General features: G+C 47.6%; 1 protein-coding gene and 1 pseudogene across 20 annotated transcripts; one reads left to right on the top strand and one right to left on the bottom strand.

Moving 5' to 3' along the window:
- Window positions 1–366: 366 nt before the first annotated feature.
- Window positions 367–181,735, bottom strand: RREB1 (ras responsive element binding protein 1). Of its 20 annotated transcripts, none has more exons than XM_022586605.3 (14): window positions 179,806–180,335; window positions 153,051–153,117; window positions 73,392–73,509; window positions 69,706–69,830; window positions 68,887–69,099; window positions 64,944–65,033; window positions 64,073–64,236; window positions 35,851–35,995; window positions 35,157–35,293; window positions 21,642–21,831; window positions 17,700–20,592; window positions 11,092–11,256; window positions 5,014–5,829; window positions 367–3,747 (listed from the first exon to the last, which is right to left on the bottom strand). In XM_022586605.3, the coding sequence occupies exons 5-14, from the start codon at window positions 69,055–69,057 to the stop codon at window positions 3,236–3,238; spliced, it is 5,283 nt and encodes a 1,760-aa protein (XP_022442313.2). In that variant the 5' UTR covers window positions 69,058–69,099; window positions 69,706–69,830; window positions 73,392–73,509; window positions 153,051–153,117; window positions 179,806–180,335; the 3' UTR covers window positions 367–3,235. The 20 variants fall into 20 exon arrangements, with proteins under 20 accessions (XP_022442313.2, XP_089774380.1, XP_089774381.1 ...); XM_089918254.1 differs by lacking the exons at window positions 153,051–153,117; window positions 179,806–180,335 and adding exons at window positions 135,765–135,837; window positions 138,271–138,494; XM_089918255.1 differs by lacking the exons at window positions 153,051–153,117; window positions 179,806–180,335 and adding exons at window positions 104,931–104,961; window positions 138,271–138,494.
- On the top strand, window positions 136,128–146,930 carry LOC149748121 (uncharacterized; annotated as a pseudogene).
- Window positions 181,736–204,777: the final 23,042 nt, after the last annotated feature.

The raw sequence follows: 204,777 nt of genomic DNA, 5'->3' as shown, positions 1-204,777 counted from the left end.
CTCCACCCGGGGACAACTCAATCCCGTGTAACCAGGTTGGAGGAGGAGGAAAGACAAAGTGGATCCCGGGAGCAGCTAGCCAGAAACACAGCCCCTGGCATCAGTGGTCGTGAGCAAGGACCGAGCTGCTGCTGCCGCGGCCCCGGAAGAGACCACCCTGGGGGAGCCAAGATGAGGGCATGAGGCAGCTTTTGGAGATGCCACCTGGGCGAAGGCTCTCATAGGTGCCACGGGTGACAAGCTGGCGGCGAGCAGGCCTGAGGTTTCCCCCGATGGCCACGGACACCAATGACCCGTCCCTAGCAGGCTGCGGCCTGGGGGTGGGACAAGCTGACAGGATCACAGCAAATCAGAGGACGGGCCATGTGACCGGCAACCTGCCGTTTTTAAAATATAACATTTATTGCTTAGATGGTTTGATACAGAACAGCTTTTCTTCTCATTTTGAATTTGGAAGTACTGTACAACTGAATACAAAGAGGAGCGAAAAGTACCAAAACCAAATTTGTGATTCTGTTCATGTGGCATAAACCAGTTCTGTACATAACATGTAGCAGCAGTTTTTAAGTTCCCTTTAGAAAAATATGAATTCTACACATTTATTACTGTTTCCTGTTTAATGCATGGGCTGAAATCATTAGGATCAACTTCCTTCTGGAGGAAAGAGAGGAACAGAGGGTGGAAAGAACGGCGAAACTTCCTGAAACCGGCATCCGACTGTCACATAGCTTCCCCAGGGCTGGTGGAAAAAACAGCCCTTTGGGTTTTTTTTGTTTTGTTTTCACAGCCGGGAGTTTCATGTAGTGATTGAATCTCAGCATCGTGTCCATAAATCAAAGAGAAAAACAAAAGAGAGAAACTTGCACCTCAAAAAACTTTTCAGAAGATCCATATATATATATTTTTTTGTAAAAGCCCTGAGAGAAGGAGAAAGAGAATCAAACAAATGTATAGAAACAAATTAGCTGGACATGCAAACTAAGCTATGATTCACCCAGAGTTTAAACAAATCACAAATTTCACAGTTTAATATTGGGGGAGGGGACAGAACATCCAACAAATGATACATCTCTCAGCCTCACTAGTAAAATGTGGCAAGACCTTATCGACTACGAGGGTGCAGACAAGGCTAAATAAAGCTTTCAGTCGATGGCGACCACTGCGAGCGGTGGCCCCGGCTGGGCTGTGGCCTGGTGCCCGCTCCGTCTCGCCCCAGCGCAGAGTTAAGTCGTGGCCGCTCCCCACAACGTTCCGAATTTTAGTGTGGAGAGCTGCGAAGAAAAACAAAACACAAGCAACCCCAAGTAATAGCAACAACAAAAATAACAACAATCGTCATAAGAAATTAAGGGATGCATGAACTGGTTTTAACTAAGCACACCACGCTTGGTAGGAAGTGATACTGGGTGGGGGAATCATTGGTTCTGATTCGTGCTCACGTAGAGTGAAGAAAACCTTTTGAAACTGGTTCACACATCCCGAATACAGTTAAAAGTCATATATACCTCAACCTTTTTCCTTTCACATGCAAAGAGATCACTTTTTCATCATGTCAAGAACACACATAGCTTCCTTTGAAGCCCGGGTGGTTGGCTTTTGGCCACCAGGAGTTGGTGAGGAAGTGGGAGGAAGGGGGTCCTTGTGGTGGACGCAGGTGTAAGGACGGAGGAGCCCTGGGGGCCAGAAAGGGCGGGGGTCCCGGGAGGGTGGCACGGGAGGCCTGAGGCACTGAGGCTGGGGCGTCCCGGGCGTCTGGCGGGAGGACAGGATGCTGAACGCAGCCCAACTACAGTAGGATCTGTTTCTTTTCACTGCTGGCAGCTACAGTAAGGGGGTCTATTGCCTGCAAACGATGCTCACGCAAGAAAATCCCGCCTCTGCGCACCCAGGGGTTCGGGCGATTCAGAAACTAGACACAACATGTTTATCTTCGAGCACCAACCCCAAATCACAGGAAGGTAAACATACACCTATTTTTCCTCTTCAATCTCGCATGTGCAGTTTTATTACCAGTAGTAGTATTTCATCGCTCCGCGAAGAACAGGAGCACAGGCAGGTGAGGCCTGGGCTGGGCTTGGCAGGAAGACCGCGAGGGACAGGTCCTGCTGCCTGGCTTTCCCGGAAGCCCAGGCACGCACCTTGCCTCCTCTCCCCTCCCCGGCTGCCCCTCGGCCCCGCGGGCGGGAGGACCACACGGCCCCTGCTGGGTTCTGCAGTCACGGAAGAAAGGCTTGTCTAAGTACAGTAGAAGAGCCACCGCCCGGAGAGCCAAGGACAGCTGCGGGCAGACGCTCACGCGGGGACCTGGGGGCAACCCAGGTCTCCCAGGACAAATATTGCCCATTTGTTTCTGCTGACTGCAGAAACCAGCAAACTGATGAACTACAAATAATAATAATAATAATAATAATATTATTAATACATACACCGAAAAGGGGGGGGGGGAAATCAGATACATGACACCTATGCATGTTTTCCATCAGTTCAGTTGCCAGGGGAACTCTTCTCTGTCTTGAAACTTGAACAGTAATGGCATATCTAATGCTGAGAGAGTGGAAACATGTACGAGGTCGAAGCTAGAATCTTTCCTGGTTTTGGCTTGAACCAAACTGGAAACCTTCATCAACCACATCCTGCAATATATCGAGGACCAAATTACAGCTCCACTATGTAGCAAACAGAAAAAAAAAAAAAAAAAAAAGTCTAGTTGAGAAATGAGCATCTTATCCACATTTCCTCTGGGAATTTACATGAAATTCACATCACTTTCTTCCAGTTATTGGCCATGGGTATCCAAGGGCATGTTTTTTTTTTTTTTTTCCCCTTCTGTTTCCAGCTCACAGAACAAATGTTACTATCACAGAATTGCAAAAACAAGTTAACACACACCAAAACAGAAGGTAAAGTTAATGCTTAAATGAAAAGGTCCTCTCCAAATAATTCATTAAAATATTTGTTTTGTTTTTTAAGAAGTCATTTCGGGAAAACACAACACCCAAGACGACACCAAAGGGCTGGTAAGTAGTTAAGGCACTCGAGTCGCACGTGCTGCATCTCCGCATGGGTCTGTAAGGCTATGGCACTGAGCGAGGCGCCTGCCTCTCTCCCTACCCCCCCTCCCCCTCCCTCCCCCACCCCGAGAGCTGAAGGGCACTGAGGAAACCTCGGGAAATATAGACTCAGGACATTTTGCTCTGCTGGCTTTCGTCTGTGTGCTGGGGGGCAGGCTGGGCTGTCATTCCAGGCCCAGGAGCGAGGCGCTGTCGGCAGCGGCCAGGAGGGGGTGGGCGGGCCTCCTGCCAGGCAGCTCCAGCAGGTCCTGCACGAGGGCCGCCGGGCTCTCCCGCTCAGGGTCACCCGGGGATGCCTGCTCCTTGGGGCTGCCCGTGGCAGCGGCCCTGGGAGCACTCCTGCTGGCCTCAGCCTGGCCGGCACCCGCCGTCCGGCCCGTCGCCCTCTCCTCCCTGCGGCCGGTGTCCTTGGGGGCCAGGCTCTCCTTCCGGCTGCGGGTGACGGCCACGTGGTTGCTGGCGAGCAGGGCCGAGTCGGCCTCACTCTCTGACACGGGGTTGGTGCCGCTGTGGGTGGATTCGCTCTCGCTGTCCTCCTCGCCTCGTTCCTCCTTGTCGCTGTCCTTTCCGTGCTGCTTGGGGTGCCGGGCTTTCTGGTGGACCCGCTGGTGGCGAACCAGGCTGTGCTTCAAGGTGAAGGTTCGCTCGCAGGTCTGGCATTTGTACGGCCTCTCTCCTGGGGGATGGAGAGAGATTCACGGCTGTCAGCAAGGCCACCGGCACCCACCTCCCTGCTCCGCATGATAGCAAGCCAAGGCCCTAGGGGGACGGCGGCTGGGCCGGGCCGGGCCTCCCTCCCGCTCACAGGAAACCTTATCTGTCTGAACTGGCAAAATGGGGAGGGAGGAGAGTGGAGGCCCACACAGCCCTGTCTCCTCGTCCTTCAGCCCAGGGTTTGCACACCTGATCCAGGAACCAGAGTCCCAGAAGCGGAACCTCAGGGACAATAAGACCGGCCTGAAAGAACCCAGCAGTGGCGTCCTTCCCAGGGTCGGGTACCATCGCCAGGGACCCTGTAGGGCGGCACCTCCCAAGTCGAAGCTGCAGGTATGCTGTGTTCTGACTCAGAGCAGCTGGGGCTTCCCCTCTCGCCTGCAAACACGGAGCTGAGAGCAGCTGAGGGCACCACCTGCCAGTGCCCCGAGAATCTCTCTCTGCTGGGAGCCAAGCTCTGGTGCCCTCAAGTCCCAGCACAGGGCCGTGGGTGTGTGTGTGGGGCAGGTGTGCACCTTGGCCGCTGGGAGGAGAGGGAAGCTGAAACCAAGACACAGAGGAGCTTTTCTGTTTGGTGGGGGAAGAATCGCTTGTATCTTCTGGCTTCATGAGGACATCCATGGGGCCTTTCTACCAAAAGAACAGCTGCTGCTTTGGAGTTTGCAGCCTCAAGCCCAGAGGCGGTGGATTCCAGGAGGAGCAAGGACATGCCCAGGCAGCAGCCAGATGACCGCTCCACTCAGCCCCATCAGCCCCGCTGCTGCAGAGCCAAGAACAGACAAGGTTCTCGCTGCACAGCCGACCTAACACCTGTTGGCTGACGACGAATCCCGGGTGCCTCCCCACACAGGCCTCGGGCCGCGAGCCCCACGGAGCCCCACCGCACCGCCTGCTCTGCCGGCCACACCCACATTCTTCTAGATGCTTCTACCAGGCAGGGCAGCCATCATCCCCATTCTAGAGACAGGACTACAGAGGCTCAGAAGCCTAAGAGGCCGATCAAAACGTGCTGGCAAACACCACTCCGCCGTCCACTGCACCTGTGCCCTCCTAGTGCTAAGAGTGGGACACACCCTCAGAATTCCTAGCCCACCCGGGCTCTCTCCCTGCTCGGCAAGAAAGCCCTGCTGCCCACGGCGGCTGGAGGACGGGATCCTGGCTGGCTCGCCGGCCCCCCCCGCCCCGCAACCTCTGCCAGCAGCCCTCCCTCCGCCCCCGCCCCCCTCACCTGTGTGTGACCTCATGTGCCGGGTCAGGTCCTGCAGGGACCAGAACCTCTTGCTGCACACACTGCACACCTTCTTCCTCTTGTCCGCCTTGCTGGCCACACTCCTGGGGGAGTCTGTCTTTGGCTTCTTGTCGTCCTCACTCTTCTCCGAGGGCTTCTTCTCGGCCAGGCCCTCCCCATCCCCATCCGAGGGGCCCTCGGCCTCCTCGCTCTGCTTCTCTGCAGGGGCTTCAGTCACGGCCTCCGCCTGGGCGGGGGACTCAGTGGCCGGGGGCTCGGCGGGCCTCTGTGGCAGCTCGAGGGCAGTGGGCAGTGGCGCTTCAGGCTCCTGGGGGGCTGCGCTCCTGTCCCCGGGCTCCTCGCGGCCGTGGGCCTTGCGGTGGCGGTTGAGGGTCCCGAGGAACTTGAAGCTCTTGCCGCAGACGTGGCAGGCATGGCGGGCGTGCCTGTGGTCCTGCGCAGCCGGGTCCCTGCCGCCGCCCGCGCCGGCCTCACCCTCGGCCAGCTTGAAGCCCATCAGCTTGCTGGCGAGGTTGAGGTCTAGGCTCTTGTTGCTGATCGTGTCCTCCGCGGGGCTGTCTGCGTCCTCATCCCATTCCCCCTCCGCGCGCTCCTCCTCGGGCTCCGCATCCTCCTCGGCGCCCCTCTCCTCCCCAGCCAAGGGCGTGGCTGCCGCTGGCTCCGCCTCCTCTGCCGCCGACTCGTCCGGGACCGGGCTGGGCTCGGCTGCTCCTTCTGGTGTCGGCAGCTCCCTCTCCCGGGAGGTGAGGTCCAGCACTTCGCCGCCCGCAGATGCCTCAGGGTCCGACTGGCTGTCTGCAGAGCAAGCACGGGGCAGGCTGAGACCCGGGCCACCAGACACGCCCCTTCCGAGGGCTCGCTCGTTACCCACCCCCTGGGGGCCTGTCTCCCAACCCCCGCCAAGACTTCTCTCACACAAATTCCCCTCACCCCTTATGTCCCTCAAGGGCTAAGACAAATCTGGGGTTAATTTTTAAAAGGCAGAAGGAGCAGCCGCACACGGGTGCACACAGGCTGGGGTCACAGGGTAGCTGCGCCTGCAGCTCCCGGCCTCCCTTCCCCGCCGCCCCCATGCCGAGCCAGCCCCCTCCACGGGCACACACAGGGATGCTCGGGGCCCCCAGGGGCAGCCAGACAGAGCGACGGCGAGAGAGGACAGCTGGCACATTCCAGAGACTCGCAGCACAAGGGAGGTTGAGGAAGCTGAGCCGTAGAAGTTATTTTCCAGTGCAAAGAGGTTGTGTACACATGCAGCCTACACAGGCCCGCCCCCCAAACACGGTATCTGGGAGCACCTCACAGGAAGTGGCCCAAAGCGAGTATTCTGTGTATGTGGTACACATGCTCCCGCCTGACGGCGGGTTTCCAGTAGAGGTCCCAGGCAACAGGAGACGCATGCACACCTGTATGCACACCTGCAGGCCGCCCTGGCAGCTGTCAGGACCCCATGTAGGGAGCGGAAACATTTCCTGTCTCTCAAGTGGTTCCTACCTGTCCAGTCTCCACAGCAAAACCAGATGTGGACAGGCCACCAGTTTCTATCAGCCTTCTTAAGGGCTGGCCTGGTGGTAACAGTATCGACACCAAAGAGATGACGGTATTTATCAAAAGCACCATCTCCTCTCTATTCTGGTTGGACAAAGTCTTAGCCAATATTTTATTATGTGCTCTGATAGTGAATCTAAAGCTTGCTGAGCCCGACTATTAACTACAGATGCAACGACCAATGGACTACTGTGGCATCAGGCTGATAAAATTCGTTATTTCATGGCACATATGTGACATGCACCTCCCTCATCATACCAGGTCTCCGATCACAAGTTCACACATCTAACCTGAAGTCTCACCTGATGAGAGCAGACCACCGCCACACCGACCCAGGCCCATGGCTCTGAGTCACAGGCTCCACGACTCGCCACCAACGCAGCCCTGGGCTGGGGGCGAAGGAGCTGCACCAACCCTGCCACGGTCATACTGCCTGGGGCTCTCGGCTCACCTACAGCAGTCTATGCGGCTCTCCCACTTTACTTCTCTTCACTGGTTTTATTCTGACTACTTTTTGGCAACCACTGTTTGAATATCTTAAAAGGTTTCAGGAGGAAACAAGTAATTGTGGGATGAATATAAAATTTCTGAAAGAAATTTTGACAATTTAAATGATTTCTGACAATCATCCAAAAGATGAAAGAAGATGACCCCTGAGACATGCACACCAACATCAAGGCCATATTCCAGGGGAAAAACCAGCTGCTCATTTTCTTGAATCACGCAAATGGAGAGCACCTATTAAATGGCTTTTGGTATAAACTCCACAATAAAAAAAAATACAGAATGCTTGGTCTCCTATTTGTTGGTTCCGTGGGTAGTTACATTAAAGACAAAAAAAAGACAAAACAAAAACAAAAACAAAAAAAACGGCGAGGGGAGGGTTGATCTCTGGTTACTCCCTATTTGTCCCAGTATACTCTAGGCTGTTTCACTTAATTATTAATTTTTTTCCACCAAAGAGCATGGATTATTTAAAATTTCAACTGTAGTAGGATATATTTAAGATGATAAACTTTCGGGGGAAAATTCACAGTGAATTCTGAAATCAAACCCAAGTAAAAATACTACGATAATACACTAAGATCAGATCGTTCTGACTCCTGGGCCCTCCCTAAGTGTGGATAATGGAGAGCTCACCCTAAAGGCAACGGGAGGCCAACTCCTTCCTCCGAGGAGTGGAGAGGGCTTGTTGCGTTCTACGCAACGTCCACTAGGGGGCGTGTTTTAGCAGGGCAGCCGGTGCCCTTCAAGTTCCCAGCAGCACCAAGGGCTCTTCTCAGCAATTCTTGGGAACAACGCACTTAGCCCCCCTCTGTCTCGTGAACACCCGCCTTACAGCGCCAGGTCCTATCTTGACCTTGTCCTCCGCAGCAGCTCACCCTTCCGAGTGCAGGTGGCGGAGCTGATGACTTTTGTAAGCAATGCGGCTTTAAAAATGTGTTGATTTGGGGACTTCCCTGGCGGTCCAGTGGTTAGGACTCTGCGCTTCCACTGCAGGGGGCCTGGGTTCAATCCCTGGTCGGGGAACTAAGATCCCGCAAGCTGTGAGGAGCAGCCAAAAAAAGAAAAGAAAAGAAAAAGGGGAGGGGAGAGCGGGGGAAGAAAACTGTGTTGATTTTCTGTCTCTGTCAGCCAGTCCCTCATTCGTGATGCTAATCTAAGAAAACTGCTAGAGGAAGCAGACAGAATCTGAAGGCACTAGTAGATAAGAAGCCCAAAGCTCCTCCGATGCGATGCGCAGTGAACAATTAAGTATCTACTGCTTCCTAGAAATTTCGCGTCACCCAACTGAGGTGACAATGTACTGACCTCAACGCCTACCTGGCTGGGCAGGGGCACAGCCTCCACTTTATCTAGACCAGCACTCCCCGTGGTGCAGTCCATGCCCGTACGTGGCCTTCTGGGCCAGCAAGGGCGCCACCACTGAGGGACAGTCTTCAAGTGTCCACGCTGGGGAATTAATTCCCTGGCGGTCCAGTGGTTGGGACTCGGCGCTTTGACTGCTGTGGGCCCGGGTTCAATCCCTGGTTGGGGAAGTAAGATCCCAAAAGCCGTGCGGCGAGGCCAAAAAAAAAAACAAAAAACAAGTCCACGTTTACACTGATTCGAAAAGTCACATGCAGGTGCCCACAAATAGGAAGGCTCCTACAGACATCTGAGGAAGAACCAGGAGCATCCCCTGAGGGCAAAGTGGGCCAGGGTACCTCTGCCCACAAGAAAGTGAATCAAAGTTTCAGCCTAGCTTTGAACTATCAATATGTCCCTTTCAGCTAAAACTGCCCCCATCGGAGCATCTTCAGCATGCCTTTGGGGGAAAATCTAGGGCGCATTTTTGTGAGACCTTATGTGATCGAAAAAGTCAGACCTACGTTGCAAAACATGTCCTGGGATTTTAAGAAAATGCAACCTAGGCACATAAACCTAGAAATCCCTCAAGAACTGCCTTGGTCATTTCCTGCCTTTGTGTTTTTACAGTCTTTCTCCAAAGCCTCACTTTTAACTTCATGGGAGGGAGCCGGAAAGGAAACCTTCACTCCCTCCATCATGCTCACCTGGTTTAAAAAAACCTACCCTTGAAATCACTGAAATCCACCTCCCTGACCCTCCGTCTCCCCATCTTACCTCTCAGCCCTCTTTCTCACCACGGATTGTGACCACAATTAAACCAAACCTATATTTTTCTCTTTGCTGGTTTCACGTTACAACTCTCACTGAACTTTCTTTTTCCAGAGGCTTTGTCCCTTAAAGGAAACCTACACAACCTCCGGGCAGGGTCAGGGCAAGGAGGGCACTGATGGGACTTGGAAAAACAAAACTCACAACTGCAATTTAAAAGATAAATTCACCCACCACGAAGATGTGGGCTGCACCGAAGCTAAGATATAAGTTCCGATTGGCTTTGCGCCTGCAGGAGCCCTGGTTTTGGAGTTCCTTGATCATACATATCAAGATGCTGAACCCAAAGAATGTCACACTTTAAGACTTGCCTGCCAGCGTGGGAACCAAGGGCTCCCCGCGGCCACCCCAACTATCAGCTGCTCCCCCTCTGGGGCCGTGACGGGCGTGACGGGCGTGAGAAGATGGGCTGGGGCAGCCCGCACTCAAACCCTGAGAGGGGTCATCCCAGCGAAGGTGTGCTCTGCCAGCCTCGCTGCCCGTTTCCTGGGGTTGAACAGCAGATCACCCAGCAGCCTCGGGCTCGAGGGCACCCAAGTCACGGCAAGATTCCGTGGGGCCTGTACGTCTCTCTACTCGAAGATCCCGGCGAGTCACGTGGACCTGGACGCCGGAGGGGGCGTGGCAAACTGGCCTACACTTCTATACCCTGAGAGGGTCTGGGTACACCACAACCGAGGGCCTGGCCGTTCAAGGGCTTGTTTCACTGGGCTCTGTGGGAGGCGTGGGGAAAGAGCAGAGGGCTCTGCACCAGCTCCTCTTCCTGGAGAGGCTGCCCGCTCACTGCACCCCTCTCTGCCCCGTAACTGGGACAAGGACAAGGGGGCCGGGGCTGAAGCCCGACCCTCCAGTCCACACTCACTCAGACAACACAGCCCCCAACCCACCCAAGTCCGAGGGGGAGAAGCCCGGACACAGTCACAACTCTAGAAAAGCACATTTGGGGGGAACCTCCTCGGATTCAGAAAAGGGGGAAATGTCAAGCTTTCCAGATTTGCCAGACTGAACCCACACCTGCAATAGTTATTCAGCACTGGCCAACCAGCCCTGTGTCTGAGTAAAACCCGCAGCAGCCCATTTTGTTTTATTTGTTTTGGGGGGTGAGGGACACAAAACCCCAGCAGCTGGAGATAATGGAGTATACTGAAGAGAGGACACGAGTAAATACAGAAGCGGTAAGGAAAGAAAAGGTGGCAGGAGATGCACGGGGCAGCTGTTAATTGCTCTATAGGGGCCGGAGGAAGGAAGCACATATCAGCACATGAGAAGAATACCCGGATTCGGGTCAAGCAGAGATGTGATTAAAGAAAGGACATGCAGAGTGCTTTTTCAAACAAGACAAAGTTTTTTTTTTTACTGGGAAAAGAGTTATTTAAAAGAAAAACACCCCACCCAGCCCGGCCCCTCCCTGCTGAGGGTGGAGCGTCACTAGTTCCTGCAACACCCTGGCAGCGACTGGACCCATCCCTGGCTCTGCAGGATGCGGCAGACGCTGGGGTTTGAGAAAACAACACCCGAGTAGTTTCACATCCCTTTCAGACGTGTTCCTATGCAGAGCTGGACTGTGCACCCTCCTGCACAGCCCAGCTCCACAGGGCAAAGGGCAGGAACAGGCATCTGGGGTGGGAGGGGTGGGGAACAGATCTTCTCTAGCAGCTCAGAGAAGCAGCCTGGGGGCGCTACCGTGGCCCCCATACCCGTCCTGCTGCTGGGATGCCAGCAGGAGGCCTCAGGGTCCTGCAGAGAAGGGGAGGCCGCCAGCTGCAGCGCAGAGGCCGGGCGCGGCTAACGGGCTCCTGCGGCGCCCTCCTCTCCATCACTTGGAGGCACTACCTGTGCTATCATGGGCTCCAACATCACTCTGTTTTGACTGGGGGATAAGCCCGTTTCTTCTCAGGGAACAGGCGGTAACTCCGTGTTTGCGCAACTGGTGGCGTTCACAGTTAGATTTGGTGGAAAAGAAGGCGCCGCATTTTTGACAAGGGAAGGGTTTCTGACCTGAAGCGGGAAAAAAAATACATGTTTATCTGGCTTTCTACTGCAACGAAAAGAGAAAAATCGCTTTCCATTCATTCTCCTGGGATCATTGACATTTGTCCACCCCCCCCCACCGAACCCCTTTCTTTTAAGAAAATAAACAAAATACATTAAAAAAAAAAAAAAACAAAACACTGAGAACAGCAGCAACTCAAATGATCACCTTCCCGTATCCTGAGTGGGATGAAAGATTTGTCTTCAAAATACTAAAGGTTAACGATGAAACCAAGATACATATCTGCAGTAAAACGGTATCACAACTACAAATCTTACATAATAACCACGACAACAAAGGTGGGTGAAGGGGTCTGAGCACAGCACATCACCTGTGTCCACCACAGAGAGAAGACGCCTGTGACAGTCTCCAGCCTGGCAAGCACCACAGACGTGGGGAATCGAAGGGGATGAAGGGCAACGCCCGGGGCCTCCTGGAGGAATCCTGAACCCTCTGGACGTCTCTGGGGTCCGGCCCTCCCACCTGGACTGCAAGTGCTGAGTTCTGACTTCCCGGGATGCCTCCTGTCTGACCTCTGCCCAAGGTCACCGTGGTCCTAGCTGGCAAGACAGGGGAGGTCGGCTTGGTGCACGAGGGTTCTCTGTCCCCCTTGCTCTAAGCTCTTGCTGGTGGTGCATCAGTGACCAAGGTCCCGAGTCTGATCAGAGCCGCGTGCTCCACTCAGCAGCCCGCGTGTGAAGCTGAGTCACTGAGCGGCCCCTAACCCCACCAGCCCCACAAGTAGGCCAGCTGCCTGTCCCTCCCCGGCCATTATCTGCTTCGACCGGCCTACTCTCCCCTTCTTCCATTTCGATTCCTTTTGCAGGCTCCTCAGCACCTGGTCCCGTGTCTGCATGGACGGATGAGGGGGCGAAGCCAGGGCAGACCACGAGGACAAAGAGAAGGAAAGAGGAGGGACCAGGGAAGGGAGTGGGCGGGCACCAGGACAGAGGAGGTGTGGTTATCAGCTACCGCATCACTGGATTCTTCTGTTTTCCCCCCAAGTGCCACATTCTAAGGCTCCGGTTTCTGATTTTACAGGGAAAAGGTTTCGTGCACCGACAAACAGGACTCATAGAGCTGCCGCCAGCACGGCTGTCTCATAACCCCAGGGCTGCCACGATCACACACACATCAAGACATGTCAGGCAAGTCAATCAGCGCGGTTCCCTGGAAACACTAAGAGGGGGTGGGGCTGGGCTTCAGCCTTCCATTCAGGTTTAGATGAGCATTAACGGACCCCAGAACCAGCGCAGGCGCACAAGTCCAGGCACCCAGGGAATGAACAGCGTGGGCCTGGAGCCCCGAGTTCTCAGGACAGGAAGGACTGGCACTGCCAGCCGCACAACTCTGGGGGCCATTCGCACGGAGCACACTGCGTGTGACCCCGAATCCCCACACTCCAAGTATGAGCATCAGCAGTAACCAAAGAAAGGGGACGTCCACCTCCACCTGAGCCATGGTTCCAAATCACTGGCAGGGTTTTCACGAACACAGATGCCTAGAACCATCAAACACCACAGAATTAGAAGCCTGGGAAGGTGGAATCAGACACTCAGAAACCGGACCCGTGCACCTCTAAGGAGCTCCACTTGGGCCCGAGAGGATGAAATGGAGAACCCGACTGCTCCACAAAGCTTGTAGGTGTTTTGCGCTAAATTTATAAAAATGCTCACATTTAAAAAAAAAAAAATCACGTTTTGCGTGAAGACTAGTTGTAAAGCGTTTTAATGCTTTTTTTGTGCACCCTTCTCGCTTTTCACTAAAAGCTGAACGTGATGTTTAATAATTATTCAGGCTGTGTTAAGTAAGAAGAAAATACTTTTCCTTTAACATTTTATCGTCAAAAGGCAACATCACAGCTTCCCTGAGTCAGGCCAGTTTGGAAAACAAGAGAACCAGGCTCGAGAAGAAAACAAGTCAGAAGCTGTGACTATGAACTGTGGTCTGGCTCTTGCTTTCAAATGAAGCAGTTAGTTTCTTGCCTCTTCCTCTCATGTGATTTGCTCTGTAATTTTCGCGCTGGTGCACGCGTCACCTGTGCAGCTGGCTTGAATAGGCTGATGTCTCATGATGATGAGCCACGTTAAGGTTAAATGTAGAGAACGATTCAATGCCCTGAAAGTACTGTGTCCAGTTAGGAAGATTCCCGAAGGGACAACTAACAGCAGTCTTCAAAAGTTCCCATTTCACTGCATAAGTCGCACATTTTACATAGCAGTGTGCTCTCCAGACTGCACGGACAGAGGAAAACAAGAGCGCTTTGACTATTTTATGATCATACAGGTTTCAGAAAAACCTTGCTGACTCGTAATCTACGTGGAAAGTATCCAATGATTTTATTCATTTGGTAGCAGCCACAGAAGACTGTTCCAGCAGCGGTGTTTCTAAACGCACCTGTGAGCACAAGGAGCCACCTCTGCACCCAAAGGCCCATGACGTCCTTCCACCCCACCCCGCGATGTCAGCCAGTAGTTTTCACTCTCACAAAACAGTCAAGAAACGAAGAAAGAAATTCTTCAGGAGACGACGCCATCTGGCAGGCACTGGGCAGGAAGGAATAAAGGACGAAAAACCAGAGCAAGTCCAATGGCCCGGCCTCACACCCTCAGACGCCTCTCCGTACCCCACCGCCCGCCCCCACCCGGGGCACAGGCCTCTCTCTGTCTTTCTTTCATTCAGGATGTGGCAGATGCAGGGCCGGCCACGTAAACGCTTTCAGAGCTGCCCCTTAAGAAAGTTGGAAGCAGCCAAACACGGCTGGTGTCAGTGCTTCCACACTGAGGTGCGTACATCTCACTGGTCTCAGCTCCGCCGCTGGTTGCCTGTGAACAGCGGGTGGGAGACGTGGGTGGGGAGGGCCCCAGGCTGGCAGAAAAGGGCAGCGAAGCCCTCAACCATGAGAGAGTGAGCAAGGCAGGGGGCCAGGGATGTCAGAGCGGGAGGGCACCTCAGCACCACAGGTGCCGACCCCTCTGTTCCACGCGGAGGAAGGTGAGGAAGGGGCTGAAATGGACCGTTTCCTGGCACTCTCTCCTCTACTTGTGGCCTCAAAACACACGGGACGCTCACGAGGGGGAACGGCAGGAAGAGTGAGCCGTCTTCTCCTAAAGAGGCAGCACTGTTCAGGCTGAGAAGGGAAGGAGCCAGGACGGTCCTCCTCAACAGGATGCCATGGGCTAGCGGAGGAGGGGAAGGAGGAAACTCAGCTGTGTGTGGAGATCACGCCAGGATCTCACGAAGTTCGCCAGCAGACGCCAGCTTCCTCCTAAGACACGGTTCCTAGAACCTGAGCCACGCAGAGAAAGGGCTGAAACCACGTGCCCCTTGCCTAAGCAACAGTGAACCCCCGGCTGGACACTTAACACCTGGGCTACTTAATGCTGCCCATTTAGGGGGCGGGGTGCACTGGAAACATGTCTGTGAGACGATGTAAAGATGCTAGAATTCTTTGCATTCGCTAAGAGGTTGGGAAAAGGCCGACTCTCAAGATGCACAGTTTGCTTCAATCCAGTTTAAAACTGGACACCACCCAAAAGCTTCTGGCTGGAATGCAGCTAGAGTTTAACACTACCACCCCGGCCCCCCAAGCCTCTTCCCTGTGTAACGAGGTTTTGCAGGGTCATTTCAGAGTCCATGTTTAGTTTCTGTAACATGTGAGCCTCAGTCTAATTTCAGCATTACGGAGGGAGCACCTCATAGGAAGCCACGAGCCGGGCACTTGGAGATCCCACAGCAGAACCGTCTACCGGGAAAACCTCAGCGTGCAGGAAGAGTGGGCAGGTCACATGATTTCTCAGGCTCCGTCCAGCTCCAGCACTGTACCAGACATAGCCGAGGGCTGTATAAAATTACTAAATGGAGCTAATGCTGAGATTGTTGCTGGAAGCTGAGACTGTGAAAGAGCAAAGGAAGTTAACTGAGCCCCATGGGTGCCAGCGTTCGTCCAGGTCTAAGCGTGTGGTTAGCACCATCCCACGGTCACAAAGTCTCTGGTCAACAGCTCGTGGTCCACAGCCGTGTTCCACCTTGTCTCAAACCACTTCCCAATCTTCTGCGTTCGCACGTGTCAGGATACAGGGGGGCAGAAGAGGCACGCCCCCTGCATCCTCAGATGGAACCTGACCCTGGCTCCCACCCCCAGCACTACTGCGCGTCCCCCGAATGCCTGCAGGCAAATTACTCAAGCCTCCCTAAACTTCAATTGCGTCATGGCAAGATGGGGACGACATGGCCCTCGTGGCCTGGTCACCAATACTAGCTCTGGAACGGTTCCCTACCCGCCCGAATGCGCCCCTCAAGAAAAAAAGCCCGCGACCCCACGGCAAGAACACACGACGTGAGGGATGGGGTGGAAGCAGACACGGCCGTCAGGGGACAGTGACTGTGGGGGGAGAAGCGGCAGAACACGTTCACACCTACACCTGCCCCCGCCCTCCCCCCGCCCCCGTCTCAGACTAACTCCCATCTCCTCTGCTCCGTTCCGACGCCACCAAATGTTAAACCAACGAGGTCGCTTCGGCGTTCAAAAGGAGCTTCTATCGGGCACCTGCAAAGACACGGCGCGGCCCTTGAGCGCAAGTACGGGCTGCTCAGTCCTCTCAGGGAGGCCGCTGGCGTGCAGGGAAGAGGACAGTGGCACCCGCCCAGCACAGGGCTCCCGGCTGGAGCAGAAGTGGGGAGGCGGTGCTGGCAGGGGGGCGCTCCTCATCACGCCCAGACCGCCTGCTTGCTCAAAAGCGGCAACGGGAATACTCACTTCTCCAGAGACTCTGCAGGAGACAGACAGCTGCCACCCAAAAAGGGCGGCAAGAGAGACTGCTGTGCAGGGCACCTTCTCTCTAAGAAGCATCTTCTTTCTGAACTACTTTCTTCCTTAGAACTGTTCCCTTACTTTGTCAGGCTTAAATGATTTCAAAGGGAGAGAAAACGACAGCCTGAAAACGCAGCACAGACTCTACAAATCTAGGAATTCTGGTTCCTGTTACTTGAGTCCTCCGTGGACAGACACTCCTAACTGATGCCTGGGTTTGAGGCCCCACCACGCCGGAAAGAGACGCCGTGCCCACGTGGCAGCCAGCCTCAGACAGACCCTGCAGCGCACCCTCCCCTGCCCTGCCCTGCCCGTCTCCTCTGCACTCTCATTGCCCAGGACAGCTCTGCCATCCCCTCCCGATATCCCAACTTGTTAGGAGAAACAGCCTTCCACGGAGGATCCACCCTGCGTGAAGCCTTTCTACCTGGATACAGAGCGTGGCTCCCACCCAGCCCCTGCCATCTTCCCCTCTCCACACCGTCATGAGCCTCTGCACTACCTGGGGTTGCCAGATTTAGCGACTCAAAATACAGAACGCCCAGCTAAAATCTGAGTATCAGATACACAACAAGCAAGTTTTTAGTATATCCCAAATAGTGCACGGAACATATTTATACTAAAAATTATTTGTTGCTTATTTGAAATTCAAAATTTAACTGGCATCCTGCATTTTATCGGGCAATCCTGTACCATACAATTCTTTATTCTGTTTTAGGTCCTATCAATTAATATTTGGGTGGTGATCTCCAAAAGGCTAAGGATCTCACCCAATCTGTCCTTAGTTCGAAGATGTAAATTTTGAATACTCAGCTTGAATATTCAGTAACTCATAATTAAGATGACCTTAAGATGACCCTAAGTTGTAGGGTCATCTGACTACTAGCTCCCTGGTATAAAATTATTTAAAGTGTATTTCTTATCTCAAATTTCTCTTTAAAAATCAATGCACGACAACATTTGAAAAATACTTTTGGGATATCTTTTTGGCAACTTAAGTCTGTTACTTAGAATAATATTTATATTTGCGTGTTTCCCTCTGCAACAGCCAACAACTTCAGTATAGATAAAAATTTTTTTAAATTCTAAAGCTACTCTGTCACTGACACTCACGATGAACAGGGGAAGAGGTAATCGCCTGAAAGGTAGCTGCAAAATTTGCAATATTTCCCTTTATGAATACACAGCAGTCAAAAAGAACTTCAAAGAAGGTCTGCCATTTTAAAAGCTGCCTCGAATGCAAATTCTTCTGCCCAAGTCCCTGTTCCCCTAGCTGCCTCCTGTGCATAACCAAGCAGCTAATGCCTCGACCACGTGAGGGATGCGATGGCCCAAGACCATCTCACCTAAAAACACCCTGCCTGACCCTTCCCTTCACCAGCAGCCCTCGGAGGCCCAGCCAACGGAAACAGGCCATTCTGGTTACACGAGCACACAGGGAAAAACTCTCGGCCCCATCAGGCAAGCCCCTGCTTCTGAGACTGAGGAAGAAGAGAAGCTAGGAATGGGGAGGCGGGAAGAGGGCCCCTCCTTCGACCCCAGCCGTCGCCGCCCCTCAGCCCAGCGGCTGGGCCACAGCCTGCCCGGCCCTCTTACCAGTGTGCGTGAGCATGTGCCTCTGCAGGGAGCTGGCCCAGGGGAAGACCCGGGGGCAGTGGGGGCAGCTGATCCTCTGCAGGCAGCTGGCATAGGAGCTGCGCTTCACCCTCAGCAGCCTGTCCTCCGGGGGGCTGCCCTGCTCGTCGTCGCTGGGCCCGCTGTGGTCTGCGGCCACCTCGTCCTGAGCGTCGTCCTCTGCGCTCTGCAGGAACGGACTGAACTTGTTGGTGTCCGTCGTAGCCAGCATCTTCTCGATGCTGGCGAACTCCCCGCTGGAGTCCAGGTCCACCCCGCCGCTGGTGCGCAGCCGGCTCCTCGTCCCCTTTTTCCGGCCCCTCTTCTTTGACAAGCCAGCTGGTCCCTGCTCAGTGGGCGAGGCTGCCTCTGGGCTGGTGGCAGCAGCGGGGGAGTCACTGGATCCTTTCCTGCTGGCGACATCGGTGGTGGCTTTGGAGACGGCGCCCCCTACAACATCTGCAGCTGCAGTGTTACTGCCAGCGCTCGCAGGCCCCGGGTCAGCCACCTTGGTTTTCAGCAAGGTGGGGGCCGAGGACACGGATGAGATGATCTGGGCAATGGAGGCCAGCGGGGGCAGCTCCTCTGTCACGGGGGGCTTTGGCAAAAGCAGGGGGGGCTTGGGGCGCAGCGGCCGCAGCAAGGCTGGGCTGCTTATGAGGGTGGAGTTGCCCAAGAGCGGGGAGCTGTTGACCAGGGCTGAGGAGTAGATGGGCACAGCGAGTTGAACGGAGCCCTGCAGGGGCGGAGCCGGGGCTTCCGGAGTGCTGGCGGCAGAGGCCACCGCTACCGGGGCCACGGGCTTTTCCAGGACCCCGCTGGGGCCCGAGGTCACTGGCACGGTGGGGCAGGCTGGTGGACAGGGAGAGGCCTGCTCATTGCTCGCGGGCTCCTGCTCAGGCTTCTTGGCTTCCCCGGGAGCGGCCGCGTCCTCGTCTCCTCTCCTGAAGTTCTTGGGGATGGACAGATCGATGGGCTCCATGGAGCAGTCGTATGGGGCCGAGGCGGAAGGGCTCAGGAAGGAGGCCGAGTTCTCCTGCTTCACTTGGACCAGGGCCAGGCCCTTCTGGGAGAAGTCCAAGGGCTCGTTGAAGTCCCCTGCGAAGTTGCTGGCAGGCTCCACTTTGACTGCGACGTGCGGGGGCAGCGGCTGGGCGGGGGCCCCGTGACGAAAGCCGTTCTGGGGCTCCAGGAAGGCGGCCAGGGGCTTGCGCTCACCCAGGGCGGCGCCGCCCTCCTCCACCCTGCCCGGGGCCTCGGTGGGTGCGTCGGCGGGGCCCAGGCCGTCGGCCGCCAGGACGTAGCTCTCGATGTCACACTCGGGCACGTGCAGGTGCTGTTTGAGGACGTGGTGGATGCAGTTGCGCTTGGCCGAGAAGGCGGCGCTGCACTCCTTGCACTCGAAGGGCTTGCGGGCCTTGGGGCAGCCGCCCAGGCCGCGGCCGCAGTGCGCGCGCATGTGGATGCGGAGGGCGCGGTAGTGCTTGAGGTCCTCGCCGCACAGCCGGCACACCGTGTCTGGGGAGCAGAAGGCGTCCACCATCTCAGCCGCGCTGCTGGTCACGTACTCGATGTTCTTCTCGATGTCCTTGCGTGTGGCCTTGAGGTGCTTCTTGCGTAGGTGCCGCTCGCAGTTGGCCTTGACCGTGAAGGGGTAATGGCAGATCTTGCAGATGTAGGGCCGCTCGCCGCTATGTGTGCGCAGGTGGCGGATGAGCGCGGCCTTGTCGGCGGCGATGTAGTCGCAGATGTTGCACTGATAGGGCGAGATGCCCAGGTGGGAGCGCACGTGCGCACGCAGCACCCCCGAGAAGGCGAACACCTGGTTGCAGAAGCGGCAGGGGTAGAGCACCTTGCGCATGGCTGGCGTCTTCTTGCCACTGGGGGCCGTCATGATGGCCTTGAGGTCCCCCTCCGTGATCTCCTGCTTAATCTTGGCCTCCATGCTCAGGGGTAGGAGGGCCTCGATGATGCTGTCCTGCTCCAGCTGTGTCTTCATCTCGGCCTGGCCCGGCAGCTCGAGGCGTGGCTGCTGCAGGAAGAGCTGTGCGGCTGTGTTTGGCTGCGCCCCCGACTGGGACTGCAGCAGGTGGGCGTCGGAGGCCGCCTCCACGGAGCCCCTGAGGAGCTTCAGCGGCGGCGGGGGCAGGCTGGGGCTGATGCAGCCCGGGGAGGCCTGCTGCGCGTTGACGAGGGGTGGAGGCGTGGAGGTGGCCACCACCGTCCGCGGTGTGACCAGGGGCTTTGGCTTCAAAGGGGGCATGTGTTTAAAAATGGCCTGTAGAGGGGCAGCGGGGGCCTTGGACAGAGGTGGAAGACTGATCTGAGGGGGGGCCGAGGCTGCCATCTTCAGGATCTGCTGGATGTCTGCCAGCTCGATGGCTGACTCCCCAGAGATGGGCTTGACCACAATACTGCTGTCAGGCTGGATGATGAAGCCCTTCTGGAAGGGCTGCAGGGACAGATGCTTCATGCTCTCCTTGGTGGCCGGGAGGACGGTAAGAGACCCGCCCAGGGAAGCAGCTTCGAAAGGAGACAGACTCAGCAAGTTGGTGCAGCCAGGGTCCTGAGGTAGCTGACACTTGAGTGCCTGGAGCTGTATTGCTTGGTTGTCATCCGGCAGCGGCTCCTCGGCCAGTGCAGGCCTGGCGTTTTCGATATGCTGCAGGCCCAGCATGGCCAGGAAGACCTTCTGGTCGGGGGCGTCGCCAGGCAGGGCCCTGGACTGCAGCTGTTCCCGTCCCTGGTCGGCAGTTACATGGGTCTGCTTGTGCAGGGTGAGCGAGGAGAGCATGGGGAAGGCCTTGTCACACGTGTCGCAGACGAAGCGGTGCTGCTCACTGATGCACCTGCGCAGGTTCGTTTCACACCAGGCCTGCACGGAAGCCGGGCGGGCGAAAGCAGGGGAACAGAAAGGAGCATTTAGAAATGATCGCCAAGCTGCACAGCTGCCCCGGCATCCGGCCCTTCTCCACGGCACGTAGGGTGCCCACCTTCCCCTGCTCCCTAACTCCCGGACCGAGTAAGAAAACCAACTAAGCATCTTACGAATCCTATCTGCTTGATGAATGACGCCGATCCCCAGGATGTCTCGGCAGATCAGCACTGAAGTACGGTTAAGTAATAACACCACAGAGGTAGGATTAATTCTCTCTTTAAAAATGGGGGCCTTGCAAGCCTAACTGATGGCAACTACCACCATCAGTGAAGAACTGGCTTCCTCTGTGACTGTGGGGGAGGAGGCTGCCTGGGAAGGGCACCATGGGGGAGGGGGCTACATGAGCGTACACACGTGGGTACGTACACACATGGACATATGCATGTGCACACATGGACATATGCACATGGTCATGTACATGTGGAATAAGTCACTGAGTCTGGGGCTGCTGTGATGGAAGAATTTCACTGTTGATATCGTCTACCTCAATTTTTTTAAATTGGAAAAAAAATGGGTTCCAAAGTAGTTTTAGCAGGTGTTTTATAAGCAGAGCACAAATACAGCTCAGGCTAACACTGACCCAAAATATTTGAATAGAAGCTACAACACTAGAAATATTTAGCTGTGATATCGATATTAAAGAAATATTTAAAAAATACAAATTCAATTCACCTAGGGCTGTGTGGGGTAGTGAACGATTCACAACTTTAAACCCAAATGCCCCCAAACGGGCAAAGTACCGATGAGCTACACTCACACGCCAGTTAACATGAAATTCAGCACACAAAATAAAAGGCCGCCAACCCTCGTCAACTCAACAACTCAATGAAATGGGAAGGGCCAAGCTGAATTTCAAGAGAAAGGTACTATTAAACAGAAAAAAACCAAATGACAGCATTTTAAGGAAAGGAAGCCTCAGGTGAGGAAATTCAGTCCAGCTGTGTGGGCCATGGAGGTGGCTGCCAGTCATGGGCCAATCGGAATACCTGAGAAATGCGAGGAAACCTCCTACAGGAGAAGTCGGTGAAGCCTAAGTCGTGGAAGCCGGCAGGGATGGAGGGGTTGTTCTGGATGAAGGGCCTTCCCACTGCGTCCCTGGGAAGCTGCTTGTGGACCAGTGCATTGTGGCGCAGCAGTCCTCGGTGTGTGCGGAAGGTGACGCAGCAAATGTCACATCTGCGGGAAGAAGACACAGGACGTAAGGAGGCGGCCGTGCCGGGGCGTCCACCTGTCCGTTAGCCGTATTGTGTTTTCTGTTGCTTCATTTCAATGGAGCGAAATAAAAAGGATGTGACATCAAGAAGCCAGCCGCCTCATGGTGAGCAACGAAAGACTCTCCCTTTAAAAAAAAATTTATGTCCTACCAGCCTCTGGATACCCAGTCTTTGCAGACGGCACAAGTGTGAACAGAGCAGAGAGGTGGGAACCTGAGGCCACTTGCTCTTACCTGCGTTACACGATGTGGAGGGAACACTTCCCTCCCCCAGCTCCATGGATTCTGATTATCAAAACCATTTAGAAGCCAAGAAGCACAAATTTCCACAGCAGCTGGAGCAGTCACGTCAGCATCCCTGATATGTGACTGGGATAAAATGATAATCAAATCCTCCAACTGAATTGGTAGCACATGACAGCAATTATGTATTCAATTCTGCTATTATTACCGTCTATCTAAGAAATAACCATAGCTCCCGAATGCTGAGCCCACGCTAAGTGCGAGGGCACCCCACAGGGGTAGCGCACGACCCGGCAGGTGGGTGGGCATTCTCATCTTCATCTTCCAGAGGAAAACAACACCGAGGCTCGAAAATGTTCAGCAAGGTGGTGGAGGTCACACAGCCAGGAAGAAGCAAAGACAAAATGTGAGCCCTGTTCATACTCCCACCCTCACCTACCATGAAGCCATCTCCCTATCCTAGAAAGACTCTTTCAAATACGGTCCACAGAAAGATGAAAGACTATCACGCTTCACTTCAGAGATGACTGCATACACCTGACCCGTCCTGGGCCACATGGACGTGTAACAAACACCACTTTCTAACGGTGGCTCCATTTTCTCCATGTTTCACACCAGTGCCGCCTTCTAGGTCTTCACTGAGAACCATCTTAAAACCCAACAATCATTAGGACATCACCCACATCCTTTAGACCTGCACTGAATACAGCGGCCGTGAAAGCCCTATTTAAACGAATTAAAATGTCCTTAGTCACAGGAGCCCCGTCTCACGGGCTCAGCCGCGACAAGCAGTGCAGGCCTGGCGCATTTCCAGGATCGCAGGAAATCCCACTGGACAGCGCCTCTTTCCAACTACTTTACACATACAAACACATCTGCCCCTCACAAAAGCTCTACGGAAGGTCTTATCCCTGTCTCACAGAGAAGGAATCTGGGGCACAGAGGGGTACAGCGACCTGATTGAGCTTACACTGCACACACCTTAATGGAAACTTTTTTTGCCTTGAAATTCTTCTCTAGAAATCAAAGAGATAACGGCATCACCCATGAAGCAGCTGGGCTTCACGTGTAGCGCCGAAAGACCAGTGCCAAGCATGTGCAGCCCCGCTCCCTGTGCTGGGCCGTGGCTGGTACAGCAGCGTGCTCCTGTGTCCCCACCTCCGCGACACCCCCCCTCCCCCTGCTGACGCGCCCGCATCTCGCCACCGAGATTCCTGTCATCATTCAATTAAATTTAGCATGCTGGGTTCCCACGAGCCACTCAAAACACAAACCCCCTTTGAGGGACTTCTGGTTAAGCTCACCAACTGTGATAAAGGCTCTGGGCAGGGATGGCCGCAGAGAACCCAGACGCCTATAGGTATGGAAAGTTCTCACACGGTGGGCCTGCACAGCGCAGCTTCCGTCTCTCCCCGGCTCTGCTTCCCGCAATATCTTGCACTGTTCAGATTTTCTCTCCCTGCACCTATTCCTCTTCCCCTCTGTCCTGTCTGGGCCACAAGCAGGTGAAGTTCAGGGAACTGTCTGGAAGCTGGTCTGTGCCTTCCCTGAAAGGTGAGACTGAGAGGAAGTTAAGAAAGAAAGGACAAGTGCAAAGGCAGCGGGGAGCTGCCACCCAGTGGGCCCTCAGGCATTTTCCACCTGACGTCCACAATGACTCACTCTTGAGTTAACAATTAGCACTGACGACACATATTTTGTGTAGAATATTTGCAAAGTGTTTATAATTAATTTTTACCAGCGTTGGGACATTGCAACAAATACTTAAGCTCAATTCATCCTAGCAACCCAGCCAGTGTGTGACCATCCCATCACAATGGAAGCAGAGGCCTGGTTCTCGCTCACCCTCAGAAGACAGCAGGGCTCACTCTGTCTGTCAGAGAAAGGGTCGTTCATCAAAGCTGGGTAAAGGGGTGGGGTGGGGTGGCCCCTCATTAAAAACAAAAAATCACGCACATTTAATATTTTACTCAACGTAAAACATATTCAGTTGATCCTCATTATTTGCAGAGTCTGTGTTTGTGAATTTGCCTACTTGCCAAAATTTATTTGTAAACCCAAGTCAATACTCGCAGTGTGTTCTTGGACAGGCAACGCAACAGAGAACAGAGTGGGAAGAATCTGAGTTGCCTGATGCACACGTTCCCTGCTGGGGCTGGACAAGGAGACGCTCTGCCCTCTCATTTAAGCTCCTACTGTAAACAAGTGTCCTTTCCGCTCTCTCTTTAGTGCTGCCACATTTCTAGCATTTTAGTGTTTCTTCTTGATGAGCCTGCTATTTAAAATGGTCCCCAAGGGCCTCCCTGCTGGTGCAGTGGTTAAGAATCCGCCTGCCAACGCAGGGGACACGGGTTTGATCCCTGGATTGGAAAGATCCCACATGCGGCGGAGCAGCTAAGCCCGTGCGCCACAACTACTGAAGCCTGCGCGCCTAGAGCCCGTGCTCCACAACAAGAGAAGCCATCACAGTGAGAAGCCTGCACGCACCGCAATGAAGAGTAGCTCCCGCTCCCTGCCACTAGAGAAAAGCCCGCACAGCAACGAAGACCCAACGCAGCCAAAAATAAATAAATAAAATAAATAAATTTTAAAAATAAAATGGTCCCCAAGTGTAATGCTGAAGTGCCACCCTGTGTCGCCAAGAGCAAGAAGGCTGTGACGTGCTTTGCAGAGAAAACACGCGTGTTAGATGAGCTCCGTTCAGGCGTGAGCTGGAGTGCTGTCGGCTGTGAGTTCAATGTTGATGAGTCAAGAGTATATACTATATAGAGTGTCTTTAAACAGAAACACACTTAATAAAACAAGGTTATGTATCAATTAGTTCATGAAAATGTGACCAGAGGCTTGCAGGAAACTAACCCTGTGTTTCCTCCAGGAACAATGGTTCAGTGCCCACTAACTCTCTGTCTGTGGGGACTTCACGGAATGTACCTACTGTGTAACGAGACTCCACTGCACATTCAACTCGCCCATTTTTATGGGGGCCAAGGACTTAGGCTTGAGTCTAGTTCCACTGAGTGAAGATCCATGTCGCCATCACTGTGTGAGTCACACTCGTAACACAGCATCTTTGATTTCTGGTTTTAGATGCTTTCAGGTAGAGCAAGAACTTAGATTTTTGCAAACCAAACTAAAGCAGCATCCTAGGTTCTTATGATTGTTTCTTCAACTGTTCACAGCTGTCTTGCCCACCCTAAATCTGACAGCAAAACAAAGAAACAAACAACAGCAACAACAAAAACCTGTCCAATCTGGTTTATGTGCAAGTGTGCCCAACTTAGTTTTCACAGACTATTCTTTAAAAGAAAACAAACAATATTTCGCTGGCTTACAGAAAATTTAATTAAATTACAGCAAATAATTATAAGTATTACTGACATAAACAGGTTGGGGAGAAATCATACTGACCCTCGGCAGCCTGCATGTCAACTGCAGAAGGTGAGCAGGTGGGCCTGAGCAGTGGGCTGCACGCTTCTTGAGCTTTTAACCTTTAGCTTCTAACTTTAGAGTTAAAACGTTTTTGAGCATTTATCCCGTATCGGCTTGCTGTTGGTGAAATGTGTGTGTTATGTATCTTTATGTATTTATATGCACACATATATAATGTACCAGGTACATTATAAAACACAAAAATAGAAAATTTTAAAGGATGAGTGAAGAAAAGTCCCATTATCGTGCCCCAGAGATCTTTCTGAACACCCTCCTCTTTTGAGACTATGGCATCAGTGCAGAGTCTATTGGCCATGAGTATTCCACATGAGGGCATCACACGTGGGTTGTACAAGGGAATGGAGAGTGTCTCGGAAGGTGGCGATAAGGATTACTGCCCTTCTATCGTAGCCATGAATTTTCAGTAACGCTGAGTTTGCACCATTTATCTAGACATATCTATCTCCTCCTTCATTCTCTTATTCACCTTCAAACCCTTCCCGTTTCTGGTATCTGGTACCAAGTGTGCGCTCCATACACACGTGGCAGAATTACCTGGCACCAACCACAGGCTGTGTCCTCCGAGGAAGGCAGGTGTGGAGCAGTGGGGGGATGGGCGCAGGGACCAGGGAGTCCCAGCTGGGAATGGGGAGTCAGAGTGTGTGACCTTGGACAACTTGTTTCATCTGTATTTCAGCTGCCTGCTGTGTAAAATTTCCCAAACGTGCCTCAGATAAGAATCCCCCCATGACCTTGTTAAAAACCAGATTCCTGGGGCCACTGCAGATGGACTGGAATCAGAATAACTGGAGGAGGAACCCAGGAATCTGTATTTGTGCAAGCACACCAGGTGCCTCTTACATCAGACAAGTGTGGAAAATAAATTAGTGAGAATCAAGCAAGAGGATCTCGAATTTATGAACAACTAAAGCTACAAGCCCGGGCGAGCTCATTCCCTTCCTGCTATGAGTCTCCGTTTTCTTTCTCATCTGTATGTGGGGATCTTTAGAGTTACTGTGAATAACAGGTAACCAAATGCTCGGAGAACTACAAGGTGCTAGACCAAATTTAACCATTATTTTATAGCGCTAGGTAAAAAAAAAAAAAAATCAGGAATAACCCATTTCCTGGCAATTACAGCAGACACAAAAATGCAGAAAAAATGGAATTTTAATTTCCAAAGGATGTATTCTCTCCTTTCGCTCTCGAGAACTCCACAGAACAGCAGAACTTCTCCACTGCTGCCGTTTAATCTGGAGACTCACTGGGAGAGACGTGTGTTCCTCCTAGTCCTGCCTCTGCCCTGCACCCCCTGCTTCCTCATCACCCCCGTTCTCTTCTGGAGCCACAGCCTGCACACACATGCACTCAAGGGCCTCCTAATGCCGTGAAAACGAGCCCTCCATCCACCACGTCACACCTCTGTTTCCACAGGGTTTCAATCAAGGTGCTCCTATTTCACTTCTGAAAGGATATAGACTTTCATCTTACAAACAAACTTCTTGAAAAGTGGCAGAGAAAATTAAAATCTGCCTTGAAATCAGAAGCACATCAAGAAGCTGGTTAAAAAGAAGGAAAGAACCCTCGTGGGAAAAAACACTGCCCCCCATCTCACACTTGGACCTCTATCTGCGGACAGACTTTAAATGAAACCATCGTGGAAAACAGTCACCCAGAGACATTTAGATTGTCTTTGTCAGGCAGAGACACTCGGTTCCTCCTGAGGCCCAGTGGAGGTCACTGCAAATCTGCAGGTGATGCTGCTGGCTGCTGAGCTGGGGCTATCTGCTAACCTCGCTTCGGTCTGTCACCTTCATTAAGGCCACAGCCATTGATCGGGTGGTCCCCACCACTCTTCCCCTCGACCCCGGTTTGGGGGATCTTTCAACCCTGCCAGGAACTCGTGAACAGCACACTGTAAAACATTTAGATGGAGTGGAGCCGTACTTAAGAGTCACGGCAGAGTGACTGGAGGATGATTTCATTTTGCAAGTGCTCTGACGACGTGCCAGGGGGAAATTTTACAGATCCGAGAGGCTGCTTTCGGATTTTCTGGCAACGGAGATGGCCTTAAGTTGCAAACTGAGGGTAACTTTTCCAAATGGAAACTAACTTCCGCTGTCAGTAAGATAAATGCATTTAATGGGGGAAAGTGTATCTAGCTGTAGGGTTTAAAGAAGCTAATAACATTCCACCCACTCTTCTAAGAACAAAACTTTCTTTTTATCTTTTTAAATCACATACTCAAATAGATTACCGTGAAGAAAACAAAAATTCATTATTTGAAAAAAACTCTAAAGGACAATTTAAGTAAAGGTGAGCTTACTTACGAAACGCAGGGACGAATGCCAATATGGACATCCTGCCTGCCCTTGGCTTACGGAAGGATGATCCCCTATATGTGAGCCCCAAATTGTTCTGCTCACAGAAACAGTGTTTCTGTACCCAAGGCAGTTCACCAGAGCCCACTTCACCCAGAAAACACTTGAATCTCAGCACGTGTTAGCAAATGCTTCTATGAGAAAGGAAGCACGTTTAGTTCAGAATGCGGGGAGAGTGACCTGCTCCCCTAACTGCAGGGTTCCACCTCCCTCAGGGCGGCTCTATTCCCCGGGCAGGGGCTCCAGCACTTCAGTTTACTCGGGGTGCGTGGTAAGGGAAGAGCTGAGGTTTGGGGCCGTGCAGGGTTGGAACTTCTGGAACCGGAGGGGAAAAGCAGCTGTCTGCAGCTTATCTGCTCTGCCTGCTGTGGCAGCACCTGCAGTGTCACTGAGGGGGCTTGGGGAGGTGTGAAGCAGAGACAGGAGGGGCTGGGCGGGGGGGTCACAGGGGAGAGAGATGCCCCCCCCCCCGAGCAGCAGGCAGGGGAGTGAGCCAAGTTTCCACTGTGGCCCCCGGTATACAAAGGAACAGATGGCAGGACTGGGGGCTGCCAGTGCTGGGGCTGGAGGAAGGCACTGTGATCCCAGAGCACCTTCACCATGTGCTTGATCTGTAGCCTGTCCTGTCCTCTCCTTCAGAAATCAAACAAACTCACACAGTCTCTCAGCACACGGGCTCTGGCCTTGACATTGGCCTCGCCGGGAAGAGCACACTGTGAACGTGGTCAGAGAAGGCTGACTTCCATGAGAGTGGTAAACTGCACTGATCTTGAAGCTACCCTGCCAGCCACAGCTCAGGCCAGGGATGGGCCAGGCAGCTCCGGGAGGTCCAGGAAGTGCTCTCCTTTGTTAGCTGGGGCTTTGTCCTTTCAGTTCTCAGAGGGCTTCAATGCAAATGAATGAGGTTCTTGTTCATGCCCAGATCCACGACTAGTCTCAAAAAAACAAACGTCAGGATCTTAGAGTCACTGAGTCGAGGACTGACACGTAGCACGGCACACCCAGTGGGGCAGGGCACCACGGAAGCCGTTCTTTACAACACATGCCCTTCCTTCTTATTTACTTTTTAGAAGAAAACTGCAGAATTCTGGGCTGGGGTAGAAATGTGCTAATGATACACATGCTATAATGGCGTGGGCACTGTGCAGGAAGTAGGGGTACAGGAAGAAGCTGTCAACAGAGCAGCTCACAGTAGGGCTGACAGTGACTTAGCAGGACTAACTCTCACAATTAAAGGCATCAGCCATGAAACAAGGAACGTGTAACCACTAACCAGAGTGGGTTTCCCAACTAACCTTCCTGAAGGATCTACAATGGAGGGGAGCTTGCGCACACACACACACAGAAGACTGAGTCAAACCAAGGTAAATGTGGAGGCAAAATCACCAGCAAAAGCATCTACAGAAATGGAAAAGAAGGTCACCAAAAAGCTTTAAAAAATATATTTTTAAGGCTTGTGGCTAAGCAATTCTGGGACTAACTCCTCCCAGGGTTTGCTACAGTAATACTGTGTCATCTGGTGACCTTACTTCCACATTGTTCTATCATGTCTCCCAGTTAAGGGACAGACAGACAGGTGACCCCCACTGCCACAAGAAAGGGTTAAAAAATTTTTTTTCACTATGCTAAACATATTTTTGAAAGACTGCTTTGGCAAATTTCAAACATCAGGAAACACATTTCTTTAGAATCTCAGGTTTCCCCAACAATCTAAGGGAAACGATGTGCGGTTCTATAATTTAAAGGTATCAGGACCTTTCAAGCTTCTAATCATCTGGGTTTCTGTACAGTTGGATCACAACATTTGGGAGGCAGGACTCAAACCAAATGTAAACCGCCATTCAGCTACCCAATCTTTACAAAAGCAAAATCAGATAAAAGTGGCTACTTACAACGATAAAGACTAAAGGCCAAACTGCTTTCATGTTCTCTGTCAAGGAAATGGTACCTGGAGAAGCCCCGGAACGTGCTTCCTTCTCTATTTTACTGGAATGGGATTCCCAGAGAGCGACACCAACCCATAATTGTAAGTGTCGCAAGGGTTAAAATATTAAAAACAACAATGTTCTAAATAATAGTATCAGAAGTAAATTTTCATTGATTGTTTGTTACAGTCTGGGGACTGTGGATGCTCCCTTCATCCTCACACAGCCCCTAAATCCATTTTCCAGACAGGGAAACTGAGCCCAAGGTCACGGAGATGCCAGGCCCCGGTCAGGCTGCAGCCGGCACCCTCACCACCCCTCTGCTGCAGCTGCTGCGCTGTGCGTTCAGAGGATGGCTACTGCAGGTGTCCCAGCTCCTTCTACAACCCATGTCACGTCCTTAATGCCTGGGCCCTGGACAGTGGCTCGACTGGGAGTCTTCCCAACACTCCCCGAGCAGCAGCAGGCCCGGCCCTATCATCAGAACCTGGGAAATACCTTGCTGAGAAAGCGGCAGTCACCCTGGCTGCTTCCTTGAGATACTGAATTTCTTGCTCATTACAGTGTTTTATCGAGGGACTGACATTCCTTTTTAAAGGGATTCCATGCTTCATTTTCTCTGTTCTGTCTACGGAGGCAAGAGGGGCGAGTGCAAACAGCTTCTCGTCAGAGCCCCGCCCGGTTCAGACCCTCCTCTCCCCTGGTGCCCACCCTCCCTGCCCTCCCCAGCTTCCCAGCCGCAGAGCTGACAGCCAACAGCTGCACTAATCTCTCCCAGTTGCTGGGAGCAACAGTGACGGCCTATGAGAGGGCCCTGGCCAGGGGCAGCCTGCCCTCCCCATGCCCAGGAATCCGCTGGGCTGCACACACTGCATCCTGACGCCCTGCTAGGTCTGTTCGACCGAAACAACGCAGTGGGAAGCCGGGCAGGTCCAGGGACTGCTCAACGCGTGGCTGGGGTGAACCCAGAAGCCGGCGGCAGTGCCCACTCCACGTGGCTGAGAGGCCCCTGGGCAGGGTGCGGAGGGGCCGCCCGGACAGAGGCCTCCAGCTTAGGGGGCGGATCTTCTCCTCCCTCAGCCCCCAGCATCGTTTTAAATCTGCCCTCCACCTGGCTGAGCCTCAGACCCCTGGGGCTCTTATACGAGATGCTGAAGAGTATTTTGTTATACCCTCTCCCTATTTTTAGGATGACATTTAACAAGTGTGGGACCAGCGCCATGTCAGTCAGTCTTAGGGTCTCCCTGCAGGTGACGGGAGTGTGTAGAGGGGGGATGGGGCGCAGGGCAGGCAGTCGAACGTTCCTTGGAACACTTGAGAATCCAGAAGAAGAAGGTCCTGGCGACTCTCCCCACCTCTGGCAGCCCGCCCTCCATGCCTGTGGGCACCTGCCCTCCCCTCTGTGCCGCCGCATGCCCGCAGAGCCCACTCAGGTCCCCACCTTCCAACACCCCGTGTAGATTTAAGGGCATCACCATAACATTTTCCTCACAGACAACTAGGAACGGTAACTGGACTGGACTGAGGAGGGCCTGCCCCGGGCAAGCGCCCCAGCATCCAATGTAAAAGGCCGTGGGAAGCTTTCCGCCAGCCTATCCGGCTCCCTGGCTGCCTCTGCTTGGACAACAGGCTGCTGGCCTGTCTGGCCCTGAACTGACCCACTTCGCTCTGTTATAATCGCTCTTACTCTTTTGCTGACAGCCCTCGAGGGGCCCTGTCTCCACTGTCACCACTTTTTTCTTAAGTCTGGTCAAGGGCCTGGCACACAACAAGCACTCATTCATTTGCCGGATACATTTTAGCTGAACTAATTTAAAAATTATTTATTACCCAATCTCCTTTAATCAAGAAGCCACATAAGATTATACAATAACTTTTGCCAAATTTCGCCCCCAGCTGCAGTCACAGTGCCACTGTGACTACCCAGAGGTCCCCCCAGCCCAGCCCAGCCCCCATTTGCCAGAGACTAGTCATTCAGACACAAAATGGGGACGGGGGCGGGGTCTCAGACAAAGCCCTCCCAGCTACAGGTGGGCTTGTCCTAGGTTCGCACCTACACATGGGCTGCTGGGGGCTTGGAATGTGCCTCTTCCAATTGAAATGGTGGGCTGCGATCATGCCCCACACACCAGATGGCAAAGACTGTATGAGAATGAGAATGTAAATCACATCACTGACGATTTCTGTACTGACATTATATTTTGGATATATTAGTATACCAGCAAAGCATGATCAATTTCGCTATTTTCTTCTTCCTTTTTTAGAATGCGGCTACTTGAAAACTTAAGGTGGCCCTCGTGGCTCTCCTCCTGTTTGCATTGGTGGCTGCTGACCTGGACTTCCCTCCCAGCTAACTTTACTCAGGGCAACGGACAGCCTGTTACTCTGTTCTATTCTTATAACCAGGCACGATATTCAACACCCAGACACCCTCACACAGGGATGTCCTCTCTGCATCCACCTGCTCACTGAACACTCTGTCACCTCCAGTCCCAAGTGCCAGCTCCCAGAAAGCCTCTGCTTCTCCCGTCTGGGGGGCTGGACAGAAGGGCCAAGTCACCGCGAGTCTGGTCACGCCAGGGCGAAAACAAACCCGACACTCGGAGCCAGAATCACTACAATGGTCTGTGTCTTCCTTTTGCTCTACGCTTACACTTCGTTAACTTGAAACACAAGGCACTGCAGGAGAAAGGCCTCGGCGTTTACGTGAATTTGGATTTCCAATGCTTTTTATTAAGGAACAACGGGCACCTTGCCAGCTTTGGGGGTGGGAGGTAAGGGCAGGAGAGGGAGAAAAAGAAGCCAACAGCTGTTTCGAGTTATAAACTTTCTGTCTAAACTGGTAGCATCCCACTGTGGTTCTGCTGCCTTTGGGGTTTGCAAATGGAGTTGGTGCCTATTTTAGCTCTGGGTTAACAAGCAGTCTCTCCCACCAGCTACTGTCACAGTTCACTGCCTGGCTGGGCCCTGCCGGCTCATGCCTGTCCCCATGGCATCCTCTGATAGCAGGCCATTATGTGGAGGGCAGAGCAGAGGGGAGAGAAGGGAAACTAACTATGTTCTGTAATTAACTCCTTTGGTTCCCAGACACAAGACCCACCCACACAGCAACAGCCGCCAGACAGGGGATGGCATGCTTGCCCCCCACCATGGATGCAAGGCAACCTCTTCTCACGCCACTGCCGGGAGGGGCCGAGCCCCCCACCAGGCTCAGGACTCCTCCAGTCCACCCTCCCCAAACAAAGGATGCTATTACCAAGTGGGCAAGGGAGGACCTGAGGTTTAACTTCACAGCCTTGGAGTCATGGCAAGTGAATTATGCACCAAATCATGTAAAACAGTGAACCAGTATCCAAGGCGATTCCTGTCTCCATGTTCTCCAAGTAGCCAGCCTGGCCTGCCCCCAGATTAGGTGCTTGTCCAGAAGGCCCCACTCCAGGAGCACCCACGCCCTGGTGCCAGCCAGCACTAAAGAAGGGGACACCTGATCTTCCTCTATCATTGCTATACACTGTGCTGTGCAGGCTCCAGCTGCCCAGAAATCTCTCTTGAGAGTTAAGTTATTTTCCCTGTCGGAAAGAATCATCTATAAGAGGGTAAATGGGTAGTTCCTAAGATGGTATCTGATCACAGAATAAAACACAAAGTGAAAGAAAACCTAGGGAGGAACCCAGAGAGGAGCAGTGTGTGCACTCAGGCACTCTGCAGTGCCGGGTCAGAAGCGCTGAAGGGGGTCGGAGGGTCGGGGGTCGCAGCTGCTATTCCTGCCTCTGCCCGCGACTCACCACGTGAGGTTTGTCTGGTAACTTCACCTCCGCTTGCTCAGGTCCTGCATCTAGAGAACTATCTCAATAGTTACCACCCACCACCAGCCCGCATCCTGGGATGCTGTGGACGTTAATGAAACCATGAAGTCAAGTTCCTGAATCTCTCAGAATGACAGGGCCTACAAAAGGAAGAGCCAAGTGCTTTTTCTTGGTAGACAGAAGAACAACTGTTAAGAGGCAGGTTTCCGAGTCACAGAATTTCAGGCCTGAAAGGGAACACAAGGACGATCTGGTCTGACTCTCCTTCAAGGTTCAGATGCAGCTGGTCCAGGCCCCACGTGAGCAGAGGTGGGACAGGGACCCAGGGTTCTGACCACCAGTCCACGCCTGCCCGTCACATCCAGGAGTTTCCCAAGATGGGGCAGTCACCTAAAGACATGTTCTAGCACTTCAATTGCTCAGAGTTTAATCTCTCCATAAATTCTTTTCTCTCTCTAATGGAAAAATGTCAAGCTAACGTGATTAAGGATAATGATTACTTGACACGACTTTATGTTACTGGACAATTAGGCTTTTACCCCAACACAAACATGTTTAGCTGCCTCAGACCTTTTCACTCCTAAGTCACAACCAAACATGTGCCCCCAAGAAGGAAATGTGGTCCATGTATTGGTGAGTCAGACAAACAGATGTCCAGATTTCTACACTCCCAAGCTGTCTTCTGAAACCCAAAGCTGCAACCACGTATGCACTGGCCTCTGCTCTGGGAACCTTCAGCTGTGCCTCTCGGGACATGCTACTTTCAAGTCTCACAATACCAGAGGCTCCCCTACAGCACCTTAAAAATGATACAGTAGCAGTTTCAGAGAGGAAGCGGGTACCTGCTCAGCAGGAACAAAGGGCTTTCTGCCTGATAAAAACGCAGGGAAGAAGGTCGGGGAGGAAAGCCGAGCTCCCCCCACCCCATCCCCAAATTCTGCCAGAGGTCCGCCTGGGACCACTGAGAATCAGAAAAACTATGTGGAGCCTGGACCAGCGGAACCATCACCTTTGCTGCTACTGAGACAGGCTGCATTCAGGTCCCGTGTCCTGCACGACAGAACTCTGTCTTGCCCCCAAATGCTTTCCTAGGCTTCTGTGCTACCAGCCCATTCCAGACACCCACGAGCACCTGATCTGCCCTCCCCGTCCTTAGCACACACACGGGCACAGCTAACGACCATTTGGGCTGCAACACCATCCGTGAAGAAAATGTGTCTGCTGCCCAAAGCCCGGTGCTAGGAGGCTACCCGTGGGCGGGGGCTCATGGGGATCGCCCGGGGGCCCCGCCAGGAGTGCAGGAAGCACCGTGAGGCTGGTGAATCCTCCTGGGGCTGCAGCCACCTGCTCTGACCCCTCTCAGCCCCACTTCCACCCCCGCAAGCACTCTGATCGGCCTCACTAACGGCCTCACAGCCCAGGCTGGAGTAACAGGAGGTAGGTTGCATCACACATCACAAGGAGGCACCCCCAGAGCACAAGCCTGCCCCAGCCCCTCTCCTACCTTAGCGGGTTATCTGAGTGGGTCTCCATGTGGGTCTCCAGCCCATACTTGCACACGAACTCCTTGAAACACAGTGGGCAGTGAAACACTTCATCAGCTTTTTTCTCCATGTCACCCGACTGCCTGTCCTCTACCATCTTAGGGGAAAGAAGAAACATTAAGTCACAAGGGAGGGCTCCCACGTAGTTTGTTTCAGAGAAGCCGACACTAAATCCAGAATCTGAAAGGAAAAGGACGCCTCCCTCCTAGGCATTAAGGATGCTACTGACCAACGTTTCATGTAACAAAACCTCACCGAACACCAGCACCCACCCACCCACCCTCAACTCACTCATCCATTCAACAAATATTCACGGAGCACCTAGTACCTGCCAGGCACTGGGAATAAAAGTGTGAGGACAAAAGAGTCCCTAATACTTAGCAGAGCCTCTTCCATTCTAGCTGGAGAAACAAAAAACCCCAGGAGCAATGAAACAAGCCCATCAGTGGGCTTAGCCAGGGGGCTCTTCCTTCCACAAAGGAGGAGCAAACAGGTACTTTTTTCTCCAGAGACCTTATGAAACAGTGCAGGGAAACAGAGGTTAGAAGCTTGGGATGGGTGTCCACCAAGCCCCCAGACTGCAAAATAAAGGCTGGAGGGATTTCTGCCAAGAGTCCCTGGGGCAGGCACATCTGTGCTGGGGGCAGAGAGGACCTTTTTAGCAGGCGCTGGGTCTTCCTTCTCTGACTCTGTATCATGACTCAGTTTCCTTTTGGAGGACAGCCGCCTGCGCTTCAGTGGGGACGGAGGGGCTGCAGCTGTAGCGCTGCTGGGGTCCTTCTCATGAATCTTCATATGTCTGGAAAGAACACACACACAGACAATGTGATTTAGCAAAAACTGAGGTGGTTTATTTAAAATGATATTTTAAATTTTATTTTATAAATAAAATTTATATTTATATTTTTCTATTTGGGCACTGGTAGTTAAATTTTCCTTAGTTAAGAGATACGGGGTATAATTTATACAGTGACTTCTTTTTAAAAACCTTATAATCTCCTTGAACCCCTCGTGAAGCTCTCACAACGAAGTGCTATCCAAAAACGTGGCTCAGTGCCTTGCTGTCTGTTGGAAGATATTCATGAACTTCACTGGCACTAATAAGATAAAAACAAACTATTTGATGATCTGTTCTACTTATTCAGACAAGCTGTACTATTTTAGGGCACATAATTCTATAGACAAAAGAAGTCCCAGGTACCACTAGTTCATAAACCAATAAACCACTCTGGGGTCCCAGAACCCACCCCCTGTCTACCAGTAGAATGTGTTCTCTCTCTTCTGCCTTTGGAAGCATGCTGGGGGTCAAATTTGAGAAGTGCTGACCGAGCACATGTCCGAAGTGCCTGAGACCTGAAAGCCTGCCCATGCTCTCCAGGGTCTTACATGGATTTGCAGATCATGAGAGTAGCTGGGACAGTGGGATAAGTTACATGTTGCAACCCTGACATCTACAGGACTAGGAATACACATACAAGAAAGTATTATATTAGTATGCATATGTCTGTTCCAAAAAGAGAGTTTTATGGGTGACCTGACTTAAGTGACCTTACATTATCAAGTTCTAAAGCAAACATTCTAGGAACCAGGTCCCAAGAGCTATAGGGAAAGAAAGAATGGCATTACAAAAAGATAGTCTCAATTTCCTTGCTTCGTGACATAAAAGGTCTACTCTTCCTAATGACAGCCATCATCGGAATCACCCTCTCTGACCGGGGTTAAACTGTGCCAGGTGTGGGAATGTAGCCACAGCTTTTTATAAATAACCCTCTGATGGGATTATCTTACTGGAGACGTTCTCAGGAATGGGAAAAGACAGCAAGTTTTCATAAACGATCCTGTCAGACTTCTAAAAAGAAGCTCTGCTCAGCTCAAGCTCACGTCCTGCTGCACCTTCTGTACAGGAGACGGGCTGGGGATAAAAGGGCTGAGAAGCTCACGAAACACAAGCAGCGACAATTCAGGCTCTCAGGCCAATGACTCAACGAGACGGCTGGGCAACACCCTTCCCACTCACAGCCTCTGCCCCCGACACCCGTGAGCCCTCCTTCCATGAGTGTGTGGAGCTAAGAGCTACAGTTCCCCTGGTTCTGGCCCTACAGACATACTCTAGAAGGTGGAGGGGTCCCCACGTCAGCCCAAGACCACACTAGCCTCTGCCCGAAGAGCACCAGCCCCGTCATCCACCAGTAGGCGAGATGTGGCTTAACCTCTGAGAAATGGGATTCAGGGAAGGAGGCTCAGGCCAGCCCTCTGTTCTCTTAGGGGGAATCAATGTGGTGAGTCAGAAAGATCTAGTGGGAGAAAATGGAAAAGAATCACAGACAACCATCATGCCCATATCCACATAATTCCTTGCTTAGATTATTAGCGTAGGATGCTTTATTATTAGTTCTTGGTCACCTAAAGCCTTGAGAAAGTTAATGGAGACAAATAGCCTTGTTCTATGTACCCCCTCTATTTCAAGGTGATTGGGAGTTAAGGAGACCATCATTTAACGTCAGTGTTTGGAGAAAAAAAGAAAGGCTGGCAAGTTCCTTTCGACATTTATTGTATGGCACATTCCAATTTTAGAAATGTAAAAAAAATTTTTAGGCATCTAAGAATTGAGGAAGTATGATAATACTATGGGATGTAAATTAGTACCAAACCCATCCTTTCAAGAAATCACTCAAAATGAATTTTAAAAACAACATCCTGGAGGAATTGAGGAAGATGGCGGAAGAGTAAGACGTGGAGACCACCTTCCTCCCCACAAATACATCAGAAACACATCTACACGTGGAACAACTCCTACAGAACACCTATTGAACGCTGGCAGAAGACCTCAGACCCCCCCAAAAGGCAAGAAAGTCCCCACGTACCTGGGTAGGGCAAAACAAAAAAGAATAAACAGAGACAAAAGCACAGGGACGGGACCTGCACCAGTGGGAGGGAGCCGTGAAGGAGGAGAGGTTTCCACACACTAGAAGTCGCTTCGCAGGCGGAGACTGCGGGAAGCGGAGGGGGAAGCTTCGGAGCCGCGGAGGAGAGCGCAGCAACAGGGGTGCGGAGGGCAAAGCGAAGAGATTCCCGCACAGAATATCGGGGCCGACCGGCACTCACCAGCCCGAGAGGCTTGTCTGCTCACCCGCCGGGGCGGGCGGGGCTGGGAGCTTGAGGCTCGGGCTTCGGTCGGAGCGCCGGGAGAGGACTGGGGTCGGCGGCATGAACACAGCCTGCAGGGGGTTAGTGCGCCACGGCTGGCCGGAGGGAGTCCAGGGGAAAGTCTGGACCTGCCGAAGAGGCAAGAGACTTTTTCTTCCCTCTTTGTTTCGTGGTGCGCGAGGAGAGGGGATTGAGAGCGCTGCTTAAAGGAGCTCCAGAGACGGGCGCGAGCCGCGGCTAACAGCGCGGAGCCCAGAGATGGGCATGAGACGCTAAGGCTGCTGCTGCCGCCACCAAGAAGCCTGTGTGCGAACACAGGTCACTATCCACACCCCCCTTCCGGGGAGCCTGTGCAGCCCGCCACTGCCAGGGTCCCGGGATCCAGGGACAACTCCCCCGGGAGAACGCACGGCACGCCTCAGGCTGGTGCAACGTCACGCCGGCCTCTGACGCTGCAGGCTCGACCCGCACTCCGCGCCCCTCCCTCCCCCCGGCCTGAGTGAGCCAGAGCCCCCGAATCAGCTGCTCCTTTAACCCCGTCCTGTCTGAGCGAAGAACAGACGCCCTCCGGTGACCTACACGCAGAGGCGGGGCCAGACCCAAAGCTGAACACCGGGAGATTTGCGAACAAAGAAGAGAATGGAAATCTATCCCAGCAGCCTCAGGAGCAGCTCCACAATCAACTTGATGTACCCTGCATCTGTGGAATACCTGAATAGACAATGAATTATCCCAAATTGAGTAGGTGGACTTTGGGAGCAAGATATATTATTTTTTCCCCTTTTCCTCTTTTTGTGAGTGTGTATGTGTATGCTTCTGTGTGAGATTTTGTCTGTATAGCTTTGCTTTCACCATTTGTCCTAGGGTTCTGTCCGTCCTTTTTTTTTTTTAATACTTAAAAATATTTTTTTCTTAATAATTATTTTTTATTTTAATAACTATTTTATTTTATCTTACTTTATTTTATCATTTCTTTCTTTCTTTCTTTCTTTTCTTTCTACTTTTTCTCCCTTTTATTCTGAGCCATGTGGATGAAAGGCTCTTGGTGGTCAAGCCAGGAGTCAGTGCTGTGCCTCTGAGCTGGGAGAGCCAACTTCAGGACACTGGTCCACAAGAGACCTCCCAGCTCCACGTAATATCAAACGGTGAAAATCTCCCAGAGATCTCCATCTCAACACCAGCACCCAGCTTCACTCAACGACCAGCAAGCTACAGTGCTGGACACCCTATGCCAAACAACTAGCAAGACAGGAACACAACCCCACCCATTAGCAGAGAGGCTGCCTAAAATCATAATAAGGCCACAGACACCCCAAAACACACCACCAGATGTGGACCTGCCCACCAGAAAGACAAGATCCACCCTCATCCACCAGAACAGAGGCACTAGTCCCCTCCACCAGGAAGCCTACACAACACACTGAACCAACTTTAGCCACTGGGGACAGACACCAAAAACAACGGGAACTACGAACCTGCAGCCTGCAAAAAGGAGAACCCGAACACAGTAAATAAGCAAAATGAGAAGACAGAAAAACACACAGCAGATGAAGGAGCAAGGTAAAAACCCACCCGACCTAACAAATGAAGAGGAGATAGGCAGTCTACCTGAAAAAGAATTCAGAATAATGATAGTAAAGATGATCCAAAATCTTGGAAATAGAGAAAATGCAAGAAACATTTAACAAGGGCCTAGAAGGACTAAAGAGGAAACAAGCAACGATGAACAACACAGTAAATGAAATTAAAAATACTCTAGAAGGGATCAATAGCAGAATAACTGAGGTAGAAGAACAGGTAAGTGACCTGGAAGATAAAATAGTGGAAATAACTACTGCAGAGAAGAAGAAAGAGAAAAGAATGAAAAGAACTGAGGACAGTCTCAGAGACCTCTGGGACAACATTAAATGCACCAACAGTCGAATTATAGGGGTCCCAGAAGAAGAAGAGAAAATGAACGGGACTGAGAAAATATTTGAAGAGATTATAGGTGAAAACTTCCCTAATATGGGAAAGGAAGTAGTTAATCAAGTCCAGGAAGCACAGAGACTCCCATATAGGATCAATCCAAGGAGAAACACGCCAAGACACATATTAATCAAACTATCAAAAACTAAATACAAGGAAGACATATTAAAAGCAGCAAGGGAAAAGCAACAAATAACACAAAAGGGAATCCCCCGTAAAGTTAACAGCTGATCTTTCAGCAAAAACTCTGCAAGCCAGAAGGGAGTGGCAGGACATATTTAAAGTGATGAAGGTGAAAAACCTACAACCAAGATTACTCTACCCAGCAAGGATCTCATTCAGATTTGATGGAGAAATTAAAACCTTTACAGACAAGCAAAAGCTAAGAGAGTTCAGCACCACCAAACCAGCTTTACAACAAATGTTAAAGGGACTTCTCTAGGCAAGAAACACAAGGGAAGGAAAAGACCTACAATAACAAACCCAAAACAATTAAGAAAATGGGAATAGGAACATACATATCAATAATTACCTTAAATGTAAATGGATTAAGTGTTCCCACCAAAAGACACAGACTGGCTGAATGGATACAAAAACAAGACCAATATATATGCTGTCTACAAGAGACCCGCTTCAGACCTAGGGACACAGATCGACTGAAAGTGAGGGGATGGAAAAAGATATTCCATGCAAATGGAAATCAAAAGAAAGCTGGAGCAGCAATTCTCATATCAGACAAAATAGACTTTAAAATAAAGACTATTACAAGAGACAAAGAAGGACACTACATAATGATCAAGGAATCGATCCAAGAAGAAGGTATAACAATGGTAAATATTTATGCACCCAACATAGGAGCACCTCAATACATAAGGCAAATACTAACAGCCATAAAAGGGGAAATCAACAGTAACAGAATCATAGTAGGGGACTTTAACACCCCACTTTCACCAAGGGACAGATCATCTGAAATGAAAATAAATAAGGAAACACAAGCTTTAAATGATACATTAAACAAGATGGACTTAATTGATATTTATAGGACATTCCATCCAAAAACAACAGAATAAACATTTTTCTCAAGTGCTCATGGAACATTCTCCAGGATACATCATATCTTGGGTCACAAATCAAGCCTTGGTAAATTTAAGAAAACTGAAATCGTATCAAGTATCTTTTCCGACCACAACACTATGAGATTAGATATCAATTACAGGAAAAGATCTGTAAAAAATACGAACACATGGAGGCTAAACAATACACTACTTAATAACGAAGTGATCACTGAAGAAATCAAAGAGGAAATCAAAAAATACCTAGACAAATGACAATGGAGACAAAACGACCCAAAGCCTATGGGATGCAGCAAAAGCAGTTCTAAGAGGGAAGTTTATAGCAATACAATCCTACCTTAAAAAACAGGAAACATCTCGAATAAACAACCTAACCTTGCACCTTAAGCAATTAGAGAAAGAAGAACAAAAATACCCCAAAGTTAGCAGAAGGAAAGAAATCATAAAGATCAGATCAGAAATAAATGAAAAAGAAATGAAGGAAACAACAGCAAAGATCAATAAAACTAAAAGCTGGTTCTTTGAGAAGATAAACAAAATTGATAAACCATTAGCCAGACTCATCAAGAAAAAAAGGGAGAAGACTCAAATCAATAGAATTAGAAATGAAAAAGGAGAAGTAACAACTGACACTGCAGAAATACAATCATGAGAGATTACTATAAGCAACTATATGCCAATAAAATGGACAACCTGAAAGAAATGGACAAATCTTAGAAATGCACAACCTGCCGAGACTGAACCAGGAAGAAATACAAAATATGAACACACCAATCACAAGCACTGAAACTGAAACTGTGATTAAAAATCTTCCAACAAACAAAAGCCCAGGGCCAGATGGCTTCATAGGCGAATTCTATCAAACATTTAGAGAAGAGCTAACACCTATCCTTCTCAAACTCTTCCAAAATATAGCAGAGGGAGGAACACTCCCAAACTCGTTCTACGAAGCCACCGTCACCCTGATACCAAAACCAGACAAAGATGTCACAAAGAAAGAAAACTACAGGCCAATATCACTGATGAACATAGATGCAAAAATCCTCAACAAAATACTAGCAAACAGAATACAACAGCACATTAAAAGGATCATACACCATGATCAAGTGGGGTTTATTCCAGGAATGCAAGGATTCTTCAATATATGCAAATCAATCAACGTGATATACCATATCAACATATTGAAGGAGAAAAACCATATGATCATCTCAATAGATGCAGAGAAAGCTTTCGACAAAATTCAACACCCATTTATGATAAAAACCCTGAAGCAAGTAGACATAGAGGGAACTTTCCTCAACATAAAAAAGGCCATATATGACAAACCCGCAGCCAACATCGTCCTCAGTGGTGAAAAACTGAAAGCATTTCCACTAAGATCAGGAACAAGACAAGGATGTCCACTCTCACCACTCTTATTCAACATAGCTTTGGAAGTTTTAGCCACAGCAATCAGAGAAGAAAAATAAATAAAAGGAATCCAAATCGGAAAAGAAGAAGTAAAGCTGTCACTGTTTGCAGATGACATGATACTATACATAGAGAATCCTAAAGATGCTACCAGAAAACTACTAGAGCTAATCAATGAATCTGGTAAAGTAGCAGGATACAAAATTAATGCACAGAAATCTCTGGCATTCCTATACACTAATGATGAAAAATCTCAAAGTGAAATCAAGAAAACACTCCCATTTACCACTGCAACAAAAAGAATAAAATATCTAGGAATAAACCTACCTAAGGAGAGAAAAGACCTCTATGCAGAAAATTATGACACTGATGAAAGAAATTAAAGATGATACAAATAGATGCAGAGATATACCATGTTCTTGGATTGGAAGAATCAACATTGTGAAAATGACTCTACTACCCAAAGCAATCTACAGATTCAGTGCAATCCCTATCAAACTACCACTGGCATTTTTCACAGAAGTAGAACAAAAAATTTCACAATTTGTATGGAAACACAAAAGACCCCGAATAGCCAAAGCAATCTTGAGAACAAAAAGTGGAGCTGGAGGAATCAGGCTCCCCGACTTCAGACTATACTACAAAGCTGTAGTAATCAAGACAGTATGGTACTGGCACAAAAACAGAAATATAGATCAATGGAACAGGACAGAAAGCCCAGAGATAAACCCACGCACATGTGGTCACCTTATCTTTGATAAAGGAGGCACGAATATACAGTGGAGAAAAGACAGCCTCTTCAATAAGTGGTGCTGGGAAAACTGGACAGCTACATGTAAAAGTATGAAATTAGAACACTCCCTAACACCATACACAAAAATAAACTCAAAATGGATTAAAGACCTAAATGTACGGCCAGAAACTATCAAACTCTTAGAGGAAAACATAGGCAGAACGCTCTATGACATAAATCACAGCAAGATCCTTTTTCACCCACCTCCTAGAGAAATGGAAATAAAAACAAAAATAAACAAATGGGACCTAATGAAACGTAACACCTTTTGCACAGCAAAGGAAACCATAAACAAGACCAAAAGACAACCCTCAGAGTGGGAGAAAATATTTGCAAATGAAGCAACTGACAAAGGATTAATCTCCAAAATTTATAAGCAGCTCATGCAGCTCAATAACAGAAAAACAAACAGCCCAGTCCCAAAATGGGCAGAAGACCTAAACAGACATTTCTCCAAAGAAGATATATAGATTGCCAACAAACAGATGAAAGAATGCTCAACATCATTAATCATTAGAGAAATGCAAGTCAAAACTACAATGAGATATCATCTCACACCGGTCAGAATGGCCATCATCAAAAAAATCTAGAAACAGTAAATGCTGGAGAGGGTGTGGAGAAAAGGGAACACTCGCACTTTTGGTGGGAATGTAAATTGATACAGCCACTATGGAGAACAGTATGGAGGCTCCTTAAAAAAACTACAAATAGAACTACCATATGACCCAGCAATCCCACTACTGGGCATATACCCTGAGAAAACCATAATTCAAAAAGAGTCATGTACCACAATGTTCATTGCAGCTCTATTTACAATAGTCAGGACATGGAAGCAACCTAAGTGTCCATCGACAGATGAATGGATAAAGAAGATGTGGCACATATATACAATGGAATATTACTCAGCCATAAAAAGAAACGAAATCGAGTTATTTGTAGTGAGGTGGATGGACCTAGAGTCTGTCATACAGAGTGAAGTAAGTCAGAAAGAGAAAAACAAATACCTTATCCTAACACATATATATGGAATCTAAGAAAAAGAAAAGGTCATGAACTACCTAGGGGTAAGACGGGAATAAAGACAGAGACCTACTAGAGCATGGACTTGAGGACATGGGGAGGGGGCAGCGTAAGCTGTGACAAAGTGAGAGCATGGCATGGACATATATACACTACCAAACGTAAAATAGATAGCTAGTGGGAAGCAGCCGCATAGCACAGGGAGATCAGCTAGGTGCTTTGTGACCACCTAGAGGGGTGGGATAGGGAGGCGGGGAGGGAGGGAGACGCAAGAGGGAAGAGATATGGGAACATATGTATATGTATAACTGATTCACTTTGTTATAAAGCAGAAACTAACACACCATTGTAAAACAATTATACTCCAATAAAGATGTTAAAAACAAAAAACCGAACATCCTTTTCTACAGCCAGTAGGCTACTTGCGCAGATAAACATAAGGCGACGATAACGCATGAGGATACTGGAAATCAGAGGCTGACAACTGTAAGCAGTTCACTAGCTCATTTCAAGCTATCAGTAAGTACATCTTTCCTATCAATATGACACTAACAGTCACAAGATTGATGCTTTATTATCTAGCTCCTGGGATTTATGACCGAAGCTGTTTACACAGAGCAGAGGGAGAGGGGGACTGGAGCGAGCACTCAGTGAGGATCTGCTGGGAACTTCACCCAGATTATGATTTCCATTTAGCAGATGACGCCATTGAGGTGTGGAGAGGTTGACACGCCAGGGCCTCACAACTAGGATGGACCCAGGTGTGCCAACTCCAAGGTCTGTGCTTTTCCCCCAAATTGCCTTTAAAGGCCGAGCCTTTGCATCTCTGTTCTAGATCACGGATCACAGGCTGGACACTCAAGGCTATTCCCTGAACCCTGGACACTTCCTTCTCTGAGTGACTGTGGCCCACAGTCTTGCAGTTGGTACCAAACTCTAATCTACGTTCAACAGGAGAATGAAGGGCCCACAGGTCAGGCCTGGACGCTCCCCCCTCCAGTCCTGTGTCACTGCTAACAGCAGGGGGACGAGACCAGGTCAAGGCCGTCTCTGGGGCTTGGTGGCAACATGAGGCTTATGAACATACCAGCCACTCCGGCTACCCCACTGAGCCCAGCTGGAGCCTCAGTTCAAAGCTCAAGCAATGCTCCATTCTAGGGTTAAATGGTGCTTGTTGGCCAAGACACAGGGGGTTCCCAGTCTGTCCTTCCACCTATGGGATGGCCAACTTCTGGAGGTTCGTTTAAGAACTTGATTCAGTCAATAACTGAGCTGCCAGGCGCTGGGATCTCCGGGCATTTCTGAATTTGGATGTGATCTGCAGTTAAAGACACTCCCTAACCTGACCCCTTCTCGTCTTCCCTCCAATAGCAGGAGCGGCCACAGAAGTGTCGGTTTCCTCCCCGATGCTCACAGGAAGTGGGGCAAGTCACCGTGATGAGCCACTAATGGCCTCTTCCCTGCAGAGTGTGGCCAAAAACAGAGAGGAGGGTGGGCAGGGAGGAGAAAATCCAATTTCTCTTCTTTAGAAGACCTGGGTGTTTTTCTTTCAGGTTTTATTTCAAGGGCTAATTCACCTCATTTCCATGTACCCTAAGAATCAACAAATTACAAAGAGCCTCAGGACTGGAAGGGAGGTGAGATGCTACCCCACCACCCACGCAGCACAGAACGTCCCCTCAGCAGCGTGCACTGGAGACAACGTCATTCAGTTCGGATTGAATGCTTCCGGCAACAAGGACATCTCCATTTTCAGCAAGGCCAGCTGTTAAAACCATCTTCCCCATGTCGAGTCAAAACTTCCATCCTTCCTTTAAACGTCTGTCTGTCCTCAGGGGCGACACAGAGTCAGTGCACCTTTTCTTCTGCAGGGCAGCCCTTCAGATAGTTCAAGGTGAGGTCTGCGTCTCTCCGAAGTTTCTCTTCCCAAAACTGAACAACTGTGGCTCCTTCAGCCAGCGTCCCCCAGCTCTGCGCTCCAGTCTGCTGGTCGCTACTCATCTTGGAATACTCTCCAGTTTGTGAATATCCTTCATGAAATGTTGGATCAGAGGTGAAAACCAATTTGGATGTGGTCTGAGTGCAGGGCACACAGAGTGCTGGGACGACCACGTCCTGAGGTTGTGTAAACAGAGCTGGGGTTCTCAGGTGTGTGGGTTTGGTTTTGTTTTGTTTTACTCTTTGGCCGCACTGCACAGCATATGGGATCTCAGTTCCCTGACCAGGGATTGAATCCCCTGCAGTGGAAGCTCAGAGTCTTAACCACTGCACCAGCTCGTGCTCAGACCCCCGTGATTCCTTTATTCAGACTGCTGTCAAGCCCTGCGTCCTCCATCCTGCACCTAAACAGTGAACAGCTCTTCACTTTCCAGGTGGGCAAGGATGAGAAATATGCAGCATTGCTGTAGTACAAAAAGCTGGCTCTCAACACTGTGGATGGTACTGAACACTGGTAACAACCTTTCTGCAAAGTAGCTGAGTGACAGGGATCTGAATTTTAAATACATATGCCCTTTATTCCATTGATTTCACTTCTAGAAATTTGTCTCGAAAACTAATGATTGGACAAAAGTGTAAAGATTTATGCACAGGGGTTGATGTACCATTATACCCACAGATGGATATACCGCAAAAACGACCCACAGGATTCTTGAGTGGCTGGTCGTAACGTTTTACACTGGCCACCCTGCTTTCCCTCTTGCCCTCCTGTTGTTCATTCTCTACAAGGCAGCCAGAGTGAACTTCTAAAACATGGATCAAATCAGACACTCCTCCACGAAAGTGCCTCCGATGGTCCCCTCTTAGATCTGCCTACTTCTTGGGCCTCCTTTGTCGGCACCCTACCCCGATCCAAGGTGCTTTCAGACGCAGTGCTCCCTCCAGGTCCCTCAAAGGCATCCAACCAGTCTGGCCCTAGGGCTGGTGCACTTGCTGCACGCCCTCTACCCAGGCTGCTCCGCCCCCGGCCTTCCAGGGCTGGTGCCTGCCGTCACAGCAAGCGCCCCAGCCCACTCAACACAGATGCTCTCCAGCCTTCGACCCAGTTTTACTTTCTTCACAGCACATACCAGTAACTGGAAATACCGGGTATTTACTCGTGTGACTGTCTCCTCGGCTCAGACTGAAAGGAAGTTTCATTATAATCTTGCCTCTCCTGCTCTCTGCACTTGCCCCTGGTGGTGCACAGTGAGTGGTTAATAAACAGCGGCCAAATGGCCGGATGGATGAGGAGGCGAACGAATCAATAACTGCTGAATGGATGGATGGAGGGAATGGATGCATGGATGAAGTGTATGCAGAAAACCGGCTACACTTGCAGCACCACTACCACATATGTCTTCAGGTTCCAAGACAACGTCTCACTCACCTTACTAGGATTTAATGTTCACAAACCTGATATGAGATGGTACAGAAAACAGTGTCACAGTGAAGGGACCTCGATGAAGAACACCCCAAAGATCAACACTGAGGACATGGGGTAGTTTTTTCTCTTATTGGAATTCATCTGTATTTATGCATTCAAAACTACACATATTGGGCTTCCCTGGTGGCGCAGTGGTTGAGAGTCCGCCTGCCGATGCAGGGGACACGGGTTCGTGCCCAGGTCTGGGAAGATCCCGCATGCCGCGGAGTGGCTGAGCCCGTGAGCCATGGCCGCTGAGCCTGCACGTCCGGAGCCTGTGCTCCGCAATGGGAGAGGCCACAACAGTGAGAGGCCCGCATAACGCAAAAAAACAAAAACAAAAACAAAACCAAAACACAAAACTACACCTACATCCACAGTAGAGAGAGGTTGATGTAAAATCAAAGTAAACATCTGTTTTCTGCATATAATCCTAGAAATTTCCTTTGGAGGCACGCCACATCGACTGCAGAAATCCTGCCACATCACGGTCTAAGGAAGGCATTTTATCAGAACTCTTTCAGGAGTCAAGGGAAATTTTCTCCCATTCCTAACACTGCACTCCCGGCCCCCTCCTGGGAGGTGGGGGGACTCTTCCAGTAATGAATAATGACAAATATTGCAGATGTTTTTAAAACAAGGGGAAAAAAATCTCAATCTGAGTACTTTTTAGGAGCCCACTTTGAATTCCGGGGTGGATGTATATTTTCAGCTCAAAGTTTCCCTCCTGTAAATGTTATATTTAACTTCTAAAATGTGAAAAGATCCATTTTAGCTAGGGTGGGATGTCTGTAAGAATACTGAATATATCACAGCTAAAACAACTACACCTGTACAAGAGCTGAATGCCAGTCTAGTAACTCAGAGCAGACAGACCAATTCCTAAAGCACATCCCTCCCTCCTCCCCCAACTTCCTCACTTCCAGTTCCAAATACAAGAATTTTCTACTGACCTTTCTTAGGTGTGATTTGGAAATGGAGGTAAACCCTTAACCATTCAAGCACTGGCTTGCTCTGAGAACGAAGCAGGAATTTAGTAGGTGAAAAAGCAAATTCAGGTGGGAAGATGGTGTAGTAGGTGGAGAGACCATGTGACGGCAATGAAGCCTTGGGGTGGTCTCAGAGCATCGAGACGTTTTAGACGGCGCCAACTAATAATCATCTAGTAATCACGGAGACCCCACTAGTTACTTAGGTATGTTAGCTTCAGATTCCACACCTACAAAATGGGGAGAATACTGCCAGTCTTACAGAGCACTGGCTTGCAAACTGTGGTCCTCCAACCAGAACCACTGGCATTTACCCAGGAGCTTGTTACAGATGTAAATTCAGGCCTGGCTGAAGACCTGCAGACTCAGAGACTCTGGGCCAGGGCTCGGTACCCTGGGTTTCACTCCACTGATACCCATGCCTGCTCAAGCGTGACAACCACTGGATCCCAGTTACATTCTTTAACCGTTCGCACTGTTCACAGGTCAGTTAACTATTGGACTACGATGTTGACATTTTTTGGATATAAGCATTAAACCTCTCCCAGGTTCACTCTGCAGTTTACCTGCACAAGTTTACCAGGTATAAATATGTAACAAAAACAGGGAAATTTAACCTTCTTATCTTGGGGGTAAAATCCCTTGAAAAACTTTCAACAAGTTTAAAGGACTACCTAGTAGAAGGTGTCCCCATGGCAGGTCTCAAACCTTCTTCAAGCTTTCCCATGTCTAATTTATGAGTGAAGGTCAAAGTTCAGGCAACATCCAGACACTTCTAGTGTCTGCTCACTTCTCAGACTGCATTTCCACGTAGGTTTTACTGATCTAGGGGCTGAATCCTCTGAGTGAATGGCATCATAAGGAAGGTCACTCTCAGTAAACAGGACACAAACTGTACACAAAACCAGCACCCGGCATGCCTCAGGGCCCCGCCGGACTGAAGTCAACAGGTTCGCACAGGTTTTTACAGGCTGATAATAGACACCTCCCCGTCCATTCCCCGTGCTAGCTTTGCTTTTACAACAAAGCCTTGTGATAACCAAAGAGGGAGTGAATGAGATTAAGAGGCATCGGGCCTCTACAACCTATTTTTTGGGCCAAAGCAAAGTAAGTCTCCAGAAAGATTTGTGTGCGTTTCCCTAACCGATGTTTAGGGGAGGAGTTTCAGGGTGCGGAGCCCAGAGTGACGCCTATAAGGCAATCACGCCCTGTGCTGGCAAACGACAGGCTGGGGAGTGGAGACAGAGGTGGACAAGGGGCCGGCGGGGGAGCTCTTCCCCGTGTGGCTCCACCTGTGAGCCCAAAGGCACCTTCTGACGATGCGGGTGTTGCTCAGGCTCAGTCACGCTTATCCACAGGCAGGTCACGCCGGCTGCGCCAGGGTGTGGAGGAAGGTTTGATGGTGCTGTAAGCAGCCTTGGAGACCGAAGAGGCAGCTGCCCCGGGAAAGCGCAGGAGTCAGGCCTGAGAGAGGCGCAGGCCTCAGCGAGGCGTCCCCCGCTGTCCGCAGGCCGGCTGCGGGAATCCTCTGCCAGGATCTCCCGGTGGCTGCCCCGGACACAATGCCTGGAGGCTGCAGCCCGCCCCGGGCCTCTGCCACGTGGCTGGTGGAGGCTGCGACACAGGAGGTTCCCTCCTCCTGCCCCTGCCTCCACTGAGGGGCACAGCATGGCGCGTCAGCCTGTCCCCACAGTTCCTCTTCCCCTGACTCTAGGGAGGCGCATCCCAAAGCAGAGAATCTCCCTCCTCGTGCTGGCCGCAGCCTTGCGCTGTTGCTGCCAGTGCGAGGATTGTTTGAAACTGTGGGAGAAGTTAGGGAATCTTAATTCGAGGCAGGATGCATCCGGGGTTCAGGTCCCAGCTTCTCATTAACAAATAAATGCCTCTGCACTCTCCCCCTCCAGAGCTCCCCGGCCCAGAGAGGCTCTCCAGCCCGACTCCGGGCTCCAGCTCTGGCTGGACCTGATTTCTGCTCCCCTGCCTCTGGGTTCCTTCTCCATCTTAGTCTCGTGGGAGACCTTGGTGCAAACACTTCCTCACTGACGGGCAGGGCTGGGGTCACGATGCCTGAAGAATATTTCCCCTCCCGTCCTCGCTCTCCCGGCCGTCCTTCAGGCAGGAGTAAGGCCACCTGTGGCTGCTGCGTTCCTTCCCTACTTTCATGTTGACACTGGGAGCCACTGACTTCAGAACAGAATCGAGGGACACGCTCTCTTGTTATGGACCGCCTACTTAGACAACAGAGGGCCCGTGCCACTCACTCTCAAGCCCCGTCCTTCTCTCCTGACTTTCAAATCCAGTGCAGGGAGCTTGGCAGTAGGCCCACGTCAATAAATATCAACTTGTAAAAAAATTTTATTCTAGACCTTGTTCCTAACAGCCATGCCTTGAATCCGAATACCCTGAACCCTCTTGTACTTTTCCCCGTTTGTCTGCCCTTGTTTTCCTAAAATTATCTTTCATTTGTTATAACACTCTCCATGCATTATTTAGCTCCTTTGTTTACAATACCCACAAAGACACTGAGTACCTCTTTCCATGTAAAATTAAAGATTCTGAAAAAAAAAAAAAAAACCAAACTAAAGACCCCAGAGGCTGGATGAGCTGACTGCTCTCTCATGCAAAAAGAACTCTCTCATTCACATAGAGTTGAAGGAGCCTGCCGGGCCCATCCTGTGTTAATGCAGAGAACGAGAATGACCGCTTTCCCCCTTGACAGCCCCTAGGTATTTCCGGGCAGCCGTCATGCTGTGCGGACTCTTCCCTTCCCTGGGCTAAACACCTCCATTTCTTCAACCTTCCCATACAGCCCGCGGGCCGCGCCACACTCTGAGCTGGCCCTGTCCCAAGAGTGACTCGTATCTATCGTCTTGGGTGATGGAGGCCCTCCGCCGGGAGCCATCACCTCTGAGGGGGGCACCTGCCACCGCCCCCCCAAGAAGGCCCTTCGGTGGCAAACAGCTACAAAGCCAGTCAAGCCAGTTCCCAGCTCAACGCTTCGCAGTAGAATGGAAACGCGCAAGGCACCAGACCTTTCCGCAGAGCCCAGTTACTCACATCCTTTCTGGGCAAGGAGGAAGAGAGGACTCCCTGGTAATAAGGGGGTGCCACGGCACCGTTTGCTGCCCCCCATCCTTTTCCAAAAAAGGAACGAGCAGTGCCTGCGCCGGGGCCATTTGAGACGGCCTGCCACGCACCACAGGGGGAAGGCAGGGGTGGGCGTGGGTGCAGGAGGTCACCACCACTGCGGGGACAACCATCCTCTACGCCTCAGGGGCCAGCAGAGACAGAGAGAAAATGAACAGGGCTCCAAAGACAAACTTCACCTGCGAAACAAACTAGATCTCAGGGCCCCTGTCTGTGACTGCAGTCCCCGCTATCAAAGTGGGATAAAGGCTGGCCAGGGGTGACACACAGGACCACATGATGTGCTGTGGGGGAAGGAGCCTGGGAAGGAGGGTCCAAGATGTGCCTGGACCTTGGCTATACTCCGTGCCATTGCAGACCTCAGTCTTCTCACCTGCAAAACCGGCACAGCCTCCCGAGGGCGCTGGGTTATATAAGCTCAGAGAGTGAGACTGGAGTACAGTCGCGGCATCCCAGTGAGCCATTATGCAACCGCATCTCCAGTTTAAGGAAACACAAACTCTCTCCCCACTGAAGGCCAACAAGCTTTCCGTCAACCCAGAGCCCTGAAGGAAGCAGAGGAGAAAGGCCACCAGCACACACACACGGCCCAAAGGAGAGAGTGGGTATCCAGTGCGGTAAATACAGGTGCTAAGATTTTTGTGCTACTTGTTCACTTTTTTTGGGCGGGGGGGCGCGGGGTGCAGAATTTGCTGCTAATCACCTTCCTTAACAAATCAGAAAAACGTTGACAGTTTCGATGTTTGCTAGCACCAGCTTGTTCAGCCCAAACAGGTTGGACAGGTTGAATATTTAAACAAAGGCGGAAAAATGCAAGGTATAAAGCAGGACGTGCTGCGTGGCCTGCAGCCAGCACCCTGCAGGTTTAAGTTTGTGATCTAACGCTGGCAGTCAGGCTCGCCCTCTCCTGCCTTCCTCCTCCCCTTGCTACTTTCACATTATAAAACTAAATGGGACCCACACTCGTGATCTGCTCAAAGTTCTTGGGCCATCAGATGAGGGGAGTGTGCAGAGAAGAGGGCAGAGGCCAGCTCCCCGGGCCACATACCACCCCAGCAAACACACACCTTGCCTCCCATGACCTGATTTCCAGCGTGCACAACTGCCAGGTTGCTCAAGTGTGGGCAAGCAAGGATGCTCCAGATTTTGATGCCATTTACCAGTTTTACCTGGTGCAACTGAGCTTTTGAAATAGTTTGACAAGATAGGTCAAAAATACCAAATCACCTGCACCCAACATTTCTTTTGCGTTTGCTTAATCTCCAAAAACAAACTAATAGACAAACACCACCTCTGCCAAAACAGAAGAAAAGCTAAGCTGTAAACCTTAGCATCCAGGTGGCCAAACGGTAAGAAACAATTTAATTAGGAAGCAGATCGTAAATGTGAGAAACAGGGATACAAGGAAAAACGCTTGGCTGGTGTTTACCACCTCCCTGCGCTCCGACGGTCCTATGAATAAACTCTCTCCAGCGTAAGTGAACTTGAACTGGTCCTTCAGAGGAAAACGCAGAATCAAAAGTGAGACACAGCACAAGGACATGTTTCAATTAGCCTTTCAAAAAAGATAAAATAAAATAAGCTGTGCTGGGGTGTCCCTGGTGGCGTAGTGGTTAAGAATCTGCCTGCCAATGCAGGGGACACGGGTTCGAGCCCTGGTCCGGGAAGATCCCACATGCTGTGGAGCAACTAAGCCCGTGAGCCACAACTACTGAGCCTGCACTCTAGAGCCTGCGAGCCACAACTACTGAAGCCCGCACGCCTAGAGCCCATGCTCCGCAACAAGAGAAGCCACCACGATGAGAAGCCCAAGCACCGCAACGAAGAGTAGCCCCCGCTGGCCACAACTAGAGAAAGCCTGCAAGCAAGCAGCAACAAAGACCCAATGCAGCTGAAAATAAATAATTAAAAAAAAAAAAAAAAAAGCTCTGCTGAAAGGGTTAAAGGGGTATTAGAATAGAGAAAACACGAAGTAGAAGGAAAAATATTTTGGAGGATGTCAGTCTAGCAAACACAAAACAGGCCACACAAGAGAGTGTCAACTGAAATGGGTCAACTTCCAGCTTTGCTATTTTCTTACACTTTGTATCTCATGTGAAGAATAAAATTCTGTGACAAATCACTCTGACCTGTTCTTTTTCTCAGAGAAGAGTGGTAGCTTTCTACTACGTAAAGATTTCTAAAATGTAAAGTAAGAATTCTGAAAAGGACCACAGACTCTCATCTAATAGTGTAAGTGCAAATCCACACAAAAAATGTAAAAACACAACAGAACAAGCAATCCAAAAAAACAGAAGTGTTCAAATAATAATGAGGATGTGCACAATTCAGAAAAGGTGTACGGCACACAAAACCCTGCTCTCACACCATCACGAACTTAGGACGCAGCCTGAAATCCTCATGGTCGAAGGGCACAGAGTCTATTTTCTTGGTTTTGTAAATACTCATACTTACCGGCACGGAGGAGTGACTAGTGGGTTAAACTTTCCTCAGGGAGAAAAGAAAGGAACTACAATTTGTGAAATATCTTATGTAAGCCAGAGGCTTGCGTATATATTATATAGCATTTAATCCTCATAACAACAACTTTTGTGAGCAAAACGTCACCCCCATTATAGATGAAGAAACGGAGGCCCTCTTCCCCATTCCGTGGAGCATCCTTTATCAGCCATAGCCAGAGAGGAAGGAAGAGCTCTCAGAGGACCCACAGAGAGGCCACCTTTATTTAAACAACTATTAAGTTAAAATAAATGCATACAAATTTCAATTCCAGCCAATGAGATGTGAAGAAAGGCTAAAAACGTTTAAATATAGTCAAACAAATAAACTCATTTGGTGAAAAATTAATAATGCTACTGGGGGAAAGCGGTAACTTAGACATTTTGCTGTGATAAATAGATTTACAAATGTTTACTCTCGAGGGGAAAATTCTCAGCCTTTAAATAATGTAGACTCTCAAGAGAGTGAAAAGCATATTAAGTGGAATGATCAGGGAATGGGGTATTATACTTTAACGACTTTCTTTTTTCTGGTTAAAAAGAAAAAAGTTTCATCCCTTGTAATAGAAAAGGTTTTCTAAACTGTACCCGAAGTATGTCTGACTATTTCAGTACAGAGTACTAAATATACCGAAACTGCCTTGATACCCAACTGCTATCATGAAACTACCATATAGTCACCGAACACCCACCAGATGTGAGGATCACATGTCCAGCACAGTTCATATAGTTGTGCTGACCATGTATACGACATTAAAATCTCATTCACACAAACCCAACAATCTTTAGAGGGCTGCGATGTTTATCATCTTCTAAGTGGACCTGAATGTGTAAAGACCTCTGAGCGTCCCAGAAAGGTATTTTCTTCTGATTTGTCTTCCCCCCTAAAGAACAGATACTTATAGATAAGAAAAGTGTTATTACATAATCATTTTCCCCTTCTTTTTTATAGAAATATTTCCAAGGAAACAAAATTTTCAGTCCTGGGTAGGGTGACCCACAGATTTTTATCCTAAAATAGTTTCTTCGCATGTGAGCTGACCCAATCCCTTCCTTCCCTCCAGGGAATATGTCAGGAAGCAGGCAACTGTGATTAAGACTCATTTCAAGATGGGACTAGCTGAGCCTCTGCATGCGCACCTCCACTCTTGAGAAGTAGCAGGTACAAAACTAGTGACAGGGCGCCCTCAGAAACTCGGTTACCACCACGACTGATTTTCACAAGGCCCTTCCTCCCGCTGCGCTTGGAGGGTAAAGAAGTGACCCTCCCTAAACACTGTCCTACGTCTGCTCCTTCTGTCCTTCAATGCCGGCCACCTGTTCCGATACCCAAGTTCAGCTGTACATGCCAAGGGCTGGCCGTGCCTAAGCATCTGAGAGTAGTGTGCTAAATTCAGAGCCTCCGCGGTCTCATTCGTCACGGAATAGGTCACATTTCTGTGCAGCGAATGTTTTTTTCCAGCATAATAGGAACACATAAGCCTCTGTTCCTGAAGACTGTCCATTATCCAGCGGCATCCTCAGGGCCTGTGTCTCCTGTACTTAGCAATGGACAAAGGCATGCCCATTGCAGGAGGAAAGCAAAACAAGCAGACGACACGCCAGGGATGTCCCTGCCTCACCTTCTAAACACACAGCTGAAATGATAATACATCCCTGCTCTCTGGAGGACGTGTTATCCTCCAAAGGATATATCTTCCAAAGAACGGAGAAGTTAGGAAAGCTTGCTCTGGTCAGGGTCTCTCTCCTGTGTGTCCTCAACGTGACTCCATGACTCTCTTTACAGCTTAAAAGTCTAGAGTTTGTAAGATGAGGAGCAAAGTGGAAATTAATTTCCTATTTTCCAAGGCAAAAGAAAAATACCCATTTCAGAGGTCTGATTCTTTCCAAATGAGATCCATTGCAACCCTCTCAAGTATCATGACTTCTTCATAGCTCTGCCGTCCAGCACTTTTTGGAAAGTTTTGCAAATTGCAAAGCTCAGTGCCCTTTTTCCTACACTGAGCTCTCCCAGAGGGCGTGCTCTGGCTCAGTTTCCCAAGTTTGTTTTGGAAGACAAGCACCTCTCAATCCAAATTTTCAACATAGGAGCAACTGATAAAGAGTTCTGGGAAGTTAAAAGCTGGAGCCACAGTGATGTTTCCATGATACATGTTTTGCACTGTGATGGCAGCCTGTTATTCTGCTCAGGAACTAAGCTGTGGTTAGAAAGGTTTGGGATAAAGGATTTTCAAGCCTCAAAAACATGAGAATCCACAGTCAGGGAAGTGTTAACTTGAAAAACTGTACCAGATACGGTAATAAATCGAGATGGTCTCTCCCCCAACCTTTTTCAAAATGAGCTGGAATTTGCATCACTCTAGTGTCCCTAGTTACCAAATATACAATCAGTTTTAAATATCATTTAAATGTATTTACTGGAATTAAATTATAATAAGTTATGGGCTGCATCAGAGCTACAGTGCAACTATCAACATGACAGCACATAATTTAATCTGCTCTCTGATTCTGTGAAGTTTGTTTTTCTTTTACTAATATGATAATTCTACTGGATTGATTATGTGTTGATGGTCCTCTCATGAAACTAAGGTAAAGGAAACTCTACAAAAAGGCCAATTAGCCTAATAAACAAAGATAACAAACACACTTATAAAATGACTAGTGGGCAAAGGAGATACAGTGAGTTGCTTTACAAAGTGGGTGACTGCAAAGAGTACCTCGTTATCAGCTAGGAATAACCTGAAGTTGAAAAGGACATGGTCCTGGGGTCCATGTTGTGAAACGTATAATGAGGCCCTCTGGGTGGCGAAGCAACAGAAGTCTGGGGTGGAACCAGATCCGCCTCCTACATGCGGTGCTCAGCAATAAACCTGGGGAAGGTGGGGCTTATCCAAGAGAACGTGCACATGGAGGTGTGCAGCATGCATGCGTGTGCAGATGACCTTTGGAACAGGGTGAGCGGGAGGCCAAGGGAAGGGGCACTAGGAGTCCTCAGACCAGCCTTGTGGAATCGGGCCTTGGAGAATCGGATCTAGAAATCTGCATCACAGGGACTCATGTCACGGCAGGGGTCTCACTGAATCTGCACCCCCGAAGGGGGTGTACTGAAAACCAGAGCCCAGAGCCGTGTCACACGAAACTGACACAGGAAAGGAGGCCCAGGGCAGGTTAGAAACAAGGCAGAACAGGGACGCGGGGGTGGGTGCACCAGCCTGGGCTTAGCATGGGCTCCAGAGCCCCAACCTGTGGGCTCCTGGCTCTACCGATGGCAGCTGTGGCCGCAGACCCTGAGAAGCAGCAGCAGCCAAAGAAAAATGAGAAACAGAACTTTGGTCGTGAGCACCACACACAGTCCACCGACTTCCTTCCAGGCTCTGGCAGTCAAGCACGGATGCAGCTAATCACAACTTGGGTTTTCACTCTTGTTTTTAATCCCCGCACACACATCCCAGGGCAGCTCTGGCCCCTGATTAATGTAACACAAGTATGTGCTCAGGAGAGATCACAGCTCACCGTTCGACTATCAGATTCTGGAACAGATCCACCAGGACAAATAAATCTAACTTTACTCTTTCTGGCACATTTTTGTCAGTGTTTTCACATTTTTATAATTTTTGTTTTCAAAAGTACAGATTCACCAACAAGTGAAGGTGGTAATGACTATGACTGATTACCAAACACCAAATGTTCTTTTAACCCATTGTTTGCAATTTTCTACAGGGAAGACAAAAATAAATGCAGTGTGATAAACTCAAACATTCTAAATAATTTTTTTGGTATTTAAATTACAGGGTTAGTATAGCAAAAGGTGAAAGAAAAGACAACCTTTCATTTATGTTCTGGCATCATATGCATAGTCAATCGCCATACCTCCCTTCAGTGGCACCACCACCATCACAACACTAGTGACCACTTATTTAAATTTATTTATAAATAGTGATTAACTAACAGTATCCTAAGTGCTTTGCATGTGTTAATTCATGAATCCTCACAATGCTCCCATTGGTACAGATATCACTGCCTTCTACAGATGAAGTAACCAAGACACAGAGAGGTTAACTAACCTGCTAGGGTCACACAGCTAGGAGTGCATACCTCTCAAAGATCAGCACAAGGGTGCCTTCAGCTCTGAAGATACAAACTCAGGAACACCCCTCACCCAGGACATTTCCCTAGTACATGGTAAGCCTTCACAATGCTTTCACAAACACTGCATTTGAATACAAGTTCTAAGTGAGGTTTTACCATGCCATCGTGGTAGAGTATAGAAAAATCGAGAGATTTCTGAAACGTTCTGCAGAATTAGGACTGGAACTCAGCCCCCAACAATTAGTCCTCTCCTCCAAATCAAGATGACTCACAATAAAATCAGCACAAAATCCAAAATTAGCACAAACATCCCTAAGGCCTGCTTTAAAAAAATACTTATAAACAGTAATTTACAAACAACTCCAATATGCATTGTGCATAAATGAGAAATGCATCTTAGGGTAATATCAAGGGTTGGGCTATAAAAAATTCAACATAATTCACAAACAACACACTTAAAAAAAAAATCAATAAAAAGCGATTCCATGCTCATGAAATAAGAGTATACTATGCTAGTAGGATGGCTCAAATAGTTTGACATTGAAAATAATACTCTACAACAACATGAAATTATTCCTAAAGAGGGTAAAGCTTGAAAGAGTGCTTTTTTCCTAATACGCAAAGTGACACGAAAGCTGTATCAATTATTCCTCATGGCCTCTAAGCCTGACAGCCTATGCTCCAACCTCGGCACTGACTTTGATCTTAAGCAAGTTTCCTTATCTGCAAAATGGGATGATAACTGTACAAACCTTACATGTAGAGCACATAAAGATAAATGAAAATCAATGAGGAAACAGAAGACTTATACAGTGTATAAACCAGCTGGAACTGACACTACATTGAAAAAACACTCCACCCAACAACAGCAGAATACATGCTCTTCTCAAACAGACGTGGGATGTTCTCCAGGACAGACCATATGCTAGGCCATAAAACCAGCCTCAATAAATTAAAAAAAAATTGAAATCACAGAAAGTATGTTCTCCAACTACAATGGAATGAAATTAGACAATAATAATAGAAATAAATTTGAGAAGTAAATATGTGGAAATTGAACATACTCCTAAATAACCAAAGAAGAGATCACAGGGAAATTAGAAAATACTTTGAGATGAATGAAAAAGAAGACACAACATACAAATATTTATAGGATGTGATGAAAGCAATGCTTAAAGGGAAATTTATAGCTGTAAGTGCCTCTACTAAAAAAAATTCTCGAATAAACAGTCTAATCTTCTACCTTAAAACACCAGAAAGAGAAGAGAAGAGCAAGCTAAACCTAAAGCAAGCAGGAGGGAAAAAATCATGTTTAGAGTGGAAAATTAATGAACTAGAGAACAGAAAAGCAACAGAGGAAAAATCAACAAAATCAAAAGTTCTTTGAAAAGACCAATAAAATTGTCAAACGTTCAGCTGGATTGACTAAGGAAAAGAATTGAGAAGGCTCAAATTATTAAAATCAGGAATGAAAGAGGAGACATTACTATTGACCTTACAGAATAAAGAGGATTGTAAGGGGACACTATGAACAACTATATGGCAACCAATTAGATAACTCAGACAAAATGGCTAAATTTTTGGAAAAGACATTAACTACTGAAACTGACTCAAGAAGAAACAGAAAATGTGAACAGACCTATCACAAGTAAAGAGACTGAATTAGTAACTTAAAAACTTCTCAGAAAGAAAAGCCCAGATGGCTTCACTGATGAATTCTACCACATATTTAATTAAAAAGAATTAATACCAACTCTTCACAAACTTTTCCAAAAAACAGAGGAGGAGAGAATATTTCCAAATTCACTCTCTGAGGCTAATATTACCCTGATATAAAAACCAGCAAAGGACATCACAAGAAAACTACAGACCAATATCTCTTTGCCTATAAATATAGGCAAAAATCTTTAACAAAACACTAGCAAACCCAATCTATCAACATATGACAAAATGACTATACATTGTGCCCAAGTGGGATTTATCTCAGGAATAAGGTTAATTTAACATCCAAAACAGAATAAAGGACAAAAACAACTTGACCATCTTGATAGACGTAGAAGAAGCCTTTGACAAAATCTAACACCTTTTCGTGATAACAACACCAAGCAAACTAGGAGAAAGGAACTTCTTCAAACTGATAAAGGGCATTTATGAAACACCTACAACTAACAGCATACTTAATGGGAAAAGACTAAATCTTTCCTCCATAAGATCAGAAATAAGACAAGGATGTCCATTCTTTTCACTTCTATTGAACGTCACACTGGAGGGTCTAGCCCGGGCTAGCGGGCAAGAAAAATAAATAAAAGCTTTCAAAGGAAAAAGGAAAACTCTCTCTACTTGCAGATGACATGATCTTAGATATAGAAAATCCTAAGGAATCCACCAAATAACTATTAGAATGAATAAACAAGATCAGAAGGGTTGCAGGAAACAAAACCAATATAAAATTTGAATTGTTATTTTTATACACTAGCAACTAACAGTCAAAAAACAAAATTAGAAAACAATTCCATTTACAATACCACTAAAAAGAATAAAACACCTTGGAAAAAATTTAAAATAAATATAAATAAATATATTTATAAATAAATATAAAACTTGCACTCTTAAAAACGATAAAACATAGTGGAAAGAAATCTATCAAGACTTAAATAAATGGAAAATATTCCGTGCTCAAAGATTTAATATTGTTAGATGGCGATGCCCCCAAACTGACCTACACATTTTGCAATCCCTATAATCTTCCCAGCTGCTTTTTTCTGCAGAAACTGATAAGCAGACCCTAAAATTCATACAGAAATGTAAGCAACCCAGAATAGCCAAAACAATCTAGGAAAAGATCTAAGTTTGAAGAGTCACACCTCCCAATTTCAAAACTTACCAAAAGCTATAGTAATCAATACAGTGTTAGGCCTCAGGATAGACATACCTATCAATGGAACAGAATTGAGAGTACAGAAATAAATCCTTACATTTATGGTTAACTGAAATTTGATAAAGCTGGTAAGATAATTCAATGAGGAAAGAAAAGTTTTTAAAAATAGTTCAAAAGACTGAACTTGGATTCCTTCCTTATACTATACACAAATATCAACTTAAAATGAATTGTAGACTTAAATGTGAAAACTAAAATTATGAACGCATGGGGATTTCACTTCACACCTACTAGGGTGGCTGTGATGAAAAAGACAAGTGTTGGCAAGGATGTGTAAAGCTGCAACCGTCACACACTGCTGGTGCGAGTGTAAAATGATGGAGCTGCTCTGGAAAACAGCTTTGCTGTTCCTCAAAATGTTAAAACATGGAGTTACTACACGACTCAGCAATTCCCCTCCTAAGTATCGACCCAAGAGAAGTGGAAACACATGTCCACACAAAACTTGTACAACAATGTTCACAACAGCATTATACAGAGTAGCCAAAAAGTGAAAATGACTCAAATGTCCACCAATTGATGACGAGGTGAATAAAATGTGGTATGTCCATACAATGGACTGTTATATGACAATAAAAAATAATAAAATACTGATAGATGCTACAACATAGATGAATCTTGAAAACATTAATGCTAAGTGAAAGAAGCTGGTCACAAAAGACCGCATGCTGCTACATGAAAAGTCCAGAATAGGTGAATCAACAGAGGGACAGTAGATGAGTGTTCCCCTAGGCCTGGAGGGTGGGTGGTGATGAGAAGTGACTGATAATGGGTATGGGGTTTCTTTTTGGGGTAATGAAAATGTTCTCAAATTGGGTAGGAGAAAGCGGGGAAACCCCCCAAGAAGGGAACAGGCAATACCTCTAGGACCAGATTTTGAGGGGTCAAATACACAAGCGACAGGGGACTTTTTTTTTTTTTTTTTTTTTTGCAGGTGGGATAAAAGGAGAAGGCAAAACAAAACAAATGGCAAACAGAAGGCAAAATGATACTAACAGGCTGATGTGGAGGTAAAAAAGTAAAAAGCTAAAATGTAAAATATATTAAAAAATGATGACAGTATTCACTTCCTCCTTTGTACCCAGAAACACTCCTAGGAGGAGATGAGGGGCAAAGGGGATTGGAACTTATATAGGAAAAAAAAAAAACCACTTCATCAAAATTCTTTAAAATAGTGATACCTTTCATGTCATACTCTACCCTACTTCTAGGAGTTCAGACTGAGAACTCCATAGGATTCAAATTATTGCAGCATTACTCAGAAATGCAAATAAAAATAATAAATAGCACTGGCTGAGTGCCTGCCATGGGCTAAACTCATAATCTCCAAATCCTCATTAAAAATCTCATTTTAAAGAGAAGGAAAGTGAGGTACCAAGGTTATGCAACTTGCTCAAGGATGGAAAATTTACAAGTAGCAGAGCTGAGATTTGAAATCAGGAGCCTAATTCCAAAAATCCAGAAATTTACCACTATACCAGTATGTCCCAAGTACACCATCAGTGGATCATAAAATGATTTCAGTTGGAATAAACTGGACCATCTCGTTTGAGTATTTATATATGATAAAATATCAATTTCACAACTATATAAAGTCTTCTTTTGAATAAATATGTAAAAAACAATGTTAGTCAACTCTTTAAAAGAAATCAACATAACGCCTAAAAAGGAACACGGAAAAATAAAAACAGCCTGACTTTTTGAGAAGGTGAAATTCTGAGTCCCTTTAAAACGTTTTCCTGGATTTCCAATGTTCCTAAATGTGTGCGTAAAAAAAGAAAGCATTAAAAAAAGTCTGTTCTAACCCTTAAAATTAAGTAATCGTTCTGTAAAGTGCATTTTCCATTGGTTCCTCCCACATTTTAATATACCCACCACTGAGCTCCCTCCCACTTCTGAGTGAGCCTCTTTCTCCCTCAGGAAGTAGATTCCTGACATTTATCAGATTTTCTTTCTCATTTTATCCTATCTTATCCTGAAGCTCTAGGACCAGCCCACTTAACTATTTATTCAATTGCTCCAGAAATTTTTCGCCCTGCAGGGTATCTGGCAGGCATATGCAAATAGTTTTAAAAAGGCAAGGGTTACTCTGCTAACCCTCTAGGGTTCCTCTGTGTCTGATAAGCTGCCCACCTCTGGCACCTAAGCAAAGAAACTCCAATTGGTAAAGGGTCACCCTGAAGATTCCCCCATCGGCCAAAGACCTAGCCCAGGTTCTTCTGTTTCCTTGAGCAGACACCTCTGACACACTGGAGACTGTACACGGCAGGCAAACAAAACCATCGCTGGCTTTTCCATACAGTGAACAGAACTCTTTGTGCCTTTAGCTAAGATGGATGGAAGGCCACTTTGCTTTCTGTCAACCTCCAGGCTCTAGCCAGCAGAGGCTGCCCTCACTCACCTGTGCATGTTCCCATTGGTGGTAAAAGACTGGCCACACACAGAGCACTTGTAAGGCCTCTCCCCAGAGTGCACCAGCATGTGGCGGTCCAGGGAGCTGGCCGAGCTCAGCGACTTCCCGCAAATGCTGCATGAATGGTCGGCCCCTCCAGTGTCTGTGTTGTGCTACAGAAAGCAATGATCGCAGTGGTCACTTAGGAAGACGGGTCAAAATGAGGTGATTATGAAATGCACATTCAGAGCTTTATTAAAAAAAAAACTAACACTTCTCAGCAATTTTTTTCTTTTTCATTTAAAATATCATCCCGAACATCAAAATCTATTGAGACCATAGGCAAAAAAATACTGTGTTCTATCAAACCCAAGTTACTAAATGATGTTACTATTCAGTACCATGTTACGATTTGAATATTGTCAGTCCTTCACTGTTCTAGATTCAATACTTGTCATGAACCAGCCACAGCAGGCAAGGGAGAAGGATAAATCTTACAGTGAAGAAAAAAAGCCAAAAGAGATCCCAAATCAAGGAAATTCCCTGCTACATGATGTAAGTTTATAGCAATATATAGAATTAGGGTCTACAACTATAATCTCACTGTACTGTGAGGAGATTCGGTTCACAATGGCAAGTCACAGCTGATGAAAAGTCTTCTGTTACATGTGGTTAGTTACTTAGATGTTTGCTAAATTCCAAAAAGATATTCTGTGTTGACCTGGGACTTTGTCACAATAACACGGACACACAAAAATTATTTCGTAACTGCCCCTCAAAATTAAGAATATTACATCTAAATTAAACAGCCACAATCCATCCGTTAAGATAAAATCCCATCCCCTCTCTTAACAAAGGAAATACAAAAGCAGCAGCAAACCTGGCGAATGTGCATAGTTAACTGATGCTGCGTAGTGCAAATCTTCTCACACAGGGGACAGTTATAGGAAGACTTCTCCTCTTTTGTTTCCTGAAAAGAGAATAAAAGGGAGAATCCATTTCAGCTCACAGTGAACTAGTGCCTCTCATCTGTGTTATAAACATCTGTGTCTGATGAGCTGTAGCAACAGAGCAGCTGAGAGCATAGGCCCTGGAGCCTGGCTGGGTATGGGCTTGGGAGAGTGGCCGTCCCGTCTGCCCTCCGTTTCCTCATTTGTAAAATGGGGAAAATAATAGCATCTACTGCATCACGCGGTGATGAGGATTAAATCAACCAGCACATAGAAGGCACCAGAACGGTGCCCCGTACAGGCTAAGTGCTCAATGAATACTAGTGTTCTTGTTAGACACCATTTAATCAATCATCAGCGATGGTGAAAACTTCAGCATCAAGTCACAGCTGAGCTGGAAAAGGGATGTATTTCTCCTCAATTCTGACCCAGGCTCCAGTCACTAGTTTCTACCTGGTCCTGAGTCCACCAAGGCACACGAGAGGGAACAGAGTTCTCACGTCAAAAACCCACCCTCCCGAGGGTGGAAGGCCCCAGTACCCACCAGTGTGCCCATCGGACATCAACGGGATCCTTTTACTCGCTGCGAGCACTTAACTGCTTATAAATAATAAAAAAGAGCGAGGGAGGGTGCAGTCTCTGGGAGGTGACGGGAGGGAGGGCTGGACCCTCGGGCATCTTTCAATAGACCTCTTTTCACTTGTGCTCATTTGAATGCATTTCTGTTCCCTGAAATAATACCAATTATTGAACACTTACTATGTGCTAAACTCTGCACATACAGAGTAGTGTCTTCTCACACCACTGTGAGAAACAGCCACTATTATGGATCCCATTTTCGGGATGAGGAAACGGGTACAGAGAGGCAAGTAACCTGCCCCCAAATCAAAGAACTATTAAGTAGCAGAGCCACGATTAAAACTCAGGCCAGCTGCTCCACAGCCCATACCCTAAACCGCTAGGCTGTGTAAGTCTGACCCAAAAAGGATTAAGCCCAAGGCACAGAAAGGAAACACCCTTGTGGTTGGCTCATGAGAGATGACGAAAACAAAAGTCACCCTGAAGACCATAAAAACAAATGGCACCAGACGGGGTGGAGTGAACGCATGATGGGGTCTAGTACGTGGCTCCTACCGTGGGTCCCTCTCCCTCTTCAGAGACTAACAAGCCTCAGTTTAAGCAATATACACCTGCTCCCAGTCTGTGACCTTGGGTCTGAGAAATAGGTATGCTACACATTTTTTCACTCTCAAATTTAAAAAAAAAATCACAGATATGAATTCTAAGGAAGGTGATTAACCCAGAGACAATTTAAAAAACAAAACACAAAAAACCCTGCACCCTCGCCCAGTCATCATCCACTTCCACTCCTCCCCGAGGCAACGTGTGTGTCTGTGGGGAGGAGGGTGTCAGACCTTCTCACCCCCACTCTACGACAGTCAGAAAGGAGCTGGCCAAGAACCACCAGGCAGAAAAACCAAAACCAAAAGTAGTGACAACAAAGTGAGAACACGCGTATAAAAATGAGGGATGCCTCACAGCTGGGCCCAAACTCGGTCTTTGGGGTATTTTTGTTAAATTATTAGGTTAGCGATAATATATATTAAAAAGTGTTTTGTTTTCTTTTTTTAAAAAAAAGAGATTCATCGGTAGGATGGAAATACATGTTAAAAAGTCAGGCCTCCAAGTAGCCAGCCTCTTGAGGATTTTAAAATTCTTTTTAAAAAAAAAATCATCTTGCGTTCCCCTGAGACAGATTCCAGACACGCTGAGTGGCCCCTGGGGCTAATGGGATTGATTCTGGGTTTACGGTTAACCGGAGCCTCACCATTCTCAGAGGCGGGCAGCGGCACGCTGCAGACCATAGCACAGGTCCAGGACATCCACGATAGGCTGGGAGAAGGAAGTCCCCAGACTCAGATTTAATTTTTAAAGACAAACCAAACAGAGAGGGAGCACTGTGATGCTGGAAGAGGACCCACTGGAGAGCGCTGAATCCAGTGGCTGTGGCCGCGCTGGTGGAAGGAGCACACTTCCTGAGCTGACAGACAAAACTAGCAGCTAATGCGACAACTAACCATTCCATAATGAAACTATCTGGCACCCTTGTTGGCTTCCGGCTGTGGTTAATCTGCCCTGGAACTCTGCTAGCTGCTTGGGCTTCTCCCCAGGGCTCCCTTCTCAGCCCTCCTGTCCGTCCCAGGTAAGGATGACGCACTCTGCACTCCCTCTCCCGCACTGCGCTTGTTTTTTTCAATGCACTGTCTTTCCCATCCTACCTCTAGCCCAGACCTCCTTTCAAAAACTCAGCCAGTGCCCTAAGGAACCCCAGAGGACACAGGAAGTGGGTGGAAAATGGCCCAGGCACCCCTGTGGAGTCAGAGTCAGCTCCACTTACCATGCAGGGATGGAGGTGCCGTGGGCCTCTACCTACTGTCTGAATCACTGGGAAGGGACCAGAGCCTGGACTTGGGCCAGGTCTGCCTGTGTTGGGGCGATGCTGGGCTCTAAGGAAGAGCTCGGCACCTGGCGCAGTACCTGGTTGGAAGGAGGAGGGGGGTGTATATTGTGAAATAGGGACATGGATGGAGGGATGGACAGATAGATGGACGGATGGACAGTCACATGAGAGTGGAAATAAACCTTTTCTTCCCAGAGCTAGCACTCCTTCTCGGCTCAGGCCACAGTCAAACAGGCTGAGAATTTTCTCAGGTACCCATAGGAAGAGAGGCACACGGAGACAAGGGAAAAAAGAGAGAAAAAGTATCAATGCCCCAACCCTAAAGCATCATTTAACTCTGCCAAGTCTTCAGCCTTGAGAAAGAGGTGGAGAAACAGACATTCCTGTGCTGCTGGAGGGATTTTAGGCAGGGACAGCCTTTCCTGGAGGGCTCATTGTATCAAAAGCTGTAATTCATGTTGTACGTCTACAAATTTATAGAAGACCATCACACTATGCTCAGACAATTCTGTATAAGGACAGTCAATGCGGGATTGTTAATAAAAAAAGAAAATTAACTCACAAAAGCCCAACAGGCTTACCTTCCTGTCCACCCCCAGTCCCTGGACAAACTCAGAAGACTGCCTTCTCCCGAGGGTTTGGCGGGACCCCATTAAATCAGTGAAGCCAAACATGGAACGTTCACATCACGTGGACGCAGAGTGGAAAGGGGAATGGCTCACCTCACTCCTTGAGCTTCACGCACCGTCAAGCATGCTGCTGCAGGACAGCAACACCTTCTCAAGTGCCCCGTTTGTACATTAATTAAAAGACTCATCTTATTTCCCAAGGGAGGAGACATGGCCTTTCATAACATCCCTGCCTCCCATGTCCTCTTCTCCACCCCTCCTGATCTCTGAAAATTCAAGAGGAATAAATGGCATCTTGAGTGGAATTCTCGGGAGCCCCACTGTGTGCTTTGTCAAGGATGGAAGCTGAAGAGCAGCTCCAGCACAGCCAGGACTCATCACTACCTAATTTGGAGACACTTAAAAAAAAATCAAGGAGGTGGCATCAGAAACCCAATTAACCAGCTGCTTGAACGAGGAAACAAATCATGCCACAGGAGAGGAATAAGCCGAGTTCTCTGCCTCGCCTGTCCCGTGGAGAAAGCTTGCATTCAAATCAAATCACACGGCAGAGAATAAGGGCGCTTTCACCAATACTGACACCACAGCATGGAAAATTTTCTCTACAAAGGGAAACTGACATAAGCTATGAGAAGTTCGCTCTTGAAAAAGGATTATGGCCTCTGGGTATATCCATTCAGTTCTGACCACATCTGAGTTTCTGGCTTAGGAAGCTGGGGCTCAAGGGGACATCCTTCTCCCAACACTCTCATGGATGCCACAGCCGGGCACACTAACGCTTACCTGGTTCCTTCGGCCAATACGATTTGGTCCCGGAGGCTTCGTGGGGGACCTGATGCTCTGGGGGCTCCCACCATTCTCGGCAACCTTCCCTACGCTCATTACCGCTGACATCATGGTGTTGATGGAAGACAAATCTGAACCTTCCAAGCCAACGGGCGAACTTGACATCATTGGGACAAAGGTTTAAGCTTCTAGGAAGCCTCGGCCACAGAACTGAAAATCAGAAATTGCTGATGTGATCAATGGGAAGTTTAGGCTTCTGTCACAACCAGGTGGCAGTGGCCATGGCTGCCACCACTGCAGTCGGGTTAAAACCCCTTCTTCAATTCAAGCTGACACTCATATGACTCCTATGACTTAAGCTTTCATCTAAACCAAGTGCTGTCATACCAAACCGATAACCTTGCTTCCTTTCTGAGCATGTGCCACCGACGAAGCTGCCCGAGGCAGGTCTTTCTGCCTTTCCTAAGCTTTCATTAGGGAGAGTGGGAAAGGCTACGACAATTAGGAAGCCTAGGAGCTGCCATCTGGCCAGCACCCACCTAACAGCCTAACTCACTTACTGCTGTGTGCATGTTCTAGACCTAACAACTAAGGATGAGAAACCTCAGCTTTCACTTAAACTCCAGGCTACAATACCGTGATTTTAATGGGGAGCCCGAACTGTTAAGACAACTGAGAAGCCAACGCTATCACCCAACACTATAACCAAATTTCAAATCAGCATAAAAAAGACTGTTTCTTAAAACATGCAAGTACATAATATAGCTGTACCCCAGAAAATGGACAGAAGAAAACCCAGCCCCCACTGCCAATCACCTCCATTTTCTGCCCCAACTGATATACTGTGAGACCTTCCCCTGCTGTAGCAATCGCCCACGTGGAGGAGGAAATGAGGTTGGGTTCACTTCTTTTTTTTTCTTCTCTGGTATCACTCGCTGACACTGGAAGGGAAGCAAAGGCAAAAAGGTTCAGTGAAGAAAAAACAGAAACCATTTGTTTACTCTAATCTCAGACCACTATATTCCCAAGACTACAGGGAACAGTGTGAGAGGAGGCGGCTAACTCTTCTTTTTCTTCCAAAACCACGTTCTGTGGTTGTTTTTCACCCTTAACTGATGTGCCCTACAGTGCTGTCACCCTCACTCCCAACAGCCAAAACGATTCTGTGGTATTTTATTTTCTGAAGCTCATATTTATATCCATACAGCAAACTTTCTCTCATACTCGACTCCTGTCTCCCACAAGGACTCTCAAGACTCCCACTTGACCATCTCCCGCCTCCCCCTAAAACTGACCAAAGATAAGGCAGTAAAGGAGTCAGAGTCTGAAGGCTAAAACCTCTAAAGGCTCAGAGTCTAGGAGGGACTAGGTCAGACTTTAAAGAAACCTGGTAATACAAATAGGTTGACTAAAGGGAAAACTACAGCCCATGTACACATCAAACTTTACTTCTCCAGGCCTTTTCTAGTTATGCTTCTTCCATAGAAGTACTATGGCTACAGGTATGGCCAGAAGTAAGTCTCCAGGTCAACTGTTTCCCTTATTTTATCTGGGAAGATATTCTCTAGCCACACATCCTGTCATGCTCCAGTGTGCATTAAATTCTTCAAGTCCACAGCTGCCTCAGAGATCAAGCTAATTATCTCAGGAGCAAAGTGAATACTTAGGAACAACACCAGAAAGAATGTGATGTCTTGTGGTTCCTCCTCCAACTCTAGGAGAAGCGACCTAGGATGTGACAAACAGTAACACCCAGAGCAGCTGCAAACGTGTCCAGCAGCAGAGCAGGAAAGCCTGGGGACATAACTTTACTAAGTGATGCTGCCATCAGCTGAGAAGTCCCGAGCTAAAACCTTACTCAAGAGCCAAAGAGAAGCTCAGGAACAGTACTTTCCTTGTCAAAAGACAAAATGTGCCTTCCTTTTAGTAGACATTTTGAAGATATGACTCTAATACTTTTCCAAATGGTAAGTCAGAGGACTAACTACCAAACATACAACTTAAGACCACTGATCCAGCCTCACCCCTCACATCTTTCCCATTAAAAGAGGAAATCTTGGGGCTTCCCTGGTGGCGCAGTGGTTGAGAGTCCGCCTGCCGATGCAAAGGACACGGGTTTGTGCCCCGGTCCGGGAGGATCCCACATGCCGCAGAGCGGCTGGGCCCGTGAGCCATGGCCACTGAGCCTGCGTGTCCGGAGCCTGTGCTCCGCAACGGGAGAGGCCACAGCAGTTAGAGGCCCCCGCGTACCGCAAAAAAAAAAAAAAAGAGGAAACCTTGAGCCGGCAAGCCGCCTGCCGCAACTAAGACCTGGTACAACCAAATAAATAATAAATTAAAAATAAATAAATAAAAATACACATTAAATTAAAAAAAAAATAAAGAGGAAACCTTGGTCCAAAATTAAAACAAACAAGAAAACAACAAACAACACCCCCAAAACCCCAAAGCTGTTGTCTTTCCATGAAGTTTCCTTCACATATGGAAGACCATTTAAACTTATTAAAAATTGTACTTTAAAACTTCCAATTTTGACTGTCTTTGAAAGTTTATTTGGGAGAGTCCTCTCTAGGAAGAAACATTCAACACGAGTACACACATACAGAAGTATACACATACCTCATTTTCTTTCTTAAAGGATCTCTAACAAAAGTATCATCAGTTCCTCAGAATTGCTGCCATCAATCAGCATACAATTAGTTCCTCGATTCAAGTAAGGGGACGCCTTCTATGCCCAAACCGTCTCATTCTTTTAAATATGTATCCCCCATGGTTTTAATGTACATCAAATTATAAAATAAATGACTAGAAATCTTTATTGCAATTACATTATGTCAGTAAAAATAAAGTTAACCTTTCCACCAATTTATAGTGGGAGTTTAGATGATCTTGCTTTTGTCCTATTACTATACTTAGAGAAGAAAAGTGTGGTAGAGTTTTTCAGACCAGGAATAGATTAGAGAAAACACCTTTTAGATAAATATAAAATTATAAGTTATAGAAAACATATTCTAATTCTTTCACTGAGTAGGGAAAGAAAATGGAAAAAAGGGAAATAGTCAATATGAAAATTAACAGAAAATATATTCATCAAAAAGAGCCAAAGTGCCAGTAAGAATTTTTGTCACAATCATTATAACATCAAAGATACATTCTTGCAAGCTACCTACATGTCCTAAATATAGAAAACCCAGCAATAGTCACAACAGTTAACCAACCTAAGCGCTGAAAGTTGCAGGGGCTTATATCCCAACTGGAAAAGGAGAAAAGTCATGCAAACTTGCTATTTCCCATTTTGTCTGGACAGGAAGACATTTGCTAAATTTATTTCCCCTTTGGGATAAAGTGTGAAGTGTGACACTACCCACTGAGGACACCAAGATCACCTACATTCACTTCCTTTTCCTTGTTTAAATGTAAGTAAATAGTAATATTTTTTTTAAAATACAGACTCTTCTCATCTTTGATCAGAAAGAGCAATTAACAAAATGAAACTCCCAGTTACACTGTCTGACAAGAAGAACGGTCACTGGACTCGTCCCTGAAAAGCTGTTTCAGAAGCAAAACCCAAACCAGCCTCTCAGACCTGTTCGAAGATTTTCCTCCAGTTTGCGCTTGTGTGTTATGCGTGAGGTCTCCTTTAGGGAGGATGGAGCAGGAAGAAGGGCAGGGACCTGGTTGTGAAACAATGCAGCCCATTGTTCCCGGTCAGAAAACACAAATCCACCTTAACATTAAGGTGCATTTATGCACTAATTTAACCAGAAGCCAGCAGCCAGAATTAGTCAATTCTACCTACCCCACGCCCGACCGTGGACCACACTAGAGCAGCAATCCAAACTGACCAACCTAAACCTTCTGATACTCAATCTCAGGGGGTGAAAGATAGCTTTAACAGTTTAAGGTCCATTTACAAAGCACACTTTCTTTATAAATACTTATAGTCCGTATATTTTCATTCTCTCCTCTGCTCCCTGACACCATCCTACACATCAGCTCCATCACTGCAAATTAAAAAATAATAATAATAACCATAATAAACAAAATAAAAATAAAAATCACTGGCCCCATTCTAGTACAATCTCCTCCAGCTGCAACCAGAGAGGAGTGGGAACCCAGATGAGGCCCCCAAATCACAGACATGAAAGGAAATCGTCATCTCTATTGACATGGCCAAGTGGACTGGCCTGGTGTTCCAGTTCTGAACACAAAGAGTTCAAATCTGCGGGTGGGAAGGAAGAAGCGGGGAACGGGGGTGCCTGCAGCACTGCTTCCTGTGAGCCAGGTCCTCGGCACGCTTCCTGGGACTCCTCACCCCACACCCCCGGCTCTTAGGTGCAGAATAACTAGCAGTGCACAGGGAGAGCTTCGCCTGGTTTGTACCAAAACCTCAGGAGGACCCCAAGCAGAGGGTGGACCGCTCAATGGGGACATGGGGAGGGGAGGGAAGACAACATTCAAAGTTACTGTGACTCAAGGAGTGTCAATAAAGTTTAACTGACCTGTTTATCTTCGTCTTATCAAGCTGGCTCTCCTTACTGAGGAGCTGGCGCTGGCTGGGCCCAAGCGTGGACAGGGTCACACCTCAAAGCCACCACCTCTGGAACAGATTGGAGCAACCTACAAAAACAAGAAAAGGTGACATTAAGAGGGAGTCCAGACCAGACAGGATCCTGTCTCTGTATCATTTTCTCCACTTATACCACTGGGAGTCACAAATTAAGGACAACAGCATTTCCCATCCCCTGCCTGCACTTATAAGCAAGCTTCCAGCAACTAGGTCAATTACACCCGAGCAAGAGCAACTGGAATCGAGTGTGGCGTGGACGGAAGGAACCACCAAAGCACATGCCCCAACAACATCGAGGGCGTCATCACGTGCAAATGGCCGAGACCAATGGCTCCAAGCGAAGCTTTGAGCATCTGAATGGCATGCTGACAGCAGGTGCTGATGGACCGCCATTTTAAAAGGAAGAGAAGAAAAGACCACACTAAGTGCTATCAGAAACAGAAGGAGAAAAGAAGAGAGTTGAAAGTAAAACATATGGAACTAAACAGCCCCTTAAGTAAAGCAGTGACTATTATGCCTTTTCCTGAGTGGTGGGGAAAATGTCCACAACAGTTCAAATAGGACCAAAGGTGTATCTTTTCCTTTCTGTAGGGAAGATACAGAAAACCCCTCAAATTACACATGCCCTTTGAGAGTTTGAGAAAGTCTGCTCTGGGGTGCCAGGGGCCTCAAACCCCCGACCTGGGAGAATGCTGTGTCTGGCCCTCTGCAAACTCAGAGAGACCTAGAACACAGCATTTCCCAGAACTACACGTCCAGAGAAGATGCAAGAAATGTTTAACAAAAACCTAGAAGATAAACAAAATTGATAAACCTTTAGCCAAACTCAACAAGAAAAAGAGGGACAGGATGCAAATCAATAAAATTAGAAATGAAAAAGGAGAAGTTACAACGGACAACGCAGAAATACAAAGCATCCTAAGAGACTACTACAAGCAACTCTATTCCAATAAAACGGACAACCTAGAAGAAATGGACAAGTTCTTAGAAAGGTATAACCTTCCAAGGCTGAACCAGGAAGAAGTAGAAAATATGAACAGACCAATCACAAATAATGAAATTGAAACTGTGATTAAAAATCTTCCAACAGGGCTTTCCTGGTGGCCCAGTGGTTAAGAATCTGCCTGCCAAGGCAGGGGACGCGGGTTTGAGCCCTGATCTGGGAAGATCCCACATGCCGCAGAGCAACTAAGCCTGTGCGCCACAACTACTGAGCCTGCGCTCTAGAGCCCGCGAGCCACAACTACTGAAGCCCGCGAGCCATAACTACTGAAGCCCGCGCGCCTAGAACCCATGCTCTGCAACAAGAGAAGCCACCTCAATGAGAAGGCCACGCACCCCAATGAAGAGTAGCCCCTGCTCACCGCAACTAGAGAAAGCCCGCGTGCAGCAACAAAGACCCAATGCAGCCAAAAATAAATCAATAAAATTTATATTTAAAAAATCTTCCAACAAACAAAACTCCAGGACCAGATGGCTTCACGGGTGAATTCTATCAAACATTTAAAGAAGAGCTAACACCCATGCTTCTCAAACTCTTCCAAAAAATTGTGGAGGAAGGAATACTCCCAAACTCATTCTATAAGGCCAGCATTACCCTGATACAAAAACCAGACAAAGATACTACAAAAAAAGAAAATTACAGACCAATATCACTGATGAACATAGATGTAAAACTCCTCAACAAAACACTAGCAAACAGAATCCAACAACACATTAAAAGGATCATACACCATGATCAAGTGGGGTTTATCCCAGGGATGCAAGGATTCTTCAATATATGCAAATCAATCAATGTGATACACTAGATTAACAAATTGAAGAAGAAAAACCGTATGATCATCTCAATAGATGCAGAAAAGCTTCTGACAAAATTCAACACCCATGTATAACTGGTTCACTTAGTTATAAAGCAGAAACTAACACACCACTGTAAAGCAATTATACTCCAATAAAGATGTAAAAAAAAAAAATTCAACACCCATTTATGATAAAAACTCTCCAAAAAGTGGGCATAGAGGGAGCCTACCTCAACATAATAAAGGCCATATACGACAAACCCACAGCAAACATCATTCTCAATGGTGAAAAACTGAAAACATTTCCTCTAACATCAGGAATAAGACAAGGATGTCCACTCTCACCACTACTATTCCACATAGTTTTGGAATTCCTAGCCACAGCAATCAGAGAAGAAAAAGAAATAAAAGGAATCCAAATTGGAAAAGAAGTAAAACTGTCACTGTTTGCAGATGACATGATACTATACATAGAGAATCCTAAAGATTCCACCAGAAAACTACCGGAGCTAATCAGTGAATTTGGTGAAATTGCAGGATACAAAATTAATGCTCAGAAATCTCCTGCATTCCTATACACTAACAACGGAAGATTAGAAAGAGAAATTAAGGAAAGGATCCCATTCACCATTGCAACAAAAAGAATAAAATACCTAGGAATAAACCTACCTAAGGAGGTAAAAGACCTGTACTCAGAAAACTATAAGACACCGATGAAAAAAATCAAAGATGACACAAACAGATGGAGAGATATACCATGTTCTTGGACTGGAAGAATCAATATTGTGAAGGTGACTATACTGCCCAAAGCAATCTACAGATTCAATGCAATCCCTATCAAACTACCACTGGCATTTTTTACAGAACCAGAACAAAAACTCTTAAACTCTGTATGGAGACACAAAAAACCCCGAAGAGGGCTTCGCTGGTGGCGCAGTGGTTGAGAGTCCGCCTGCCGATGCAGGGGACACGGGTTCGTGTCCCGGTCCGGGAAGATCCCACATGCCGCGGAGCAGCTAGGCCCGTGAGCCATGGCCGCTGAGCCTGCGCGTCCGGAGCCTGTGCTCCGCAACGAGAGAGGCCACAACAGTGAGAGGCCCGCATACCGCAAAAAAAAAAAGACCCCGAAGAGCCAAAGCAGTCGTGAGGGAAAAAAACGGAGCTGGAGGAATCAGACTCCCTGACTTCAGGCTATACTACAAAGCTACAGTAATCAAGACATTATGATACTGGCACAAAAACAGAAATATAGATCAATGGAACAGGCTAGAAAGCCCAGAGATAAACCCACGGACCTATGGTCAACTAATCTATGACAATGGAGGCAAGGATATACAATGGAAAAAAGACAGTCTCTTCAATGAGTGGTGCTGGGAAAAACTGGACAGCTACATGTAAAAGAATGAAATTAGAACACTCCCTAACACCACACACAAAAACAAACTCAAAATGGATTAGAGACCTAAATGTAAGACCGGACACTATAAAACTCTTAGAGGAAAACATAGGAAGAACACACTTTGACGTAAATAACAGCAAGATCTTTTTTGATCCTCCTCCCAGAGTAATGAAAATAAAAACAAAAATAAACAAATGGGACCTAATGAAACTTAAAAGCTTTTGCAAAGCAAAGGAAACTCCAAACACGACGAAAAGACAACCCTCAGAATGGGAGAGAATATCTGCAAACAAATCAACGGACAAAGGATTAATCTCCAAAATATATAAACAGCTCATGCAGCTAATATTAAACAAACAACCCAATCAAAAAATGGGCAGAAGACCTAAACAGACATTTCTCCAAAGAAGACATACAGATGGCCAAGAAGCACATGAAAAACACTGCTCAACATCACTAATTATTAGAGAAATGCAAATCAAAACTACCATGAGGTATCACCTCATACCAATGAGAATGGGCATCATAAGAAAATCTACAAACAACAAATGCTGGAGAGGGTGTGGAGAAAAGGGAACCCTCTTGCACTGTTGGTGGGAATGTAAATTGATACAGCCACTATGGAGAACAGTATGGAGGTTCCTTAAAAAACTAAAACAGAACTACCACACGGCCTAGCAATCCCACTACCAGGCATATACCCTGAGAAAACCTTAATTCAAAAAGAGTCATGTAGGGCTTCCCTGGTGGCGCAGTGGTTGAGAGTCTGCCTGCCGATGCAGGGGACGCAGGTTTGTGCCCCGGTCCGGGAAGATCCCACATGCCACAGAGTGGCTGGGCCTGTGAGCCATGGCCGCTGAGCCTGTGCGACCGGAGCCTGTGCTCCGCAACGGGAGAGGCCACAACAGTGAGAGGCCCGTGTACCGCAAAAAAAAAAAAAAAAAAAAAAAAAAGAGTCATGTACCACAATGTTCATTGCAGATCTATTTACAATAGCCAGGATGTGGAAGCAACCTAAGTGTCCATCGACAGATGAATGGATAAAGAAGATGTGGCACATATATACAATGGAATATTACTCAGCCATAAAAAGAAACGAAATTGAGTTATTTGTAGTGAGGTGGATGGACCTGGAGTCTGTCATACAGAGTGAAGTAAGTCAGAAAAAGAAAAACAAACACCATATGCTAACACATAATATTATGGAATCTAAAAAAAAAAAAAAAAAAAAAAGGTTCTCAGGAACCCAGGGGCAGGACAGGAATAAAGACACAGACATAGAGAATGGACTTGAGGACACAGGGAGGGAGAAGGGGAAGCTGGGACGAAGTGAGAGAGTGGCATGGACATATATATACACTACCAAATGTAAAACAGATAGCTAGTGGGAAGCAGCCACATAGCACAGAGAGATCAGCTTGGTGCTTTGTGTCCACCTAGAGGGGTGGGATAGGTAGGGAGATGTAAGAGGGAAGAGATATGGGGATACATGTATATGTATAGCTGATTCACTTTGTTATAAAGCAGAAACACACGACTGTAAAGCAATTATACTCCAATAAAGATGTCAAAAAAAAAAAAAAAAGACACATGCACCCCAATGTTCATTGCAGCACTATTTACAATAGCCAGGTCATGGAAGCAACCTAAATGCCCATTGACAGATGAATGGATAAAGAAGATGTGATACATATATACAATGGAATATTACTCAGCCATAAAAAGGAACGAAATTGGGTCATTTGTAGAGACGTGGATGGATCTAGAGACTGTCATACAGAGTGAAGTAAGTCAGAAAGAGAAAAACAAATATCGTATATTAACGCATATACGTGGAACCTAGAAAAATGGTACAGATGAACCGGTTTGCAGGGCAGAAATAGAGACACAGATGTAGAGAACAAACATATGGACACCAAGGTGGGGAAAGTGGCGGGGGGGAGGGGTGGCGGTGGTGGGATGAGCTGGGAGATTGTGATTGACATATATACACTAATATGCATAAAATAGGGGCTTCCCTGGTGGCGCAGTGGTTGAGAGTCCGCCTGCCGATGCAGGGGACACAGGTTCGTGCCCCGGTCTGGGAAGATCCCACACACCGCGGAGCAGCTAGACCCGTGAGCCATGGCCGTTGAGCCTGCGCATCCAGAGCCTGTGCTCCGCAACAGGAGAGGACACAACAGTGAGAGGCCCACGTACCGCAAAAAAAAAAAAAAAAAAAATGCATAAAATAGATAACTAATAAGAACCTGCTATATAAAAAAATAAATAAAATAAAATTCAAAAATTCAGAACTACACCTCCAGCCCATTCTGTCTCTGAAACAGCCTCCGAAGAGTGCAAAACTGGAGAGAGTAAAGAAGTAAAGTGACTGCCACACAGACAAAAATTTGTCCCTTTTGGAGTGTCTGCAGAAAAGCTGCCCAATACGTCACACGCCCACTTATCATCCTGAATCTTACTTTGTCCACACAGTTGCTGAGCACCTAAGGCGGGCAAGCTCCTCCCGAACCGGGTCTGCTGGGGGTGAGAAAGCTCCACCAGCCCTTCCTATCAGAAACAGCTCCTCAGTGATTTCTGACACCACAACAGCTTCTCCCTCTTCACACCTCACTGCTTCAGTTCTCCTTCCTTTTCTTTGTGTCTTTCTCTTCTGACAAGTTCTTTGGATTTTGAATAAAGTATCAAGAAACAAGGAATAACTCACAGGGACAGCCCCAGAAAGGCCAGAGACACCACCACCACCCCCTGCCTTTAACTTGGAGGAACCCTTATTACTACCCCAGCAATTCCCGGTGTTTCTTGTGGGCAAGACCCTCCTCGAGGATCTGATGAAAATTATGGACCCTCCCACAGATAAAAGGACATACTACACCCAACATTTTCCTTCAGTATCAAGGGGGTCAGGGGCCCCAGAAACTCATCCGGGATAAGAATCCTGGTTTTACTTGATATATAACCCACCTTCCTTGAAACTGCGAATCAAGACCATTTTACTAAAATTCCCATGAGGTTTCAGAAACGCACAAAGAAAACATCCTTTCAGATCATCCCCACCCATCTAAATTTAAAGATGCGTAAGGTGAAATTATATACTGTTTGAAAAAAAAAAAGCAAGCAAAGTTTCCCTATGTTGGGCTTCCCTGGTGGCGCCGGTGGTTGAGAGTCCGCCTGCCGATGCAGGGGACACGGGTTCGTGCCCTGGTCCGGGAGGATCCCACATGCCGCGGAGCGGCTGGGCCCGTGAGCCATGGCCGCTGAGCCTGTGCATCCGGAGCCTGTGCTCTGCAACGGGAGAGGCCACAACAGTGAGAGGCCCACATAACGCAAAACAAACAAACAAAACACAATCAGAGAGACAAGTCTCTGGAATTAAAAATTTCCAGAATATAACTAAGACTCTCATTGAAATATGGACCCACTCCCTCCCCTCACTTAAAAAAGATACTTTAAAAAGTCCACCAAGTAACTTCCTCAATCCACAAGGGGAAGCAAGGAGAGGAGAGGGCCAACCTGACAGACTTGACCCTGAAACTTCCATCCTCTGATCTTGGATGTAAATGATCTGAATATCAAGAATGTCTTTCGATTAAGCTGAGTAACAAGAGTCACTACTCTGTTTGTTTTGGGTTCCACCAGGCCTGAGGGATTCACACAACTCCAAGAGTGGAAAAGTACAGGACGGTTCTTGGAAGAAAGTTCAAGATACCCCTTAGCTCTATCACCACCACCTCAAAAAAAGGAAAAAGAGAAGAGAAGAGAAGAGAAGAGAAAAGGACCAATGAGGAGAGGCTGTATCCTGGAGACAGAACCTCCAGGAAGCTGAAGGGGTGGGTCCCGGGCTCCTGAGGGAGGCTGCTGCATTTCTGGATTTGCATTCCCCACAGGCTTTGCCCAGATCTGATGGAAGCAGGATGGCCTGAAGAGGGCAGAGGTCCCTCTGTGAGGATGATGGGGAGGGCAGGCCAGCCCCAGCCCCAGAGGAGATAAGGGACAATGCTATGCGAAGCCAGAAAGCAAAGATTAAGGATCCTGTCTCCAGGTCAATGAGATAGCAAAGAAGAGATGAAAGATAAAAGGGAAGATGGTCTAGAAACAAAGCTTCCCAGCTTATGAAAACCCGCAGGGTTCTTGAAGTGAAATCTAAACTCTGTCCTAAGGCCCCCAGGAAAAAGCTTGGATGCCTAGGATGACAGCAGAAGCCCACAAACCAGACGGTGGGGAGCTTTACAACACCGAACCAGGACAGAGGCGGTGCGGAGCCTACACAGATGTCCACAAATACTTGGGATGGTTGATCCCCTGATTGAAACAGCCGGTTTGGGCCAACCCAGGATCGGCTAACAGAGTGTGAGTTTAGAGGAGTTCAGATACTAAAATGTTCTGGGCTACTCGGGGGCTTAACAAGCAGCAAGGACATCTCTCTTAGGATGGGCTGACTGATGCAGGAAGTCTTGGCTAGGCTGGGGATGAAACCCAAGCCGACTAGTGTGCATCACGGCCATGCCTGCAAAGCTCGGGGCAAAACCGTCTCCTCTAACCAGGACGGCCTCGCGTGTGCTCTGAAGGCTGACAGCTGTGACTACGGCTCTGAGTTCCAGGAAGTTGATGTGTTTCTTGGCTGAGAGTTCAGTCTATGCCTTGGGTAGGGCGGCAACCCATGCACGGCCCCCTCCCCCTCGCTGGCACAGGCTTTGCTCAAAGGGAGCCTTGGAGTGTCACGTAGAGCATTCGAGCGGTACAGCGGGGCACGGTGAGCTGCTCTAGCCAGCCCTGGATCCTACCCGCAGGGGGAGCGCGGATGCACCCCTCGGCACCGGCCACGTGCAGGCAGAGCCGGGAGGTGCGGGGAGGGCAGCAACCCGGGGTCCCACGGCCGTGTGTGTGGCCCCCGGGTGGTCTTCTGGGCTCTGCCTCCACAACATGCCCCCTCTGGATGGAGGACTTGCTGACCCACGTTCGCAGTGCTCTGGCCTCAGTTTTCCTCTGGCCTTCTCTCCCACCGGCCCTCACACTCTCTGTTCAGTTTCTTCCCCCAGAACATACACCTGCACCCCTCCCCTGATCCCATCCCTCAGGGGCCACTGTTCACATGAAGCCTCCCGGATTGCCACCAGTCGAAGCCTCTCTGTTCCAAACTCTACCTCTGCGACGCTCGCACTGAAAGACTAGAATGAAGACTAATGATGAGAGCGGCTAACACTTTCTGAACACTGTCTGCCACAAGCTAAAGTGCATCATCTTACTCGATCCCTGTAACAACAACCCTGTGAGGGTCAGCCCCACTGCACAGCCCCCAAGACCACGGTGGGAGAGCAAAGCGAATCCAGATTCTAAACTCTGTTCAGTTTCTGTTGGACAACATTTCCAACTCCTAGCGCGGGGCTTGAGAGAACAGACGCACTCCCTGTCACATTTTCGGACTTCTAACAATGGTCTTCTGAGTCACCTCTGCCCCTCCAGTGCGTGGCTTCCCATTTCTGCCTGTTTCTAGGCAGGAAGAAGGTGCTCTCTGCTCCCACCTTCACCTCTGGCAGGAGAAGGACTGGACTCCCACCCCAGACTAACAAGTTCACTGCACGGAGTCTGCGTCCACGCACGGTCCCTGCTGAGAAAAGGGATGGGGGTCCACGTTCTACACCCTGTGGTTCTCCAAGCAGGCAACTGGAAGGAAGCCACCAGGCTCCTGAAATCCCAAACATCCCAGTCCTGTGGGAGAGGCTGGATCTCACTGATCCACTGACAGGAGCTCGAGCTCAGAAGTGACCTGAGTCCTCCGGGGCCTTCCGCTTCCACACGAATCGATTGCAGACTTGGAGTCCACGCTTTGGGGTCCTCTCCTGGGGTGTGGAGGAGACACGTGTGTAGGAAGTACAGGGGGCAGGAGATGGGGAGCACAGATGGTGGAGAGTGAGCCGCAGAACTGCACAGATCAAAATTAAGCAAACAGGGGCTTCCCTGGTGGCGCAGTGGTTGGGAGTCCACCTGCCGATGCAGGGGACGCGGGTTTGTGCCCCGGTCCGGGAGGATCCCACGTGCTGCGGAGCGGCTGGGCCCGTGAGCCATGGCCGCTGAGCCTGCGTGTCCGGAGCCTGTGCTCCGCAGCGGGAGAGGCCACAGCGGTGAGAGGCCCGCATACGACAAAAAAAAAAAAAAAAAAATTAAGCAAACACCATGCGAAGGTTGGAGTCTTGCCTACAAGAAATGGGGGACAAAAAGTCCTCCGTGCTGGGGAGCCCCACAGGGCCCTGCTCAGCATCAGAAGGAAACCTTACAGTCTCATCTACTCAGTGAGAGGTTAACTACTACTGACCCTCGCTCCAGCACGGCCACCCCAGAGTCGTCCCGTCCAGCGGCATCACAGACCTTGCTTTAGAAATGCAGTCTCAATAAATGTGAGTCAGTCATGACGCTGTACACCTTAAACCAACACAGTGCTGTACATCAATTATATCTCGATTAAACTGAGAGAAAGAAGAAATGCAGGTTCTCGGGCGCCACCCAGAACTGCTGCATCAGAAACTCCCCTGGGGGCGGGCCCTGGAGTCTGTTTGTTGGCTCCCAGGGGATTAGATCCAGCTTTGAGGACCAGTGCTTTACATAGAATTCTGGAAGGAGGGTGACACAAAACCAAGGATCTCCCTGAAAAACATTCCTTCTATGAGGATTTGGAAGAAGCCGCTGGCTTATCATACTCCCAGGATCAAAAATCAAGGCACTGGAGCAGAGACTCAGACCCCAGTTCTAACTTTAGCTTTATTTACCACAAAGAAATTAAAAAAAAAAATTAAAAACAATAAGGGCGGAGGGAGAGGGATAAATCTATGTGGGGCTATTTTAGCTTCCTCAGGAGTGGGCACGTGTGGGACGTGAGCTTCAGACAGGGCAGGGCCAGCCTGCAGTGCACAGAAAGCAGAACCACTCAGCCTGGGCTCCCCCCCAGGCAGCTCTGGATCCTCAAAGCCCCCTCTCCAGCATTCACCAAACTTGTGTCACTCACAGATAAGTTCCTTCCGGGGTGCTGAGGGATGGTCTCCAAAGTTGAGGCCTTTGGCCGGGATCTCCGGTGGCCCTGGACACCCTCACAGTCCCCCCAGGTCACTGCCCTTCTCTGCTGCTCCTGGCAGTAAATGTGCTGCAGGGGCGGGAAGGCAACCCCAGAGTACCCCCAGCCTCAGAACTAGCTCACTGTCTACTGCGGTTTCTCTCTTAATGTGACCCACGGTGGAGGGAGAAAAATGGAACGGAGACTGTTCCTACGGCCTAGAGCGGCTGCCCCTTCCCGCTCAGGCTTCAGGGGCCCCAGCGGGTACCAGGAATAACACAGGCTGCTGATGCTACCTTTCAAAAGGAACACTCTAATATTCAGTAAAGTGTGTGGGGAAGGGGTGCCACAAGGGAGAGGGACAGTCTCTCTTTTAAAAATAAAAACCACTTGGACGTTTTAATTGCTACATTTACCTACAACTTCAGCAGGGAGGCGAGTGCCGACCGGGAAGACAGGGTTCTTGCTCACCAAGCCTATCTACGTGAGTCAGAGTAAATTCACTATTTAAAATAGGAACCGCTGGAAAGGTGGGGAGATTTCCTGGTACATATGCTGGACGAAACCGTCCTGCGGTCCCCACTCTGCCTCCTGCATCCCTCTGTGAGGGCTCTTGGCTTCTCTGGAGGGAGGAAACGGGGCCAGGTCCCAATTACATGCCTTCCTGCGAAGAGCTGACTCCACCCCTGCAGCTCTGCCCCCCACCCCTATCTCATCGCCCCACCACGATCTCATCTCACTGCTGCCAGACTCGGAGCCACGGCTTCTGCAGCTGCCACACGGCAACCATTTGTTCTCAGTGGCCTCTCTTCAGGGAGGGGCCTGGTGGCCCATGGGCGCAGCCCTGTCCCTCTCCCCAGGTGAGCCAATCTTTTCCCGGCCACCAGGATCTGGTATTTAATCACCTTCTTGCCCAACTTGGCAGACACCTGTATGGTTCTCTACTCTGCAAGGAAGCTGGTGAGAAAGGGGGTGCAGGAGCCCTCAGGCTGAGCAGAGGGGCAGAGGACCCAGGGCACCCTCACCTACCCCCGGGGCAGGGCCGGGCCTTCCCTAAGGCAGGAGATGTCTCACAAGAGCACCCTGCGGTGGGGGGGGGGGGGGGCGGATAAGGGTTAGGGTCCCTGCCCCACCCTTAGATCTGCTCTGCTGGCTTATATGGAAGTGTGGGGAGAGGCCTCCACATCTTATCTTGGCTGAAGAATTTTTAAATAGAAAGGAAAGCTATTGCTAAAAGAGAAAACAGGATTTTAGTCAGGGTATGTCACAAGTCTAGTGTTTATCCATTTATGTGTCTTTCAGAGTATCCCTTCTCTAATAACTACGGGGTATTATCTATTGGGGCATAAACTCTGGGCCAGAAAATGTGTTAGGCACTTTACATATATTTACTCCTCCCCCAAATCGTATCAGGTAATGATTAGGTTATCTGCTGACTATTACACAGCTCTGCAGGGGCAGAGCCAGGGTTCTAGCCCAGGTTGCCCGACTCTGAAATTCTTGCACTTTCTGATGTCACAAAAAGGATCATGGAAAAGTCATCCAGAGAGGGGCGATTAGCAAGCTAGAGGACTGGGAAACAAGCCGGGGGAAAACAAGAAATGGCTGAAGGAACTGTAGGCACCTGCAGGCCTGGTGCGTGGAAGAGAGCGCACATTCCCCCGTGTCCACCATGACGGGAACGGGGTTTGGGCAGGAGGCACAAAGAAACTGGTCCGGGGCCCCATAATTCTTTATACCAGAGCTGTGAACAACTAGAGCTGCCCGCAGAAGGAACGCAGCCCCGTGAAGTAATGAACTCGCTGTCTCTGGAAGTGTTCAAGCAGAGGGTGGATAACCACAACCTGGGCCTGCAATGGGTGGGAGACCAAGTCAGACAGACCAGCCTTCTGAATTCCAGATTCAGCACTTCTAAGAGGACAGCCCCTTTTTCATCCTACTGTAAGATTCAGAAGGATGCACCAGGAGAATACACCCCAGCAGCACAGCCTAAGGAGCACACGACGTGGAGTCTTCTGTCTTGGACTGGAAACTCAGCTTGCCACCAGTGGAGCGACTTGAGTCTCTGAGTCTCAGTTCCCTCATCCGGAAAATGAAGCTAGTAATACCAGACCTCCATACTTTACAGTACAGAAATCAATCAAAGGAACATTAACTGAAACACTTTACAAACGGCACGGCACGCCCAGTGTGAGCTACTGATGCCACGCTATTCGCCTCCCGACGCTCCAGGTTAGCTGGGCCCTCAGCTGGCCCTCCCCCAGCCCCTCCATCCGCCTTCGGCACCCCTCTTGGACTGCCCTGGCTCATGGAGGGCAGGGCCCAGGTTGCTGATCTTAAAAAAAAATTCTGCTCCAGCCCCCAAGTTTAACAATGAAGTATAAATATAATTTAGCTTATCACAAATGCAATCCCATCGACAATTAGGAGTAAAACAGCTGCTGCCAGCTCCCAGGGCTGCATGGCCAGCAGGAAATAAAACGCCTCCGGCTTCAGGTCACCGCTGAAACAAATCCTGGTCAGCCTCACATGTGCTTAATCAAGGAAGTCTGCACCGCGGGCTCCCACAGGACCCGAGGGCTCTTCCCCACCCTTTCCTGCATCTCTCCCCTCCCAGCTCTAGAACCCGAGCACAGTGCAGCTGACACCCCGCAAGCTGCCCCAGCCTCTCAGCAGCTGGACCATAGTGATTGCGTTTGCTCTGGACACTCCTCTGATGTGGGCCTCAGCGCCTGCAGTCACACTTACAGCTTGGGGAGGAAGCTGGGGTAAAGTTCAGTAGCAGTTTGCAGAGTTTTAGGCAATATCCTGCAACTCTTTCACAGGCCCTGAGGTCGTGGGGCTGTCTCTTCTCTCCAATAGGCTCGGTAAAGGGTCAGGCTGCAGAAACAGGATTCTCTACTTTTCCCTTGAGGAGGGGCTGGATGCCAGCTGAGCACCCCCAGGACAGGTGGTTACCCTAGCATCTGGGCTGCACATTCCCAGAATTCAGGGCGGGTTCAGCACGACACCCCTTATAAAACCAAAATGACTCTGCGGAAGATAAAAGTGTTGCTGGAAAAGCTTCTAGCTCAGTGGAAGGAGGAGATCACATCTTTCCTCACCCAGCGTATCAGAAAGGCAGTCAGCTGGGGTCAAAATTTCACAGTGGGTGAGCAGACATTACAAACTGTCAGCTGAGAATGACTCTGAGTGTGCTGGGCCCAACGACCACGGGCTCCAAGGGCTGCCCGCTATGCCTCCTAACGAGTGACCATTTTCCCCTCTATTTTGCCTCTAAGAAAATTATTCACCACTCTATCTATGAAGAAAAACAAATAATCTGAGATACAAGACGTTGATAAGTGTTTATCACAAGCCAACCAACCAAAAACACTAGCAAGCAAATGGTGTTTCTTAAAGCAAACTGAGCACAGGCCCAAAGCTGCTACGGGCAGGATGGGGCACTGGGAGGGAGGAGTGGCGCGTGCGGCCGAGGTCCCCCTCCCCGAGCTGTAAAGAGCTGCCGGGCAGGCACCTGGGGAGGAGGGCAGTAGTGGACCAGCCGGTCCTGGAGGAAGCCTGGGCTCTGTTTCTCCCCAACAGCCAGGAGGGTGTGGGGTGTCTCGCTGAACCAAGGGCCGAAGCCCGGCGGGTCTGAAACAAGTATACTGTGCCCAAAGCACGTCTGCTGTCTGCATCTGCCTGAGCTCACGCGGCGGCCCTGACCAGGCCCAGGCTCTTCAAGGTGGGGTCCCGTTTTACAAGCCCCACCCTGAGAAAACGACTACCCCTTCACAAGCCATTAAACTCACCCTAAAGTGACAAAGAACAGGAAGGAAATTCCAAAAGGGGAGATCCGCACCAGTCGGACAGATCCCCTCCCTTAGGCTCTCAGGCCCAAGCGAGAACCCAGCCAGCGGAGGAGGGAACCTGAGAGGAGAGCACACGCCACTGAGAAATCAAGGAAACTGAGCCGGCCTCCTGCGCTCCCCACTGGCTAGGCCAGCCTGACACTTCCTCCCGGTCCCCAGGGTCACACACCTCCACAGGGAAACCTCTGGGGCACGAAGATCTGGAAACCCAAGCTAATGCCCATTTAACTTAAGCTGACATTACACTACCAACATTACAGACATTCCTAGTCACATGGACCGCTGTGGTTGAAAAAGACTGGCCTCTACCAATATTTCCGTGGTACAGAACTGATCTTGTGCGTTTGGGAAACCACTCCGCGCTTCTCCAGGAGAGTTCTCTAACACGCCTGCAACCATAAAGCTGAGGTTTCCCTGCTCACCCCCTTCACTCGACTTGAATGCCTGCGATAAAGGCCCCCTCGTGTTGTTCAAAAAGAACATCCCTGCTCTTCCCTTTTATCTTCCCTTAACAGTTTGCCATCCAGTGATAGAAGGGGCCTCGCCTCCAACAGTCCCGGCCTTTTATCTCCCGCTGACCTGACCACGCAACAACATGAAGCCAGGGGCTGGGTTTCCTGCAGCTCGCCTAGAAGGGCTGTTTGACTCGTTTAAAATATGACTGGCCTCCAAAACCTTGGAACGATGCCGAGCAACACCCACCCAGCATCCATTTCAGCTCGGGCTTCAAAAGCCTCCAGGTGCAGTCGACCAGCACCCTCCCAACCCCACCCCCGCGCCTCCGTGTGGTACAGGCTCACCGCTTCCAAGGAGAGCTCGCTTTCCGGGCTCACGCACATATCTGCTTTCCGTCCGCAGCAAACCTAAGAGCTCTCTTCATCAAAGTCCAGAAAACCCTAGAAGTTAGTTACGGTAGCTCCAGTTGAAGTCTGAGTTTATACTGCTATTATTAAAGTAATTCGGTAGCGTTTAATAACATCCTTAACTACTGGAACGCAGGGAGCACACCACGTGCTTCCCTGCATAAAAAGCAAGTGGTCTGGGATACACCGGACCCCTCGTCTGCAGAGCGAGGACAGGCCATGACCTCTGACGTCCTTCCCAGGCCTAACTCTCATATGAGACTCAGCTCTGCCGGGATGCCTGGGTGTTCTTAGGCCTGGTCTCTAAAGACCTCCACCTGCCTCATGCTACAAGCAGTCTCATGAATATCCAGGACCAAACTCCACCTCTTAAGGCAGATGTGGGGCTGTGTGCCACTTACGGGGTGGGACGACCAGAGGGCGTCCAACACACCAGAGCACAGAGGGCCCTGACTCCCCGCGTTCAAGGCCAGGACTTCCATTTTCTTGGCATCACATCAGCACATGTGAAGTTAATAGGTTCCGAGGATGATAAGATCAGATGTTTGAAACAGTCCCCCAGAGTTCCTTTCTGGGGTATAAGGAATCTTTCCAAAGCCAATTAATGAAAAGAAAAAACTTTCTGGCCTAAACACACGTCCCCTAACCGCTCACAATCTCAGAGACAAGAGGGAGGGGCGGGAGAGAGGTGATGGAGTGGTGACATACGCAAGGCAGTGGAGAAAATGGGGGCGAATGAGTGACAGAAGCCAGGTTACGCATTAAACCCACAACAATTCCTGTGCCAACACTCCAAAATGGAGCCGGTACTTTTAGGATCTTTTTTTATGAGGCGAGATACCAGAGTAAAAAAGAGTGTGCACAGCCCAGAGCGGCCACACTGCCCCCATGCAACACCACCAAACACGCTGCCTCCTGTACGGCCCCTCTCCTGTCGCCACAGGACTGGGCTGTGTCACTGGCCCATCTGAGAACAGGAGCCAGCTGATCAGTTCAGCCCCACCGGCCGAACGGCAAGCGCTCCACGTCCTGAACTTCCTCCCAGCCACGAAGTCAGGAACAACCTGTACAGACAAAGAAAACAGAAAACTTGCGAAACAACGGCATCTACCGTGCTCCCTGAATATGCCCGAGGAAACTTTTTCAAAGCGCTTTAAGATGCTTCATTACAATTCTGGAAAAAAAACGCAGTCCACTGCACCCAGGCACGCACATGTTCACACAAACCCAATTTCATGCTCTGCCAGCCCCACGACGAAAATGCAGAAGTCAAAATATAACTCGAGAGAGTGGCCCTGGTTACTTAACAGATCGGAATTATAACTGACAATTTTCCAAAATTATATGAGAGGCCAGGGACATCCTGGCAGGTTTCCAATCTGGAAACAGAATTTGCCTAAGGGGGAAAAAATAAAGGTCTAACAGATTATACAATCTGCTACCTAGCCACAGTGAAAATGCTGTGCTGTTTAGATGGGGATGTGAGGAAAAAAAAAACAAACCTCACCGTCTCTTTATTCTTTGTAGTTAACCCCTAATGCTATGCCGTAGCCAAGGCAGGAATAACCCTCTCGGGGCTTCACCACCAAGAAACTACTAATTGTGGGGATGACTTTTTTTACCCTATCAGCCAAGATTCATTTAATGGGATCACAGTTTGGAAGACGGATATGCAAAGTAATTCCTAGTTCCGCTGGCCTTACGTGGAGATTCTGAAAGTACCACGCAATCAGTGCCAGTCACACATTCTGTACAACCCGAATACAGTCAGATGTTATTATTCGCATCCACAACATTAGGCAAATGCTGTTTTAATTTTTTTAGCTTGAAGAAAGGGAAAACAAAGGGACATATTAATTCATCAAAGTTGCCAGGCCCTGAAACTTTCACAGCTTCTTCTCACTTATCATTTCGACGGCTTCAGCCACCAAACAGCTTTCATTTAAAAAAATGAGTGTCTTCAGTTTCCTGCAGTTTGAGTTCCAGGCCCATCCTTGCTGCTTTCAGTGTGCTAGAGCCAAAGCCGGGGCGAGTGCACAGAAAATGTGCGTTCTCTGCAGGGGTTAAAATGAGTTAAGAGGCTCTATGCTATTTTTGTACCCTGGATGTAGGGCAAGATTTGGTATCATTGTGAAACCCTGAAACGGGATGATGCTCATTCTCAGACATCAGTCTACTTCAAGCTCCAGATGTTAGAACCACCAAGAGCTGGAAGATAGAGCCCCCGGCCTCAAAGGCTGATACTTAGGCTGGGGAGATAGAGTAGACAGGACACAAAGAGATAAATTCCAATCCAAGGGAAAATGGATTATGAGCCACAAGCTTGAAAGGCTGCAGGGCTCCCCAGAGGTAAGTCATCAAGCGTGAGGGAAGTGGGGCAAAAGCAAACCTGAGCTTGGAGGAAAGATCCGGCTTTCAGAAGACAGGGCATTCCAGTCAGAAGGAAATGCATGAGGGAAAAGCATGGAGACCCTAGAGGTACATCCAGATGGGACACCGTGCCATGAGAGCACTAGCTCCTAAATGCCTACATTTTCACCCTTCTCCAGCAAAATGAGGACTTACTGAGATTCTCACAGTGCTGAATGCATTCGTTTTTTCAGGTTAAAGTGTCCCCTTTTAAGAGGAAATGATAGGTTTCCCTGGTGGTGCAGCGGTTAAGAATCGCCTGCCAATGCAGGGGACACGGGTTTGAGCCCTGGTCTGGGAAGATCCCACATGTCACGGAGCAACTAAGCCTGCGAGCCGCAACTACTGAGCCTGCGCGCCTAGAGCCAGTGCTCCACAACAAGAGAAGCCCGCGCACTGCAACCGAGTAGCCCCCACTCGCCACAACTAGAGAAAACCCACGCGCAGCAGCAAAGACCCAATGCAGCCAAAAATTAAATAAATGAATAAATTTTTTTTTAAAAAAAAAAAAAAGAGGAAATGATAAAGACAGTAGGTGGTTGGGACTGTTTTTTAACGCCCTTACTTGGCAAAAGAAAAAAATGGCAATCCCCTGTGTAACTGCCAGAGCTTTGCCTTCGGTCTCTGGCCCATGCAAACAAAACCCTTGGGAGCCATCAGACTACACCAGCCCACTATGCAAAAGGAGGAAGAGTGGAGTGGGGGAAACGGCAAAGATGGGGCTGGCAAAACGATGCTGAGGTCAAGGCTCCACCTCAGAGGGGTGAACTTTATCCTGTGGCTGTGGGAACCCACTGAAGCCCCCATCACTCTTCTGGAAGAAAACCTCTGGGATGAAATAATCGTAACCATATTTTCAAAAACTCTTGGCAGCAGTTTAAAAACTTGACGATTAGAGGCACATAACCCAGATAGGAGGTTACTGCAATACAGTCTAAGGGACAGACATGAGGAGCACGGGGTCAGGAGAACATCACCGAGGGACCGACCAGGCTACCAGGAGTGAGGGCGAAGGTCAGGGAGGCGCTGGGCTTCCTGCGCTGGCAACAGACTGGGCCACAAGGCAGTTAACTTCGATGCAGGAAAAATTCCCAGTACAGGAGAGAACGAAGAGAATACAGCAGGAAGGGACTGGTTACTGAGTAGCAGGATTAAGCAAGGAGTTCTGTTTAAAAGAAATCCAAAGACTGTCCCTAGCCAGAAAGGAGCAGATGGGTAAAAGGAGAAGGTTCTGGAGGAGGCGGGAAAGGAGGGCCGGGGGGCTGTCAGGCACAGGAAGATGAGACACTTGCGGTCGAACGGAATACATAACATATGCAGACATAAATGCGCGTATTCATTGTCAAATGGGCTGCTGACGTGGGGGGAAAGTGCTTAAACAGCCTTAACTTACAGGTTACAAGTCCACACAAAACTGTAACAAATACAAAACAAGACAAAACCGAAATCCATCCTGCTCTCCCTTTCAAGAGCCTAGCCTATAAAACGAACATGTTAGATGCTGGGTAAAACCTTTTACTGAATCGATACGGTCTAGAGCGGCACTGTCCAAAGACGAAAAGAATCTCTGTGCTGTCCAGTCCGGCAGTCTCGAGCCACGCGTGGCCGCTGAGCACTAATGTGGCCAAGGGACTAAATTTAAAATTTTCATTTCAGTTAAACAGCCACATGTGCCTAGCCAGCTGTTGTACTGGACAGTGTAGGTCTTATGGTATCCTTTTTCTCCAGTAATCTTGAGTTACTAGATGGTGGCCCTTAATTCATTCGTTTGCTTCTCACGGTTTTCAAGCCCTAAAGCAGGAATAGAGATGCTCTAGTATAGTTTTAACTGGAAGGCATGGGAGGGCAGTGAGTGAGCTGACCCCAGAAGTAACTTACTTTGCTGTGTTTCTTTATTCTTCCCAGGGTTTATCAGAGTTTCAATGTATAAAGGGAAATAACCCACGAAACCAACAACAGAGGGACATCTCCTAAGCTAGGCTCGCTTCTTCTCGGCGAGTCATCAGCTCCCTGCCCCGTCTACCCAAAACCTGCTCAGGCCTAGTCCCACCTCACTCGCGAAGGTCAGTGTGTGAAAACATGGGAAAATGTTAAGTTAGACCAAGGTTAGAAAGCAACCTAGTACATTTAGGCATTCTATGTTACAACGTATTCATGGATAAGTCTGGCAGAGGCCACCTGAAATGAGATATGCATCATGGGACTACAGTGAGTGGTCCTTTAAAAATAAAAGTATAATTTAATGCCACTGTAAACTTGATTTTTGTAATTTAAAGTTATTTTTTTAAAAAGATACAAGAAAGAAAGTAATCAAACTGCATTCCTTTTCAAGCTGTTTAACTGTTCCCTCCTTCCTTCTCTCCCTTCTGACCCTTACCTTTCTTTAGTCACAGCCCAGTGCCCAGCACACAGTAGGTTTTTATATAGTTCATCCTATAAATCTGGGCCACCTACTAGGGGTGATATGATCAGGTTGATAAGCACTGCTCTACAGACAAGCGCAAAACTCATACCCTTGAAACTATGTAAAATTTATGTGGTATCATTTCTTTTTTTGGGGGGGGGAGTCCATAAATTTGATCAGATTTTCAAACCTTCCTTTTTCTTATGAAGATGAGATTTACCATGTAATTCACTTCAAATAGTGTCTGATACATGGCAATAACTCAATAAAAGTTAGTGGCATCAATTCCCCCAATAAGCTCCCAACGCCTGCTATAAACAGTTATAATTTTAGGCAGAATTCGTCCTACAGAGAGGAGGTGGGGAGAGATCATTGTGAGCCCCCCGTCTATGTCACTGGGTTTACATGGTTTTGTTCTGTTCCCATTATTCCAGAAATAACTGATGGAACCAAGTTAGTTTCTTGATGATATTAGGTTAAAACAGTGCATATTATCACCGAAGGCACTGAGGAGGTCTTCTCTAAGATCCACATAATAGGTGTAAATGTGGCCCAAGCACTAGCAATTCCTGGGAATCTCAAAGGAGACCTAGAATAGAGGGTGGTCTTGTGGAGGATGTTTGTTTTTTAATTAACAAAAGGTAATGGGGGCATTAGTGAGCCTTTTAAATAGGAGCCAAGAACTTAAACTGATTCCCTCTATGCAGTCCTTACTTAAATCGCAATGCATAAATAAAATACACTGGCTGTAAAAGGGAGGATTATATCAACTGTAAAGTTCAAGAGTCACAACCAGGGGAGTGGGAAGAGTGACTGTGGTGACTGAGGTTAGAAGGTGCTGGGCTGGGGGGGGCGGCTAGCTTGGTCCTTGTTTTCTCATGTGTCCTTTGAAGGTGAGAACTAACCAATTTTTTCTGGCCTTCAAGCTGTCAGAGGATTAAAAAAAAACTCAGTCTGAAAAAATAAACAAATGAGACCTGTAATCTCCTTTCAAAAGGTGGAGGGGGGGGGGAAATGTCCCACCTAAGGCCCTTAAATATTTCCTGATGATTGTTACCTCAATTAGTAACTATCCATCTACTACACGACTGGGCAGGGCAGGGGATGGCGGGAGTCGGGGGAGGGGGAGAAGAGATGTTCCAGGAGCTCACCACCTAGGTGAGAAAAGAAGAAACCATGAGAAGGTAAGAGAATTTAGTGTTGTGTATGCAGTACTAATTTTAAGTCCAGAAAAACCACTGGCGTGTAAGTGGAGGGGTGTCCGAGGTGGAAGAGAGCCTGGAGGAGCTGATACCCAGGGGGGACCACGAGAAGCCCCGGAGCCAGGTCCTGCTTGCCCAAGGTGTGCGGGGCGGCAGTCGCGGGGAGATGAGAAAGCTGGGCCGGGACGGCAGGGGGTGCCGGGGCGGCAGGGGGTGCCGGGGCGGCAGGGGTGTCGGGGTGGCAGGGGGTGTCGGGGCGGCAGGGGGTGCAGGCTGGGCCTGGGGCGGCACCAGAGGATGATGTCAGAGTTTTAAGGAAACCTGTTTGAACAAGGTATGGGACCGTGGGGGAGGGAGACCAGACTGAAATGGGAACAAAGGGAATAGAGAGGGAAAGATAAACCTGAATGCCTTTCAAAGAACTGCCGAGACCTGGAGGGAGCTGAGCAGGAAGTGGCTCCTGCCACAGGCTCCATTTCCTGGGGCACTAGCACAGCGATGGGAAGAAGTTTTCCACTGTTAAGGGGGTTGGGCTCAATTACTTTTTTAGACACTTGGCAAGTGAAGAAATGGAGTGGATGAGAAAGGAAGGTCTTGGTAACTCGGTGAGATACTGGGACTCATGAGTGCAGCGGGGAATTGACCCCTCCACAGAGAGGGGAGGCCTGAACTGGCTGAGTGGAGACTCGGAGATGAGAGGGTCCAGTACGGAGCATGAAGAACATCCACTGTGAGCCACAGACCTAGGAACAAGGGCTGGTAGGAGTGAGGTCCCCAGGAAGGGGGAGAATGTGGTGTCCAAATAGACGTGAAAGCACTAGCAACCAAGGGGCATAAAACCCCTCTGAGTCCCAAAGATGCAAGAGTAAAGCGAACGTAAGGGGGAGCTGAAGAAGTTCACAGTTGGATGGTCCTCATCTTGAGCACACAGTAGGCACTCAGTCTACGGATCAGTAATCTCAAGAAAGTAGGCAGCAGGTCAGAAGCTGTGAGTAGGAGGAAGAGAAAAGGGGAACTGATGGCTTCAGGAGCAAAAGACCCCAGGGAGCTGGCGGGAGGGAACGCAGTGGCTGAATGGGCTGAACGGGGCTTGGGCGGGGAGAGGGGTGCTCTTAGCTTAGGTCTTTACAATCACATGACCTCAAGGTGCTGGGGAACAAGAATGGGCCCAGGGGAGGAGCCAGGAGGCCCTTTGGAACCCCCTCTTCCTACTCTGGGTAAGTCTGGCATCCTGTTTCCTACTCTGGATGGCTGGCTGAGGAGAAGGGAGGAAAACCGTGTTATTTCAAATGGTTGCATCTTTTATTCCTACTATTTGAGGCAAGCCTGGTACGTTTCTTTCAACAGATGCCCGATTCACACATGTAGCTGCTTTCCTCAGCAGTAAACAAGTGGATTCTATCTACAAACAGCAAGGACACCAGGTCTGCGAGGGGAGAGAAAACCTTTTCCAAATGCCCAACCCATCCCAAATGGCTTTCACGGTGTTTTTCTCACCAGGCTGAACTTTGCAGCTCTAAACCCATCAGATGCACCTTGGTGCAGAATGCAGCCAGGAACCTGCTCAGGACCCAGTTGTTGTTCTTAAGAGGCACTCGGCCCACCCCGGGCATGGGCTGGGGCTTCCCGAGTTCTCAGGGTCAGCTGGTCCCAGCAAATCTGCACGCAGGGCCCGGTGATTCAATTAGTGTGAGTTCAGTTGCTCTTTTTTAGGTCAGTTCTTTCTTCTTTTGTTTAGATCTGACTCAAGATTTACTTCAATTATCTACACCTCTGTCAGAGCACCTAAACAAATTAACCTGTTGAACGTGATGAAGGCAAAGGAAGGGATGAAGGGAAAGGAAAGGAAGAACCTGGGTCTTTGAAAAAACACACAAATGGTCTCCTCCCTCCCCCTCCACCATCTCTGTTCTCTTAAATTACTCAAGTAGACAAGCAACTGTTTCTAACAGGAAAACGCTAGACTCCAAGTCTGAATGTGAAAACCCCGTGGTTAAGCCCCGGCTTGCAGAAAACTAAAAATTTCAGCAACCCTGGAATGAAATGTTATGTTCAGAGCTATACGAAGCATCGCAGCTGTTCCCAACCAACATGAAAACTGAAAGGGGTGATGCTATCTTTATCCTCTACCTACAGGCAAAGCTGGTACCACCCTGGGCCGGGCTGCCCAGGAGCCGGCTCAGTTCTAGGCTGCTGAGCACAAGAGACAAAGAAGGCAAAGGAACACAGGGACACAGGGGCCAGCAGAGCGCACCTAAGCAACAACACACAACAGAGCCACCGGGAAGAAAGCAAATGCAGTTAATCATTAAAAATTTGAAAAGGATGCAAGGAAACGGAACTGCTTGAAAAGCTGTTCCCACTGCCATTTGGAAAATCTGTTTCAATCAAGTCAAAATGCAAAAGGTTAGATCGCATCTAACTTGACCTGGATCTCCCAAGTGGAAGGAGAACCCTTTAGTCAATTTTCTTGGAAGAAAAAACACATTTCTCTACTCAAACTCAGAAAGCGTCTTTAGACCACCTCATGGAATCAGGCCCCAGATGCGCATCTCAGAGAGGGCAGGTGATGGAAAATGAACGACTCCAGAAGAATCAGGAGGCAACGGGACGAGAACAGGGCTTCGCTCACAGCTCGAAGCTGACACACAGGCTAACTGAAGGAAACGTTCTCCAGCGTGACTGGCCGTCTCACTCTGAGCAAGCGTTTCCCGCTAGCAACTCCGTGCTGCCCCTAAGAGCCCCAGGCCGCCGCCCGGCCGCGCAATGCCCAGGCCCGGCCAAGCTGCCGGCAGCCCGCCACACACATAAGCCACCAACGAACGGGGCTGTGGTGAGGGGCTCAGCTCGCAACGTGAACTGCCACCGACACACCACACTTCCTGCTCATGCCACCAGACCATCTCCATTCAAGAAAAAGTGAAAACGACCGCAGGGTGGCCACCGCAGGGCCAGCAAGCAGGATGGCACAGCAGCTGAGGCGTGGGCTCGGGAGCCACGTCGCCCGGGTTCAAATCCTGCCTCTCCCACTTGCCAGCTGTGGGGGCACCACCCTTAGTTACAGAACCTTTCTCTGCCTCGGTTTCCTCAGCGGCAAGGAGGAGACAACGGTAACACCTACTTCACACAGCTGCTGTGGGGCACGGGGGTTATGTGTGCAAAGTGGGACGGAGAACACAAACTGCCCACACGCGTATCGGCGCTTCAGCGCTGAGTCCCTAATTATCAGTCCAACGGGCGCTACAGATATCCTCTTCACCCAGGGCCGTGGTTCCCAAACTTCAGCAAGCAGCCCGAAAGCGTACTGTAACAGATTTCTGACTCAGAAGGTCTAGGGCGGGGCCTAAGGATGTGTGTTTCTAACAAGTTCCCAGGTGATGCTGAGGCTGCTGCTGGTCTGAGGCTCACGCTCTGAGAACCACCGCCCTGTGCACCGGTTAACTCCTGTGTCCTATGCTTTGGGCCTAAGCCTTACCTGGTTTATTTATCGGCACAGCGAGCCTGAATGAGAGAGAGTAAGGAGAGTGGCAAAGCAGTTTACTGCTCAGAGGATATCCAAGTGTTCTTCCACACTGCCTAGCACCCCTGCACCTCTGCATGCGGCAGATTGCACGACAAGTTCCGGCCAATGGGCTGTGGGCAAAGATGACACACATCACTTGCAGGCTGAAGCTTTTAAAAGCTGATGTGTGGCCTGCTGGCTCTCTCCTTACTGTGGCAACCTGGAAGCATGCACAGTGGCGGGCAGGGGGCTACAGGATGACAGCAGCCTGGACCCTGGGTCACTGCTGGGAAGGGAGCTGCTGTAGAGAGCTGCTGGCCTGCAGCAGATTTCACATGAAAAGCAATGACGATTTGTGCGTTGAGCCACTCAGATTTTAAAGTTTGTTTGACAGCTTAGCTTAAGCCCACTAAAACACTTCCTGTCACCGCTATATAAAAAGGGCCTTTGCATCAGTCTTAAGTCCAACCTACGGACACAGGTGTGAGGTATTTTACACCACAATCAGTTAGCGAGGGTTTCTACCCTATTCTCATTCACTTCAGTTCATCAAACAGATGAGTTTGTTTTTTTTTAATCCTCCCATTTTGGGTCTGTTTTTCACCAGATATAAAAATTCTTCACTGCAACATGATTACGTAACAGTTGCCAATAATTTAGAAAGCTGAATATGCTAAGAAGTATTGAAAATGTGAAAAATAAATACAATGAAGGACTCGGGTCAAAAGTCCCATGAAAAAACCTGTGTGTGCGCATACACACACACACACACACACACACAAAATCCCTTGACTCTAAAAGGCAGGCCAGAAGGAAAGGTTTCCATTTTATTTACTAAATCATGTGCAAACTGATATCGTACTTTGCCCAAATAGGAGAAGATGTGATCTCTTTAAGGTAAAAGCATCACCATTTAACCGCCAAACTGCTCTTAAAAGAAAAAATCGTAATTTCTAGTTAACTGAGGAACATTTGCAACTTGACATGCAGGTAACGAACTGTTCAGAGTATATTACGTTCCAGATTATGTGGAATAAAACATGATAAAGATTCTGTTATAAAAATTACCACTAACCCCACATACACGGCCCAAACAAAACGTAACCTAGAACAACTCCTCAATTTGAACTAGAAAATTCATGAAATACACAAAATGAAAAGAGTTGGGAGGACTTCCCTGGTGGTGCAGTGGTTAAGAATCCACCTGCCAATGCAGGGGACACAGGTTCAAGCCCTTGTCCGGGAAGATCCCACATGCCACGGAGCAACTGAGCCCATGCGCCAGCACTACTGAGCCTGAGCGCCACAATTACTGAGCTTGCGTGCTAGAGCCCACAAGCCACAACTACTGAAGCCCGTGTGCCACAACTACTGAAGCCTGCGCACTAGAGCCCATGAGCCACAACTACTGAAGCCCATGAGCCACAACTACTGAGCCTGCGTGCTAGAGCCCGCGAGCCACAACTACTGAAGCCCACGTGCCTAGAGCCCATGCTCCGCAACAAGAGAAGCCACCACAATGAGAAGCCTGCGCGCCGAAATGAAGAGTAGCCCCGGCTGGCCGCAACTAGAGAAAGCCTGTGTGCTGCAACAAAGACCAAATGCCGCCAAAAATAAATAAATTAATTAATTTTAAAAAAAGAATTGGGGAGAGAGAATTTAAAAATATGTAACAGAATCACATAGGTCCTTTTGGTCTATGGACCAAACAGCACTTCTCAGGAGGGCCCTCTTTGTGAGACGGACTTCAGTTGAGTGGGATCTACAACGTCTCTCAAAGGTGGGGGGGATTTCTTGCTAGAATTCTCCCTAGCCCTTTCTACAGAGGGCAGGAGAACAAACCCTTCGTGGACACACACACACACACACACACACACACACACACACACACACACATACATTTTAAAACTCATCTCCGAAGGAGCTCAGTGGCTCTCTGCTCCCCAATTAGCACCGGCAGAGCTAAGCTGGAGATGAAAGGCCCTGCTGCCCTGGCCTTCTCAAGTTCCTAGGCCCTTGAGCGCCTCATTCTCTGGGTGTGTCACATTCCACCTCTTGAGGTACTTCCACGTGGCCAAAAAGAAAAAAAAAAAAAAGGTAAACACTCAGGTAATGCATTTGGTCACATATTATAATTCAGCTGTAAAACCAGAGTTAAATTAATTAAAAAGGCCCCAACACTACTTTCTCTAATATGCTTTATAGTTATTTGGCAACTCCTGGGTTTTATTGGTGAGTATATATTTTTTTTCTTTTTTCATTTCTTTCAGGAGATATGAAAAAGTCATTAAAAAAAAAAAAGGAAAACCTGAAAATTTAAACATCTCTATTTTTAAAAAAAATCTCATGCCATACTACCTTGAAGACACTGGGGAGAACGATAAAGTCTCCACGTATACCCTAACACTGGGTTACTTCTCTACTGTTCATTGAGGAGCTAACCCTGGGGAACCTTCTCTTAGGATAACAGGAATAATGTGCAATCAGATAATAGGTGGCTCCATTACTAATCACAGAGCTAAAGAAAGCTGGCAGTACATCCTGCTAGTACCCTCCTGCAAAGCCCCTGAAAACTCCCTATTGTTCAGCCAGTTAGGGAATGTACACGTTATAGCTGGCTCATAATGTATCTGCACACCAGAGTCGCTGTGTGTACATCTGCAAGAGAGACGTAATAGGAACGTCCACATTTAGAAGATGAAAGCCACAGAAAAAGCAATCTCATGTGATTTTTGCAGTCTAACTTGCTCAGTTTATTTCTTCCATAATCATGTTCCTAATGAGAGAATCAAGCTATAAGTAAAGTCCTAGGAGTTTATAATCATGATGCTTTTTATACAGCCAAAAGGCCCTTTCCATTGCTTATACCCAAAGAGGTCTGTGGTGAAACAGACCACCACTGTGGTGGTGACTTCTTTCTACCCACTGTCCACGTGTCCTGGACTCACGCGAGAGCGTCACAGGATGGTTCTCTCCACCCGGCAGCCCCATGGCCAACGAGTAGGCACAGGACTGCAGCGCACTCACTCCTGCCACCTCCTCCAACTTGCGCCAAGTATTAAATCTCAGGCCATACAAATGTCACGTCCCCGTGGCGTGCAACTTTTATGCAGACCTAAAGCTATGACCAAAACCAGTTCTTGGCTACATGACTCCCGAGCCGGCACGTCCCACGCACTCTGAAGCCAGCCCTCTCCGTGGACTCCCGCTCGGGGGCTGGTCTGCAGATCATATGACAGCTGGAATCCCTCGGACACAAGCAGGCATTGTCCACTTTTCCTTGAAATCTCAAAATCCTGGATAAGACCAGCAATCAAGTAACACTTCAGTCCTCCAACAACCTTAAATCAATTGACCAAATTCTTCTCTTTGGGTTTCAACCTCTCCCTTTACAAATAAAGCGATGATGTCCAATAAAAGCCATTTTCGTCAGCTTTTGAAGCAGACCCACAGCACTTACTTTAAATAAAAGGTTAGGACTACGTGACTGGGGGAAAGCATTTAAACAAACAATGAACGTTATGGACAGAGCTGCTAATAACTGCCCCACAATTTCTGTGGTGCCTTCAGAGTGCTCTGGGGGCATCAGAGCATTAACTGAACGCTCCCTTCCTTCTTCACGGCTGGCCTCCAGACCCACAGATGACTCATGGAGGCTGAGCTCCGGGCAGCCAGCAGCTGCTCAAACCCAGGCCTGGATGCTTCCCTCCCTACTCCTCCAGCCCCACCATCCCAACCTCTCAACAGGTGTCGCTGAGGCCAGCCCACTGGTGGATGCCATAAGCACATCATCTCAACCGAGCCAAGCAAGGAGCTGCAGGTCCTCACAGGCCGTGACACAGAAGGAGGCCAAGCCCTTCCACCCTCCACCATGCCCCTTCCCTCCAGCAAGCCCTCTCTGCGCTGTCCACACTCCAAAAAGCCAGCACGAGACCCGCTCCTTTATTCCTGGGAAGTAGTAGGTTTTATTACTTTTCCATCTGCTGTGAGCGTCTAACATCCAGAGAACTAATTCTTATTTCTCATATGCAATTCATATAGATTTCCCTTCCCTGACAGAGTCACAAACACCTCACCATAAGAGAATACTTTCCACCTTCAGCATGGCAATCAGGAGGTATATAGTTTCCATGGATACCCAGAAGACCAAATTTCAAAACTAATTACATTTTCAAAAGGAACAATTTCTCTTAGTAAGAAACAAACAAACAAAACCAAAACACAAAACCTATTTGATTCAGGAGCAGGAAAGTCTATACCAACCATTTTATTTGTTAACTATGCATTACAGCAAATCTAAGTGTACAAAAAGCTTAAATTTAGTACTATTCGAAGCTAGTATGTATTTAAAATATGTGTATGAGTATGATTATTAAAACTTAGGCCTAGCAATGCTCTATGCTTAAGCAGATAAAATTAAAATTTTACAGCTTGTGAATTTTAGTAGCTTGAGAACTACTAGTATGTAATAGCTACCCTGGGAAGTTTTCAACTCTGGGATTTCCATGAAAATGTCCAAAAATACTTACTGATGCCAAGGGAGATTTTTGGTGTACCACCACAGAGTCCCGCAGGGGTCTCCATCTATAAAATGGAGCTACTGAGAATACAATTAACAAGAAACCTAAAAATATATAATCATCTCTGCCAAGTGAGCACATTTAATTTTTCAAGTTAGGATGAGCCCTCCTGCCAAAGAAGCCACACGGACGCTCCTCCAGGTGACACGTTCAATTCTGGGCACAGACATTATTTGTGAAAGAATACACACTAAAACAAAGGCAAACTCATAAACACAGGCCAAGTGATCTCTGAAGTCCCTTCCAGCTCTAAATCCTATGGTTCTTAGAATGAGCCTATAGTTGGGATGAGGGGGGAAAAAAACCACTCCTTCCTTCCATTTGTCATCTGATGGCTTAAGATTAAATTTTTTTAATATTTAAGTTTTCTGAGGCCTCCCTTACACTCAGAACTCCTTTTCTACAGAGACTCCGTCTCCCAGGGTATCTATGACTTCTATGGTACCCACCAGATAGCGGGTCTTCTGTAGCCCCTGCTTTAAAAACTCCGTGACAGGACTTCCCTGGTGGCACCACGGTTAAGAATCCACCTGCCAACGCAGGGGACACGGGTTCGAGCCCTGGTCCGGGAAGATCCCACATGCCGTGCAGCAATGAGCCCGTGCGCCACAACTACTGAAGCCCATGCGCCTAGAGCCCGTGCTCCGCAACAAGGGAAGCCACCGCAATGAGAAGCCTGCACACCACAGCAAAGAGGAGCCCCCGCTCGCCACAACTAGAGAAAGCCCGTGCGCAGCAATGAAGACCCAACGCAGCCAAACAAAACAACCTCCATGACATTCTGTGTATTATTTCAATTAAAAATATGAAAGAACAATTCACATTAGGAATACAGAAAAACGACCCTCGTACCCTCATGATGGTATCTGGACACCATTTGAACCTGTTAATGCATCACTTTTTTTTCCTGCAAATCTGGTCAAAATAAATAATATTTGGGTATGTACCTGGACCCACTGGAAGTTTGATTCTAATGCTTCACGTTAGCTCATAAAGCAGCTGCACATCACTGAGGAGAGTTGTGGGGGAAGTATCGAGACGTTATAAAACTCCTGGGTGTAAATCACTATAAAGTATCTTTCTAACTTGCCCCTCTCCTTAAGCAGAGCATGGTGAATCAACATATGATTAACCTAACCTTTCTGGGCGATGACTCAGGATCACTACAATGAACAACTATTACACAAGGTGCCTTCGGAAACTAGTGTCATAACCCTCCCGCTTCAGTTTTGCTCCTATGCCACATGGGCCTCAGTCAGCCATGCTTTTTTTTTTTTAACTGAAATTTGTATTCCAGAGACGCACCGAGAGCATGTGGATATACATGCAGTTGTAAGAACCAACAAAGAAGGCCCCTCTGTTCGTGCTGTCTGCGCTCTCCCGTCTTGTCCCCGGACATCCCTTCTTGCTGCTCTCAGTGCGTCTCCTTCTGATGGCTCTTCTCCACCCTCAACCACCAACTTTGGCCTCTAATTTCTTGTGGACTGGAAAATGGGAGACGAGGTGGTCAGGGCCGTATCTACAGTGAGAATAAATAGTGGTAAAGTGTGGGCCCAAAGGACCATCACGAACCAAGGGTAAGAGTGTCGGCCCCGGACCTCCTCCGCCTGCCCGGCTTCCGAAAGCTTTAGCTTGCATTCCCCCTCTGCCCCCCGCTGGTTCTCCCTCACGCCCAGGCTAAAGATTCTGGACCTCAGAATGCCAAATAAGTGACCTCCACAGAAGTGATATATTACTTTTGAGTCAACTGAATACTAGCTAAGCAACTGCTGTTTCCATAACTGGTAATTGGTACTCTGGCAGTACCCAGTGTCTTACTCTGAACATTACCAAGCATTGTTAATAGCCTGAAATGAAAACACAGCGCCTAAAAAAATATTTTAATTTTTTTTCCTGGACTCACTGATATTTTTAAGGAAGTTTTAACTTTGTACTACTTGGAACAATTCAATTATATAAGTTAAAGGAGTAAAGTTCTAAAAAAGATACGATAAAGAGCGTAATGAATGTGTTTCAGAGACTTCAGTAAATAAGAAAGCTGTCACTTTGTTCTTCTACTGCATTAGGAACTTCTCAAACAAAGAGGCTTGATGGAGGCAGACAGAAAGGGGCTTATCAGCTTAAGAAACGGGAAGGATGGTACAATTAACTGTCACACGGTCAGATATAATTCACTCTGACGAGGCCAATGAAAGACAACAAGGCAGTGAAGGTCCCCATCTTGTCTCTTTACATAATACCCAAACACCCCAGAGTGGCAAACCACCTTTTCTTTAAGGGCTATCAGTACATGTGGCCTGAGAAGAAAAGCAATAGCCTTTGGAGGGAGGGGGGAAGGAAGGAAAAGAAAAGAAGAGCAGGAAAGGGAAGAAGTCTCTTATCTGAACCGCAAATGCCTCGGGCAGCTCACTCACTCCAAGCTGAGGTGCTGTATCCTAGGTATTCCTGGGGAAAAAGAAAAAAAAACAAAAAACAACTGCATTTCTTTCTCACTACAGTCTCCTTTCCGCTCCACAGACCCAGCCCTGCCAAGGGGAAAACGGCTGCGCTCAGCTCTGCGGACTCCGAGCTGATGCTCTGCCCTGGCAAGGCGAAGGTGAAGTGTTATAAACGCATGAGGACAGCTCGGGGAGGATGCGGCGGAGGAAACGTGAAAGCAACTTCTCCACCGGTCACCGACAGTACAGGCTACGGGGCAGAGCTCACCCTCACAGGGTTAAAAGATGCTCCAAAACAAGCAGTTTAGAACCCCGGGGACCATAAAATGCGAAACGCGTGTGGTGTGAGAGATACTAAGAAAAACAAGGGTTCTATTCTAAAACAGATGTACAAAGAGAATTCAGTCTCTCCTCACGTGAGGATACAGTTTCTTGAGTTTTCACAGTGCCAGACAGACTAGGATCAGAAACATGCTTCAAACAGTGTAAAGATGGAAAGAAAAAAAGCCTCCTGCCTCCTCCCTCCAAAAAAGAAAAAAGAAAGCAGCGACACACCAGAAATAGCCTGAGCCTGCTTCTAAGCACGGGGCTCTGTGCATCAGGAGAGGCTCCCCTGCAGTGTGTGTTATAGTGAGCTCCAGCATGACTATATATGGTATGTTTACGGAGGGATTAGACACAAACACCACGCAGAACTTACGTCAGACCAGAGCTGGCTTTTAAAGAGCTCAGTTTCTCCAAGTTGACGGCCACAAGACACCCCTAAGTCCGAGCAAACTGCAGATGCTTTACAAAGCAACATCTCATGACTCAGGGGCACTTGGGGCGCAAGGACTCCCCCGCGCTGCCCTCCACACCCCCACCCCGACCTCTCCCCCCCCCACCTCCCCCCCTACCCCCCATGCAGGCCGTCCACCCTGCAGTCCCGCAGAGGCATAAATGCACACTCAAGAATGTCTCTGTTGAATGGGGCCTATGTTACATGACTAAGGGCACAGACATGGATTTCTCCAGAAACAGCTGGCAAGGCTGAGGCCTCTTGCACAGGCTCCTCATTGCCACAAAGTATTTTCATCACATCAAATGTCCTGCCAGAGAGAGGGAGAGCCAGACACTGAAGTGGGGAGGGGGCGGGGGAGCAGGGGATAATGTGAAGATGTCTGAAAGTCCTGGGAGAGGAGCAGGGGAATAGAGGAGGTCAGAGGGGGAGAGCGGGAGGGCCAGAGAGAGGGAGAGGGACAGAGGAGGGGGACAGAGAGAGAGGGAGAGGGCCAGAGGAGAGGGAGAGGGCCAGAGGAGAGGGAGAGGGCCAGAGAGAGAGTGACAGAGGAGAGGGACAGAGAGAGAGGGACAGAGCAGAGGGAGAGGGCCAGAGGAGAGGGCCAGAGGAGAGGGAGAGGGCAAGAGAGAGAGGGAGAGGGCCAGAGGAGAGGTACAGAGAGAGAGGGCCAGAGGAGAGGGCCAGAGAGAGGGCCAGAGGAGAGGGCCAGAGGAGAGGGAGAGGGCAAGAGAGAGAGGGAGAGGGCCAGAGGAGAGGGACAGAGAGAGAGGGCCAGAGAAGAGGGCCAGAGAGAGAGGGAGAGGGACAGAGAGAGAGGGAGGGACAGAGGGAGGGAGAGGAGGAGAGCAGGAGAAGGGGGAGGCTTCATCACTGCTTTAACAGTCTTGCCCAACCTGTTCTGCGGTGCGCTCTGTTAACTCCTTTCTGGCAAATGGATGCGCACAGCAGCCCTTTCTTTCTTCTTCTTTCCCCCACAGCCAGGCTGCAAATGAAGGCAGACTTGCAGAGAAAAGTCCCAAAGAAAAAGGCTAAACCCATTCCTGACTGGACTCAAACCCATAATTTGTATCCTGCAGCAGGAGACCTTCACTGCCAGCTCCCAGGGCGTCTTCTCCACCAACTTCCCAGGCCTCTCCATCTCTTAACTCTCCTCCTCCCCTTGGAAATATGGAAATCGAGGTTGGGTCCTGAACACAGCTAAGTGGAGGTAAGGGTGAGGGAGGCCCAGTTTTTACCCTCCAGAACAAAGCACTACGGGAGAAGGAAGCAAAAGGTGGTTTTTCTTCTTGCTGTTTTTTTGCTTGATATTAGGCATTTACGGGGTTAACAGACAGCCTGCAGACCAGAAATTTACCTGCTTAGCAACAGAAGCATCAACTAAGCCACACTGGTTGTTTTGACACAGGAAAAGCAGTTTCTACCTGGTGAAAATACCTGGTGATGTTTCAGTTGCCATTTTAAGCAACACACATATTAATCACATGAGAAGGGCAGTCAAGAAACCACGGTTAAAGGGAGAAAAAGTCCAAAGAGAGTTTACCCAGCTTAAAGGGGGAGATCAAAACCAAGCATGAAAACGCTGGACCGAGTAAGGAAAACATGCTCTCCAAGGTAGAACACTGCTCTTGAAAACCCTGAAACCAGGGCTCACTTGCCCCCTAACTTGTTTGCAGCTGCCTAGTCTTTACGTCGACCTCAAGGACTCTTCAGGTAGTAGGAGACAATGCTCACAAAAAAACCGATTTTCCCCCTCTGAACGGTGAGATGAAAAGGCAGGCATGAATCTCACAAACGATTACACTTTCTTCCTTTAAACATACCTGTATGTCTCAAAATTCACGTGCAACCCGGGGCCTCCATGTCTTCTTTGAAAGACGAGTGAAACCTAAATATCTACTTTAAAATTCAACTACAGAGAGCTTCTTCATTTTCAGCAAATGGCTGTTTCATCTTTGGAAACTCCAGGATGCCAGGGTTTGTAGAGTTGGTTGCTGTAGGATGTTTACTGCTGTTTTAACAGAAATGTGTCTCCTTAGCCATAGCAAGGCCTAAAAGCAATTAGGACTAACAATTTGGTCCAGTTGTTGAATATGTAAAGCACAGTATAAAAATATGTTAATACATCCTTTCACCTAAAATGCAATTAAATGAAACGTAAAGGAGGAATAATGCCAATGCATGCATACATAACACATAAATAATTACAAGGCCAAAGAATGAGAGAAACAAAACAGAAGTGAAATTCTGAACACTACTGGTATCATTTGGGGATGGAACCCCGTTTCAAGAAACAATGATAAACAGTCACTTCTAATGATAATATTCAAATATTCTAGAAAACCACATTGTACTTGTAACGGCTTCCCTTAAAATCTAAACTGAAGATACTAGATGACAAAGAGATTTTGTGTAAAGCTTAGGAGATATAATGATCTAGGAAAAAACCCAACTTTCTAACTTCGACCCAGTTTAAAATAAAATTTCAAAGGCACATGGTTCTACAATATTGTAAAAAAAAAAAAGAGAGAGAGAGAAAGCACATATGCAAAAACCAAGCCACAAAACTAATCTCTTCCTTTAATAAAGTAAAATACTTGCACTTATTCAGAACCTCTATACTAACAGTTGGAGCAAATTAAGCCTTATTTCTGAAACTTATATTTGAAAAATGCAAGCTGGGTCAAAGAAACTAGTGTGGACAAAATGGTGGTATTTAAAGCAAAAATCTGGCCTATGCAGAAGCAAAGAAGAAGAAAAAAAAAAAAAGGAAAAGGGAAAAAAAAGGCCGCAGTAATGCACTCTGTTCGCAGCCAGAGTGGGCTGCAAGGCCAGTTGTATCTAACAGTTGTGCACGGGACGACAAATGGTGCATTCATAAGCTGCGAGAGCAGAGGCTGTTCAGAGGCTGTAAAGTCTGCGCTCGAAATGATGAGCGTCCGACTCTCCTCTTGTTTCACAGTCAAGGAGTGCAAAAAAAGATGGATTCACTTAGAGGCACAGGCTGTCCCTTCAGCTGTGGCAAAATGGTGAGCAAGAGGATCTAGATAAAGAGGCCCAAGTACCATTTACCCTCTTCTAACAAGAGCTGGGCCCGATGATAACTGAGTAAACACCTCTACAGAAGATAACACGGCAAGAGCGGTGGGGGGGTGGCGGAGGCCCGGCAGAAACCAGAACGGAACGACATCTTTTCCAGCCCTTTCTAAAGAAATTATTCAGCATCCCTAAATCCACAGCCACCGACCAAGGGATTAAACGTCAGTAGCTTTATTACCTGTGTGTGACCTTACCTCTCCGTGGCCTTAACAAAAGAAACATCTGGTCCCAGTTATTCGGCATCCCTGATAATTCTGTCAAAGCGCCAATTTCTTAAAAAATTAATTAGTGGCATTTACACCTGCCAGTGCAGACGGCCTATCAGGGGTCTAGCACAGGTACCACACTATCTCGCTGAAAAGGAGACTCAGGGTTGCAACAGACAAGCATCGGATAGGAGAATTTCAAGGTTTGTGTCATTTCCTAACTCTATTAAAAAAAAAAAAAAATCCCAGTGGCTCAAATGTATTCATTTGTCTCATCAGACATAAATGTACAAGTAACCTGTTTATAAATACAATTTTGAAAGCTGATTATTAGGGGTGTTCATTAAAATCACCCTGGAAGCTTTTTCGAACTGACGAGGCCCAGCCTCACAACAGACCTACTGAACCTGAATCCCCTGGTCTTAAGAATCACCGGATGCTACAGCCCAGCGAACAGTGATCACCCAAGAAGGCACACCAAAAACGAGACGAGTCACAGGGCACAGGGCTCACCAGAAGTGCTCTAGGTACTGAGCTGCTCCTGGGGACGGACGAGGGCCCCGGGTGGGTGAACCAGCCTCATGATGGCACAGGGGTGCAGGCAGGGACCACCCGCACGCCCCGGTGCTAGCTCCGGGCAGGCCTGCGGGGACACAGGGCACACTGGGCAGGGCCCTGGTGGCAGGCGGCCTTCAGGCCCCAGGAGCAAGGCCCAGCGATCCCACAGGCCCTGCCGTCCCCCCACCGGGTCGAGGGCGGGGGTGGGGGGGGGCATGAAGCGCAGAACGTGGAGCCGGCGCCCGGCGCAATGGGCTCATCGCTACTACGACCACGTGGACCACGGAGGAGCCCGGGGCGGGGGGGACAGAGGCCCGCGGTCTGCCGCCGCCGCCGCCGCCACTGCTGCGACGGGGGCGGGGGGGGGGCGGATTTAAAACCTGAGGCCACGGTGGCTTGTTTGGTTCCGTGGTGCCCCTCGGCCTCCATCCGAAGAACGCGGGTCACATGGGAAAGAGGCAACAGCCGCCCACACTGCAGAAGAGGACAGAAAGGATCCGGCGCCGCGCTGCCCCGGGCGTCCCGTCCCACAGAAGCTGCCCCTGTCCTTCCTCCTCCACTCATGCCTCCCCCAGCCGGGCTGCATCCCCTCTTCGTCCTCTTCATCCCCGGCCGCCTCCGCCTCCTCCTCCAAAAGGCTCTGCGGACACTTTTTCAGCCACACGCTGTTCTCATTAAAACGGCCATCAGGTAAGCCAAACCTTTTAACGTGGACTCCTTCTGGGCAACAACTACAAGACGCGAGTGGGCACGCTCACGCCCATGCAAAACTTCGGGAAACTTAAGTGGTCACAGGCTAAATGGCCTCAAGCGAACACCAGGGGGAAAAACATGAGGGAGCACTTCATTCGGAGCGCACATGAGTTCAAATCTCTACCTGAGAGGAACCCATCTCTAAACAACGAACTCAACTACTAGACGGGCTCTTCGAAGGCCTCCGGCCGCCCACGAGGTTGCCGCCCGGCCACCGCGGCCTCAGGAGAGCGCGTCAAGGTTTTCGTGGAAGCGACGCCGGCACTGCCCACGGGAAGGCGGCCTAGCCCCGCCCCCGTCCCGCCCCTGTCCGCCCCCGCCGGCCGGCCGGCCAATCGGCGCCCGCCTCCCTGACTGACGGCCCCGCCGCCCGCTCACGGGGCGGCCCCGCGCGGGCGCCGAGGTGGGCGGACGGCGCGGAGGCCCGGGCTGTACCAGCGCCCCGCGACCCCGCCGTCCGGCCGTCGACCGCCCGCTTCCCACAGGCCGCCGCGCCGGGACGGGCACGGGCGAGTGCCGGGATGACGGCCGCCGCGTGCTCTGCTGTGCGAACGCACTTCAGCTTAGACGGTCCCAGTGCACGAAGGCTCCGCGGCCCGAGGAGGGCCGGCTGCCCGGCGGCCCGGCCGCCTTCCGCGGCGTCCTCCCAGGCCCCTCCCCGGCCCGGCCGCCGGGAGCCCAGAACCGAAATCCATACAGACAGCCTCGATTCGGTCGGTGCCTCCCTCCGGGAAGGAGACACGACCCTAGGGCGCGCTCCGCAGCCCCACCCTCCGTGTCTGCCACGGATGCCTAGGGGGCAGCCTGCAATGAAGGGCAGGAAGAGGGTAGTTCTTACTGTCTCTGTAGTTTTTAAAACGTTTAGATCCTTTTCACTGAAAAGAAGCACAAGTCACATTCCTATTTTCGGAAAGAAGACACAGGGGAAAGTTCTAGAATATTACATGATTTCCGAGACGAGAACGTTTACTCTATATTTGGCGATATTTCATCTAGCAGACTTCACTGTGCTAACTCCGGAAATGAAATTAGTGCTCAGAGGGCAATCCCAAACAATCTCTGAGAAAGGAAAAAAAAGGAAATCCCTTTAATATCAGATCGTCAGAATAATCACGATATATGTTATAGTACTTCTTTGGGGGGACCTTGAGAACCTTTCATCCTAGAAGGCAGTCCTGATAAAAATTTTTCTTAAGGAAAGGAAAGAATAAACAGTGTTTTAAAATCACTTGTCTTGCCATTCAGAGGGAGCATCTGAAGAAATCTCTTTTAACCCCAGGACAGAGAAAGGCCAGACCAAGTGTCCTTGTCTTAGGCCCACAAAACCATAGAGAGGATATTGAAAGTGTGAAACTTGACCCTAAATTCTCAATAATTAAAAAAAAATTCAACATCCATGTGACCTTGGACTCTCTCATTTTCATCTGTCTCTTGCAGTACACTCTCTTTGCTAGCCATTCAGTACACTGCAAGCCCTGATAAAAGTAGTTAATGTTTACTGAAACCTGGGCATGAACTGTACTAAACCTGATAGGAGTGAAAAGGCAAAGTTCTGTTAACAGCATCCATGCACAATAAAAAAAAAATTTTTTTTAATTAAAAAAGAGGGGGTGGAGGACCAGGAAAAGAGGAAACTTTTTTCCTTCTTTCTAATTTGAACTTAAAAATCTCTCACTGATGAATACATCAATTATACATCCCCCAAAGAGGCTTTTTATCTTTGTTGTTATCTTTCTGGAAAATTTTCAACACAAATATAGTTCGATCATTTAAGATTTTTCTTAATTTATAGACCTTAAGACTGAAACCAATCTGTTTATATCTCTTGTTCTCTGACTTTTTTGGAAGGCCCAGGTACTTGATCAGTAACCAGTTTTAATGATACTACTCTCCAACTTTATTCATTTGAATAGCTGCTTACAAGTTACAGCTAAAGAACTGTAGTTCATGCAAAAATAAATTTAACATTTCAATGGATATCATCTAAAATATTTTTTCTTCCCTTGACTTTTTACTTTTTCAAATGTAAAAACAGTTAATTTCAGTCTGATCAGATCTTTAAGTCTAACATTTCTTATACCATTACCTTCACTCTAAGTATACTGTTGTGTATCGGAACTTACTGATATTTTTAACTTACTGATAATCTATCTTTTCCTCCCATTTCCACACTATCCCTTTTTCTCCCATTACCTCAGTTAAAATAATATCTCAACTTACACACACACACACACACACACACACACACACACAGACTGTATCCTGAACAGGATGCTCTCAGGTGTTTAAAGCCAACTTTCTCTCTCCCCATCCCCCCTTGCTTAAAGGGCAGCAATAGAACCAGTCACCTTGGAAACAAACATCACCCAGTGTTTGCAGAACAAACAATGGTACCTTTTCAGCCAGTACCAGGCAGGCAGGCCAAGGGGCAGCCCAGCAATTCTGGGCCATACAGGAGTGTTAACATATTGCATTCATTCAGTGCACGAAAAAGTAGTTCAGTACTGAAAATGAAGCGTTTGAACCTCTCAAACGTGTGAACCTTTGGCTAGAAACCACAGTCAAAGCCAGGGAGGTTGAAAAGTCCAATAAGGCTACCCATAGTCAGAAGAAATCTTTTCATTATTTTTGGAATTGTTTTTACATACCTCATGAATAAGGTAAATTACACTCTTGTCACTGAAAATTACCTTCTCTGGCGACTAGGAAGAAGTTGCTTAAGATCTTAAAAAAAAAAAAAGCATGTTTTATCTAATTACATCTACAAAACCATCATGTCATTTTTTAAAATGTGCTACTAAATATTGGTTCCTAAAACATGTATATTGCTTGGCACCTAAACCCTCATGAATTTCTAGTACGGATAAAGAAATCTGACTTTAAGCTAGAAAATTAATTATCAATTTTTTAAACAGTGCCAAACATACATGAATCTATAAGGGCCCTAGATAATAACTCACCACTTTTTGACCTTGGATAACAACAATTACTAAACTGTCATTTATTAAAGACTTACAAGGGCTAATCATTTGGGGTAGCTCAAGTGTGAGAGGAGATTCTGTTATTATCGTTTTTAAAAAGCTCAACTGGATAGTTAATTTAAAAGAACACACACAAGTGTTCTTCAGGTCCTTCAGAATGAAAATTTTAAATGTTAAATGTAATTAACAATTTCCTCCTTATTCTGGGTGTGTGCCGAAGTTTTCCTTCCCACCAATTAAAAGAGAAGGCTGGGCGCAACTGAATTATTTGGACAGGAGTTTGATGTCAGTTAAATACCACAGTAACTGGCATTTTCTGTCACCTCCAGACTGAGGGACAAACGCCTAATTAACATGGACCAACGTGCAGCTTAAAAGTGCCTGTCCTTTTTCTTTCTTTTCTTCTTTCTCAGATTTAGGTCTTTAACATCCTTGAGTTAAAGTGCACAATGCTATCTGACTGAGGTGTAAAAGTCTAATTAACTAATAATGCTTTTTTTGCAGCAAAGTAAATCAGTTAACATTATTAATCTTCCTGACTGGGCCTGAGGGAGGGAGGGAGCCTTTTGAAAGGGAGCTGAACGATTAGACTGGATGCCCTTGAAAATGAAAAGGAACCCTGCGAGCGATGACTGATAATCCTAAAAAACAACTGAGAAATACTATAAAATACCACCGCTGGGCGTAGCACCAGGCCATCCTCTGAAAACTGCAGCTGCGGCTCCAGGGCAGGGAGAGGAAGAGGAGGAGACTTCTCCCATCCTTTCCTTCCAGGACCACAGAGAGCAGAACTGGAGCCTTGCACTCCCTTCTCGGATACTGCACCTTTCCAAATCATTGCTTTTTTTAGTAGACCAAACAAAAAGTACCACCTAGAGCAGCTTGGGTACACGAGTCCCACACTTTGGCCAGTTCGGGCTAGTTTCAGTTTATCAGGAAAACAACTAACTTAGCACTTGGCTGCTTAGCTTTTAGCTGCCTTCGTTTACTGCCTATTCAATACTCCAAAAATGTGCATGCGTGTCATACTCATGTTAGCAAACCATAAATGTATCGCATGAATGCCAGCCTCTGAAGAGGAAAAGCCAACAGCCAGACAACAACTTCCGAACCATAGCCTGGTCTGTACCGAAACAATGGCAGTGACTGCCGTCCACCTGTCCACCCTCTGCCCTGGATTCCCCCTCCCTGCACCCCGTTCCAGAAGGCGGCTCCTTCCCCCGGGGCCCAGGGGACAGGGGAGGCAGTCTCTCAGCACCCCCCTGTTCCGGCAGCCTCCCAGGCCTTCTCTGGAAAGCCAGGGACAGGAAGAGTCAGCACTGAGCTGAGCTTTGGGGAAGGACTCCCAGTGCCAAGCCACTCCTGTCCCCAGACCCAGAGGCGCAGGGAGACCCAGGGCGACGACCCCAGCCACACGCAGCTTCCTCCACGTTCTCAAAGAACATCTCAAAGAAGAAGAGTTAGGAAGAAAAAGAAGGAGGCCCAGGTGCCGGGGTGGCTTTACCTTCTCCCCTCCTCAGTATTTCTATTAAGTTTCTGTTTCACTGTCCCCTCTCCTACAGAGTATGTGAAGTGATGCACACCTCTTAGTGAAATTCTGTGGGAAACACAACAGATCTGATTAACAATGTGCTTTTTACAAGCCACCTGATAATAAAGCACTCTTGAAAGCATCAAGGTTCAGAACTCAATCCATTTTGAACTAACATATTTATGCTCTAATAGATTTAAATATCTTTAGAGAGTGTTAGTCATTACTTTGTGCACCATTATGCCTAAAAATCATCTTTTCTCCTGTTCCAAAAGGAAGGTAAGTTCAGAGAAAACTTTACTTACGTATTCCTAAGTTTAGTATGTACTCATAACCCCCTCCTCAAATAACATCTCTTACAAAAAGCTTGGTTATTTACTATTATCTCCATGTTGCCTAGTCACTGGGACCAGCCACCGAAGGGGGAAAACCCCAGCTGATTAAAAAATTCTTCAAGATAAACTAAACTAAAATCCTTAAGGAAGAATGTACAACTCACTTCTATTTTCTTCAAAAAGATAATTACTAACGTCCATAAAACAGAGGCAAGAGAAGGCACTGAAAGACTCCCCTTTCAAACCAAACCTCTCTTAGAATCAGAATTGTGAAACTGCTTTGGAATTCTTGAAATGATGGTTGGAGGGTTTTTGCCCCTGGAAACCTTTGTGAGGTCATCATCCATCAAAAGTGACCATCGCCCTCCGTGGACACTTGGGAGCCTCATCGTGGGTGAGTGCTGGTCCCACTGTACAGATGGCCACAGCCCTGGAACTGAGGTCAGCAGACTGTAATCACACTCTCACCAGGTCCACTTCACGGAAGTAATTCTTCCACATCAGGCCCAGCTGATATGGGCTTACTGTGCACCCTGTTTTGCTAAGAAACTGTTGAAGATTTTCTAAAGCAACTTGGAAAGGCTATAGAAGCTTGAAATAAAGGTGACATTCAACACTTCTTGAAAATACACAGACACCACATAAAACTTAAGCAAAATACCTGCTCCCAGCCCTGACTCCTTAAAAAGGTGAACCCTGGGATGATTGTCCTTCATCAGATAATACAGAGACATCAGAAATGAGGCGGCTTCTTCTGCCACCCATATCTTGGGGGACTAAGCAGTGCAAGAACTTTTTTCTCACAGCCCAAGACTAGTGTTATATGAGGCATCACTGTTGAATAACAATTACTAAGAGAAAAAAACAGGACTACAGGAGAATGAAGATAAGGTTTTTGAGGAAGGTCACACTCCACCGGCAGGTCTTTGGGCTGCTGCCTTGCCATAAAGCAGCTTTTAGGATGCTTAGAATTTCTCTAGTTTTATGGTACTTTTCCTTTATATAAAAAGACAATAGCTTCTAGCCTTACAAAGATTTTTCTGTTTGCTTTCACGGATTAAAAAGAAAGAAAATGCAGCCTGGGGGTATCATTATGTCACCTCCCAAGAATATGATAAAAGAGATACTTCCCATTTTACAGATGGAAAAACCCGAGGCACAGGGTGTAACATCTTTCCATTAACCATAATCAGGGTTGGGCTTGGGTTTGGGACCTTAAGTCTTCTAGCTGACAAATCCAGCCCCTCTCTGTAGCAGATCATATGAAATTCTTGAAAAGGACCAAGGGAGATAGTTCATCAGGTGTGTTGAAATGTCCCTGACTCAATTCGCTTCTCCAACAACGTTCCTTCCTCTGAAATGATGAGGAAAGTGAGGTGGGGTGGGCCCCTCTGGAAACGTCAGCAGTGAGCAGTTGGCAACAAACTGCACCTTCCTAACCTGTCATTTAATGGCCCTCGGACCCTCCGCCTACACAGCTGTCCCTGGAGTTAGAGAATCCCACTTGCCCTTCAGAAGGGGTCTGATTGCTGTCTTCCTCACATTAGACCTTAGAGTGATTCACAGGCAGGCTCTATCTTCCTGAGGGCAGGGGCCTCCAAGGGGCTATTTCAGAAGCTCCGCCCATCAAGCATCGACAAGTCTCGTAAATCACACACATATATGTACTATTATTGGGCAAGTGTATGAAGATGCTGTTGTAATTAATACAGAAAAATTCCACTAAAAGTGTTATTTTTAAGAACTTTTTGTTAGAGCTTCCCAACAGAGTCTAAAAATATACCTAAAATTATGTTTGCCCCAGAAACATTTTTTTACATTAAAAGAGGTCCTTATATTAGAAAAGACTGGGAATAACTGCACTAAAACGTCCAAATTACATGACACTGATTGAAGCAAAACATCCAATTAAAAATAAAACTACAGGTACGTAACATATCCCGTCAGCCATTAACATTCACCCCGGTGTCCTATACAAGATGGAAAACACCTTCTTCTCAAGAGAACTTGACCTTTTAGAAGGACTCTTTGAACTGCTCAATTTGCTTTTCACCAGTGATTCTTGTTTGTTTGGAGCAACAGGATGGCAGGTCACAGGCTAATCAAAAAATAAATACGTTTTGTCAGTTCAGCATTTTCCTCTTTAGAATAAATCAATTTCCGATTACCGATTCATAATTTACAGTAAAAATTTTAACCTTAGATTGGCTTCATTTAACATAGGACCAGTAAGTGCCCAGGGAACGCAAAATAATTAAAACATTAACCTCTGACCCCCCCCTCAAATTATGCCACATCAAAATAAAGTGATTTTCATGGCAAAGAACATTTGAATAAAACAGAAAATACTTATCCCATTAAATTTTTAATAGGTACGGTATAATTTAAAGGCATGTACAAAACTGGGCTTTTTATTGTCTACAAATGTAAAAAATCTCAGTTTTTGTAATAAGCGTATGTATCCACAGGAAGCAGATATACAACAAGGTGATTTATGACTCATGAAAGTAAGTAATTTTACTTTCTTATGTGCTTTACTAGCTTTCTCTTCCTTTAGAATTTTTCTATGGTGAATATGAGTTAAATGCGCAAAAAAAAAATCTAATGGGAAAAACCTTTCTTAATACTTAGGGTTGTTGACATAGTCCGCTTACTAACATCCTTGGCAAAAGAATAATGGTGGCTCCACTGTACAAACGTTCAGAAACCCCCCACCCCACCCAATACAAAACACCAGGCATCTGGGCTTGGCAGGGTTGCTGACACTGAAGAGAACTGACCACGTAAGACGGAGGTTCCCGCAGCCCTGCCCCTGCATCTCTCCAGGCCTGATGTTCCTCACCTGTAAAGTAAGGGGTGGAAGAACACAGTCTGGACGAGGACCCCGAGGCCCCTTCCAGTACAACGTTCTCACTGGAAACCAAGAAGATGAACATACAGCTTCGTCAAAATCTTGCAAGTCGGGCTTCCCTGGTGGCGCAGTGGTTAAGAACCCGCCTGCCAATGCAGGGGACACGGGTTCGAGCCCTGGTCCGGGAAGATTCCACATGCCGCGGAGCCACTAAGCCTATGTGCCACAACTACTGAGCCTGCGCGCTAGAGCCTGTGAGCCACAACAAGAGAAGCCACCGCGATGAGAAGCATGTGCACCGCAATGAACAGTAGCCCCTGCTCGCCGCAACTAGAGAAAAGCCTGTGAGCAGCAACAAAGACCCAGTGCAGCCAAAAATAAATAAATTAAATAAATTAATTTAAAAAAAAAATCTTGCTAGTCGTGACACCACTTGCCCAGGGTAGCTTTAAACTGATTTCACCAACTTTACCAACTTCAAACGCTTCATAGACATCACAGCCAAGAGAGCAATGTTGGATGAATAAAAAAACACTTTTAAAAAGTTTCGGTGGCCAGCACATTTTTGGTGGGGCTAATCGGTATGGCAACCCTGCCCCAAAGGAAGGCAAACATAGACAAGAGGCTTGAAACCACCAAGGCAATGCCACTCATCGAATGCTGGCGTGGTGCCAAACACTGGTAAGTATTTATAGTGTTTTATATCATGTCCTCCAATCCCATGACATAGATCTGATTACTCCTGAAATTTTACGTGTGTGAAAAAGGTCTGCTGAGGGCTTCCCCGGTGGCGCAGTGGATAAGAATCCGCCTGCCAAAGCAGGGGACACGGGTTCGAGCCCTGGTCCGGGAAGATCCCACGTGCCGCGGAGCAACTAAGCCGTGCGCCACAACTACTGAGCCTGCGCTCTAGAGCCCGCGAGCCACAACTACTGAGCCCGCGTGTCACAACTACTGAGCCCGCGTGCCGCAACTACTGAAGCCCGCGCACCCTACAGCCTGTGCTCTGCAACAAGAGAAGCCACCGCAGTGAGAAGCCCGCGCACCGCAACGAAGAGCAGCCCCCGCTCGCCGCGACTAGAGAAAGCCCGTGCACAGCTACGAAGACCCAACGCAGCCAAAAGTAAAATTAAATAAAAATTAAAAAAAAAAATAAAATAAAGGTCTGCTGCAAAAACAAGAGATCTGAGGTGTGAGGTATTTGTGCCTGTGTGCCAAGTCACCCAACTGCTCTGTTGGAGTTGCCTTCACTAGGATGGGGCAAAATGACCCGCTCACTCCAGTCATTCCTTTATTCAATACTGACTGAGCACCCAGGCTGGGCCAGGCACTGGGCTAGGTGCCTGGGATCCTGCATGAACAGAGGGGAAAAGGAGCAAAAAGTTCTCATGGAGCTTACACTCCGCTAAGAGGAAAACAGATCATAATGCCTAGATCAGACTGGGTGCTTGACAAACATTAGCTCCTCGCCCCCATCTTTAGAAATGGGAAAAGCATCAGAAAACAAATCCAAAAGAAGACATCTGCTCTAAGCCAGCCCCAAGCTGGAGAAGTTTTTCTTAATCAACAAATACACCAGCTTGGGCTCAAAGTCCTTATACTGGAGTGGCCTCAGGCAAGTTATTTAAACCCTCTAAACCTCAGCTTCCCCATCTGTAAGATGGAGATAACAACGACCTCAGAAGGTCGATGCAAAGGTGAAATGCGACAAAGCACAGAAAGTGGAGGGCACAGTGCCTCCTGTACCCTAAGGGTACCAGGTATGATTAGGAGCGTCTTCCAAACCTGCAAAATGGGGACAACAACACTTGTTTGCTTGGCGGGCTTGCTGTGAGGACTGTGAAAATAACGCACGGAAAGCATTTACAAAGACCGCGTGTGACGGTATGTATTTGCTTCTTTAAAATGCCAGTGACACCAATGAATGGGACGGTGGCCACAATGGCATCGCCAGGCTAGAGCTCAAGAGAAAAGAGCTGGGGGCACACCGGGGGGAGGGGGGGTGGTTAGGAGCCTCAGAAGGGCGTTTTGCTTCTAGCACAGGTGCTGAGTATGTCCCAGACCTCCCCTTGCCCCAAATTAGGGCAGGCGAGGGCGCCTTTTGGGCTGCGGCACTTACCACAACGGAAAGCCAAAGGCTTGGAAAACTGGATGCGAGGGAAGGGTCGGCAGTCTGGGCTCAGGCCCCACCCTCGGCTGTAACACCTGGACCAGGGCACGTACCCACTCCCATCTCAGGACACACACGCGCCAGGAAAGCCTTTCCATCCTGGTTTCAGTTAAGCCAGGGTTAGCGGACAAACCAATATGCCGACATTATAAATGTGATCCAGGATTCCAGTGGACAAGTCCCCAAAAGAGATAAGCCAGAACATAGAGGTCTGAACCCAAAGAAGTCTATGGCTGTAAAAAAAGAAAGTCCCCCTCCTGTGTGTGTACATCACTCAGTGGGCTCTGGGCGATTCAGCGATCTGACTGCTGCTTGGTTCACCCTGTACCAGCTGATGGGGATGCGCCCTCTGCCTCAGGCCAGAAATCAGCAGTGAAGGAACCCTAGCAGCCCCGCGAGGTACAACCGTGGCCTCGCTGCCCCTCCCGAGGACATTTCCAAAGCCTCATCAGGCCACCTGTCACTTCTCTGCTCAAAACCTTCGGACTCCCTCTCAGGGACGGAGGACAGCTCCAATTCTGCCCCACCCCCATCCCACCCCAGGGAGCCCTGCAATGCCAGCACCTTCCAGTATGCGGTCCTCAACCCCAAACTACACCTCCAAACCCAGCCTGCCCCTTCCCGCTGGGACCGCAGCCTTCCCACGGGTGCACGGCTCGGGGGCCAACACTGCACTGCACCCTTTCACGATGTAAACTCCCAAAGGCAAGAACCACCATGCTCCCCTGTGCCTAAACCTAGTATCCTAAACGTAGAGGCACTCAAGTAATGTGTTATGCTCAAATCCGCGCCAACTATTAAAGAATCAAGACGAATGAAATCAAGCTTCAGAGCTGCTGGGCTGGGAACTCTCCAGGTACCACGGTGTCATGAAGTCCCATGTAACCAAAGAACGTCCTTCAGACTGTGGATATGGCCTAAAGCTTCCTGGTAGTCTGACACTGGCTGCGTGATCTCAGAAAAAGTGAATTTCTCTAAGCCTCAGTTTCCTGTCTTTAAAAAGAGGAGGTGATACCTATGCCCCATCCATGGAGTAACACATGCAAGCACTCCGCACAAGGCCCTGGGCCCGAGTGGGGCTTTCCTTCCCCAGTGAGTCCACCCTGTGCTCTGCAACAAGAGAAGCCACCGCAGTGAGAAGCCCGCGCACGGCAACGAAGGAAGCTTCCTTCCTTCACAGACAGAAGGAACCCACTCAGCACTTTGAGACACTCCCCCTCCCCCCTGACTCCCAGCCTGACCCCTCAAAACCCCACCCCAGCTCATAGCATCCCACCTCCTCCCGCACGATTCCAGCTCCAGTGAGAGAACTCGGTAAGAAACAAAACGAAACGAGAGGTTGCCAACAGTTCATAAAATCGTAACACATAAACATCAGTTTTAGGTGATGAAATTATTAACTTTAAGGTATGTGTTCCGTCCAACCTGCTCACTCTGCAGGGGCCTTCCCACATTTTTCACAGCCCTCTCAGCAAGGTCCCTCGGTCCCTGAGTACAGGCCTTGAAATGTATAAAGTCACACATATTAAAAATGGATCTGTCCTCCCCAGAGGAAAAGGCAGTGTGTGCCTCCACCATAATTAATAAACCACGAGCGTCTCTGGGGCCTGCTATCTACCTTCACCACACGCATCTCTGTGGGCACAGAGCGCCTTTCCTGGCCGACCTCACCCGTAGGAGGAGGTGGAATCCCAGCAGAGGACTGGGAACACGGGAGGGCAGACAGAGCATTACCTGGGCGAGGGCAGATGCTACCCAGGTGAGCAGAACAGGCACAAATCCACTCCACTTGAGGCAGCTTCGCCTTTGTGAGCTGATTCTTCTCCCACCCGCGGCTTCCAGAAACCTGCATCCACAGGCTCGTCAAGACTGCACACTAGCTCACCCTCCCAGCCCGCATTCGCTCCCGGCTGACAAACTGAATAAGTAGCTCCCCCGACTCCCAGCATCCATCCTCAATATTTTCGAGGGTACAGAAATGAGTCTGTCTCTAATTCCCTAGCTGATGAGCTTAAGTAAGTACCAAGGAGTAAAACACAACCAGGGAAGTTTAAACATTGTTGAACTGAATTCTATCTGCTGAAAATAAAGGTCCCACCTCTCAGTGATCACTGAACACCACTTCAGACGGCAGCCCACATGTCCTGGGCTGAAAAAAATCTCTTGGAAAAAACGGGAAGAAATATTCGGTTCCATATGGCATCAACGTCCAAGTTCATTCTGCTGGACGAGTCTCCTCTATGGCCTGATTTTTCTAAAGGTTTAGCAGCGTTCTCTCCGGGGCAGAGCTGCTCACACCACGGCCTGGCTTCAGAGCACTTCCTGGCTCACAACTGCCTCCACAACTGGCCATCTACACTGCCAGAGACACATCTCAACACTCCTTCCACCCTAACTCTGCACAGCACCCCAACCGTACTCTCTTGGTCTCACCCCACTGCTTACCCATCCTGTCCCCAAAGAAGCCTCGTGGTATCATCCCCCAGGGCCTGTACTTACACTGCTCTTCACCTAGAAGTTCATTTTCCCTTTCCTACACGCTTCTCCACGTGGCCAGCCCTTCACATCTGAAAACATCATCACTACCTCTTTTCCCGACGGCTTCCCTCTGCCAGGTCCTCAGTGTGTCCTGGTGTCTCTGCCGGTTGTGACGCACTGGTGAGTGTCAGGGCTGGACCACGTCTTACGCATCCTTGCCTCCCTGGAGCCTAGTGCCTGGGGGAGGTATCGAGAAGCATTCCAATGCAGGAAAGCTGATGGGATTCCAGTCACTGAGAAAGAAAAAGCCCGGGATGCTGGTCTCCAACCCAGACGTCTTTCACTACTCTCCTGCCGGACCCATCAAACTGCCACGAGCAAAATAAGAACGGTACTAACGGTGGTAGGAGCTGGTAGCACACAAGGCTGAAATTTTCTATTTGTAACTAAATTTCAAAACAATCCTCCTCCACAGACCCACCGGAAACAGGAAACAGACCATCAGGCGCTCGGTGCAATTCAAGACCTGCTGGTTCCACAACTTGCTCGGGGGCTCCCACAAAAGGGTAGGAAGGGTGCACAACTGGACACCCTCACCCCAGAAACGTTCCACGGGAGACAGGGCATCCTCCGTCACTGTCCTCCAGTCCATGTAGCTCCTACTGCTTAAAAAGCAAAGCAAACAAACAAAACACCTCCTAGAGACTATCTCCCCTGAATATGGACAAATTCAAACATTAGGTTAGTAATTAGATCAATTCAATTGTTGCCCCTACATCCCTGGTAACACAGACCACTGGGCCTCTTAGATGGCTGATCCTGACCCCCAGTACTAACTCTGAGGCAAAATCTTGATGTTATATATTAAATAAAATGATAATAGCCTATTATAACAGCAAACAAGTGACCTGTTTTCCAGGCATTGGCCCTCCAGAAACCCAAGGCAACCCTCACCCCCCAGATGCTCAGAGCTTACAGCGTCCTGGCTTTCCCAAAGTGGCCAACACACCATCCTTACTTTGAAACGGAGCTCAAGCACTTTTAGTGAGGTTAACAGTGGGTGTCTGCAAGAAAGAAGTTAAGGGGCAGGCGTGCGCCCCACCACCCACCACACAGAAGACGAGCAGAAGCCTCGAATGCCGGCCCAACCTCTCCGCTCCCTGGAGCCTCTCATGGGAACTTAGGGAAAACTGTCCCCCAGCAGGATGTTCAGGGCCTCCCCCGACTCTCTGCAGGGTCTCCCGGGCCCCGGGTGCTCTGGGGCAGCCACTCCCGCTGGCTGATTTGTCAGCCAACTGCACCTCCCCTCCCACTTGATCTTCCACAGAATTGACGGTCTAACTCGCTTTGTCAAATACCAGATAGAAGGACCTGTTTCACGGGTTAAGTTTTAATCTACTTCCAGAAGCCAGTGGCCCTGTCGCACACGTGTCCCTGTCTTTCCCCTTGCTGTGTACCGCAGGGCTCTGCACACAGCAGGTCTTCAGGGGATATTTATTTGGTGACTATGTCATGTCATTGTGAAAGGAAGTTGAGCAGGGGCCACCAGCACAGGCTCTGGGGTCGGGCTGCACTGCTTCATGCCTGCTAGCTGGCTGCCTCACTGGGTCTCAGTTTCCTCCTCTGAATAACGGGGATAATCACTGTACCTACATCACAAGGGCAAAGAGCGGTTGTGAGGAATGAATGAGATGACCCACGTCAAGGATTCAGGACAAGGACATAACTGGTACGCGCTCGATAACCTTAGTTCACATCACTGCTTCCTCCACCACTCTTGTGCGGACAGTTCTTCCTGATGAAAAGCCTAACAACCTTAAGAGGGTGAAACGGGGCAATAACTTGAGTTTTTTTTTTTTTTTTTTTTCGCGGTACGCGGGCCTCTCACTGTTGTGGCCTCTCCCGTTGCGGAGCACAGGCTCCAGATGCGCAGGCTCAGCAGTCATGGCTCACGGGCCCAGTCGCTCCGCGGTATGTGGGACCTTCCCAGACCAGGGCACGAACCCGCGTCCCCTGCATCGGCAGGCGGACTCTCAACCACTGCGCCACCAGGGAAGCCCCCTAACTTGAGATTTTTGACTTAAGAGTCACATATGGATGAAGTCTAACACGGGCAGAAAAGAAACTGAAAAGACAACATCTGGTTTATCTGATATAAAGCGAATACAGGTGGGCTTTGACTAGGGATGCTTTTCATCAAGGGCAGTCTGTAATTCAAAGGTCTGCTGACCGGATTTAATTGCACTCTCGGTAGAGTCGTTTATCATACGAATAACCAGGTCATGGTTTCTGCTGTTTGCGGCTGGATTTCTGTGTCTTCCCTTTTCTGCAGATACAGGTGGCAGCAGGAGCAACCTGACTTCCCAGAGACAAGCCGACCAAAGGAGCCCTCCCCGAATTCCATCTGCCATGGAGATAAAACAGTGAAATAAAGCTGCCAGGCCATTTGGGCTGCGTTCTCTAAGTATAATCATTTGACCATCCCCGAGCCCTTCAAGAACCAACACCAGGGATTGAATACACAACCGTCTAAAGAAAAAAATTACCCGACAGATAGCGTGAGTTGTCACCACTATCTAGCAGTTAGGGGTGCGTTATCTGAAAGTGAGCTTATATAATATACACCTTTGTCACCACAAACTGGCTACTGAACATACTACCCACGCCAATTCTGGACACTCACTACAAGGCCATCCCTAGTAAGCTATTTTTGCAACAAACGTATTAGATCTCCAAGTCCACGCTTCTGCTTGGGTCACGGTGAGGTGAGGGACTGTGTTGTATGCATTGTACCTGAAGGTTTAAATTTTCCAAAAAGATGCGTAAACCCAGTTTCTTGAGTTCCCTTCCCACCATCCCCTCACCAAGCTGTTTCAGCTAGAAAGAAGCCTAGGGGCAAGGTCCCTGTTGAGCGTTTTTCCTCTCATCAGCTCATCTTATCAAATGTAGGACTGGAATAAAGCGTGCCATCTGTTACAAATGGGATGTGAGGCTGAGGTGATGTGGGAACATCCGTGCTTTTTCAACAAAAGATGTTAAATCATACTCTCCCCAAGGTGGGCAGCGCTCTCTGGGGGCCAGTGGTCGGGTTACCCGAGTCAGGACTGATCCCATATAAAAAGAGAAGCGGGATTCCCTGGTGGCGCAGTGGTTGGGAGTCCGCCTGCCTATGCAGGGGACGCAGGTTCGTGCCCCAGTCTGGGAAGATCCCACATGCTGTAGAGCGACTGGGCCCGTGAGCCATGGCCGCTGAGCCTGCGCGTCTGGAGCCTGTGCTCCGCAACGGGAGAGGCCACAACAGTGAGAGGCCCGCGTACCGCAAAAAAAAAAAAAAAAAAAAAAAAAAAAAGAGAAGCGTCTGGGGAGCAGGCTGGGGCTCACCTGAAGTTTTGATGAGTCATTTGTATGACGTCAGAGAAAAGCTTTACCTAAATCCAGAAGCACTGCTAATGCTTTCTTGCAAGATGATTTAAGGAAGGTGTCCCAGCTCACAAGGACAAGCGAGGCAGGACCTCTCCAACCCCCTCCATGAAGCAGGAATTCCAGTACAGGAGGAAGTAAGGAGGGTGGCACTCCCCAATGGACTCTCTGGGGATCAGATTGCACAAGGCAGCCGGCCTGCGCTCCAGCTCCAAGTTTTTACCAACTCAGCGGAAAACACACCACTTTCTAGCTCATTCCACAAAGATTTTGTTTGTCTTGAGAAAAAAAAAGTTAATTAACGCAGTAAAAACCCAAGGACTGCCTTGGGGCAATGGGGAGCAGGTCGGCCATCACCAGAGATGTTCAAACACAGGCTGGACCGTGGCTCGGTGGAGACCATCCCCGTGGAAGGATGAAATCTCTCCCTTTGGCACCCAAAGGAGATACACAGCACATTTTGTTTACTGAAGGAACTTTGTTTTCACACAGATTACTGGTCAAGCAAAACACTGTTGTCGTCGTAAGACATTCAGAGCATCAGTGAACACTGAGAAACTAAGAAATAAGTTGGATAATCAGGTCAAGAGAGGAGTTCTGACCCTCTTAAGCAGAAGGCAGGGGCAATTCTGAGAGTCCTACCTCGGTTCTTACCCCGGAGCCTCTGCCCCCTGAGCCCCAGGCTCACAAGTCAGAGATAAAACATCACTAAAACAAACAGAAACTTAAATACGCTTAAGGTTTTAGTTGTATGCCTCATCTGAAAACCATTCAGAAGCTCCGGCCATCGAGGAGAACTCTTCCATGTTCCTTTTGGCCTCAGGAAATTTAAAGGAGAGAAAGAAAGAAAGAAAGGAGGGGCGGGGAGGGGAGAAGGAAGCCGTAAGTAAGAACCTAATTTCTGTTTCTCACTTTTATAGAAGTCCTTTGCATGCATTATCCATACCAGGAATAGTATGTTTTGACCAATGAAAGCGGTACAAGTAGAGAAAATGCTGATAAAATTCACAAACATAACTTCTTTGAAGGGTAGGGAACGTACCTGGTTCATAAACCTTGCTTTATCCCGTGATCTGATCTCAGAGAAAGGCACCGCCAGCCACCAGCCACGGAAGCCTGAGACCTGGAAATCATCGGGCCCATCCTCCATCCCATCCCCCAGCCAGCCTCAAATCCTTCCTCTGGCCTCCATCTCTGTCAAACCCACCCAGGCTCCCCACCTCCACTGCCACCCACCCTGAGCCACCACTGCTCTTCAAAAGTTGTGCAAAACCAACCTTCTCAACGATCTTGCAGACAGAAGGTAAAACGGTCACTTCCTTCTACTCTAGTTTATTCTCCACTCTGGGCAGGAGTGATCTTTAAAAACGCAAATCTCATCATGCCAGTCCTTGGCCTAACACCCTGCAAAGGCTTCCCAGAGTTCTCAAGGGAAAACTCCAAATACCTGTGAGCTACCTTGCCATGCGTGTCACCCGCCTGGGTCTCTTCTTTCTCCACACTGATCTTCTCCAACCTCAGGGCCTCAGCACCAGCTGCTTGCGCTCCAACTCTCCTTCTCTTCATGTTGTAGCTCAGGGGCCACTCTGGGGGGATGCCGCCTCCACCAGCATCCTCCTCCCCTCCCCCACAGTGCATGTCACATGCTCTTGTCATACTTAACACCCAGCACAGATGGAAACGACTTAGTGGTCCCGTGTCTCTTTCCATGTCTGGGAAGCTAGCAACTGTCTCTCTTTCTCATACTAGTACCCTTGGTGCTTATCACTGCCATCCCATCGTTGAAATTCAAATTTGTTGAATAAATAAAAATCTATAAATAAAGATCTATAAGTGGTTAAAAAAAAAAAACCCCACTATGAGGTTTTCAAATTTGGGGGTGGAAAAGTGCCTGTTTTCCAAAGGGAGACTGAATCTGATACTGAATCCAACTGGATACAGTGTTTTAGAAAAAGGGGGTTGTAAAGCTTTACTAAGCTCTCAAACAACAAATGGTTTTCAGAAACATTATTTTCATGATTTAAAAACAAACTTAATTTAGAGACGTGCAAGTTGAGCCTCCTTTAAATTATACTTGGTTTAAATTTTTAAGTAGGACAGTTTGATCCAATATAAGTTTAACTTACCAAGTCGTGAAAACCTGTTTGAGATGCTTACTAACCAACTTTATATAACTATCCCTCAAAACAATTAAAAGCCCAAAAGTGGAAGAGAAAATGGTTTTTAAAAAAAAAATCGGTTTTTCACATCAGAGAGGAACATATACAAGCCTCCTTAGAAATAAGATGAAGTTGGAATATTATATTTGAATGTATCTGCCAAATCTGAGCCTAAACTCTAGTTATCAGGTAAGCACGTCAAGGAATATTTAAAGGTAGCAATAATGTACTTTTTTTTTTTTTGCGGTACGCGGGCCTCTCACTGTTGTGGCCTCTCCCATTGCGGAGCACAGGCTCGGGACGCACAGGCTCAGCGGCCACAGCTCACGGGCCCAGCCGCTCTGCGGCATGTGGGATGTTCCCGGACCGGGGCACGAACCCGTGTCCCCTGCATCGGCAGGCGGACTCTCAACCACTGCGCCACCAGGGAGGCCCACAATAATGTACTTTTAAGCAACTAGGATTTTACCTCGTATAAAGGATACCAAGACCTTCCAATTTAAAAAGAAAAAAAATGGTAATTCCTTATTCGAAAAGGAAACCTATCCAGATAGTTACAAACATAAAGGTATAAACGGATCCATAAGCGAAACGCCTCTCTCTCACCCCATCCTTATGGTATCTCCCCTATTTCTGAAGACACAGGTACCTCTTTTAGAAGAAAGTTAAGAAAAGATTTTGCGATGATTTTGTGTACTCAGGGTTTTTTGGGGGGTTTTTTAACTATGAAGTCTCAGCATAAAGGAACCTCCCCTAAAACAGTGAAAATGATTCTTTCTGTAAATACGATCTATACTCAACTTCCATCGTGTACATACATATATTGCGCGCGCACACACAAATAAAGCAAGATCTGTACCCTGTAGGTTTCTGGTTTGCACTTTATTTTAAATCCAAGGAGTTACAGAAAAAAAAGAAAAGTTAAATTATACACGGACCAACACTCCTATTAACTCACACCACTAATGAAACAAAAATCTAACTAAGCAGAGAAAGTGGGCCCACACATTGGAGTTCAGAAATGATTTTGGTCTTTGATCTGTGTGCCCATCTCTCCTATTTAATATAAACTTCAAACCAAGAGCCATGAAAAGTGGTTATAATTAGTAAGGGCCCCAGTGTGACAGCTTTTAGTGCAATCAGGCAACAACTCTTTTTTTTCCTCTTTAATTTTGAGTAAATTAAGCTGAGCAAACTTTTATTTTAAAATTTCTGTAATTCAAAATGCTTTCCCACCAGTGTGCACTTAGCACCCAATTTCTGCAGGATGGGTCTGTTGGAAAACGATAGTTTACTTCTGTTTCCTTCTCTTAATTTGGACTGATACTTAGGACTTAGCTTCCAAATTATATGTGCCCTTCTCCAAAAATAAACTGCGCCTCTTCAGAAAAACTCTGGGTTTTTTATATTCGAAAATGGATCCAACAATAATTATTGAATGAGCATCAACTACGCAACCCTTGAGCTAGGTACAAAAGATGGAAAAATATGATTTGAAGTTGCTGCCTATTCTCCAGGTGGGGAAAACATGCCAACAGGTAAATTACAACAGACAGACCTGGCCAGATGGGGTAAGGGTTATTCTGGATGGAGGACCTGATTCTCCCTGCAAGAGGCGGTGTTTGAGATGGGTCTTGAAAGAAGAGTTGAGAAATGTTGTGTGCAAGGAGAAGGGAATGGGGACAAAACAGAATGAACACTCCACGGAAAAGCAGAAGCAGGACGAACTCCTTCAGTGTGGCAGTGGCCTGCAGGGAGAGTGAGAAGGGCTAAAACTAGGAAGACAGTCTGGGAGCTGCCGGTGGAGGTCCTCGTGTGCCAAGTTGAGGAGTTTGGATTTCTCCCTGCGGACAACAGGGGGCCATGAGATGTTTTTCAGCAGCAGGCAAACCCCATGTGCAGCTATAGTGTTCAAGCCGAGTGGAGGGCAGACTGGAGGAGGGAGACAAAGGCGGCAGGAAATTGACTTGGGAGGCGCTTGTGACATGATGAGGGCCTAGGTCAGGACAGTGGGGCAGGCAACACCAGAGTCAGACTGGACCAGGGTTTCGAGGAGGGTCTGGTGACTGCTGGCAGCTGAGAGAGAGACCAGAGTCAGGGACTGGCCTGGGAGGCTGGGTGGATGGTGAGTTTCAGCTCACCTTCTAGAAGTGGGGGAGAGACTTTTCTTCCTGCAACTTCCCTCCAACGCACCTGCAGGGGATCCCCAGCCCGGCAAAAGTTGTAAATGGAGAGGGGGAGCAGGGACCGCCCGGTTTACAGGTTGGAGGAGAGGGCGGCAAAGCACCAGAAGCACAGCTCTTACTACACCAGGCGTGGGCTGGCGAAGCCAGCTTCCAAGCAGGTCACTGACGTCATCAGCCCGGAGGGACGTGAACGGGACCCTGACAGTCTGTCCTCGGGTTAGGATGTAAAGAAAGCTGCCTGTAAGCGTTAAACATTTCTCTTAGGTAAGTGGGAGCCCAGACCGTTCTGGAATCATCCCCCTCTCTTCCTGCCTTTTCTTCTTGCTCCCCTCCTGCCTGTAAGATGGGGGGTGGGGTGGACCAGGACAAGGGTCAGGCAAGTGGCACCTGTGGCTAAAAGATGGCTCCTGCCACTGTCCTAGACATGTCTGGCCCGAGGAAATGCAGTTTAATGTTTGTATACCACATTTTATTTTTCTTTCAGTCAACCACCTTTCCGTGCATCTGAGGTCCACAAGTCCCCAAAACATAAAATCACCACCGTCTCTTCCCTCGATCCCTCCCCAACCTTCCCTGGTAAAGCAGCAGCCTGCCAGCCACCTGCTCAAGAGGAGATACACAGACAGAAGACCAGGCTCCCACCACTGCCCTATAAAAAGGGTGGAGAGGGCTTCCCTGGTGGCGCTGTGGTTAAGAATCCACCTGCCAATGCAGGGGACACGGGTTCGAGCCCTGGGCCAGGAAGATCCCACATGCCGCAGAGCAACGAAGCCCGTGCGCCACAACTACTGAGCCTGCGCTCTACAGCCCATGAGCCACAACTACTGAGCCCGCGTGCCGCAACTACTGAGCCCACACACCTAGAGCCCGTGCTCCGCAACAAGAGATGCCACCGCAGTGAGAAGCCTGCGCTCTGCAACGAAGAGTAGCCCCCACTCGTCGCAACTAGAGAAAGCCTGCGTGCGGCAACAAAGACCCAACGCAGCCAAATAATTAATTAATTAATTTTTTTTTTTAAAAAGGTAGAGATTCATGTAAGAATTTTGCAAAAACTTAAGAAAACAAAATAAGGGAGACTCCAAGGGCAAAAAACATTAACTGTCAAGCAAGTAAGGGCTAATTCAAACACTGAGCAAAAAAATAGGGGAGGTATGGGGGTACCCTCCACATAACTTCAAACACGAGAGAGAAGTGGCAGATGACAGCGCCGGAGCTAGTTACCTAAATAAGTGAGGAAGTACCACCTACCAGAGCAGCTCCCCAGCGCCAACGTATCTGGTTTGTTTTAGAAGCAGACGAGTTCTGGAACTTTTATTTACTACAGGGTTTTTAAATATATGTAACGCCACTTAAATGATTTCCCCAACCCCCAATCTTCTGTGAAACCTTGAACTTGCCAACCACAGCACCTTACAGGCCTGTAAGGAGAACTTACTCGCTCTACGAAATTCCAGATCCCCAAATATGCCACGTGCAGTACAGTGAGAAGGCCAGGCTGCTTGCACACGTGACACAGGCCTTGACTCCTGTACCTTTAAAGCAGGCTTTCTTACCCTCCACCTACTGACATTTGGGACTGGATAATCCTTTAGCTGTGGGGCCTTCAGGTGCATTGTGGGATGGGCAGCAGCACTCCTGGCCTCGACCCACTAAAGGCCAGTCGCACCCGCCCCCCCCCACCAGCAAGGCAATCAAAAGTGTCTCCAGACTTTGCCAGATGCCCCCGGGGGCGGGGAACCACCAAGCTGAGAACTACTGCTTTAAAGGGGGCATCCAAAGCTTACCACCTGCCTTTCCCTTAAAATCCATCCCTAAGTGAACTCCTTGAAGAAGAATTTGCTAGCCTGTTTGTCTCTAGGCGCTCGAAGCAAACATAAACTCTGCCTGAGTACTGGAGTTGTGCACAGTTCTGGAAAGGAAATCCAGAGTGGATACCCACAAAGCTTCCTGAGCTTAAAATACACCACTTTCTTCCATATATAGATTTTGACTTTCTGGAACATTTATTTTATCCTTACAATGATCCCACGAGGTAGAAAACCTACTGAAAAGAATGCCTATAATCACGTTCATCAAGAGAAATGCTGGCAAAGGCTAAAAAGTTTCTTTTCCAATTGCCTTACATCTTCAAATTCAACCACAGCATTATTGTGAAAGGATCTGGTCTCATTTAAAAAGCACACACACAGATAAACAGGCCCTGTATATTTAATGCTCTGTCTTCTGAGGCCAAGCTGACTTGGAAAAGCAGGTGTTGTTTGGACTGAGGCTGGGGCTGGGTGTTCTGGGTCCTGGGCCTGATTTATTACTAGCCACCGGGTGGAAGTTGGCACAGCTGGAAAATGGGTTAATACACCCACCCAGCCCTCACCATGCTGCTCTGAGGATCAACTGCGAACCTTTGTTCAAGGCCTTCACAAACGCAGGGTGCAGTTAACTTTGTCCAGAGTCTGCCCTAACGAAAAACGAAATTTCACAAGTAATGAAACCACTAAAAGCCTCCAACATTCTTAAAGCCATCTTACCCCGCAGTCTGAAAGAGGGGGTAGAGAGATGAGATACCAAGCTAGCCAGGGGAAAAACAAATAGAGCCATTTAAAAGCTTTATCTAATTACCCCCACTGAGACTTTTTCTCTGCAGTCTGGCTGGCTGACAAAGAATGTGGTGGGGCTTTTGACTGGGCTTTCTCCACCCTATGGGGACCACCCGCCCTCCCCGAGTCTGAAAGGCCCGCAGGAGTAGCCCGTACCCAGACGCTGGGACTTTACAGAGGCTTTCAAGTTCTATTAGCACGGCTTGCTTGAATCACACTGAACAAACAAGTCTCCACCCTCTCCCACTTCTTTTGTCTAAAGCACCTATTCACTGGCAGCCACCTTTATTGATGGGCAGACTGGCTCACCTGTGCCCAAAGTACCATCAGAAACAAGATGCACCAGTAGCTGGAAGGGAGAGCTCCCTGCGCCCTCCTCCCAGGCTCCCCACCACCACCACCCCCATCTCCACCAACCAACGCCAGCTACACTCGGACAGGGACACCCAGGGAAGGTGACGAGGGAAACAGAGACCAGCACAGTGGTGACCCTGTCCCAGAGGACAACTAACAGAAAAGGAAAACGTCTGTCACCCTCGCGCCCCATCTTCCTCACTCTCCCACCTCGGTCATCATGAAAACAACGCAGATGGTTTTCCTCTCTGTATTCTGCCTTCCATGGGAGCAGGGGAAATTAAAAATAAGTGATGCATTTCAGAAAGCACATCGTATGCCTGCCTCTGCGTTTCAGATGGTACACCTTTTACCTCTGATTTATGGGGAGGCCCCCAAGGGCGTGGAAATCAGAGGCTGACCCCTGCTTTTTGAAGACAGCCATAGCTATTTCTACTCCAAAACCACTTTCTAAGTCTAAAAGAGAGAAAACTCACTTACCCTGCCTCCTCCCCCCACACCCCCAAAAAACCCATCTAATTTCTTAATTATATTTGGCTATAAAAAACATTACTCAACTGGGCCTGTTCAGTAGGTCAGATGTACACAAGTAATCTTGAGGAAGGGAAACTTGTGAGTTACAGTGAGCTTGCCTTTCAACCAAGAGAGGATGGTTACTAACCATGGCTTCGGTTAGATTGCAACCCTTTGATCTCACTGAAAACCCCCAAGATCCTTAAAGTGTTGCTTTCGAACACTTGGTTCCAAAGATACTCTACACCTAATGTAATGATTTTCAAAAAGGTATTAGGAAGTGTTCTGAAATGAACTGAGACGGGGAGGTGGAGTGAAAAGGAGGAGCCCTATAAAACTTAATCTAATCTCAGTAAAGGGGGAAGACCATTGTCCTGTGATCAGGAGACTATATTGCCTTCGTTCTATTGATACTCTATTGCATTTCTATCTTTTGAATACAAACCTGTTTAATAAAGAGCAAAAGAAGACATCACTTCATGGATTAGGTAGGTTTTCCAAAACGAACTAAACAATCTGTTATTAATCAATGAAATAAGGTGATGTTACACACCATTTCCTTGGGAGGATTTAACCCGAACACACAGGTAGCAGGGAAGAAGTCCACCCAGACAAGCTGCCATCTGACACCAGAGTTGGTCAGAGAGCATGAACTTCAATTAAAAGACACTTACAAAAGAGAGATGATTTAAATGTGATAACAAAAACAAAACAAAATTAACATCCTACTTTCCTAGGTCAAAGGACATGGAGAATTCAGAAATTAATTAAATCTAGTTAAATAATGTAAAAGAGGGAAGGACTCCCTTTCAAAAATGCTTTGGTTAATTTTAGCATCCTTCTGTTTCGCTGCTAAGCAACCCTTATCCTATGACCTTTTAAGCACCACCTACTTTTCAAAAGGATAATGAATAGAAACATCAAAAGGATTCACTTCTGACTACTTCTAGTGAGCACGTTTAATCAATTTCTGTAGGAGGTAAAATTTATATTAATTATGCCATATAAAACCCTAGACTGGTAGAATTTCTTCTTAGTTTCATTAACCAGGAAATTTCCTTCACCGAAGATAATAAATGATGTTAACAACTGAGCATAACACAGCTAGCAAAAACTTCCAAACTGATCTTAGCAAGTGGACCAGCACAGCAGTTCAAAATTCAGTAAAAATGCAAGCCACGTCATGGCAACTACGTAGGGCCCGGCATACAGCAGGGAACCAACCAATCAATAACTGTTGATGGCATGCCGACTAAACTAGGTAGGTTTATTTTCCTCCTTCTCAAATAAAAGACCCTTCCAGCAAAAGGTCATTTGTTAGATGATGCAGAAAGTCAGGAATGGATGCCCCACCTGTGCCAGCTGAGCCAGACCCATCTTCCCCATCACACAACAAACACTTGTCTGCCATAAGGGCTGAGGCTCTGAATTTCTGATGAGAAAAAAAGTGGTATCTAGAAAAATGCAGAGAATGATATGCCATAGAACAGTAAGCAGCAGCAGCGTTTCTTAAGAGTATCACGTAACCAGCAAATCCTCTTTAAAAACAAAACATCCTAAAATACAACCTGTTTAGCAGTATTTTTCAGAGTTATAAAACAGTGCAAGTTCATTAACAACCTAAAATGGACCACAAGGTAAACAAATAACCAAATCAAAGGGCTCTCCCTTTCTTTTGTAAAAGTGGGGGGGGGGAGTGGGAAGGAAGGTGTTTTTTCACACATTTAAAACTTGATAAAAGCCATTCAAATGTTTAATTCATCAGTGTAACCAAAGCTCAAAACACATCAAAGCAAGATCCATCAGCGGTACCCAGAAGCTCCCTCCAAAGGGCAGTGGCTCACCTTTACATAAATTGCTTGAAGAATAATTTGAACCCATTCCTTCAAAAGTTCTGTGTGACTCTTGAAGGAAGAACTAAACGTTTAAAAAAAGAAAGCGAGAGAAAAAAAGAAGTTTCAGCCAAGACTTCAACCTCTAACTTAAGACTTCCGGGTTACATTATGTCTTAGACCCATACCTGCCTACTCAAAAAGGCACCAGACCTAGAGGATGCTTTTAAGGGCCATGGGAAGAAGAAGAAGAAAACAAAAACAAAAACCCCAAAACAAAACAAAAACCATTCTTTTCTTTGCAGTTCCCTTTTCTCCACTTTCCACATCAATTAAATTTATTTCAGAATACACTCGCGCGCATGCACACACCACTGCCTATCTAAAAGAAAACGACCTCAAAAATATGGGATGCACGTGAACAACTCAGCCTTTGCACAAATCACCTCAAGCCTCCTCTTCAAGACAGAAATACCTCGCTATCTCCAGCATCCCTATCCAACGGGCAAACTTTATTTCCACTGGCTTTTAAACCTAAACGCTAAAACAAGCACGGGGTGAATTTTTCTTCTGGTGAAAACCATCGGACAGGTTTTTCAGCATATCCCAAAGTGATATTTTTTTATTCACCTTCCTATCTCTCTCCACCACCACCATCCCCAAAAAAGAAGCCGAAAAAACTCCAAAGTGCCCCGAATGTGTCCTGCTGCTGGCTCTGAAGCCGTGTAGAATTTCGTAATGGAATGTGAACTGCTCGTCCGGATCTGGGCTCACGTTCTATCTTCTAACCAGTAAGGAGCGAGGGAGGGCAAATCTGCTGAGCAAGGAGAAATACTTTCCTGCTCTTTTATAACCCATCGCGGATGCACCGCGGACGCTGGACGCGAGCTGCACGCGGCGCCTGTCAACCCGCCCGCCGGTCCCCGCGCCCCTCCTCTGCCCGCCCCCCCCCACCCCGCCGGAAAAGAAAAGTGACCCCACCGAGAAGTGGGCTCGGCCGCCGCGCCCCTCACTCACGCGCCTCCCGGGCCCCGCGGGCGGCGGGGAGCGAGTCCCCACATCCTCGACGCGACCCTCGGCCCCGTCCAGAAAACACGCCGCTTCCAGGGAGGGGGCTGGCGACTGGAAGGACCTCCCCTGCTCCTTAGCAACCAACCATTAAGGTCGCAGTTTCCTAAGAGACCGCGAGCGGGGAGGGGGCGCGGGGGACCGGGCCGAGGCGGGGGGCTGGGGGCTCACTGGGTCTTCAGCCCCTCGACGCCGGCCCCCCCACCCCAGCCCCTGCTCGGCTCTGCGGGCCGGGACGGGAGGAGACAGAGAAGACCCACAACTCGCAAAAAAATTGGTCCAGCGGGCAGCGGACAAAAGTTTCCGAGCGCGCTCCACAGCTGGGCGGCGAAGCGGGCCCCGGCGGCCAGCCCCGCCTCGGATGCTCCCGGCCTCCTTCCTGTGCTCGTGACGGCGCCGGGCGCCGAGGTTCCCCCCCCCCCGCCCCCGCGATGCAGGCTCCGCTCCACACCGATGGCTCCCACGAAAACACGTACACCGCCAACGGAAGGGCAAGGGAACAATACGCGCGGACGCCACCCCCCCTGCCCAGTCACCCGGGGGCGGTGGTCGGAGTGACCACCAGCCACGAGCCGAGAACGGCGAGGGCGCTGGGCTGCCCGCGGCCCCCTCCCGGCCGGCGCCGTCCGCCCGGGAGGATCAAAGTCCGCAGAGCAGGGCGCGGCGGATGCTCCCACCGCGCGGCCCCGGCGGGCACCCCCGAGCCAGTACCCCAGGCGGGCACCCCGAGCGGGCACCCCCGGATACCTTGCGGCGGCGGGCGGGCGCCGTCATCTCCGCGCTCCTCGGCCCGAGAGGGACTCGAAAGTATGTAGGAGAAAAGTTTCCCCTCCCACATGGGGGGGGAGGATGTCGGGGGAGAGAGGGCGGAAGATGGAGAGCAGCGCTGGTAAGATGTTTCTGGCCGGCGGTGCGCGCACCATCCGAGTCCCGGCGGTGCTGGTTAAAAATAAATTCCGCGGCGGGTGCGGCGGCGCGGGTCGGGCCGGATTCCTGCGCTCGGACGGCTAATATGGATGCGCATCAGGTCCTGGCGGCGGGGCGCTGCAGCGGCCGCGGCGGCTCGCGCTGGGAGCTGGTTGGCAGAGCCGGCAGCTCGGGAAGGGGAAAAGGAGCGGAGGAAGGGGAGGAGGAGGAGGAGGAGGAGGAGGGGGAGGGGGAGGGGGAGGGGGAGGGGGGGAAGAGAGGAGGAGCGGCCCGGCGCGCAGCCGGAGGGGAGAGGGCTGCCCAGCTCATCCCAGGCCGGCCCCACCGCCCCGAGCGCACGTAGCGCGGCGTGGGGCGCTCGGGTCCTCGGCTCCGGGAAACGCTGAGTTTCAAAAGTACAACGCGCTCTGCAGACTTCACCCTCCCCATCCCCAAAAGTTCTTTAAAAGGTCGCTCCCGCTCAGCCCCAGACATCTCGCTGCCACCCAAGGACCGCGAGCCGGAACCTCGGGCGCGTACTTACGGCCGGGCAGGGCGCTTGGCTCCCAGGCATGATGCAGTGGGGACCGGTGGGCTTCGGGGAGAGAACGAGGAGAGATGCAAACTTGTTCCGGAAAAGGAATCAAAATGGCGTTTCTGGATGTGCAAAGTTCATCAACTCCGCAGTCACTTCCCCTCCTCCTCTTCTCCCACAGGGAGGGAGGTGGGCGAGGAGCAGGCGACCCCGGCGCCCCAGCCGTCGTCCCGGCCCCCGCCTCGGCCCCCCGCCCCGCTTCCTCGCCCGCACGCTCGGAGACTCGCTCTCCCCCTCTCACCCTGATAAGTAGACACATCACGTGTTGCTCCTGCGACTCTCCTGGGGACGTGTTACTGAGCGGCGGCGGCGGCGGCGCTCGGGCTGGGGGGGGTGGGGGGGACCGCGGTACCCGCTGGTCCCCACCGCAGCCCCCGGCCCGATTTTAGCGGGGTGACCGCATTTTCCATCCCGGGATGGATGGAGGTGCAGTCCCCCACCCCACCCCCACCGCAGCCCCAGGTTTGCCCCGCGCCCTCCGCAGGCGCCCCGGGCCAGGGGAGGGCCGGGCAGCCCCGGGGGAAGGGTCCCGGCGGCCGCAGCTGAGCGCCGTCCGACCAGCACAGCGATCGCCGGCCGGCCACCCTCTTAGACCACCGCGCCCCCTCCCCTCCGGCCCCTCACTGCGGGCGACTCCCCGCCCCTGGCTTTCCATCACTTCGCTCAGTGGTTTGTTTCACTATTTTAACGGAGGACAGGGAAAGGCAGCGATGCCTGGGAAGCGCGAGAGGGGCGCCTCGGAGGCCGGGAGGGGGTGCCATGGGGGGCGGGGGTGCCTGGCCCGGCGCCGCCCCTCTTGCTCTCAGAGGCAGACGGGAGGGTGAACCCCACCCGTGCGGTTCCCTCTCCACGCGGTCCTCGCTCTGCATCCAGGTGGGACAAGCCGACGATGGGGCGGGAGATTAAGGAACTGGCGCTTCACCCCGCCCCCAACTTCGGGCTGTTTCTCTCCCAGGGCCGGTCCTTCTCGCTCTGGGGCTGCCGCCCCGGGAGCGTATTCTCCATCCAACAAATTCAACGCTGACTTGGCTTTTGTCACCTTCCCTTCCCCACACTCCACAGCTGATGCTGAAGCGGGGGGGGGGGGGCTGCCTTGCCCCCAACGGGCCGCCACTGTGTCCCCACCCCACGATGGCACGGCTGATGCTGTGTCATCCACGTCGCCCTCCGAGGCATCAGGGAAGCCACATGCAATATCTCTTTCTCTCAGAGGGCTCCTGTTTCAACTCTGAAAAGCAGGGGCCCTCCTCCGAGCCGCGCTCCGTCTCCACGGCTCCAAACACCAGCTTCGCCCAGGCTGCGGCGGCCCAAGTTATCACCGAGCCCAGAGAAACCAGGCCTGGGCTTTGCTTCCTCCATAAGGCAGCTGACATGTTTCCAACTGTTAATACTTTTCCTACTGAGCTTCTGAAAGGGGCCTGTTGTTGTCAGCCTTTTGGAAACATCTTCAGGCAGATAAGGGTGATTGTGGTTGCAGAAAACAAACACCACCCGCTCCCCAAATTCTAAAGATGGGGGGCCTCTTGTCTAGTTGCAGAGAATGCTACTGCAGAATCATGCGTTTGAGGCTTGTTAAGCAAGATGATGTTACACATACAGAAAGCTGGCCACTATATACTGGCTGTGACCTTTGACCCTCTTTCACGCCAACTCTTCCGAGTACCCTTGCACACCATACAAAGTTGTAAGCCCAATCACAGGCCTTTAATTTGAGGCCTTTAGTTGAACTCTGGTGTTCAGGGCTGCAGACAGAAGTGTCTACTTAGGGATGGACTAAATGGATGGGTCCTGGCCAACACAGAACTCTCTAGAACCAAGCAAAAGCAGCTGGACCATTACCTATGACTTGAGATAATCAGCCACCCAAGAGGGAACTGATTCAGCTGGCTGTTTCTCTGACGTCCAGAGTCATCAAAATTAAGTTTTCAGAACCTGTTATGTTTCCCAGGGTCTACTGTTTACTGAGGAAAACTCAACCCAGGGAAACGTTAGCAGTTGCATTTTTCTAAGCCTCCCCTCCACCCCAACCCCATGTCCCCATTCAGGGAGTTACCTTTCCTGGTCTCCCCATTGAGGAGTAGGTTTTGAGTAGGAACCATATCAAAGTCGGAATTTTGCTTGTAATTTAGCTTATTCTGTAAAATACATGCAAACCTGCAAAGCTACATGATTTTTCCTGACCTTGATAATGTCACCTAGGTAATACTGGCAACCTTTTAAGTTGAAAAAACAGTCTAAAAGTAACTTTTGAAAGTTGAATTCTAATGATACTGAGCTCTGTGTTCATCTTTTCTAGCTAATTCATAAACTTGGCAGTCAAACGAGCCGTCCAAAGGTCTGTTTGTCCACATTACATATAAATATCATTGACCCAACAGATATTTATTGAGCATCTAATAGGTAAAAAAGAGTCATGCTATTGAAACCATGATGAGTTGCCACTTCACACCCACTAGGATGGCTGTAATAAAAAAGACATAATAACAAGTGTCGTCAGGGAAGTGGAGAGATGGAACTCTCGCACACTGCTGGTGAAAATGTAAAATGCTACAGCCACTTTAAAAAACAGCTTGACAGTTCCTCAAAATGTTAAGCAGAGAGTTACCATCTGACCTAGCCACTCCACTCCTAGGTACATAACACAACACATGAAAACAGACATCCACACAAGAACTTGTACAAGAATGTTCACAGCAGCGTTATCCATAGCAGCTAAAAAGCAGAAACAACCCAAATAGCCATGAACTGATGAGTGGATAAACAAAATGTGGTCCATCCATACATGGAATATTATTCAGCCATAAAAAAGGAAAGAAGTACATACTACAACACGGATCAGTTTTGAAAACACACTAAATGAAATAAGCCAGACCCAAAAGGACAAATATTGTTCTGATTCTGTTTATATGAAATGTCCAGAATAGGCAAATCTTCAGAGACAGGAAGTAGATTAATAGTTACCCAGGGCTGAGGGTTTGGAGGGAAATACGGATTGACTGCTAATTGTGTGACATTTCTTTTGGGGGTGATAGAAATGTTTTAAAATTGATTGTGGTAATGGTTGAACAACTCTGAATATACTAAAACCATTGAACTGTACACTTTAAATGGGTGAATTGCATTCTTTGTAAGTTATACCTCAACAAAGCTGATATATATATATTCCATATATATATATATATATGGAATTGTGAGACTATATATATATATATTCCATATATATATATATATAGGTTCTGTAGTGGAGAAGTGATACAAAAATGGATAATTTATAATCCATGCCTTAAAAGAGTTTACAGGCTAATCTCTGCATCCATAAGAAGTAGTCATGAAATGCAAGCCAACATTTAATAAGAACCATTAAATAGGTACAAAATTCAGAGGTTCCAAGAAAAGAGAGCACTTCAAATAAGAGTCATTGGGGAAAATTTCACAGAAGAGAAAGCGATGGGGCTGAGCCATGGAGAATGGCTAGAAATTTCGTGTATGGAGATGGGGATTAGAAATAGCAGATGCAAAGGCACAGTGGTGGCAAGTTATGAGCCCTGTTCAGAGACCAGTAAGGATTCCAGTGTGTATGGATGATAACCCATACAGCAATAGCAGGTGATAAGAGTGAAAGTCAACAGGCTGAGGCTATCCCACAGAGAACTCTGAACACCATCCATGGAAAACCTCAGGGACGAGGGCCTGAACTAGGGTGGAGCAGGGAAGGGATAGAGGATAGCTGATCGGGAGCCACTTCAGAGGAAGAACTGATAGAAAAGCAGCTGGTGGGCCGGGAATGGGGGGTGAAGAAGTGAGGGCCAAGATGACGCCTGGGTCCCAGCCAGATGGAGAGAACGAATGACTAATGAGAAAGTCAGAGGTAGGAGCCCATTGGAGGTGGAAGGTGACAAAGCAGGTGACATCGAGCTGGAAGTAGAAATAATGGAAACCATAGAGCTATGCCATGGAAGAGAATCGAGGAGAAAAAGGATGTGGATGTTGGAGAAGGCCCCTAGGATGAGGTGACACAGTCCGCTGAATCTCATGAGACGTGGAGGTGTCCCAACCCCACCCAAAGGAGGGGGCAGGGTGCTCCAGACAGAGGGAGCGGTAAGTAGCAAGCACAAGGGCAGAGAGGCGTAAAACAAGGTCAGTTTCCAGAACTGCAAATACCTGACTCTGTGGCTGGACCAGAGGGAGGAAGGGACGCAGCCAGAGATGGAGCTGGAGAAATTGCCCGTGGGCCAGACGGCCGAGAGCTCCGGGCACACCATGGAGCTGACCTGTGCTTTATCCGACGCCGAGCCCCTGAAAGGGCTTAAGGAAGAGGTAGACAGAGCCTCCCTCGTGGGAACATGAAGAAGGGTCTGGGAGACTTGGGATCGGAAGGCTAGTTAGGAATTAATAGAAGAGCCCACCTAAGAAATAATAAGGACCCTGTCAGCCGCTGGCTATAGAGGTGGAGAGGAATGGATTGGTTTGAGACAGAATTAGGACACAGATGCAATAGGATTTGACCAATTTGATATGGGAGAGAGGAAAACAAAATCCCTCTGGAGCACTGACCACGGGGCGTGGCATCAAAAGAAGGGAAACCAGGCTTCCCTGGTGGTGCAGTGGTTGAGAGTCTGCCTGCCGATGCAGGGGACACGGGTTCATGCCCTGGTCCGGGAAGATCCCACATGCCGCAGAGCAGCTGGGCCCGTGAGCCATGGCCGCTGAGCCTGCGCGTCCGGAGCCTGTGCTCCGCAACGGGAGAGGCCACAACAGTGAGAGGCCCACGTACCGCAAAAAAAAAAAAAAAGAAGGGAAACCACTCCAGCATCGGCAGAATGACACATGACAAAGCAGGGGTTAAAGTAAAAAGAGGGGGACAGACAGAGGGACTAGAGGTGGGAGGTGGTGAAGAAGATGGAATCCCCTGGGCTTGGTCCCAACTGCTTTGGAGCGAGAAGAGACTTGAAAAAGACAGCTTCCCCGGTCTTGGTTTGGGACCCGGGTTGGGGGGTGGGTCCATGCATCATGGCGGGGTGGGGGGAGTAGCGGGTGGTGTGTGGAAGATGAGAGGAGGCTGGACGCAGGAAAAAGGCCTGGAGAGACATCTGGGGGCCAGAGAGGATGGGAAGTAAAAGGCTAGAGGCTAACCCCAGGGAAGTGCCTGCCATGAGGTGGATGCAGAGGAGGGGTGACAAGTGCTCTCAGTCTCTTTCCTCTAAAGGAGCAGAACAGCTGGGGCGGGGAGTGCTGCCTTAAAAAAAAAAAAAGGTTGTCAATGGTGTTAAATCACAGAGACGTCAAAGCAAGTAGCTGAAAAGGGGGTGAGATCTGAGAAAGTAAATTGATTTGAGAGAGGAAGGCAAAAGCCAGAAAGCGAGGGTTAAGGAGTGATGGCAGGAGAGGAAGTGAATGAAGGCCTGAAGGCTGAGAAGTTAGGTGACAGAAGGAGGGGCGAGAAAGGAAAGTAACAACAGCAACGTAGTAGGCAGCTAATACGTACTGAACACCTACTATGTGCCAGGCGCTGCTCTGAGGGCCCCCTGTGAATCATCTTGCTTAACCCCCCTCCAACCTGGCAGGTGCCTTATCACCCCCATCCTACAACTGATGAAACTGAAGAGTCCCAAGGTCCCCAGGCCGGGATGGCTGGGACCTGGCAGAGCTGAGCTAAACCCCGGGACCCACTCTTTCCTTGCTGTCATCACCCCTGCTGCTGTCAGTCAATCGAGAATTAAATAGTTTGCTAACAAAAAATGCCTACTTGATTGTCTTGACTAATCTGAATAAAAAACACTCTCGACTGGAGTTTGGCAGAAGGGCCAGTATTGTCTGTGCTGTCTTAACAAGGATTTAATTGGAAAGATAAGCAAATGACCAGCTTTCAGTATTGCTAATTTGGTTTATAACCATCCCTCCCGCACATAAACCTCGGGTACAAACCCCTTTCTGTTCTTTATAGACATTTATGTCAACAGGAAAGGAATGTAGATCCAGAGAGAGAGAGAATACAGATCTATGAAACAGAGCATAGGTGTGTATGCGTGTGTGTGTCTGTCTGTCTGCCTGTCTGTCTGTCTGTCTGTGGCAGAGGAGGAATGGTAGGGAGATCAGCCTTGGGGAAAAAGAGGGATAATTAATATTCTGTGACAGGAGGGAAGGGGAAAAGATGGTAGAAACTTAACTACTGCATCAGGTTGTGGGAGTTACCATGCGATGGCTTTGACTACGGACAGCAGCAGGGCCGCAGAGCAAGGGCAGGGGGCTAAGGCTTGAAGCAAGAAGTCAGGAACTGGTGGTAGAAAAGTTCAGCTCTGCGTTAGCTTCAATGCCACAGAGCCACGGAGGGGACAAAACATATGGTAGGGATTACTGACAGCGGGAAGCTGAAATGAGTAAAATCCATCACAAGGGGGATGACACCAGAAAGGGCCTGAGGCTGTGAGAATGGGGAGTGGCCAAGGGCCCTGAGGAAGAAAGGCAGCTTCAGTGACCAGGAGGGTGAGGCAAGGGGTGAGAGGAAGAAGGGGGTCTGAGGGTGGGAAACGGGGATGGAGACCTCGGGGGAGACAGAGAAGCAGAAGACTCTTGTGAGCTGGAGGGAAATCCTACTCGTGGGGCTGAGGAAACAATGCAGGAAGGACAGGACACGAGTCCTTGACAAAGAGGGTCCTCCACTCATGGAGGGACTGAGACTGAGGGCAGGAAGGAGACGGAGAGGAAAAATGTGAAGTCGGTCACTTTGGCTCTCCTGCGGGAGGCTCTGCAGGTGGCGGGGATGCAGATGAGAAGAGGCGGGTGTTGACAGGTGACACCCACATCAGAGGAGGCAGCACGGGCTAAGCCGTGTTCCCCCAGATGCGTACACTGAAGTCCTAGCCCCCAGTCACTCAGAGTGTAACTGTAGGTGGAGGTATGGCCTTTACAGAGGTCATTAGGTGAAATGAAGTAATTGGGATGGTCCCTAATCCAGTAGGACTGGTGTCCTTCTAAGAAGAGGAGATCAAGACACACACACACACACACACAGAGGGACGACCAGGTGAGGACACAGGGAGAAGTTGGCACCTTCCAGCCCAGGAGAGAGGCCTCAGAAGGCACCAACCCCACCAGCACCTCGATCTCGGCCCTCCGGCCTCCTCAACTGTGAGAAAATACGTTGCTGCGGTTCCAGCCCCCCAGCCTGTGTGGCTGAGTTACAGCAGCCCGAGCTGACTGATACAAGGAGGGACCCAAAGACGACGGGGGGCCTGGCGTGGAAGGAGAGCGGAACACACTCCAGAGACTCCGTGGCCTCCCGGTCAACTGGGAGAACCAGTCTTCTCGAGGAAAGGCTTTGGGAGGAAGTGACATATCTAAGGACAAACAAAGTTTCCATCGGGGGGCAGAAGTAGGGAATGTGCTGTGGAGAAGCCCAGGAATTCGAGTTTCTTAGGACAAGGGGTGCACAGTCTCAATGGATGGGGCGGCTTGAAAGTCGGGGCCTGTCTTGGCTAATAACTCCTCCATCCCAGCCCTCAGCCCAGGGCCTGGCACAGCGCAGGTTCTCGATGAACACGTTCGCACAGTATGCAGAGGTGGAATAGACATGAAGGAGGGGTAGAAATGGGCTGGAAACAGTGGGGAACATAGGGGAAATTCCAACTGTGGGAGGAAGGTCTGCCTAGGATGGGCAAGGCGAGCAGAAGGCTTGAGAGGCAGTGGTGAGATGTCATTTCAAACGTCCAAATCCCCTTAGTAACGTAGCCAATTAGATGCTTCCTCTCAGACAAGCCGTGCAGCATCACAGGGATGGGCTACCTTCATACAACTTCTGTTACCCTCAATACATTATGACTTTAGCTACCCAGATACCTCGGGGAATGCATTATTTCTGGTGTTTTTCCTTTTAAAGGTTAAATATTTGGAGCAGATCGTTTTCTAAAATGTATTATGAACTGCCTCACTTTTTCTTCCTTTTCTGAAAAGTCAGAAAGTTAATATCTGCACAAAATGCTATTATAAACTTCAAATATTTTATTGGATTGTCAAATAAAGATAACTTTTTATAAGCAAGATTTATGCTAGACCACAAGATGGTCGCATCTTCAAGAAACTGTTCATCTGAATAGGCAGGTACTAGCTATTTGCTAGCGTCCCCTAGGCCTCCGCAGTAGATCCCAGTTGGAGGTTTTCGTCTGCTTTTAGCTATTTTTCCTCCCTCACTGTCTGGCTGTGTCTTGTCACTTCTTTCTGACCTCAGTGCGCCTGCCAGTAGCAACCTCCTCTTCCCTTTCTAACTGATGGTTTTAATTTATGTGGTTAGGAAACTGGATAACCAAGATTGCGAGAAATGTGTCAAAAGTAAGTGTAAGGGGCTTCCCTGGTGGCGCAGTGGTTGAGAGTCCACCTGCCGATGCAGGGGACGCGGGTTCGTGCCCCGGTCCGGGAAGATCCCACGTGCCGCGGAGCGGCTGTGCCCGTGAGCCATGGCCGCTGAGCCTGCACGTCCGGAGCCTGTGCTCCGCAACGGGAGAGGCCACAGCGGTGAGAGGCCCGCGTACAGCAAAAAAAAAAAAAGTAAGTGTGAGGACCAGCATCTCCTTTTGCTGCCCAGAAGCCAAAAGCTGCTAATGTCCTGATTCTCAGTTGGGCTTTAGATCGATGCATGGTCAGCATACTTCTCAACCATTAAAGTTGTTTCAAAGATATCAGAATATCAGGGAAGGTTAAATAACTCTTCTAAGTCAACCTTTCCTCCATGATGTAAGTTTATTGCTTATGGAATTTTTTTTTTTTTTTTTTTTTTTTTGTGGTACGCGGGCCTCTCACTGCTGTGGCCTCTCCCGTTGCGGAGCACAGGCTCCGGACGCGCAGGCTCAGCGGCCATGGCTCACGGGCCCAGCCGCTCCGCGGCATGTAGGATCTTCCCGGACCGGGGCACGAACCCGTGTCCCCTGCATCGGCAGGTGGACTCTCAACCACTGCGCCACCAGGGAAGCCCTGCTTATGGAATTTTTAAATGATTTAACCTCACCCCTCCACAGAAAGGGCCGGTCATCCCTCCTGCCTTCAGACAACGTGGCAGGTATTAGGGAAAAAAACTGCTCTATTCTCACAGGATGCAGATTCTTTCTTTCCCTAAAAGATGTACTCGGAGTTCAACATTTCTTTGTCGGATAGCGCTCTTTTGTCACGTACCAGAGTACAAATAAATGAAATAAATACTTCCTCAATAAGCAGTAAGTATCTGTACCTTTGTGGGTTCAATTGAGGGTGGACAGAAGCAAAGTAAAATTTCTGCAGTTTCAGTTAAGTCCACCCCCAAACGGTAGTCGTCAGTCGAGCTTACTGACAGCGCAGAAGTATTTCCAATAACTCTGGCCACTGGTCCTCCTGCTAACAGACTAAGTCCACATGTTCCCAGGCCAAAGGATCAGAACAGAGTTTTCAACTGTAAAAAGTGCTAAGGAGCTGCAGTAAATCACACAACTAGATAGCCATGAAAGAGGCTGACAATTGCAAACACTGAAAACAATGTGTCTCTCCTAATAGACAGAAGACTCTCTTTCTTTCCCTCAGGAAGAAATAAAGTCATATCTAGTGCTTGGGTGTCATTCCACAGTGACTAGGGTGTGGGGATGATTCTGCCCACTGCCTCTAACTCCTGCAAGGCAATGGACTTAGCAATTTCAGGCACTTTTTCATATGCTCACCTCAGCTACGTAATGGAGTCCATGCTCAAAAAATAAGATATTTCAGAGTGTGTGGGCTGACTACGTTACTTCTTCACGTTACTAAAGAAACCTGACACGCATTACTCATTCATTCAACCAGCGACTGGTTGCAATGATGATGTTCCAGGCTCTGAGTACAATAAAGCACACAGGTTCCCTGCCCCAGTGGGTCTTACAGGCTAAAGGGTTGTTATGTTTTAATGTCCCTATCTTTAACGTCTCTATCAGAGTCAAGGATCTGAAGCAACCATCTACAGAATGTGACAGACAATATAGGTAATTCAAATTTTAAAATGTGAGCTCTCTCCACATCAGATCCGTTCCTCTTCCCCACGATTTATCTTTACACTATAGTTGTATGAGTTCTTCATGTTTCCTGTGCCTTACAGCCATTCCATTGTGTATCAGAGCATGTTTTATTCCTAAACTGAAACCAAAGTTTCAGGCTTCAACTACTTTCTTTTTTCTCCAAATTCTCAGAAATTGGACTTTACAAAGCAAAACAAGGACCGCAAATATACTTGGAAGTGGCCCATTACAGTGTAAGGAGCATGGACTGGGCTGTGAGACAGCCCTGGGTACCATCCCAGCACCGTCACTTACCAGCTGTCACTAGTACAGTTGTCTAACTCTGGAGAACTTCAGTTCCTTCAACTATAAAACGGATGTAATAATGAGGATCAAAAGAGATGATATGCATGAAGCATTCAAAAAGGCATCTGGCCGGGCTTCCCTGGTGGCGCAGTGGTTGAGAGTCCGCCTGCCGATGCAGGGGACACGGGTTTGTGCCCCGGTCCGGGAAGATCCCACATGCCGCGGAGCGGCTGGGCCCGTGAGCCATGGCCGCTGAGCCTGCGCGTCCGGAGCCTGTGCTCCGCAGCGGGAGAGGCCGCAACAGTGAGAGGCCCGCGTACAGCAAAAAAACAAACAAACAAACAAAAAAAACAAAAAGGCATCTGGCCCATGTTATGTATGCAGTAAACTGCGGCTCTTATTGTATATTTTAAAATGTTGAGGCTTAATATTTACATGCTGCAGCAAACACGTACATCTTAATCCAATAAAACTGTTAAGGTTACATCAAGTTCCCTATGTAATCTTTTATTAAAAAAAACAGAATAGTCCACATCAAGTTCATTATATCTTGACTGCTACATGATAATCGTCCATTTATCAATATGAGTATGTTTATATAGCTGGATTTACATATGTGAGCACGTATATACATAAAAGTACTTATAAAGCTGTTTAGTGTTACTGAAATTATATTATGATGAAAACAGATAAGACAAAATTGTTATAACCGAAATACTGAGTTAGAAACTTTCTGCAGTCATTAAAACAATGGCTTATTTTATAGAAATAGATAGACCTGAGTGATGTGACTCTCTGATTGGTCAAGTTGGTCCTATTATTTCAGATTAATTTGGGATAAGAGCTGATTTTCCCATGATTCCTTCAGTAGAGAACCCAAGGCACAGAGAGTACATAATATGCCCGACTTAAACAGCTAGTGAGTGGAGCAAGGTTTGGAATCCAAGTCCTCTGAGTCTATAGCCCAAGTTCTTTCTATTGCACTCTATAGGATGACAGGAAAATTCATGTCCTGATCAGGCTGTAAGTCTAGAGTTGCACAGAGAAACAAACTTTCAGTTTTGGGGGAAAAAAAAAATAGGAGGGAGATGAGATAAGTACATGTAGATATTAAGCATGCAATACAGCTAGAATATACATAATGTACGTATGTTCCATCCTATGCCATAGTGCCAACGCAATGCTAGACTGGTCAGTGGAATCAAACAGGAAACCTAGAAGTATTTGCTATATGATAAAGGTGGCACTTCAAATCAGCAAGAGGAAAAGGATAGATGAGTCAACAGAACTGGAACAACTGAAAGGGAAAAAAATTCACACCAAATACCAACTTCACACTAACTTTACACCAAAGGCTAAAACCTATTCCAAATAGATTAAAGAATTGAATGTAAAATGTAAAAGGATAGAAGAATCAGAAGAAAAATATGTAAATATTTACCTGGCCTCTGGCCGGGCAGTTGGGGGGGGGTAGGGGGTGGGGTGGGGGCAGGTTTGAAGGGTTTTTAGGGCAAAGGAAGAAACCATAAAGGAAAAGATGCACATTTCCATTTGCATAACAATTTTAGATTTAAATACATTAAAAAAAAATCTACAGGCTAAATTGAAAGGGAAATGACAAACTAGGAGAAAAGCATATTTACAGGCAGAGTTGGTAAGGAGCCTCAGTATAACAGTATAACAAAAGCTACACTCTAGTAGGTGTATAAGATGTGTTAGCTTTGCACACAATATCTCATCATAATCCTATAAGGGAGATACAGTTAGTTCCACTTTTAAAATAGAGAAGTGGAGACAGTGAGTGGCTAAGAAGTAACACAGCCCCAGTCTCAGAGCTAATAAGCATCAGAACAGAGACATGAATGTAGCCCTCTTTCTGAGTTTCATGCTTTTCCTCTTAATTTTTATGCTCTACCGACTCTTACAAGTCAATACAAAAAGAGCACCTCAACTGCAAAATGGACAAAGGATATGAAAAAGCAATTCACAAAAGCAAACGTATAAATACTTAATAAACACATTTTAATGTCCAGCATCTGTAGTAATGAAAGAAATGCAAATCAAAGCTTGCAGTTAAGATTTTTTTCCCCTATCATATTGGCAAAAAATATTTTAAAATTTCAACATCTAATTTGGGCAAAGCTGAGGAAAACAGATATACACTGTTGTGGCAATGATAGTGTTTCAATTATCTTGAACAGAAATTTGAAAATTTATATCCTTGAAAATGTGTACTTCTTTCAGCCAGCCAATCCACTTCCAATAAAAAAAAAAGAATCCTAGAAGCTTTTCTAAAGAGATATATACAAAGATATTTGTATAAAGGTGGTTGTTATTAGATCACTTGCCATCATGAAAAACTGGAAACAAGCTAAATGTCTACTAATAGGGCTTTAGTACATAAATGGTAAAATAGTCATATGATAGAATAACAGGCTACCATTAGCAATCATGAAGTGTAAGTTTACTTAAGGTTGGAAAATGTTCAAAATACAGTGAGTGAAAAAATTATAAAGCGGTATGTGTTATTTTTAAGTTTTGTTTTTGTGGTTGTCCACATTTTTCAAATTTTCCAGAATGAATATATATTACTTTTACATCAGGAAAACAATTATTATTAAAACACCAATAAACCTGAACCAGAAGAATACCTAGTTTAAGATTACAAAGTTTAAATATGATTTCTACTTAAAACTTGTTATGTTCCAAGTTTTGGTATACATGGGAATTCAAAGTAGGAATCAAAGATTAAAAGGTTCCTGTGGAACCCCAACCAGATACAAAAGCAAGGCACAGATTTCTCTATATGAAGAAACTGGTGGTTAGGCCACTAAAGGGTAGATGCCCTCCCTGACCCCACCCCATCCCCAAGAAGGTTAACTGCTCTTCAGTATTCAAATCCATAAGAGGACTCATAAATACCTCATACAGAGACAGGTATTTTTACAGGAAATAATAACCTGTATGTTCAAGATAGGACTGACCCTTAATTTCTATCTTTCCTCTTAGGTAATATTAATATTGTAATTTGTAAATAAAGTTGTTCAAATTGTATGAATCTTCCAAGATAACCAGTATATATATATATATATTTTTAAAAATATTTTCTTGGCTGTGCCATGCAACATGTGGGATCTTAGTTCCCCGACCAGGGATCGAAACTGTGCCCCTTGCATTGGAAGTGTGGAGGCTTAACCACTGGACACCATGGTGGTCCCCAAGATAACTGATTTTTAACTTAAAAACACTTAAACAGTAAGAACTGAAATATACTTCTCCAACATATAAAGAGTATCCATTTCAAACCACAGCCAACTAATATATTTCACAGGGAAATTATACTTCATAATGAGAAGCTAGAGGAACTTCTTTAAAAATAAGAACAAAAATCTCCAGGACAGAAAAAAATTATTTAGTATTGTTTAGCAAGTTTTTCTGGCCAATGCAATAAGACGTGAAACAGATTAAGAGATTTAAATACTGGAAAGAAAAAGTTCATATTATCATTAATTGTAGATATCATTGTGTAAATAGAAAACCCAAAGAAATAAATGGAAAACTATATTCAAGAGAAATCTAATCAAAGTAGCTATCATTATTGAAATCCTATATGATCAACACTGCAGTGCTATATTGAAGAGTCAGGCATCTAGTAAGTAGTAGAGCTGGGATTCAAACCAAGTCTGATCCATTCCAAACACTCCAACGACTGTGTTCTCTTCAATATGTTATTGCTTTGCTCTGTAAGTGAATAGCTATAACATATGCAAGTACACACAGACACACACACACACACACACACTTCCTATGTGAAAGCAATAACCATCAAAAAGTACAATTAAAAGAAAAAGTACAATTAAAAAAACCCCATTCACAAATCAACAAATTCAACAAAGTTTGTGTGTAATCAATAAAAGCAAAAAAAAAAAAAAAAACCCACCTAGACATAGATATAACAAAAAGTAAAGAGAGATGAAGCAAGATTTAGATAGGAAGGCTATAATTTTATTTTTTAAAATGTATATTCTAAATTAATTTATATGTTAACTGCAATTCTGATCAAAACCCCAACTGGATAGAACATTTTATACAAAGAAACATAACAAAACAGTTCCCATGTGAGCCTAAAAGAAACAAACAGATGAGAATAGTAAAGAAAATTTTGCTATACAACTACAGGAAGAAGGCGTATTAGATATTTAAACAATTATCAGTCTATAATTAAAGCATGGGGACTGTGCAAGAAAAAACTAATTAACAGAACAGAGTAGATAAACTAGGAATAGATCTGTCTGATACACTTATTAAAAGTCAGTTTATGATACAGGAAGCACCAGTAATCATCAGAGAAGGACAGAATTATTCAGAGTAATTCAGTAACAATTGTTGGAATACTTGGTTAGCAATATGGGGGAAAATATCAAGGTAAATTCTTACCTCAAACCATACACCCAAATAAATTCCTTGTGGGTTAACTAGTTAAAGAGGGATGTAGTTTTAAAACCTAAAAATAAAATAAAAAAAAAATTGGTCATACTCCCAGAGAGAAAAAAATGTATCATACCACTGGAGGGGGAAGAAGTTTTAAAACTCGAATGCAAATAAGGAATAGACAAATATAAAATTAGAAATAAAAGGGACATTAAAAAAAAAAAGACCATAGATAACTTGACCACATAGAAATATGAACCTTCTCTATGTCAAATTAAAAAAGCAAAAAACAAACCAGGAAAAACATCATTTGCTTTTTACAAAAGAAATATAAATTAAGGTAAGTAAACATTTTTTTTTCTATTAAATTAGGGGGGAAAAAATGCCCAAAGTCCACCAGGATATAATGAAATGAGTAGATGTTTCACATGCTGAATTGCTAATGGCATCAGCAAACTGGGCAAAACCTTTTGGAAAGCTTTAGTCACACACTTTATGTACATATTATTACAATCATGTTTTTTCTTTAAGTAAGTAAAAAAGACTGGAAAGAAATGTACCAAAATGATAAAGAAATAATGTTAGAGTGATGGGAATGGGTTATATTTTTTCTATTTCCCAAATTTTATGTAATTGCCTTACTTTATTATTGTACTAACTTAATTAGACTTATTCTTACCCATATGAACTTTATGTGTTATCTCCTCATATTACAGAATCTCAAAGCATTTTATAAAACCAGAAATCTGGGATCGGAGCCACAATTTTCAAAATCATCTAAAAAGCAATCATTCCACTGGAAACATAAACCTGCAATAAACAGGTCTTGTATTTTTTCCATTTACCCTGGAAAACTAATGCTTTTGTGGTAGGTGAGCGTCTTTTTCAAAAGCTGTGGGAGGCGCAGGATATCTCTGTAAAACTAAAAAATGTGTCAGTGGTGAGTTTGCCTTCCAGTGAAAGCACACCCCCCAGCAAACTGATCAAAGTAAGTGCCTATGCTCCTGCCCATGTGCTTGGAAGAAAGATCTTCAAGGAATCCCAACCCACCCCAAGGTGCTACAACCTCCTTCCACCAGGATGGAGCTAAGAGCGGCCCAGATCACGTGTCTCTTATCTCCAGTTGCCCAAAGAGCCGCAGGGCTTAGCTAGAGCAGACCAGAGCAAGGGCTCCGATCTAGACCCCAGGCAATGGGGAAGGGGAAGGGGCCTCCTCCTAGAGTCTGTTCTATCGCACAGAAACACAGCAGGGGGGTTCAGCTCTGCACGCCACCAAACACCAATACTAAAACCACCACTGTCCCAAACCACCATGGGACACCACCCCACACCCATTAGGAGGCCTAGTACCAAAACCCCAGAAAACAACAACAGTCAGCAAGGGTGTGGAGAAAATGGAACCCTTGTGCACTGCTGGTGGGAATGCAAAACAGAAGAGCCTCTATGGAAAAACAGTATGGCAGTTCCTCAAAAACTTAAAAATAGAATTACCCCTATGATCCAGCAATTCCACTTCTGCATCTATACCCCAAAGAATTGAAAGCAGAATCTCAAACATATTTGGACATCCATTATTCACAACAGCCAACAAGTGGAGGCAACCCAAGTGTTCACAGATGAAGAATGGATAAACAAAATGTGCTCTATGTGTACAATGTCATTCAGTCTTAAAAAGGAATGAAGTACTGACACAGGCTACAGCATAGGTGAACCCTGAAAACATTATGCTGCGTGAAAAAAGCCAGTCACAAAAGGACAAATGCTGGATGACTCTACTTACATGATGTCCCTACAATGACAAATCCATAGAGCCAGAAAGTAGAACAGGGGTTACCAGGGAGGGGGATGGGGAGTTAGTGTTTAATGGGGACAGAGTTTCTGTTTGGGAAGATGAAAAGGTTCTGGAGAGGATGGAGGTGATAGTCACACAACAGTGTGAATGGACTTAATGCCACTGAACTGTACACTTAAAAACAGCTAAAATGGGGCTTCCCTGGTGGCGCAGTGGTTGAGAGTCCGCCTGCCGATGCAGGGGACGCGGGTTCGTGCCCCGGTCCGGGAGGATCCCACATGCCGCGGCTGGGCCCACGAGCCATGGCCGCTGAGCCTGCGCGTCCGGAGCCTGTGCTCCGCAATGGGAGAGGCTGCAACAGTGAGAGGCCCGCGTACTGCAAAAAAAACCCCAAAAAACAAAAAAACCAGCTAAAATAGTAAATTATATGTAACGTCTGTTTTACCACCATATCTATAAAGACAATCACCGCACAAATGCTAAAGGCACCAGTCGCTTTCAGTGAATCTTTTATTCGAAGATGCAGATCGCTCCTGAGAACATCCCCCGGGACACAGCACGCACCTGTGGCTCGGGAAACGGGACGTACACGAGCCAGACCCAGGACAGGTGACAGAGGGTGGGGTCACACTCGCTTCTCAGGCCTTGCAGTACTCGAATCAAAGCGGCACATGGGAAACCACAGGAAACCAAGTGCTGGCACCATAAAACTGCAGAGCAATTTCCTTATCGCCATCTCCGCAACTCAGAATTTTTTTACAAAAGGCGTTTACAAAGGGCAAAGTTCTCAACCCATGGGACTCCCGGGGTTGGGCTCCCTGGGTGCTGGCAGAGTCCGTCCATGTCCTGCAGAGCAAGCCTTCCAGAGGGGCTCCCGGTGGGGTTGCAGAGGGTGCTACCACATCATAAATTAGAGGCTGAAACAAGGCTGGCCGAGAGCTCTGGTCTGAGAACTTGCTTCAGCCCTCCGAGTGCCAGGTTTGGGGATTATTTTGAGAACTTCATTTAGCCATAGTCAGACATGTCAATTTGTAACTTGCCTAATTTAAGTCACCTGTCCCCAAGCCGCGGTCCCATTCAGCTCCTCCTGCATTGTTCTCTGGACAAAGCTCCAAGCACGCTTTTCTTTTTAAAACCTGGTCCAATGGCTCTGTCTTCAGTCTTCTAAAGACTCTTTGGCCACCTACTGGATTTTTTCAGCGTGAGGGCTGGGCAGAAAAAGAGCAACTCACTGCCCTTGTTCAAAGGAAAGCGAGAAGAGTCGCAGACTAGAAGCTAGTCAGACTTTACCGTTAAGTACCCAGGGGGATTTGCAAGAGAATAGCTCAGACACAGCCCGTACTGCCCTCCTTTCAAGGAGAAAGCCAATTATTCCTCTTACCTAAAGAGTTGAGCAGGAGTGTGGTACCTAAAAGCTCCTATGACATCGTTATCCTGGGCACAAGGAGGGAAAAATCAAAAGTGGCAAAAATTCAAGTCGATTTTGTTCTAAGTTACCAGGAGGAAAAAGGTTTAAATGGCTTGTCAGTTTTTTCACATATAAAAAAAGGATTATCAGCTACTTTCACTTTCTCCCGAGCAGCACCTTGTCTTCTAAATGAGTCCTGTGTAAGGCATTTAGGGTAAAGCAGAGCCGTTTGATTAACAGAGAAAGATGTTGAAAAAGCCCACACCCCTCCTTTTTTTAAACACAAGCATTCTGTCAGATGTGGCCCTTGAGATCAGAGAGCAAAGTTAGAAAAAAACCCAAGTGACAACTCACTCAGGAAGAGCACACTGAAAATGAAAGATTCATTGATGAGTTTCTAGCTCTCAGACAGCGTCACAGAAGAGAAGCAGGTTCAAGGTGGAGGCTGAGAAAGGCTGGGCTACGCGGGAAGCAGTGGGGTCACTGGGCTGTGCTGGGAACTGCTGAGTTGTTCCAGCAAACTTGGTCACGGGTATGTAGAACACGGTCCCCAAATGACAATTTCTCAAAGCTGCATGGGGGCTGGAGAGGCGCTGGTAGTTAGGGACCGCTCCCCAGGTGCTAATCCTGGCAGGTGGTACGACCTCCAAGAAGGAGGCCTGGAGAGCTGGTTTCAAATGCATTCAGTCCCCGTGGGGAGGATCTCAGGGCCTGGAGGGTCTGGTCTATGCATGTGCACACATAACTCACAATCCTCACGCATGTGCGGAGACTGGGGTCAGAGAGTGACTGGCTGGAGGTCCAAAGCTACGTGAAACCGGGACAGCAATTCAGGCCCCATCCCCCCACCAGCTCCCAGAGCTGAGTATTCTCACTTCTTGAAATCTGAAAGCCCTCCCGGGTGCTCACAGCAGCCAGAAGGCGCTTGACAAGGCCACGTGGCCGTGCAGGCACCACCAGCAGCTGCGGCATCATCTGGAGGTAGGGCCCGGATGCAGATTGCCCAGCAGCCTGAGGGCGGCCTGTCCAGTGGTAGAAGACATCGGGGAAAGAGGAGAAAGCACCTCAGCCGTCACAGGCGGGCGTGCAAACACATGCAGGTCCCCCCCAGCCTCCCCTGCCTTCCCCTCTGGCTCCAGCCTCTCAAAGTTCTCCTCGTGACTCAAGTTGCTGGAAGCACGGCTTGTCCTTGCCTCTGTTCTCTTCCCTTCCGTTTCCCCAGCAGCTGAGGGTACCCCCCCACACACACACAGGCTCTCCTTAGCTTTACTGCTATAATGCTGGTTGTAGCAATGAGCTCCAGAGCTACAAAAGCTTGCACTGGAAACAGGTCTGGATCGTGAAGCTGGAAACAAACCACAGTTAACGTGTCCCGAGCCTTGACTCCACCTTGAGCCACGTGGTTTGCCTACAGGATCGCATCTAACGTTTGCCACCACCCCGGAGTCAGACACCTGCCCCCATTTTGCCGAAGGGAGGGTTAGCAGGGCTTGAATCTCCCAAGGTCTCAGTGAGCCTGTCTCACCCCCTAAGGTCCCCGCTTTATCACGGCTGGTCCTGAAATCACACCGGTGGGGTCCCTCTGACTGGCTTGGCTCTACTTGAAATAAGGATTCGGACTTTCTTTAAAGGGGCTGAAATTAAAACAGACCAACAGATCAAAGTCGCTGTGTTCAGACAACTCCGAACTGCCCCGATCTGCTGAAGGCCACTCGCCCTGTGTGCGTGCCTTGCCTTAAGGATGGGAAGTAACAGGACTATGAAATGCCAGGTGTTGCCAGGGAGAAGCTGGCAAACCATCTTCCGAGATGCCAACTGAAAACACCCTCAGCTGTAAAGACCCAACTGGAATGGCTCTTCCTTCTCTCCCCAAAGGCAAACCAGGACATCAAGAAAGCTGAGGAAGGGCCCTGATTTCTTTCTCTTTCCTTCCTTCCTTCTTCCTTCTTCCTTCCTTCCTTTTTCTTTTTCTAGATTTTTTATTTTTTGGCTGCACTGCGCAGCATGTGGGATCTTAGTTCCCCGACCAGGGATCGAACCCGCACCCCCCGCGTTGGAAGCACGGAGTGTTTAACCACTGGGCCTCCAGGGAAGTCCTATGGGCCCTGATTTAAACCACGGTGGAAAGAGTTACCAGCGGGTTGGAGGACCAGTGTTCTGAGCACAGAGGTACGGTTTTCCTGCTGCACGGTGAGTGCACCACAGCCCCACCAAGATAACGGGACAAAGGTTAAGGACGGCTGATAAGCTGGGCAAGAGGTGGGGGCTGAGACGTTTGAGGCTTGGCAACGCTGGGAGGAGCAGCCCCGGGAAAGAGAGGAATGAATGTGAGAAGCCCTCGCGCAGCGAGAGGGCTTCGCCGGCCAGCTAGCTAGAGCAAGTCGTTTTTCAAGAGAAGAAACCACCCAGAGGAAACTGGTCAAAATGCATGTTTTGAATTCAGACACATGATCAACGTTGTTTCCCACGCACAGCCTGCCGCGACCCGCTACCTCTGCAGGCTTCGTCGGCTGCATGGACAACGGATGTTTCAAACCATACAGCGACATGAGCGGAGTTAAAATGCAACTCAAAAATCTGGCCAGCAGAGGCCCTGATTCCATCCTGAAATGAAGACTATTTGTGGGTATGTATGCAAGTGTGCTCTCCATTTAGAAGAGACTTATTTCCAGTCCCTGAGGCATCTGAAAGATTCCAGAATCGTGCACAGGTTTTTAGACTGCTTTCCGGAGAGGCTGATACACCAAGCAGTCACTATGCTGGGCTCTGACCACAGGTCACAGGCCTTTCGGGCAGTTGATGGAGAAGGTTCTCTGGGAGGGTACAAGGGGGAGGGGGGTGGTACATCACATAGCTCAGAGGAAGCTCCTCTGGGACCAGAAGTACCTACCATGGCGGCTACCACGAAAACCCAAGTGGCCGAAACTGGCTTTGAATCCAAAGATGCCCCCTAGATTCGGCCCAGCACACCTACCAGGGTCCAAATTAAACCATTTACAGGCCCAGAAAGGTCACCTCTAGGAGACACTTAAGCAATAATCTGTCCTGGCAAAGAAAGAAGTGATTTGAAATCTTAATTGGCTGTGCAGAAAGAGGATACAAGGAAACAGACCTTGCCGTGGTTACTGCATGGGTGTCTAGTACCCTCTGGGTGGGCTCGGCCGGTCAAACAGGTTCCACACTGTCTGAAACTCCTTCGTAGATAACGTCAGCCCCATGCACCTGGATGCTACCACAGTGGAAGATTCCCAACCTGGATGTGAAGGTTTCCTTACCACTACTCTCCACGTCTGTGCGAGAACGTGGTACACAAGACGCGCTGCAAGAGTACGGCAAAGCCGGGTCCTTCCTCCAACGTGGATGTGGGGAGAGAGAAAGGGCAGATCTACTGCTTCCTTAAAAGAGAAAGACTACCTAAAGCAAAGGCGCTACAAAAATGCACAAACCCTGGTTCTATCTCTTATCAACTGACAACGTAGACAAATGATCTAGCCTCTCTGAGTTTCAGTGTCTGCACTCATCAAGACATACGATGATATGAACCATCCAAGACTGCGATAAAGTTAAGTAACACACAAGCACTCAGCACAGGGCCTTGCCCACAGCGAGGAGTGATATTCATTCCCTCAGAGGTTCACCTTCTACCAATTCCAGAGTTGCAGTATACACTGACCTCTGGTATGCTGCAAATCCTTAACGATTCTGATTTCTCGACACACTTTTATTATAAATCAGTTCCATGAGGGTAGAGACCTTGTTTATTAATTGCCATGATCCCAGTGCTAACTAAATCTCTGTGGTAGGAACATGCTGATAAAGCGGAGATGCCAACGCTGTTTGGAACAATTCTGTATATTTACTTGCAGGTTTGTGTCCAGGCAGTGAGGTATACACCTCTTTGTGTACCATTATTAGTGCCTGGTATCAAAAGTCTATGGCAGGGACTTCCCTGGCGGTCCAGTGCTTAAGACTCTGCGCTCCCAATGCAGGAGGCACGGGTTTGATCCCTGGTTGGGAAACTAAGATCCCGCATGCTGCATGGCATGGTAAAAAAAAAAAAAAAAAAAAATGTCTATGGTAAGAATACTCCTAATACAGGGGTTCTCAAATTTTTTGGTCTTAAAATTATTGATGATCCCAAAGAGCTTTTGTTTGCTTAGGTTTACAGCTGTCAGTATTTTCCATATTAGAAATTAAAACCGAGGATAAATTAAATTTATTATCTAAAATAATGATAAACCCATCACATCAGTATAAATAGCATATTTTTAGGAAAAATAACTGTGTTCCAAAAAAAAATTTAATGAGAAGAATACATAGCTTTAGATTTTTGCAAATCTCTTTTAATGCCTGGATTTAGAAGGTGCTGGGGCTCTCTGCAGTCTGATTTTTGTTTTTTGGGTTTTTTAAATATTTATTTATTTGGTTGCACTGGGTCTTAGTCGCGGCAGGCGGGCTCCTTAGTTGCGGCATGCGTGTGGGATCTAGTTCCTTGACCAGGGATCGAACCCAGGCCCCCTGCACTGGGAGTGTGGAGTCTTAACCACTGCGCCACCAGGGAAGTCCTTTTGCGGTCTGTTGTGATATCACACATCACGTATCCTCTAAGTCCAGAGAGAAAAAGAGTGAAAAAAGTCAACCTTATTATTGTTATAAAAATAGTTTTGACCTCATGGACCCATGGAGAGGACATCAGGGATTCCTAAGGTTCCAAACTAGACTTTGAGACCCACTGTTTTACCAGTGACGGCAAGAAAACACACTATTTGTTGCTACTATTAAGGGTGGTTTTATTTGACAAACATCTGAATTTGAAATTTCAAAAGTAAACCCAATTCTTCATCATTTGCCTCTGTGTACATGCCCTCATTCAGCTGGAATCTGCCAGATAGTCTACTTAACGTAATGACAAGGATATATATTTGAGTGTGTGTGTGTGTGTCTGTGTGTGTGTAAAATATAACTTCCCAGGTAGGGGTGCTGCAAACCCGGCCTCTCCCAAACTGACCTCATTATCCTTCCCCCAAACTTGCTCCTCAGTGGTGAGGAACTATAATTTTTTCAATGAAGCATAGTTTTCCTCTCCCCAAAGTCAAGTCCTGCAGGCCCAGGCCTGTACTGGCTCTCAGATCGCAGCTCACACCGAGAAAGCCCCCTTCCCTTCAGTTTCTCCTAGTCCCTTTTTCCCAGGCACATCCTAAAAATCATGCTTCCCCCTCAGAGTCTTCTTTAGAAGAACAGTCGAAAATTCTTCTTGTCCCATCCAGCTTAAACCACACCGCTGCCTGGTAGGTTTAGAAACTTCACAAGTGGATTTCTCTGTTCCATGGAACCAGCCTGTGTTAATTTTCATTGTATCATTGAAAGAAATTGGAGAACACAATTTCATCGGTTTATGGTCATTTATAAAACTGTTTGTATAAAATTAGGTGCTGGCTCTGTGCCACCTGTATGCAGAGAGGCAGAGGCTAAGACACAGCCTTACAAAGCAGATGACTTGATCAATTACAGGGCATCTCACCACTTTGCATCAAATTCTCCTTGTGAAGACCCACAGAAGGAAGGTCTTGGTGCCAAGGAAAAAATCGTGTTTCTCCTGCACAACTGGTTTGTTTTCATATCACAAGGGCCCTATGAGTCTCATTATTAATCATTTCCCCTATTTGCTTTGTGCTAAGCTGACCAAAGCCAGCTCTCAGGCCCACATCTAGCAAACGAGCTGGATTTTGCGGCATTATTTTGTGTATCAACCTCACCCCAGGCTTTAGCTTACGTTTCTACTTTAGCCTTGATTCATTTCCTTGTTGATTCACTCATTCATTCGTTCATTCGTTTATATTTTCTTTTTAAATTATTTTTCCCCTCTCTTTTTCATTTTTCCCTCACTTGTTTTAAATACTGTCGTACTATGTGTATCTCTATGATCCCTTTTTGGAATGAAGCGGGGTATATGTGAATAAGTAAACTGGGTAAGACTTTAACCTACTCCAAACCAAGCTTCCCCAGTGAGCCCTCGAGGAGATTGGGCCAAAATCAGTCGCGGGCATTTGTTTTCTATGATCCATATTGTCAACTACATTTCTGGATACACGTGAGTGGTTACTTAACATCACACACTTCCAACTACCACATACGTAACCCACTTTGAGGGTGTTAGTTTGCAGAGGCTCTCCTCAGATTAGAGGGAAGGAAGAACAACCCTGGGTAAGTTACATATATTATCTTTACTCTCCACAAATACCTATGAAAAGCAACGGCCAGGTGAGAAAACTAAGATGCACAAAGGTCCCATAATTTGCCCAAGGTGACACAGATCGCAAATGGTGACACCAGATTATGAAACCAGGCCTGTGGTACTCAAAAGCTCTCGGGGGTGGGTTCATCTGGTGAAAATTCAGGGAGCTGTCCCTTTATACTATGTGTACTTTTCTGTGAGCACGTTACACTTCAACAAAATGTTAAAAAGAAAAGAAAAAGGCCATGGGCTCTTCTGTATCTCAGTGTGAAGTCAATGTGACAATGACAATGTGACAAAATTCGTATGGAGTAGAGCAGAAGACAAGGCAAGGGGTCACAGCATGGGCCCTGATGTTACTGCCTTAACTGGTCCACACTCGTGGGATTATTTTTAATGAATGAAACAGTAAACTTAATGAACAGATTCTTTCTTAGGTCTCCTCCACTCACATGCCCATTCTCCAAGGACACTGGGTCAGAGGGTACAGCCCACATCTGTGTGTCTGAGGCCTCGATAATAAGGTCGGGGGCCTAGAAGATTAAAAAGTGATAAAGACGTTCACAACGATATGTGCCTCTTCCTTTTATTACCTTTTTGTTAGGTTTTCTTCCTCTCCATTGAAAACCTGTATAAGAAAATGGAACATCCATAAGGAGATTTTCCACTTTGCTGGATGTGAAGCTCTCCAGCAGGCCTGGTAATAGTTCGGAAGAGTCTCTCTCATCATCCACCATTGTACATTTAGAAACATAATAATTTTATCACTAGCCTAACCAACATATAATAAGGAAGGTAAATCTGCCTTTAAAAGGAAAGCCCTACTGGGACTTCCCTGGTGGCGCAGTGGTTAAGAATCCGCCTGCCAACGCGGGTTCGACCCCTGGTCTGGGAAGATCCCACATGCTGTGGAGCAACTAAGCCCGCAAGCCACAAGTACTGAGCCCGTGCGCCGCAACTACTGAAGCCCGCACGCTCTAGAGCCCGCGTGCTGCAACTACTGTGGCCACATGCTCAACTACTGAGCCTGCGTGCCACATATACTGAGCCCGTGTGCTCAGAAAGCCCTACCACGTGAAACATTTTGAAGTTGAAATTCTAAAATTCTTAGGGCTTATTCATGACATGATTCAGCTTGATAAGGGCGGTGCCGCCATAAAATCAGATCAAAGAGGTGGAAGGAAGGTACTGTGCTGGGTGCCGGTAACTGTGTTCTAGACTTGCCACTAACCAGTTACCTGGAACAAGTCTCTTAATGTGCAGGTTTTTCCTTCCCTCTTCAGTAAGATGGAGAAATTGAGCTGGATGATTTCTAAGGTTTCTTCATGACCAAACACTACAATTCTGAAGTGGCTCAAAAATAATCATATTGAATTCCCTCTCTCTCTCTCTCTCTCTCTCTTTTTTCTAATTGGATAAAATTGCTTTACAATGTGGTGTTAGTTTCTTCTGTACAATGAAGTGAATCAGCTATATGTATACCCTCTTGGACCTCCCTCACACCTCCCCCATCCCACCCATCTAGGTCATCACAGAGCACCGAGCTGAGCTCCCTGGGCTATACCACAGGTTCCCACTAGCTATCTACTTTACACATGGTAGTGTATTTATGTCAAACCTAATCTCCCAATTCGTCCCACCCTCCCTCTCCCCCTGTGTCCACGTGTCCATTCTCTACGACTACATCTCTATTCCTGCCCTACAAATACATTCACCTGCATATGGCCCAATACCAGACACTAAACGTCCTCTCATGAAAATTAAGGAGCTGCTTAGAGCATAGAAGGCCGACCCACCTCTGCGCAGTGGTAAGCAAATGGTGTACTTATGGGCAAAGCTAGGATGTTCCTCCAAAAACCAGTTCTGGGGGACTTCTCTCGTGGCACAGTGGTTAAGAATCTGCTTGCCTATGCAGGGGACACGGGTTTGATCCCTGGTCCGGGAAGATCCCACATGCCACAGAGGAACTAAGGCCATGCGCCACAGCTACTGAGCCCACGCGCCTAGAGCCCGTGCTCGGCAACAAGAGAAGCCACCAGAATGAGAAGCCCGCTCACCGCAACAAAGAGTAGCCCCCGCTCGCCTCAACTAGAGAAAGCCCGCGCACAGCAATGAAGACTCAACTCAGCCATAAATTAATTCATTAATTTAAAAAACCAACCAAACAAAAAACACAGTTCTGGGCCTCCTCCAGTCCCTAGACATCCGTCAATCTTGTTATTGGCCATGAACCTGGCCATCGTCATATTAGCTCTGAAGGATTCTTACCTGGCGGGCCAGGCAGGGGCAACAGAACCAGGGGGCAAAGTGGGGAGGCCAAGTAAATGATGAATGACATCATAAGCCATTGAGAAGATCTCTTTAAACCTCAGAGTGATCTTAGTGACTGGACTGTCTGGGTCACTATCAGATGGAGAGTAATTCTCCTCTAGAAAACAGAAAATCCTATTTGATTGCATAGTCAGAAGCAGAACATAGAGTCGCTCAAAGCCAGGTTCTGGAGAGAGGCAGGCATTGTCTTCCTATCACAACCTGGACGCTGTATGACCACGGGCGAGCTTCTTTGTGTCTCTAAGTGTGTTCAGTCAATGATCAACAGAAGCCAATGAACAGGGTTCTTGTGAGGCATAAATGAAAAATTACCTGTAAACGCTCAGCACAGAGCCTGGCACAGGCTAACAATGGACAGAAGCCCCTCTATTCCACCCCACCATCCTCTCATCTATCCTTGGGCAGCGGCTAAGAAGTTACGAGTTTGTCTGATCCACTCTCATTTCCTGTATAAGCCCTCCTTTTGAGGAATCCCTACCTAAGCCACAGGGATTCTAAATGCTCCTAAGGCCTTGCTAAAGGAATGAATAATTTATAAGGCACAGGACACAATACCAAGGCAGTTCGGATCCAAACAGACCCTTTAGGTCCATTTCTGCTAGTGTCCAGCTTATTTTGTAATTAACAAAGGGCAGGATTTTGCTTTGAGGATCCACAAAGAAAATGACAGTTCCGCATCAGATGTTCGACTCTGGGCAAGTTATTTAACCTCTCTGCGCCTCCGTTTCCTCTTCTGTAAAATGGGGCTAATAATAGTGGTCTACTCATAGGTTTAAACATAAAGGGCCTGACGCATGGCACCTAAGAGGTGTCAGCGATCCTATATCAAACCTCTCTGAAATTGTCCATTAAATGGTAGGTGATCGATGAAAATCTGAGCCTACCACACCATCAGCATTGTCACTAGGTCCCTGCCTGTCAGTACCACCAGGGAATCGTTTAAAATATGCAAATCCCTGCCTCCTCTTTTCCTGAGCTTGTCTTCTCCCCTTGGTCTAGATCAGGTCCAGGAACCTGCATTTTCAATGAACCCCCTGAGTCCCAGCAGATAATCACTGAAGCGACAGACACTGCCTGGAACACACTAGAGAAACTGGATCAGACGTTGGTGATTCCCCTCTCCCTCCAAGAAACGGATTTATGGTTTGGGTAAAAACCATTAAGAACACATTGGTTTTCTTGTTGGTTTCACTTTGAGTTTCTGCCTTCTGCGACACAAAATGAAATCATACAGAGCTTGGGGCTTCACCTCCCACGTGGGGCAGAACTGTCACATGACCAGAGGGGTGAGAACTGAAACCAGAGGCAGACAAGTTGAGGGGAACCTATACAGAGAGAGAGATACATATACATACATAGATTCCTTTCCCTTTCCTTTCTTCTTTAAAAAATGATAACTCCTTAGAGACGTGTGTGACACGTGTGACAAACGAACGGCAAAGGAACAATGTGAGTTTTCACCCAGAGGACTGTCACTTGCAGTGGATGCAAGTCGAGGTGTGAAGCTGTGACTCCAATCTCAAAGGGTGTGGCATCTTTAGGACAGAATTTCGGGGAAAGGAAGAGCATTGGAAATAAAACGTGCGATCTCAAGCGCGTGATCAAGTATGGAACTAGAATGAGTTCATAACTTGAAAAGAAATAACGAGCTGAAAGCAGCTTGATATGCAAGATAAAATGAACCAGGCTGCCAAAACTCTCGTATGGGTTTCCACAACAGATGTCAATAGGATACAACCGTTTAAAATTACGCAAAATGGGAAAATGTTCAATCCCATGAAACCAAGTATGATGGGCAATCACCCAGATGGAAGTGTCCACATTTCTTGTCTGCTCCAAGAAGTATCTTATGCAACACGAGCACTTAATAATTCTTCATCAAAGATAACCATAATCAGTTCACAAAACATACTAAAGAAAAACAATAATCTGTACACCCCCCCAAAAAAACTTTTAAAATACCATTTACAATAGCATCAAAATGGTTAAGTTTCCCAGGAATATTATTACACATATTTCTGCATGTTATATGTATATGTAGCAATGTATTTTTTATATATCATATATGGTTTTATACAGAACATTATAAAACTTTCTTGGGACAGTGAAAATGATATAAATAAGCATGAAGAAATCAGTGTTCATGTGTAATACTTACATAACATGTACTGACTATGTGCCAGACAGTATTTTAAGCACCCTCCACATATTATATGCAACACATTTAGTCATTTAATCCCCTCAATTATCCTGTAAGGTAGGTACTATTACGATCCCTATTTTACAAATAAGGAAACTGAGGCTCACGGAGCTTCTGCAGGGCCACGTGGCCAGTGAAGAGTGGGGTCGGAATCTGAACACAGGAAGGTGGGCGCCATTTTTTTTTTAATGGTTTGTTATTTTGGGCACCATTCTTTAAAGACTACACCCCGCCTTTCGATGTGGTGAACTCACCGTTGTAAACATGTCAGGCCTACAAATTCAGTGCAGTCCTAATAATAACTCCAACAGGTTCTGTTAGGGAATTTGTTCTGTTTCTAAAATTTATATAGAAGGGCAAAAAGCCAAGAACACCAAGACATGCTTAATGCAAGCACATGCCCTCCCAGGCATCAGGACTCACTGTGAGGCTGTGATAATTAAGGGATCGACATTAAGGTAATTAAGGTAGTCTCCTACCTTAGAACATTCACAAAAATCAGTTTCAGATAAATAAAATACAATAAAATCACACGCGAAAGGCACAACTCTAAAGAATACAGGAGAATAGCTTCATGAACCTGGGAGAGGGAAGAATTTCTTCAACAAGATAGAAGGGACTTCCCTGGTGGCACAGTGGTCAGGAGTCTGCCTGCCAACGCAGGGGACACGGGTTTGAGCCCTGGTCCGGGAGGATCCCCCATGCCGCGGAGCAACTAAACTCATGCGCCACAACTACTGAGCCCGCGCTCTAGAGCCCATGAGGCACAACTACTGAGCCCGTGTGCCACAACTAGGAAGCCCACGTGCCTAGAGCCCGTGCTCTGCAACAAGAGAAGCCACTGCAATGAGAAGCCCGCGCACCGCAACGAAGAGTAGCCCCCGCTCGCCACAAATAGAGAAAGCCCGCGTGCAGCAACGAAGACCCAACACAGCCAAAAAGAAAGAGAGAAAGGCAGGCAGGCAGGCAGGCAGGCAGGAAGGAAGAAAGAAAGAAAACTATTGACCATAAAGGAAAAAAATTGATAAATCTAATAATATTAAGAGTTTGTGAGCATGCAAAGGCATCGTAAATGGAATAATAAGACAAGTCAAGGTGGAAGGCGTTATTTGCAACACGTATAATCCACTAGAGACTCATTCCAAAATATATAAAGGAAGCCTACAAATTAGTAAGAAAAAGACAATCCATAGAAAAATGGGAAAGCATTAAGAAAAAGGAGTATCAGAATGGCCAATAAGCCCTATTATTAATCGGGGAAAAGCAAATTAAAACCACAATACGACACCATTTCATATTCATCAGACCGGCAGAAATGACAAAGTCTAACGATACCAAGTTCTGATGAAGATGTGGAGCAGTAAGAACTCCCAATCGTTGTCAGAAGGAGCACAGACTGAACCAAGCACTTCGGAAAACAGGCTGGAGTTACAGTAAAGTTAAAACTACAAATACCCTGCGACCCGATAGTCCACCGGCCACGCCACACCGCATGCACCCTAGAGAAACTTCTGCACAACGGCACTAGAAGCCATATATATATAAAAATGTTCTTGACAGCCTCTGTCGTAGGACCCAAAAGCTGCAAACAGCTCCAATGGCCACATCAACGGGACAGGAACCCCAAACGACAGCGACTGAACCACAGGCCCAGGCATCAGCGTGGCTAAGTCTTGTGATTATATCGTTGATGAAAACAAACAGGTAAAATGTAATATAGACCAAGCACTTGCAAAACTAAATGATGTCATTTAAGGACACCTACGCAGCTGTAAACTTCCTATGGACGGAAGAGGGAGGTGGTTTTAAAGCGGAGAACATTCTAAGGCCATGTTCTATTGCTGAATGTGGATGGGGGTTACATGCATGTCCACTTGCTAATTAAAACATATATATATATTTTTTAATACTCTTCTGCATATATGCTATATATCAAAATTTCTGATTATCCTCTTAAGAAGGTGCAATACTGCCTATGTCCTGAGTAGGAAAGAGGCCTGCTTTTTAAAAAGAAAAGCACGGGCTTCCCTGGTGGCGCAGTGGTTGAGAGTCCGCCTGCCGATGCAGGGGACACGGCTTCGTGCCCCGGTCCGGGAACATCCCACATGCCGCGGAGCGGCTGGGCCCGTGAGCCATGGCTGCTGGGCCTGCACGTCCGGAGCCTGTGCTCCGCAACAGGAGAGGCCACAGCAGTGAGAGGCCCACGTACCGCAAAAAAAACAAATAAAAAGAAAAGCATATCACAAGCAAACTTTCAAATGTAAAAAATTGGAAGACGTATTCCAAAAGATAGTCCATCAAAGACAGAATGAATGTTCAATTACAAGGAACCCTAAGTAAGAGTAATAACAGCTCACCAAAGTCTGATTATACCACAATTTTTATAAAAGTCAAAAGATGAAGGCTGATAATTAACGTGGATGTTGGATTCTATGACACATTGGAGGAATTACCGTCAAAATAATTAGAAAAGAGGTAACAAATGCAGAGCGAATACCTGATGATGGTTTAGTCACATTTCAAAGGCAAACTATAAAATTTAAATACGCAAAACGAATACTTTGCATGATTCTTTTATATTTCTTCATCTTTCGCCTTAAAAAAAAAATTCAGAGCCTTTACCCAGAACTAAGACTTTCCACTCTGACTGAAACGAAGTACAGAACTCTATAGAAAGTACCAATTATTTCCCTGAATGTCTAAACTCACACTCTAACAGCAAATAGATTCCTGCTCAGCCAAAGTTTTCTGAAAATGGTCTGCATTTGTTTTTACCAGGAGGCCACTTAAATCTTACCCACTTGTTTAGCTGCAAGGATTGAAACAAAATGTTTGCTTGCAAAACAAACACTGGTTTTAAAATTCTCCACTTGGGCTGCTGGGTAAAACACTTGTTTACTGAAACAAATGTTTTATTTGGAAAACGCCTGCCAGTGTGGACACTTTCCAAGAAATACATCAGGATGTACTAGGATGGTGATGTCACGCCCTTGATAGAAGTTGGCATTTTAGGGTAACTGCACAAAGTTTACTTTCAGAGAATAGAACAACAATGGGAAAACCAATCCGTTTTTTTGAAAAAATCCAAGGCCTAAAATGCTTTTACTGGGTCATTACATAGGCCAGTTCAATCCCCCCAAAGCTAATCTCTTTATACAATCAAATTAGTTTTATAAATGACATAATAAGTATCATCATCATCATTATTATTATTTTAGAGCTAAGCCTCTTCCTTTAGATTCATTCTATGCCTTCTGGCTCCCCTATGTGACACGGCATGAAAAACCATTTCCATCTCTTAATAAGGTACGCTAGAACCCTGAAATGCCATTATTAACCACAAAATAGGATTGAGCATAGCCAAGTCTAACTTGAAAACCAGCCATGGAGATTTACTTTCTTAAGTATGGAAAGAAAACATCCCAAAAGATATTCTTGGGACCCTGTGGTTAGTTTCATTTGGAGGCTCCAGTAAACACATTACATTTGACCAAATAGGATTCCGCTCCCCACCCCCCGCCCCAGAAAGCTTAGGAATTTTCATCAGTATTTTCCTGTTAAGGTTAGGCACTAAGAAATAAAATAGATCATTTTTATAGTCCATAATAATGGACTTTTAAAAAGTACATCCCAGGGCTTCCCTGGTGGCGCAGTGGTTGAGAGTCCGCCTGCCGATGCAGGGGACACGGCTTCGTGCCCCCGTCCGGGAAGATCCCACATGCCGCGGAGCGGCTGGGCCCGTGAGCCATGGCCGCTGAGCCTGCGCGTCTGGAGCCTGTGCTCCGCAACGGGAGAGGCCACAACAGTGAGAGGCCCGCGTACCGCAAAAAAAAAAAAAAAAAAAAAAGTACATCCCGAACTTTCAAAAAGTACATCCCCCATCTTTAAAAAACACTTTGCATATATCCTAGCATATGTATATTTTAATTTATAAACTGTATACTACTCTTAGGCATTATGAAACATATACAAGAATGCACAATGCAAAGGACTTAATAGATATTTCTCTAAAGAAAACATACTACTGACCAATAAGCACATGAAAAGATGCTCAGTATCATTAGTCATCAGGGAAATGGAAATCAAAGCCACAAGATACCACTTCAGATCCACTGGGGTGGCTATAATAAAAAAAATGGAAAATAACAAGGGCTGGGAACGATGTGGAGAAATTGGAACCCTCGTATATTGCTACTGGGAATATAAATTGGTACAGCCACTGGGGAGAACAGTTCGGCAGTTCTTCAAAATGTTAAACATGGAGCTACCACATGACCCAGCAATTCCAGTGTTAGATAAATATTCAACATATACCCAAAAGAACTGAACACAGGGATTTCCACTGACACTTTTATACCCATGTTCACAGCAGCATTATTCAAAATAGCCAGTGTGGAAACAACCCGAATGTCCATCAACTGATGAACAGATAAACAAAACGTACTATACACAGATAATATAATAGGATATTATTCAGCCATAAAAAGAAATGAAGTACTAACACATGACATAGCATAGATGAGCTCTGAAAATATTATGCAAAAAAATAAGCTGGACGCCAAAGGACATACATTGTATGATTCCACTCATAAGAAATATCTAGAACAGGCATACGAGACAAAGTAGATTAGAGAGTCAAGATGGACGTGGGGAGTTGTTGCTTAATGGGTGCAGGTTTCTGTTTGGGGTGATGACAAATTTTGGAAATAGACAGTGGTGATGGTTGTACAACATTGTGAATGTAATTAATGCCACTGAACCGTACACTTAAAAATGATCATGATAGCAAATCTTATGTTATATCTTTTTTACCACAATTTTAACAAACTGAAAAAAAAAAAAAAAGGACAAGCTAAAAATACAATTGAGGTTCTAATATTTTCTTCTCAAATTCCAGAGGGTGACCTGGCACACTCCAGGGCTGGGTAGAGGCAGAGCTTCCAAAGCCAAAGCAAGAATTAGTGAATTGAATGTGGGACAGAGGGAATATTGGGGAGAGAATATACGAGAAAGCCTACAGCTCAAAAAGAATTGTATTTTTAATTCCAAAGGAAAGAGGATCTCATTCTGTAGCCTTTGCATAGAACTAAATGCACACCACCTGCGAGTTCTCGCCATCCCTCACTCCACACACTTGCATGTCTGAGTCACTGCAAAAACACCGGGAAAACCCTCTTCACTTCTCCTGCAAAGCATCCATTCGAATCTAGCTCACTCGGTGTGAGGGCTGAGGTTCTGCCTTACGAAGCAGACTGTGCTTTTTCCATTGTTTTACCGTCTCAGGTAAGACCCAAGTCCAACATAAAATACTCCTTTTCAAAGCTGTTTTCAAAGTCATTTTCATCACTTTCCCCCCCTTGGGCTCAAGAGGATCAATTATGGGGAAAAGTGACAGGAAACAATAAAAAGATTAACAGCTCAACATCAAGAAGCAACTCTACTGCCTACGCTGGATGTGTCGAATACGAGGCTGGCCCAGAACCAAGGTAATCAAAGGGAAAACACACACGAGTTTGAGGCCTCGGCTGACATTTCAGGAGGGTGAAGGCCCTGTTCAACACAGAAATGACAAAGCGAAGGGCACGGTGATGGAGCAAGAAGGCTCTGTACTAACGCACAGCACAGAAATGTCCCACATTCAGCATCACAGGGTTTCGCCGTAAGACAGGCACCTGGCGATTGCTGGATTGTTTACTTTAAAAGCTGGACTATTTTTCTAGTAAAATGTAAGAACTCAGCTTTAAAAGAGAACTCACAACTGAGATATGTTAGACTCCCAGGACCATCTGAACTTTCATTTTCTGTAGATTAATGACGGAGCAACATGAATTAACTGCCGCTTTCCTTTGGCAAATCAGCTGAAGCTCGTGGCTTCAAGGACAAACGTGTTCTAAAACTGCAATACAAAACTGTTGATTCATATCCTCCAAATCTCTCAAGTGACTGTACCTTATAAAAAATAACTCAGTGACTCTCAAAGTAATCCTGTAGAAAGAGCTCTCGTCTGAAATCTGTATTTCAATACCACCAGAGTGCAAAGTATTCAAAAATCTACATAAAGACTGCTTCTAGGACCTCCCTGGTGGCGCAGTGGTTAAGAATCCGCCTGCATTGGCAGGGGACACAGGTTCGACCTCTGGTCCGGGAAGATCCCACATGCCGCGGAGCAACTCTGCCCGCGCGCCACAACTACCGAGCCTGCGCTGTAGAGCCCGCGAGCCACAACTACTAAAGCCCGCGCGCCTGGAGCCCGTGCTCCGCCACAAGAGAAGCCACCGCAATGAGAAGCCCGCGCACCGCAACGAAGAGCGGCCCTCGCTCGCCGCAGCTAGAGAAAAGCCTGCGTGCAGCAACGAAAACCCAACGCAGCCAAAAATAAGTATATTTCTTTAAAAGACTGCTTCTAAACAGAATTCAGTAAATTATATTGGTGTCATGCGTGGGTGCAGGATTGTGAATATGTAGGTATCCATACAAAAGAAACCATCTTCCAAGTTCTTCGTGAAATTCTAATTGCCTTTGCCTGTTATTGCTACCGTAGGAAAACCTTCCACTGGTAATTCAGTCCTACTATGAAATCTTGGCTTTTAAAAGATGAGTCCTCCAAACGCAGAGAAACATATGAGGATTCTCGTTTAAAAGCGTTCTGTTTTAGTTCCAATCCTGATATTGCTTCAAAACTCTTTTCTCAAGGCCCTCTAGCATGCTATATGAAAAAAAAGTTGCCAAGCTGGTTTTTAACACATCTTCACAGGACTGATAAGCAAAAGTTTACTAAAGCAGTTTGGAATAAGATAAACTCAGAGCCATTCTGTAAGTTTTCTCAAATTCAGCAGCACTTTTTAGACAGAGGGTTGTTAAACAAGCCATAAATTCCCAAAGCTGTGAGAGAGAAATGAAGCATCTCTCCTTTGGTAAAACACGAACCCACAGCTTCTTTGGAACTGCGGCTGACATCCTGTTGGGCTGAGCAGCTTGAAACCTGTTTTGTGGGTATTATGAATGAGTGCAAACAGTAAGGGGTTGTGAAAATAAATTTTCTAATGGCGGGAAAAAAGTGAACAGCAATAATGTCTCCGATCTTTCTTGTGAATCTTACCTATTTAACCTTAAAAATCGTTCTATTTACCATGTGATCATTGACCTGCTCATAAATTTAGAGGTTCTTCCACATTTAGAAGTTTTTGGCTGTTAATACCCATATTTTCATAGATAATAATAAGATACATGTCACTAGGAAAACTAGGACAACAGCAGTAAATACTACCTACCCCTCAGTGTGCATCAAGAGAATGCAAAACGTGTACAAAACTCTATACACGCCACAGAATACACAAAACAAACTCTGGAGACGCTAGAAAATTGTGTAAATTAGATGCTGTAAATTCTCATTTGAGCTCTTTCATTTTACACTCAGAGCTTCAAGAAGACTTTAAAATCTGTGTATCAAGGTGCTAGCCATAATGGAAAAGGATATGAAAAAAATATATACATATATGTATAACTGAGTCACTCTGCTATACAGAAGAAATTAATACAACATTGTACATCAACTATATTTCAATAAAATTTTTAAAAATTAAAAAGAAAATGATGCTAGCCCAATTTCTGGCTTCTTAAAGAAATCTCAAGCACAAAATCGCCTTTTCCCCCCTGTAGTCTAACTTCACAAATAGCTGCTAAAAGGATGTTCTCGGGCAAGCCCGTCCCACAGGTGGGCCATCCATCTGCCTGCCGTCTCTCACCTCTCACATGAGTGCTCTAAGGGCCTGCATTTTATACCATCCTCTCTCACTGACAGTTTCTTGAGTACCTTGGGTTTCATTTCCTGATATGTTTAGAATACTCCCTTATATTCTAAATGAAGTTCAAGGCCTAGATTCCATTGCATGACAACGTGAATGTACTTAACAGTACTGAACTGCACACTTAAAGTTGTTGAAGATGGTCCATTTTATGTTATATGTACTTTACCACAATTAAAAAAAAACAAAAACCCTGATTCCATCATTTTCTACTGTTGTTTGGTAGGGGTAAAGTAAAAGGTCAACGAGAAAAAAAACCCACCATCGGCTTCTGTAGGGAGAGGATGCTGCCCCTCCAACCTCCACCATCAATTTTAATCATTAGTGTCTGCCTGCTAGTGCACCAGACGTGTAATAATACGGACATGAGAATTGGTCTCTTTATAGCTTATAAACAGGAAAGGATAAAAAAGAGCAAATGACAACTTGCAGCCGGATAATCGGCATCTGGTTAACTGGAAGTGACAAAATGTTTGCTGCCGCTCAAAAGGACAGACATTTGCTTTTGTGGCAATAAAGCAATGAGATACACAGATAGACAAGTATTCCTTGAAAAAGGTGTGAACGGTCATCATCCTTTAGAAATCCAGCCCTGAATTCCTGACTATCCATTCTCTCTAAACTGGGCTGGTTCTCTCTAAACTCTAGACTGCTGTTTAGAGCTCACAGCTTGCCCCGCCTTACCTCTGACTACGCAGCTCCCTTGAAGAGGATAAGCCAAACAGTCAGTCTCCTCCCGAGAATATTGCCAAATACCATGCCCGGGGTCTGCGTATCCAAAGGTACAGGAAGTAGTCTGCCCAGGGCCCAGTTTATTGCATCATCTCGACATACTTCGATGGACAGAGTGTGAGTCAGCCCCGAACACAGCGCTTCAACCCCAAACCTCCTTCCTACCTAGCAGGGCAGAGCTCTTCTGACACATGCATCCAGGCTTGCAAACCCGTGCTAAATTTGTAAACCAGCAGGTCCTCTGGATATAAATACAACTTCCAACATTGCCTATCAATGGCTGTCCATCAGATACAAAAGCACAAGAACAGGTTGAAACCAACACGTGAAAAGGAAGAACTCTTGCTCTCCTGGGGAGAGACGGGAGGCTCCCAGGAGGTCTCAGGTTGTAGAACACACTGACGGAAGCACTGGTTCCCCAAGAGGAATCTGTAGCAGAGTGGCCTGTAACGCTTATATAACACACAGCCTGCCAGCCCAGGAGATTCTGATTCAGTGCCTATGGGGTGGTACCCCTTAATCTGTTGAGCCGGGTTTGGGAGCTACTGGGTAAAGTACTTGGGTTACCACAATGCTGATTCAGTAGATTGGCTCTAACTAAAGCCTCAGGAATGACTACCTTCTAGTGCTTTACAAGGAAGGAGGAGAATCTTTTTTTTTTTTGCTGCACGGTTTGAGGGATCTTAGTTCCCCCACCAGGGATCGAACTTGTACCCCCTGTAGTGGAAGCACAGAGTCCTGACCACTGGACCACCAGGGAATTCCCAGGAGAATTTTGGAATGTATACATATGTATATAGGTATATATATAAATTCTAATCATGAATGTACCCTAAAATTCGTCCTTTGCCACCAAGTTCAAATTTAGGACCAATAATCACTTACTTCTATGTAGATGACTCACATCTCTACTTTCAGCCAAGACCCATCCATCTTCCCTAAATCACCTAAACCCAGCTGCCAATCACGGCTTCCAATTCCACTTCTGAAATCAACCCTTCAATTTACCTTAAACACTGCCTTCCTGTTCCAATTTCTGTTCGTAGTACCACCTGCCAAGGCATCTAGATTTAAATCCTCAGTCATCTTGGATGCTTCAGGTCCACATCCAAACACTATAAAGTACTGTCAATTTTCCGTTTATAACAACTCACGGGACTTCCCTGGTGGCGCAGTGGTTAAGAATCCACCTGCCAATGCAGGGGACACGGGTTCCAGCCCTGGTCTGGGAAGATCCCACATGCCTCAGAGCAACTAAGCCCGGGTGCCACAACTACTGAGCCTGTGCTCTAGAGCCCGTGAGCCACAACTACTGAGCCCGCACGTCACAACTACTGAAGCCCACGCGCCTAGAGCCCGTGCTCCGCAACAAGAGAAGCCACTGCAATGAGAAGCCCAGGCACCGCAATGAAGAGTAGCCCCCACTCACCGCAACTAGAGAAAGCCCACGCACAGCAACGAAGACCCCATGCAGCCAAAAATAAATAAATAAGATAAATAAAAGAAAATAAATAACTCTCCAAGCATCGCCTTCCAACCAAGGTCCCACTGATACAACCCTTGTCCAGGCCCTTGGGTCCCAGTGGCAATAGTCACTCATGGTCCCTGACCTCCCATTCCCAACAAAACTCACAAGATTAACCTTCCCCAAATCCAACAGTGACCATGTATTTTCCTTGCTCAAAATCCTGTCACAATTCCCCATTACCTGCAGATGAAGTCCTAACACCAAAAGTGGCCCAGGCATTCAAGGTCCCTAATTGGTCTGTCCCTAAACCTATCATTCAAATGACAAATTTCATACTTGATCCATCTCCAGTAGCAAAGCCGATCCATTCAAATTCCCCAAATGTTCCCTGCAACTTCCTGCCTCGTGGCTTATCTTCCTTCTACCACTAGGAATGTCTTTCTTTCTCTAGCTATTAAAATCATGTACACCCTGTACGGTCTAAGTTCAAGTTCTACCAACTCCCTCGGGAGCACTTCCTGATGGCTGCCACCTCACAGCTACCCAGGACACGCCCAGCACTGCCACATCTGAGCCTTCGCTAAGTAAGGGTTTGCCCTCTCCCTTTTACCTTCCCTTTCACCCTCTGCCCTCTGCCCCTCCCTGGAAGTTCCTGAGCACTTAGCGACTGACTTTTCATTGATAGTCAATTGTACACTAGCTGTCTGGCAACATCTCCCTAAAAAAGAGCAAACCCTCATTCTTACACAGAAACAATACAGGTTCACTGCTACTATTTTAGAGAATAAATAGAAGGAAAAGAATGTTTTTAATCTCTCATTCTACTTCTCAACTCATTTTAACTACTTTCATCTATGAATCCATCATCTCTTCTTATGCATATAGGCACATATTTTTTCCTGGTGTTTTAACTCCTGAACTGTTCAACTTCTTATATTTATCATCTAGCTGTAACCACCCCCAACTAAAACATATTAGACTTCAGCCTTTTTAGGAACATGAACATGCCTCTCTCCACTGTGTAATCTCCACAGTGCTTAAGTTAACACAGTGCTAGACAAAATAGGTGGCTAAAATGTTTAAAGCACGTGTTCACTGAAAAAAATATTTTGGGGGTAGCAGTGAGTAAACAGTTACAAATGCATTGTCCAAAATAATCTATGTGAAAACCTGCTACACATAGGCGATTTCTTGAAAAGTGCCCCCCAAATTATGGAACACAGGTTTTAAATATACAAGAACACACAATATTAAGGGCTCTATTGTTAACCCTTTCTTAACAGACATTTATTCCTTAATTTAACTTGCTTTATAGATCTGATTTATACCTAAAATGAAGATCACCCTACATAGAAATGTTTCATGAACGTAGAAGAAACTGAGGCGTGGGGAGAAGGGATGGGGGGAAAAAGGAAGTCTGCCACTTCATTTTCTACTTAAATTTTCGATTCATTTCTATAGCAACAATGCTGGTTTGAACCAAGATTTGACAGTCTCATTATCTCACACAGAAGGAAATCATGCTCCCTAACAGGGTGACCAAATCTAAGATCATGAACGTCTTCATTTTTTTTTCAAGTTTCCAGAAAAGTTCTGCATAACTCTGCCATTTTCATTCAAATGCAAGACTATCCAGGGTATGGAATTGGTCCGTTTCCAGCTTCAGCTGTTGTACAGTTCAGGAAAACACCATAAGCGAAAATAAAGACTTTTGCCAGTTGAACTGAAGATCCTCTATCTAGAAAGTAATAGAAAAAGTCCAGTCTACTACCCCAAAGCAGATCAAGCATCATTATTCTTACTCCCATTTTACTGAGAAAACACAACAAAGTTAAAAAATAAAATAAAAATAGACTAGGGATGGTTAGATCTCCACAAAAGTTTTCATCACAAAATAACCTCCTCTTTTACATATAAATGTAGACTATGATTCAATTTACCGAAATTCAACTGACCAGTTTTTGCTTCCTATGAATATAGACTCTTTCATGCAAAATGCATCTCAATTTAGTTTTCTTTCTCTAGGGTTGCTTTGGAAACAGAAATTTACATTAACTGCTAAGTCAGCTAGCTTTTCTTCGGCTAACTCTTAGGATCTCTCTAGAGGATAACACACCCCTCCTGGCTTCTTGAGTAAAACTCCAGCAGTTTCTTCGGAGCCTGAAGCTTCACGGCTTTCTGGGCCTTGGTTCCGCAGTCCTAGCCTGCACTCTGTAACTGAGGTCTCCTGGACCAAACCAGCAGAAGGAAAAATGCGACAGCTCTCTGGAAAGGTGCTCAAGAAGGGTTCGGGCTGCAGTGCTTCGCAATCTCATTGCTTACTGTTATTTCTTCCTTGACTCTGTTTGCGTCACCAGCACCCAAACCCAAAGCCCATCTCTTTAAAAGCTGGACCCTCCTCCCTCTCCTAATCACATGCTCGGGGTGTGAGGTGCCACTGGGCTCCGGAGGGAACTAACTGGACTGCTCTCATTTCTCCTGCTTTGAGGAGGGTTGAGTTTGGGGGGTTTTTTGCTGATTTTTTTCTTCTCCTTTTAATAAAGGCCTTTCCATGTTTGTTTCTCAGGCCTTCCTCAAATACAAAACTGTCACTGTCCCTGTCCCCTGCTTCTTCCGACTCGAAGATACCAACTTCAAAGGGAGTGTTTGCTAAGAACGTTGGTAAACTTATGGCAGCCCGGGCCTGCATTTGGGAGACTCAAACTCTAACGCAAAGATGTTGAATTTATGTTCTCTGAGACGGCAGAAAAACAAACAAACAAACACACAAGAAGCAGGGCAAAAACCCACCTCCTCTCCAGCTTTTCTTTCACGTCTTGGTTCAGTAACAAGAAAAGTTAATCCGCTCCCTAGTGCAACTGCCGCCTCTTCACCCTCAGGCTCACCTAGAACATTCACTGCATCCTCGCATCCAAGCCAAGCTCGGTTACTGAGGCAACTAAGTTTTTCTTCCCAAAGGGTCACAGGGAAACACATCCCTCGGGATCCCCTGGTAACCGTCCACCGATAATGCTAGGGAACCACAACGGCAAAAGACTCGCTTTCCAAGGCTTGCGCGGGCCGCCGCTGCCGGTATGGGGGCGGGGGAGGAGGTGCGTGCGGGTGCGCAGCGTCCAGTTACATTCCTGACCCACTTTCGCATCCCCTCCCTCCCCCTCCTCTTCCTCCTCCTCCCGGGCAGGCCGCGAGGGCACCAGCGCCCCGAAGAGCCACCCGCGAGCTCTCCCTAGGCCGCCGCGGGCGGGGTGCGCGCGGCGTCGGGCTCCGCGGGGGACCGGGAGGGAGGGGGAGAAGGGAGGAGGGAGGGAGCCCGCCGCCACCCCCACCCCACCTCCACCCCGGCTTCCCCTGCGCGGCCCCTCCCCCGTCACATGGGCTCGCGAGCACCTGTTGGCGACCTCAGCCCCTTAGCGGAGCCCCTCCCGCCTGCCTGGCGAAAACCCCCGCGGGAGGCGATGGGAACACTGCCCGGTTCTCGCTCTGCAAACCCCGCTTCGCCCGGGGAGGGCGCGGGGGTCGGGGGTCGACCCCTACCCAGCTGCTCAGCTTTACAAAGTGCGAAAGCGCCCTGGTCGCGCGGCGATCCGCCCGCCGCCGCTTCCCCCTCCCTCGGACGGAGCGGGGAGGTGGGGTGCGCCCGCCCCCAACCCGACTCCGCTGGAAACCTGGGCTCCTGGCGGGCGCCGGGCGGGGATGCTGCCGAGTCCGGACCGGGGCGGCGGGGGCGAGGGCAGGCAGCGGGTGGCGACGGGTGGGGTGTGTGTTTCGAGTCGCCGAGTCCAGGAAGGGGGCGGGAAGCTGCCGTCTCAGCTGCAACTTCTGAGCGTGCAAAGCAACTCAGCAACTTTGCCTGCGCCGCGCCCCTCCCCCGCGCCGCCGGCCGGGCCGGGGGCTGCGCTGTGCCTGGGGCCCCGGCGACAGGCCCGGCGGGGAGCAGATCGGGGTGCAGGCGAGCGGGCCGGGGGCCGGGCCCGGGCTGCAGAAGTGGCCCGGCCGCCCCGGGGGTAAGACTGGGGAGCGCCGCCCGGTCCCGGCGCCGCGCACGCCCCCCGCCGCCCCCACCGGGCCCGTCGCGCCCGCCGCCGGACTGTGCGCCGGGAAGGGGGCGGAGGATGGCTGCGGAGCCATGGAAACTGCCGGGTGGATAAATAAGGAGAGGGCCGCGCGGGGCCGTCCCGAGCTGCCAGCATCTCGGCGGCGGATGCGGCGCCCTGGGAAGCGCGGCCGAGCTCGCACAAGTGTCCCTCCCGCCCGGAGGGAGGCCAGCGGTGGAGACCGGCCCCCGGAGGGGAGACGGCTGCGAGGTGGAGGGCAAGGCGAGGGTGAAGGTGACCCGGGCCTCCTGGGGTCAGCGGCTGTTTGTTCCGGTCCCGAAGGACGGCGCGAGGCCCCTGCCAGTCCTGCCAGCCGGAGGCCTGGGGAAAGCCCCAACTTCGCGTCCAGAAAGGTGGACTCGTCCGGTTCAGGCATTCGGAGGGGCTGAACTTGGGCATCAGGGGAAGATGGAAAGCCTGGGCCAGCCTGGGGTGGGACACCCCGGCCCCGAAGCCCTGCCCGCACCCCCTCCGGAGGCGGATTGTCAAGATGGGGAAGGATGGAAACGGGCTGACTTGTGTCGGGCCCTTGCACTTCTGTACGGGGAGCCTGCACAGCCCGGCCCGGCACCGCCCCCTTTCTCTGGAAGCCGATTTACGAGTCCTCCAACCTCCCCCCAGCACTCACAAACTTCATCTGACTCACTGTGGAGTTACTGATGCTTTACGCCCAAACCTATTGCTTGGGAAGTGCTAGGGACTTTTTTTTTTTTTTTTTTGCGGTACTCGGGCCTCTCACTGTTGTGGCCTCTCCCGTTGCGGAGCACAGGCTCCGGACGCGTAGGCTCAGCGGCCATGGCTCACGGGCCCAGCCGCTCCGCGGCATGTGGGATGTTCCCGGACCGGGGCACGAACCCGCGTCCCCTGCATCGGCAGGCGGACTCTCACCCACTGCGCCACCAGGGAAGCCCAGTGCTAGGGATTTTAATAGTGGGTTAGGAAATTGAGTCACTTCAAGGTGTGGGGCTCTTTTTTTAAAAAAATTTATTTATTTGGCTGTGCCGGGTCTTAGTTGCAGCATGTGGGATTTGTTCCCTGACCAGGGATGCAACCCGGGTCCCCTGCATTGGGAGCACGGAATCTTAGCCACTGGACCGCCGGGGAAGCCCCAGGGTGTGGGGCTCTTGAGAGGCAAAGGGGTGGCTTCGGGTGAAAGTCAGCTACCTGTCACCCCGCAGGATGATTTAATTACATGACTTCTTAATTTAAAGAACTTTACAAGCTCATTGAGGACAGCTGGACAATTAGATTCTGATGTGAACCTGGAAGTTACTTTTTAACTGAACAAGGTCTATTTTGCACCAAAAACGAGTGAGCAGTACACTGGTCCCTTGGTATCAGCTCCAGGAACCCCTGCCAATACCAAAATCCGGGGGTCCTCAAGACTCATGTAAAATGGTGTGATATTTGCATATAACGGATGCACATCCTCCCCTGTACTTCAGATCACCTCTGGATTACTTATAATACCTAATGTAATATAATTATAAATAAAATAAATGTTCTGTAGATAGTTGTTGACCTTCAGCAAATTCAAATTTTGCTTTTTGGAACTTTCTGGAATTTTTTTTTCCAAGCATTTTCTATTCGAGGTTGGTTGACTCCAAAGGTTACAGGGAGGGCCAATTATCTTTTTTCTTAACTTCAAATTTTTTAGTTCTTTTACTTCTTAATGGGAAAAAAATAACCTTTTACTGGCTTCCTCTGGAATCATTGTAAAAGCTCTAGGCTAAAGCGTAGCTTCCAGAGTGTTCCAGAGAACACCAGATCCTCAGTATGTCCATAGGTGATGTTTGAAAAAAGGTTCACATTTCATCTATTCCAAGATGCACATATTTTCAAATTTTGACATCTCTAATGTCCTATTTGGTAGCATCACTGAGTCCTAGTTTAACTGGAACTGTGTTTTTAGTGGGACATGAAATTAGGAAGTTTGAGAAATGCTGAGTTAAACAACTATATTTGTTATACAACCAAGAAATGCAACAAATAGCTTTATAGCAAGGCCTTTCAGAGTCTTCCGTGTGCTAAGGTGTTTGGGGATCACCAAGAAGAGGTTATGCAGACTTTCCTAAATGTATCTGTCCAGTCACTGGTTTTGTGAGCATCATTGCTGAGGACTCATTTTCCTTTCAGGAAATGCTGCTCTAGGGGTTGTCCCAGATTGGAACACGGTGAAGGGAAATGTTCACATTTCAAAACTGTGCCTGCGGATAATCTGGAATCTTTAAGTGATAAACTAAACTTAGTGACCTAACAAAAAAGAAAGAGCCCATTTAAGGAAATCATAGGCAGAACTGTTCCCATTCAGCTGTAGTAGAAACTGAATCAGGAGCATCTTTTCATCTAATTCAGGGGACGTTTAGTTCATCAGAAAATTCACGTAGCTGATACATACAGTTGCTGTTACATTACCTCCTGCAATGTTTTGATTTGTGGAAGTTAATAAAGATGGCTTATTTAAATTAGACTGGCACTGAGCTACTAACCAATTACTCCAAAAAATTCCCCTCAAATATCATTACTGAAAAAATAAAGAATGGTGATGGGTACCTAGAAGTGTAACTTTAATTCAAAAAAAAAAAGAAGAAGAAGGAAAGAAAGGCACATAAAAATTTCCAAAGAGAGGAAATTTAACATAGGAAAGAAAAAAAATGCCTATCGTTCATCCCTTAACAAAGGTTAGAGGCAGGGTTGGACTTCCATCAGTGAATAAAACATTCTACTTTGAATGTTTCAAATACAAATAATAACACTGAATATTTTTCAGTACGTAATATAAAAGGAACATTTTCATATACCAACGCATTCGCCATACAATAATCCTACAAGGTAGATGGAGCAGTCACTTACCCTCAGATTGCAAACCCAAACATTCATTTATGTAACAAGTGTCTATCAAGTTCCTACCAGGTTCTAGACACTAGCCTTTGATTATAGAAAGATGAATATGAGAAATTCCCACTCTGTGGAAGTTTACGTCTGGTAGAAGAGATGAATGAGTAAAATAAATAATTGTAATACAGTATAACATTGAGGCTTCGAAACTAGGTTAATGACTTACCCAAGGAAACAAGATCAGGATTTGAGTGGTTTTATGATTTCACGCTCTCTCCTGTAATAGACATGCTGTCTTCCTTGCAAACAACATCATGAAGTTAGAGTATTTGAAATGAATTAAACATCAAATCAAATATGTTCAACCTTAAGAGCCGCAAAGAAATGTAGGGATTACGTAGGCTAACCCACTCATTCCACAGACTTAGAAACTGAGACAGAGAAGAAAATGGATTTGCTCAAGGTTGTATAGTGATGTAATGACCGAATTAAGACCACAATCAAGGTTGTCTGACTCCCAGGTCTTTGCACTATAAGGTGCTGCTCTCCAGTAAGAGGTGGCAAGACAAGTCTTAGTAGAGCCTGTCTACGCTCTTGAACAGTGTGTGGGCCCATCTCCATAAAGGCCCAGGGTGACTGATTGTTGAATCTGTGATAAAATACTCCATGGGTAAGCACTTATTTAAAGAAATATTTCTCGGAGGAACTGCAAGGGGATTTCAGCTATGTGAGTTCCTTAAAAACAGCCATGATCCTTAAAAGTTGAAGATGTATTTGATAAAAAGTAAATATGGGACATTTGGGGAAATTGGAACACTGGCTGACGACGTATTAGAGAATCTCAAGGGATTATTGTCACTGGTTTAACCATGAGTGGATTTGTGATTGTGCTATTTCATAAAAGGAGTTCTCATGTTTTAGGTGTATATTGTGAAATATTTGCACTGAAATTATATGACGTCTGGGATTAACATAATCCAATTTTTGGGGGGTAGGGGCGGAGAGTAAATGAAAACTCTAAATCCATATGCTGAAACTAAGAATATATATGTGAGAGTTTATATTACTATTATCTCCACTTTTGCGTATCTTCAAAATTTTCCAAAATAAAAAGATTTTTTGGTCTCTACAAAAGAAAAATTTGTTAGTGTCCTCCTCCCCCAACCTCCACCCCCAAGAAAAAAATCTCCTCCTAAGGTTGAAATACCTTCTTGTTGTAAGTTTCACAGTTATTTTTCCTAACAATTGAGTCAAGGTTAGGGAGAAACATGATCAGTAATTTTAATTGCTGACATTTGCATAGGCTAGCACCTTGTAGTTTACAAATGATTTACATCTACACAGATCTTCCCTCACATTCATGATTAGTTTAGGCCTGAAGTTGAAAGGCAAAGGATCTCAACTCTGTTCTCCTCAGAACAATGCCTGAAGCCCTGTCTGAAAATGAAATTTTCTTAACATTTGTAAATGGTAGTAAAAATTCGAAGGATTTCCAGGAACGCTGAAGCCAGGCACATGCTGAGCTGCTTCTGCCTTGCAAGAAGACTCTTTTCCTTTTCATTTTAGGTACACAGAAGGGGATGTGCTCCAATGTATTTCAGCCAGTTAACGTTCTTCCCAGGGAATATTAAGTCAATCCCAAAACCACATCACCATGGAATCTATAGTATTATGAAGGGCCTCTCTGTGGCTAAGAATGTGTTACTGTTTTTATTATAAGATTTATAGAGCTGGTTTATAATGCTCTATTCTTAATTGTATGGGTAATATATTTAAAACATATGTGGTAACTGCAGTTTTGGTTCTATTTTGAGTGGCTTTGGGTTCTTTCCCCGTTCTATTCAATAAGGTATATCTGTATCTGAAAACTATCAAAATATCACGAAGACAACACAACAAATGTGGTTAATTAAAGGGGGTGGACACCATGGAGGTTATAAGCAAGATCACTATCATTCAATAAATATTTTATTGGCAATACTTCTTGTTTTGTAGAGAGCTGAAAAACTAACATGGGTGGGATTTCCAAGCACATCGAAATGAAACTAATTTCAGGATGGGACAAACTTCATGCGTTCAGATGTTTAGGGGAAAGTAGTTTCATCTCATCTTGCTTAAATTCCAAAAACACTCTAAGGAGGTACTGAGCATCCCATCCTGCTCTCAGCTCTGAGTCAGCGGTTACCAGCTGGTGGCTGAATATGCCCTCGGGGATACTGAATTATTGCAAGGGCTGCTTTATGTGCATTAGATGTTTCCCATAGACTGAATAATGATTGGCATAGAAAAGTACTCTGTCCAAATGTACCTGCTTGTCATTAACAAACTACAAATTTATCTTAAAAGCTTCTCTAAATTTACAGTATCGCTTCGTTCTTATGTATCTTTTAACTTAATGAGTAGTAAAAGTACAGCCACTATCTTATATTTGGAAGGGGGTTAAAAAGGAGAACCAGCTCTCTAGGTGAGAGGCTCTTTGTCAGTTTGGTAAAGCAAATTCTCCCTCTAGCCTTTCTCTATGTAACACGTAATACTTTTCTGTTGTTGTTTAATTATATAGTATATGACACAAGAGAGGAAATGGCACCCAGGATGATTCAAGGCACTCATCCGATTTGTTTTATCATTTGGTATCAGAACTGGAAGTTCTAGGCATACCTTCTTTGCCACTTTTTTATACTTACCTAATAAACTCACTTTTGTGTCCAAAGCCAAGAAAAGTTTTCACAATCTGTGCACACCACCGGACCTGAATTACCCGAGATATAGCTCTCTGCAGGAAATTTTTACAGTAACAGAAACTGCAAATTGGGTGGTTCTTGTCAGAAACACAAATGTTGCTCAGAATGTCTTGGAAGGCTCTTAATACAGAGTAAATTTTTATGTTCTACATTTCTCGACTTGCTCTTTATCACTTTCCCTCCCTTTCTTTCTTTCTTGGACTTTAGTCTTGGATTATTATAGCAAGCAAGCAGATGGCATCGTTGCTGAGTGGGGTTCCAGGGTGAAGGATGATACACTGAGCTCCCAAATCATAATTGGAGGTGGGATTAGTTGGAAGAGTCTTATTTATTAACAAATCCTCCTCATTTCATTTATTCTCCCATAATTATTTGCCACTTACTAAGCCCTTACTCTGCACCTGGCCTGTTGCGCTAATCTTCACAACAACCCTACCCAGCGAATACTCTTATTCTTTCATTTTGAAGACGAGGAAATTGACACTTAAAGAGGTTAGTGACGGAATTAAGAATTGAACCTAGGTCTAGGACTCCAAACCCTTAACCAGCACAGACTACTCACTTCCTTCCTCAGAGAGGAGTTAAACTCTTGTGGGGCCTCCTTACCAGCTCTTGGGTCTAAAGCCTTAAGCACCTGCCTCTTCTTATCTCTAGAAAGGCAAGAATTGCTGTAAACTGAACCAAAATAACGACAGCTGTTTCCTTGGACCATCCATCATTAGTCACTTCTTCCTTCATCCCTTCCCTAATAGTAGGTTAGTAAGTGGCTTAACTGTTACCAAGATCATCTGTACATTCTATGCACAGATGGCACTGGGCTAGTTATGACTTAACCTAATTATTCTGGCCTTTCTAACTTTTCACTTCTAGAAATAGTCATTAAAAAGGGGGGAGATTTTGAAAGACTTATTTAGGTCTTACTACGTTAAAGGAGAGGGAAATTATTTTCGAGGCAAATGAGTCCTCGATTTCCTACAGGAGGGGAGATTATTATTTGTCTAAGTAGAAGTTAATTAAGAGGATTTGCACACAAAAGCTATTAAGTCAGTAATGGCCTGTGGAAGCCGAATGGTCCCACTTTTCGACACATATGGTGGCTAAAAAAAAATGGGCCATCTTCTTGGTTGTAATTCATCCCTAGCCTCTCTTGTGTGTCTGGACGTGGAACTCAACTCTCTCGCCTTCTAAACTCTTCTCAGGACCTCAGGTCGTTTTACCGTTGGCTGAAGACTGTATCTGATCGTCTTTTTTTTTTTTTTTTTTTTTTGCGGTACTTGGGCCTCTCACTGTTGTGGCCTCTCCCGTTGCAGAGCACAGGCTCCGGACGCGCAGGCTCAGCGGCCATGGCTCACGGGCCCAGCCGCTCCGCGGCATGTGGGATCTTCCCGGACCGGGGCACGAACCCGCGTTCCCTGCATCGGCAAGCGGACTCTCAACCACTGCGCCACCAGGGAAGCCCCTGATCGTCTTTTTCAGTGTATCTCTTATTTTGAGATAGATGGAGATGAAGCCTTTCTAAACACCCCTACTTTATTTTTTTTCTTTTAATATTTATTTGGCTGTGCCGCGCCTTAGTTGCAACTCTTGGGATCTTCGTTGCGGCATGTGGGAACTTTGGTTGCGGCATGAGGGATCTAGTTCCCTGACCAGGGATCGAACCTGGGCCCCCTGCATTGGGAGTGCCGAGTCTTAGCCACTGGACCACCAGGGAAGTCCCACCACCCCTACTTTAAATCCAATAGGATTGTCTACCAGAAATAAACTCTTCCCCTTCTCTTCCTAGGAAGACAAAAACCAAATGTAGGCAGGAGGACGGGCTGGCATCTTATAATGTTTCCCGTGCACGGCATACATCGTCGGCACTCCCTTGGTACAGAAATAAGAGGAAGCCACTTAACGTTTGGGAGTTGGGAGGAAGGGGCGTGTCTCAGCAAGGCCAGAAACAGCGGTTTCTGGGTCTGAGGGAGCAGCCCTGCGGAGAGCAAGTGCTAGGTGTCAGATAGCAAGCCCTGCGCCGGTCCTGGGGGTGGGGGGGGGCGGTGTGTGGTGGGGCAGGCTGAACAATGGCAAGAGCAGAACCCTGCCTCTCAAAGCAGCTAACATCCCTCAGTGAGCCCAAAGGCTGCCTGCTTTATGGAAACAGCTGAAAATACAGCGTGAGGTTAGGCCCTGAGAACTGGCCGTCCGCCAGCGGCAGAGAGAGAAGCCAGGGTCTCCCATACAGGACACCAAGACAGCAAACTGGGTTTCTGCATGCCTGGGGCCTGACATGCCTGCCTGCCTACCTGCCTGGGATTCCAGCTCTCAGCCCTGCCTTGGGAACGAGTGCAACTTTTTAATGCTGTTTGTCCTGTTGCCCGAATAACAAAGAGATGGACCCAAGTCAAAAGGTGTGTCTGTGTGTGTGTGTGTTTTTCCCGCTCGTCGGTTGGTTTACAGTTGCATTTTACACTGTGCCTGCACATTTCATGTTGAAGAAAAAGCAGTATTTCAAAGCACGAATTCAGCTGCTGAGAGACAGTTTGCTCTGGCTGTGGCTCTTGCCCAGAGGAAGCAGGTTAAACCCTTGTAGGCCTTATGTTGACTTGTTAACACTACCCGTGTCCGAGGTAGCAGGCTCTGATGGGTCTCAAAATAGAGCAGACACACATGGCTGATAAGATCCCAGTGGGCAGAGGTAATGTTACACCATCTATGACATAACTCCTAGAATAATCACTGCTGCCCTTTGCTCCAGAATCCAGCTCCAGCACCTTAAAAAGTGGAAAGTCCTCCAACAGTTCGGGGCTTAGTGTGTGTGTACTTTCCTTGAAGTTGGTTAAACTTCCACTCAGCCTTGGAAGCTGACAATAAGCAGTTCACAGCCTTTGCTTTTCTTTCTTTTCCTTTTTTGCTTTAGAGGGACAGATCGCCAAACAAACTTTCCGGTGGCCGTTAAGAAGGACACAATTCTTTGCCGAAGCACGTGCCAGCATTTTACGATGCACGGCACACAGAGGAAGCCGTTGGCACACACTGGGGCACAATCGGGTTCCTGAGCTCGAGCGACAAAGAATGTGGCTAATTTGTGCAGCCGCTACTTTAGAATAGTGATGGGGCAGGACACTCATTTAAGGAGCCAGGAAGTCAGGGCATCTCAGCGCATTGATTTTCCAGGCTGAGTGACGCTGGTGCAGGAAGGGGAAAGCTCCATCTCGAAACTTCAGTGTCTGCTGACCCTGGGGGCCTGATGTCAGGTATCGTGCCTCTTCCCAGAAAGACCTGAATCTCCACGCCTGCTCTCCTGGAAAGCGGCCTCTTGGTGAGAATGTACTCTAATATTTATAGAGGAAACCAGGAAGTGGGGAGTCACAGCCCTGGCTTCCTGGTCCGGCTGCTGACTCACACTGTCATCTTTGAGGCCATTTCCTTCATTTCTCTGTACCTCAGTTTCTCAGTTAAATGAAGGATGGAGATGGAATTCCCCTAGAGGCATTGGGAACACCTAATTCGTGTTTATGTTTCTTAGAGATAACTGGGATTAAGAGGTCCTAGGACTGCAGAGCATCATTACTTGGAAGATTACATCTTTATGGTCAACTCTAGGCATACACCGAATAAATGGCATTCAGTCCTAGGGGTCATCTTCCTGACTATCCACCTATCTACTTCATGACATCCCCTCCCCCTTGTTTTCCACACTGACCTCAAGTTATGTCATTTGCAGGAAGAGTTGTTTCTAAAAGGAAGGAGACTTTAATTTCTCTTGGCTTGTTCCAGAACCTCGTAGCCCATAAGTGCAGATGAGAGACAGAGAGAGAGGTTTTGGAGGAAAGGGCTGGGATGCTGCTAAGGGCACCTCATTCAGACACAGCCCTCCATGTTCTTTTAAGGAGTTTTGGTTGTCCCTTTGTACTTGATTTTCTTTTCCCCTTTCAAAGCAGTTGACTTCATTGTTTGGCTAGGGTGAATACATCACTTCCTCTTTGGGGGTCTGTGTTTTGTCTCCTGCTGGGTCTGAAATGTCATGTAATTTGTTGGGTTTTGCTGGATTAGGTTGGGGGTTTGTTTGTTGGTTGGTGTTCCCAAATTGTCACCGGTCCCCAGCGCCCTTGCCAATTCTCCCTCCTGACGAATGATGGGAGAGAAATTTGCAGCCTTCAGCATTTACCAAGAGATATGCCTTTGTCGTTACTGCTCCCCTGGATCTGGTGCCTATAAAGGGAGTTCCCCTGCAAGGGCAAAAGACCAACAAAACCGCACACAGCTGTTATCTTTTCCTCCTGCTGTGAGGTCAGGCTGCTCTGCTGCTTTGCTCGTTTTCTGAACTTCATTGAAGAGCCGCTCTCCATGCCTCCCATCAAGAACAGGGTGCAAACCTCAGGCTTTTCTCCTCTTCAGATGTATCAACCTTTCTGTGGTTTGTCACAGTTTCTCTGCTCTCATTAGTACATGTTGGTAGATACACTTGGAATTTATTAACTCATTCCCCAAGCTTTATTTACTTACCATGTGCCAGGCGCCCTAGACGCTGGGTGTGTGATAGGAATTAAGACTGAGCTCGGCTCTCTGAGGGCAGAGTTGGGGGCATGGCAGGGGGGTGGAGGTGCAGGTGGTGATGGGGAGGGTTGAGAAGAACCCACAGACTCATTAAGTGACAGTGCGAGGAGAAAGAGTTCTGAAGGGGCCTGGGAATTAGTACTTATAATATTCGTCATATCGATAGCATGATAGCATTATTTATTATAACAAAAATATTTCCCTGGGTGCTTACCATGTGCCGAGCTCTGTGCTAGGTCATCTCATTTAATCCTCACTCAGCCCTTCGTGCTAAGTTGTACCCTCACCCTAATTTTCCAGATGAGGGAGTAGAGGCCTGGGAGGCTAAGTCCCGAGTGCAGGGTTGCTAGCTAATTTCAAATTTAGGCAGTGAGACTGGGCTGTGCAGAGAAAGTAGAGCTTGCTAGGGGTCCTTTTGGTCCGGGCCCTGCCTGTACCTGGAACAGCACTAGAGATGAAGTCCTCTCCCCTGTGTCTCCCTGGAAAGAACCTGTTTCTCGTGTTCTGGGACGATGTTGGGTGGAGATGCTGTGTTTTGAAGCACATCGACGCCTTCGGTACTAGGCCCCTCTAAGACCCTGCTAACTCAGGAACGCCTCAGAGAGCTCTTGTCGGGCTTAGGGAAAATTTTGGGCAGTTCTGCCAATCCAATAAGGGGTACCTGCTTGCCAAGGGACTTTTGGGGTGATACCCGCGGCTGAGTACTCCCCCTTTATCTATTTATTTAAAAAAAGTCTTTCTTGGCTTCCCTGGTGGCACAGTGGTTATGAATCTGCCTGCCGGGCTTCCCTGGTGGCTCAGTGGTTGAGAGTCCGCCTGCCGATGCAGGGGACACGGGTTCGTGCCCCGGTCCGGGAAGATCCCACATGCCGCGGAGCGGCTGGGCCCGTGAGCCATGGCCGCTGAGCCTGCGCGTCCGGAGCCTGTGCTCCGCAACGGGAGAGGGCACAACAGTGAGAGGCCCGCGTACCGCAAAAAAAAAAAAAAAAAGTCTTTCTAATATACTTAAGACTATTAAGATTACTGGGTACATACACCCCAGATGAGCATCCCTGACGTAGACGTGCTTGCCAAGGTCATCAACCCCGTCCTTGTCACTATATTCAAGGGCACGACGCGGTTCTTATTTGACCTGCAGCATAATTTACTGCTGACTGCCATCTTTTGAATGAGTCTGTTCTCTTGATTTTCTGGTCCTCTTCCTCTCTCTCAGGGCAGATTGTTTGCCTCTTCAGTGTTGGTGCTGTCCCAAGACACGCTCTCTGGTCCAGGGCACTGAGGTTTTCAGAGCTCATTTATTAACAGAGCCTCGTCAACCAGCTTGACGGGAATGGCTTCCAGGCCTCTTATCTCCAGACTGGATCTTTTTCTAAGGTGTGGAACATATACCCATCAAGTTTATGTGTCTCACAGTAACTTCCAACTCAAAAGGCCCAACACCAAGCTTGTCCTCTTTACCCCAAACCGTCTTCTTTTTTTTAAAATGTATTTATTTATTTATTTATGGCTGTGTTGGGTCTTCGTTTCTGTGCGAGGGCTTTCTCTAGTTGTGGCAAGCGGGGGCCACTCTCCATCGCGGTGCGCAGGCCTCTCACTATCGTGGTCTCTGTTGTTGTGGAACATAGGCTCCAGATGCGCAGGCTCAGTAATTGTGGCTCACGGGCCCAGTTGCTCCGCGGCATGTGGGAACTTCCTGGACCGGGGCACGAACCCGTGTCCCCTGCATCGGCAGGCGGACTCTCAACCACTGTGCCACCAGGGAAGCCGGAGTCCTTTTCACGATGATCTGTCCCATATCTCCTCAGAACATCGGCTCCTGGGAGACATAGCTGAGATAGATCATGTTTAGTGCAGGGCCTCGTACACATTGGGCTCTGAATAAATGTTAGCAGACTGTGTAGGTCAATGTGCCATGTATGAGCCTGTGCACTTAGTAGTCGCTTCAGTTTACACAGCACAGGAGTGGTGCTGCTGTCACGGCTGGGGGAGTTGGAGAACCACCGTGGCCCTCCTCCTGCCCCTGGTCCTGTCCCTCAGGCCCGTGTCAAATGTCACAACCTTGACTTCACTTTCGATGGGTTGCCAGCCTCTGGCTCAGCCCTTTCTACTTTGTAATGTCCCTCTGCACAGATTGCCTTGTTTCCTTCGCCAGCAATCCCTAAGACTCAGGGAAGCCAGAGGTTTCTGGAAAATCAGAATGGAAGAGCTACAAAATGGTGGAAGAACATTGTTTGGTCAAACATCTTCACATCGTCCTCCATTTTACTCAATGTCTTAGAACAAGGTGGTGACGAGTAACAGAACAGGACTTGGGGCCAGGGCAGGCTCCTGACTTCTACCCTGGGCTCTGTCCCTCTACTGAACAGGGAGGCTGGGAGCTTAGGGACATGGGCTCTGCAGGAGGACAGTCTGGGTGCACAGCTCGGTGCTGCTACTGCCTAGATGTTTTATTTTATTTTATTTTAAATTATTTATTTACGGCTGCGTTGGGTCTTCATTGCTGCGCACAGGCTTTCTCTAGTTGCAGCGAGCGGGGGCTACTCTTCTTTGCGGTGCGCGGGCTTCTCATTGCGGTGGCTTCTCTTGTTGCGGAGCACAGGCTCCAGGCACTCGGGCTTCAGCAGTTGTGGCTCACGGGCTCTAGAGCACAGGCTCAGTAGTTGTGGTGCATGGGCTTAGTTGCTCCGCGGCATGTGCGATCTTCCCAGACCAGGGAACGAACCCGTGTCCCCTGCATTGGCAGGCGGATTCCTAACCACTGCGCAACCAGGGAAGCGCCACCCCCGCCCCCCACCTAGATGTTTTAGGTCTCAGTGGGTCATCTGTAAAATGGGAATAATAATGGCACCTACCTCACGGGATTGTCGTGAGGCCTAAATGAGATAATCCATCGGGAACTTGGCATATGACAAGTGCTCAGCACATATTAGCTGCTATTATCCCATCCTGGCCTAGATTTTATTTTAGGCAAATTGAAAAGATTCCTTATTACCCACGTTGGCTGAAGATCTACATTTCCTCATTTGTATATCCTAAATCAGCAGCCCCAAATGATTAAATACATATATATGTGTATATATATTTAATAATAATATATAATAATATAATATATAAATATAATAAGATATAAAACACATATATATACATATATATTTGTTTCTCTGAAGTAGAAAGCTTGCTAGGAGCAGTCTGACAGTTTGATTGAGGTGGGGTGTGTGTGTGTGTGTGTGTGCATGTGCGCGCTTGCACTCTATTTTCTTGATATTTTGCAGAAAGTTTCTTATGTTCAGCTTTTGGTTATGACACTGTATTGGTGGAACTACATCTGTTAGATCAACTGATTGAAGTCTCTCTGAGAGAGAGAGAGAGAGAGAGAGAGGCGGAGAGACAGAGGGAGAGAGAGAGAGAGTCTTTTAGATTTTGCCTGGCAAAAACTTAGGCTTGGACTGAGATTGGATATTTGTTGCATGAGTCATGGAGAGTGAAAGGTGAAAGGATGGGGCATGTTCTCCTGAACTATTTGGATAAGGAAGACAGAAGGGAATTTTCTTCGGTGGGTGTCAGCACCTGAGGAAGAAGTCACAAAATAAGGCAACAATCCCCAATTTGGGGGAAGTTTGCTGTCATGTTGTTTTCTGTTTTATTAATGACTCCGCCTCCACCAATATTTTTCTATAATTGAAGCCAATTAAGGAAAATTTTATTCGAGGATAGAACTACATTACAAGTCCCAAAGATGATGATGGAAATCATTAGATTTATTCAGATGAGGGCCAGGAATCTTGGGTACCTTCTCCTCCAGGTGTTGTACAAGGTGTGACTGAAGTTCGCTCCCATAGCAACTCACCTGCTGCATTGCCCTCCTGAAGCTCTTTCTCATGCTTCATTGTTTTCCCAAGCATTGTGGGTTTTTTTTCCTTTTAATTCTTCCAAAAGGAATTTGTCTTTTCATTAGAAAATAAAACAGCTACTTCATTTTTCAGGAATGAAGTCCAGCTTCTACATAACTCCAGTAACTTCCACACAGACCTTAAATTTCCTTCCATTCTCTTATCCCCACGCAGATAACTTAAGACAGAAACTTCAGATATGGCCCCAGGCAACAAATGGATTATTTGTGCCATAGACCGACCAAGGGAAGGAACTCAGATGGCTTTATTTAACCCTAATTCCAACTTTATTTTACTAAGGAAATGTAGAGACGGTGGCAAGGAGGGTGGGGACAGTGATTTATTTGTCTGCTTTTAAAGTGCTGAAAGGCTCTTTCCCCTCTCTTTCCCCTCTCCTTCCCCTTTATCACTGGGCAGTGACTTTTCTTTTGCTGTTTGCGACGCCTCTGGGTGGGTGCTGCACGCTCCCTTCTGAGCCACAAAGGCAGTAAACGCAAGGGCTGACGTTCTTGAAAACTCTAACACACTTGTTCGGGAGGAGTCTTTATGTTGAGACTTCTGCTGAATAACTTCTGTTGTGTTTTCCTAGTTTTTGCCTTGCTTTCGCTTTGTAAGTTCTGGGTCTAGATTCCAGACGTCAGATGGACCTGAGTTCATCACGTCACATCACAGTGGAGAGGAACAGCGCAAGCCAGGGCCCACGATTTGGGCTGGGGGCCCTCACACGCGCATGCGTGGCACCCGGTAATCGTGTGGGTATAGTGATGACCCTGAACTCCTGCCCGTGTGCCTCTGACCGCCTCTCCTTACTGGAGGGGGCCGATCTCTCCAGTTCTCAGGGCACCTTTTCATTTCTTGGTTTTCCTCTCTGAACTTGATCATTTCCTTTTATACCCTGCCCCATCCTGCAGCTCTTCATTTCTCAGATTCCTGCAGCCAAGGAGGAAGAGGATACAGAGCCAGGAGGGGGCAGGGGAAACTGCTCAGAAAGCACTGGCCGAGACAGCTTCGAATTCAGGGTCAAGGTTTCACTTCTTGTCCTTCACAGACAGGCGATACTGAGCTTAAGAGAGATGCTTGCTGCAAGGGGGGTATTTTTTCAACATTAATATGTTCCAAAATGTGGACTGCCTCAGAAGCAAGGCCCTGGCGTATAAACTCATCAATATTGTTCAAAGTACCTCCATGTGCATGGCAGCTTAGGGCATATCTCCCGATGCCTCCTTTCCAGAAACACATGCCGAGCCTGTAATTCCCAAGTACCAGAAAATGAGGAGGAAAACCACACAAAATGGAATTGGAACACACAGAACAGATACGGAGCAATGACACCCCAACCTAGCATTACAGGAGTCGTGCACATTTTATACCGGAATGGACCATTTTTACAAAAGCAAAAATAACTACATAACGCTATCAGAATCTTTAAAGAGGCATTTTGTTACTTTTCAGTGATTCTTGTTTGAAAGCTTTGAGTGTGTGTGTTTATTTTCCTCTGGGCAAACATCTTTTGCAGAGTGTGTTCATTCACTAGGTATGAATGAAATGCTTCATAAGAGAATCTCCTTACTGGCGGGATCGAAAGATCACTGGCCTTAGAACCGTATAGACCCAAATCAGAATTGGCATTTTTGCTAGCTGTGTGATGCTCAATATATTTCTTGACATCTGGGAACTTCAGTTCCCTAATTTCTTAAAAAATGGAAAGTGTGGTTTATTATATTTAAGATTGTCCTATGAGGCACCTTCCCTAGTTTTTGAAAAGGGACCAACAATATCTTCCTTTCCAGATAGTCACTGTGAGTCAACGAAAGAGTGAATAAAAGTCGTCAGTGGCCCCAGTAATTCTTAGCTGATCTCAGTTCCCTTTCTCTTTGTTTTTATTGCACCTGGATGGCAGGTGTCCCCTCTAACCCTCCCTGCACCACCACCCCCAACAATGCACCATGAGCTTTATTTTGGGGCCTTTGAATTGCTCTCTAAGAAATGACTTACTGAATTACTTGGCAAGGTAAAATTAAATTCATAAAACCAACAACTTCTTTGGTTTGTAAGTATTTCATCTACTACACAGTAAGGCTTGCAGAGAAACAGATGACAATAACAGATGTCTCTGCCATCAAAAGCTCTTGGTTTATTTGACTGAACCATATGAAATCTTGTAGGACAAACACAGCGGAATGTGAGCGGTTTCATAAGGTTCGACCTGATGGTTGGAAAGAGAAGGGGGATGTTTCCAGCTGAGGATTGGGGAAGGCTTAACTGAGCCCAACATGGCACCAGGCCCTCAAGCGGCCGCCCCTCTGAGCATCAGGTTCACGTAATGGGAGAACTCCAGCATGATGGCTGTGTCCACACGCTTCCTTCTGAGCCACCTGCTCCCACTGATTTCTTGCTCTCAGCTCTCAGCGTTCCAGCCTGGCCTTTGGGACGGGTCACTCAGATGTGGGCACCGACCTTGGTCCTCCCTCCAGCTGGCTCAGGCTCCCGCTCTCTCTGCACCGTCTTGGGAAACTAAGACTCCTTGGTTGGACTTGGCCGCAGAACGCCTTCCTCAAGTCACCCATTTGGGTATGTGGAGTGCCATTTTAGCTGCAGAGACAATATTTGCCAAGGTGGGGAGGGGATTGGAATATGGCCTGTGATCCAGGCAGGCAGCAGTACAGTGTCCTGTCTTGGGACAAGTCCCATGGGACCCCTCCCTGATCTCTTACTCAGAACAGGGTTTCCTCTAGGTGAGATGCCCTGCCCTTGGCATTGGGCCTCCTCAATGCTGGACTTCCCATTGCTTGTTGCCATACTTGCCTCTGACCATCTTCTTCCTCTAGAGGGACTAGAGGGAAAGGGACTCCCTCCCTCCCTGCCTCTCAGGGGTCTGGCTCTCGCAGAGCCCCGCAGGAAGAGTGCCCACAAGCTGCAGTGAGCCTCATGGGCCCAAGGCCACCCCCAAACAGGACACCTGCGGAGGTAATGGAGATAGAGGAGAGACAGATTCGTAGTCCATTAGTTCACCCATCGCCCAGTCCCTGAGCTCTTCTCTGGGCTCAGTGCAGGCCGGTTGCCATGCGGAAGCCTCACGGTCTGGGGCAAAGGCTCTGGTACAGGACGCTGAGAGCTGGGAGACAGGTACACATGGATGAGGGGATGCCTGATGGACAGATACAGAAGGGCGAAGCTTCCATGAGAAGGGGAATCTGGAGGACTTGGGGAAGAGAATTTGTTTGTTATTTCATGAAGCAAGTGTTGATTTGGCCCCTACTTTGTGCCAGGCAGTGGACCCAGCACCAGAGGACGCAATGATAAGCAAAACTGGATTAGGTCCTGCCTTTGTGGAACTTAGTGTCTATTGGGAGAGACAAATACCGATCAATAAGCACAAAGATAAATGGATACTTACAAGTGGTGGGAAGGGTGAGGAAAAGTGGGGAGAGTTTGTGAGAGGGGGCCCTGGCTGGTCTGGGGGACGGGGACGGATTAGGGAAAGCAGAGTGTCATTTTGAATTGAGATTTGAAGAATGAACCTGAAGTTAGCCAGGTGAAAGAGGCCCCCTGGGAGCCTTTCAGACAGAGGGATGGTGCTGGTGAGGGCTCAGTGGTGGAAGGAGAGCCCTACACGCAGGGAGCTGTGACTGGAGCAGTATAAGGATTTGCTTAGGCTTTTTCCTAAGAATAATGGGAATCCAAGGTTGGGTTTTTGGCTGGGGGGCAGGGTGGGTGCAGGGCTGGTGACAGGATCAGATTTGAATTTTGAAAGGGCTTCTGGAAGCAGAATAGAGAATTACAGAGAACAAGAGTAGAGGCGGGAAGTCAGTATTTATTTATACATAATGGGATCCTATTGTATGTATTGTTCTGTAACTAGCCTTTTTTAAAGTTATTTTGTCTTATTGATCTATCTCATTCAACTAACAATGCTGCCCAGTTTTCTGTAGTGTCGACATACAGCCTTTGTAACCATTCTTAGTTTACTTAACTATTTCTCAGTTGCTTCTAATTTTTTATTTTTACAAACTCTACTGGCAGGAACATCCTTGACCACAGGTGTGGCAGGTGGCATTCCAACATTGCCCCAAGATATCCACTCCTGCTTCTCTCACCTGTGTAATCCCCTCCCCTCGAGGCTGGGCATAACCCATGCATAAAATGAGATGGAACTCCTGCGATTGGCTTAATGGACTTGGATTATCCTGGGCGCGCCTGTGCAAACAGGGATCCCTTAAAGGAGAGATTTGAAGAGTGAGGGGCTGGAGGGACTGAGAGTGACCTCTAGTTGCTGACAGTGACAGCCAGCAGAACAGGACCTTCCCTCCTACAACTGCAAGGAAGTGCATTTTGCCGACTACCCCAGGGAACTTGGGCCTCCAGGTGAAAACGCACGGGGGTCCCCATCTTGCCTTCAGTCTTAGGAGACGCTGGAAGAGAAGCCCCAGCATTTACATTTTTAGTAAGTATTTTCAAATTGTTCCCTCAAAGGTCACACCAATTTAACATTCCCTCTAGTGGAGAATAAAAATATTTCCCCGTAGTCTTACTCACTATTATTGGTTTTTTAAGTTTTGTCAATCTTATGGGTAAACATGGCATCCCCTTTTTGTTTGAATTTTTACTTCCCTCATTATTATGGAAGGTGAGTCTCTTTGGATATCTATTCTTGCCTACTGTTATCCTTTGCTTTTTATTCTGTTGTCTTTTTCTTCTGTGGTTAAAAAAAAAAAAGTATAAAAAGAGCCTGGTACGTGCTAAGTGCTTGATAAATGTTAGTTATAAATATCATCATTGGGGCTTCCCAATGATGGGCATTGATTAATATTTCATTGTTTCCACTTACTGGCTATGATGAATGACGCTGCTGTGAACATTCTTGTACAACTTTTTAATTTTTTGTTTTCTGGCTGCTCTGCGCGGCAGGCAGGATCTTAGTTCCGTGACCAGGGATTGAACCCCTGCAGTAGAAGCACGGAGTCCTAACCGCTAGACCAACAGGGAATTCCACCTTGTACAACTTTCTGTGTGAATATGTTTTCATCTCTCTAGGAGAACTGCTGAGTCACATGATAACTCCGTTTAACATTCTGAGGAAAGGCCTAACTGTCTCCCACGGCGGTTGCACCACTGTGCATTCCTGCCAGCAATGCGCAAGGGCTCCAATTTTCTCACCTCCCCAGCACTTATAATTTTCCTTTAAAAAAAAAAAATTATGGGGCTTCCCTGGTGGCGCAGTGGTTGAGAGTCCGCCTGCCGATGCAGGGGACACGGGTTCGTGCCCCGGTCCGGGAGGATCCCACATGCCGCGGAGCGACTGGGCCCGTGAGCCATGGCCGCTGAGCCTGCGCGTCCGGAGCCTGTGCTCCGCAACGGGAGGGGCCACAACGGTGAGAGGCCCGCGTACCGCAAAAAAAAAAAAAAAAAAAAAAGTTATGGCCACCCTGGTGGGTATGAATGGTGTATATTACTGTGACCTTTTGATTTGCATTTTTCCCAATGAGTAACGATATTGCGTGTTGGCTGTTGTATATCTTCTTTGGAGAAATGCATGTCCAAATCCTTTGCCCATTTTTTTCCGGTGGGCTATTTGTCATTTCATTGTTGCCTTCCATCGCTTTCTTGGAAGTAATTTCTTAACAATGGCATTAAGTTTTATTGCCCCAGATCTCTAATTATGTAGACCAGCACTGTTTAGTTGAAATACAGTGGTAGTCAAAATGCAAGCTAAATATGTAATTTAGATTTTCTAGTTGCCACATTAAAAAAACAGGCAGGAGGAGACAAATGAAATTAATTTTAATAATATGTTTTATTTAAGAATATGTATTCTTTAACCCAAGATATCAGAGTAGTATTATTTCAGTGTGTACTCTATACAAAAATCATTCACATTCTTTTTTCTTGTATAAAGTCTTTTGAGGGTATATTTTACATTTGTAGCACACCTCAGTTTAGAACAGTCCCACCTCAAGTGCTCAGTAGGTCAGGTGGGAATCGTCTACCATGTGGACAGTGCGTATTCAGATTTTGCCCTAAGGTTTATGATAGTAAAGACTACAGTTTTGCCTGCTGCCATTTCTTCTCTTCCACATTTTCACTGACTTCATATTTTGGGATGGGAAGCTGAGAAAATTCAAACCGAGTGGCTTTTTACTCTGAGCAGCATGGGGTCAGTTTAGAGAACTTGAGGGCAGTATAAAGAGGGAATAAAGAAATACAGCAGCCGAGGAGGCCGCTGTGAGGGAGGGCTGTAATTAGCGTGGTGGTCGTGGAGAAGGGCAGGTGGGCAAGGGCATTGAGGAAATAACACAGGAGGGGCTTAATTGATCACGTGGGCGTGGAGGCCTAGGGAGAGGGAAGAGTCGAGAATGATGGGGGCTTTGGCCTGGGTGAATGTGGGCCACTCTATCATAGAGAACTGCAGAGAACTGCAGAAGAAGGAAATGGTTTGGGGAAGATGGTGAGCAGTCTCACCCCACAGGTCCAAGATGCCAATGTGACAGCAAATGGAGCAGGCAGGTGGGCGTGGCCCTCGGCGGGGAGGGTGGAGCCACTGAGCAGGGCTCTGGACTTGTCCTTAGAGAAGTACTAGCTGGAGACCCAGAGTGAGAGGATGAAGAGGCGGTGGGAAAACAATCTGAAAATAAGCTGCCAAGGAAGAAGTAGGAAAATGAGAGTAGCCTGGAGTCTGAAGAAGGAAGCCAGGGATCAGTGTGCAATGCAAATAAAATAAATAACAGCAACAATAAAATAATGGCGTTAATCACATAGTGGCTCGTTACTCCCCTACTTTACCCACTGAACTCTTGAGAATGAGAAAATTCTTGTTTCATGTGTAAGAAAGTGCAAACTTCATACATTTTAGTAACTCTGAAAGCCTGCCCATTCTGTGTCTTTGAAGGCAGAATTTATTCCACACGCTGGGTCCTTGCTGTTTGGGGAATCCATGACGTCAATCCCACCCACCAATCCAAAAGCCAGAGTGAGTTGAGTAAATCAGGGTTGCTTCAGCCCAGCTTGGAGGCCTCTGGTGGCACGTGAGAACCTTGATGGTGTGGCCCCAGTCTGGAGCTCTGCCCCTGGCCACGCACAAGGCCTCACCCCCCCTGGCAGTAGTCACTTCTCCCAGGGCCTTTGCATGGGCTGCTTCTCCCAAGCACTCTCCCCTGCCCACGCCCTTGCCTGACCAAGCAGCCGGGATGATCACTTTAAAACACAAATCTGATCATGTCAGCTGCTGGCTTAAAACCCTTAACTTCCCATGATGCATACAATAAAATCCCAACTTGTGACCATAATCTATGGAGCCTTGTGTGATCTGGCCCTGGCCTCTGTCTCTGACCTCGGTCCCTTCATGCTGCCCCTTGCCCACTACACTCTGGGCTTTGCCCCTGCTTCTCCAGTAGCACCTGCTACTTGTGGCTGCGGGCCATTTCCTCTGCTTGAGAAGCTCTTCCCTCCACCTTATCATTAGGTCTCAGCTTGCACATCACTTCCTCAGGCCTCTCTGGCACCATCCTGTGCCCGCTGGTGGAATGTGAGTTTCTAGTGAGGAGGACCTTGAGTGTTGGGTCCATTGCTCTATCTCAGCACTCAGAGCAGTGGGGGCCCGTGATAAGTGCTCAATTTCAGTTGAATGGATGGAGGTGCTAGAGTGCACCTCCCCCAGGCAGTCTTCCCTGATTCCTGCTCCACACCAGGCTGGTGTAGGCTCTGCTCCCATGTGCTCACATGGTGTCCGGGCTTCTTTTCGGTTACGGACCTTCTACACTGGGCTATAACTGCCTTCCTGCTTGATGTCTCCCTACCCAGGGAACCTGGAGGCCCAGCATGGCTCATCTTGGTGGCGGCAGAGCTCCTTGCCAGGCATGGTCCGTCCGACAACCAGTATTTGTTAGATGTTGAATGAAGGAAGAGTCCTCTCTCGTTGTGACTCCAGGACATCGTGCTGGTCCCCATGGCTCCTCAGCTATTCTTCCAAAACAAAGGCCCCGAGTGCACCCCTCCCCCGGGCATGTCATTTCCCCACGTGTCTGTCCTAGACACATGCCAGTGAATTTTCCTGGGAGGCCAGGTGGTAGAGTGCCCTGGGGGGATGGGCCAAAAGGTACAGATGGCTCTGGAGGCCTGTCCTGCAGAGGAGAGGGTAACGTCCAGAAACTGGCCCGGCTGGTTTTATCTATCTGCCTTTCAGTGAAATCGTACGGTGCAAAATGTACCAATACAGCTGCTTAGCAGCCACTGTCTGCAAAACCATTTTAGACAAAAGCAGCTTGCGCTCAACCTGATTTTGGTGAAGTAATCACAAAAGCTTGAAAAATCAAACGCCTGGGTTTAAGTGCCAAACGCTGTTTCAGAATGAATATCACTAACATTTAGCTTTAAAGAAAAACGTCACCCTGAGGCATTACCCTATTACCTTTTTATTAAGTGTGGTGCTAAGACTGAATCGGTGAAATTAATTAAACAATGTGAGCTGGGAGATGATTTGGTCCTTATTGCTTAGAGGAAATACAATAAAACAGAGCACATGGAAACAGGAAATTAAGAAAAGGAAGTCCAGTTAAATGAATGTCCTTTTGTGTTTCTCCTTCCACCGTCCTTCTCCTCTCATTTCTGAACTTTTTGATCCCTTCTTCTCACCCCTCCTCCACCACTTCTTAGCTCCAGCTCCCCCAAAAATGATTGATGCCAAGTCACACTTCCTTGTTCAAAATGAGAGCCACAGGCCTTGCCTCAGAAAGCTGGAAGGAATTCAGGTTATGAATTTCACTGTGACAACAGCCAGGGAAAAAAAGTGGGTAGCAGATTGGAGCCGTGAGAGAGAAAATAATGAAATAAGACAGGTTTATTATGTATCTAGTGTTGTATACAGGCTACAACTGCCCAGAGACAAACAGACCCCAAAACCGACAAGGCCCTCCCACGTGGTTCTTGCTGAAGTGCCAGGAGGGACAGGGTGTCCCGAACTCTGTCCCCTGGTTTCCGTGTGCTGTCACTCCACAGAAGGCCCTTGCCTTGTGGACTCAAGGCATTTCCAGAAGCCCCTGGCAGCACAAGGGGCTTTACGATCGTTGCTTTTACATTGCAAAGCACTTACCCCTTTGCCCCTCCCCGTCCATTCTGTGTATTTGTGTTTTGAGAAACTTGTGTTATTATTGCCTTTTGGACAGACTGGAGTGAGAGGAGGGTTCTCAGAGGCCCTAATCCCCACCCGGGGCAGAGTTTGCTTTTCCTGGACAAATGCTTTTGCTCCACCTTTGCTCTGGACTTTCGTTGTCCCTGACCTTGGCTGGAATGGATGTCCTCCCTGCTCTCTGCCAGTAAATGAGCCCGGCTGGTCAGACGGGCCACCTGATCGACCTTGAGCCCAGATACTTCCAGGGACACTCTTGGAAGCTTCTTCCAGAGTAGAGTCTGCGTCAGGCCGTGCGAGATCCTAACTTAATCCATCAACTTTCATATTTGCTCCCAAGCGAAAAAGGAGTCACGGTGCCTCCAAATGTTTTTATGCAGCTTTTAATGCTGCTAAGTTATGGGGATTTTGTTCCCCATTTTTTTCCTCCCTGAGGCATAAGCTCCACCTATATTTTTGTATCGGCTCTCCAAGAAGATGGCCCGGAATTGCCTATTTCTGTCTCGGGTACATAGCTTTGCCCCACCTTTCCTCTTTTT

Source organism: Delphinapterus leucas, chromosome 10 (genome assembly GCF_059928025.1).
Source record: "Delphinapterus leucas isolate spDelLeu-1000000601 "Yukka" chromosome 10, BTC_Dleu_Yukka2, whole genome shotgun sequence".
NCBI classification, from domain to species: Eukaryota; Metazoa; Chordata; class Mammalia; order Artiodactyla; family Monodontidae; genus Delphinapterus; species Delphinapterus leucas.
Note: the sequence above shows the minus strand (reverse complement) of the source record. Positions and strands in the feature narration are given on the sequence as shown.

Bases quoted from the DNA above. Each gene is read 5' to 3' on its own strand.
- RREB1 (XM_089918253.1), bottom strand. From the start codon at position 69,882: ATGGTTTCTGTTTTTTCTTCACTGAACCTTTTTGCCTTTGCTTCCCTT. The intron at 20,593-21,641 runs GTATTCCGATTG...GCTTCCGTGCAG, and splicing joins GGTTTCCTCGCATTTCTCAG to GCCTGGTGTGAAACGAACCT. The intron at 11,257-17,699 runs GTAAGAGGGCCG...TTCCCGCTTCAG, and splicing joins GCACATGCTCACGCACACTG to GTCAGAAACCCTTCCCTTGT.